At 31.7% G+C, this 288,358-nt stretch overlaps 3 protein-coding genes across 4 annotated transcripts; 1 reads left to right on the top strand and 2 right to left on the bottom strand.

The window, feature by feature from the left end:
• Positions 1–83,879: 83,879 nt before the first annotated feature.
• Positions 83,880–132,791, top strand: LOC135958259 (sn-1-specific diacylglycerol lipase ABHD11). The gene is made up of 5 exons (XM_065509152.1): positions 83,880–84,107; positions 84,162–84,335; positions 84,395–84,621; positions 132,316–132,453; positions 132,511–132,791. Exons 1-5 carry the CDS (start codon positions 83,895–83,897, stop codon positions 132,641–132,643), a joined length of 885 nt encoding a protein of 294 aa, XP_065365224.1. The 5' UTR covers positions 83,880–83,894; the 3' UTR covers positions 132,644–132,791.
• A 27,145-nt stretch (positions 132,792–159,936) lies between these two features.
• unc-119 (unc-119 lipid binding chaperone) lies at positions 159,937–251,778 on the bottom strand. The gene is made up of 4 exons (XM_065507498.1): positions 251,271–251,778; positions 251,025–251,197; positions 160,226–160,455; positions 159,937–160,168 (listed from the first exon to the last, which is right to left on the bottom strand). The coding sequence occupies exons 1-3, from the start codon at positions 251,657–251,659 to the stop codon at positions 160,337–160,339; spliced, it is 681 nt and encodes a 226-aa protein (XP_065363570.1). The 5' UTR covers positions 251,660–251,778; the 3' UTR covers positions 159,937–160,168; positions 160,226–160,336.
• Positions 239,761–243,315, bottom strand: LOC135957113 (uncharacterized). 2 transcript variants are annotated; one of them, XM_065507789.1, is made up of 2 exons: positions 241,493–243,315; positions 241,284–241,418 (listed from the first exon to the last, which is right to left on the bottom strand). In XM_065507789.1, exons 1-2 carry the CDS (start codon positions 243,059–243,061, stop codon positions 241,410–241,412), a joined length of 1,578 nt encoding a protein of 525 aa, XP_065363861.1. In that variant the 5' UTR covers positions 243,062–243,315; the 3' UTR covers positions 241,284–241,409. The 2 variants fall into 2 exon arrangements, with proteins under 2 accessions (XP_065363860.1, XP_065363861.1); XM_065507788.1 differs by having other exon boundaries at positions 239,761–243,315.
• Positions 251,779–288,358: the final 36,580 nt, after the last annotated feature.

Raw genomic sequence — 288,358 nt, 5'->3', positions numbered from 1 at the left:
GTGAGATCTTCAGAAATCATCTTTTAAAAAAAGAATATAATTTAAATATTCTTGTAGGCATCACTGTTGATTTTTTTGAGTGTTCTATTTTGTACAATGAATTATTACTTTTAGTTGATTTACTTTATTTTGTTATTTATGTCTTTAGTCTCTTTTCAATCATTGAAGCATCAACATCTTAATAAACATTAACTCTAAATTATTTGTGTGTTGTTTTTATTGTCGAGTTACAGCTCAGAAGTGAGATCAGAACAAACGCGCGTGTTGGTGTGTGTATCGAAACAAACAAGAACAGACAAAAAAAGGAAACGTCTGCGTCGACGCTGTGTGTGTTCGATCGAAAAAGGAGAAAATACTGTCGTAATGTGTTTGTTGTTTGTGCGGTCGTTAGTAAATACTTTTTAAGAGAATATTATACGTTTAATGTGTGTACGTCGTCGCAGTCGCTAACGGTAAAAGTTGTTGATGTCGAAACGTAGTAATGTATTGAGATAAAGTGTCGATTCAAGAGAAAAAAAGTACAGGGAAGAAAAGGGAAACAAATTAGAGGACGGAAAATAACGGACAATTTATTAACAGTGCGGGTTATAAGGAACATTCGTTTTAAGATAGACACTATAGAGAAAATGTTAATAAAAGTGTCGGAATTAAAATCCGAACAAATAAAGCTAATATTACGCCAACGTGAGCTGCCGACTACTGGAAACAAGAGTGAATTAATACTCAAGCAATTGGATCTGAAGAAGTAGAGATGGATACTCCAGAACCGAATGTTCAAAGTCAGATCGATGAACTAAGGAATATGATGCAGCAGTTAATGACATCGGTAATGCAAAATTCGTACCGCGAAGGCAACTTACCGAATGCGATGTCTCAGGAGGTTGGTAATGAGAGTCGTTACGAAAACCGAAGCCACTATTCCGTAAAGGAAATAGCTGAAACCATACCGGAATTTAATCCAACCGATGATGGATCTTTAGGTGCTGAACAGTTCGTGAACAGGGTAAATACGGCTATGGCCGCATATCGCTTTGATGAAAAGGCTTTGATCTTAGCCGTATATAGTAAATTGAAAGGGTCGGCAAAATTGTGGTTGGACGGGTCGGAGGAAATGTATTCTAGTTGGAGGGTCTTGGCAGGAAAATTGTTTGAGGAGTTTGGTGTTCAGCTGGATGAAGCGGAGATACATGCAAAATTGGCTAATACCCAGAGGGGATCGAATGAGGGTGTAATTGATTATTGTTTCAGAATTTCTTCTCTTGGCCACAAGTACGGACTAAGCGATCAATCAATCATTAAGTATACACGCGACGGTTTAAAAAATCGTGATCTTCAATCTGCCACCGCGGCAATGCGATTTTCGTCCTTGCGGGAAATGCGCGAAACATTTTCTGAGTTTTTACGAAATACATCATCAAGTAGTTATGCGACTCCATCGTACGCCCCTAAAAGTGAGTCGGAAAATGTGAAAGTTAAGAACGAGAAACCCGATTCTCCTAGGAAGAAGGATAACAAATGTTTTAATTGTTTTGAGGAAGGAAATTTTTCGTATAATTGCCCAAAACCTCCACGTCGTCCGCGATGTGTTGATTGTCAGAGAGTGCACCGACAGGGGGAACCACAGAATTGCGGCAGGCAAACACCAAGTGTACGTTGTGTTGGATCATGCGATCAATTATTTACGCGTAAGATAATTTTGAATGGTATGGAGTTGTCCGCATTTATTGATACCGGGAGCCAATGCAATATGGTACGTCAAACTGTGGTAAAAAATATTCCCTGTAATTTGGACCCATGTTCAATGAGTATTAAGGGAATATGTGGCGGTGTACGAACATTGAGATCATGTTTTAAGGCGGAAATTAAGGCCGATGATGTGAAATTTGACGCAGTTTTTTATGTGACAGATGATGAATTGTTGGATGAAGACGTTTTGATTGGCCAGAATGTTTTCGCGGGAAAAATGGTAAGAGGTTTAGTTGAAAACGGGCAATTTAAGTTTGAAAGAACTGATGTCGGGAATCCAGATCTTGGAGAATTTAACGTACAATGTGGTGACGTTGCGGATTCAACGAAATCTGTCTTATTTACGCTAATAACTGACTTTAATGATGTTTTTGCGGATAATTTAAGTCAAATAGGGAGAACTGATACGATTGAACTTAGGATCGAACTTGACACAGATAAGCCAATTACACAGGCACCTTATCGAATGCCTGAACCGAAGAAGCAGATTGTGAACGAAATGGTACAGGATCTACTTAATAATGACATAATAGCTCCATCCGAGTCGGAATATGCTAGTCCGATAATCCTGGTAAGGAAAAAGGATGGTAGTGAACGATTTTGTGTTGATTATAGGATGTTGAACAATCATATGAGGAAACAAATTTATCCAATGCCTAATATTGAGGAGAGATTGGAAGAGGCGACAAAGTATAGGTTATTTTCCACACTTGCTTTGAATAGTGGTTATTACCAAATACCTGTGGAGCCTCAGAGCCGAAAGTATACCGCATTTGTAACGACTGAGGGAATATACGAATTTAAGAGAATGCCGTTCGGACTTAAGAATGCACCGATAGCTTTTCAACGTTTAATGGCGAAGGTTAAGGAGAAAACTCAACCTGGGGATATGATCCATTATATGGACGATATTCTTGTGGGAGCTGATACCGAATCTGAAATGATCGAGAAATTGGGGCGAATTTTTGAATTACTGCGGCAGTTTGGACTAACATTGAATCCTCGTAAGTGTGATTTGTTTCGACGTGCTATTTCGTTTCTGGGTCACCAGTTGTCTGAGGGTGGAATTCGACCAGGTAGAGCTAAGACTGATGCAATAGTCAATTTTAATCGCCCTGAGAATATTACTGAGGTCCGCCGTTTTCTTGGGTTAAGTGGATATTTCAGGAAGTTCATTCCGGCATATTCTGTAATTTCCGAACCGTTACGTCAGCTGCTGCGTAAGGATGAGCCCTTCAAATGGACGGAACTTCAGCAAAAGGCGTTTGAGGAACTGAAGGATGCTCTGATATCGGAACCTGTGTTAACAGCTTATGACGTCCAAGCTCAACATCAATTACATACAGATGCTAGTTCTATCGGACTGGCTGCAGTGCTTATGCAAGCTACTAGTGGAACGTGGAAACCGGTAGCGTATTATAGTCGGTCTACCAGCTCGACGGAGAAGTACATGCATAGTTATGAATTGGAAACATTGGCGGTAGTTAAAGGGTTGGAACGTTTTAAGTATTATGTATACGGCAAGCCAGTGAGGGTGATAACCGATTGTAGTGCAGTAAGGACAGTAATGAGCAAAAGGGAGCTAATTCCGCGAATAGCACGTTGGTGGCTCCGAATTCAAGATTACGACATCGACATGGAACATCGATCTGAACAGCAGATGGCACATGTGGATGCTCTGAGCCGAATGCCTAGTGAGGAATCTTGTGAAATGGAACCTGCTACACTGCGGATCGATAAGGCGGATATTGACATAGGTGACTGGATATTCAGCATGCAGCTACAGGATAAGGAACTGCAGGAGATAGTAAACAAGATCCACAATAAGGATAAGGAAGTGCAGAAATGCTATGTGTTGGATCATGGTCGTTTATATAAAATTCAAAGCGAGAGGAAACTTTGGGTTGTTCCGAAATCTCTCCGTTATAAGACGACTCAGGAGGCTCACGAATGTGGTGGTCATTTGAGCATAGATAGAACTATTGAAAAAATACAGCAGCTGATGTGGTTCCCTCGCATGAGAAACATTGTGAAATCATTTGTGAAATCATGTGTACAATGTGCGTATAATAAACAACAAGGTGGTACTAAGGAAGGAGAATATCATTTTAGCGAAATCGAGCCAATACCATTTAGAACCCTACATCTCGATCACTTGGGTCCGTTTCCCAAGTCAGGTAAGCGCAACGAACACGTGTTGGTATTAGTAGATGCTTTTACGAAGTACAGCATTATTAGAGCAGTGCCAAGTACAGCAACCAAATATGTTTTGAAAGTGATTGATGAAATCACCAGTTTTTTCGGTACACCGGAACGAATAATTACAGATCGGGGCACCGCATTTACTTCAAAGGACTTCGATAAATATTGCGACGAATTCTCCATAAAACACATACTCAATGCTGTCCGTACCCCTAGGGCGAATGGACAAGTGGAACGCATGAACCGGACAAATTTTATCAATGTTGCTACCATCTACTCAAAGCGACCGTCAATGGGATGCCGAACTTCGAACTATACAATGGTCAATGAATGAAATGAAGAATTCGACAACAGGTTACTCCCCGCATGATCTCCTGTATGGTTTTCAACCTCGTGACATCTTAGGAAACAAGCTGGTATTGATACTACAGGATGATAACTTGAATTCAGTCCCGCACGAGGATCGTATGGTGAACATAGAAGCGGTACGTCAAGAGGCCGTCAAGAATATTGCAGCTTATCGTGAAAAGGCAAAACTTAGGTTCGATAGGGTACATTCAAGGCCGAAGCAGTACGACGTTGGAGATTTGATTCTCGTCAGTAATGAGGCGCCAAGTACGGGTTCCTCGAGGAAACTAGAACCTCGTTTTAAGGGTCCATTTCAGGTAACTAAGGTCCTTGAGAACGACCGGTATGTGGTAGAGGACCTTCCTTGCTCTAGTCGAAAACGACGTCACTACTATTCTGTTTATGCTTCTGATGGTCTGAAACCGTGGTGCACGCTTGTGACGCCAGAACAAACAAAATAATCGGAAAAATAAATAATTTTCTGGTAAGATAGGCCTCAACAGTGAGATTATTCGATCTACTCGCTGGTGCTCTCAACCAGAAAATTATTTATTTTTCCGATTATTTTGTTTGTTTGTTATTTATTATTTTCGGTGTTATTTATTATTTTTTTTTTGTAACTCGGCAAATTTCAAGGTATAGACAAGTTCCCACACCATCTGAGCTGGAGCCGGTGCACAAGAACACCGAACTGTCTCTTTTAACACCCAACCTTAAGCCCGACTGTTACACGCTCCCGCCTTATGATGAAGAAGATTTTGTCTCCTACAGCGAGTTCGCTGAATGATCAGGAATGGCCGATTGTAGGCATCACTGTTGATTTTTTTGAGTGTTCTATTTTGTACAATGAATTATTACTTTTAGTTGATTTACTTTATTTTGTTATTTATGTCTTTAGTCTCTTTTCAATCATTGAAGCATCAACAACTTAATAAACATTAACTCTAAATTATTTGTGTGTTGTTTTTATTGTCGAGTTACATTCTTTTTTTTTTTTGTTTTTTTCATCATTTATTTATTGTATCTTCATTATTTAATGAACTAACAATAAGTGGTTCAAATCTTATATCTAATATTATTATTTAATTAGTCCAGCCAGTGCCGGACGAAAAAATTTTGAGTTCATGGTTGTTTTGGTTAAATTGGCATTCTTCCTTCTAGATTAGGTCTGCTGTGTCCCTCCTTCTTAATCGAGTGTGGCCACGGTTATCTAATATGTTGCGGGCCAGCGGGTTTGGGTGAACTTCAAGTTTTTTTAAATATTTTTGTACGTTTTTCGAGATTTCAGTTTTTACAATGGGCACGTTTAGATCTTTGTGTATATTCGCGTTTTTGATATACCAGGGGGCAACTGTGATCATTCTTAGAAACTTGTTTTGGCGTCTTTGGATCTTTTCTACATTTGACGCTGAGGCCGTGCCCCATAACTGTATGCCATAACACCATATCGGTTTTATGATCATGTTATAAAGTAGAAGTTTACAATCTAAACTAAGCGTGGAGTTTCTGCCAATAAGCCAATTAATTTGAATTGATTTCAATTTCATTTGAGTCAACTTTGCATCTATATGACTTTTCCATGTCAGGCGACGATCGAGATGTATTCCGAGGTATTTCACTTCCGATTGTTGAATTATTGTTTGGTTATTGATATGAATAGGGGGGCATGATTCTCTACGCAATGTAAATGTAATGTGTGTACATTTTTGCTCGTTGACTTTAATTTTCCATTGTTTTAACCATTTTTCTAGTTCAAATATGTGGTTTTGTAAGTGACGAGACGCTTCTTGAGGGTTTTCATGAATGCTTAGAATAGCAGTATCATCAGCAAATGTTGATGTATGAGTGCGATTGTTAGTTGGCATATCAGACGAATACATCAAATATAAAAAAGGTCCCAGGATACTGCCTTGGGGGACTCCAGCTTCAATGGGTTGTGCAGTACTTAAAAAGTTTCCCTCTTTAACCTTAAATGTTCGACCAGTTAAATAGCTTTCCAACAGCTTATGTGTGTTTGCCGGTAAATTTTGACTCAATTTGTATATTAATCCAGCATGCCATACCTTATCAAACGCTTGAGAGATGTCGATGAAGAGTGCAGAACAGTATTTATTTTCTTCAAACGCTTTTCTCATCATATTTACAAGTCTATGGGTTTGTTCGATAGTACTGTGTTTTCTTCTAAATCCAAATTGATGATTCGGAATACAATTGTTTTCAGTTAACATCGGGTACAACTTGTTCATAAGTATCTTCTCAAATAGCTTTGATATATTAGACAATAGGCTGATGGGTCTGTATGATTCTACTTTTGTGTGATCTTTTCCCGGCTTGGGTATCATGGTAACCAGTGAAACCTTCCATTCTGGAGGATAATATTCAAGTCGTAATATAGCATTAAAAATAAAAAGAATTATTTTTATTGCTATCCGGGGTAGCTCCATAAGCATCTTGTTGCTGATCTTATCCATACCAGGCGCTTTCTTGGGATTTAAATCAGCAATAGCATTTTCGATCTCTCGAATCTCAAAACGTAGGGGTACGGCTGCTCCAAAATAGGGTGCAACAGATGGCAACTCAATTGCTTCGTTTGATGTGTTCGGTGTAAATACTTTTTTTAAATGATTAACAAACAGATTCCCTTTTTCAGTATCATTTCTTGCCCAACCACCACTTGAATTTCGCAAGGGGGACTTACATATAACGGGTCTTTTAAGATTTTTTGTTGCTCGCCATAATGAGTAATCCGATTGCGGGGTTGCGTCCAGGCTTTCTAAATATTTATTCAATGATTCCATTTTTCGAAATTCCAAGAGCTTTTTAAGTCTTTTTATACAATCTATAAGCTTCGATTTTAGTTGGGGGGATCTGTGCAATTGCCACTCTCTTCGAAATCTTCTTTTTTCATTTAAGAGCCGTTCGACATCTGCAGAATTAATTCTATTATATCTGAATTGTCGGGGTGTTTGGGTAGCATGTTGAGCAGCCATTCTGAGATTTTTATCGAAATTGATAAGAGAGTGATCGATGTTTTCTGGTGTTCTTAGCGGTATGTTTTCCGAGCAATGTGTACTGAGGTATTTTTTATATTTGAGCCAATTTATTCTTGTGCCTGCCATCGCTAAATTACCAGTCGGGGATACAATTTCTAGGGGGCTCAATAAAGTAATAATAGTGGGTGAGTGATCTGAAGATAGTTCCAGCGAGGATTCAATTTGAATCATTTCTCTAGGGATATTTTTTATCACGCTAAAATCAATAACATCCGGTATTTTTCGTGGGTCAGTAGGCCAGTAAGTAGGTTGGCCGCTCGAAAGCACATGCAAACCCATTTTAGAAATTGAGTCGAACAAAACACGACCTTTAGGGGTAATCAGTCGTGATCCCCAGAATGTGTGCTTAGCATTATAATCGCCAGCAGCCAGGAAACGGGGGCCTAGTGATTTAAAAAATCTATTATATTGACTTTCTGTAATTGAGAATCTTGGGGGTGAGTATATCGATGAAATCACTAAGTTTCGATGAAAATCTTCAAGACAGATTGTAGTAGCTTGAAGATAATCTTCGCAAAAATCACACATTAAGTAGTGTTTTATTCGAGCTTTTATTAAAATTGCCGAGCCTCCGCATGCTCTACCTCTGGGATCTTTGGTGTCATATATTACATATCCATTTATTCGAAAGGAACTTCTGGACGTCAAATGAGTTTCAGAAACCAGCATTACATCAATTTGTTGGTTTCTTAAAAAATATTCGAGTTCGTTTTTGTGTTGGCGTATGCCGTTTGCATTCCAAAAACATATTCTTAGGCAGTTCATGGTCTGTTAAGCACAGCCTGCAATAACATTGATTGCATCTTAAGCATTTCTTGCATCATGTTACTCATTGAGTTTGTTAAGTTATTTACCGATTGCACAAGAGTTTCTATTGTAGATTCTAGTCGGGTAAAATTGAAAATTGGCGTTTGCTCTTTTACCTCTGGGTTCATATTTTCGTTTTGGGGTTGACGGACTTGCGGCTGAGTTTGGTTGTTTCTAAGTACATTTGCATATGTTACTTTGTTGTCATATGTCTGTTGCAACGGGGGGTAGTTCAAATTGATGTTATTTAATGGCTGAGCGGGGAAAATCTTTGGTTTCTGGCTTTGTGATTTTTTAACAATTGAGTAGACAGGACAACCCCTGTAGTTTGCTGTGTGGTTACCTCCGCAATTGCTGCATTTTTTTATTTTAGGATCATCTTTAGATTTGTTACATTGGGACGTGTTATACAACTCCCCGCAAATGACACATACTGGTGGCAATTTGCAATATGCCTTGGTGTGTCCATATTCTTGGCAATTCATACATTGAACGGGGCCAAATCGTTTGTGTGGTTCTTCTACCGTAATTTTACGATGCAATAAGTACTTCAAGTTATATATGGGATGTGTTTCATTTTTTTTCAGGTTTATGTCACCGGGTTCAAGTTCAACACGGAAGAGTGGTTGGGGTATTTTTTCGCGATTTCTAATATTTATCACATTTTTTGTCTTATAGCCTTTATCTTCTAAAGGTAGGGTCAGACTACGCAAATTATTTGACACAAGATGTTTCATGTGTTTGATCAAAACTACATCAAATAATTCATGGGTTGATTTTGTGTTCACACTGTACACATTTATTTGCCATATTTGTTTAATCAAACTACACCGAAATACTATCAAACACAAAAAGGGGAAAATATATTTGACTTGCGGTCACATTTATAGTAATATTTGTTCTAAATAATTATTAAATAAAGCTGCAAAACAACTTTAATTTCTTTCATCAATAAAAAAGACATTTCTAGAAAGTAAAATATTACCAGATTTTGCTTTACATTTGAAAGAATTATGAAATATCAGTACTTTTATTTAAGCGTCAAATATTTTATGTTTCTAGTTTGAACACAAAATATTTTTGCACTGCAAACAAGAAAACAGCTGAATTTGGTCAAACAAATTTATTTACCAATATGAAAACATTCTTGTAATGTGACCAATGTGTGACCACTAAACAGCAAATATTTTCCTGCATTTTGGGTATTTTTTTATTTGATCTTGCAATTCATTTGCAAGATCAAACAGCGTCAAATAACAGCTGTTGCATCATGTGTTATCGCAAAAGTAGTGTTGCTATATCTTAAATTAAAAATCGCTAAATAATGAAAACAAATCGCGAAAAGAACACAAGCTTGAACAATTTAATAATATAATTATTAAATGTTTATTTATTAAATTATATTACTATCACAATTCATAATTGAAATTGAATGGAAATGTAATCATGTTTTATACTTGAAAAATATTTGAAATATTAAATATTTTTCAAACAAAAAACATATGGCTTGAATTTATGTTTCCTTTTTACTGGAGAATGCTATTGAAATAAAGTGTAATACAACTGTAATTCAATTGCTTGACTATAACTCAAGGCTTGAATTACACTTGTTATCAACTTGAATTCCAGTAAAAATGCTTATTGGTTTTTTAATACATATTATCATTCAGAATAAGAACATGTTCACAAATATTGTTAAATTTTATGGAAATGTTTACCTTTTTTACATAAATTTTTAATTAATTCCAATTCAATCGCATTATCTAAAAATTTATAATAAAAATTTTTGTATGATACTAAAATCAGAAAAGTGAAAAATGCTATTAGACATATTCTTCTTCTGCAGTAAAAAAAAATTAAACAGATCATACTGTTTAAGAATTATTTTTTAATTACAATCAATTCATACTATTTATGTATGTATAAAAAATATTCTTTGATTTTAAATTCAATCTGTATAAAATTTCAGTTAATATTCCATATGTACATATGAGCAATTTTAAATTTTGAAAATAGACAAACTCCATGTATAAATAAAAAATAATCAAACAGACTATGTTAAACGTATAAAAATATAAATCGCATAAAATTGCAAAAATCGCAACATAGACTTCATGTCTTCAATTAGTTTTTCTCCCAGTATGTCATCCTAGGCTGAATGACTTTTATGTGAAGAAGAAGACTTCATTTATTGATGCAATTATTTAGTGAAAACAATTTAAATAACAAATATTCAAGAAATATTGAATATGTATTTATGTTTAAAAAAAAATAGTGAATTTGTGTCTTTAATTTAGTACGAAAAATATTTAAATAATCTCCTCTTATTTTTCCGCCATGCTGAGCAAATAATTTTCTGTTTTTTTCTATTTGATCAAACAATTATTTTACTTGGGGGTTACACGATCAAGTTTTGCCTTTCAAGTTTTAATACACTCACACATTTTTTTACTAATACACTCACACTTTTAAGAATTGAAACGAACTTGCATTCAATTTCACATTCAAGTTGGTGTTCAATTTTTCATTCAAGAAAACAGCTGATTACATTTTTATGTCCAATTTGTACTAAAATTGTTTTCAAGTTGCGTGCTGCCTACGTCACCGCTTTCAATTTTTATAAATTTTGACAAACAGTATATGTAAAAGACTATCAAGAAAAACTTGATCGTGTGGCTGCAGTGTTATGAAAGTGTTTGATATAGTGTGACCACACGGCAAATATATTTACTGATTTTTTTTCGCAGCAGTTTGGTCAAACAAAAAGTGAAAAATTAAATTCAATATATGATAACAAAATTCAATAAATCTCTAATAAAATGATTACTTTACAATTCGAAATAAGTGCTTTAACCTTAAAAATATTTGCAAGATCAAATTATATATTTTTTAGGTATTTATGTAGTTAGTGGTCACACTTTGTTCACATTAAGAAAATATTTTGTTTGCCGACAAATAATTTTGTTTGACTAAAATCATCTGTTTTGTTGTTTGCTCTAAATTTTATTTGTGGTCAGATTCAGGCAATGAAATATTTGACGATAAACGTCAAATATTAGCTGTGTGTGACCGTACCTTAAGCTTTGCTTTATTTCGAGTGGTTCAACATTACAGTCAATACCCTTTATTACAACTTGTAGACCCTTGCTTCCTTTCAGCTGATAAGTGTAAAAACTTTTCTTTTGAGTTTCAAAATATGTTACAACCTTTCTATAATCGTTTTCACTATTGACCTGTATTTTAGTTTCATGAATCGTGCCTTTCTTGATTGGGATTACGTAAAAAGAGTTCTCTCCTATTAATGAGATCAGGCTCTGAACCAGTGGATTCGAATTATTTTCTCTCAAGTAAATGGGGGGTGGTTTTGTAGAATGGATTTTATTTACTGGTTCATTAGTTTCACATTCCAGAATAGAAAAACGATTTTCATTGTTTAGTCTATGAGGTTCACTATCCTTATATAATTTGGCCAAGGGTGCCGCTTTCGAGGACTTGGGACTTCGTGCCCGTTTTAATACTGTAATATACCGGTCCATTCCAACCTGTATTTGGGATTTATTTTCATTATTTAATGGTTGACTAATCTTGGGTACAGCGCCGCTTAATGGGTTAATTTTATTTGTAGTTAGTGTGGTGGATTTCGTATCTGAATTCTTTTAAACGATTTTTTTTAGAATAAAACATTACTTGAAAAAAAAAAACTCTCGCTGATTGTAGATGTTGGTGAAATCGAAAGCATGATACATATATCCAATATATATAAAATCATTTGTTATACCATTGGAATCCTTTATGGATTGTTTTAGATTTTGAATACTTTTAATATTTTCGTTAAGTTCTGATAAAAGACTCGTTTGAAAAAAAGTTTGTATTTGCATCAAAACAGAAAAAAAATTTGTTAAAGTGCAAAAAAAAAGGAATTTAGGTTAATCGGTTAACCGAGACAATTTAATCGGTTTATTTGTTATTTGAAAATCGGCGATTAACGGTTAATCGATTGAATACCCTAGTATGTATATAAGTTGTTAAAATGTTTATATTTTAAAAACTTAATACTTACGTTGCCGTACAAAGATTTAAATACCCTAATGCGGATTATTTCCCCTACAAGTTTGTTCAAATTTTCTCACTCAATTACGTTTGTAATTATGTTTGTGACATTGCATTCCTAATAATTACACTCATTAATATCATCAGTTTTATTACCATATATGGTAATAATTTTAAGTTTGACTAAGCAACATTATTTGTCTTTTTCTCATCTAAGACAAAACAAGTGTAAATTTGAAATTGTCTCTTACACTCCTTTGTAATTTGATTTTTACTACGCAATTTCTTATCTTGATACGCACTTCATTTTATTGATAGCTTAACTAATTTCATAATCATAGTGATACTCATGGCAAAAAGACCAAAACTTTTAAGTGATCGCATCAACCAAATATATAAGTGCATAAATAATTAGTTTTTTCCAATACTAAATGTTTTCAAAAGTGATAAATATATAATCAGCGTGAAAATCATTTAAAAAACTTACTTTGTTATACAAAACTCTTCAAAGGAGCAAATGAGAAAATTTTTAATTTTATTTTCTAAAAATAAATTTATAAACAAGACTAATATTGTCTCAGGTAAGACCTAAATTTACAGAAAAATAGGCATGTGGCTGTCATTACAAAGATTATTTTTATATTTTTAACACATTGACTGCCAAGGCACTTTCAGCAAATAAGATGCTGGGGCCCCAGGATTTTCTTTGGAATTTTTTATGGGATACTGAGTTAGAAAAAATACTCAGTACAAGTTCTGAAAGTGATGAAGAATGTGAAGATTACAGTTTTGATGAGAAACTTCCAGACAACATCGAAAAAATTCTTAAAATATAGCACTATTGTCTGACATGGCTAGAGAGAATAAAAGTCGTGTCGGACATATGTGTCCGACGTGGCAGTCAAACTCCAATTAATGCCATTTTGGGAAGCCACATAAGTGCGAACCAGGACCAAATACTCCCCAAGACTAGAAGAATATTTCCATACATTACACACACGTGGTCTAAGCCTAAGTTCTAAACGTGTTGTCCAATTTACATATGACAATCTTCCAATATCTACATGTGAAAAGTTTAAGTATAAAAGTTTAATTTTCTAATAATAATTATATAAATTTCTAACAACGAATTAAAAATGTTCAACATATTTTTAAGACTTATAACATTTGCTTTAAAAATAACTATAAATGTGTACAAACAGTTCAATTAAAACTATAAGAAAAGTAAACCAAATTGAAAACAAATAAGACAACTTTTTACAAAAAGAAACTTTAACCAAAATGCTGTTTCAAAATGATTTAAATTAAATAATTGTTAAAGTTTTTGTACACAGAAAATTATATTTATTACTAAAAATCGAACTAAATAACTTATTATAATTGAATTATTAAATTATGTATTAATTAAAATTATAAAAAACAAAAATTATAATTATGAATTATAATTTGTCATACAAAACTTATTAATTTTACATATTTTTATATTTCTATTTGTATTAAAGTACTATTGATAGCATATAATCTCATAAAAAAATCTATTTCTGAAAATATTTTTTTTTTAAAAATGTAAAATTTAACTTTAAATTCTTAAAATTTCTTTATATAAATTAAACTACCTTAAAAGCTAAAAATTTAAAAGTATTAATATTATTAAATCTTAAACAAAAACAATACAACTTACATGCAATAAATAATTAAAATAATTAATGAAAATGAATTTAAAAATGTAAACCTAAATAATCCTAAATGAATTATATTAAATTAAAATATAAAATTATTTAATACTTTTAAATTTCCTAAAATTATTATCTAAATTATAAATAAAACTATTGCATTTTTATGAGTGTAATTTAAATATCTTTAATATTTTTTCTTATGAATTTATATCTTAAGTAATTACAAAAAAATATTAAAAGTTCTTTTTTTAAAAAAAAAACAAAAACATCACCATCATCTTGTATTGATTGCTGGGCCCTACAGTCGAAACAACGAGTAATGGAACACCGATGCACAGTGGGGGATCTGAAAATAAATCTGTAACTTCTAAACGAATAGCCCGATTTTAATAAAATTTCCCATGGCTATAGAGGAGGTGTCGATAAGTTTGGGCTTAAACAACCAAGGGGGGCCGAGCCACAATGCCCCAAAGTGGGGCACCTCGGGTATATCAAAAATTAAAAATGATGCCAAATTTTTGTTTGCGATCCGATTTGAAAGACTATATGGAATGTACTAGACGAGATCTACAAAAAACATTGCTTTAGCCATATATTATCTCTTATAGTTTACGAGTTATTCGCATTTGAAAAGTAAAATTTTATTTTTTTGCTTACCTTGGTCTGCCATTTTGCTAATAACGGATCCAATTCTTTCCCTATTTTCTTGAAGTATCTTTTTTGAATTAACAAATTTATTAATAATCTTAAGAAAGAATTGTTAAAAAATATCTACTGAGTCAAAAGTTATGTGCATTCAAATGGCGTTTTTTCGCCATTTTTTTCGAAAAAAGTACCTACATTAATTTTAAATTATACAGAAAATGAGAAAAAAATTAATAATGTGTTTATATTTTTCTGAAAGATAACATTTCGGGAAATATTATAAAAGCAAAATAATATCAAAATTCGTATTATTGCGTGGTCCAGAGCCTTCCGAAGTAGACCTATTTTTTATGTAAATTTCAACTTTAGACAACATATTCTAAAATCGCATAGCTGCTTTCAAAAAATTAAGACCAGTTTTGTATGTCCCAATCTGTTCTTCAATATCATGCAAAGGGATTTCATAGCCCCGAGCTTGGTACCTTCAATAGATCCAAAAATCAAAAAATCCCAATTTTGGGATTTTTGAAAATTTTTTTGGGAATTGTGGGATTCTCAATAACAAATCTAAATTTCCAAATTTTCACTTTTGCATTCCGACAAAAAAATGTCTATATAATTGTAAAATTTAATTAAAAAATATTCATAAACCAAAAAGTTATAGCAGTTTAAAAATTTAAATTTTCAACAAAAAATAAAAAAAAAATTTTTTTTTTTTTTGCAAAAACTCTATGAAGTTTTTAATTTTCAATATATTTAAACATTTTTGAAAAGAAGATGCAATTTCCAAAATATTGATGTATAATATGTCTACCTTATTTTGTCCACGTGTCACAGTAATGAACGAATGATTAACATGTCTAGTGAAATTTCATCACCAAGTTATTTTCTTCCATAACAACTTCAATGTTATTAAGCGATTGCAACTCTTTTTTAACAATGAATACCAGGTATAATATGAAATACCTGGGATATCCCTAAAACATATTTCATACATAATACTATTTTTTTACTACAGGTAATAGACCAGGTAAATTTCCAAATATACCTTCACCTATATAAACGTTGACTACAGGTAACCTATTATATGAAACTCATGAAGAATAATTAATATATAATCATACTCAATCCACAATTTTAGTTATAATTAGCTTAGTTATAATTAGCTAAAGATGACGATCACATATAAATAAATTTGTCCTCCATTTTACTTAAACATAAAACTGATCAATTTCAAGATAAAGTCAACCTCATATTGAAATTTATCGAAAGTACGCATAATAATAAAGTGGATAAAACGGAATTATGTAAAATCGAAAAGTTTGTTAAAAATGGAAAACCGTAAAATTTTCTGCTACGAAATTTGAATCCAAATATTGTGATTGGTTGGATGAAAATATAGAATTTTATGTGTCCACGTCTGCCTTTGGTGCTCCCCGTAAGGAATACATGGAATTGTGCCCAAAATCCAAGAAAAAGCGGTTATCGGATTCGCTATCAACCCTGTCTACTGAGGAAGTTTCGGATACATTTAAGGCTATGTTAAAGCAAGAAAAACAGCCTTTGGAAGCTGTTAAAATCGCTGATATTCTTCCGAATGCATCGCCTAGACGATTAAAACGAATTGTTAAGAGCATACCTACACCATCATCTAATACTGCTTTTACCGAAGAAGAGGCTATTGCGCTTATGTTGCAGCTGGGACTAAGCCGTGATAATTATATAACTTTAAGAAAGGCATTGTTGGGAAAAGGAGTTGAAGTGTTACCATCATATGGCTCAATTCAGGAAAAGAAAAAGAGTATTATACCATCACCTATTGAAGTCACTGATGGGAAAGCTAGAATTGGACTCCACTCTACTCGAAAATACAGCATTAAGGATTGCTTGCGACTTTTCTACAGAACAGCTAAACAAAATAAATACTTATGATCTGCAACTAATCTGTAAGTGGGGATGTGATGGCTTATCATCACTTTCGGAATATAAGCAAACTACATCGAGTCAAACATCATCAGAGTATAAAAGTGTATTTATGTCATCATTGGTTCCATTAAGAATTCGGAAGTATGCTGCCAGTGATTCTCCATCAACTAGTTTTGAGGATATATGGATTAATTCAACTCCTGGATCGAAAGCCTTTTGTAGGCCAATATGTTTCGAATATACAAAAGAAACAAAGATTACGACACAAGATTTGATCAACTTAATTGAATCTGAAATTAAAGACTTGGTACCGGTTACAATCCAAATAGCTCAATATTCCTTCAACGTTTCTTTTAATATGAAACTAACGATGATCGATGGAAAAGTCAGCAACGCCATAACAGGAACATCATCTACTTGGAACTGTTCCATATGTGGTGAAAAAAAATCGGAATTTTCGAATATATCCAAGGAAAGAACAATTAACGAGGAAGTGCTCAAATTCGGAATATCTCCTCTACATGCCCGTATAAGATTTCTTGAACATTTTCTACATCTGGCATATGATTTAAAATATAGAAGCATACCAGAAAATATCAATAAATCAGTAAATAAAAATGAAGAACTGATGGAAATGAGAGCCACGGAGAAAAGAAGAATTCAAAAAGCAGATTGGATTAAACATTTATAAACCACTCGTAGGATATGGAAGCACAAATGATGGAAACACAGCTAGACGATTTTTCAAAGATTTTGAAACAACCTCAGATATAACGGGAATTAATATGGAATTACTGAAAAAAGTCAATATTATTTTAATGGCAATAAATAGTAAGCACAAAGTGAATGCAACAAAATTTGGCGAGTATTCCACAGAAATTTCAAAACTTCTATTATCGTTGTACCCTTGGAAAGAAATGACACCAACAGTACATAAAGTTCATGGAAAATCATAATTGAACATAATATTTTGCCCTTAGGAGAACTTACAGAAGAACCCCAAGAATCGAGAAATAGGGACTTCAAGTATGTTCAGCAGTTCAGCTCCAGAAAGTGTTCTCGACAATCTCAAAATGAAGACATTTTGAATAATCTAATTTTATCATCAGATCCAGTCTTATCATCTATGAGGAAACGTTGGATTTGCTACAGAAGTTTGACGTTTGAAAATAGTCATGACTTTAAAGATTTGCTTTATCTTTTACATATGGATTGCTCTGTTTCTGATTATTTTACTAAATTAAGCTAATTATTAATTTAAAAATAAAAAATATTTTCCCAAAAAAACATTACTTGTTTCTTTAGTTTTTTGTTTATTTATCAAATATTTCACATGAAATGTATGCTATGAAATCTACCTGTTCTATTACCTGTAGTAAAAAATAGTATTATGTATGAAATATGTTTTAGGGATATCCCAGGTATTTCATATTATACCTGGGATTCATCGTTAAAAAAGAGTTGCAATCGCTTAATGTTTGTACTTATGTATTATATAAGTACCTAACATTGAAGTTGTTATGGAAGAAAATAACTTGGTGATGAAATTTCACTAGACATGTTAATCATTCGTTCATTACTGTGACACGTGGACAAAAAAAGGACAAAATATTATACATCAATATTTTGGAAATTGCATCTTCTTTTCAAAAATGTTTAAATATATTGAAAATTAAAAACTTCATAGAAGAGTTTTTGCAAAAAAAAAAGATAAATTTTTTTTTTTTTTATTTTTTGTTGAAACTTTAAATTTTTAAACTGCTATAACTTTTTGGTTTATGAATATTTTTTAATTAAATTTTACAATTATATAGACATTTTTTGTCGGAATGCAAAAGTGAAAATTTGGATTTAGATTTGTTATTAAGAATCCCACAATTCCCAAAAAACTTTTCAAAAATCCCAAAATTGGGATTTTTTTGATTTTTGGATCTATTGAAGGTACCAAGCTCGGGGCTATGAAATCCCTTTGCATGGTATTGAAGAACAGATTGGGACATACAAAACTGGTCTTAATTTTTTGAAAGCAGCTATGCGATTTTAGAATATGTTGTCTAAAGTTGAAATTTACATAAAAAATAGGTCTACTTCGGAAGGCTCTGGACCACGCAATAATACGAATTTTGATATTATTTTGCTTTTATAATATTTCCCGAAATGTTATCTTTCAGAAAAATATAAACACATTATTTATTTTTTTCTCATTTTCTGTATAATTTAAAATTAATGTAGGTACTTTTTTCGAAAAAAATGGCGAAAAACGACAGTAGATATTTTTTAACAATTCTTTCTTAAGATTATTAATAAATTTGTTGTTAATTCAAAAAAAAGATACTTCAAGAAAATCGGGAAAGAATTGGATCCGTTATTAGCAAAATGGCAGACCAAGATAGGCAAAAAAATAAAATTTTACTTTTGAAATGCGAATAACTCGTAAACTATAAGAGATAATATATGGCTAAAGCAATGTTTTTTGTAGATCTCGTCTAGTACATTCCATATATATAAAAATTTTTGTGTAGCTTTCAATAGGTTAAACAAATAATCTAAAATTGCTTTATTGCTATTATAAACACCTAATACAACATTTCTTCATATAAGTCTTAAGGTACGGTCACACACAGCTAATATTTGACGTTTATCAAATATTTCATTGCCTGAATCTGACCACAAATAAAATTTAGAGCAAACAACAAAACAGATGATTTTAGTCAAACAAAATTATTTGTCGGCAAACAAAATATTTTCTTAATGTGAACAAAGTGTGTCCACTAGCTACATAAATACCTAAAAAATATATAATTTGATCTTGCAAATATTTTTAAGGTTAAAGCACTTATTTCGAATTGTAAAGTAATCATTTTATTAGAGATTTATTGAATTTTGTTATCATATATTGAATTTAATTTTTCTCTTTTTGTTTGACCAAACTGCTGCGAAAAAGAATCAGTAAATATATTTGCCGTGTGGTCACACTATATCAAACACTTTCATAAAATAATTGTTTGATCAAATAGAAAAAAATAGAAAATTATTTGCTCAGCATGGCGGAAAAATAAGAGGAGATTATTTAAATATTTTTCGTACTAAATTAAAGACACAAATTCACTATTTTTTTTTAAACATAAATACATATTAAATATTTCTTGAATATTTGTTATTTAAATTATTTTCACTAAATAATTGCATCAATAAATGAAGTCTTCTTCTTCACATAATAGTCATTCAGCCTAGGATGACATACTGGGAGAAAAACTAATTTAAGATATGAAGTCTATGTTGCGATTTTTGCAATTTTATGCGATTTATATTTTTATACATTTAACATAGTCTGATGTTATATTATTTTTTATTTATACATGGAGTTTGTCTATTTTAAATTTAAAATAAAAAATTTAAAATTGCTCATATGTACATATGGAATATTAACTGAAATTTTAGAAAAGAAAGAAAAATTTTTTTTTATACATACATAAATAGTATGAATTGATTGTAATTAAAAAATAATTCTTAAACAGTATGATCTGTTTAATTTTTTTTTTACTGCAGAAGAAGAATATAGCATAATAGCATTTTTCACTTTTCTGATTTTAGTATCATACAAAAATTTTTATTATAAATTTTTAGATAATGCGATTGAATTTGAATTAATTAAAAATTTATGTAAAAAAGGTAAACATTTCCATAAAATTTAACAATATTTGTGAACATGTTCTTATTCTGAATGAAAAAAGTTTGGAAAAAGTCGTGTTCGATTAATAATATGTATTAAAAAACCAATAAGCATTTTTACTGGAATTCAAGTTGATAGCAAGTGTAATTCAAGCCTTGAGTTATAGTCAAGCAATTGAATTACAGTTGCATTACACTTTATTTCAATAGCATTCTCCAGTAAAAAGGAAACATAAATTCAAGCCATATGTTTTTTGTTTGAAAAATATTTAATATTTCAAATATTTTTCAAGTATAAAACATGATTACATTTCCATTCAATTTCAATTATGAATTGTGATAGTAATATAATTTAATAAATAAACATTTAATAATTATATTATTAAATTGTTCAAGATTGTGTTCTTTTCGCGATTTGTTTTCATTATTTAGCGATTTTTAATTTAAGATATAGCAACACTACTTTTGCGATAACACATGATGCAACAGCTGTTATTTGACGCTGTTTGATCTTGCAAATGAATTGCAAGATCAAATAAAAAAATACCCAAAATGCAGGAAAATATTTGCTGTTTAGTGGTCACACATTGGTCACATTACAAGAATGTTTTCATATTGGCAAATAAATTTGTTTGACCAAATTCAGCTGTTTTCTTGTTTGCAGTGCAAAAATATTTTCTGTTCAAACTAGAAACATAAAATATTTGACGCTTAAATAAAAGTACTGAAATTTCGTAATTCTTTCAAATGTAAAGCAAAATCTGGTAATATTTTACTTTCTATAAATGTCTTTTTTATTGATGAAAGAAATTAAAGTTGTTTTGCAGCTTTATTTAATAATTATTTAGAACAAATATTACCATAAATGTGACAACAAGTCAAATATATTTTCCCTTTTGTGTGTTTGATAGTATTTCGGTGTAGTTTGATTAAACAAATATGGCAAATAAATGTGTACAGTGTGAACACAAAATCAACCCATGAATTATTTGATGTAGTTTTGATCAAACACATGAAACATCTTGTGTCAAATAATTTGCGTAGTCTGACCCTACCTTTAGTATCGTTTTCATTAGTTTATAATCTTTGATCTAATTGCGATATGAAAATTTACGTATTTATAATTTTAGCCAAATAGTGTTACAAATTTTATATAAGTCTTAGTTTCTTTGAAATATGTAAATTCTGGTTCTAATTGCTATGTAAAAATGTACCTATTTTGAAATGTTAGCTATACAAATAATGACATTATTTTGAAAAGTCCTAGATCTGATCAGAAACTTCAGTTTAGTTGCATCAAAATAAAACGAGAAATTAGTTGTGTAGATTTTATTCAAGTCAATTTTGGACATTTATTCAAATGTTTTAAATTTTGCAGTTTAAAAGTTAACAAATTAGATTTTTATTCCACTTTCATTTAATTTTGTTTCATTGTCCTTTTTTATGTAAAATTTGGTTTTAACGATTTATTTTAAACAAATTTAAATTAATGCTATTTTAGTTGGTAAACTGTACCCACACTTGATATTTTATCCTTTTATTTTTAAATCAGCAAAAGAAGTATAAGCGACTGAACGCTTTGACAAACAACTAGCAACTTCTTCTGACTGTTGACTTCTGTAACCAATTGACCTGTCGCAGCATGCGCAAAAAATTCAATTTTATCAAAATTTCCCTTTCTCTCCGTAACGTTGTTGTTGTGAGAGAGAAACGTACTTGTATGTGTACACATATAAAAGCAATGAAAGGAATAAATAGAACAAATTCCCACTATGGTGTCGTCAAGTGCCATTGCATTAGAGGAGGGAAGAAAAGAACAAGGAGAGAGTAAAAAAAAAATAATGCACATTCTCTTCCAATGTGTGCGTATGAAAATTTCCCTGATGGTACAGAACAGCAAAAAAACTAACGGTAATGTCACGCCACTTAATTTTATTTTTCCACTTCCATAAAGAAGAATTTTGATCAAAAGAGGAGAGTTGTTGCCAACCGAGAAGATGACAAGAATGCAATGTGTAATATTGTGTGTATGGTAATAAACAGTTAAGAATTACATACACGAAATAACTATTCATTGTGTGTATGGTAACACGCAATTGAATGAAATAAAAATAGTGTGGCGTGGTAACGATATATTCAGGGGAGGGGGAAAAAAAAGTATATCAATACTAATAATAATGGGACAATCAGAATTATTCTAAATCAGTAACACCGGGTGACCACTTCGTTTTTATCGGTTTAATATTTTTTTCATTTTGTTTCGATTTAAAAGAAATTTATAATCACTGAACAAATTTTAGAGGTCTATAGAATTTAATAGAAACATTTTAAACTTTGTATAAGGTTTTTTTTGATTTTTTTAAATTTCGTTCGTCGCATATATTTATAGAAGTGGGTATTGGTAAACCATGTACATAAAAAAAACCTTGGTAAAGCGAAGGTTAAAAGTTACGTTCCTTTAAAATTCAAATTTGACGAAAATATAGCAGTTTAAAAAATACTTTATAACACCTTAAATATAAACAGTATATTTATAAATACTACAAAACAACCAATTTAGCAAAACAAGATTATAAGATTAAAAATGTAATTAAACAAAAGAGTAAACTTTATACAATTTGATACCAGACACCGTAAACAATATTCATAAATTTACAACGGCACACAGAGGGATTTTGGTGTCAAAAAGTCAATTTTTCAAACACTCAATTTCGAAAATCAAATGATGTAGTTTTGTAGATTTTATTTTATTTTTAAAAAATTTAAGTAAAGTCCACGCAAGGGTGTTAGGCAAAAATTTATATATATTTTCACGCAATTCAGTGGTTTATATATGTATAATTTTCCTAATAATACCATTTACCTTTAACATATTTGAAAAATATAACAATTCTCCATAAATAAAAAAAAATTATGGAGATATCATAAACCGTTAAGAAGATATGACCAAATCTATAAGTCTCTAAAAATTATTTTATTTTTGATTTTCCATGGAAGAAAAAATGTAGCCCCACTTTCCCCCAGGTATTTTATTAATAAAATGAAAGTTGGGAGTGTCTTGTTTCGATTAAAAAAATAAATAGTTTTCGGAAGTTTTCGGAACAGGATGAAAACTTAACATTTTTTCTCGAATAATAAACGAAATATCTAAAACAATTTTATCTATGAATGGGTTTCGTGGGCGTGACCGATTTTATTGAAACTCGGCATGCGTTCCTTTTTTGTTTCAATAAATGTATATACCAAATTTCAAGACTTTTGCTTGGATATAAACAATTTTATGCGAAAAAATCTATTTGGATTGTAAATTTTATTTTTTTCTTAATTTAGTCCATATAATTCTCGGTGCCAAATTTCAATGCTCTACGACCACTGCTATAATTTTTGCACAAAAATGTGTTGCATTTGGATTACATGGGCGGTAAGCGGTGGGCATGGCCGATTTTAATAAAACTTAGCATACGTTCTTCTTTTGTTTCAGAAAATATATGTACCAAATTTCTAGACTTTTACTTGCATAGGAAAAATTTTATGCGAAAAAATCTATTTAGATTTTATGGGCAGTGGGCGTGGTCGATTTTGATAAAATATTATTTTTTTCTTAGTTTGGTCCATATAATTTTCGGTGTCAAATTTCAGCGTGGCACTCCCAAGGAAAAACAAATCATGTGAAATGCTTACTAAACCTAACTGTGATATGGGAGAAAACGAAAAGAAAGAACCATGAAATACAATGTCAAGTATATTAGATATGGGATCATGTTGCACGCAATTGTAACTTTGACTTTAAGGCCCGTTTTCTCAATGTTTCGACAAACTGCCAGTTACTAAATGTCGACATAAATTTATTAGGCCGATAAACTGTCCGTTAACAATTTAGGTTTTCTCAATATACCGACAAAAATAGATGTGAAAGTTGGGAACCCTGCCTTCAAGTGACAACATGTTTACATAAATCAGCTGTTTAATGTGGCCATCGACAGCCGGAATCTTTTGAAAAATTCATTATCCTGCATGTCTGCCAGGTAGTTAGACCTGGCATGATAAACTCTTTCAGCATTCACTTGGAATTCATGTTCTTCGAGTTCATCCTCCATCAAATTAATGTTAATTCCTCTGTTAAACTTTTTTTTTTATAAAATCTATTTAATTTCGTTTACAAAAACATAAACACATAAAAACTATGAACAGCAGTCAGCTGATGGAATTTATCTGTACGATAAATAAATAATTGGCAGATGAGGTCGGGTTAGCTTTGCGACAAAATAGAAGCAAATGAGACGTTAAGAAAACCAAATTTCTTTAATCTGCAGTATTTCGTTGGGAAAAAAGATAATCACCTAATGAGAAAACGGCCCTAAATGTGTAAAATGTGACAAATTTCATCCTCCGGGTGATTGTGGGTTATCTCAAGCACAAAACTCAAAGCCGATCAGCGTTAACTGTGATGAGGAGGGTCATTCAGCGAATTGGAGAGGCTACTTCGCTTATAAAAAATATGTAAAGGGTAAACTTCAATACCTGGATAAAGTTCAGATAGATAAAATGCTAGGTAGTAGTAATGTTAGAAAAGCAATTAAATCCACTACAGTTTTAACTGGTTTAACCTTTGTCAGCCTTTTTCATTCCAATTTAAATAATAATTTCAAAAATAGGTGCTCCCCAATTGTAGAGGAATAGACATTTAATGTACGATCCCTTGTCAACACCAGTCGACAAATTGACTTGCTGAATACACTTTCACATGATAAAATTGATATAGCATTTAACTTCAAGAACGTAATATTCGTAAAAACCAAAGATTACAACTAAGAGGATTTAATTAGTTATGATAACTCAGCTCTTCGAGTGGATTTGGAAATCAAGGATACTGCGCCGTCCTAACCTAATGGTCCCTCCTTTTTGGACCATTTCGTCCTTAGTCCACATTAAAATGCCTCTGGAACTACCAACTTAAGAATATTTAGCATTATCGAATCACTTTCCAATAAAATTGGAAATAGATTTGCAAATTATCCTACATAAACAACATAATTTTACTTCGTATAAAAATACAAATTGGTCTCAATTTCGTCCTGGAAATTTCGGCCAACGACAATATGCCATCCAAGTATATACTGTTACGAAATTGTACTTGAATTCAAATATAACGATTTTAACGGCTGATTTAAAAGTAGCCTAAGCTTTCAAATAACAGTGCTGTAATAGCAAACTGTAACATATCTGTGGGCATTATTAACATTGAATACAAGCTTTCAGTTGACCATTGATCGTGGCAACGCTGTTTGCTGCGACCGTATATTCAAATTCGTGTTACTCTCTCACTAATACACACGCAATACGCATGTTCTCAGCAAAAACTCAAACTAAACACAAAACAAAAACAATTTAATTTAGTTGCTTGCCAGCATTCAACAAGAAAGCACAAAGTATACAGAGGCGTCAAATTTGACAGTTCAAAAACATTAAAATCAGCTTTTTTTGAATTTGTTTCGATAGAAAGAGAAAACAAATTTGCGGTTTAATACAGATAGTGCGTTAAAACAAACAACTATATAAATAAGAACAAAACCGAACCAGTTGAAATTGTTTCGAGCGAAAGAGACAAATATATTTTTTTTGCCGTGTCGCCTCTGTATACTTTGTGAAGAAAGGTCTATGACGCTTTATAAAATGATACACGGTGAATATTTTCAAAAGCCGTTACAAATAAATGTTTGTATGAGAGTTTGTAACAGAAAATAATTTTCTGTTTTGCTTAAATATATTTAAGGAAGCTGAGTGTCTTGTGTGTAATCAAAAACTAAAAAAATTAATGCATATACACTTAAGCGACATTATTATAGTTCCCATTCTAATCTCCATGCTATAGTTGGAATAGACAGAACTGAATTAATTTCAAAATTAAAAAAATATTGGGAAATTAAAAACAGGGAAATATTGAATAGAAATTTTAAGGACAACAATTTTTTACCAAATAGCCAAGCAAAGGCAACTTACGCTATTGGTTTGTTAAAAAAAGTCGACCTTTTGAGGATGGGGTATTTTTTATAGAAATGTGTTCTTCCATTTTTCCCTTTTTTGGGGAAGTAGGTGCACAAATGGATGACATAATTAAAGAATTGCCTTTGTCTTGTCAAACAATTTCTCGACGTACGAAAACCATAGGTCATTTTATAGATTCTAAGACAAAGGAAAGAATAAGAAATTCTAAATATTTATCTATATGTTTTGATGAAAGTGTCGACATTTCAAATATTTCACAAATGATAATTTGTGTCCGAACTGTCGACAATTTCTTCGATTCATTTGAGGAAATAGTAAAATTAGAATCATTTTATGGGAGTGTGACTGGTAAAACCACATATGAGTCATTCGAACAAAATATTTTATCTCTAATAGATAGTAGCAAATTGTCTGCAATTTGCACAGATGGTGCTGCAGTTACGGTTGGACGTAAGCTAGGATTTGCAGGCCATCTATTAAGAGCTGAAAACTGCAGTGAAAATAATTAATAGGTTAAAAGGGGGTCACAATGCTCTAACACAGAAAGTTAGTGTCATTTTTAGAGGATGTGGATGCTGAATATGGAGACATATTATTATTTACTGAAGTAAGATGGCTCAGTAGAGGGAAAAGTCTTGAGCGTCTCTTCGATCTAAGAGATGAAATAACAAAGGTTTTGCAGACTGAGGGTACTCCAAAAGACGCAGATCTTTTATTTTCTTTAACTTCCCCTGATTTTTTATTAAATTTACAAGGAAAAAATAAGGCCATAAATGAGTTATTCTATGCAATAGACGAATTTTCTAGAAAACTCCTTATTTTAAGAGATCAAATTACGCAAGAAAATTTGATCAATTTTCCTAAACTTTCAGTCATTTTTGAAAAATACCCAAATGCTTATAAACTTCAAGAATTTAGCGAAGAGATTAATAAGCTTATAGACAATTTTACCAACAGGTTTAAGGATATTTTTAATATGAATTGGGCCATTAATATTTTTAATACCCCCCTCACTTGCTCGTTTGAAAATATTCCAGAAAATATAAAGCATGAGTTAAAAATTATGAGACAGGATTTATCAATTCCAATGGAAACAGGGATATCCTTCTGGAATATTTGCCCCAATAAATACGCTGCCAGTAGAGATATGGCGCTACGATTGCGTTCAATGTTTGCAACAACTTATATATGTGAGTCTACTTTTTCAAAAATGGCTCAAATCAAAAACAAATATCGAAACCAATTAATATTGGAACTCAATAAAATACAACTAACTATTTTCAGTTTCAAAAGTAGAATGAAAATTTTTAATTATAAAACGTTATAACAATTATTTAAAATTCAAATGTTACTAAAATTAAATTAACAAAGTATCTTTGTTGATAAGTAAACAATTTTATCTAACATCCCCTCTCAACAAAATATATTTTTAATTAACATTTGAAATTTTGGCAGTGGTAAAGCTTTTGTAAGAAAATCTGCTAACTGTTGATCTGTAGGACAATATAGTACTTGAATAACTCCAGTTTCATGAAGGTTTTTTTTTTTTTTTTTTTTTTCATCATTTATTTATTGTATCTTCATTATTTAATGAACTAACAATAAGTGGTTCAAATCTTATATCTAATATTATTATTTAATTAGTCCAGCCAGTGCCGGACGAAAAAATTTTGTGTTCATGGTTGTTTTGGTTAAATTGGCATTTGTTTTTGATGTGATGATATTTTACGTCAATGTGTTTCGTTCTAGCACTAAATTTAGCAGATTCAATAATTTTAATACAGCTCTGGTTATCTTCGTACATAGGAATTGGTGTAGAAACAGAAATTGACATATCTTCAAGCAATTGTTTAATCCATAGTAATTCTTGAGAAGCAAACGAAGCTGCTATAAATTCTGCTTCAGTGGACGACAATGCAATTGTTGACTGCTTTTTAGATGACCAAGAAATAGCATTTAAGCCCAATAAAAATATAAAGCCACTAGTTGATTTTCTATCACCATGATCTCCAGCCCAAGTAGCATCAGTATAACATTTTAATTTAAGATCTGAATTTGCCTTAATAATTAACCGTTTATGAATTGACGCTTTCAGATATCTGACAATTTTCTTCAACGCTTCCCAATCACACTTTCGGGGGCTTTCAACTCTTCTACACAATATCGAAACAGCTGAGGCTATATCTGGCCTTGAAGTTATAGAAAGATGAAGTAATATACCAATAATTGATCTATAATTTTCTTTATTTGGTAGCAAATTTTCATTATGGGTTATTTTAATAAACTCTGGATCCATGGGAATTGAACTCAGCTTTCCATCTTCTAGTTTAATATCTTCTATTAATTTATTTATCTTGTCTTCTTGATGAATGAGAAAATCTCCATTAGAATTTTGATTTATTTGGATGCCTAAATATGATGATACATTTCCAAGATCTTTACATTCAAAATATTCATTTAATTGATTATTGATATCATTTATATATAATTCATTTTTGGCACAAATTAGTATATCATCCACATACATGAGTAGATATACAATTTCATTGTTAACTTGTTTCTTATATAAACAAGTATCTGCTTTTCCAGCTGTAAAGCCAATTTTCAATAAAATTTGATTTAACTTATCATACCAAGCCTTTGCTGCCTGTTTTAATCCATAAAGAGACTTTTGCAATTTGCAAACGAGATGTTCATTGCCTTCTTTTATATAACCTTCAGGTTGTTCCATGTATATTTCTTCTTGAATATCACCATTCAAAAAAGCTGACTTTACATCTAAGTGTTTAACGATAAACTTTTTAACTGCACTTACCGCCAAAGGAGTTCTCAACGTAACAAATTTTCCTACTGGAGCAAATGTTTCATCAAAGTCTTCACCAAAAGTTTGTGTATAACCTTTAGCTACTAATCTTGCTTTGTATTTTGGTTTATTGACAATGTCACCTTTCTTTTGAAACACCCATTTACATCCAATAATTTTCTTTCCTTTGGGAGGTTGAACCAATTTCCATGTCTCTTTATTTTTCAAACAATTTATTTCTTCATTAGCAGCTGCTATCCACAAGTCCTTGTCTGGCTTAGGTAAATTCAACATTTCATTCCACGAATTAGGAATGACATCATGACTCGTTACAGCACTTTTCACTATTTCGTTATAATTCTTTTTTGGTTTATTTTTAAGTCGTTCAGATCGTCGAGTATTGATTTGAGTTACTGACAATTCTTCCAGATCATCTGAAGGAATTTCTTCATAAGTATCTTCAAATACTTCAACTTCTTCATCGTCAGATTCAAAATCAGTATCTTCATTTTCAATTTCAGTTGCATTTTTATTATTTATAATATCTACTAGAACCGTTTTTTCATTTTGTTTATCCGTTTTATCCGGTAAATTGAAATTTTCTAAAAATTTTACGTCTTTGCTTATTATAATTTTATTACTTCCATTTATCAGAATTCTATATCCTTTACAATTTTCTGCATAACCAACCAAAATACCTTCAACAGATACGTTATCAAGTTTGCGACGTTTGCACTTTGGTACTTGAACATAGGCTTTACTTCCATACACTTTTATGTTGCTTACATCAGGTTTTCTGTTGAACCAGATTTCATAAGGAGTTTTGCTAATAGACTTTGAAGGCAATCGGTTTTGAATATAGTTTGCAGCAATTACACATTCAGCCCACAACTTTTTCGGTAAATTTGCATCGTTAAGCATAGCTCTAATCATTTCAACTAATGTCCGATTTTTACGCTCCGCAACACCATTTTGTTCCGGACAATAGGGTACTGTAGTTTGTAATATAATACCATTCATTTTTAAAATTTTCTTCATTTCGGAGTTAATATATTCTCCTCCATTATCGCATCGAAGGACTTTCAATTTCTTGCCAGTAAAATTCTGAACTTCTGCTAAAAATTCTTTAAATTTATTGATAACTTCATTTTTCCTTGCCATGACGTATACTTTTGTGTAACGCGAGAAATCGTCGATAAATGTTAAAAAATATCGTTTACCTGTATGCGAATTTACTTGGAATGGTCCACATACGTCTGAGTGCACAAGATCAAGCACTTCATTTGACTGAGAGTTGCTTTCTTTAGGAAATGGTATTCTTGTCAACTTAGATTTCACACAAACATCACAAACTTTTTCTTCTTGGCAATTTTGTATCTCAATACCATTTACATATTTCGCTACTTTATTAATGTCTTTAAAATTACGATGTCCTAATCTTCTATGCCATAAATGAATGCACTCTAATGAATACTGGGCATTATATGCTTTATTAATTTCATTCAAAACATACACATTATCTTTAAAAATTCCATCTGCAATTACTTGGTCTGCTTTCATAATTTTGCATATATTTTCTTCAAAAATTATTTTGCAACCTTTCGCAGTCATAGCTTTGACTGACATTAAGCTTCCGTTAAGACCCGGAACGTATAACACATTTTGAAGTGAAATTTGATTAATGTTACCTTGTATAACTCCTTCCCCAATACCAATGGAATCGAGAGCCTTACCATCAGCTATATGAACTTTACTATTATACTTCTTCATGTTCTTCAAAAATTTGAGATCATTTGTCATGTGGATAGAAGCTCCAGAATCAATAACCCAGCCTTTCTTTATTTCACATACATTTAAACAGACCTGTGTTGATGCTACATGGCTGGAATCGGTTTTCTCCTTCTTCAATTTGAAGCAATCTTTCTTCAAATGCCCAAGTTTGTTGCAATGATAACATTTAATTTGTTTTCTATTCTTGAATTTAGCATGTTGACTCTTCAATGCTTCATTTTCTGCATCATTCACTTGATTGTCAGACTCACTTCTTCTTTCAGCTTCATCCAACAATTTTTCTTGTACATACTCCAATTTAATTGAATCCTCAGGTTGACCTTCTATCGATGTTACCAATGCTCCAAAAGATTTCGGTAAACTATTTAACATAATAGCTACCATTGAGTTGTCTCTAATATCCTCCCCTCTGTCCAGCAATTGAGCTCTCAAAAGATTTAAATTGTTTATGTGTTCTTGCATACTATCACCTTCTACCATTCTTTTATCATACAGTTTGCGCAAAAGATGTAGTTTGGACGTCATTGTTTTCCTCTCGTATGTTGTTTTTATTTTAATCCACATAGATTTTGCTGATGTTGCCATTCTTATAAGATGGACCTGAGAATTGTCCACACACATTGCGATAGCTGCTCTTGCTTTTTGATCAGACTTGATAAATGCTGGGGTAATTGGATCTGGAAGGGCCTTTTCAACAACATCCCATAGGTCTAACTGAATCAAATGCATCTGCATTTTAAATTTCCACGTAAAATAGTTTGTGGAGTTCAATAACGGAAACATACACTTTTGTTCCATTACGCACAATATTTGCCAATTCTACGATTTTAAATTATTCGCGATCTGGGCCCATAACCTATTGGAACTCAATAAAATACAACTAACTATTTTCAGTTTCAAAAGTAGAATGAAAATTTTTAATTATAAAACGTTATAACAATTATTTAAAATTCAAATGTTACTAAAATTAAATTAACAAAGTATCTTTGTTGATAAGTAAACAATTTTATCTAACAATTAACAGATAGCCACTTAGAGGCTTTATTAAAAATAAAGTGTTACGAAAAAGAAATTGATCTCGATAAATTGATCGAATTTCATAATTTAAATAATTAATTTTTCTTCAAAAATGTAATTGTGATAAACAATATAATTGTTTTTTCTTATTACTTTATTATTGGATTTTTTTATAATTTCGAAAGAATTATGTACATATACCTTATTTTTTAATAAATTGCTGCAATATTTTTTTTAAGTATAAGATATTAAATAATCGTGATAAATATATATATACAACAACAATATATATATACAACATACATCAAAACATACATAAATACATCAATACATACTTCATCAATACATACTTTCATCAACACATACATTCCTTTCGTTATTCATTTATAATGCAAATAATAATAATGAATAACACAAATAAATACAAAAATATAATTTTTTTCAGTGCAAAGCACACATATATTCATTTGTGCCCTGCCAACAATTACTATCCAAAAAGTGTCCCAAACGTATCATCTTGAAGTTGAAACTCATCGAATATGATATCGCTTTCTTATCACAGTGCGGGTGCCACGCATATGATACCTACCAATTCTATCCATTTAGTGTATTATTATTATATCTAAATTTATGTCTAAAAAGTGTCCAGAGAGAAGATAATATTTCCAATTCTGCTTCTTGCATTAAAATGCAAATATTTTATTGCATTCCAGTTATGAAAACACTATGCATATACTTATTTACATTAAAAATAAATAAAATAATAATATAACTTAACTTAGTATGACTTTAATTAAAAATTAGAGTATTAAAAATTATATGAAATAAGTTTCACTAATTAATTGGAATACGTATTTACATTTAAAAAAAAAATCAGTAGTTACTATACCTTTAAAAAAAACTTTATTTATTGATACACTTTTAACAAACACTTCAATTACAAATATAATTTAAATTAATCACTAATTGTTTAATAAAACTTTATTTATCACTATTTAATTTGAACTTAAGTTAAAACACACACTTTTTATTTAACACAACCGATGATTTTAAAATTCATAAATATACTGAGTATTGTCATTTTCTTCTTCTTTCTTTTAAAATGTAAACAGTAAAAAGTCGGTATTAATGTAATTTGTTATTGTAAAATTTGTCACTAACCAAAAATAATATTCTTTTGTATACTAAAATGGATCGTTTTTGTATCATAATGTACTTTTTAATATTATCTATTAAGTTAATTTTTAGGGATCTTTGTTTATAACTAAAATGTACATTAAGATGAGTATAATTCGATAGTAATGTAAATTGTTTTTGTAAAATGTTTTTTATATGCTGAGTAACATTTTTGCGACATAAAAGAGACACATTTTAGTATACATATTAGGGTATTCAATTAATCGGGTTTCTAGTTTAATCGGTTAACCGAGCAAATAAATTATCGGGGTTTAGATTTATTCGGTTAATAATCGGTTAATTTAAAATTATTCGATTAACCGAATAATGTCTATTTTAATTTTACATTGAAAATACAACCACGAATTTTGTGTACAAAAACATAAAAAACAAACAAAACATAACAATTCAACCAAAAAATAATAGCAAATAAGGTAAGGATACTTTTGTATACAAAAAACTAAATTTTTTTAGGATTTTAGTGAGATCTTCTGAAATGTTTTAAAAAAATGAATATAATTTAATTTTTTTCCTCTTAAACGATTTTTTTCTTTAGATTTAATAAAACTTGACTTGGAAAAAACTCTCTCGATGATTGTAGATGTTGGAGAAATCGAAAGCATGATAAAGAATATCCAATATCTCAGCTTTTTTAGTTTTTTCTAAGCATATCAAATATTTCGTTATATCATCGGATTGTTTTAAATATTGAATACTTTTGATAGTTTCGTTAAGTTCTGCCCATTTGAAAGTATTGTAACATGAAATTTATTGAATATTTAAACCTTGTTTTTATACTTAGGTTTATTGTATTACTATGTAATATTATTTTGGCCAAATTGGCTTTTTATTACTGAATAAAATAAAAAATAAACATGTAAATGCAAACAAAGTTTCAAATACATGTAAATTAAATATGTCAGTTGTTATTCTCAATAAACATTTTTCTTGGATGTTTGAAAAAATATATAATTTTAATTTGAAATTTGTATTTGAATTGAAATGGAAAAATAAATACAAAAATATATGTTAAAGTGCAAAAAATGGAATTTCGGTTAATCGGTTAATCGACACAAATTAATCGGTTTATTTGTTATTTGAAAATCGGCAATTTTAAATTATTCGAACAGTTAACCGTCCAAAATTAATCGGTTAACCGATTAACGGTTAATCGATTGAATACCCTAATACATATCCAAAAAATTACTTCCAATTGCTGGCAGGGTGTTCTCTTCTATATATTACACTACACCATATGCATTTTAAACACTCTCTTTCTGGCCACCAATGCTCTAGACAGTTAAAGAGAAATCTAGAGTGCAGATGGCAGTGTTATAAATAGTGGCAGAGGTTGCAGTCGTTAGCAAGGTTGCTAATTTAGCCATTTTCCGGCAAGATCTAGCGATTTTATTTTCATTTAGCCATTTTGTTTTGTCCTAGCCTTTTTTATTTTAAACTTTTCTTGACATTTTTTAAAAAATATAATCAAATCAAATTAATCAAATGACAAAGAAATAGTATTTTAAAAAAAAAAATCTTACGTAGTGGATTTGATGAGAACAGGTTGCGTAATTGTTTCCAAAGCAAACACAGTCATATTCAAAAATCAATTTTGCATTTATTTAATGGATCCGATTTTGTTTATAATTGCCCAAAAATTTGTTTAATTTATGTTGCGGTCGAATTTTCTTTGAAAATAGGTTCCTCAAATACGCCTGGTCTGGTTATGATGTAGTTTATTTAGAGGTGGGTTTTTTGTTTTGTAGTGGCGCTAAAGGAATTTTTTTTATTATCATATGAGGTAATTGAAGGCAGGAACAGGGGTAAACTTACCATTAATATATTTGACTGATCACAGACTATTTTCTTCCATAGGTAATTAGGAATATTATTGAGATTAATAATTTTTACAATATTAAACATTTAATTTTTAGCATCATTTATTGTTGTTTTGTTTTACGTGTCTTCTTCTTGTTGTGTAATGAATATGCAGACTGGAAGTATTGTTTTGGGAATTTTATTGTAGTGTTGTATTTTATAGTAGGATTATGTGTTACCAGACTATGTCTTAATACTTGTTGGTAGGGTAAGAGAAAATTAATTGTTTTCTCACTGCCCCTAATAGTGCATTTACACCGAGGCGAAATCTAGTGGATTTTAATTGAAATCTTGTTCAAAATCTATACCGTTTACATCGCTGTTTTCTGACATTTAGCAAGATTTCATTTAATAACAAAAACAGCTGACTAACAAAACCCGCAGTAAATAAGTAAATTTTTAGTATTATAATTTATAAATTTAACTTTTATTCATATTTGCATCCATTGAAAATATTTATCAAACGCTAAAATTGTTCCGCACTTTTTATATTATTTTTATTTGTCATTCCGTTTGTAATTTCTACATTTTTCATTTCCGACCCTATAAAGTATATATATTCTGGATCCTTATAGATAGCGGAGTCGATTAAGCCATGTCTGTCTGTCTGTCTGTCTGTCTGTCTGTCTGTCTGTCTGTCTGTTGAAATCAATTTTCTGAAGGCCCCAGATATCTCCGGGATCCAAATCTTCAACAATTCTGTCAGACATACTTTCGAGAATTTTGCTATTTAAAATCAGCAAAATCCGTCCATAAATAACGGAGATATGAGCAAAAATCCGAGACAACCTCTGAAAATTTCATCAAAAAACACAATGTATTGCATGCTTTGACAAAAAAGCAACAAAACGTATGTTTTTGGATGTGCATGCTTTGCGTATTTTGTTTCTTTTGGCGTTGTTGTTGTTTTTTATACAACTAAACGTTTGTTTGGTTGTGTGTTGCTTTTTTTGACAAAAAAGCAACAAAACGTATGTTTTTGGATGTGCATGCTTTGCGTATTTTGTTTTTTTTTTGTGTTTTGTTTCTTTTGGCGTTGATGTTGTTTTTTATACAACTAAACGTTTGTTTGGTTGTGTGTTGGTTTTTTTGATAAAACAGCAACAAATCGTATGTTTGGATGTGCATGCTTTGCGTAGTTTGTTTGTCTTTTGTGTTTTGTTTCTTTTGGCGTTATTGTTTTTTATACAATTAAACGTATGTTTGGATGTGTGTTGGTTTCATTGGCTTGCGTATTTTGTTTTTTCTTTTGGTGTTTTGTTTCGTTTGGCGTTGTTGTTTTTTATGTTCTTGATAAATTTAGGATGCTGTACGCTGAAAGTGGGCAATGTACATTCATATATACTAATTATAAAAAATAATAATGCATCCACAACAAAGGTAAAGGGTATATAAGATTCGGCATAGCCGAATATAGCACTCTTACTTGTTTTTATTTGTATCTGTCAAATTTTACTTGTACAGTGTTGTATTTTTTAGTCCGTTATGAAGAAATTCACGGTTGCATCACTTGGTACTGAGTAGATTTGAGGAGATTTCCCCAAAATCTAGTCACGAAGTAGATTTCATTTTGTATGGGAAATCTCGTCAAAATAACTAGATATCTCGAAATCTCATATGTACTAGATTTCACTTCGGTGTAAATGCACTATAAATGTAAGTGCTAAAGGTTTCAAGTCCTAAGGAGAGCGTGCATTGGCCCCTTCCGCTGTCTATTTTTTGTTTAGGTTTTAATTTTGTTAGGCCCTAATTTTGTAAATGACGTCACCAAAGTGATATTTATATTGAAAGCAAAAACAAAATTTCAAAAATTTTAAAAATTTGTTTTTGTTTTATATACAAAATTTTCAAATTATGAAAGGCAAATCAACGCTTGAATTTTGGTGCGTTTGTTCTGTTAAGAATTTGTATATACAAAAACAAATTTTTAAAATTTTTGAAATTTTGTTTTTGCTTTCCATATAAATATCACTTTGTGAAGTGATTTACAAAATTAGGGCCTTAATGTTTATGTACTTATGTTTTTAGTTGAAGGGCTAACACAAAAAGAAAATAACAATTTAAGAACATTTTATAAATTGCATTCAGTGGAGTCAGAACAATCGTATTTTAACCATTAAATTTTAAACGTTAAAAATCTGTACAAGATAAAGATAATTAGTTATATTTAATTACAAAAATATTTAAAGAAAGTGACAGTGAAAATTCAATGTAAGTTTTTTATTTAAATAAAATAGTGTGTGAAGTTTTTTTTAGTGTTTATAGAACGTTTCTTTTTTGTTGTGTGTTAGAAATCCCCAGTTAGACAGGAGACCATAGGAAACACAAATAAGCGCCTGTGAGGACTATTGGCCGAAGAGTTCTAAACGTATAAATCTTTCAAAAACCAAGGAAATATAACGAGAATTATTGAAATTCAACCCAAGCTTTATTGAAGTGGCAACCAAAGAAGTTATAAAGACAATTGGCATCATTTTATGTGTAAGTTTGTCTGCAAACAAAAAGCTCTTTTTATAAGTGTAGTCTCCAAGAAAATTGTCTAGGGTGATATATTTATCGAATTTCAAAACCCAAATAAATAGCTGGGGTGAGCTTTTCGGTATCACCCCAGTAGGAAATTTATATAAATTTTAAATATCGTAAAATTGTTCTCCGTATTAGAAAATATTGAAAATATATATGTATAAGTTTTTTTTTCAATATTCAATAGGGTAGGTTAAGATAGGCTAAGTACATATTATTATTTTTATATTTGTGTTGTCTTTTTATGTTCATAGTGTAAAATGGTTCGCACTAATAAGATAATAGAGTTTTAGCGACAATTACAGATAGTGGTAAAGAAAATATTCGATCCCTCAGAGAGCTCTTTTAGGGTTGTTAGTATACGCGATTAAGTCAGGCTTAAAAAGTGTGTGAAGCCATTTTTAGTCTTAGTTCGAGCCTTTGGTGTGATAGTGTTGTTGTGTTATTATTTAGTGTTAAGATTGTTAAGTTAGTATTATTGTGTAATTGATAAGATTGAGAATTTATGAAATAAGTCCAAAAAAAAATAATATATTGAAGAAATCAGAAAAATAAGTTTTATTAAATTAAATTTCCGAATAGTTTAAATAATGCCGAAAAAGACTATAGTTTTTGTGTTGAAATCATATTACATGGTATAATAGGGTTTTTACACTTACGTACATTTTTGCGAATCGTATGGAAGATGTTGAAAACTTGAAAGATTTGTTCACACTTGCAACATCTACCATCAGTAAAATTGCAAAAATATTAAAAATCATATTGTTTTTATGAAAACAAAATGAATTGAGACTGGTTTTCTTTTTTATACTATCAAATTAAATAAGAAAATAATTTCACAAGCAAATTTCAAACAAATAAAATGTCCCCTCATTATTATATTATATTTGTTTACATTTTTTCTTAATATAAATGCCATTTTATTAGTGGTGACACTAACATAATCGAAAGATGTTAGGTGGAACGAAATGAGATAGGAACATTTTTTAATTGGAGATGTACATCTATCTCCCTATTTATATGTGTTCCAGTGTAAGTTGTTTGTTTAGAGTGTGAGTTTTTGTTATGATTCATGTATTTATTTTGTACGTAACTCAGTAGACTCAGGGTTGAGAACTACTCCCAGAGAATGAGCCGCAGGAGTTAGTAGGGCCGGTTTAGTTAGACGACCGACACTGAGCACGTAACATTTATCAAAAAGGAACCAATTTATGTGGATATTACAATTTTTTAATCTGTTAAGAAATGTAATTTTTTATATACATACTAGTAAAGTCGATCTCAATAAATAAAAAGACAATATTTATGAATTTGTATTCAGTCATTTTGGGTTTTAGCCATTTCTAGCCATTTTTAATTCTAAATCTAGCCATTTTCTGAGCTGAAGAGTTGGCAACCTTGGTCGTTAGTCAGTTTATCAGAGACGCTATTCGAATAAACATCAACTGAGTGCCTTAAAGTGTGCTGTATTTTTCAAGTAAATTCGTGTACATTATAAAGTGTCTGTATTTCTGAGAATTTATAAATGTGTATAAAAAAACATTGAGTGACTATTTAATTCTGTGGTGGTTGTACATTTTAAATAAATAAAGAATTACTCAATTCTTTCTTGAGTTGTTTAACTTTTAGTTCCTCAAACTTTATGCTTATTATTTTGCAATCCCACTTCTGACACCAATTGTTACGTTTTAACCTTTTCAAAAGTATCCGGTTTATTTAAAGGAAATAAACCAGCGTTTTGAAAAGGTTAAAACGTAACAATTGGTGTCAGAAGTGGGATTGCAAAATAATAAGCATGAAGTTTGAGGAACTAAAAGTTAAACAACTCAAGAAAGAATTGAGTAAGTTGGAGCTAACAACTGCAGGTAATGTAGCATATAACGTGTTAAATTTTAAAAATGTTTGTGGAAGCATAAACATGCGAGTTGCATGAATTTATCCAGCCTTATTGCTCGTCGGAGGGGAGGTTCGTTGCCTGCTGCTTCGTGTAAATCTTGCCACTATAAAATTTTAAATTTTGCAAGCAATATAAAAAAAATCTGAGGAAAATGAATATATAGAAAAGAAAACTCTCTAAAACCTTACGGTAATTTGAATCAGATGTTTTGACCCAATAATTTGCCCACCCTACCATGATTACTAATAATATATCCTTAAAAAAACCCAATTAGTAATCCCTTACAAAATACAGCAAAATTACATCCAAAAAGTTTTCAAATCAAACAGTTAAATTTCAAAAATTTAGCCAAAAATCATTTTGATTTATTTAAATTAAATTTCAAATTAAAAATCTAAACATTATTTTTGATTATTTAAAAAAACTTATTAATATCATAAACAAAAAAACAAATAAGGTTTACAAAAAAAATTGAGCAACAAAAAAACTCTTAATTTTAACAAAAAAAATATGTGGTCATTAACCCTATACAGTAGGACTAAAAATAATACATACAATAAAATTTGGAACCATATTAAAATTTAAGAATTCTATACATAATTTTAAATATTATAAATTATTTTTAGACATTTCTAATTATATTTTAAATCAAATGTTAATATTTTCCTTGAATTTTAATCAATTTAATTGTTTAAACAATAAACTAAATTTTAATATGGTCACCCCAAATATCTAAAAAAATATAAATAAAAACAAATAAAACTTTTACACAGAACAAGAGATTCAAAATGATCAATAAAAAAAAATATTAAGAGAAACTTACATTGATGTAATGTTCTTGCAGCTCCCACGACGAAAGATCTTTCGAAGAGTACAGCATGAATGTAGGTATGTGTTAAAGGCCTGCACAAGACAACATTTTGTAGAAAAATGCCTTACTTCAAAATTTGATGCTTTGTTTTGTTGTGTCGACGCGCACATCATGTTGTTCAATGTCATCGCGCCGCAAAAACCATGTTGCACCATGTCTTCGCGCCGCGAAAACCGTGTTGTGCCATGTCATGTCTATAGCTATTGATGATGCTGTTGTTATGTGTTGATGTTGAATTGATGTTAACAAGTGTCGCATTGTTAGGCAGAATAAAATTGCATAGCAGAATGAAACTGTACACAACTCCTGAACTGTGAAAATTTGAGAACTATTATTATTTAGCATTATATATTTTTTTTTTAAATATTTAGAGCAAATAATATAAGGATTTTTAAAAAAATATATGTAAATAATAAAGTGTAACACAGGAAAAAGAAATTCATAATTGGAATGAATTTTTTAATAAATATTATTAATCGAATATGAATTTTTTCCAAACTTTTTTCATTCAGAATAAGAACATCTTCATAAATATTACAAAATTGTACATGAAGGAAATTTTTGCTTTTTTTTACACAAATTTGTTGCTATTTTATAATAAATTGCATTATGTATTTCAAATATTTTTGTATAATATCTCAATATTGTCCAATATTTCTAAATGTATCGAAAAGGCTGAAACGTAAATAATATAATTAAATTTCAAAAATGAAGTAAATTTAGCCCATATTTTCTCATTGTATAGCTGAAAATCATAAAAAAATAAAATATTTTCCAAGAAAAATTTCAAACATTTTTGAATAACATAAAAATATACTAGAAAATTTAAATAATTTTGTTCAAGCCTCCTAGATTTTATTTGAAAACAAAAAATAGGAAAAAAAATTCTGTGAAGTTACGCAAGAAATGCCCTACACTTTTTCTTCAAATCGTTGGGCAGTTGCATTTGTTCCACTGGAACATTTTCGTAGATTTAAATTTTTGTAGCAATTATGCCTCGAAAGATTCAGAGACATTTCATTAAATTTAAACACGTTTTTACAACGAGTATAATAAACACGTTTGTCTTTAATATCATTAAATATATTATAAACTTCACCGTTAAGGATTTATACATTAATTTAATTTTCTTTAATTAAACACCGTCTAATAGGCCAATTGGCTTTGTTCATGGAGTTTTATTTTATTTTGCAATGTAATTATTAAATGTCCCGTTAATAATATTCGAGCGGTCGTACCTATGTCAGGTAGTATTTAAAATATATATGTGAAAAACATTAAATTTTTAATTCCATGAAAATTATTGGCATTTTATGGCTTAAGCGTGGAATACGCATTCCTTTTTAAGTAATAATATAACAGGTAATATTACTAAATATTGTAAAATTTTCCAAAACAACATTGAAAAACCCATTGGTGTACTTTCGTATTTTTATTTTGACCTACTATATAATATAAATATAAATTTCAGTTGTATTTTTATAGTAAATTTTTTCTTATTGCACACAATAAATACTACAAATGAATTGAAATCATCTCATACAAAAATGCATCATACATGATTTAAATGACTTGAAATTATTTTCCATGTCATCCATGCATCTGTTAATTTTTTTAATGTTGTGTGTGTTATGATGTTGTTAAAATGATGCTGCATTTGTTTTTTGTTTTGATATACATTGCCTTTGCGTGTTGCTGTTAAGTAGGTAAAAGAACATAACATGACATGACAAAAGCATCATGTGGCAATTGTCTTCATGTTAAACAATGCAGCTTGTGCAGGTCTTTAATATACATACATAACAAACCTACATTCGAATGATCGTTTTATTTTTGTAGGCCACAATACTCACTCACTTTTCAATGTCAGTGAGCGAAAGAATGTTACAGAATTGACGAGTAAAGTGAAACATGTGAAACATTGAAACATGTGCTTGTGCAGCTCTTTCATGAGCACTGAAAGAAACATGAGCATAAAACAAAACCGCTCAGTTGAATACGCTCAGTGCTGAGCTGAAAACGCTCAGTATGATGAATGATTCACTTCGCTCAGTTGAGTGAATAGTTCAATTGAACTAGGTCATTCATGAGCTACACAACTCTATTGGAAAACCTTATGCAAACACTTACTGAGAATATTTCCTCTCTTAATCAAAATATGACTAACTTCATGTCATCCATGCAAAACACAATACAAGAGCTTCTGAGAGCACAGAACCAAATGATTCAAATTCTATTAACAAGAAAATTAATTGTTTGAAGATATGTTTCTGGAATGCAAATGGTTTAAACCAGCACAAATCGGAAATTTCCCATTTTATCTTAAATAAAAGCATCGATGTGATGTTAATTTCGGAGACACATCTTACAAATAGATATAACTTTAATATATCAGGATACTCATTTCATTACACAAACCATCCGGATGGTAAGGCACATGGCGGTACCGCCGATTGAGACACTATGCCCTAGATGCGTTTTCAAAGGATTATATGCAAGCAACATCTATTCGCCTTGAATACCCAGCTGGAGACTTAACTCTGAGCGCTATATATTGCCCACCACGTTTTTCGATGACCAAGGAGAAATTTGAAAAATTCTTTATAACACTAGGAGATCGGTTTCTGGCATGTGGAGACTACAATGCCAAACATACATATTGGGGTTCGCGATTGGTAAATCCCAGAGGTAGACAGCTATATAAAGCTCTAGTTGATCGCAAAAATTGCTTAGATTTTGTGTCTCCTGGACACCCAACTTATTGGCCAACTGATCCTAGAAAAATTCCTGATCTAATAGACTTCGCCATATGCAGAAATATTATTCGGAATGCAATATCCACAGAAATATCCTATGATCTATCTTCTGACCACTCTCCTGTAATTATTAATTATTGTGAGAGACCCAACATCCCAAGATTTCCTAAGGACTCTTTGTATTTTAAGACAAATTGGCTAAAATATAGGAAATATATCAGCAGTCATATCGGCTCTGGAACACTCTAGGTGCCAGATCCCTCCAAAAACTAATACGCCTATTTCAAGTTCGGATATTGAAAGACTTCTTCTCGAAAAGAGAAGACTCAGAAGAGAATCGCAACATAATAGATCACCTGCTGCAAAGCAGAGGCTGTCCGCAGCAGTACGAAAACTGAAAAGAGCCCTTCATTTAGAAGATGATCGCATAAACGAAAATTATATTAAAAGTTTGACGAGTACAAAATACACAAATTTCTCTCTTTGGAAGGCAACGAGGAACATTAAGCCACCGGTAGAGGCACAAAGCGCCTTAAGAAAAGCTGACGGAACCTGGGCACGAAGTTCTATAGAAAAAGCCTCAGTATTTGCTGAACATTTAAGTGAAGTATTTCAACCCAACTCCACGGCAAATGAGTTTGAACTAGAAGAACTGCCAGCTTCAACAATGGCTAATGCAGCCCAATTCGATATTAGTCCTGAGGATGTTAATAGAGTAATTAAAAATAAATTAGACTTGAAAAAATCACCGGGATATGATTTAATAACGCCATCAATGATTAAGAACCTACCAAATGTGGCAATAATTGTGCTATCTATATTGTTTAATGCGATCTTGAAACTAGGAATTTATCCAAAAAATTGGAAAATTTCTCAAATAATAATGATACCTAAACCGGGTAAAGATTTAACCCTGCCATCTTCTTAAAGACCTATTAGCCTACTCCCTTGTTTGTCGAAGCTATTCGAGAAAATATTCCAGGAAAAGATAATACCTTTTTTGAATGATGGAAACATTATCCCAGTACACCAATTTGGTTTCCGTGAACATCATGGCACCATTGAACAGGTCAATCGTTTAACTGGAGAGATTAGAAAATCGTTTGAATTAAAGAAATATTGTTCTGCCGTCTTTTTAGACGTTGCTCAGACTTTTGACAAGGTATGGAATAAGGGTCTAGTACATAAAATCAAATGTTTACTACCACTATGTACTCATAAATTGCTGGAGTCTTATTTATCGAATAGACTTTTCAGAGTTAAGTACAATGATTATGTGACGAGATAATACAAGATTGGAGCTGGCGTTCTACAGGGAAGTGTACTAGGGCCTACGCTATATTTGATTTACACCTCCGACCTCCCTACGTGCGATAAACTAACAATTTCAACATTTGCTGATGATACCGGCATTATTAGCTCTGACGAAAACCCACTCATGGCATCTAGTCAACTACAGAATTACCTCGTACGTGTGGAGTCATGGTTGAAAAACTGGCGAATAAAGGTAAATGAGCTGAAAAGTAAACATTTTACGTTCGCTCTAAGGAGAGGAAATTGCCCACCTGTCACACTCAACAACGTTAATATACCGCAGTCTGATTATGTCACCTACCTTGGTATTCATCTAGATAGACAGCTTACTTGGCGCCGACACATAGAAACCAAGAGACTTCACATGAAGTTAAAAGCCTCTAGCTTTCATTGGTTAATCAGTGACCAATCAAAATTAAGCCTTGAATATAAAGTCATCCTGTATAAGACCGTTTTAAAACAAATTTGGAAATATGGAATTCAATTATGGGGAATGGCTAGCAACACCAGTATTGATCTTATACAGAGGGCCTAATCTAAAATTCTTAGGACCATGACGGGAGCACCATGGTACATAAGAAATGAAAACATCCACAGAGACCTAGAAGTGACATTGGTAAAGGAAGAGTTCAAGAAAGTCCGTGAGAAATATATTGTGAAGCTGCGAAACCATCCCAATACGCTTGCAAGACAACTTGTGCAGACCCAAACCCGATCCAGGCTCCGTAGAGCAGATCTATCACCCCGCTAAGATGAGTGACAGTTTACCATTATGGCTCTCTTGCTGAAGAGCAAATAGTTTTAATTTTAGTTATAAGATTTAAATACTTATTGTAAGGTCAAAATAGACAGATTCAATAAATCAATAAAGCGTTAAAAAAATATATATTTTAAATGGTCGTAAAGCTCTCACCCTGTCAGCAGGCAAATTCCCCATTATTTGATTCAACAGTTTCGGTTTATACATAAACAATGAATACATCTGCGAACAACTCGACTGCATTCTTCTTTGGCATTTATTAGCCAGATTTTATCTCGAAGAAGAGCAACTAATGCTTTTGCTCCAGCGTGACAGTTTTCGAAATGTAAGTGTCGCAAGTAAATCGCCACAAAATGACATTTTTTAGGCATCAATAATGGAAATTTCGAATCGTACGGAATTGCTGCATTCAGCAATCGCCCGCCTACCCTGATAAGTGAAAATTTTAGATTCCCTTCTTCAGATTCATGAATAAATGGATTTAATCTCTGCAAGTTTAATTTCATTGGAATACTCGTATTTCTGAATAATTTCAATTATTTTCAAAAATGATAAATTCATTTCAATTGCTGTTGGGTTGTTATTTGCAGTATTTAATTTTCCTTTCCGGCAGGATTGGATAAATGGGAACACATATGAAAACACTCGAATCAACTTTAGATAGGATGAATGTTTGTTAACCAACTCAATAATAGAGTTTGGTTCTTCAACAGCAAGAAATACATTTAATTTTCTTTTCTCTAATGACATTTGTTCAGCATTCAACATAAAATGTTAATTTTCTGGCCACTGCTCACTTTCATTAAGTAAAACCGCCGGGCCCTTGAACCAAATGGAGTCAGTGAGATCATCAACATTACAACCCCTAGAAACAATATCAACAGGATTGTCTCGTGAAGGAACATGTCGCCATATAATTTGGTCTGACAATTCCTGAATCTCTGCAACACGATTCCATACGAAAGTTGCTAGGGTTGATGGATGTGTCTTAATCCAATGAAGTGTTACTTCGGAATCTGTCCAGAACGTAACAGTTTCAGTTCTACACGACATCATGGTTTTTACTTTAGCCCATAGTTTGGCTAATAAATGTGCTGCACATAACTCAAGTCGTGGTAGGGACTTACTTTTCAAAGGAGCGACTTTAGATTTTGACGTTAGTAGACGACATGAAATATTATTAGCCACTCTACTTCGAACGTAAATGCAGCAGCCTTATTGAAGTATCTGCAAATCCATGAATTTCGCAATTAGAATGCGGAGCAGTTAACACATGACGAGGAACTTCAATAATATTAATTCTGATTCATCGGAATCGATTCATCCCAATCCAATTTTTGTAATCAAAGTTCGTGAAGTAGGACCTTGGCTTTAATTACAAGAGGGCACAAAAGTCCGAGCGGATCGAATAATCTGGCAGAAACTGATAATATGTTTCGTTTTGTTGCCTTCAGTGAATGAAACGAATCATCCAACTGATATTTAAAAATATCGCTTTTCGGAAGCCAATAAGTGCCCAACGCTTTTGTAATATTTTCGGTATCATGTAAAGTTTTCTGAAACCTTTACATGATACCGAAACCCATTTGGTTAAATTAAATCCAGCTGATTTTAATATTTCAGTAACTTGATTCCGTATTGTGTCAAGTTCTTCAATTGAATCTGCCCCAGTTAGCAAATCATCGACGTAAAAGTCTCTACGGACAATTTTAGATCCAATCGGTAGCGAGTTTTTAAATTGATTGCTTAAATGTATCAGACACCGTATTGCCAAAAATGGTGCCGATGACGTGCCATAAGTAACCGTATTCAGTTTATAAATCTCAAGATTATGTGACTCACTTTCACGCCAAAGAATCAATTGGAATTTTCTATCTGCCTCATCAATCAAAACTTTGCGGTACATTTTTTCATTGTCCGCAGTGACTGCATATTTATTCAAACGAAACCGAATTAATGTAGAATACAACTCATCTTGAACTGTGGGCCCAATCATTAAAAGATCGTTAAGGGAGAGATGTGTAGTAGTTCTACATGAAGCGTCGAAAACAACTCGAAGTTTAGTTGATATGCTCTGTGGTCGCAATACACACTGATGTGGTATAAAATAATGTGGCGAATTTGGTATTTTATTATCTGTAATAGTCATGTGTCCTAGCTCAATATACTCTTTCATAAAATTATTGTACATCTCTTTCATTTTAACATCTTTTGATAGTCGACGTTCGAGCGGCAGAAAACGTCTTTTCACTACGTCGAACGAGCAACCCAAATTTCTTGGATCACCTTTGAAAGGAAGCGACACTTCAAATTTACCAGATGGCAATTGTCTAACAGACTCAATAAATTTATTATCGCACTGTTGATGTTCTATAGGAAGAATATTTCTTTCCTTAGGAATTTCTTCTAATTCCCAAAATCTCTGGACAATTCTATTATTTACAATTCTATTATGTATTTACCGGACACAACCCAACCCAGAAACGTTTTCTGAACAGTTGGGATGTCGGAACTTCTTCTTATTTGACCAATGCATAACAATTCAAAGAAAATCTCAGCGCCGATCAACATATGAATTTTCTGAGGTTTGAAAAAGTATGGATCAGCAAGTTCTATATTATCAGGAATATTCCAGCCAGAAGTTTTTTTTTTTTTTCATCATTTATTTATTGTATCTTCATTATTTAATGAACTAACAATAAGTTCATTATCTAATATTATTATTTAATTAGTCCAGCCAGTGCCGGACGAAAAAATTTTGTGTTCATGGTTGTTTTGGTTAAATTGGCATTCTTCCTTCTAGATTAGGTCTGCTGTGTCCCTCCTTCTTAATCGAGTGTGGCCACGGTTATCTAATATGTTGCGGGCCAGCGGGTTTGGGTGAACTTCAAGTTTTTTTAAATATTTTTGTACGTTTTTCGAGATTTCAGTTTTTACAATGGGCACGTTTAGATCTTTGTGTATATTCGCGTTTTTGATATACCAGGGGGCAACTGTGATCATTCTTAGAAACTTGTTTTGGCGTCTTTGGATCTTTTCTACATTTGACGCTGAGGCCGTGCCCCATAACTGTATGCCATAACACCATATAGGTTTTATGATCATGTTATAAAGTAGAAGTTTACAATCTAAACTAAGCGTGGAGTTTCTGCCAATAAGCCAATTAATTTGAATTGATTTCAATTTCATTTGAGTCAACTTTGCATCTATATGACTTTTCCATGTAAGGCGACGATCGAGATGTATTCCGAGGTATTTCACTTCCGATTGTTGAATTATTGTTTGGTTATTGATATGAATAGGGGGGCATGATTCTCTACGCAATGTAAATGTAATGTGTGTACATTTTTGCTCGTTGACTTTAATTTTCCATTGTTTTAACCATTTTTCTAATTCAAATATGTGGTTTTGTAAGTGACGAGACGCTTCTTGAGGGTTTTCATGAATGCTTAGAATAGCAGTATCATCAGCAAATGTTGATGTATGAGTGCGATTATTAGTTGGCATATCAGACGAATACATCAAATATAAAAAAGGTCCCAGGATACTGCCTTGGGGGACTCCAGCTTCAATGGGTTGTGCAGTACTTAAAAAGTTTCCCTCTTTAACCTTAAATGTTCGACCAGTTAAATAGCTTTCCAACAGCTTATGTGTGTTTGCCGGTAAATTTTGACTCAATTTGTATATTAATCCAGCATGCCATACCTTATCAAACGCTTGAGAGATGTCGATGAAGAGTGCAGAACAGTATTTCTTTTCTTCAAACGCTTTTCTCACCATATTTACAAGTCTATGGGTTTGTTCGATAGTACTGTGTTTTCTTCTAAATCCAAATTGATGATTCGGAATACAATTGTTTTCAGTTAACATCGGGTACAACTTGTTCATAAGTATCTTCTCAAATAGCTTTGATATATTAGACAATAGGCTGATGGGTCTGTATGATTCTACTTTTGTGTGATCTTTTCCCGGCTTGGGTATCATGGTAACCAGTGAAACCTTCCATTCTGGAGGATAATATTCAAGTCGTAATATAGCATTAAAAATAAAAAGAATTATTTTTATTGCTATCCGGGGTAGCTCCATAAGCATCTTGTTGCTGATCTTATCCATACCAGGCGCTTTCTTGGGATTTAAATCAGCAATAGCATTTTCGATCTCTCGAATCTCAAAACGTATGGGTACGGCTGCTCCAAAATAGGGTGCAACAGGTGGCAACTCAATTGCTTCGTTTGATGTGTTCGGTGTAAATACTTTTTTTAAATGATTAACAAACAGATTCCCTTTTTCAGTATCATTTCTTGCCCAACCACCACTTGAATTTCGCAAGGGGGACTTACTTATAACGGGTCTTTTAAGATTTTTTGTTGCTCGCCATAATGAGTAATCCGATTGCGGGGTTGCGTCCAGGCTTTCTAAATATTTATTCAATGATTTCATTTTTCGAAATTCCAAGATCTTTTTAAGTCTTTTTATACAATCTTTAAGCTTCGATTTTAGTTGGGGGGATCTGTGCAATTCGACATCTGCAGAATTAATTCTATTATATCTGAATTTTCGGGGTGTTTGGGTAGCATGTTGAGCAGCCATTCTGAGATTTTTATCGAAATTGATAAGAGAGTGATCGATGTTTTCTGGTGTTCTTAGCGGTATGTTTTCCGAGCAATGTGTACTGAGGTATTTTTTATATTTGAGCCAATTTATTCTTGTGCCTGCCATCGCTAAATTACCAGTCGGGGATACAATTTCTAGGGGGCTCAATAAATAAATAATAGTGGGTGAGTGATCTGAAGATAGTTCCAGCGAGGATTCAATTTGAATCATTTCTCTAGGGATATTTTTCATCACGCTAAAATCAATAACATCCGGTATTTTTCGTGGGTCAGTAGGCCAGTAAGTAGGTTGGCCGCTCGAAAGCACATGCAAACCCATTTTAGAAATTGAGTCGAACAAAACACGACCTTTAGGGGTAATCAGTCGTGATCCCCAGAATGTGTGCTTAGCATTATAATCGCCAGCAGCCAGGAAACGGGGGCCTAGTGATTTAAAAAATCTATTATATTGACTTTCTGTAATTGAGAATCTTGGGGGTGAGTATATCGATGAAATCACTAAGTTTCGATGAAAATCTTCAAGACAGATTGTAGTAGCTTGAAGATAATCTTCGCAAAAATCACACATTAAGTAGTGTTTTATTCGAGCTTTTATTAAAATTGCCGAGCCTCCGCATGCTCTACCTCTGGGATCTTTGGTGTCATATATTACATATCCATTTATTCGAAAGGAACTTCTGGACGTCAAATGAGTTTCAGAAACCAGCATTACATCAATTTGTTGGTTTCTTAAAAAATATTCGAGTTCGTTTTTGTGTTGGCGTATGCCGTTTGCATTCCAAAAACATATTCTTAGGCAGTTCATGGTCTGTTAAGCACAGCCTGCAATAACATTGATTGCATCTTAAGCATTTCTTGCATCATGTTACTCATTGAGTTTGTTAAGTTATTTACCGATTGCACAAGAGTTTCTATTGTAGATTCTAGTCGGGTAAAATTGAAAATTGGCGTTTGCTCTTTTACCTCTGGGTTCATATTTTCGTTTTGGGGTTGACGGACTTGCGGCTGAGTTTGGTTGTTTCTAAGTACATTTGCATATGTTACTTTGTTGTCATATGTCTGTTGCAACGGGGGGTAGTTCAAATTGATGTTATTTAATGGCTGAGCGGGGAAAATCTTTGGTTTCTGGCTTTGTGATTTTTTAACAATTGAGTAGACAGGACAACCCCTGTAGTTTGCTGTGTGGTTACCTCCGCAATTGCTGCATTTTTTTATTTTAGGATCATCTTTAGATTTGTTACATTGGGACGTGTTATACAACTCCCCGCAAATGACACATACTGGTGGCAATTTGCAATATGCCTTGGTGTGTCCATATTCTTGGCAATTCATACATTGAACGGGGCCAAATCGTTTGTGTGGTTCTTCTACCGTAATTTTACGATGCAATAAGTACTTCAAGTTATATATGGGATGTGTTTCATTTTTTTTCAGGTTTATGTCACCGGGTTCAAGTTCAACACGGAAGAGTGGTTGGGGTATTTTTTTCGCGATTTCTAATATTTATCACATTTTTTGTCTTATAGCCTTTATCTTCTAAGCTTTGCTTTATTTCGAGTGGTTCAACATTACAGTCAATACCCTTTATTACAACTTGTAGACCCTTGCTTCCTTTCAGCTGATAAGTGTAAAAACTTTTCTTTTGAGTTTCAAAATATGTTACAACCTTTCTATAATCGTTTTCACTATTGACCTGTATTTTAGTTTCATGAATCGTGCCTTTCTTGATTGGGATTACGTAAAAAGAGTTCTCTCCTATTAATGAGATCAGGTTCTGAACCAGTGGATTCGAATTATTTTCTCTCAAGTAAATGGGGGTGGTTTTGTAGAATGGATTTTATTTACTGGTTCATTAGTTTCACATTCCAGAATAGAAAAACGATTTTCATTGTTTAGTCTATGAGGTTCACTATCCTTATATAATTTGGCCAAGGGTGCCGCTTTCGAGGACTTGGGACTTCGTGCCCGTTTTAATACTGTAATATACCGGTCCATTCCAACCTGTATTTGGGATTTATTTTCATTATTTAATGGTTGACTAATCTTGGGTACAGCACCGCTTAATGGGTTAATTTTATTTGTAGTTAGTGTGGTGGATTTCGTATCTGAAGCTGATATAGCTAGCATACTTTCAGGCATAGATAAAATATTTTTATTTTCTGATTGAGTTGAATTTTCTTTTGTTTGACAATCATTAGTTGTTGTCAATGCGGGGGAACAAGAACGAGCGCGGTTAACAGGTTTGGCTGTTAAAAACAAGTTGTCATCTATTCTTCTGTTTGTTTTGTTTATATTTTTTTCGTCTACATTAACTGTAACGTATGCATTTCTGCCGTTTACACTTAACCTTCGCTCACTGTTTTCGTTGAAGAGACTCATTTAAGAGTATTTGTAATTACTTTCGTTAACACTCTTGATCTTTATTTAATAGTCAATGCACAAAAAAGGTTCAAAAAAAGAAAAAAAAATATAAAGAATTTTTTTTTACTTATTTGTCTTTTAGTTGTTGTTTTGATTTTTTTATTTAATAATATTATTAAAAAAAAAGCGTCCTTTCGCGTAAATAATAAACAGGTGATATTTATATTTATTTTCCGATAGATACATTAAAATAACGAGTTAACTCGGAGTAAAAATAAACACGTCCGAACTGAACTAGAACTGAACTATGTATGAAGTTGAAATTACTTTATCTGGCTCATAACCGGAAATCGATCGAAGAACCCAAAAGTCCGAAGAAAATTCATGAGAATTTACTCGAGATTTCACAGTTGCCTGAATCTTAAATTTGGCTGCAGAATTAGTTTTCCCTACGCCTACAAGACTGAGATTATTTTCTTCCTTCTTTAATTGCAATCGCTGCGAAAGTTCTTCAGTTACAAAATTAATCTGTGAACCAGAGTCCAAAAATGCCCTAGCAAATACATATTGCCCGGATCTGTCCTTTAGTTTCACCAAAGCCGTAGCCAAGATAACATTATCTCTATTTGACGATGATATATTGACAGATGCACTAGGAGTCTGGTCTGGACTGGAACTTGCCGTATCTAAACTCTGCACATTTGTGGCAGCATATTGATGCAAGAGAGTGTGATGCGAGCGATTGCAAACTCGACATTTCGATGCTTTGCACCTTGTTACTGTGTGGCCTTTTCTCAAGCAATTTATGCAGGCCGGAACACCTTTCACAAAGTCAAAACGTTGTTGAACTGGGATGGCATAAAAGGAAGGACAATTTGAAACATAATGTTCAACTGACCTGCAGAAAATACATTTAATGTTGTCATGCTGTGCAGTAGCTTGGCACGAAAATGATTTTCCTTTTCTTCCCGAATTATTTTCATTCTTTTTTTGTGTATTTTTATTACTTTGAAGCCGCGAACCGGAAGCTTCTTCAGCCGAAATATGTTGATATCTCCTATTCAGGGCCTCTTCGCAATCAGTATAAAGGGGTAACTTCTCATAATTAAGTTGTTCTTCCCATTTAGTTCGAGTTATTGGGTCGACTTTTGTCATAACCAGGTGAATTATTATCGCATTTGTGATTGCCTTGTCATCACCAATTGATAATAGCGAATCATAAATTGCAGAAACAGTGTCAATCATGCTCCTCAAAGCTGATGACGAAGGCTTCGTTATTTCTTGTAAGTGAAACAACAGTCTAATCTTTATATATATAATTCTTCTGTACGTGTGTTAGTAACTGAACTCCTCCTTAACGGCTGGGCCGATTTCGGTGAAATTTGTTGTGTGTGTTTGAGTGGGTACCTGGATGGTTTAGATTCACAATTGACCTACAGTGAATGTCACTTAAAATCGTACACCATCGTAGTAAAATTTTATTCATTAGTTTTAGAAAGTTGATGTTTTGGAAATATTTTAAAATGCTATTTTTATATTGTGTGTGCTATTACCTATCAGAAAATTGGGTATAATTTTAATTGCCCTTATCCACAAATAAAAAAATTGGGTAAGACTGTCAGTGCCCAGAATATCAACGCTTCATTTAAAATCGTAAAGGCACTAAAAAATAGCAAATGATACCCTACAAAGTATTAGGATTATTTAATATTAACATTTTTTTTAATTTTTAAAGTTTTAATTATAATTTAATATAATTCTACGAATTTAAGTGAAATATGAATTTTGTGACCTCCCATACAAAGGAAAAATTTATTAATGCATACTTGGAGTACTATTATAGTGGGTGTCTTCAAACTTTGTGTGAGATATGGCAGAACAACGTTATTATCATAAAAAATAAGACAAGGATTGTCGTAAACCCGTTTCAAACTTGCCAGAGCTTTGGAATAATTCTGTTCAGTAACTTGGAAAGCCTTCACAGTATCTAGAGCCTCATCAGAGAGACATGAAATCAAATGATTGAATTTTTCTATTTCTGTAAGCTCTCAAACAAACTAATGAAATTTTTGTACTCTGAGTACTTGCCGCTAAATTTCGGTAATTTAATTTTTGGAAGGCTGCTATGGTGTGTGGAACAACCAATATCCAAGAAGTAGACATTTTAGTCGACACGCATAAATCTTCTACGGCAGATCTATCTTCATTTTCTGGATCCAATATATCAATCTCCGATTGATAAGTCATTGCCTGTTCAATATATGAATTTAATATATACAGACGACATTCTAATTCTATTGGATTGATAGAAATGGTTTTTTCTCTTATATATCGCCGAACCCGATCAATGTGGTTTAAAACTGTATTTTTCTGTTGGCATAAAACTCTTACTAGATTGCATTTTTGTACTTTTAATTTAACTTTATTCGCAAATAAGTTTTACAAGTATGTATATGGAAGGATCTCAAGAAAATTTAATTGTTTATTTTAAATTAAATAACAATTTTCGAGATCTAAAACGATTAAACGACTTCCAACTATAATTTCGATAAAATTTTAATTTCAGTAAAATATTCTATAAAATCAATTATTTTTCTGAGTGAATAAAATTATTTTTAAATTCAATTATATTACAATTTACCTTTCGATCAAATTGTTTGATGGGTTGTACGTACAAACAAATTAATATTTGTAAACATAAACAAATGACCTCTAAATCAATATTTCCTCAAGTGTAAAATTTTTTACTAAAATTATTTTTCGATCTTCTTTTTTATAGATAATCATAAATATTACGATTTTATAATTAAAAGGGATAAATTTATTTATCTAATTATATATTATTTAATTTTCATAAAAGTTTTTCACTTTAATTTAATCAATTAAAAAATGTTCGCTGGGATGTATGTTTCTTTTCTTATGTTGCCTTCTCTACTATTTACATGTGTTGATCTACGTCACGAACATGTGTAACAGTGGAGCCAAGTCGCAATATCACAACAGCTGTGTACAATAATGCCAAGTTATGATCAATCACAAAAATAAAAAAAGTATTTTATATACTTCGTATTTATACGCGAGTCTCACACAAATTATTTATTCTTGAATACCTGGTTGTTATTTTGTTGTTGGTTTGAACTTCCCTTTTCTTTTATACATAAGCAGCAGTTGCAATGCATTTGAAGACTCCTTTAGATTTAGGGGATGAAAGGTAAAATTGATTTTTTGATGGTTTGTAAAATGTTTTTATTAATATTATGTTATTAACCGTGTGTTTTACTAACGATCGCGGTTAATTTAACAATAATTGTTAATTTTATTATTTCAATACTTGAAAATTTTTTCTTAAAACACAAGCACTTTGTTGTTTTAATTGTTTATAACCGAAATGTCTGGTTTCTTGTTTACGAAAATTGTACAATTTTAGTAATTATGAATTTTTAAAAAAATGTTTTGTTTTAAATCAGTCCCTGCTCGGGCGCCAAAATGTATTGTGAGAGTTTTCACGGAATTGACCGATATTAAAATTGAATAAAACTTTTTAAAAAAAATTCGAAAGCAAAAAAAATATAAAATTGGTGTTGATTATGTGGTGTCTAAAAAACAAGTAAAGTTTATTTATTTCAAAATGAAAGATATTTTTCAGTATAACAGTTTTTGTACAAAATTACCCAAGCCTTGTTAAGGTCAAGGGTGTAAAAAAACTACTATTTTTTTTGTAAAAACTATAGTAATTAGGGTGTTACGATTTCAATTAAAATTCATTTTTCTTATTTAATATAATGGCCAAACAGTATGGGCTTAACCACCATATCAAAAAGCCATTTCGCGTTCCTAGGGCTTATTCCCCAGGTATATAGAGAAAACCGCCTAGAACTAGCGTTAAATCAAGAACCTCCCTTCTGTTAGTAACTACAAAGTTTGGTTCTGAACCAGTGTTGTTATTGCAAAGAATGAATTCGAAAATTGACTCACCCCTTGTGTTTGTATCCGAGATGCCCAATACAATATGATGTGCATTGGCATCAGCTCTGCCCTTGCAATTATGTCGCGGACCTTGCAATTTGGTGGTGGTTCGCTGTGGTCATGTGCCATGTAGCTTGAGATCAATTGCTAGCTACTATACATGAGCTTATGTTACCTGAGCCGTTCATGTATAGTAGCTTATGGCTTTTGACACCTAGGTCGCAAACCCCTTTTCGATAGATCCACGGTTCTTGGATGAGTGCGAGCTCCTCGCCTCTCTCAGACATCCGGAGGAGCATTGCAGCCGAAGCTGCTTTGGAGTGGTGAAGGTTATTTTCTCCATCTCCATGTTTGGGTACGATTGTGACGTTGACGTCTTCTTGGTCCGAGTCCAAGATGGCGTCCTCGTCCAATGGCCCAAAGAATTCACCCACCATTTCAGAGTTGGAGTGGGTGTTCTCTTGAGCAATAGAACTAGTAGTCTCATCTTCGGGGATAGGTTCATGTCATCCTGAACCGATTTATCTCTATCATCCCCTCGATAAACTCTAAGAAAGATCGACTCGAGGCCGTAGTAGACCTTTCCCAAATTTTTCCGAAGAGGCGCTAGGGACTCTTGGTTCATGATGAGATCGCTCGTTTGAACATGCCATCAGTTTTACCCGACCACGATACCAACCGGCATCGTCACACTGAGGGGGGTTCAGATCTGAAATAAATTCTGAATATCAGCTAAACAGTTCTGAACTCTCTGAACACCTCATGTTTCGTATCAACCAGATGCTGAATTAGATGTCTCAACATGGAATTTGCCCCCAAATACTCAGCTTGCAGCTTGACAACTTCTTCAAATCAAAACGAATTGACTTGCTCATTGGTACAGAAACTTTCTTTGATATTTTGTCAGTTGGTCAAATTAAACTTGGTCCTAATTTACCAAAATTACATAAAAGTCTATTTGGATGGATTGTAACTGGTCGTTATTTATCAAACCAATCCAACGATGCTGGTTCTACTTGAATGCTCTCCATAGAAGAAGAGGTCGATTTAAAATTACAACGTTTTTGGGAAATCGTGGAAATTCAATCTGGCTCAAATGGTTTGACTACAGAACAATCTGATTGTAAATGGCAAATACTGATAGAATTGTTGTTAAATTACCCTTCAAAGAATCCGCTGACACTTTAGGTCTCTAGCGAAATATGTCTCTTAAAAGATTTGCATCTCAGGAGAGGATTTGCTCGTGACAGAAATCTCAAATCACAATATATGAATTTTATGAAGGAGTATGAAAATTGTGGACATATTTCATATTGTTCGCAGTCCCCGCATAGATGAGCCTCACTATTTCATCCCTCACCATTGTGTTTTCAATACTTGGGATCAACAAAAAGATGTATTTATATTTCCGTTTAAGCCTAAAGTTCAAATTGACGGAAAAATCACCAAACCACAGTGCACAGTGGTTCCACCCATAGGCCAAAAATAAATAAAACGATCACAAAATATTTAGACAAAATGCAAAAAAATTGTCTCTTAAATATCCAATCTTTTTAATGGCAAACCGGTTTTTACTGGAAATCTAACGGGACTTTTTAAAAATAAAATTGAAAGCATGAGCAAATATTCATTTGCAAAGCGCAGCTGAACGCTGGAAGAATAATTCAAAGCAAAAGTGCACTTCAAAACGGTCTTGCAATTGCTATAGTCTACAAAATTAAATTATTTTCAATGGATTTTGAAGTTAAAGGTATTTATTTTATCTTTAGAAAATAATAAAAACTAACTTGTGTTGTAATTCTTGTGAAATTAATATTTTAGTTAACCTATATGTTTGTTACTTTTTTGTAAAACTTCATTCTGTTTACTTAAAATTTTAGTTGTGTTCCCCCAAAATTCCCCCATAGGTTTCTTTTTCATTGTATTAATCTGATTCTTAAGATAATAAAAGTGCTGAAGTTAGTTGCGGAAATTTGCGGATGGGCGTGTAATCTGTAATATACTAACCCGCCCCACAGAGGGATGGCTTCATACATTTTTTTGCTAAAATTATAAGGAGTGGTGTAGAGCGCTGAAATTTGGCACAGATAATTATATGAACCAAACTAAGAAACAAATAAAATTTTATCAAAATCGACCACGCCCAACGCCCACTACCCATACAATCCAAATAGATTTGTTCGCATAAAATTTTTCCTATTCAAGTAAAAGTCTAGAAATTTGGTACATATATTTTCTGAAACAGAAGAAGAACGTATGCTAAGTTTTATTAAAATCGGCCATGCCCACCGCCCATGCAATCCAAATGCAATACATTTTTGAGCAAAAATTATAAGGGGTGGTCGTAGAGCATTGAAATTTGGCACCGAGAATTATATGGGGTAAATTAAAAAAAAATTTAATTTTATCAAAAAAGTCCACGCCCATACAATCCAAATTGATTTTTTCGCATAAAATTGTTTATATCCGAGCAAAAGTCTAGAAATTTGGTACATACAATTATTGAAACCAAAAAGGAACGCATGTCGAGTTTCAATAAAATCGGTCACGCCCACCGCCCACGAAACCATACATAGATAAGAATTTTTTGGATATTTCGTTTATTATTCGACAAAAAATGTCCGAAAACTATTCTTTTTTTTAATCGAAACAAGACACTCCCACCTTTCATTTTATAAAAAAAGAGCTTGTGGGAAAGTGGGGCTACATTTTTTTTTCTCCATGGAAAATCAGAAATACAATAATAATTAGAGTCTTATAGATTTGGGCATATCTTCTTAACGGTTTATGGTTTCCCCATAATTTTTTTTTATTGATGTTGAAATGTTATATTTTTCAAATATGTTAAAGGTAAATTATATTATCAGAAAAATTATACCACTGAATTGCTTGAAAATATAAGTAAATTTTTTCTTAACACCCTTGCATGGACTTTAGTTCAATTTTCTAAAAATAAAATAAATTTTTTCTTATAACTATAAGTGTACATTTCATCTATAAACATTTCTCTACAAAATTGCATCATTTGATTGTTGAAATTAAGTGTTTGAAATATTTACTTTTTGACATCAAAATCCCTCTGTGTACCGTCTTATTTTTGCATCGGTACATAAAAATCTGATCCATGAAGCTGAGGTAAGCAAGCATGTAGTAGTGTCAATAGGTGAATTATCGGAGGAAGCAACTGAAGCGAAAAATAGGCATATAAAACAGTTTAGATTGCAACATACCCGAAAAATATCGTGCAATGCTACAAATACAGAACTTTTAAATAGCCTGTTTTAAGTTCAGATCCATTTATTTCTGGAGGACAAACTTACCAACAAAGAAAACAAGTAGTTTAAGTCAAGGAGTTTTAAATTTGATTAATATTTGATATATGCATATAACTTTTTTATTTAGTTTTTTTTTCAGTGTATAATTCAAATGAATTAAAATGGAATAAAAATTTACTTAAATTGTTTAAAACAAACGAATTTTCATACTGAAATATTTTATTTCAAAAATTCATGAAACAAATCTAAAAGCCAATCAACCCTTGAAAGATCAAAGGGCTACTGTGGTTACAGTTGTTAATATTTTTTCTTAAAAATTTGCAAACTTTAAGTTCTTCGGGCACCCTAGCTTTTTTAGTTTTGGAGATATTGATCATTGACCGCTTGTTCATATAAGGGAAACCACAGTGCAGTGGTATGAGAAAAAAAAGAGGGAAATATATCTGTAACTTCTAAACCCTTAGTCCGATTTGAATGAAATAAGTTTTGAATCTAGAACTCATGACCCCACCAGGAGCTGGGGCAGGGGTCCCCAAAGTAGGACACCTCGGGTATGGTCAATTTTAAAAATGATCCTATTTTTTTGTTTGTGTTCCGATTTCAAAAAAATTACATATATAGAATCTTCTCATCGAGAACTACCTCGTCGTATCTATCAATTATCTCTTATAGCTTAGGAGATATTCGCATTTGAAAATTAAATTTTCAACATTTTCACCCACCCTACTTCGATGACCGCGGTTCCAAATATTCCCCGATTTCCATTCCTCTCCATTTTTCTTTTATAGGATTAACAACATATGTATATATCAAATTAAATAAGAATTGTTTAAAAATCATGACTGTGTCCAAAGTTACATGCATTTGAATTTAAAAAAATTAAAAAAGGCGATTTTTCGGTATTTTTTGGGGAAAAAAGTACTTTTATTCTTTTTAAGTTATTTAAAAAATTTCTAAAAGGCTGTATAATGAATTTGTACTTTTTGAAAAGCTAACTTTACATCAAATATTTTAAATGAAAAAAAATTATAACTTTTGATACCGGGGGACCAGGTCCATTCAAAAACGCCTATTTTTTCTGTAAAATTCAACTTTAGGGCAAAAATTCTCAAATGGCATAGTCGATATCTAAATATAGTAACCCATTTTGGATGGCCCAATATGTTTTTAATTATTTTGTAAAGGGTTTCGATAACCCCGCCCTTGGTATGGATTAAGGTGGGTCAATTTTTTTGACTACTAAGCGTATAGCAAATTCCTAATCTACGAAAATTCTAAGAACTTTTCCAGAAGAAACCATGGTTCTAAAATCAAAATCGAGCTTCCGGTTTTTTACGAGAAGATTTGGAGCTCAAGACCTCTTTTGCTAGGAGACCTCGAGTATGTTCAATTTTAAAAATAATAATATTTCTTCGTTTGTGTTCCGATTTCAAAAAATTACATATATATAGAATCTTCTCGTCGAGTACTACATATAACACCTCGTAGCTATCAATTATCTCTTATAGCGTAAGAGATATTGGCATTTGAATAATACATTTTTAACATTTTTACCCACCCTACTCCAGTTTTTTGATGACCGCGGTTTCAAATATTTTCCGATTTTCTCTATTTTTAATTTATAGGACTAACAAGTAATGTATATATAACATAAAGAAAAAATTGATTAAAAATAATGACTGAGTCCAAAGTTATGCTTAAATTTCAAAAAATTAAAAAAAGTCGATTTTTCGTTATTTTTTTGGGAAAAAGGAGCTTTTATTCTTTTTAAGTTATAGCTAGGTACTCTGTTCAAATTTCCGTGCGAAATGCTGTCAAACTACATATAAAATATTTGGAATGAAATATATGCGAAATAATTTCGCAAAAGCAGTACTCTGTTTTTATTGTGGAAAACATGTGAAATACATCTGGCAACCTTATTTTTCCACACGAAATAACATATGCAGCACTTCTTTCGCACGAAATTAAAACTGTCAAACAGCATATAAAATTTTTCGCATGAAAAAACCATAATTTTTCGCAAATATGAACAGAGTACTAGGCTTATCTAAACAAATTTCTAAGAAGATGTATAAAGAATATATAGCTACGAGATGTTATATGTAGTACTCGACGAGAAGATTCTATATATATGTAATTTTTTTGAAATCGGAACACAAACGAAAAAATATTATTATTTTTAAAATTTTTTTCAACACTTTTTTTTGGAATTGCGGTATTCCTGATTACAAATTTTAAAATTAGTTTTTATTTTTCCATTTTCAATAAAAAAATCTATATAAGTGTAAAATTTCATTAAAAAATTTTATTTCAATTTGAAATTCAACTCGCAGAGAATTTACCTAACATAGAAATTCATAAAAAAATATGTTGCCTACGTAACAGCATTTTTATGAATGTAAATCAAGGCGTATCTAATAAGGTGACGTCGAAAAGCCAGCTGACTATTTCTTGCTCGACTTGTTTTTTCACTTCTAGCTGTCAAAGTTTGTTTACATTTCTTTATTAATTTGAATAAACGTTTTTGTTTCTTTTAATAAAAAATATAAAATAGTAGAAAAGTGAATAATTGATAATATAAAAGTGAATGGAGTACTTATTGAAAGTAAATTTCACGTATTTATTTATTTTCACCCCTGTTTTTGATTTTTGCAGTCTGCTGTTGTTTAGCTGTTTGACAGCTAGCAAATAATTTTACAAAAAACAAAGTACATGTTGGTTTTAGTAAAGTTGTATTTGTTGTAGAATTGGGTATACAGTGAGTGTCACTCAAAATCGTACAACATATTTTTTTTTAAATATTATGAAATTATACAGGCAATAATAGGTGATTATATAAAAAATTAAAAGTCGTTTTATTAAACTTTAAAAATTAAAAAAAATGTTAATATTAAATAATCCTAATACTTTGTAGGGTATCATTTGCTATTTTTTAGTTACGATTTTAAATGAAGCGTTGATATTCTGGTCACTGACAGTCTTACCCAATTTTTTTATTTGTGGATAAGGGCAATTAAAATTATACTTTCTAAAACTAATGAATAAAATTTGACTACGATGGTGTACGATTTTAAGTGACATTCACTGTATCTGTAAATAAATTTGCCTTGAATGTAAATAATAGTGCTACGACGAGGTTTTATGTAGTGCTCGATGAGAAGATTCTATATATGTAAATTCTTTGAAAAAATAGAATCATTTTTAAAATTGACCATACCCGAGGTGTCCTACTTTGGGGACCCCTGGCCCAGCTCCTGGTGGGCTCATGAGGTCCAGATTCAAAACTTAAACTCGACAACACTTCTCCTTTGCTCATGTGAAATTCAAATCGGACTAAGGGTTTAGAAGTTACAGATTTATTTTCCTCTTTTTTTTCTCATACCACTGTGTAAACGAACAATTTGTTGCTCTCGTCATCACTATTGATCCCTTCGCAGCGTTGCAACGCTGCTATTTTATTTTTTGTTGAAAATTTAAATTTTTAAACTGCTATAACTTTTTGGTTTATGAATATTTTTTAATTAAAATTTGGATTTAGATTTGTTATTGAGAATCCCACAATTCCCAAAAAACTTTTCAAAAATCCCAAAATTGGGATTTTTTTGATTTTTGGTTCTATAGAAGGTACCAAGCTCGGGGCTATGAAATCCCTTTGCATGATATTGAAGAACAGATTGGGACATACAAAACTGGTCTTAATTTTTTGAAAGCAGCTATGCGATTTTAGAATATGTTGTCTAAAGTTGAAATTTACATAAAAAATAGGTCTACTTCGGAAGGCTCTGGACCACGCAATAATACGAATTTTGATATTATTTAGCTTTTATAATATTTCCCGAAATGTTATCTTTCAGAAAAATATAAACACATTATTTATTTTTTTTCTCATTTTCTGTATAATTTAAAATTAATGTAGGTACTTTTTTCGAAAAAAAATGGCGAAAAAACGACTTTTTTTTTTTTTAAGTTTGAATGCAAATAACTTTTGACTCAGTAGATATTTTTTAACAATTCTTTCTTAAGATTATTAATAAATTTGTTGTTAAAAAAGATACTTCAAGAAAATCGGGAAAGAATTGGATCCGTTATTAGCAAAATGGCTGACCAAGGTAGGCAAAAAAAAAAAATTTTACTTTTCAAATGCGAATAACTCGTAAACTATAAGAGATAATATATGGCTAAAGCAATGTTTTTTGTAGATCTCGTCTAGTATATTCCATATATATAAAAATCTTTCAAATCGGATCGCAAACAAAAATTTGGCATCATTTTTAATTTTTGATATACCTGAGGTGCCCCACTTTGGGGCATTGTGGCTCGGCCCGTCCTTGGTTGTTTAAGCCCAAATTCAAAACTTAAACTTATCGACACCTCCTCTATAGCCATGGGAAATTTTATTAAAATCGGGCTATTCGTTTAGAAGTTACAGATTTATTTCCACTTTTTTTTCAGATCCCCCACTGTGCGTTGCCGCTTTGGTCCAATTGGACCAAAATTGGTAGTTTCAAGTTATCAAATTGACTTTTGGTAGTTTGGTTGGTTTGTTCCGATATTTGTCGTATTTTGGTAGGCTACGATATTTCTGAATACATAAGTATTTTTAAGAACAAAATAATTAAAATAATAACGAAAAAACTACTTATGTTAAGCCAAAATAATAAAACTACATATTTGCAAAATATGAAGATAGCATTTTCTTAAATATTTAGTTTAGTCAGGTAAATGTGTATTTATTTAGTAGTGTTGAGTTCAAAAAATGCCAAAGGGCTCTCAAAACATTTATTTTCTAATAATATGTGTTAAACTCTGCTTCAATATTTCAGTTTCATCTGACACTTCAAATGTCCAATTATGGAAATTAGGACGCGTAATTTATTTCTATATGAAACTTATTTGTGTTGAATTTTTTCGGGATACCAACACTTTTAGGAATTTTATGCCCGTTTAAGTAATTTTCGGAAGAGGGCCTTATATGGGAGCTATGGTCAATTATGAATTGAATTTTTAGGTGTAATTTATTTGTAAAAATGAAGGACATCGTTAAATCGACTCAAAAATAAAATCTCGAAAACTGAACGTTTTTAACATATTTATGATTGTAGTGTTATTAAATAACTTTCGTAGTAGCAACCGAATTTGTTGCCAATCGAATGATTCGGTTGCACATATAGAACTTTTTGGTTCTTTCAACAGAAAGTCAGTTAATAAAGAAGAAATTCTGTTGAAATAACCAAATTTTTGTTACTCCTTCTAAAATTTTTTACCCACAACTGTAAAATTCGGTTACTAAGGTAGAATCATTCGATTGGCAACAAATTCAGTTGCCATCACGAATTTGGTTTCTCTGCGTGGGTAATTTTATAGCAGCAATAATATAATTTTAAGTTAACTATTAATTTTCAAACGAATCCATATAGCATTTCTCAAATATTATAAATTTGGTAGGTTTTGGTAGTTTTTAATTAGAAATTTGGTAGAAAAAATATTTTATGAGTGGCAACGCTGACTGCGATCATCCACGTAGATTTTGTTTTTGTTTATCGTATGATATTTTAAAAAAGTGTGTGTTGAAAGTGAGTTTTTTTTCTTTGTATGAATTGGTTTTAGCAACAACAAATATTGAATAAAAAGTAGCTTTTCTTTAAATGTATTGGTGTTTACTCTTCCATAAGGAACTTGTGGGCACCCCTGCACTATACCATCCCCACTATAGTGTTGTATGGTATAAATATTAAAATTTTGATTTAAACATTTGTATGGGAGGTAGGCGTAATATTGCCACGCCCACCTCAAATTTCTGTCCAAAAATGTATCAAATCGTAGGAAACCTGTGTTTCAAAAATCATTGAATGATCTTTACCCGTTTTTTAAAAATTCAGACTTTAGTCCCTCTAGATTACAGAAATCTGACACTGACACTGTGCTGTTATCTCTATCTATGCCTGCAGAAGGCCATTGGGAGTACCTGGGGAATAAGCCCTATGAACGCGAAATGGCTTTTTGATATGGTGGTTAAGCCCATACTAATGTATGGAGCTTAACCAGCTCAGTGGTACGCAGCACAGTGGTTCAGAAACGTATTTATTTGGCAATAATTCGGTATCTTGGGAACTATTGGAATTATTGTTACGAAATTTTACATGGTTGGAGCTGAGGTGTTTTCGAGTTGATTTACAGTTGTTCAGCTTCCTACGTGTAATGGGGGATAGTACGTGGCCCCTCAAATTTGGACACCTCGGGTCTCAATTTTTTTAAAAAATCGCCAAAAATCCATTTATGATTCGAATGAGCTGAAATTTAAAATATAAATAGTACTTGAGAAGATCTACTAAAAATACGCTTACACGTGTAGGTTATCTCCATTAGTTGAAGAGATATTTAGGTTTATTGATTTATTTTTCTTAATTTTGCTCGATCTTTTTTTGGTTTTTTAGATATGGCGGGCCAACGGAAGGTCGAATTTTTTTTTTACAAAATCTGCTATATTGTTGATAAAATTCTAAATCAAATAAAAATAACTCGTTAACAGTTATGTTGTCCCTATAAAAAGTTACATGCATCCAAATTTGGAACATATAAAATGGGCCGTATTTTTTACGTTTTTTCCCAAATAAGTCCCTATATATTTTCTCTTGTAGGAACAAATTTCGACCTAGTCGACCCCAGACCTATCCAAACTTGTACAATTTAAAAAAAAAATATTGGTTTGAGTAAAAAATTTTAAAAAGGCAAAGCATTGATCCTCAAAATAGTTCCACATTAGTATAGCTCTATATGTTTATTAAATACCTGCAAAGGTTTTTTTACTATCACACGGTAAATAACGTCACAGTAGGCAGTTTTCTAAAAAAAAACTCAGTTTTTGGAACACATTTTCCCCGTTTCCGGGATTTTGGGATATGATATCTTTAACCGTTAATATTTTACATTAATTAAAATTTTATATTTTTCTTCATAGAAAATCACCATATTATAATTTTTTTTTAGGTTTTACATATTCCAAATTTGGATGCATGTAACTTTTTATAGGGACGACATAATTGTTATCAAGTTGTTTTTATATTACATATTTAGAATTTTATCGCCAATATAGCTGCCATTGTAAAAAAAAATTTCGACCCTCCGTAGGCCCGCCATATCTAAATACCAAAAAAAAGATCGAGCAAAAATAAAAAAAATAAATCAATAAATCTAAATATCTCTTAAACTTATATAGATAACCTACACATATTTTTAGTATATCTTCTCAAGTATTATTTATATTTAAAATTTCAGCTCATTCGGATCATAAATTGATTTTTTGCGATTTTTTTTAAAAATTTGAGACCCGAGGTGACCAAATTTGAGGGTCCACATACTGGCCCCCTTTATGTAGTTGTTCAGAAATCTGAACAACTACAAATCAACTGGAAAACACCTCATCTCCAACCATGTGAAATTTCGTAATAATATCGACAATAGTTCCCGAGATAACGAATTATTTTTTTAAAAAAAGCTGTTATTGCATGCTCAATAACATGCTTGTGAAGCAAATTTTTCCTAACTTTTTTTAGTTTTTTATACCGGAATTGCTTAGGAATTTTTATACCCTTCACCTTCGTGAGAAGGGTATATATAAGTTTGTCATTCCGTTTGTAATTTCCACAATATAATTTTCCGACCCTATAAAGTATATATATTCTGGATCCTATAGCGGAGTCGATTAAGCCATGTCCGTTTGTCTGTTGAAATCAATTTTCTGAAGGCCCCAGATATCTTTTTTTTTTTTTGTGTTTTGTTTCTTTTGCCGTTGTTGTTGTTTTTTTATACAACTAAACGTATGTTATATATGTATATAAGATTCGGCATAGCCGAATATAGCACTCTTACTTGTTTTTTTTAATTTTATATAAGTCTCGGGCTTGAGGTCGTTGGAGATCAATAGATACAAACCACAGAAATTGGAGAAAAAAAATATTTTTGGACAATTTATAGTAGCCAAATTTTTTTTTTAATTTTCAAATTTTTTTTTATTTGCATATAAAATCATTATAATGTCATTACAAGAGTATTTTAAAAGCCTGAAGCGATAAAAGGTAGCATATATAATACGGCCATTTCAAACGCATTCACTTAGGTCAACTTTGAATGCCTCTGGACAAAAAAGTAATAAAGATATAAGCCTAATATTTTTGGTACATGATAATTAGACTGTTTATTACAAACTGTGTAAAAATCAGAAGACATAAAAAAAATTAATTAATTCCGCCTTGAACCACTGTGTGCAGTACCACAAAGTATACAGAGGCGTCACGAGACAGAAAATAATATAGTTCTATATTTGTTTCATTTTTAGTAACTGCCCTTTTCATTTTGTTTTAGTCTTAATTTTCTGCCGCAATAATTCAATTTCTTTCCGATTTAGTTTGATGCAATCATTTATTTTTGTAATATTTCACTTTTAATTGCCATTGTACATGTGGAGTTTTATTTTGCAAATGTAAAAAACAACCAAGAATTTTTTTTCATTTAAATTTACACGTAAACAATACACAGATTTTTATAATTTTCCATTTTAAAAAATTTTGTGCCACAGACTACGAAAAAATTGTCTTACAAATTTATTTGTTTGTTTTGTTCACATTTCTTTGTCTACCAAATTCTTGTTGTATATAGTGTTTTGCTTTAACACATCACTGATATTGTAGTACAAAATATATTGCTTTCTCTTTTTATGAGAACTGCCCTAACATCTGATTTGGCGTTTTTTAAACGTCAAATTTGACACTTCTGTATATTCTGTGGCAGTACTCCGTCTCGTGCTCTGTTTCTAATGATGCACCGGCTACCAGCTGATCTAATGGCCAAACAATTGGGCATAAATTCGGCGGTTAGGTAAAGTACTGTAGGAGCATGGAGGTCTAGTTGTACTGGCCATGCGTCTATTTTGGGAAGTATATCCTATCTCCCTGTCACTGGCGTAGATAGGTGGGGCCTGGAGTGGGCAAAACCACCCCAGAATCGCATCTGCCCACCCCAGATAAAAATTTTGAAAGTCGCAGAATGATTTTTTTGGATTTGTAGATTGTTCCGTTAAGAGAATCCAGTGCCCTAGAACATTAATCATGGGATTTTTGGAACCCAAAAAGTTAAAAAAATATTCCAATGCCAATCGTACAACGGAGCACATGTAATGTTTGGTTTTAAAAACGGTTTACAAGCTAACATAAAGGAGTCAAATCCGCAAGCCATTTTGGTTCATTGTTTATCCGACAGGCTAAACTTGGTTATTGTGGATTCGTGTTCACACATATGTATCATCAGCGCAAACATTCTTAGCATAGTAATGATTTAAAAATTAAACAGTATAATAATTTAATATATTAAACAGCCTTTGCACAACTAGATGGAGTTGTAGATATAAAAATTGTAAGTCAGTAATTAAAAATTACGCTGTAATTAAAAGTGATCATGAAGATTTCAACATTAGGTAAAAGCTAAAATCTGGATTTGCCGGATTATATTCCTTCAGTTGATTATTGGAAGTTAAATATATGTATATAATCCAGTAATAGATAGCATCATTTTTAATGTCGAATACCGATTCCAAAATATTCCATTACCTAAAGCTGTTAACAATTTCTTTAAATTAGATTTGGATGGCGCCGATGAACTCATTACTAATTACATGTTTTGCATGATAATTGATATGATAAAATCCAAAATTTACAAGAACATCTCTCCAAGCATTTACATACTTTTAAAAGTGGCAATAATCCTTACTATCACTTCTGCTAGTTGCGAAAGAAGTTTTTCAGCTATGCGTAGAATAAAACAATGGTTACGTAGTGCACTGCTTCAGGAACGATTTTAAAATTTAGCAGTTTTTTTTTAAACTCAATTCTTCATTTATAATGATATTTTAGTCATAGAGAATAGACATAGAGCTAAGACACTCCTGTCAAAGACCTGATTCAGTTTTCAGTTTGTCATATATACAGATGACTCCAATCCCCATCTTCAGAAGAGGGCGTGTTTCAGGCTACATGATCAATGTAGTGTAATTAGAGATGCTAATCGGGACTGATTTTTGAAAATCCCGGGATTCGGGATTTGGTAAAAAATCCCGAAATCCCGACCCGTGGTTTCGGGATTTTTGGGAATCTAAAATCCCGAAAATTATAAGAAAGATGTACGTTTCTTTCTTATAATTTTCTTTACAATTGAAAGAAAATTTTTTATTTAGCAATTAATTTATATTAGACACTAAAAAGCATAAAATACTTGCATGAGTACATAAGAGAAGAAATAACAATAAATACTACATTACTACATGTCGATTTTTTTTACGAAAAATCGTATAGCAGAAAATTCTAAGAAATTTTCCACAAGAAACCATAGGTCTAAAATCAAATCCTATCTTGCGAATTTCGTCTTTTATCCAATGATATTTCAGTATTTTTTTAATAGTTTTTTTATTGGATAAAATATGAAATATGCAAGAAAGGACAGGCAAATCCCGGTATAACGAACGATATGTTGTCAGGCCCATTCGTTAAATTGAATAATTCGTTATATCGAGATGATTTTTTTTTTTTTAATTTTGGACAACTTTTTCTATTTTGGAATTTAACTAAACCTATGTCGTTTTGATCCCTAGGTTGGATGAGCGGTGTTACATTAGGAGGCAAGAATATCGTTCAAATTTGTATATCTTTAGTAGTTTTTACTAATTGTTCTTCTGGAGGATGGCTTGGTGTATTTTCCATGATTAATGTAAGGTATTTCGATTCTGAAAATGATTCAAACTGTAGAAAATTAAACTCGGACAAACATTTAAAAAAAAAAAAACAGATTTTGAAGATTCCACTTAATTTGTGTAAAGATAATTTACAGAAAAAACTTAGTCACGATAAAATGTTTGTTTTTATTTTCTTCAAAATACATGTTGAGAATTTTGTTATTCCATATTTCATTCATTCATCTAAATTTTTAGTTTTTTGTTCAATGAAATTCTTCTACGATTTTCCATATTTAATTCACGTGAATTCAGTTTTCTTTTGCTTAGAATGCGAACGAAATCTTTCATTCGATATTGTGAAAACAAGCAATTAAAACCACTATAGAAAAATAGACAGACCTATTATTAAAGAAAGTAACCATTGAAAACGGTACTGTAATGACTTATTTTCTTATTTTTACATTCATGACTACTTTTGTTTTTTATACTTTCTGTTCTTTATATTGAGCGTACAATTTTCGAAATATTCGCTATATAAGGTTGTCAATGTTAAAAATTTGGTGGTTTGTTTGATTTTTTTTTTGTTTTTTTCTCATCATTCGTTATATTGAGCATACAATTTTTGAAACGTTCGTTATATAAGGTGGTCAATGTTACGAATTTGACCGTGCGTTAAATCGGATTTTCGTTAAAGTGAGATTCGTTATACCGAGATTTGCCTGGATTTGATTTTAGACCTATGGTTTCTTGAGGAAACTTTCTTAGAATTTTCCGTAGATTGCGTTTCTGCTATACGTTTTTTAGTTTTTGATCGTCCATACAATTCGACCCAGCCTAATGTACATACTGGTAAAAACAGTACCTTATCTTTTAGCAATCGAAATATTTTTATCTGAGATAAAATCTATTTCATTTGAAGAGGATTTAAATTGAGTTTTGTTAGACAACTTACAAAAAAAGGTGAAGAATTGATTTTCTAGACAACAGTAGTTGAGCTTAACAACTTTTCTGAACATCACTTTGTGATATTTGGGCATGTAGAATGTCAAAATGCATGAAAAAGGCACACAAAAATTACAATTTCCCCTATCCGGGCTTCGGGATTTAAGAAATCCCGAAACCCCCGGGATTTTCGGGAACGGGATTCCCCGTTTGGCATCTCTAAGTGTAATTCAAGCTAAGATTTCAGCGATTAAAAGGGCGGTACACTGGATGAAGTGCTATAGGCTATTTAGTGTGAATATCCGAATCTGTACCGACAGTAAGCCTGCTATCAAATCCGTCTACTCGACATCCAGATTGGTACATGAATGCCGGGTATCTCTGGGTGCCTTGTCACTCTGGTGTACCTGGCAATGCTATAGCGGATGAACTGCTTTAGTCGTGGCATAGTATATCTGTAAGTAAAATTAATTTTAACTGCTGTACATTAGTGTGTCCCAAAAAGTTTGTTTTCTTATTTTCATGGGTGCTCAAGCATAATTTGAAAGCTTATAGGGTAGAGTATTTTCTGAATAATGAACTGAGTAATACAAAATTTGGGCTAAATACAGATTAGAAAGATATTAATATCTACTATTTAAATCAAGTTTTATATAGCATGTCAAGTCTGAAATAGCATGATTTGTTGAAAATTTATTTAAGAAATAGTAAAATGTCATAAAACATTCAAAGCAGTTTTTCTCGAAACGACTTTTTTTGAATTATGACGTTGTTGCAGGAAATGAGCGATATGTTAATTATTATACACTTGTAGTGTATATATGGAGTTTGATGACTGTTAATAGAAATAATGATCCACTGGACACAAACTCCTTTGCCCAAAAGGAAAACAAGCTAAGTGTAAGTTCATCTTGGGCCTACAGTACAATAAATAATTTGATAATTTCTGTAGATGAGCACCTATGAATTTGGGTGTACCCTTGCTCAGACTGCAAAAACCAATGCAAGCGAGAGCAAGCATAGAGTCATGAAGGATTGCAAGTAGGGTTCCTAATTTCCTTGACTTTTTCTTATCTCGGGAGGAAATTAAAAACTCTTTTCATTTCCGGGAATTCCCTTGAATTTATTAATACTGTGCGATGAAGAGCTTTTTCTTCACCTGCAACGATATAGAGCAATTCTGTATATGTCGAATTGTTGGGCAATGAGATTTAACCGAACGACAAGAAAATGCGACCATGACACAGTGTCAGATTTTGCTAATTTAGGGGGAATAAAGTCAAAGATTTGTTTGTTTTTTTCCTTAAGTTTCAATTCAGTATGCGAGACAATTGTCCAAATAATAAATAAATGCATATCAAAGTGAAGAAACGTGAACCAAAACAAAGTAACGGTGCTCCGAATGTTGTGTTTATTATAAACAAGTAACAGAGCTATATTCGGCTGTGCCGAATCTTATATACCCTTCATCAAAGAATACCTTAATTGTATGTTGAAAAAAAATAAACCAAACGCTCTCAAATACATACAAATTATGCACGCGTGTGTTTGATTTGTAATTCTCATTTCATTCCACATTGTAGATTCTACCCAACAACAACAACCTACAATGTAGAATGTGCTGTTTACGTATGATAGAGCTGCTCATATGAGAACTCATTATAAACAACTCTATCTATTTTGTTAGAGAATAAGACTTTCAAAGAAAAAAAATAGAATTGGTGAATTGAGTAAACTCAATGTGTATTAAGGTAGGGTCACACATGACAAATATTTGACGAAAAAGACGTAATCACTAAATAAAATACATTTGAATTCTTTTATTTATATGAAAAACTTCTTTTACTTAGGATGATTCAAAACAAAAAAAATTAGTTTTATTTTATTTGATGCTGTTTTGATCTTACAAAACACTTGTAAGAGTAAACACGTCAAAAAAAGTGGTCACGCTTTTTTGAGCAAATATTTGCCATGTGTGACCCTACCTTTACACACATCTTCATACATATATACACACAACTAAACTTTTGTTTTCTTTTTATTATGCTATTATATGTACATGATTTTAAATAGCAACCGAGCTGGAAGAATTCCGGAGATTTTGATGTATCAATCATGTTTGTAAGTTATTTAGGGGATTTGGAAAGTTGATTTCAACACACAGACGGACATGGCTATATCGACTCCGCTATCTATAACGATCCAGAATATATATACTTTATGGGGTCGCAAAATAAAAATATAGAAATTACAAACGGAATGACAAACATATATACCCTTGCCACTCATGGTGAAGGGTATAAAAATAAAAATCCAATTTCTACCCGCTGCATGTTCACTAACTTTGAACAATTATAACTTTTTTGTTTTTGAATATTTTTTACCAATTTTCTGTTTTTATTCTTTTTAATCATAGTAATAAAGCTTTTTAATAAATAATTTACGATAAATTTTCCGTGGCGTTTTAGATAAATCGTTTTATTGTAAGTATATCTGAAAAGTAAGAAATCTTTCATGGACTCAAAAATATAGAATACCAAATTGATTCCAGGGTTCTGTTGTCATCATTCCAGGGTTCTGTTGTCATGATAAATTTATATATAACCCATTGGGATTACACAATCTGTTTGAAACCTTGTGTATACTGCATACACATTTTTTCAAAAGTTCAGCAAGTTCAGTTGTTTTTCAAGGTTATGTTTAAGGGTTAACGTTTACCGATTTTAGTAAAAATTTCAGACTATATTAAAAATTATATGCACTATAATATTCTGAATAGGTTTTACTTAAAATTCATAACAGTAAGTAAATTGGTATCATTCTCAAGAATATGACCAATAAATAGATTTTCACGAAAATCGCAAAATTTAAATTCCCAATTATATTCTCAATAAATCCCAATGTGATGACCAAAAAATTCTGAAATTAGCTTAACATAATTTTTAAAAATTTAAAATGGAGCTTTGAAACTGCCGTTAATTAAATTTAATTTTGTTGGTCATACCTGGTTAAGGGTATCCTACGAAGACAAAAAAAGGATATATTTTAAGTAAAAATTAGCTATTATTTTAATATTTCTGTTAATTGTTAATTAATGTTAATTTTCTTTCTACATTTCTTGTTCTAGTGGCTTGAGACAAGTTAATTGCCTGGGGATTTTTTAATAACTTTAAAATTTTTTAACCAATTTTTGTCTTTTATATCTCATTAGAATGACAATTACGATTCCTTTAAATTAAATTGCAAACGTAATTACTTAACGTCTAAATTTTTTGCAAAAACTGAAAAAAAAATATTTTTCCTCTTGTAAATGCACCTCAAAACTTCAGCGCCGTTGCACCACCAGTTAATGTTATCCTATCGTCTTAATATTTTACACAACGTGTTTCTACAATACATAGAACAATTCTAGAGGGGGGACGGTAAAAATTCGCAATTTTAATTTTTTGGAGCAATCTACGGAACTGACGGTGGTCGTTCCAGTTGTCCGATTTCGCCCAATTTTTCAAAAAAGATGTGTATTTTCATGATAATAACTTGTCCAAAAATTCGTAGTTTTACATTTAATAGTTTTCAAAATACAGATTTTAGTCCCCTAAAATGGAAAAATCTGACACTGTGCGTGGTACCGACAAAATAAAAGGGGAGATGATTCTTCTTTGAACTCAATTACGGCAATGTTTTTCTTATTTAAAAGTTCTGAAGCCTAACAATTGAACATGTAAATAAGGGCTACACTGTTGTTGTATTATTATTTGTACTACATATTGAACTTGTTTTTATATTAAAGAAAGAATCAATAAAACAATAGTGTATAAGCATATACACCATTAGTTTCCATAGGGTACTCTATAATATGAACTTAGTGAACTAAGCTGTTCATATTTTAAAGCTTTTTAAAATATGAACAGCTTATTTTTGTGTTTTTTAACGTATTTTATCTATCAACATAGAGTTGAAATCTAAATCAACAGTGTAGTAGCTAAATTCTAATTCAACTGCTTAATAATTTTTGGACTTCCCTAGCTGTAGATGGGAATTAGATGCCATTCGCAAATATGAACAATCTTGAAAAAGTGAACGGGTCTGGTTTTAATTAGTTCATATTATCATGAGTGCACTGTATTACTTTTGTTCTAGATGTCTACTAACACAAAAATTTTAAACTCAATTATTTCGAAAAGGCAAAAAAAATTATATACTATTGCTTTATTATGGGGACGATATGTACATTAGGGAAATAATGTGATGGCCAATGTTATATAAGTAATGAAAATCATTTTTTTAGGTCATTTGGAATCAAAAACATCACGCACCAACACCAATTTCTAAAATAAACCAATAATAAATAATTTCATTTCTTTTTTGCAAGTGTGAGGTATACTTCCCTAAAAATTGTCTTTTGAAGTATGTCCACAGTTATTATTAAAATAAAATATATTATTGTATGTATTTCAAAATAATTGAAAATATTTAATGAAAAACTTAATTGCGTTTGGTGCGTGAACTTTTTCAACAACCGCGAAAAAATAATACAGGGTATTTTCATAGTTTTTAACGCACTATTCGACATGCTATGCCAATTTTCCATATTTGCAAAAAATGTCAATAGTTATATCCCAAATATACATAAGGGTGGGTCACCCGTGTATGAAGAAAAATTTTGTTTATTTTATGGACACGGTGACAAAAATGTGCCAAATTATAAATATTTTCATGCCACTAAGTTTGGCTGCAATCGCAAATAATTTTCTGCCTCCGGTTTCATGTTGAATTTTTCAAAAATTTAATTAAAAACGACAATAGAGCATGATAAGCAAGTTTATTATAGGTAACTGTATTTATTTGTAAAAATAGAAATTAGTTATAATTAGATACATATAAAGGTATTTATAGACCACAATACTGAGTATTAACACTTTTCAAATTTAAAATATTATTGAAATCATTCGATATTTCAAGATATCGTTTCGAAAAAACATTTCTTGTTAATACGATAGTATTACAAATATTTTATTTCTTTGTTGATTGATATTTTTCAGCAAACTTTATTTTTATTTTATATTTTGTTGACATTTTTGTTTGCTTTATTTGTATTTATAAATACATGTAATTAAAAATACATACATATGAAAATAAAAAGTTTTTGAATTGTTTAAAACTAATTTTAAATACCGACCATAAATCAAAAAAATCATTCGTATTTTTTGAAAATCTAATACAAATTTTGTTTAGGTTGTCCTGGTTAGGTGACCTTTGGCCGATTTGACGGCCGCATCCTACAATGTTGTGCCCTAGGGGGAATAAATCGAAAATTAATGAATTGGTTCGAGTAATAATTAATTATAAAATTTGAATTTTTCGGATCAAAAAGGAACGACAAATTTGGTGGCATTGTCACAGAATATATCTGTGGGTAGACCTCTTCGTCCAATCATCCTTTTTAGGGCAGCAATAAAGGCATCTGTTGATAAGTCTGATACAACTTCTAGATGGACTGCTTTAGTTGCGAGACAAACCAAAACAGCAATGTATGTCTTGAAGGGTTGAATCGTTCTACGGGCAAATTTCCCATCATTTGTTGAAGCAACCTTGGGCGATAACGAATGCATTGTGGGCACGAATTAACGATGCGACGACATAGGTTTCTTGAATTGATGATCCAAAATCTCTGGCGGATTAACGAAATTAAAACCTTGAGTCCTGCGTGGTAGTTGCTGATGTGTAGAAGGCGCACGTAACAGTGGACGAAATTTAGAGTAGATATAATTGAGCCAAAAGTTGTGCGCCACAAAGTTCAAGCTTTGGCAATGATTTTTTTTCGTCGGGGCAACTCTAGATTTGGTGGTAAAAAGACTAACAGAGACATTTCCTGAATAAGTTTTAACACGAAAGTAGAAACACTCGCGAATTGATGAGTTACAAAAGCCATGAAGTTGAACTGATTGAGATTCAGCAGAGAGACAAAAACGAGGAATTTCAAGGGAATTTAAGGTTTTAGATCCGAGACAAAATACTCCCAAGCCTAGTGTAGTTCTTGAGGGATAGATTCGTCCCAGCCAATTTTGAGAATCTACAATTCTTGCATGATGATTTTGGATTTTATTATAAACTGAGCTAAGAGTCCTAAGGGACAGCGTTGCCACTCATAAAATATTTTTCCTACCAAATTTCTAATTAAAAACTACCAAAACCTACCAAATTTATAATATTTGAGAAATGCTATATGGATTCGCTTCAAAATTAATAGTTAACTTAAAATTATATTATTGCTGCTATAAAATTACCCACGCAGAGAAACCAAATTCGTGATGGCAACCGAATTTGTTGCCAATCAAATGATTCTTCCTTAGTAACCGAATTTTACAGTTGTGGGTAAAAAATTTTTGAAGGAGTAACAAAAATTTGGTTATTTCAACAGAATTTCTTCTTTATTAACTGACTTTCTGTTGAAAGAACCAAAAAGTTCTATATGTGCAACCGAATCATTCGATTGGCAACAAATTCGGTTGCTACTACAATCATAAATATGTTAAAAACGTTCAGTTTTTAATATTTGAGAAATGCTATATGGATTCGCTTCAAAATTAATAGTTAACTTAAAATTATATTATTGCTGCTATAAAATTACCCACGCAGAGAAACCAAATTCGTGATGGCAACCGAATTTGTTGCCAATCAAATGATTCTACCTTAGTAACCGAATTTTACAGTTGTGGGTAAAAAATTTTTGAAGGAGTAACAAAAATTTGGTTATTTCAACAGAATTTCTTCTTTATTAACTGACTTTCTGTTGAAAGAACCAAAAAGTTCTATATGTGCAACCGAATCATTCGATTGGCAACAAATTCGGTTGCTACTACAATCATAAATATGTTAAAAACGTTCAGTTTTTAATTTTTACAAATAAATTACACCTAAAAATTCAATTCATAATTGACCATAGCTCCCATATAAGGCCCTCTTCCGAAAATTACTTAAACGGGCATAAAATTCCTAAAAGTGTTGGTATCCCGAAAAAATTCAACACAAATAAGTTTCATATAGAAATAAATTACGCGTCCTAATTTCCATAATTGGACATTTGAAGTGTCAGATGAAACTGAAATATTGAAGCAGAGTTTAACACATATTATTAGAAAATAAATGGTTTGAGAGCCCTTTGGCATTTTTTGAACTCAACACTACTAAATAAATACACATTTACCTGACTAAACTAAATATTTAAGAAAATGCTATATTCATATTTTGCAAATATGTAGTTTTATTATTTTGGCTTAACATAAGTAATTTTTTCGTTATTATTTTAATTATTTTGTTCTTAAAAATACTTATGTATTCAGAAATATCGTAGCCTACCAAAATACGACAAATATCGGAACAAACCAACCAAACTACCAAAAGTCAATTTGTTAACTTGAAACTACCAATTTTGGTCCAATTGGACCATAGCGGCAACGCTGATCGCAGTCGTCAATGTTTACCAGCAAAGCATACGAAAGAGTTGTTGCTTTCAACATGCGTGTATTCAGTGAAGAACGACAAAAAAAATAATAAGCCAAAGTTAACTTTTGTTTTGCTAGTGCTGAGTGCTCTAGTAAGTATACAAAACACACAGCCTATAGCTAAGAACAATTACAAAAACAAAAGAGTACCAATTGTATAGGGCTTGGGCATGACTGGTATAGTGGGTTAAGTGTGCTGATTAGACTTGCCACCTTTTAAAATTTCCAAAACGGGACACCACGAAATGATCAGAGAAAAATTCAAACAAATTCGTTTATAATTATTATAGATACTATTTTATTTATTAAAATCAACAATAACAATTTCGTATTATTTAAAAAAAAGCTTTTTATTTTGAACTTTTATGTACACTTTGTTTTTTTTAATTTTTGGAAATTTCCTTTTTTTATTTACATTCATTGAAAAATATTTTCAATTATTTGAATGTATATTGTTACGTTTTAACCATTTCAAAACGTTGGTTTATTTCCTTTAAATAAACCGGATACTTTTGATTGCAAATAAAAGCCGTTTAGTGGTTTGAAAATTGTAACAACTCTTTATTTCTTTAAAATGTACAACAACAACAGAATTAAATAACCACTCAATGTTTTTTATACACGTTTATAAATTCTCAGAATTACAGACACAATTTATAATGTACACGAATTTACTTGAAAAACACAACACACTTTAAGGCACTTAGATTATGTTTATTCGAAAAGCGCCTCTGATAAACTTATTCACGACTGCAACCTCTGCCACTATTTATAACACTGCATTACCATCTAGAAAGCTCTTTAACTGTCTAGAGGTTTCTAATACATACGCCATCTGTGGTATACTTTCTACAATGTTCTTTAACTGAGTATTCGAAATCGAATACAGCGTTGCCAACTTACGATCAAATCAACTGAAAGCTTCCACTCAACAATACCCACAGATATGTTACAGTTTTACAGCACTGTTATTTGAAAGCATTATGCTACTTTTAAATCAGCCGTTAAAATCGTTATATTTGAATTCAAGTACAATTTCGTAACAATATGTTGAAAAAGTTTTGAAGCTTTTTTCAAATAAAAACAAAAGTTCTATTTTAAAATAAAGTCGACCTTAACAAAAATTAACTTTAAAATTTCTTTCATAGTTAGGGTGATTAATTTTAATTGTGTAAAATCTGGAGCACTATCACTGTGAAAGTCTTCGAACTTTATACGAGCCAATGTCTTATCTGTGTATGAAGTCTAACCAAAAATGGTTAGACTTGCGAGATTCCTTAAACATTGTCCAATAGCTCTCTTATCATTTTACATAGTTGGGCTGAAAATGGTCGGGATTGGATTAGTGGGCGTGGCACCTCCCATACAAAGTAAATAGTTAATTTCGAATATCTGGAGTACTATAATTGTAATGTACAAATTAAACTTTGTATGAATCAAATTGTCTGGATCAGAACAGTGGGTATGGAACCTTCCATACAAAGTACATAGTCAGTTTTGAATATCTGTGTAAATAAAATTACGAGATTCTTCAAACTTTGTCTGAAAATTTGTTTTTTATAATTTTACCTAATTTGTTTTACCTCATTAAAAAAATAGTTTATAAAATATTTCACATTTTTTTATTCTACTACGTTGAGGTAACGAAGCGCAACGGGTTATGCTAGTATTTAATAAAGTTTAATTATTTCAGTCCTTAATTTAAAATTTATATTTTTAATCGCTTTTATCAGCTTTTTTATTATTATTTGATTATTTGAATTCAACAAACTCAGTCCATTTCAATGGACCAACAACTCAGCTTTAACTAATGGTACAAGCATCCTAGAGCGAGTATCGTGCCATTTATTTTTCATGAATGTTAAAAAATGATTACTGATGAGTTAATTGAGTGAGTTTTTTCGGAACTCATAGAAGTTAATGTACTAAATATATTGTTAATATTCAGTTTTTAGAAAATATTATATTTCAGAAAATAAAGTATCCTTGTATATTGGTATTTCCAATTTATGATTTTTTATATTTTTTGTGGTAATTAATGAAAAAGTTATGTTTTTTTCAAAACGGGACAAATGGCGTCCCGTTCAGAGTATCGCCGGGACACGGGACATTCGACTGTAAAACTAGTCTGTCCCGACGAAAACTAGACGGTTGAAAAAATTCGATACAAGCTTTTATATTGCCCCAAGGACGAAGCTTATTGAATTTGGTTGGAATCGGTTCATCATTTCTCCTAGCCTTCATATGATTGCCCTATCTGAAAATAGTTATTGTCTCATAAATATCTTAGTTATATAGATATCCAAACCAAATTCAACACAAATATGTTTTATGTAAGTCAAACTCGCACCACCAAATTTTGTGACGATCGGTCCATAATTAGTCATAGTTCCCATATAAGGTCCACTTCCGAAAATCACAGCAGACTTTCTTTTAAAATGCAATGAAACTTTTATGTAATAAAAATATTGTAGTCTAATATTCAAAAAAAATTTTAAAAAAATATCAAAATGCAACGTATCCAAACATTGATTATTTTTATCAAGAACTATTAAAAATGTTTAAGGTCAATAAAACATCCCACTTTCCATTATATTGTTGTTGTTTACATATTTTGTTTTCAAATTTATTTTTGTAAGTTGTTGTATAAATTTGAATAAATAAATAGACCCCTTTCACACTAGGAAATTTAGTTGAGCAAGTCTCTTGTGGTTGTAGATGCTAATGTCGGTAATGTCGAGTTAATGAGAAGAAAATTTTGCATGCTGTTTTGTTGTTGGGCAAGAGACTTGCGCAACTAAATTGCCTAGTGTGAAAGGGTCTTACAATTTTAAACTGCTTTTAGTTGTAATCACAAGTATCCGCTTTATTTAAAGGATACTTTTTTTATTTGAACATTTTGTATATAAAACAAAAACAAATTTTTAAAATTTTTGAAATTTTGTTTTTGCTTTCCACATAAATATCACTTTGGTGACGTTAGTTATAAAATTAGGGCTAATATGTATTTCTGTTTTAGTGCAATTTAATAGCTAAATACAAATACAACTGCGGCAATAAATATTGCTACGTGGAGACGTAGTGTTGTATATTTCATAAAATAATGCCATATTTTCATAATGCAAAAAATCGTAATTTTTGAGAAAGAAATCAAATCGCTACTTTGCTATTTTTGAAAGTAATGCCATGTTTCCACGGCAGTCTGAATTACTTAATGCATTAAACACATTCAAGACAGCAGGCTACACGACTACACGAACACAAATTCTGCTGGTTACAGTTGTAGTCGTGTGGCAGCTACTGAATTATTTTAAAGACGACAGCTACAAAGTAAACAGCTGATTTATAATTCAGTGTTGCCACTTTAATAAAAAATGATCGTACAAAATTCCAAAATAATTAAGATTGAAACAATTATTTTGAGTAAAAATATATATGGTTATAATTAATTATGTACCTGTTATTAATTTATTTCAATATGGTTATCAGAAACTTCTCTTAATTAAGTAAAAAAATATATTTTTTTTAAGCACTAATTTGATTTACATTTGTTTATTATATTAGCAACACTATTTCTGTTTTGTAGCTGACAAAAATAGAAATTAGCCTAATTCGGCTACATCGGCATGAGTAGTCCTGTGGCCGTGTAGCTGTGCTGTCGTTAAAATAATCGTCTCCATATAAACGTGTGCATTTTATTTTTGACAGATTGAAGTTGGTAGTCTGCTGTCTAGAATGTGTTTAATGCTTAATTCGCGTTTTGAATTACGATTGCGAATCAACCTGTTTACACGACAACATTCGTAATTCAGTTTGACATTTATTTATTTCTTCTGTTTACATGTTTTGTTTATTTTGTTTGTTTGGTGCGAATTTTAAATTTGTAATTTGGCAATGGATAAAAAAGGTAAGTAAAAACATAAAATTGTAGCATTATTAATTAAACAAATATAATTTAATTATTATTTTCATTAGAAAAAAGAAAAAGTGCAAGCAAGTGGGACCAGGGCAGCGAGCGGGCTTTATTAGAGGTGTGGGCTGAAAGAATGGCAGAGCTGCTACTTCTACAAATGAATTTAACTTCAAGCAGACTTTTTATTTCTTTTAATTTATTTAATACAAAAATCTTTTTCTTTATTTTGTTTTGTTTTGACATTTTTGTTTGGACAGCTGATTTTGATACACAAATAATCGATAAAAATTAGAGATGACAGTCATTCGTTCGTAATTCATAAGGTAATTCAAACTGAATTACGTACGAACTAGGGTTCTATAGCTGAAACAAAAAGTCGACTTTTCGACTTTTTCCGTTTTTTAAAAAGTCGACTTTTCGAACTTCCGACTTTTGGTAATTTATAAAAGTCGGCTTTTCGAACTTTCGACTTTTTAGTTAAATCGACTTTTTTCGACTTCGACTTTTTTAGACTATTTTCGACTTTTCAACTTTTTACCATTTCTTGTAACAAATACATAGTTTCTACATTTATTGATGCGCCTTTTGTAATGTTTAGCAATAAAAATGAAATTGATCAAGGCGAAAATAGGTAGAAGAATGTTGTGTAGAAAAAAAAAAGTTTTAATTTATAAACATTTATTTATTATTTATATTAGAATACACTACAAAAAATGCAAGTGTACCAAATTGCAATAGTTTAGTATAATGTTGCAATGAAATATTTTTTTTAACATTCTAAAAAGTCGACTTTTTTAGACTTTTATCGACTTTTATCGACTATTCGACTTTTTTTTCGACTTTTATCGACTATTTTCGACTTTTATCGACTATTCGACTTTTGAGATAACATAATCTATTGTTCGACTTTTTTCCGACCAAAAAGTCGATTTCGACTTTTTTCCGGAAATAGTCGATTGTTCGAAGAATCGAACAATCGACTTATAGAACCCTAGTACGAACAAGGTAATTCGCACTTGAAATTTTGTATGGCGAATCATGTAATTCAGTTCGTAATTGGGGGTTGAATGACGAATGAGAGCGTCCATGACGAATAATGCCGTCGTGTGAACATGGTATAAAGTCATAACCCTAGGTCTCCACGTAGCAATATTTATTGTTGCAATTGTCAAATTTGATTGCGTCTATGAAATTTGCGAGTGTAGACCGCAAATTGCCAATCCATTGCGCAATGATTGCTCTGCTGATTGTCTGAGCAATTATTGCTGAGCAATAAGCTGTCAGTTCAGTTGTCATTAATGTAAAATTTCTTCTTTCTATGATTCGATGCGATTAATTCATCCATATTTAATTTACTTAAGAACCAAAACAAACAAAAAAACAAAGAAATTAGTGAAAAAAATCATTTAACGTAAAATAAACCACAGTTTTTCATAGAACTTCTCGCTTTGAAAATTTTGTATTTGTGACGAACGTTTTCTCCACCTAAAGCAATCAGCAAACACTCTGCTGTTGCTCTGCCAACGTTATTGCTTGATCTTAGCAATAAAAATTGCTACGTGGAGACATAGGGTAAAAATTACGATAAATCGTCAAATCTGGTAGTTATGCTCATGACAGCGTATTAATCGTAAGTATGGCAACATTATGGAATTTACATTTCAAAGGAAGATCGAGAGATGTTTTTAAATTTTGCAAAATTTATTCGGTTTAGTAAATATGGACGTGCTTATTCCTATGATGCACGGCCAATTGAAATGGCATGTAATATATTTGAAAACAAAAATACGGATAACACGAAACCTCCATTAATGATAATGCATGGACTTTTTGGCTCAAAACAGAACTGGAGGGCAGTTAGTCGTTCTTTAGAATCAAAAACAAACCGAAAGGTAGGCTGTCTTACGACTTATGTAAATATATTTATTTATAATTTTCCATTTTAGATAATTACTTTAGACGCAAGGAATCATGGACAGTCGCCACATACGGATGAGCACAGTTCTATGCACATGGCTGTAGATGTTATTGAACTTATGAAACAAATGGGCATTCCAAAAGCATCAGTAATGGGACACAGCATGGGAGGAAGAACAATGATGTTTTTAGCTTTAAAATACGTACGTACATATGTATGTCTGCTTAATTTTGGTCTTTCTATTTTAACACTACTTTACAGCCAGAATATGTTAGTGACGGAATAATTGTCGACATTTCACCTATTTCTGTGCCCCGAGACTTTTTTCAAATGGAACAGATTTTTCTAGCTATGAAAGATATTCAAATACCTGCCGAATTATCAATGGGCGATGGACGTAAATTTGCAGAAGTTGAGATAAAAAAGGTTGTTTCTCAAAAAGAAACAGTGGATTTTATATTATTGAATCTGCGAAAAATAGATGGGAAGTAAGTAGATGAAATATGTGACATTTGTTTAGCAAGTATACTTTGGAGTATTGTAATTTTAATTTGCTTTCTCATCCATAAAATGCCAGTTCTAAAGTAAATCAATTCCATATCATACATTATATTAGTTCCAAAGAAAATCACCTAAAAATAATCCAGTTCAAAAATAGGTAGATACGTTTGTCGCAATTAAGTGGACAAATTCATCCAAAAAATGGTTGTTATAAATACAATTTCCAACACAGTAAAGAACAAAGAGAAAAATACATAGAGGCGAGAACCTATTTTGTCAAACAAAAATAAATCATACTTTTATACAACAACAATATATATTGACAAACATGTATTTTGTTATGGCAAGAGTTATGTTTTTGACAATTGCGTCTCGGTTCTATGTTACCATATTGTAAAGAAATTAGAAAATGAGAATACAGCCCAATTATGAAAAAAAAATTCCAAGGGAGTTTTTTCCCTTTTCGTTTTTTTAAGATCGTCTGTACAGTAGCCGACTTTATTTTGTTGTCTTAGCAATTTCTCCCTTAGATTTATATTCCTTTCGGCGATTTACTACCATATTCCGAATTGGAATATGAATCTCTTTTCCATTTGCCATTTTCAAGGATAAAAATTAAACATTTTATATTTATAACCTACATCACCATAGTCGGGAGTGCCAAAATATTAAAGTATACCAATCAGCTCAGGATCTCTTTCTGAGTCGATTTAACTATGTCCATCCGTCCATGTAAACCTTATAATCAAACTACAGGTCGCAATTTGAAAGATAATTATTTTATTGCCTCGAAGCCTATTGAATTTGGTTAGAATCGGTCTATTATTTCTCCTAGCACCCATACGATTGCCGTATCTGAAAATAGTTAAGCTCTCATAAATAGAGATGGGTTTATTAGCTCAGTGAAGTGACCGCTCTTTTCAGCTCAGCTCACTGAAATGAACTAGGTCGAATTAAATCAATTATTTCTGTTGTTAGTTGTAAAAACACACAGTCTTTTGACAATTAGAGATTTATGAGTAAAATAATTGATTAAAATTTAAAAAAATCAAATTGTATTTTATTTAAACTAATATTTTTGGGGAAAAAATATTATTCCGATGCTAACCAAATGATTAGACAATATTTGTTAAGCAGAACATTCAATAACTATAAGGACTAAATTATTACTAATTCTAATTGGAAAATGTATAACACGTATTCTTTTACCACAAAATAAATTGCAGGAATAATAAAATTGAAAAAGGAAAAATGTTTTGATGATCTGATAATTGTGATCCAAAATAAAAATGTAACATTAACTAAACCAAAATGAATATTGTTGAAATTTTTTGGGGGTTTTCCCATTTACATAATGTTAGTTATCAATTGGCAAAATATAAATTTTTTACCTGACTTTTACAACTTATATATGATCAACAAAATTTCTACTAACAAGTAAGAGAGCTAAATTCGGCTGTGCCGAATCTTAAATACCCTTCACCAAATTATACTTTAAAATAAAAATTTTAAATATTTTTAGGTAAACACAAATTCAATTTTATTTTTCCAATTTTTTGGAATTTTTTCTCGAAATTGTTTTTTAATTTTTTTTAAAATTTAGTGAAAAAAAAATTTGGGTTAAAAAATATTTTTTCGATTGTAGGTCTAACTTACTATGGTCTTATATACGTCGTTGCAAAGGTCTTTGAAATATCTATCATTAGATATCCATAATACAGATATAGGTCAAAATCTTGTGTAGAACAACATTTTCTGTAGAAAATCTTGTCTATAACAATATTTTCTGTAGAAAATCTTGTGTAGAACAACATTTTCTATAGAAAATCTTGTGTAGAACAACATTTTCTATAGAAAATCTTGTGTAGAACAACATTTTCTATAGAAAATCTTGTGTAGAACAACATTTTCTATAGAAAATCTTGTGTAGAACAACATTTTCTATAGAAAATCTTGTGTAGAACAACATTTTCTATAGAAAATCTTGTGCAGAACAACATTTTCTATAGAAAATCTTGTGCAGAACAACATTTTCTATAGAAAATCTTGTGTAGAACAACATTTTCTATAGAAAATCTTGTGTAGAACAACATTTTCTATAGAAAATCTTGTGTAGAACAACATTTTCTATAGAAAATCTTGTGTAGAACAACATTTTCTATAGAAAATCTTGTGTAGAACAACATTTTCTATAGAAAATCTTGTGTAGAACAACATATTCTATAGAAAATCTTGTGTAGAACAACATTTTCTATAGAAAATCTTGTGTAGAACAACATTTTCTATAGAAAATCTTGTGTAGAACAACATTTTCTATAGAAAATCTTGTGTAGAACAACATTTTCTATAGAAAATCTTGTGTAGAACAACATTTTCTATAGAAAATCTTGTGTAGAACAACATTTTCTATAGAAAATCTTGTGTAGAACAACATTTTCTATAGAAAATCTTGTGTAGAACAACATTTTCTATAGAAAATCTTGTGTAGAACAACATTTTCTATAGAAAATCTTGTGTAGAACAACATTTTCTATAGAAAATCTTGTGTAGAACAACATTTTCTATAGAAAATCTTGTGTAGAACAACATTTTCTATAGAAAATCTTGTGTAGAACAACATTTTCTATAGAAAATCTTGTGTAGAACAACATTTTCTATAGAAAATCTTGTGTAGAACAACATTTTCTATAGAAAATCTTGTGTAGAACAACATTTTCTATAGAAAATCTTGTGTAGAACAACATTTTCTATAGAAAATCTTGTGTAGAACAACATTTTCTATAGAAAATCTTGTGTAGAACAACATTTTCTATAGAAAATCTTGTGTAGAACAACATTTTCTATAGAAAATCTTGTGTAGAACAACATTTTCTATAGAAAATCTTGTGTAGAACAACATTTTCTATAGAAAATCTTGTGTAGAACAACATCGTCTATAGAAAATCTTGTGTAGAACAATATTTTCTATAGAAAATCTTGTGTAGAACAATATTTTCTATAGAAAATCTTGTGTAGAACAATATTTTCTATAGAAAATCTTGTGTAGAACAATATTTTCTATAGAAAATCTTGTGTAGAACAATATTTTCTATAGAAAATCTTGTGTAGAACAATATTTTCTATAGAAAATATTTTCTGTAGAAAATCTTGAGTATAACAATATTTTCTATAGAAGATCTTGTGTAGAACAATATTTTCTATAGAAAATCTTGTGTAGAACAATATTTTCTATAGAAAATCTTGTGTAGAACAATATTTTCTATAGAAAATCTTGTGTAGAACAATATTTTCTATAGAAAATCTTGTGTAGAACAATATTTTCTATAGAAAATATTTTCTGTAGAAAATCTTGAGTATAACAATATTTTCTATAGAAGATCTTGTGTAGAACAATATTTTCTATAGAAAATCTTGTGTAGAACAATATTTTCTATAGAAAATCTTGTGTAGAACAATATTTTCTATAGAAAATCTTGTGTAGAACAATATTTTCTATAGAAAATCTTGTGTATAACAACATTTTCTATAGAAAATCTTGTGTAGAACAACATTTTCTATAGAAAATCTTGTGTAGAACAACATTTTCTATAGAAAATCTTGTGTAGAACAACATTTTCTATAGAAAATCTTGTGTAGAACAACATTTTCTATAGAAAATCTTGTGTAGAACAACATTTTCTATAGAAAATCTTGTGTAGAACAACATTTTCTATAGAAAATCTTGTGTAGAACAACATTTTCTATAGAAAATCTTGTGTAGAACAACATTTTCTATAGAAAATCTTGTGTAGAACAACATTTTCTATAGAAAATCTTGTGTAGAACAACATTTTCTATAGAAAATCTTGTGTAGAACAACATTTTCTATAGAAAATCTTGTGTAGAACAACATTTTCTATAGAAAATCGTGTGTAGAACAACATTTTCTATAGAAAATCTTGTGTAGAACAACATTTTCTATAGAAAATCTTGTGTAGAACAACATTTTCTATAGAAAATCTTGTGTAGAACAACATTTTCTATAGAAAATCTTGTGTAGAACAACATTTTCTATAGAAAATCTTGTGTAGAACAACATTTTCTATAGAAAATCTTGTGTAGAACAACATTTTCTATAGAAAATCTTGTGTAGAACAACATTTTCTATAGAAAATCTTGTGTAGAACAACATTTTCTATAGAAAATCTTGTGTAGAACAACATTTTCTATAGAAAATCTTGTGTAGAACAACATTTTCTATAGAAAATCTTGTGTAGAACAACATTTTCTATAGAAAATCTTGTGTAGAACAACATTTGCTATAGAAAATCTTGTGTAGAACAACATTTTCTATAGAAAATCTTGTGTAGAACAACATTTTCTATAGAAAATCTTGTGTAGAACAACATTTTCTATAGAAAATCTTGTGTAGAACAACATTTTCTATAGAAAATCTTGTGTAGAACAACATTTTCTATAGAAAATCTTGTGTAGAACAACATTTTCTATAGAAAATCTTGTGTAGAACAACATTTTCTATAGAAAATCTTGTGTAGAACAACATTTGCTATAGAAAATCTTGTGTAGAACAACATTTTCTATAGAAAATCTTGTGTAGAACAACATTTTCTATAGAAAATCTTGTGTAGAACAACATTTTCTATAGATAATCTTGTGTAGAACAACATTTTCTATAGATAATCTTGTGTAGAACAACATTGTCTATAGAAAATCTTGTGTAGAACAACATTGTCTATAGAAAATCTTGTGTAGAACAACATCGTCTATAGAAAATCTTGTGTAGAACAATATTTTCTATAGAAAATCTTGTGTAGAACAATATTTTCTATAGAAAATCTTGTGTAGAACAATATTTTCTATAGAAAATCTTGTGTAGAACAATATTTTCTATAGAAAATCTTGTGTAGAACAATATTTTCTATAGAAAATCTTGTGTAGAACAATATTTTCTATAGAAAATCTTGTGTAGAACAATATTTTCTATAGAAAATCTTGTGTAGAACAATATTTTCTATAGAAAATATTTTCTGTAGAAAATCTTGAGTATAACAATATTTTCTATAGAAGATCTTGTGTAGAACAATATTTTCTATAGAAAATCTTGTGTAGAACAATATTTTCTATAGAAAATCTTGTGTAGAACAATATTTTCTATAGAAAATCTTGTGTAGAACAATATTTTCTATAGAAAATCTTGTGTAGAACAATATTTTCTATAGAAAATATTTTCTGTAGAAAATCTTGAGTATAACAATATTTTCTATAGAAGATCTTGTGTAGAACAATATTTTCTATAGAAAATCTTGTGTAGAACAATATTTTCTATAGAAAATCTTGTGTAGAACAATATTTTCTATAGAAAATCTTGTGTAGAACAATATTTTCTATAGAAAATCTTGTGTAGAACAATATTTTCTATAGAAAATCTTGTGTAGAACAATATTTTCTATAGAAAATCTTGTGTAGAACAATATTTTCTATAGAAAATCTTGTGTAGAACAATATTTTCTATAGAAAATATTTTCTGTAGAAAATCTTGAGTATAACAATATTTTCTATAGAAGATCTTGTGTATGACGATATTTTCTATAGAAAATCTTGTGTAGAACAATATTTTCTATAGAAAATCTTGTGTAGAACAATATTTTCTATAGAAAATATTTTCTGTAGAAAATCTTGAGTATAACAATATTTTCTATAGAAGATCTTGTGTAGAACAATATTTTCTATAGAAAATCTTGTGTAGAACAATATTTTCTATAGAAAATCTTGTGTAGAACAATATTTTCTATAGAAAATCTTGTGTAGAACAATATTTTCTATAGAAAATCTTGTGTAGAACAATATTTTCTATAGAAAATATTTTCTGTAGAAAATCTTGAGTATAACAATATTTTCTATAGAAGATCTTGTGTATGACGATATTTTCTATAGAAAATCTTGTGTAGAACAATATTTTCTATAGAAAATCTTGTGTAGAACAATATTTTCTATAGAAAATATTTTCTGTAGAAAATCTTGAGTATAACAATATTTTCTATAGAAGATCTTGTGTATGACGATATTTTCTATAGAAAATCTTGTGTAGAACAATATTTTCTATAGAAAATCTTGTGTAGAACAATATTTTCTATAGAAAATCTTGTGTAGAACAATATTTTCTATAGAAAATCTTGTGTAGAACAATATTTTCTATAGAAAATCTTGTGTAGAACAATATTTTCTATAGAAAATCTTGTGTAGAACAATATTTTCTATAGAAAATATTTTCTGTAGAAAATCTTGAGTATAACAATATTTTCTATAGAAGATCTTGTGTAGAACAATATTTTCTATAGAAAATCTTGTGTAGAACAATATTTTCTATAGAAAATCTTGTGTAGAACAATATTTTCTATAGAAAATCTTGTGTAGAACAATATTTTCTATAGAAAATCTTGTGTAGAACAATATTTTCTATAGAAAATCTTGTGTAGAACAATATTTTCTATAGAAAATCTTGTGTAGAACAATATTTTCTATAGAAAATCTTGTGTAGAACAATATTTTCTATAGAAAATATTTTCTGTAGAAAATCTTGAGTATAACAATATTTTCTATAGAAGATCTTGTGTATGACGATATTTTCTATAGAAAATCTTGTGTAGAACAATATTTTCTATAGAAAATCTTGTGTAGAACAATATTTTCTATAGAAAATATTTTCTGTAGAAAATCTTGAGTATAACAATATTTTCTATAGAAGATCTTGTGTAGAACAATATTTTCTATAGAAAATCTTGTGTAGAACAATATTTTCTATAGAAAATCTTGTGTAGAACAATATTTTCTATAGAAAATCTTGTGTAGAACAATATTTTCTATAGAAAATCTTGTGTAGAACAATATTTTCTATAGAAAATCTTGTGTAGAACAATATTTTCTATAGAAAATCTTGTGTAGAACAATATTTTCTATAGAAAATATTTTCTGTAGAAAATCTTGAGTATAACAATATTTTCTATAGAAGATCTTGTGTATGACGATATTTTCTATAGAAAATCTTGTGTAGAACAATATTTTCTATAGAAAATCTTGTGTAGAACAATATTTTCTATAGAAAATATTATCTGTAGAAAATCTTGAGTATAACAATATTTTCTATAGAAGATCTTGTGTATGACGATATTTTCTATAGAAAATCTTGTGTAGAACAATATTTTCTTGTGTAGAACAATATTTTCTTGTGTAGAACAATATTTTCTATAGAAAATCTTGTGTAGAACAATATTTTCTGTAGAAAATCTTGAGTATAACAATATTTGCTATACAAAATCTTGAGTATAACAATATTTTCTATAGAAAATCTTGTGTATGACGATTTTTTCTATAGAAAATCTTGCGTAGGACAAAATTTTCTGTAGAAAATCTTGTGTAGAACAATATTTTCTATAGAAAATCTTGTGTAGAACAATATTTTCTATAGAAAATCTTATGTAGAACAACATTTTCTATAGAAAATCTTGTGTAGAACAATATTTTCTATAGAAAATATTTTCTGTAGAAAATCTTGAGTATAACAATATTTTCTATAGAAGATCTTGTGTATGACGATATTTTCTATAGAAAATCTTGTGTAGAACAATATTTTCTAGAGAAAATCTTGTGTAGTACAATATTTTCTATAGAAAATCTTGTGTAGAACAATATTTTCTTGTGTAGAACAATATTTTCTATAGAAAATCTTGTGTAGAACAATATTTTCTGTAGAAAATCTTGAGTATAACAATATTTGCTATAGAAAATCTTGAGTATAACAATATTTTCTATAGAAAATTTTGTATATGACGATTTTTTCTGTAGAAAATCTTGTGTAGGACAACATTTTCTGTAGAAAATCTTGAGTATAACAATATTTTCTATAGAAAATCTTGTGTAGAACAATATTTTCTATAGAAAATCTTGTGTAGAACAATATTTTCTATAGAAAATCTTGTGTAGAACAATATTTTCTATAGAAAATCTTGTGTAGAACAATATTTTCTATAGAAAATCTTGTGTAGAACAATATTTTCTATAGAAAATCTTGTGTAGAACAATATTTTCTATAGAAAATATTTTCTGTAGAAAATCTTGAGTATAACAATATTTTCTATAGAAGATCTTGTGTAGAACAATATTTTCTATAGAAAATCTTGTGTAGAACAATATTTTCTATAGAAAATCTTGTGTAGAACAATATTTTCTATAGAAAATCTTGTGTAGAACAATATTTTCTATAGAAAATCTTGTGTAGAACAATATTTTCTATAGAAAATCTTGTGTAGAACAATATTTTCTATAGAAAATCTTGTGTAGAACAACATTTTCTATAGAAAATCTTGTGTAGGACAACATTTGCTATAGAAAATCTTGTGTAGAACAACATTTTCTATAGAAAATCTTGTGTAGAACAACATTTTCTATAGAAAATCTTGTGTAGAACAACATTTTCTATAGAAAATCTTGTGTAGAACAACATTTTCTATAGAAAATCTTGTGTAGAACAACATTTTCTATAGAAAATCTTGTGTAGAACAACATTTGCTATAGAAAATCTTGTGTAGAACAACATTTTCTATAGAAAATCTTGTGTAGAACAACATTTTCTATAGAAAATCTTGTGTAGAACAACATTTTCTATAGAAAATCTTGTGTAGAACAACATTTTCTATAGAAAATCTTGTGTAGAACAACATTTTCTATAGAAAATCTTGTGTAGAACAACATTTTCTATAGAAAATCTTGTGTAGAACAACATTTTCTATAGAAAATCTTGTGTAGAACAACATTTTCTATAGAAAATCTTGTGTAGAACAACATTTTCTATAGAAAATCTTGTGTAGAACAACATTTTCTATAGAAAATCTTGTGTAGAACAACATTTTCTATAGAAAATCTTGTGTAGAACAACATTTTCTATAGAAAATCTTGTGTAGAACAACATTTTCTATAGAAAATCTTGTGTAGAACAACATTTTCTATAGAAAATCTTGTGTAGAACAACATTTTCTATAGAAAATCTTGTGTAGAACAACATTTTCTATAGAAAATCTTGTGTAGAACAACATTTTCTATAGAAAATCTTGTGTAGAACAACATTTTCTATAGAAAATCTTGTGTAGAACAACATTTTCTATAGAAAATCTTGTGTAGAACAACATTTTCTATAGAAAATCTTGTGTAGAACAACATTTTCTATAGAAAATCTTGTGTAGAACAACATTTTCTATAGAAAATCTTGTGTAGAACAACATTTTCTATAGAAAATCTTGTGTAGAACAACATTTTCTATAGAAAATCTTGTGTAGAACAACATTTTCTATAGAAAATCTTGTGTAGAACAACATTTTCTATAGAAAATCTTGTGTAGAACAACATCGTCTATAGAAAATCTTGTGTAGAACAATATTTTCTATAGAAAATCTTGTGTAGAACAATATTTTCTATAGAAAATCTTGTGTAGAACAATATTTTCTATAGAAAATCTTGTGTAGAACAATATTTTCTATAGAAAATCTTGTGTAGAACAATATTTTCTATAGAAAATATTTTCTGTAGAAAATCTTGAGTATAACAATATTTTCTATAGAAGATCTTGTGTAGAACAATATTTTCTATAGAAAATCTTGTGTAGAACAATATTTTCTATAGAAAATCTTGTGTAGAACAATATTTTCTATAGAAAATCTTGTGTAGAACAATATTTTCTATAGAAAATCTTGTGTAGAACAATATTTTCTATAGAAAATATTTTCTGTAGAAAATCTTGAGTATAACAATATTTTCTATAGAAGATCTTGTGTAGAACAATATTTTCTATAGAAAATCTTGTGTAGAACAATATTTTCTATAGAAAATCTTGTGTAGAACAATATTTTCTATAGAAAATCTTGTGTAGAACAATATTTTCTATAGAAAATCTTGTGTATAACAACATTTTCTATAGAAAATCTTGTGTAGAACAACATTTTCTATAGAAAATCTTGTGTAGAACAACATTTTCTATAGAAAATCTTGTGTAGAACAACATTTTCTATAGAAAATCTTGTGTAGAACAACATTTTCTATAGAAAATCTTGTGTAGAACAACATTTTCTATAGAAAATCTTGTGTAGAACAACATTTTCTATAGAAAATCTTGTGTAGAACAACATTTTCTATAGAAAATCTTGTGTAGAACAACATTTTCTATAGAAAATCTTGTGTAGAACAACATTTTCTATAGAAAATCTTGTGTAGAACAACATTTTCTATAGAAAATCGTGTGTAGAACAACATTTTCTATAGAAAATCTTGTGTAGAACAACATTTTCTATAGAAAATCTTGTGTAGAACAACATTTTCTATAGAAAATCTTGTGTAGAACAACATTTTCTATAGAAAATCTTGTGTAGAACAACATTTTCTATAGAAAATCTTGTGTAGAACAACATTTTCTATAGAAAATCTTGTGTAGAACAACATTTTCTATAGAAAATCTTGTGTAGAACAACATTTTCTATAGAAAATCTTGTGTAGAACAACATTTTCTATAGAAAATCTTGTGTAGAACAACATTTTCTATAGAAAATCTTGTGTAGAACAACATTTGCTATAGAAAATCTTGTGTAGAACAACATTTTCTATAGAAAATCTTGTGTAGAACAACATTTGCTATAGAAAATCTTGTGTAGAACAACATTTTCTATAGAAAATCTTGTGTAGAACAACATTTTCTATAGAAAATCTTGTGTAGAACAACATTTTCTATAGAAAATCTTGTGTAGAACAACATTTTCTATAGAAAATCTTGTGTAGAACAACATTTTCTATAGAAAATCTTGTGTAGAACAACATTTTCTATAGAAAATCTTGTGTAGAACAACATTTGCTATAGAAAATCTTGTGTAGAACAACATTTTCTATAGAAAATCTTGTGTAGAACAACATTTTCTATAGAAAATCTTGTGTAGAACAACATTTTCTATAGATAATCTTGTGTAGAACAACATTTTCTATAGATAATCTTGTGTAGAACAACATTGTCTATAGAAAATCTTGTGTAGAACAACATTGTCTATAGAAAATCTTGTGTAGAACAACATCGTCTATAGAAAATCTTGTGTAGAACAATATTTTCTATAGAAAATCTTGTGTAGAACAATATTTTCTATAGAAAATCTTGTGTAGAACAATATTTTCTATAGAAAATCTTGTGTAGAACAATATTTTCTATAGAAAATCTTGTGTAGAACAATATTTTCTATAGAAAATCTTGTGTAGAACAATATTTTCTATAGAAAATATTTTCTGTAGAAAATCTTGAGTATAACAATATTTTCTATAGAAGATCTTGTGTAGAACAATATTTTCTATAGAAAATCTTGTGTAGAACAATATTTTCTATAGAAAATCTTGTGTAGAACAATATTTTCTATAGAAAATCTTGTGTAGAACAATATTTTCTATAGAAAATCTTGTGTAGAACAATATTTTCTATAGAAAATATTTTCTGTAGAAAATCTTGAGTATAACAATATTTTCTATAGAAGATCTTGTGTAGAACAATATTTTCTATAGAAAATCTTGTGTAGAACAATATTTTCTATAGAAAATCTTGTGTAGAACAATATTTTCTATAGAAAATCTTGTGTAGAACAATATTTTCTATAGAAAATCTTGTGTAGAACAATATTTTCTATAGAAAATCTTGTGTAGAACAATATTTTCTATAGAAAATCTTGTGTAGAACAATATTTTCTATAGAAAATCTTGTGTAGAACAATATTTTCTATAGAAAATCTTGTGTAGAACAATATTTTCTATAGAAAATATTTTCTGTAGAAAATCTTGAGTATAACAATATTTTCTATAGAAGATCTTGTGTATGACGATATTTTCTATAGAAAATCTTGTGTAGAACAATATTTTCTATAGAAAATCTTGTGTAGAACAATATTTTCTATAGAAAATATTTTCTGTAGAAAATCTTGAGTATAACAATATTTTCTATAGAAGATCTTGTGTAGAACAATATTTTCTATAGAAAATCTTGTGTAGAACAATATTTTCTATAGAAAATCTTGTGTAGAACAATATTTTCTATAGAAAATCTTGTGTAGAACAATATTTTCTATAGAAAATCTTGTGTAGAACAATATTTTCTATAGAAAATATTTTCTGTAGAAAATCTTAAGTATAACAATATTTTCTATAGAAGATCTTGTGTATGACGATATTTTCTATAGAAAATCTTGTGTAGAACAATATTTTCTATAGAAAATCTTGTGTAGAACAATATTTTCTATAGAAAATATTTTCTGTAGAAAATCTTGAGTATAACAATATTTTCTATAGAAGATCTTGTGTATGACGATATTTTCTATAGAAAATCTTGTGTAGAACAATATTTTCTATAGAAAATCTTGTGTAGAACAATATTTTCTATAGAAAATCTTGTGTAGAACAATATTTTCTATAGAAAATCTTGTGTAGAACAATATTTTCTATAGAAAATCTTGTGTAGAACAATATTTTCTATAGAAAATATTTTCTGTAGAAAATCTTGAGTATAACAATATTTTCTATAGAAGATCTTGTGTAGAACAATATTTTCTATAGAAAATCTTGTGTAGAACAATATTTTCTATAGAAAATCTTGTGTAGAACAATATTTTCTATAGAAAATCTTGTGTAGAACAATATTTTCTATAGAAAATCTTGTGTAGAACAATATTTTCTATAGAAAATCTTGTGTAGAACAATATATATACATACATACATTTTCTATAGATAATCTTGTGTAGAACAACATTTTCTATAGATAATCTTGTGTAGAACAACATTGTCTATAGAAAATCTTGTGTAGAACAACATTGTCTATAGAAAATCTTGTGTAGAACAACATCGTCTATAGAAAATCTTGTGTAGAACAATATTTTCTATAGAAAATCTTGTGTAGAACAATATTTTCTATAGAAAATCTTGTGTAGAACAATATTTTCTATAGAAAATCTTGTGTAGAACAATATTTTCTATAGAAAATCTTGTGTAGAACAATATTTTCTATAGAAAATCTTGTGTAGAACAATATTTTCTATAGAAAATCTTGTGTAGAACAATATTTTCTATAGAAAATATTTTCTGTAGAAAATCTTGAGTATAACAATATTTTCTATAGAAGATCTTGTGTAGAACAATATTTTCTATAGAAAATCTTGTGTAGAACAATATTTTCTATAGAAAATCTTGTGTAGAACAATATTTTCTATAGAAAATCTTGTGTAGAACAATATTTTCTATAGAAAATCTTGTGTAGAACAATATTTTCTATAGAAAATATTTTCTGTAGAAAATCTTGAGTATAACAATATTTTCTATAGAAGATCTTGTGTAGAACAATATTTTCTATAGAAAATCTTGTGTAGAACAATATTTTCTATAGAAAATCTTGTGTAGAACAATATTTTCTATAGAAAATCTTGTGTAGAACAATATTTTCTATAGAAAATCTTGTGTAGAACAATATTTTCTATAGAAAATCTTGTGTAGAACAATATTTTCTATAGAAAATCTTGTGTAGAACAATATTTTCTATAGAAAATATTTTCTGTAGAAAATCTTGAGTATAACAATATTTTCTATAGAAGATCTTGTGTATGACGATATTTTCTATAGAAAATCTTGTGTAGAACAATATTTTCTATAGAAAATCTTGTGTAGAACAATATTTTCTATAGAAAATATTTTCTGTAGAAAATCTTGAGTATAACAATATTTTCTATAGAAGATCTTGTGTAGAACAATATTTTCTATAGAAAATCTTGTGTAGAACAATATTTTCTATAGAAAATCTTGTGTAGAACAATATTTTCTATAGAAAATCTTGTGTAGAACAATATTTTCTATAGAAAATCTTGTGTAGAACAATATTTTCTATAGAAAATATTTTCTGTAGAAAATCTTAAGTATAACAATATTTTCTATAGAAGATCTTGTGTATGACGATATTTTCTATAGAAAATCTTGTGTAGAACAATATTTTCTATAGAAAATCTTGTGTAGAACAATATTTTCTATAGAAAATATTTTCTGTAGAAAATCTTGAGTATAACAATATTTTCTATAGAAGATCTTGTGTATGACGATATTTTCTATAGAAAATCTTGTGTAGAACAATATTTTCTATAGAAAATCTTGTGTAGAACAATATTTTCTATAGAAAATCTTGTGTAGAACAATATTTTCTATAGAAAATCTTGTGTAGAACAATATTTTCTATAGAAAATCTTGTGTAGAACAATATTTTCTATAGAAAATATTTTCTGTAGAAAATCTTGAGTATAACAATATTTTCTATAGAAGATCTTGTGTAGAAATATATTTTCTATAGAAAATCTTGTGTAGAACAATATTTTCTATAGAAAATCTTGTGTAGAACAATATTTTCTATAGAAAATCTTGTGTAGAACAATATTTTCTATAGAAAATCTTGTGTAGAACAATATTTTCTATAGAAAATCTTGTGTAGAACAATATTTTCTATAGAAAATCTTGTGTAGAACAATATTTTCTATAGAAAATCTTGTGTAGAACAATATTTTCTATAGAAAATATTTTCTGTAGAAAATCTTGAGTATAACAATATTTTCTATAGAAGATCTTGTGTATGACGATATTTTCTATAGAAAATCTTGTGTAGAACAATATTTTCTATAGAAAATCTTGTGTAGAACAATATTTTCTATAGAAAATATTTTCTGTAGAAAATCTTGAGTATAACAATATTTTCTATAGAAGATCTTGTGTAGAACAATATTTTCTATAGAAAATCTTGTGTAGAACAATATTTTCTATAGAAAATCTTGTGTAGAACAATATTTTCTATAGAAAATCTTGTGTAGAACAATATTTTCTATAGAAAATCTTGTGTAGAACAATATTTTCTATAGAAAATCTTGTGTAGAACAATATTTTCTATAGAAAATATTTTCTGTAGAAAATCTTGAGTATAACAATATTTTCTATAGAAGATCTTGTGTATGACGATATTTTCTATAGAAAATCTTGTGTAGAACAATATTTTCTATAGAAAATCTTGTGTAGAACAATATTTTCTATAGAAAATATTATCTGTAGAAAATCTTGAGTATAACAATATTTTCTATAGAAGATCTTGTGTATGACGATATTTTCTATAGAAAATCTTGTGTAGAACAATATTTTCTTGTGTAGAACAATATTTTCTTGTGTAGAACAATATTTTCTATAGAAAATCTTGTGTAGAACAATATTTTCTGTAGAAAATCTTGAGTATAACAATATTTGCTATACAAAATCTTGAGTATAACAATATTTTCTATAGAAAATCTTGTGTATGACGATTTTTTCTATAGAAAATCTTGCGTAGGACAAAATTTTCTGTAGAAAATCTTGTGTAGAACAATATTTTCTATAGAAAATCTTGTGTAGAACAATATTTTCTATAGAAAATCTTATGTAGAACAACATTTTCTATAGAAAATCTTGTGTAGAACAATATTTTCTATAGAAAATATTTTCTGTAGAAAATCTTGAGTATAACAATATTTTCTATAGAAGATCTTGTGTATGACGATATTTTCTATAGAAAATCTTGTGTAGAACAATATTTTCTAGAGAAAATCTTGTGTAGTACAATATTTTCTATAGAAAATCTTGTGTAGAACAATATTTTCTTGTGTAGAACAATATTTTCTATAGAAAATCTTGTGTAGAACAATATTTTCTGTAGAAAATCTTGAGTATAACAATATTTGCTATAGAAAATCTTGAGTATAACAATATTTTCTATAGAAAATTTTGTATATGACGATTTTTTCTGTAGAAAATCTTGTGTAGGACAACATTTTCTGTAGAAAATCTTGAGTATAACAATATTTTCTATAGAAAATCTTGTGTATGACGATATTTTCTATAGAAAATCTGGTATAGAACAATATTTTATATAGAAAATCTTGCCTAGAACAATATTTTCTATAGAAAATCTTGTGTATGACGATTTTTTCTATAGAAAATCTTGCGTAGGACAACATTTTCTGTAGAAAATCTTGTGTAGAACAATATTTTCTATAGAAAATCTTGTGTAGAACAATATTTTCTATAGAAAATCTTATGTAGAACAACATTTTCTATAGAAAATCTTGTGTAGAACAATATTTTCTATAGAAAATATTTTCTGTAGAAAATCTTGAGTATAACAATATTTTCTATAGAAGATCTTGTGTATGACGATATTTTCTATAGAAAATCTTGTGTAGAACAATATTTTCTATAGAAAATCTTGTGTAGTACAATATTTTCTATAGAAAATCTTGTGTAGAACAATATTTTCTTGTGTAGAACAATATTTTCTATAGAAAATCTTGTGTAGAACAATATTTTCTGTAGAAAATCTTGAGTATAACAATATTTGCTATAGAAAATCTTGAGTATAACAATATTTTCTATAGAAAATTTTGTATATGACGATTTTTTCTATAGAAAATCTTGTGTAGGACAACATTTTCTGTAGAAAATCTTGAGTATAACAATATTTTCTATAGAAAATCTTGTGTATGACGATATTTTCTATAGAAAATCTGGTATAGAACAATATTTTATATAGAAAATCTTGCCTAGAACAATATTTTCTATAGAAAATCTTGTGTAGAACAATATTTTCTATAGAAAATCTTGCGTAGAACAATATTGTCTATAGAAAATCTTGCGTAGAACAATATTTTCTATAAACAATCTTGTGTATAACAATATTTGCTGTAGAAAATCTTAAGTATAACTATATTTTCTGTTGAAAATCTTGAGTGTAACATTTTTCTATAGAAAATAAAATAATTTTCTATAGAAAATCTTGTCTATAACTATATTTTTTGGACATGTTGTGTATAACAGTATTTTTTCTATAGAAAATCGTATGAAAAACAGCATTTTCTTTAAAAATCTTGTCTATTATAACAGCATTTTCTATAGAAAATCTCGTATTCAACAGCACTTTCTATAGACAATTTTGTGATAACAGATGACTGTTTACAACATAAAGCTACAGTAATATTAAAATTTTAAGTACTCTGGTGATGAAGAAAGTAATTTTCTAATACTATTTTAATACGGAACAAAAATATAATTTTCCATCTCTGTATATAAGATTAAAATTAAATCTTAAAATAGGAGAACACATATGGAACAGTAACAGCAAATCCATTATAGAATCGTTTACATAATCTGTTGAAATTTCATAAAATTTTATAGAAATTGCAAACGGAATGACAAACTTAAATATACATATGTTATAGCCTTGCCACTTATGATGAAGGGTATTAAAAGAATTAAACACAACAATCGAACAAAAAGCTTTTTCTGAAATGTTTGTTATTTACATTCATGTTTAAAACGGCTTTGTGATTGTTGTGGCGAAAAATACAACAAACCCAAAAGCAAAAACAACAACAGGCAACTTTGACAGTTCGACTATCTTTTAACAAAAACAAAGTACCTGTTGTTTTTGTACATGTTGTAGTTCTCTCGTCACCTTTTATAGATTCGCCTTGCTGGGAGTGGTTGCGTTGCTCAATTATTTGTTGACAATAGCAACAAACAACAACAAAAATGAAATAAGCGCAAACGCAACGTGCTCAAACAACGTGGTTGTTGTTTTTGTACAATATGTGTTCTGTGCAGTGTTACCACATGTCAAGTTTTCCCTTTTTAGCAAGGTTTTTGAGACGCAAAAAGTTTTATTTTTAAAAAAATATTTTTTTGGAATATTGATATCAATAAGTTGAACCGATGATTTCAAAAAGAAAGTCCCCAAATTCATTCACTAAATGGGGAGATTGATTTGAATATATTGAAAGTGTCTCCAGCACTAAATTCACATAAATTATCTCAGTTTGATTACATGTATGTACGAATTGGGTTTTGTAATTTTAGTATGTACTTAGAAATAAAAAGTTTTCTTCAAAAAACATATAGCAACACTGGTTCTGTGTACGCGTGAGAGAGTTGCTCTTTTGAGAACACATTATAAAAAGCTCTCTCTCAAGGCGAATTTATATACTAGGTGGTGTTGATAGCACAGCTGATTAATGCTGTTTGAGCTGTCAATTATCCTGTGATTGTTGCGGCGAATGCTACAACAAACGTAAAAGTAACACAAACAACAGGCATACTTTGACAGCTTAAACCACATAAACAAAAACAAATTGCAAGTGGTTTTTGTAGATGTTGTACTTGTTGTAGAATCGACACCACCTGGTATATAAATTCGCATTGCTGAAGATTGACAAAAAAACACATACATACATACATACAAATAAAGATTTGTTTGTTATTATACATATATTTGCATGACGTCATGGAAAACAATAACAAATTACATTGTGTTTTGTTTTTTTTGGTTATATCTCAGCCCAGGTCCAACTTACTATGGTCTTATATACGTCGATGCAAAGGTCTCTGAAATATCTATCATTAGATATCCATATTGTCTATATTAATGACTTAGTAATCCAGATATAGGTCAAAAATAGGTAAAAAATCGAGGTTGTCCTGGTTTTTTCCTTATATCTGAGCTATTTGTGGACCGATTTTCTCGATTTTAAATAGCAACCGAGCCGGAAGAATTCCGGAGATATTGATATATGAATCATGTATGTATGTTATTTGGGGGCTTCGGAAAGTTGATTTCAACACACAGACGGACAGACGGACATGGCTATATCGATTCCGCTATCTATAACGATCCAGAATATATATACTTTATGGGGTCGCAAATGAAAAATGTGGAAATTACAAACGGAATGACAAACTTATATATACCCTTGCCACTCATGGTGAAGGGTATAAAAATAGTTTTGTGATACAATTTGTATAAAAATATTTTCAACATTAACTTAATTATTTTATGATCTAACAAAATATAAAAAGAATTTCTGAATTTAAGGAATACGATTTTATTGTTTTACGAAATAAAAAATAACGTAAAACTGTCATTCCAAAAAACAGCGAAAAACCCACGATAGGTCGCTCATGGCAGCTGACAAATGTTCTGTTGATGTATCAGTATAGTAAAAAAGTGCATAAGATATATGTTTTCTAAAAATAAGTGATTGAAATAATATTGCTAATTTAATTAAGAATATCAGTACTTTGTATTTTTTAATTATGTTTTTTTGGTAGATATAATCCCACTAATGTATTTTTGAAATAGTATTTTTTTTACTAATTACATACTTTCAATTACAATTATTATTTTATGAAATATACTTACAAACTGTAGCAATACTCTTTTTTTTATTTCATTCTACATCACCATAAATAAATTCACAATCATTCAATAGCACACATATAAAAATGCCTTCATGAAAACAAAAACAATTTGAATACCTCTAATAATTCTTGAAACAGTTCATACAAACGTTGTATCATATCAAAGCAAAAATATATACGCGGCAGCATACATAACAAACTTACATTCGAATGATCGTTTTATTTTTGTTGGACACAATACTCATTCAGTTTTAAATGTCAGTGAGCGAAAGAATGTTACAGAATTGACGAGTAAAGTGAAACATTGAAGATGACAAATGAATGTGCTTGTGCAGCTCTTTCATGAGTACTGAAAGAAACATGAGCATAAAACAAAACCGCTCAGTTGAAAACGCTCAGTGCTGAGCTGAAAACGCTCAGTATGATGAATGATTCACTTCGCTCAGTTGAGTGAATAGTTCAATTGAACTAGGTCATTCATGAGCTACACAACTCTACTCAAATTCTGAGTGTAGATTTCTTAAAAATGTTGGTATTTAAATAAATTCAACACAAATAGGTTTCTTATACAGAAGACATGCCACCTAATTTTATTGCGATTGGTCCATAATTAGTAGAGATGAGCGATATTTTCATACCTGTGATTTAATCACTGTGATTGAAAAATCACTGGTAACAACAGTTACTGAATATAGCAAGTAACAGGTACATTTAAGTCGTTATTTTTCAACATACTGTTAAATGTCGTTCCATAATATTTTTCAATATTCACTGGAACAAATATAGTAAAAGGTACTTTTAATATCGTTCTTTCACATTTTTCAACATACTGTAAATGTCGTTCTTTTTTATTTTTCAACATTCACTGGTAACATTTTTAAAAAATCACTGGTAACAAATGGAGACAGTAACAGGTACTTTTAATGTCGCACAGTGGTATGAGAATAAAAAAGAGGGAAATAAATCTGTAACTTCTAAACCCTTACTCCGATTTGAATGAAATTTCACATGCGCAAAGAGGAAGTGTAGTCGAGTTTAAGTTTTGAACCTCATGAGCCCACCAGGAGTGGGACCAGTGGTTCCCAAAATAGGACACCTCGGGTATGTTCAATTTTAAAAATGATCCTATTTCTTTGTCTGTGTTCCGATTTTAACCATATAGAATCTCCTTGTCGAGCACTACATAAAACCTCGTCGTAGCTATCAATTATCTCTTATACATAGCTTAGGAAATATTCGCATTTGAAAATTTAATTTTCAACATTTTTACCCACCCTACTCCAGTTTTTTTTGTGACCGCGGTTCCAAATATTCCCCGATTTTATCCATTTTTCTTTTATAGGATTAACAATAGATGTATATATCAAATAAAAAAAGAAGTGTTTAAAAATCAGGACTGAGTTCAAAGTTACATGCATTTGAATTTAAAAAAATTAAAAAAGGCAATTTTTCGCAATTTTTTGGGGAAAAAAGTACTTTTATTCTTTTTAAGTTATCTAAAAAATTTCTAAGAGGATGTATAATGAATTTGTACTTTTTGAAAAGCTAACTTTACGTCAAATATTTTAAATGAAAAAAAAATTCATTCAGAGTAAGGGTTAAGAAGTTACAGATTTATTTCCCTCTTTTTTTATTCTCATACCATTGTGTGTCGTTCTTTTATGTATTTCAACAAACTGTTAAATGTCGTTTTTTATAGTTTTCAACATTCACTGGTAACAGTTACTGCATATTTTTAGGCGCATCATTTTATTTATACTTAAATGCATGAAAATCCGCTCCATAGCTATATCTCCAACACAGTGTATAATGTATTTTTCTTAATATAATAGTTATTTTGCTTAACATATACTACGTTTATACGCACGGCTTATTCGCAAATAAAAATATTGCAATTAGAAAAAAATGCCGCATAAACAGTGAATTAATTTTTTATTTGCGAATAGCTAACTCACGAAAACAATTCCTGATTAACGACACTATTTGCAAATAAGATTTTAAGCATTGCCATATGTTTTAACGCTTTTAGTTTATTAAAACGTTTTTTAAATATTTCATTGCGTTTTTGAATTACTTGGATAGCAAGACGGACAAGAATTTTTGATTCTATAATTTTTACATTTAAAAAAATATTCAATAAAAGAGCTACCAAATAATCCGGCATCTCATAAAAACAAGAATTTTCCGTAACCAATGTGACATACACATCTGCTCAAAATAATAGATACACCAAAATTTATTTTTTAAAAACGAAAAAAAATAATGGTATATTGTAAAATTATAAAAAAAATTCAGTCGATTTTTATTTATAGTTAAAAGGAGAGTAAAAAACCAAAACAAAATATTTCATAATTAATAATAAATATTATAAAGTAAATTAAATTTCTAAAAATTTCGAAAAATTTGGTGCTCATAATAATAGATAAATTTTTAAAAATTCTTATTAAACAAAAGCTAATAAATTTTATCTTAAAAAAATTAGTTTATTATTAAAGTAAAGCTAGTATCCAGTATAACCACCTTTGTTTTGTAAAACTTTCTCCACTCTTCTGGGCATACTGGATATCAAGTTCTGACACTTCTCCAATGGAATCTCGTACCATATTTTTTGCGTTTTCTCCCATAAATCGTCTTTATTTTTGAAAACTTCCTTCAAAAGCCTTATCTTTAATTCACTCCACAAGTTTTCTATTGGGTTTAAATCAGGGGATTGGCTGGGCCAGCTTAAAACAGGTACGTTATTCTCCAAGAACCAGTTTTTAACTAATCTTGAACTATGTTTTGGGTCGTTGTCCTGCTGGAATGTCCATATTAATGGAATATTTTCCGATGCATATGGAAGCATTACGTTTTCCAATATGTCTCTATACCCACTAGCATTCATGGTATCTTCTATTCGGAATATCGGACCAACACCATTCCATGAAAAGCAACCCTAAACCATTATGTTTCCCCCGCCATGTTTTACCGTCTTTTTTGTAAATTTAACGTGGAATTCTTTTCCTTTTGGTCGGCGTACATTTCTTTGGCAGTCGTTTCCAAACAAATTTATTTTTGTTTCGTCGCTCCATAAAATATTTCTCCATTTTTTTTCGCCTTCACACCCGGACCATTGTAAGTGCTCTTTAGCAAATTCTAATCTTGTCTTGATATTTTTTTGGCGCATTAGTGGCACTTTTCTGGCAATTCTTCCCGGCAATTTAGCTTGTAAAAGACGACGACGAACTGTTTGTGGACTGATTTCGTTACATAGCTCCGCAGAAATAGCTTTCGATGATATGAAAGGGTCTTTTTTAACCATAAGGACGATCCGCCTATCTGTTTCTGGACTGGTTTTCTTTGGTCTACCGCGAGTTTCTCTTTTTTGTTTTTTAGATAAAGCATTTTGGACAAAATGTAAAGATCTTCCTATGCTCTTTGCTATTTCCCGTAATGATTTTCCTTGATTTCTCATCGTTTGAACAATTTTTTTCTCATCTTCGGTACAATGATGATTTCGTCCCATTTTCTTCAAAAGAGTCCTATTTTTTATAAAATTGTTGCTAAAATTTAAATTATACTTACTGTTTCACGTAAATAGGAACAAAAAATTGCACAAAAAAAAAATTGTATATAAACAAATTACAAATTACTGATGTGTATCTATTTTTATGAGCAAATAATTTTTTGTAATTCAAATAAATTCGTTTTTAAAAATCAACATGAAAGCAAATAGTTGCCAGATTTTTGACTGACATGACATTGCCAGATATAAATTTTAATAATATGATGTATTCTTAACGCTTGCGAGGAAATTTTCAATGTTACCGCCATTTAAATTTTTTCCAATTAGGTGTATCTATTATTTTGAGCAGATGTGTATAAACAGTGAGTTAGTTAATTGCAAATAATTTTTATTTGGGAAATGGCTACGTATAAACGTAGTAATAGACAAATCGTGATCACGATCACTGTTTAAAAGAACAGTGATTTATAAATCACGTTCACGATCTTCAAAAATCACGGTAAAATCTCTAATAATTAGATTGGTGTAGGGTATCAATTGATCTGCAATTCTCATGAGAAGCAGACGTGGTTTTTATTCGCTCCGCGATTTAAGTGGTTTCAGTGAAAATTTAAATAAAAAAAAAAATTTAGCGATTGGACGCAAAAAATAAATATTTCTCTAAGAGCTAGTTTCTGGGATAAAGATAATCTACATTCATCGCTTAAACCTAGATTAAACTAAAAATTGTGTTTCTCACTTATTGTTTATATGCTATATAATCTAGGTTTAACTGAGCATCATTGGTGAGTTAAACTTAAGTATAAAATGCCAATGCACAAACTGATGAAAAATAAAATAAACAATTCAGCATAGCAGCTCATTGTTTTTATTTGCTTTATTAACATAAATATAATTTTTAATATACATTTTATATACTTTGATGTTACTTTTTCTTTTACAAAGTAAAAATTTACAAAAAAAATTATGTACGCGGTTGCTTTTTCTTATAAAATTTAAAGTGTTGCCATATTTATATAAACAAATTTGAGGAATAAACATGTGATTTGACTCAAAAGTAGGGCAATGCTAACAAAATTAATCTATTAGTGAGAAACACAATCATTGGTTAAATCCCGGCAAAATATGCTTCAGGTTTAATATAACAGCGTGTTAAGCTGAGTTTAACTGACAAGTAAGAAACTAGTGTTTAATATAAACAAACAAATAAAAAAATATACAATATAACAAAAAAATAGAAATTTGTTTAAAAGTGCTTTGTTTATTTTCTTTTTTCAAATTTCGTTAAATTACTGTGAGCATATGAACTCTCATAGTGAGAGTAGACTCAGTTTAAACGGCAGAAATGGCTACATATTTTTGAACGGGGAGAGTGAAAATAGAAGTGCTAACAAAAATATAAGAGACTTGAACAAAAATTATTTAACCGAGAGATCGCGCTCTTGTTCCCCAGTGATACATTATAACAATATTGCACACACATCATCACCTAGTAATGCTTGTTTAGAACAAAGCATAACGCTGGCTTAACATTCAAAGGCTCTAAGTCCATATTTTAAAATTTTACAGGAGAGATAAAAAAACATTCAAACTTTTTTCTGCGTAAATTTTTTTGAATTTTGTAAACGCAATTTTTTTGTATTTTTCTTAGTTTTCTATGTGCGTAAAAGCAAAATGATAAAATAAGTATTTGCAGAGATAAAAGGTTTTTTGGACTTAGAGCTTTTTCTATTGCTTAGTTTGTATTTTTTGATGGACTTAGGACTTTTTCTTAGAACTTGTCATTCATTTCTTATTTAATATTTTTTATACCCTTCACCATGATCGGTCAAGGGTATTCATATATAAGTTTATCACAGATAGCGAAGTCGATATAGCCATATCCGTCTGTTCGTCTGTCAGTCTCTATGATGAAATCAACTTTCCGTAGCCCCTAAATAACTAACATATTTTTTTTTAATTTTGTATGCCTAAAAATATTTAAAATTTGTATTTTAAAGTACAATTTGGTGAAGGGTATATAAGATTCGGCACAGACGAATATACATATCTATAATGCGTTTGTGTAGATGTTTGTAACTCCCAAAAATATTAGTCTAACACCCTTAAATTATTCCGATAGACTCAGAATCACTTTATGAGTTGATTAATTTTGAAGATATTTCGATACGAAGCCTATTGAAACTGGCTGAAGTCGGTATATTATTTCCTCTAGCTCCCATACAAATGTCCTCCAAAAATTCTTGTTACCTAATTTCATGCCGATCGGTCATTAATAAGTCATAGCTCCCATATAAGGCCCGCTTCCAAAAATCACTTTAACGATCATCATAACGATCTCTTAAAAATGTTGGTATACACATAAAATTCAACGTAAATAACTTTCATGGCGATGGAATAAGACCCCTCTTCCGAAAATAAATTATTGAAATTTTAAAGAAAAATAATTTGGCCGACCATTTTTTCTTACTTGTTTTAATTTGACAGGAATGGTTAAACTGTACTTTTTATAGGGACTTATAGCTTTTTCTTTTGATAAATTGTGATAAATTGGACTAAGCGCTTTTGCTCATCACTACAAAACAACAACAAAATGCGAGATAATTCCAATTTTTTTCTTTGTAATCAATGTATTTTTACTTATTGTACATTACTGCATTAAAATCTCAATTTCTAAAAAAAGTGGACTTAGAGCCTTTGCATGTTAAGCCAGCGATAAAAGAAAATAAAAAGTGTTCTGGTACAACAACAAATAATGTATTTAACACTGAAAATACCTTGATGGAAGATAATGGTACATCAAGGGGTGCTATACCTAAGGTTGGAAATAAGATAAGTAAAACTAAATCTCCAGTTCAAACAGGTATGCTTAGATATATAAGAATTAATAAGCGAAATTTAAGTCCCCAGAAAAGTTTGCCTTCTGAGAAAAAGCAAAAAATTACTGATAACCCCTTGAAAAGTAACCGTTTTGCTCTCTTGAGTGAGGAAGATTCTAATCATCAAAAAAATGATGATAAATCCATCCGTAAACCGTTAAAACCACCACCAATATTCTTTCGTGAAACTAGCTCTAATATACTACGTTTATAAGTAGCCTATTCGCAAATAAAAATTATTTGCAATTAACTAACTCTCAGTTTATATGTCACTTTGGTTACGGAAAATTCTTATTTTTTTAAATGCAAAAATGAAAGAATTAAAAATTCTTGTTTGTCTTACAATTCAATTAATGCAAAAACGCAATGAAATATTTAAAATACGAAAGAAAAACTAAAAACGTTAAAAAATATGGCAATGTTTAAAATCTAATTTGCAAATAGTGTCGTTAATCAGGAATTGTTTTCGTGAGTTAGCTATTTGCAAATTTTTCTTTGCGAATAAGCCTTGCGTATAAACGTAGTAATAGCTTAGTGAAATCATTTATTGAACTCATTGGAAAAAATAATTTTCATATTGTTCCAATAGGAAAAGGAGGTGTGCAAGAGACAAAAATAGTTGTATACACTGAGGATTGTTATAGAAAAATCTCTCAACACCTAAATGACAGTAAGAAAAACTTTTATACATATCAACTTAAGATTTGCAAGGGGTTGATAGTAGCCATAAAAGGTATAGGGTCCAGTGTAGATATAAACGAAATCAAGGAGGCCCTGGAAGAATTGGGCTATCAGACAAAGAATGTAGTCAATATATTTAATAGAGACAAGGTTCCTCAGCCAATGTTTAGGGTTGAGTTAGTGCCTGATGATGGGAAATTAAAAAAGAATGAAACTCACCCTATATACACTCTAAGATATTTGTTGAATCGTAGAGTAAATATAGAGGAACCTCTTAAGCGTAATCGTCCAGTTCAGTGTAGTAATTGTCAGGAATTTGGATATACACGTAATTATTGTACCCTACGCACGGTATGTGTTGCATGCGGAGGCCTGCACTCTTCGTCACAATGTGATATAGTTGAGAATGGTCTCAGTAGGAAATGTGGTAACTGCGGTGGAGATCATTCCGCTAATTATCGCGGATGCCCGGTCTACAAGGAGTTACTCAAAAGATTAAGAGAGAGGCAAAAGCTCTTGAGAGGTGAAATAGTTGAATCAACACCTACAAATTCGGTATCTACATCTAGACCACTAAGCTCTGGAGTAGATTTTTCAAATGATAAAATAAATGCGGCTCATCCAATATCACAGGAAAATAGTCAAGGAGCTACAATTAATGCTGGAGCCGGCTCATATGTCAGTATTTTAAAAACGGCTTATCAAAAGCCAAAAGTACCCTAAAATATGGGAGGGTTGGTAAACCTTATGCAAACACTTACTGAGAATATTTCCTCTCTTAATCAAAATATGACTAATGCAAAACACCATGCAAAACACAATACAAGAGCTTCTGAGAGCACAGAACCAAATGATTCAAATTCTATTAACAAGAAAATTAATTTTTTGAAGATATGTTTCTGGAATGCAAATGGTTTAAACCAGCACAAATCGGAAATTTCCCATTTTATGTTAAATAAAAGCATCGATGTGATGTTAATTTCGGAGACACATCTTACAAATAGATATAACATTAATATATCAGGATACTCATCCTAGAAAAATTCCTGATCTAATAGACTCCGCCATATGTAGAAATATTATTCGAAATGCAATATCCACAGAAATATCCTATGATCTATCTTCTGACCACTCTCCTGTAATTATTAATTATTGTGAGAGACCCAACATCCCAAGATTTCGTAAGGACTCTTTGTATTTTAAGACAAATTGGCTAAAATATAGGAAATATATCAGCAGTCATATCCACACAAATCCTAATTTACAGTGTGAGGAAGACATAGATAGGACCGTCAATGACTTCACGTCATTGATTGTTTCGGCTCTGGAACACTCTAGGTGCCAAATCCCTCCAAAAACTAATACGCCTATTTCAAATTCGGATATTGAAAGACTTCTTCTCGAAAAGAGAAGACTCAGAAGAGAATGACAACATAATAGATCACCTGCTGCAAAGCAGAAGCTGTCCGCTGCTGTAGGAAAACTGAAAAGAGCCCTTCATTTAGAAGAGGATCGCATAAACGAAAATTATATTAAAAGTTTGACGAGTACAAAATACACAAATTTCTCTCTTTGGAAGGCAACGAGGAACATTAAGCCACCGATACAGGCACAAAGCGCTTTAAGAAAAGCTGACGGAACCTGGGCACGAAGTGCTATAGAAAAAGCCTCAGTATTTGCTGAACATTTAAGTGAAGTATTTCAACCCAACTCCACGGCTAATGAGTTTGAACTAGAAGAATTGCCAGCTTCAACAATGGTTAATGAAGCCCAATTCGATATTAGTCCTGAGGATGTTAATAGAGCAATTAAAAATAAATTAGACTTGAAAAAATCACCGGGATATGATTTAATAACGCCATCAATGATTAAGAACCTACCAAACATGGCAATAATTGTGCTATCTATATTGTTTAATGCGATCTTGAAACTAGGAATTTATCCAAAAAATTGGAAAATTTCTCAAATAATAATGATACCTAATCCGGGTAAAGATTTAACCCTGCCATCTTCTTATAGACCTATTAGCCTACTCCCTTGTTTGTCGAAGCTATTCGAGAAAATATTAGAGGAAAAGATAATACCTTTTTTGAATGATGGAAACATTATCCCAGTACACCAATTTGGTTTCCGTGAACATCATGGCACCATTGAACAGGTCAATCGTTTAACTGGAGAGATTAGAAAATCTTTTGAATTAAAGAAATATTGTTCTGCCGTCTTTTTAGACGTTGCTCAGGCTTTTGACAAGGTATGGCATAAAGGTCTAGTACATAAAATCAAATGTTTACTACCATTATGTACTCATAAATTGCTGGAGTCTTATTTATCGAATATACTTTTCAGAGTTAAGTACAATGATTATGTGACGAGAAAATATAAGTGTACTAGGACCTATGTGCGATAAACTAACAATTTCAACATTTGCTGATGATACCGCCATTATTAGCTCAGCCGAAAACCTCATGGCATCTAGTCAACTACAGAATTACCTCGTACGTGTGGAGTCATGGTTGGAAAACTGGCGAATAAAGGTAAATGAGCTGAAAAGTAAATATGTTACGTTCGCTCTAAAGAGAGGAAATTGCCCACCTGTCACACTCAACAACGTTAATATACCGCAGTCTGATTATGTCACCTACCTTGGTATTCATCTAGATAGACGGCTTACTTGGCGCCGACACATAGAAACCAAGAGACTTCACATGAAGTTAAAAGCCTCTAGCTTTCATTGGTTAATCTGTGACCAATAAAAATTAAGCCTTGAATATAAAGTCATCCTGTATAAGACCGTTTTAAAACAAATTTGGACATATGGAATTCAATTATGGGGAATGGCTAGCAACACCAGTATTGATCTTATACAGAGGGCCCAATCTCAAATTCTTAGGACCATGACGGGAGCACCATGGTACATAAGAAATGAAAACATCCACAGAGAGCTAGAAGTGACATTGGTAAAGGAAGAGTTCAAGAAAGTCCGTGAGAAATATATTGTGAAGCTGCGAAACCATCCCAATACGCTTGCAAGACAACTTGTGCAGACCCAAACCCGATCCAGGCTCCGTAGAGCAGATCTACCACCCCGCTAAGATGAGTGACAGTTTACCATTAAGGCTCTCTTGTTGAAGAGCAAATTGTTTTAATTTTAGTTATAAGATTTAAATACTTATTGTAAGGTCGATAACAGACAGATTCAATAATTCAATAAAGCGTTAAAAAAAAAATTATGGTCGGGCTTGACTGACTACACTTTCTTACTTGTTTTTATTTAATATATTGCACTAGTCTAAAGAGTGACAACTCAAAATTTTTCAAATTTAAATTTTTGTAAGAAATCGATGTACAGTGGTCATAAATAATGATGGTAAAATTAAATTTTTAGGATCTATCAATGGTCTATGTTCAACATTAGATTTTCCGCAAACAAAATCTGACCATTATGGCCATACTTTTGTAGTATGTAATGGATTGATTGAATCAGGTAGAATAATAAAATTAAATTGTCCCAACAAAATTTTTAAAAAAATCCCCAAAAATTCATTTATGATCCTTAAAAACCTTAAAAACTAAAAAAACTTTCATATGGTGATTTTCCACGAATAAAAATATAAAATTTGATTTAATGTAAAATTTTAACGGTTAAAGATATCGTAACAAAATTGGGAACTAATTTAGATCCAAATGTCCTTAAATTAATGACATTATAAGTTTTTACATTTTTTATTTTCAAATAGCGAAATTCCTAAAACGGGGAAAATGTGTTCCAAAAACTGAGTTTTTTTAGAAAAGTGCCTACTGTGACGCTATTTACCGTGTGATAGTAAAATAACTTTCTAAGTATTTAAACAACATATAGGGTTATACAAATACGGAACTTTTTCGAGGATCGGTGCTTTGCCTTTTTAGAATTTTTTACTGAAACCTAAATATTTTTTTTAAAATTGTCCAAGTTTGGATAGGTCTGGGGGATACTGTGTCCGCTTAAGTGAGCCCAATTTAACTTTACATGCTTTTGCATTAAGTTTTCTTTCCGGAACATATAAAAATTGTATATAGTCCCAAAGAAAATTTGTTTCTACAAAAGAAAAAATATAGGGACTTTTTTAGGAAAAATCGTAAAAAATTAGGCCCATTTTACATGTTCCAACTTTGGTTGCGTGTAACTTTTTACACGGACGAGATAACTGTTACCAACTTTTTTTTATTTTATTTAGAATTTTATTGCTAATATAGCTGATATTTTGAAAAAAAATTCGACCCTCCGTAGGGCCGCCATATCTAAAAAACAAACAAAAATCGAGCAAAATTAAAAAAAAATAAATAAATAAACCTAAATATCTCTTCAACTGAATGAGATAACCTACACATGTAAGCGTATTTTTTGTAGATCTTCTCAAGGACTATTTATATTTTAAATTTCAGCTCATTCAGATCATAAATGAATTTTTGGGGATTTTTTTAAAAATTTTGAGACCCGAGGTGACCAACTTTGAGGGGGCAAACTGGCCCGTATTTCCCCTAGGAAGCTGAACAAATGTAATTCAACTCAAAAACACCTCAGCTCTAACCATGTGAAATTTTGTAATAATATCTCCAATAGTTCCCGAGATACCGAATTATTTCCAAAAAAAAGTTTCTAAACCACTGTGCAATGTTCCCTTGTATTCAGTTGCATTTTTTTTCAAATATCTATACGCAGCCCACAAACAAAGTAAAAATAATTTTCAAGCCAATCCAATTGTTCTATTTTGCCTTCATTTTATATCTAACAATCATGAACTAAAATAGACCAACAAATTATTGAAATGGAGAATTTAATTAAAAACAAATTACTTACTTATACATATTTACTCACATAAATAATGAACAATTTAACAAGGACATACATACATATATTTCTAATAGACAATGAAAGTAAATGAAACAGACTAACAAAAAACACATGCAAAAATATTATACCGTACATTTACTTTAAAATCTTCACTACATGTACCCTAAAAAGTTCATTAAGCGTTCGTTAAAATCGAATTATTCGATTTTTCTCTTGTTCGAATGAAACGAATAATTCGAATAAGAAATTTTAACTTGTTCGAATAATTCGATCATACGTTTAAAATTAATCGAATTATTCGAAAAATTTAATTTTTTTTAAAAAAGTAAATAATGTCTTTTTTTTAATATTTTATTGTTAAAGAAAAACAAAAAATAATGTTAAAGTTAACAATTAATGTATTGATAATGTTAATTTATCAATTAAATTAAATTTTCAACAGAAATATTCTCATCAGATTAACTCCCGAACAATCTACAAAACAATTGACTAGCAAACCCTTTAGTTTCCGTTTGGAGATATGCTTTAAAAAATTGTAGCTAGTTGGACATGATCCTAACTATTAAAAACTTTTGTATGTCGTTCATTATTTCGAGCTTTAAATTGAGTAACTAAAGGTAGGGTCACACATGACAAATATTTGACGAAAAATACGTAACCACTAAATAAAATACTTTGAATTCTATTATTTATTTCAAAAACTTATTTTACTTAGGATGATTCAAAACAAAAAATTGAGTTTTATTTTATTTCATGCTGTTTGATCTTACAAAACACTTGTAAGAGTGAACACGTCAAACAAATTTGTGCTAAAAAAAGTGGTTATGCTTTTTTGAGCAAATATTTGCGTGTGTGACCCTACCTTTCTTTAGTAAATTAATTATTCACTATTTCTAAATTATTTATAACAAATTGTATTATACATCAAGCTCTATCAACGTTGCCGAATATTTGCTTAATAAAGTGGTCTTGGGGAATTACACAATAAAGGGAATCTGTCCAAAGTTTGATATCATTGTCAGTGAACGTGGCTAATTTGAAGTCAGGCAGTGCAAATTCGCAAAAAGTTTATTACCGTGTTAGACAAAGATGTTCAACGATGTTCAAAATCATGTATAAGACGATCTCCATGCTTTTCTTGCAACAAAACTGTTTAAGTACAAATCTATTATTTTCGGTATTTTTTTGCTAAGTGTAAATCATATACCGGCGCTAGTATTGTTCAGAATACGAAGATTTTCGTCAATTTACATGTTCACAACACGATCGCAAACAATACTCACAACAATACTCACAAAGAGCGTAAAAATACAAATATTTCATTCAGTTGTTAGACAACATTCAACGAAGCAGGTATATGCCGCATGTTTGTTCTTTTTTTAACTTTTATTATTTATTTCTCAGTACAAGAGCGTAGAAAAATACAAATATTTCATTTTTGTTGTCGTTTTCAGTACATTGAGAAGCAGCGATCACATGAATGAATTTCATCAAAAATAACAAACGAATTTTTAATTGATATAAATCCTCTCTATCCGCCGGCTATGGTGTAAATCCTAGTGGTTTACATCATTGTTGGAAACCTATTTTCAACGAGTAAACCGTTAACGGCATTTAAACTTTGTTTGTCACCAACTACTTAAGGTAGTTGACGTAACCGCTAAATAAAATACATTTGAATTCTTTTATTTATTTCAAAAACTTATTTTACTTAGGATGATTCAAAACAAATATTTACTCAAAAAAGCGTAACCACTTTTTTTGCACAAATTTGTTTGACGTGTAAATATTTGTTTTGAATTGTCTTAAATATAAGGAGTATTTGACAATAAATGAGATAATTAAAATATATTTTATTTAGTGGTTACGTCTTTTTTGTCAAATATTTGACATGTGTGACCTTTATATACGCGGTTAATAAAAAGGTAGGGTCACACATGACAAATATTTGACGAAAAATACGTAACCACTAAATAAAATACTTTGAATTCTATTATTTATTTCAAAAACTTATTTTACTTAGGATGATTCAAAACAAAAAATTGAGTTTTATTTTATTTCATGCTGTTTGATCTTACAAAACACTTGTAAGAGTGAACACGTCAAACAAATTTGTGCTAAAAAAAGTGGTTATGCTTTTTTGAGCAAATATTTGCCGTGTGTGACCCTAACATATAACATCACTTATATATATTTTAAAATTATGGACTTCATCTATTTCAACGTAATCATTATAAATGTCATCCTCAATATCACTTTCGACGACCAATTCAAAATCACATTCTCCATCACATTCAACTCCACTTTAATCTAAATTATAATTTGGATTATTAATTGCGATTCTTCTAATATTTCGCCAGCTAAATAACAAATATTTTATTCCGTACCTTTTATTTTCATTGGTTCAAGTCCTTAGTTAAAAAATTTTAAAGATTTGTTTTTAAATTGTAACTTCTTGCAGTATCTTTATATATATAATTCTTCTGTACGTGTGTTAGTAAATGGACTCCTCCTTAACGGCTGGGCCAATTTCTATGAATTTTTGTGTGTGGGTTTGAATGGGTCCCTGGATGGTTTAGATCCACAATTGACCTATATATGTACAATGGGCGTGGCACCTCCCATACGAAATAAAAATTTATTATTGCATATCTTGAGAACTATTATAGTGTGAGTCTTCAAACTTTGTGAGCTATGGCAGAACATCGTTTGCCGGGACAGCTAGTTATTTATATATTTATAGAAGGAGCTATCAGAACACTCATCTACAGTGATCGAAAGTCCCTTTGTCTTTAGTTATTTGTCGAATTTCAGAAACAATACAATTTTTCTGAGTCATTATTACTTTTTTTTACAAAAAAAGAGAAGTAACACTCATATATATATATCAATATGTTACTTTCTTTTGAAAGGGGTAGAGTGTCGAAGAAAGGTTGTGAAAGGAGGAGAAAAGCTTTTATTTGATTAACAACTCTGCAATTGCGCGTTATGTTTGTTATTAGTGCAGGTAGCAGCGCCTTTGGTGGTGAGATAGCGCCTTAGTCAAGCCAACAACCTTTATTTAATTATTTTACTTCGGTGGCGTTTTAGTGTTATACCACCGAAGGAGGGCGCTGTGATAAATATTAGTTATTAGTAAACTAATAATTATTATAAACTGATGTTGTTGATTGGCAGCGGCTGGGAATCGAACCCAGTACCTCGTTTCTGTATTGTATGTGAGAAACTTTTCATTCGAAACATTTATAAACTTCCTGTTAAACACAGGGCGAGTATTAGTAAATCGATAACTGTGTCTGTACTTTTAATGTATTCAGTTTAAACATTACCTAAGTCATCCTGTTAAAAACTCAATGACTACAAGAATTTTTAAATTTTTTTCGATGCGAAAACTTCTCACAAGTTACAGAAACGGGGTACAGGCTACAAATACCATATCATGCTTAATGATCAAACGCGCTAACCAATTAAGCCACAGCACCCTTAAATTATTACTTATTTAAATTTGAAATTATGAAAAATTATGAATTATTCGTTATTCGAAAATGGCATTTTTTAAATTGTTCGAATAATTATTCGTAAGAAATTATTCGATTAATCGAACGAATCGAATTAGTCGAATGAATACCCTAATACGTAGCGTTCATAAACGATACGAGGTAGTGCAGAAGAATTCATGTATGAACACTTAAATTTATTCATTCATGATAAATTGCCATGAATGAAATTTGCAAATTTTTTGTTTATGTTCATACACATTAATGTTGTTGGTTTTGTAAATGGGCATTTCGTCCGATTAGTCAACCAGGATCGAAAAATAAAATGTTGATAATCATCGTGTTTTATTGAAGATATTCGATATAATTTGGTACATATAATTTTTTCGGTCCAAGGACGAAGCCTATTGAAACTGGCTGAAATCGGTCCATTATTTCACCATTTATCGGTGATAAATCTTTAATTTATGTAGCTATCTACACAAATATTGTTCCAAATAAGTTTTATATATACCGAATTTATGTCACCAAATTTTATTATGATCGGTCCATAATTAGTCATTGTTCCCATATAAGACCCGCTTCTGTAAATCACTTTCACGTTCATAAATCTCATAAATATGTTGGTATACACATAAAATTCAACATAAATAACTTTCATATAGACATAAACTACGACCTAATTTCATGGAGATCAGTCAATAACTGATCATATAAGGCCCACTTCAAAAATCACTCACGAATATAAATTATTGAATTTTTAAAAGAAAAATGTTAATGTCGGTCGGGCTTGACCGACGATACTTTCTTACTTGTTTGTTAAGGAAATTTGAAGATACGTTCGAAGATACGTTCGCGACCGGTACTTAAGACTTAACAAAAACCAATAGAGATAATTTACTGTGTAAATACCGGATAAAGACCTACATTAATACACCTTTAAAATAAATTAATCGCTTTTAAATATTCTGTTCCTTTCGCAGATTTTTACATTTCACTACTGTCAGCCAAAGTTGACTTCTATTTTGCGTACGTTCGTTACCACATATTTATAACTATGATTATGAAAACTTAAACTCGATGAAATCCATCTTTTGCACTAAACATAGAGCTACTAAAATGCTATCGAATCGCAAAAAAATGCTAGGAAAAGTTTTGTTTTCTATATTCTTTGGATATCAAAAGTGTACGAACGTACGTTCGTGACCCCAGGAAATGCCCATATATGTCCGAATTTTGTTTATATTCATGTGTAAGTTGTTTGTTTATTTGTTTTTAATTTAATGAAAAAAATGTAAAAAATCGGCCCTTTATACATGTTCCAACTTTGGATGCGTGTAACATTTTATAGGAACGAAATAACTGTTAGCAAGTTGTTTTTATTTCGGATTTTATGGATAATAAGGGTCGAAAAAATCGACCCTCCGTAGGCCCGCCATGTCTAAAAAAACAAAAAAAGATCGGGTAAAATTAAAAAAAAACCATGAAAAAAAGTTCCTATTATTTTCTCATTTTTGAGTGAAAATAAAAAAACAATACAAATCATATCATACATGAATGAATAACGCTAAAAATGTGTTGTCTCTTCATACATGAATAGAACATAACACAACAAAAATTTAAATTTTTTTTCATGAACATGAGTGAAAAATGAATGAATATTTGGTACCCTGCTAAAAACAGATGAAGGGAATGTGTTCTTTAATGTACAATGCGAATAAGGTACGGTTTATTTTCGAACTCTGGTGTGGCAAATGAAAAAAAAATTAAGTTATATTTGAACATCCACTGGATTTTTGAGGACTCAATCTTACTGCTACTCACCTGATTGTATTGTTTTATATATTTTCTTGCATTTATTTACAAAATAATTTGTTTAAAACTAAATTTTAATTTTTTTTATAATTTTGTTAGTTTGCTTGTTTAAGTTACCCCCTTAGCTATTAAAAAACACTAAGGAGGGATTATTTGACCCCGAAATATTCATAACGCTATCACTAATTACACTGCGTTACACGATTTTGGTACCCTCTTAACTGTTAGCTGGAATGAATAGGTAATGAGTCATAGATTAAATGTTCCAAACATATTTGGTATCCATCACGTTTAGTTTTCGAGGTACATGTCAATTATTATTTTTACTACCATCACTTTACGGTTAAAAGAAACTGAAAGCTTACTAAATACTGTTGTTTTATTTGTATGCCGGAGCAGAGCCACATGAAAGCACTATATGTATTACGATAAAAAACCTGGGTAATGTATGGTGAAATTTTCATTTTCAAATGCGTGTAACTCAATAACTATCAGAGAGCACACGCCACAACTTTTTTATTGGCCCTACTTTGAATTCTAGAAATTTATGTCCGATGGAGAAAAAAAGTCTCAACGGGAAAATATAGTTTGACCGTAAACTAATACAGAAGGACAACATTTGAGTTCTTCCTTTATACTTGATCGAATTCCCAATAAAATAATGGGCAATTGTTCAGACCAATTTTTTACGTTATTACTAGATTTAAGAGCAGTTTTTAATTGTCGATGAAAGCGTTCAACCATACCATTCGCTTGTGGGTGATAACAAGATGTATGAATTTTATGGGTTCCTAAAAGTTTTGTTAAATCACTAAATAACTTCGATGTAAATTGTGTTCCTTGATCAACAGTAATTTGAAGTGGAACGCCAAAACGAGGAATATAATTGTACACAAAAGTTTTTACTATTGTTTGAGCAGAAATATCTTTAATTTGATATGCTTCGGGCCACCTAGTGAATCGGTCAATAATTGTCAAAATATATTTATTTCCATTTGAAACCGGAAAAGGTCCAACGATGTCCATGTGTATATGTGTTCGAACCTTACTTGTGGAATAGTTATTTTCTCAATATCAGATTTAGTATGCCGTTGAATTTTTGATTTTTGACAATCAATGCGATTAGAAGCCATTAAATTTATATCTTTTCGCATTGATGGCCAAAAATATTTACTTTGTATTAGTTTACGAGTGGCACGTATTCCTGGATGTGACATAGAATGTAAATTATGAAAAACGGTTTTTCTTAAAGAGAGTGGAACAAAGGGACGATTAGTTTTATCTAAAATGTCACACCATATTTTAAAGTTAAGTGATGGAATTTATTTTAAATTATTTTTTGTCTTTTTATCATTTATAAGATTTTTTAATTCCACATCATCTTGTTGTTCTTTATACAGTAGCTCAAGATTAATATTTTGATTAGAAAAAGCGAAAATTTCAGGTGGTCTTGAAAGTGTATCTGCTACAATATTTTCTTTTCCATTTATATAACATATATTTGAAGTAAATTGAGCTATGTATTCTAAATGCCGAGTTTGTCGTGGAGATCTTTCAACTTTAGAATCTAAAACATATGTGAGAGGTTTATGATCAGTTAAAATTGAAAATTCTCTTCCTTCCAAAAAATGTCTAAAATGTTTTACGAATGAATATATAGCTAAAAGTTCTCTGTCAAATGTTGAAGATTTGCACTCTGTTGGAGTTAATTTTTTAGAAAAATAGGCAAGAGGTTCAACTATATTGTTTTTACGTTGTTGTAAAACAGCTCCAATTGCAAAGTTTGAAGCATCTACTGCTAAAGTAAGGTAAGCTTTTTTATCAAAATGAGTTAGTAAAGTTTTCTCAGAGAATTTAACTTTTAGTGTATCAAAAGCTTTATCGGCATCAATATTCCATACAAGTTCCTTGCTTTTTGCCTTAGAGGCTTTTTTAATTATCTCGTGAAGTGGTGAAAGAAACTTAGCAACCATGGGTACGTATCGATGATAATTTATCATTCCAATAAATTTTTGTAGTTTTGTTATCGAGTTAGGTTTCTGAGAGGAAAGGATTACATTAATTCTTTCAGTTGAAGGTTTGATACCTTCAGCAGTAACCTGATAACCTATAAATTCTAAACTAGATACTCCAAAAATACACTTTGATGATTTGATATTCAGACCATATTCGTCAAGTCGTTGAAAAACTTCTTTGAGATGTTTTAAGTTCTGTTCTTCATTTTCGCTTGCAATTAATACATCGTCGATATAAGTAAAAACGAAATCTATATCAAAGAAAACTTCATTAATAAATCTTTGGAAGGTTTGTGCACTGTTTCTAAGACCGAAAGGCATTCGGGTGAATTCAAACATCCCAAAAGGTGTAGTAATGGCTGTTTTATGATTGTCATCCTTAGCCATGGGAATTTGATGATATGCTGTTGTAAGATCCTGAATATGAGGTAAAGGATATCTATCTGGTATTGTAATGCATTTCAATCTACGGTAATCTCCACATGGCCTCCAATCGTTATGTTCCTTTTTTGGAACAAGATGAAGGGGAGATGATATATAAGAATGAGATGGTCTACAAATACCAGAGTCTACCAAAAATTTTAATTCAGATTTTGCTATTTTTAATTTCAAAGGATCTAATCTTCGAGGCTTTGAGAACGGAGGATTTCCTTTTATTTCAATTCTGTGAACTGTATTATGTTTAATAGGTTTAGAGTAGTTTGGTTCAGCAGTTATTGAAGGAAATTCTGCTAAAAGTTTCGAATATTTATTTATCTTTAATCGATAAAATTTTAAGTGAATGTATTTGTGAAATTCCTAATGAAGCAATAACAGAAATATTTGTATTTGAATCTTTAATAAGTTTATTCTTCATATCGATGATAATACCGAAAATCAGCCCCTAAAATTGGGTGAGAAATATCAGCTAAAATAAAAATAAATTCGAAAGTTCGATTAAGACCTAAATCAAGTGTCAATGATTTTGTTCCATAGGTATTAATAATAGAACTTTAGTGGAGGTGCTATATTCTAGTCGAAGTTTAAATAAAATAAAACAAACGCGTGATGTGTGTTTACTTGGCGTACGCCTGACTAGTTTTTATTTTATTTCTAAATGTTGGTTTTAATTATTTTATTAAACAAATGAAACTACTTAGTTAACTGTATTACAGCTAGTCGCTCTGTCGAATGACTTGATAATTTTAGACATCAGAACGAACGAAATGTAGGTAAGAACAAATATCAACAACCGTTACTTTTTTATGTATCAGCTTTTTTGTTCTTAGCTTATTCATATATTTCGTTAGGTGCAGCAACGGATATCTGTTGATGAGTTGAATGTAAATTCGGTTACTCGGTGACCGCCACAACCAGCCCCCTTCCAGTATGTGACTATAGGCACAGACGTTTTGGAAATCGAACTTTACGTCCGGTTCTTGTTGTGGTGTTGGCTGGTTTCTCGTCAGAGCCGGTTGCAAACTCATTTTGTAACGCTCTATCGGGTAACGTTGGGGCAAGTGTAGCAGGTTCATCGTCGTCTATGAACGCTGCCTTTAACCGGTCGATGGAAATGGTTTTAATTTTGCCGTTAACGTTCACGTTACAAAATTTTGGGAATCGCTTGATGACCTTGAATGGCCCGTCATACGGTTGTTGTAGGGGTGATATAACGGTGTCGTTTCGTATAAATACGTGGCTGCAGTCGCAAAGTTCGTTTTGTACAAAAACTTTTGGTTTAGTATGTTGAGATGTGGGCTTGAAACGTAAATTACTCATTGATTTCTTAAATTCTGTTATAAACTCACAGTCGTTACATTTTTCCTTCGGTGTCATAAAAAATTCTGCAGGTAGGCGTAGCGATTTACCAAACACCATTTCTGCGGGGGTCGCCTTGATGTCTTCTTTATATGTAGAACGTAAACCCAGCATTACCATTGGCAATTCCGCTGACCAATTCGTTGAATCTTTACATTTTAAAGCCGCCTTTAAGGTGCGATGCATACGCTCGATAATTCCGTTTGCTTGGGGGTGGAATCGCGATATCCATGTAGTTATTAGAGCTCGTGCTACTGTCTCACTAGTAATGTTTTTAATGGGCGTTGCTTCAGGCCATCGGGTAAAGCGATTGATTATGGTGAGGATATACCGATACTCGTTCAACGGCGGCAGTGGCCCAACAATATCCATATTTATATGGTCGAATCGTACTCCGCTGCTGGTGTAGCTTTGTAAAGCTGTTTTGTTGTGCCTTTGAATTTTAGACTTTTGGCATTCCTCACACCTTCTTGCCCACTTAGAAATATCTGACGACATAAACGGCCACACAAATCTATCTTTGATGAGCCTGTTTGTTCCGCGTATTCCGGGGTGCGACAAGTTGTGCAAAGCATTAAATACAGTTTTGCGAAATTGTTTTGTTACAAAAGGCTTTGCTTTGTTGTTTTGAATATTACACCAAATCAGCTGTTTCGAATTTGGCATATCAATGGCAGTCAGCTTTAAATTGGATTCTCTATTATTTATTATTGTTTTTATTTCGTCATCGTTCTGCTGCGCTGCCGCTAATGCGTTGAAGTCTAATGCTGTGGTATTTATCTCTTCAATACGCGATAAAAAATCGGGAACAACGTTGTCGACACCTTTTATGTACCGAATATCCGTTACATTGACTTACATAATGAAGTTGTCGCAGGTGGCGTGGATCGGATTTTTCTGGCTTTTGTTTAAAGGCAAACGATATAGGTTTATGATCTGTGTTTATGATAATTGGTTATGATAATAGGTTTATGATAATTGCCTGCCCTCGACTTGGTCCTGAAAATGTTTTACACCTTTGTAAACTGCTAAAAGTTCTCTTGAGTATGCGCTCCACTTTTGTTGAGAATCCGTAAGTTTTTTTGAAAAAAATCCTAGTGGTTGACTGTTGTTATTAATGATTTGACTCAGAACACCCCCTATAGAGTTGTTAGAGGCGTCTACGGATAAGGTTAAAACTGCATTCTCATGTGGATGGGCTAACAGCGTTGCGGTTGCTAACTTTGACTTGAAATTATTAAAAGCTGCTCTTGCTTCATTTGTCCAGATTAATGTGCATTTATCATTTTTGATGTTTCCTGGAATAAGTTTTTGTAGAACGGCTTGCGTTTCAGCAGCCGCCGGAATGAATCTCCTATAAAAATTGACCATGGCTATGAAACGACTCAGATCTTTTGCGACAGATGGTTCCTTAAAAGTTGTAATGGCTTCTACTTTGTCTGGAAGAGGAAGTATACCATCAGGAGTAACTAAATGACCAAGATACCTCACCTGAGACTGACCAAAAACACATTTACTTAGGTTAATGTGTTTGGCCGGCGTTGCAGAGGCCAAACGTCATATATCGAAACTCATATAAACCAAATGGTGTTGTTATGGCCGTTTTAGGTATATCCTCTGGGTTGATTGGTATTTGGTGGTACGCTCTTTCCAAGTCGATTGTGGAGAAAATCTTTTTATTCGCTAGGATGTGGTGAAACGTTTGAATATTAGGTATAGGGTACCTATCTCTTTCGGTTACAGCATTTAGGGCACGGTAATCCCCGCAAGGCCGCCATGTGCCGTTCTTTTTTGGTTCCATATGAAGCGGAGATGCCCATGAGCTTTTGGAGGGTTCACAGATGCCCTTATTTATTAAATATTCAAATTCACTTTTGGCGAGCTTCAATTTTTCGGGCGTTAATCGTCGTGGTTTAGCATAGACTGCGGGTCCGCTGGTTATGATGTGGTGGAACGTGTTGTTTTTTCCGTTTTTGTTTTCTGACATAGTGAGTATGCTTTTGTAATTTTGCAGCAGGGCTTGATATTTATCATTGTTGTTAATCACCTTGATGGTTGGTACGTTTGATGTAGTTTTTGTTCCTGCTGTTTTCAAATTTGTTGTATTGTCAATTAACCGACCTCCGGCTAGGTCTACGCTGAGTTTGAAATGTTGCAAAAAATCGGCTCCGATTATTGCTGTGTTTACTTTGGCTACTCTTAAGGTCCATGCAAACTCACGTCGAAGTTTCAGGTTAAGTTTTACTGTTTTCTTTCCATACACGCTAATGGGTGAACCGTTTGCTGCGAAGAGTGTACCTGTAACTGGGCAGTGTTGTATATCGTGTTTTGTAGCCGGAACGATGGAAATATCGGCGCCTGTATCTATCAAAAAACGTTGCCCGGTATTGATGTTTATAACGAAGAGGCGATTTGTTTTTTTGTTGCCGGGCGCACGAGGTACATGGTGAGCCCGGACAGCTAGTTTTTTGGCTCTTGAGAATTGCTTTCATACTTACATGGTGGTCTACATTTTTTAGCATCTCTTCCAAACCTATAATGGTAATAACACGTGTCGTAGTTTTTGTGTGATCGGGAGCTACTTCTGGCTGGAGTCGATGAGCGATTATTTGGCCTGTAATTTCTTGACATTGACCGCGGCTTTCGTAGATTTTTAATTTGCCTCGACAGTTCACTGATTTGCTGTTTTAATCGTTCGAAATCATTGGTACATAACTTGCGACGGTTTCCGATCACCAAGTGCTAGTTCGCTTAAGAGTTTTGTTATCTTCATCGGTGTGCTGTCTGCAAACTCTGTAATAATGCGTTTCTTTATTGTGTCGTACATAACACCTTTGACAGGAGGATTCGTGCGCAAATCGGCAAGTTTATACATGACACGTGTGGGAAGTTGACCTATGATGGTGTAATACTTCTTTTTGTCAGAGGTTATACCTGCCGATTCAAAAGCTGCTTCGACTTGCCAGAACCATAAGTCTGTATATTCTTCGGTGAAATCAGGTAGTTTACATTTTGTCGTTTCTGATCCAATGGTGGCCTCCACTACAGCTTCCTCTTCTTCGTTTCCCATTTTATTAGATGGTTGCTTTCGTCGGGGTCACCAGTTTTAGTGGAGGTGCTATATTCTAGTCGAAGTTTAAATAAAATAAAACAAACGCGTGATGTGTGTTTACTTGGCGTACGCCTGACTAGTTTTTATTTTATTTCTAAATGTTTTATTAAACAAATGAAACTACTTAGTTAACTGTATTACAGCTAGTCGCTCTGTCGAATGACTTGATAATTTTAGACATCAGAACGAACGAAATGTAGGTAAGAACAAATATCAACAACCGTTACTTTTTTATGTATCAGCTTTTTTGTTCTTAGCTTATTCATATATTTCGTTAGGTGCAGCAACGGCTATCTGTTGATGAGTTGAATGTAAATTCGGTTACTCGGTGACCGCCACAGAACCATTAGCTGCAGACAATACTATATCTGAATTATTTTTGAATTTATAATATTTAGATGCAGGGATTGCTGACACTGCTGCACCTGTATCAATTAAAAACTTTAAATTATTTTTATAATCAAAAATAAATAAGCTACGTGATGGTTCTTTTTGGGTCCCTTTATTCGTCGCTGCAATATTGGGATAATTTAGTTTAAATGTTTTGTATTATTCGAAAGGAGAAATGCATTTTGAAGCATTAATGCCAAATTTCTGATGGTAATTTCTTTGGTCCTGATTAATTTTGTTTTTTGTACGATTTTTTATTTCCAATACTTCAAGAGATAATTTCTCCATATTTTCTGTTAAACTTGAAGTAACTTTGATTAAATTTTCTAAAAGATCTGAAGGTAAGGTAGGATTAGGTCAACAAATGGAAGATATTTGGGGTTTATTTGACAATTCATACATTTTGTCAGCTAAGATTAATTTGTCACTAAAATATGTTAAAGTCGATGCTGTTAGATGCATCTGAATAGTAGATGGAAGCTTTCGGATCCACAATTTTATTAAAAGTTCATTATTTATCTTAGAATTATTTATAGTAAGTTTCTTTAAATCATGGAAAAACTCAGATGGTTTTCTATCTCCAATTTCTGATTCGTTGAGAAGTTCTTCAAAACGAAGATCCTCACTCATAGAAAATCGCTCAAGTATAATTTGTTTTAATATGTGGATATTTATATTCTAAAGGTGGATTGTGAATAACATCTACTAATTTATTTAGAACATCTTCAGATAGAGAAATAACAAGTTGATATTTAGTTGTATCATCTATGATGCCTTTAAAGGTAAATGTTAGTTCTGTTTGTATGAACCAAGTTTCAGGACAAGAAATCCAAAATTGTGATAATTTTATAGAAACTTGTACTGGATTGTTAATTTGTGTGTTTGTATTTGAGTTGTTATTAGAAAATGGTGTTGATTGTACATCTTGAAAATCTGAATTATTTGTATTGTTGTTTTGTTGCGTATCTTGTTCGTTCATTGAACGTGTTATAACCATTTTGTAAATAGAAAATTACTGGTAAAGGATTTACAAATAAAAACTTATTGTAAAATTAATGGTAATAGTTGTTTAATACAATAACTATTTAAATAGTATTAAATAAAAACTATATAAACGTATTTATTTGTTAATATATACCCAATGTCTTTTATTTTGAAGATATCCTCTTTGTACGATGTTGATGGAATTATTGGTACATAGCTGGATGGAATTATTGATGATAGCCAATGTCTTTTTTTATTTTGGAGATATGTATCTTCTTTGTAAGATATTGATTGAATTATTGATATATAGTTGGATGGAATTATTGATGATAGCTGGTTTTAAATATTAAAGATTTTCTATTTTTCGCTTTATTTCTTAATTTATTGATCCAAATACAATGCAAGACTGAATTATTTATAAATATCTCTTAAAGTTTTGATGATGGTTTTTGATGATGCTTTAAACCATATGTCTTTTTGCGAAAATTTTGTTTAATAATATTGGTTCGTTAATGACATTTTATATAATTGTTTTAATTGGCAGGATCGCCAATGAAGTTGTTTTATTTAATTATTTATTTAAATTTAATAATAACTTCTTTAAATAAAATTTTTATTTATAATGAACATTTTTGAAGACAAGTTTGAAAACATAAAAACATGAAACTAGATTTTGAAAATTGTAATATACATTAAATAACACATGTATATAAAAGGTACATAAGTATGTAGTAGAACACTACAATTTGTATGGGGACCAACCCAATCTACCTACATATATACATTTGGGTGGGTCGATTTATTTCATAAAAAATCGTATAGCAGAAACGCATTCTACGGAAAATTTTAAGAAATTTTCCCCAAGGAACCATAGGTCTAAAAACATATCCTATCTTGCGCATTTCGACTTTTATGAAATATCATTGGATAAAAGTCGAAATGCTGCAAGATAGGATTTCATTTTAGACCTATGGTTTCTTGAGGAAACTTTCTTAGAATTTTCCGTAGATTGCGTTTCTGCTATACGATTTCTTACTTTTTTATCGTCCATACAATTCCACCCGGCCTAATATACATACATAGTACATATAATGATATAAAAAAATTACAAGGTAGTTTCATATATATTTTTTTGACAAGAAAGGGGATTTTTTAAGTTTATTATTTTTTGTAAATATTCAGTGAAGCGTTGCCACATTTAGAAAAATGTTACAATACTCCGAGAAATTTTCAATGAAATATGTGTAGTATGTAACAGTTCACAATACTGCAATATATTTAAAATAGATAAAAAACGGATTAATCTAAGACGTGTGCCTTTATATCACATAGGCTATGACAATTAAGAGCTACCCGAAGATAGTGATACCTTTTTCAATCAGACTTTAAAAAAATGGATGTTTTAAATTTATCAGAGAAATTCTAACGTTGCCTCAATTGTTGCATCATAAGGATTTTGTGGTCGACTTTCTTTTATAAAACTAGCCTATGCTACAAACGTGTTACTGTAGTCTTTACTGGAACTACTTTCTGTGTTGGCTAGAGATTTGAGGGAAGACTTTTATCCCTATTTTCAACGTGTCCTGGATAGATTAATATGTTTGCTCAATAGTCATGATGCTAATCAATTGGAGTGGACTTTTAGTGTGTTTCGCTTATCTATTTATGGTTCTTAAGCCGTATTTGAAACGCAATATAGGCTTTGTCTTCATACCATCTTTGCTGGACGTGAGACGCTATGAAGAACGTGTTACCAATTATGCCGTTTTTCATTTATTGCTCGGGATGTTCGTGATTATGGCAAGTTCCTGGAGTTTATATTGAAAACTATAGAGCGTGAACAAGCTGATAGTGTGCAAGGCTGTGGGAGTTTATTGATATAAATCGCTTCGTAAAGGGACAATTCCATTGCATTGCCGGAGACTTTGCAGTTTATTTTAGAATCTTTGGAGGCGGATAAGAAGATATAACCACAACAGAGCCAGCTGTTGAATGATATAGTGGAATATCGTCAAATATTCCACTGTATCATTCATCATACCAAGTATCGGAGAGTTGTCCCAATGAAATTGTCTCTCAAATCTTATTAAGAGATTACACAAACGGTTGTACATTCGTAAAATTGTTCTCTTATTCGTAGAGGTGCAAGAGGTTTGTGCCGGCAAACAGCTTTATGATTTAGTTGCAGATATAACCACAATCAAGCATAAACTAAATCCTTATTGTTTAATTTAGATTTTTTTTATACGTGTATTTTTACTTGAGTTCATATTACTTGTTAGGATCTATTATACTCCCTATTTTACACACTTGGGTGGGGATATTTCTATAGATTCTAACGAGTAAAACCGTTAACGGTATCTTTTTGCAACATTGTTCGCCACTTTTTATATTAAGTTTTTAAAATCTAATCGTTGATTGCCGTTTCAGTGTGACACACTAAAAAATTTGTAAATTCTACACAAGGTAATATAAATAAATTAAATTTATTTGAAATATAAAAGACAAAAACTTCTACTTGTTTTATTTTCTTTACACGCATAAACACTTATATTAACGATACTCAGGAATTGAAAACCTTGGCCAGAATTGTGTTGCTGCTTAATGCCTTGGATAAACGCACAATAATATTTTGAATAAAATATTTTTAAATATACTTCAATAAAGGCAAAAATCGGATTAAGTTTAATGAATATGGTAGCTTTGTTTTAGACATAAACTTCAAATCCCCTTTATTGTCAAATGCTTAATTAGGTTGACATAAAGAGAAAATGAAACTACCTTGTATTTTTTATATCATGGTACATATTATTAAAAAAACTACCTTCACATTTGTTTTGACTGTCTACTTTTAATATATTTTTCAGATTTTCATGGGCAGTTAATGTAAATGCATTACATAACAATTTAAGTCAGTTTACCAACTTCATGGATCAAATTTCTGGACTAGGGCCTTACAAAGGCAAAATGATGTTTGTTTGTGGAAACAAATCAAACTTTGTTGAGTAAGTTAAAAAAAATATATAAATTAAATAATAACAATTTATTTGTAATATTTCAAGTCCCAAAAGTTGGCCTCAAATACAAAAAATATTTCCTAACTCTGAGATACATTGGCTAGATGCTGGACATTTAGTACATTTCGATCAACCATCAAAATTTATCGAATTATTAGTTAAGTTTTTGAACAAATAAGAAAAGATGAATATGTTTTTCCGAACTATTTGATATAATTTAGCTCAACATCTAATTTATAATGTAATCATTGATTTTTTTATAAATAAGTATAATTTATTTGTACATATGTTGTTAAATATATAAAAATAAAACCTTATTAAGTCAATTTAAATTTTTTAATTATACAATCAAACGAATTTGGTGAAAAAGTTTGGTTTACGAGTTTTTAAATTTGTTAGAGTATATTTGGAAATTTATAGATTTATATTTATTTTTATTTATTTTCAAGTTTTATATACATAATTATGTAAAGGGTGTTTTTGAGCCCGATAGAACTCACGATAGGGTTAACTCTCAAACGAACTGTCATACTTTTTGACATTTGTAATCAGCATACTCTGGCAAATCATCATGAATAGATTGACGCTTGGACAACGCTACCAAATTTACTTTGAAAATCAGTCATCGATTCGGTCAACTTATAGACGTTTTATTGCAAAATTGTGCTCAGCGATGAGGCACATTTTTGGCTAAGGGGTTTGTTAATAAACAAAATTACCGCATATTGTTTTGAGACCAATCCGCAACAGGACCTACGACCACTGGCGTAGATAGGTGGGAGCTGGGGTGGGCAAAACCACCCCAGACTCGCATCTGCCCACCCCAGATAAAAATTTGGAAAGTCGCAGAAAGATTTTTTTGGATTTGTAGATTGTTCCGTTAAGAGATTCCAGTGCCCTAGAACATTAATCATGGGGTTTTTGGAACCCAAAAAGTTAAAAAAATATTCCAATGCCAATTTTAAAAACGGTTTACAAGCTAACATAAAGAAGTCAAATCCGCAAGCCATTTTGGTTCATTTTATTTATCCGACAGGCTAAACTTAGTTATTGTGGATTCGTGTTCACACATATGTATCATCAGCGCAAACATTCTTAGCATAGTAATGATTTAAAAAGCCTAAGCCAAGCTCTTCAAACTAAACAGTATAATAATATAATATAATAAACAGCCTTTGCACAACTAGATGGAGTTGTAGATATAAAAATTGTAAGTCAGTAATTAAAAGTGATCTTGAAGATTTCAACATTAGGTAAAAGCTAAAATCTGGATTTGCCGGATTCTATTCCTTCAGTTGATTATTGGAAGTTAAATATATATAATCCAGTAATAGATAGCATAATTTTTAATATCGAATACCGATTCCAAAACATTCCATTACTTAAAGCTGTTAACAATTTCTTTAAATTAGATTTGGATGGTGCCGATAAATTCATTAAGGGTACTGATTTAAACGCTTATGTTTGCCATTTGTTCAATTGTGCAAATTTGCGCGACGTGTTTCATGAACCCACCTTATCAATGTTGTGCAAGTTTATACATTAAATTTCTCTCTATTTGATATAAATGTCAAATAAAAATAAATTCAACAAAAGCCTTAACAAATTTTTCAAATTGTATAAATTTTAATTTTAAAAATGTTGAATGAAAGTTAAATCTTTGGAACAAACGGTGATATACAGAATTTGCAAGATTTTGTTTATATTCTAGCTGTTGGTTAATGTTTTCATACACAATGCCATTTAATACAATCATTCTGTTCCAAAGTTACACAATTTTCACATGCACAACATTTTTATATTTTATTTGATTTTTATTTCTTATTAATAAAAGTAAACAAAAGCAGCTGATTCATCAAATGCATAATAAATTCAAGTTTGCGAGTCTAAATTGTCGCGCAAACTTATCGGGGTTGTGCAAACGAATTTCCATAAATTTTTTGACAGTTCATTTGCGAGAGTGTAAAAATGCACAGATTGCACAGTTTGCGAGGCATTTAAGCGTTTACATGAGGACCCTTATTAATAATTACATGTTTTGCATGATAATTGATATGATAAAATCCAAGCATTTACATACTGTTACAAGTGGCAATAAGCCTTACTATCAGTTCTGCTAGTTGCGAAAGAAGTTTCTCAGCTATGCGTAGAATAAAACAAATTTTTAAATATAGAGAGTTTAGATATAAATAAATCTTTTCAACTCAAAAATAGTATTTTGTCTAACTAATATAATAAGCAGTGAAACCAAAATATGCAAATGCATATTTTTCCTGGTGAGTCTAATTAGCACATGGATAAGATATTTACGTTTCAGAACTATTTAAGAATTTTGGCATCGATTTTACCCTTAAATGCATTTTTTTGCATATATTTTACTGTTTAATAGCATATTTTGACTTTATCAAAAACAAATTTTGTCTTACTTATTTTTCGCTGTTGTATTACAGGTTTTTACTTCCTTTGTTTAAATTTCAAAATAGAAAAATAGATTGCTTTTTATACCCTACACCACCATAGTGGGGAGGGTATAATGCGTTTGTGCAGATGTTTGTAACGCCCAAAAATATTGGTCTAACAACCACCTTAAAGTAGAATCACTTTCTGAGTCGATTAAACGATGTCCGTCCGGCTGGCTGTCCGTCCATGTAAACCTTGTGCGCAGAGTACAGGTCGCAATTTTGAAGATATTTCGATCAAATTTGGTACATATTATTTCTCGACCAAAAGACCATGCCTATTGAAACTGGCTGAAATCGGTCCATTATTTCAACTAGCCCCCATACAAATGTCCTTCCGAAATTGGAGTTTATCGGTCATAAATGTTTAATTTATAAATGTATCTCCACAAATTGCGCTCCAAATTAGTTTTATATATACAAAATTCAAGTCACCAAATTTTGTTACGATCGGTCCATAATTAGTCATAGCTCCCATATAGACCCGCTTCCGAAAATCACTTTAACGTGCATAAATCGCTTAAAAATGTTGGTATACTCACAAAATTCAACATAGTAAACTTTCATATAGACATAAATCACACGACATAATTTCATGGTAATCGGTCCATAATTGGTCATAGCCCCCATATAAGGCCCACTTCCGAAAATCACTCAAAAATATAAATTATTGAAATTTTAAAAGAAAAATCTTCTTGCTCATTTACTTGGTGTAGGGTATTACATACTTTCTTACTTGTTTTTAATACAAAATAAGCACTATTTTAATAATAGCGCCATCTAAATATCAAATTTTAGTTCTAATTCAAACTTAACCGTTCTAAGTGTTAACCCATTTCGCTCCGCTGTTCAATTCTTCGAAAAGTTAAATTTTTCAGAAATCGAAAATAAATATATACCAATTGAAACATAATGAAAGACATTAGTGTTTTTTTAGCCACAGTTAAAAACAACAGCATACACTGATATCTTTTGTATAGATAAACAAGTATATTGTGCATAGTTTAAGCGTAAAATTAATTTTTCGGGTTTATATAACGCGAGTTGTGTCACTTTTGAACTGGGTGTGCGATATGTGCAAACTTAACTGTTCGAAATTTTGAACTGGCTTTTCGGGGAAAACGAAAAATAGCAAAATTTTTTTTACGAGATATTTGCAATCGGGGGTCATAATTAGCCTAAAAATATTCACCCCTATCGCGAATCAACATTTCACATGAAATATTTTCCTTTTTTCGTTCATCAACTTTGTTCACGTGAAAAAAATTCCCCTTGTTGTGAAATTTTTAGATGGAATTTTGTAAACAATAAACAATCCCGATAGCAATTTTCCCTTCGAGGGAAATAAATATTTCATGGGAACAAAATTTCACATGTTATTGCCGATAGGGGTGATTATTTTTTTTTTTTTAAATAAGATCTTGTCTATTAGATCTATCTATCTATTTCAGATCTAATAGACAACGATTTTTATTTGAAAATTTAAGTCAATATTTTGTAATTTATTGCAATAATAACCTTAATTGAAGAAGTGACTTTATATTGATATAAAATATCATCAAAAAATACCTCTCGAGGCCTTTTCATAGGTTATTGATTTTATGTTGTATTTATTTTTTGTTATACATACTTGTTTTAGTTCATGTTATGTTTATTTTATGTTACTTTACCTCTTTAGAAATGAATTGTATTGATTTTTTTTAAATAAAAGTATATTTTTTGGTTAAAAATTATGTAAAAGTTTGTTTTTTTAAGAGCATATTTTAAAGTTTTTACTGCATATTTAAAGCGCTTAAAACGCTTTTTTATGGCATATTTCCGGTTTCCCTGATAATAAGGAACAAATAACAGTTTAGATCAAGAGGAAAACTAAAAAATCCCATTTAAATATAAAAAAAATTATAAAAATATTTTATAAAATAAATTAGCAGTTTTAAATATTGAAAATGAAGTAGTTATGTTAGCAAACTCAATTTTTGTGATATTTTAGTCATAGAGAATAGACATAGAGCGAAAACTCTCTATTCAAAGACCTAACTCAGTTGTCAGAAACCTAAGTGGTGAGAATGTATTAGTAGAAAAAACTACGTGAAAACAAAAACAACACTCGTATGTGTGATTATTTTTAGTAATTTTTTTGTTTTATTTTTTTTCTAGTTTTCGCTCTATGATTTTAGTTTTATTTTTACTATTTGGGAAGTTCACTTGCCCATCCCAGAGTAATAGTCTAGCTACGCTTATGCCCACGACTCCATTACATCCAGAAAAACGCACCGTTTGGTGCTTCGGACCTTTTCGTCACGCATAGACCGTGCCGTCCTTAACTTATGTCCAGCATGTGGTCAGGGTCCTCAGCCAACCCTACTTCACTACGTCCTATGGATTTATGGACTTATCCTGTTGAAGTAGCACAATTTCTTATACTTGAACAACATGCAGAGCACCCAGATTGATTTTTGTATAATTGTTTATGCTGCTACAACAACTGGTTTATGCTGATAAAGCAGCAACAATTGACACCTTGGAGGCAATGATTCAAAAAGTGCCTCTAAATTTGATGTCCAGAATGCGCTTATTCAAGGACAGCTGTGGTAGCAGCATGTCCGAAATAATTTTCAATGTTAATGCCAGGTATTGGTCTTTCGAATAAAATAAATGTTGATTAAAATTTTCTTTTTTGTATTATTTCTTAAAATTTCAAGGTACTAACAACAAAGTTTCTCGACCTAGAGGTTGATTTCTTATACATAATTATATATGTAAATTACAGTGTTTTAGGAGTAAATGCTTTTATGTTTTCTATGTTAATTGTTGTTAAAAGTTCAGGTAAATATATTTTTCCGAATAAATGGATTTGAGCTTGTCTACTAGAGCTACAGTTGAAAATTAAATGTTTCTTATTTATAGGGACATTGTCACTGCATAGTTGGCATTGGTTTTAAATTGAACCATTGAAAATGTGTGCTTAATACTACATGTATGTCCTAATCTTAAACGGATATAAATTTGATCTTATTAAAAATAGTTCGTTGAACATCTGTCACTCTGTTTTAATACACGCACTTTAAAAATACACCGGTAATTCTATTGATGCTAACTTATACAGTGCTAACGGAAAAACTAGATTATTCTATTTCCACAATGAGCTTTTAAATAACAGCGTGTTATAAACATTGTTTTTGGTTTTAGCTAAACTGCTCTTTTAAGTAGATGCAATGGCCGATTTGGAATCTGAGTAAATTATAAATTTCCCCGCAATGTATATATTTTCGGCCGTATTCAAAAAAATGTTAAACAGCATTTTAAGGCATTTTTAATCTAATTCGTTTAATAAACGAATTTTAAAATTGCTTCGACCCAATTTTAAACCTATTTAAAGTATTCTTTTTACATTTTATCTTAAAAAAAGGAATTTTAAAGATAAATGTTTATAAATTCGCAATAATAGACCATAATATTGCAATTGCTAAACATAATTTTAACTCCGCTGGGGAATAATTGAGGAACCGTAGAACAAAAGGTACTTTTTCGCATCTTATGAAAAAATTTTTTTTTTTGGTATTTTTATAATATTTGGGTTGAAATCTTCTAGAAACAATCAAGTCAGCAAAATTTTTTTACTAAGTAAATGGGTTCTAAAAAATGTTTACTTAACAAAACGTACAACACTAGTATAAAACGAAAAAATTCAATGTGTAATTTGTTAAAAGAAACTCATAAAAAACATAGGCCTAACTATGAAAGAAATTTTAAAGTCAATTTTTTTTGTTAAAGTCGACTTTATTTTAAAATAGAACTTTTGTTTTTATTTGAAAAAAGTTTCAAAACTTTTTCCAACATATACATTCAAATTATTGAAAATATTTTTCAATGAATGTAAATAAAAAGAAGAAATTTCAAAAAATTATAAAAACAAATTGTACATAATAGTTCAAAACAAAAAGTTTTTTTTAAATAATAAAACAACATTTTAAATTATATTTGAAATTTATTTTATGGTACGAAATTTAAAATAATAGTCAACTTCATGGACTTAAAATCGATTTTAAGGCTTTCGCAGTTAGGCTGATACTTTTTAATTCAAAGTACAAAACGTACTTTTTTTTATATTTTTTAACAAAAGGTTCTTTTTCCGATATTAAAATGGTTTTATATCAAACATCCTTAACATTTAATGTGGTGACTTATTGCAGTTAGATGTATCTATTGATAATTAAGAAGCTTGTTACCATTTCCAGGTTCATGCAGTTTTTTAAGGGGGCGAAATAAATAAAACTCATTTTCCCAAAAATTTTAAATGTGCAAAAAAGTACATTTTGTTCTGCGGCTCTTCAATTACTATTATAATAATCACCCCTATCGCGAATCAATATTTCACATGAAATATTTTCCCTTTTCCTTTTTTCGTTCATCAACTTTGTTCACGTGAAAAAATTCCCCTTGTTTTGAAATTTTTAGATGGAATTTTGTAAACAATAAACAGCTGTTACGAACAAAATCAACTATTGTGAATGTAAAGTTCATCGTGATATTGCCGATAGCAATTTTCCCTTCGAGGGAAATGAATATTTCATGGGAACAAAATTTCACATGTTATTGCCGATAGGGGTGAATGTTACGTTTTAACCTTTTCAAAACGCTGGTTTATTTCCTTTAAATAAACCGGATACTTTTGATTGCAAATAAAAGCCGTTTAGTAGTTTGAAAATGGTAACAACTCTTTATTTATTCAAATGTACAACAACAGAATTAAATAGTCACTCGTTTTTTATACACGTTTGTAAATTCGCAGAAATACAGACACGATTTATAATGCACACGAATTTACTTGAAAAACACAACACACTTTAAGGCACTCAGTTGATGTTTATTCGAAAAGCGTCTCTGATAAACTGACTCACGACTGCAACCTCTGCCACTATTAATAACACTGCCATCTGCACTCCAGATTGTTCTTTAACTGTCAAAATTCGAATATTCTAGATCTTACTAATACATACGCCATCTGTGGTGTACTTTCTACAATGTTCTTTAACTGAATATTCGAATTCGAATACAGCGTTGCCAACTTACGATCAAATCAACTGAAAGCATTTATTTAATAATGCCCACAGATATGTTACAGTTTGCTATTACAGCACTGTTATTTGAAAGCATTATGCTACTTTTAAATCAGCCCTTAAAATCGTTATATTTGAATTCAGGTACAATTTCGTAACAATAATATATGATTTTGTTAGATATTCCTCCGGCAGTGAGCTACATGAGGTTCACAAGTTAGTTTTATAGACATTATTCTCATTTACTGTTAACCTGTAACGGCATGTTGTAACTAAATGTTTAAACATCGTGGAAGAAGGTCCACACATTCTAATATAGGGCCTTTTCGGAAATGCATCACTGCGCTGCATTTAATGCGCATCTGTGATTAGTTTGCGATGCTGATGCAAATCCGCTGATGATGCTGCGCAGACAATGCATCAGCCATTTTTGTGATACTTGTTTGATGTTTTTTGCGCATCATCTGTTTCGCTGTTGATTTTTAGAACTCAAGACATTTGCACTATTGCCAACTTTTGCATTTTAAAACGTACTGCGTACAGATGCAGCGCAGTGATACATTTCCGAAAGGGAAATCATAGAAAATCATTAGATTTTGTTACAATTTAACAAAATGACAATGAAAATAAATTAATAAAACAAATCATAAATTAGTGATGTTTTTTTAATCACAGAATATTCGTCATTCGAATACTTTTAATAATAATTGAAAAAAATATATAAAAATGTTTGTATATTAATATATTTAGGGCCATTATTACAACTTGCCGTTATAGTTAAAGTGACCTTTAAGGGTACCTTTTTCTATTGCTTAAAGTTACCTTTAACTATAACGGCAAGTTGTAATAATGGTTCTTAGCTTAACATAAATAGGAATGGATTTTTTTTATCACTGATTGTGCAAGTTTAAAAACAAGTTTAATCTGCGGTTTCAGATTTTATTCACCGGAAAAAATGATTTAAACGTCACGGTGACAATTGTTACTGAATATAACAAGTAACAGGTCTATTATGGTTTTGGTACGATCATCCTGCACGACTACCGAAGCGATAACAAAGGCGATACCATAGAGAAACATAGAGCGGAAACTAGAAAAAACTCAAACAAAAACACATACGAGTGTTGTTTTAGTTTTCACATAGTTTTTTCTACTAATACATTCTCACCACTTAGGTTTCTGACAACTGAGTTAGGTCTTTGACAGGAGAGTTTCCACTCTATGTCTATTCTCTATGGGCGATACCCCCTCAGGATACCCATGCTTTCGGAAGAAGGCATGGAATGAAATAATGCCGTCGGTCCAACCAACACTGTCTCTGAGGCCGTTATCGATGACGCTCTCATGAACCCTAACCAAGAGGACGTCCACGTCACCGTTGTGAAAACAGGGCATGGTGAGGTTGACCCAAATCAATCTTAACTACTCTAAATCAGCATCCGTTGCACTGCTACTTCGAATTACTCAGAAAGGGGAGGAGCTAGTCACGGTCCAAGAACCTTGTATCCAACCGGATTGGATCTGTGGGCTATGATTGAAGAGCTATAAGCTCTACTACGCTAAAAGCACGGGTAAAGTTAGATCCTGTATTTTGACTAAAAGCTCTTGAAGATACAGTAGCAGTCTCATGGGAAACTAATGTAGACATTTTGGTATGGCTGATATCCAGCTACATGACGCACGATCACGGAGAGCATCCTTCAATTGATGCTGTCCGCAGTGTAGTGAAAAAGGCGAATGAGTCCAGTCCACTATATGGGGTAGCAGAGACACCAATACAAGAGTTGATAGTATTTTCAATGGTATACATAGTAGTAGTTTGGAAGAAGTAAATATAGGTTCAGAACCTACCTACATTGTGTTAAACAGAAGTGAGGTGCTAGATTTAACACTTGTGAGTGTTGAGCATCACGGTATGATTACTGCTCCTTTTCTATTCACCAATATATTGTTTTCAATATTGGTGTAATTGACATAAGTGATAATAATACCATACCAAATATGAGGAAGACCAACTGGAAGATGCAACGTGATGTACTCTCTCGGGCTTTATCCTGCGCGTCTGCTATTGAAAATATGGAAGATATTGAGATAACTGTGGAAACACCGACAGAAGCGTTCTAATCCTCCTTGGTGGAATCCTGAGATAGCACACGCTAGAAGGGTATGTCGTAAACTGTCGGGGCAAAGTGGTTGGGAAACAAATCCACATTGAATCTCTTTAAGAATTTTACCAGGAACGCGAAAAGGCTTTCCCTTTCCTGTAGCGGCGTGGAAAAATCCTCTGAGACTAACAGATTACGTAAAATTCTATTGAAAATAGGGAAGATATTGAGATAACTGTGGAAACACTGACAGAAGCGTTATAATCCTCCTTGGTGGAAGGGTATGTCGTAAACTGTCGAGGCAAAGTGGTTGGGAAACAAATCCACATTGAATCTCTTTAAGAATCTTACCAGGAACGCGAAAAGGCTTTCCTTTTCCTGTAGCGGCGTGGAAGAATTCTCTGAGACTAACAGAATACGTAAAATTCCATTAATCTCTCCGGTTGTACCAAGCTACATATATTCAAAAACCTTGTGGTAGATGAACTTTGAATAGTAAAACACTTGTAGTACTACTTTACACTCATTTCCCTGGCTGCTCCCAGTCAGCAATGAGAATGTGAATGGGGCTGCTGACCCTGTTGCTCCGTGTGTTAACTCTGTTTCGGTGAATAGGGAAAGAATCTACTGGGCAATCAAAAGCTTCGACCCGTTTAAATCCACGGGAGCGGCATCATTCCTGCTGATCTTCAGAAGAATGAAGAAATAGTTTACCATGGATCACCAATATATATCTAATGTGTAACAGATGGACCTATATTCCTACGACGTGTAGAGTCGTCTTCATTCCGAAAGAAGTCAAGGCGACTCACACTAAATCTAAAGGTACGGTCAGACACAGCTAATATTTGACGTTTATCGTCAAATATTTCATTGTCTGAATCTGACCACAAATAAAATTTAGAGCAAACAACAAAACATATGATTTTAGTCAAACAAAATTATTTGTCGGCACACAAAATATTTTCTTAATGTGAACAAAGTGTGACCACTAGTTATATAAATACCTAAAAAAATATATAATTTGATCTTGCAAATATTTTTAAGGTTAAAGCACTTATTTGGAATTCTAAAGCAATTATTTTATTAAAGTTTTAATGAATTTTGTTATCATATAGTGAATTTAATTTTTCACTTTTTGTTTGACCAAACTGCTACGAAAAAGAATCAGTAAATTTATTTGCCGTGTGGTCACACTATATCAAATACTTTCATGAAATAATTCTTTGATCAAATAGAGAAAAATATTTGCTCAGTTTGGCGGGAAAATAAGAGGAGTTTATTTAAATATTTTTGGTACTAAATTAAAGAAACAAATTCACTATTTTTTTTAAAAACTGAAATATATATTCAATATTTCTTTAATATTTGTTATTTAAATTATTTTCACTAAATAATTGCATCAATAAATGAACTCTTCTTCTTCACATAAAAGTCATTCAGCATAGGATGACATACTGGGAGAAAAACTAATTGAAGACATGAAGTCTATGTTGCGATTTTTGCAATTTTACGCGATTTATATTTTTATACGTTTAACATAGTCTGATGTTTGATTATTTTTTATTTATACATGGAGTTTGTCTATTTTCAAAATTTAAAATTGCTCATATGGAATATTAACTGAAATTTTATACAGATTGAATTTAAAATCAAAGAAAATTTTTTATACATACATAAATAGTATGAATTGATTGTAATTAAAAAATAATTCTTAAACAGTATGATCTGTTTAATTTTTTTTTTACTAATAGCATGTCTAATAGCATTTTTCACTTTTCTGATTTTGGTATCATACAAAAATTTTTATTATAAATTTTTAGATAATGCGATTGAATTGGAATTAATTAAAAATTTATGTAAAAAAGGTAAACATTTCCGTAAAATTTAACAATATTTGTGAACATGTTCTTATTCTGAATGAAAAAAGTTTGGAAAAAGTCGTGTTCGATTAATAATATGTATTAAAAAACCAATAAGCATTTTTACAGGAATTCAAGTTGATAGCAAGTGTAATTCAAGCCTTGAATTATAGTCAAGCAATTGAATTACAGTTGTATTACACTTTATTTCAATAGCATTCTCCAGTAAAAAGGAAACATAAATTCAAGCCATATGTTTTTTGCTTGACATAATTACATTTCCATTCAATTTCAATTATGAATTGTGATAGTAATATAATTTAATAAATAAACATTTAATAATTATATTAATAAATTGTTCAAGCTTGTGTTCTTTTCGCGATTTCACATGATGCAACAGCTGTTATTTGACGCTGTTTGATCTTGCAAATGAATTGCAAGATCAAATAAAAAAATACCCAAAATGCAGGAAAATATTTGCTGTTTAGTGGTCACACATTGGTCACATTACAAGAATGTTTTCATATTGGCAAATAAATTTGTTTGACCTAATTCAGCTGTTTTCTTGTTTGCAGTGCAAAAATATTTTCTGTTCAAACTAGAAACATAAAATATTTGACGCTTAAATAAAAGTACTGAAATTTCATAATTCTTTCAAATCTAAAGCAAAATCTGGTAATATTTTACTTTCTAGAAATGTCTTTTTTATTGATGAAAGAAATTAAAGTTGTTTTGCAGCTTTATTTAATAATTATTTAGAACAAATATTATCATAAATGTGACCACAAGACAAATATATTTTCCAAATTGTGTGTTTGATAGTATTTCGGTGTAATTTGATTAAACAAATATGGCAAATAATCAACCCATGAATTATTTGATGTAGTTTTGATCAAACACATGAAACATCTTGTGTCAAATAATTTGCGTAATCTGACCCTACCTTAAGGATTACAGATCAATTAGTCATGAATCCTTTCTGCTGAACACAATAATCCCATTGTGGTGGATCAATGAAGCCACCTGTTCTATACTGAGATTTACTTCACCCGAATATGATGCCGATAGGACGAATCTACTTATAGAATTTCATCTTGAGCAAAGCTAATTGTTTCATTTATCACAGGACTGCTGTACGAGCTGGCATAACGAAAAAGAGAAGGGGACTGTGTCTCAACTATTCGGATCAAAAATCTGTAACTTTTGAATGGATGAGTATTTCCGTAAGATTTGTTTTTTGTTGAATATGTGGGACTTTAGGCTTTAATTCGTATTTTCGAACATAAAAATCGAATCATTGTACAAAAAGTTATGAACGGCTCAGATTTTTTTTAGAAAATGGCAACCTTCGGCGCGTAGACTTTTAAGCCCCTATATTGATTATTTTGATATGAAAGCTTATACAAATTTATACCGATCTATTACTACGTCTATACCAGGGCACACTTAGAAAGGTGACTGCGATGAAACAGCTGATTATTTTTTTATTTTTTCGTAGAGTATGCTTATTGTCAAAAGTTGTTATTGTTTACATTTTATCATGTCAAAAGTTGTAATTGTTTACATTTGATCAAGTGACATTTAAAAAAAAATAATTAATTAAAAATTTCGCATACATAGTTGACGCACCATCAGATATCCAATGTATTTGATCTTTGAAGTCGTCGAAATTGATGGTAGAAATAGAAGCATTTTAATTTTTTATAAAAAATGTTTCACTTTATGTTCTCTATATTAGGCCAGTTAGGGAAGGCTCTTAGCTTAAGGCTTATTTTGTACTGTGATTGTTTGCTTTCTTTTTGGTGGCCTTTTTATAATAGTCCAGTTGGGGAACACATTTCTTAAGGGTTGTTTTGTACTGTGATCGTTTGCCTTTCTTTTTGGTGGCTTTTTAGCTAATAGGTGAGGAAGATGTTTCTTGTAGTATACGATTAGACGTACGACAAATAGTGCAGGACATTTTTTATCACGATTAAAATAAACCAATATTAAAATTATGCCATTTTTATGAAATAGAAATAAAATTTGTTGATAGAAAAAACAAAAACATTTTTTGTTTTTATATCAGTTGATTTTGACAAAGCTGATTCTAGAACAAAAACAAATATATGTTGTTTTTGTATTGTTGTATTTGTTGTAAGTGTACCCTGGTCTATACGTAGCCTATTCGCAAATAAAAATTATTTGCAATTAACTCTTTCGCGATTTTGTTGCCATATAGGATAAGGTGGCCCTTAATAAATGAAAGTTGGATTTTGGCCATCCCCCCAGTTTGGTGAACATTAGTAAAAAAATCATCCTGAAAAAATTTTAGGTAAATCGGTTGGGGTTAAGATGTGCCGCAAGCCCTCTGAAGTTTTGAGATGCATTACAAGGGGAAAAAATGCATTTTTTCAGTTTTTGTAAAAATTTTGCCATTAAAAAATTACTTTTGTAATTTAATTTAAAAGAATAGAAATGTGTACGTAATTGTCGTTCTAATGAGCCATAAAAAACAGAAATTGGTCAAAAAATGTTAAAGTTATTAAAAATTCGCCAGGCCATTAACGTGTCAGGCAACTAGAACAAGAATTGTAGGAACAAAATTAACATATAATAATAATAAAAGCTTATTTTTACTTAAAATATATCCAAATTTACTTTTATATGAGTTTTTGTCTTCGTAGGATATCGTTAACCTATTCGCAGGTATGACCAAAAAAATAAAATTTTTTTAACGGCAGTTTCAAAACTCCGTTTTCAAATTTTTAAAAATTTTTTTAAACAAATTTCAGAATTTTTTGATCATCTCATTGGGATTTATTTAGAATATAATAGGGAAGAAAAACGTGAAAAAATTATGAAAATATCTCTAATAGTTTTTCCGTACCTGCGATTTAAATTTTGAAATTTTCAAGAAAAACCAATTATTTGCAATTTTTTGGAGAATGAGCTCTATTTCGTTACTGTTATGAATTTTTAGTAAAACCTATTCAGAATATTTGTTTTCAGTTGTCAGCTGTTTATTATTTTCGAAAATACATGGAAACTTGCCAGACTAAAATTGTTTAATGGTTGTCTAAAATATGTTCAATATCTTTAAATTAATTGTAAAATTCATCATAAAATTTATAATATTTGTTAGATTATATTATAAGTTATCAATATGTGTTAAGTTTTTTGCTCTAACTGCAACAACGTTGAAGCAAGTGGTAACCAAAATCAATTGTGTACTGTGTAGGGTATTCATTCGACTAATGATCGTTCGATTAATCGAATAATTATTCGAACAATTTAAAAATGGCCATTTTCGAATAACGAATAATTCGAACAATTTTATGTAGAATAATCGAATAAAACGAATAAATGTTCATATATATTTAAATTTATTAAATTGCTTAAAATTTTTCATAATTTCAAATTTAAAAAAGTAATAATGACTCACACAAATTGTAGTGTTTCTGAAATTCGACAAATAACTAAAGACAAAGGGACTTTCGATCACTGTAGATGAGTGTTCCGATAGCTCCTTCTATAAATATATAAATATTACTGCAAGAAGTTGCAAAACAAATCTTTCAAAATTGTTAACTTATGACTTGAACCAATGAAAATAAAAAGTACGAAATAAAATATTTGTTATTTAGAGAAATCGCAATTAATAATCAAAATATTAAGTTAGATTAAAGTGGTGTTGAATGTGATGGAGAATGTGATTTTGAAACGGTCGTCGAAAGTGATATTGAGGATGACATTTACAATGATTACATTGAAATAGATGAAGGTCATGATCTTAAAATATATGTATATAAGTGATGTTATTAACCGCGTACTTAAGTGTTGCAAAATATTTAATAATTCGAATGATAAACACAAATATTGCAAACTAACGTTTTGTTGCAAGAAAAGCATTGAGTTCGTCTTATACATGATTTTGAATATCGTTGAACATCTTTGTCTAACATGGAAATAAACTTTTTGCGTATTTGTAAATGCGTCAATCATGCAATGCCTGATTTAAAATTAACCACGTTCACTGACAATGAAAAAAAAAGAATTAGTTACTCAATTTAAAACTCGAATTAATGAACGACATAAAAAAGTTCTTAATACGTTTATATTGTATTTGTATCCTGAAGATCATGTCCAACTAGCTTTTTAAAGCATAGCTCCAAAACGGAAACTAATGGGTTTGCTAGTGCTAGTTGTTTTGTAGATTGTTCGGGTGTTAATCTGATCAGAATATTTCTGTTGAAAAATTAATAATGGAATTGTTAACTTTAACGTTATTTTTTGTTTTTCTTTAACAATAAAATAATAAAAAACCGACATCAAAACTTTATTTTTGATTAATTATTATATTTTAATTATTCGAATAATTCGATTAATTTTAAACGTGTGATCGAATTATTCGGACAAGTTAAAATCTCTTATTCGAATTATTCGTTTTATTCGAACAAGAGAAAAATCGAATAATTCGAATACCCTAGTACTGTGGCAGCTTTGCTGTGTTGTTTTCTTTTTGACATAGTAGTTGGTTGAGCTTGCTCCATAGTTTTCGCAAAATTTTTATAAAATGTAATTCCATTCTTTTTAGTTCCATTAAAGATATAACAGAAGCTCCAGGCATTTTTTTATTTTCACTTTAATATTTCTACAAAATTATTTGAAAAACAAAACATTAAATATAAACGAATCAGATGTTTTTTGGTGCTTTCGAAAATTTAAAATCACACCGAAAAATACAATAACGGTGTGATTTACAGAACAGGCACAAATCACACGTGTGATTTTAAAACGGCATGTGATTTGAAATCAAGTGGTTTACAGAACAGGCCTGATAATGAGTAAATCAATTACCAAACGTTTGTTAAACGTTTTTTATCAGAATGTTTCAATATTGTTCTTACTCTTTTCTTTTCTAGCTGCGTACGTTTATATCAATGTACAATTTGCGCTCACGAGCAAACACAATACAAAACAAAATTACACAATCATTCTCATTGTTTATGTTTGTTTTTTGTTTTACCCACTGCAAAGAACAAATCAAAACGATAGTATTTTTTGGAGAAAAAGGCGATTTTTCTAAAACATTTTTTTTAATATAATTTTGCAATAAAATTATTTTTTTTCATGATATACATAAAAAACATATTCAGCCCAATTATGAATAAAAATTCCGCGGGAGTTTTTTCCCTTTTCTCATTATTCCTATTCAATTTCAATGAGAAAAAATTCCCGGGGAACAAACTCCCGCGGAATTTTTTATTCATAATTGGGCTGAATATTTTATGGAAAAAAACATAAAACAATATTTTTTAAAACCGCATTATTATGTAATGATTTTTTAAAATCGGCTTGTTGCCATATGGCAACAAATCATCGTTGCGTATACAATTCAGTAACAAACGTTACTTTATTTTTTGTATGGAATTCATTTGGCCATCATGAAATTGAAATTGAAAAAATTCTAGTAAATTTTGAAATCTCTGATTTTTCAGATATAGAAGAACTGGAAAATAGATATTTTACTAGATTTTATAGAAACCTTTGACCAAAATGATTCTTTTGTCAGGCAATAAATTTTGCGGGAGGATAGATATGAAGTTAATATTGAATATGAAGAAACAGAAGTTGTTGAAGATCTATCTTCGGAATATGTTGTCAAAAAATTGGATGACTTTCGATTAAAAAAATGTCCCTGGACTACACCAGAAGTAGGGGTGAGATGCAAGCGTCCAATCTTTTATGAAAAATTGTAGGTAAAATATTTCTGTACTATTTAAATTTAATTTATTTTAAGATTACTTGCAAAAAACCTTTAAAAATTTAAACTTGTAAACAAAACATTTTTAAAATCAATACGAAAACCCAAAATTTTTTTTACATTGAAGAAAATTTTAAATTTGTGTTTCTTTGATCAAAACTATGTCATTCTTATAAAAATTATATTTTTAAAGCACTCCCAGAAAAAGATGAAGCGAAAGGGTTAACTAATTCACTGTTCATATGTTACGGAAAATTCTTGTTTTTATGAGATGCCGGATGGTAAAATTTAATCTTTTATTGAACAAAATATGAATTTTTTTATTTTTAAAATTCAAAAATTCTTGTTCATCTTGCAATCCAATTAATGCAAAAACACAATGAAATATATAAAAATCGTCTAAATAAACTAAAAACGTTAAAACATATGGCAATGTTTAAAGTCTTATTTGTAAATAGTGTCCATAGGGTAACATAGAGACGAGACGTAATTGTCAAAAACCTAATTCATGCAACAACAAAATACATGTTAGTCAAAGTACTTTGTTGTTGTATCCAAACATATGATTTGTTGTATTTTTGCTTGACAATACGGAGTGTCTCGTCTCTATGTATAATTCTCTATGATAGTGTCGTTAACCCTTTAACACATAAGACCGTCTATAGAAGGTCTTCAAAAAAAGCAATTTATTGCAAAATCAGATTTTTGTGAAAATTCAAATTTAAAAAAAATAGTTTTAATTTGCTCTATTGACTCGGGAATATTTTAGGTAAATATTTGAAATGTAAACTTTCATATTTGTTTACTAATTTGTAAAAAATATTGTAAAAAATCTGGTACACAGTTTTGAACTATCCACTTATATTTTTGAAAATCAAAAAATTGCTTTAAAGAATACCATATCAAAGCTTAATATAATATATAGGCTATTAAACTTAAGTTTTTTATCCTGTTTTAAGCAATAATTTTAAATAAAATTGATAATTTTTTAAATTAAATATAACATCTCTTTTATACTTTTTGTTTCGTTAAACCACTGACACCGTCTATAGACGGTCTTTCTCTTTTTGCTCCAGGTGCTTTCCAGAATTTTTTTTTGGCAAATAGATTTCAAATTCGTGCTTATCAGCCCAAAAATATACCAGAACCAAAATTATTTTAGCATTATTACATGTATTTCAATTTTAGGAATTTAACCCTCTAACCGGCCAATTTTATTTTCCGCTAAAAAATATACTAGGTTATTTTTTGGAAAAAAAAAGAAATACGTTGGAATAAAAACAAACAAAAGACAAGTGCAAGTTCTTGTTTATCAAAATAAGTAAAATGTTTGTCTCTTTAGACATATTTACCGTCATAACGGGAAAAATAAGCAAATAAAGCAGCTTTATATACATTTAACATAGCCCGCCTAATTTAGTTTACTTCAAATTTTTTAAGTAAACTAAATTTTAGGAATTAAAATCTTAGCAATTTCAATTTGTATTAATATAATTTAATGTTTTAAGAAATAAACTTGAAGAATAAATTATTAATATGTTTTTAATTTTATTACTACTTTAATATTAGTATTAATTAATTTAATAAATAATAAAAATAAAAAAGTATAAAATAATTCAATATAATGATATGTATTTGAGTTCCATTAACATTAGTGAATGATTATATTTTTCCACTATCCTGTTAGTGGAGAAAAAAAATGTACACTAAGCTGTAAAAAAGGGTTTTCACTATCACTAAATTAATTTTAGTGAAAAACTTTCTTGTACCACTACCACTATTGCTTAGTGAGGCTGTTATTTTTCAACTCATCACTAAATAGCTATTAGTGATAGTGAAAAATGTTGAACTATTACTAACTTATATACCCTTCACCAAATTATACTTCAAAATACAAATTTACAATAGTGGAAACTGCAAATTTAGCGCACTAGCCCCAACTCTGGCGTATATGAATAAAAACAAGTAAGAGAGATATATTCGGCTGTGCCGAATCTTATATACCCTTCACCAAATTATACTTCAAAATACAAATTTTACAATATTTTTAGGTAAACAAAATTCGGGTTAAAACATATTTTTTCCGATTTTGACCCATTTTAGGTCCAACTTACTATGATCTTATATACGTCGCACAGTGGCTCATTATCGATTTTTTTAATGGACACATAACTTATTGAATTTTTCTTCAGTTTTAATTTCATAAAAATTAGGTGACATTAATTCAGTTTATATAAAACTTATTTGGAGCAAAATTTGTGTAGATACCTATATAAATTAACCATTTACGACCGATAAAGTATAATTTCAGGAGAACATTTGTATGGGTGCTAGGTGAAATAATGGATCGATTTCAGTCAGTTTCAATAGGCTTCGTCCGCGGGCCGAAAAAAATGTATGTACCAAATTTTATCGCAATATCTTCAAAATTGCGACTTGTACATTGCGCCAGTCATATGAAGAGGCAAAATAAAAATAGAAAAAAGTGTTCAACAAATATATATGGTCTTAAAGAGGACACTTTGGCCTTTCTTCTGGTAGTAAAATTTGTTTAACCCCTTTTGACCTTAAGCACTTTTATTCCACTGAAATTCAAATTTGACTAAATTATAGTACCTGAGAAAAAAATTAATAACACAGCAGGTATAAACTGTACAGTGACAAATCATTCCAGTTCATAAAGGCTATTACCCTACCAACATAACAACAAAAATCATCCAATTATCGATAATAGTTTGCAAGTAATGATAATTTACTTCTGATCAAATTTACAAAAATCACATTTTTTATAAAATGACATAAAATATTTGAATATTTTTATCTAATTTTTTTGGTTACCTTGTTTCAATCTGTTCACTATTGAATGACATTACAATTTTTGAAATCGGAGTTAACAAAAAGTTGGACTTTTGGCCGATGAAATTGAGATATGAGCCACCGTGCGTCGTTGCAAAGGTCTTTGAAATATCTATCATACAATATCCATATTGTCTATATTAATGACATAGTAATCCAGATATAGGTCATAAATCGAGGTTGCCCTGGTTTTTTCCTCATATCTCAGCCATTTGTGGACCGATTTTGATGATTTTAAATAGGAAACTTGTCGAAAGAATTATTGAAGATTTGTATCCCAAAGATATCTGGGGTCTTCAGAAAATTGGTTTCAACAGACAGACAGACGGACATTGCTTAATCGACTCCTCGTTCTATAATGATCCAGAACATATCGCACACCCAGTTCAAAAGAGACACAACTCAAAATTAATTTGTCGGGTTATATAAATCCGAAAAATTAATTTTACGCTTAAATTATGAACAATACTCTTATCTATACAAAATATATCAGTGTATTCTGTTGTTCTTAACTATGGCTAAAAAACACTAATGTCTTTCTTTATGTTTCAATTGGTATATATTTATTTTCGATTTCTGAAAAATTAAAATTTTGTGTTGTGTGTATTTTACTATTACGTCTCGTCTTTATGTTACCCTATGACTTACATAACGAGCCCTTAGAGCCAAATTATCGTAAGCGACACAAATTTAACAGGAAAAGGTTTTTGATTATTTTGAAATTTATACATAGAATTGTTGTCGAGTTTAAGTTTTGAATTTTGACCGCATGTGCCCACCAGAGGTGCGGTATGTTCAATTTTAAAAACGATCCTATTTCTTCGTCTGATTTCAAAACCATTACATATATGTATAGAATCTCCTTGTCGAGCACTACAAAAAACATCCTCGTAGCTATCAATTATCTAAATTTTCAACATTTATTCCACCCTACTTCAGTTTTTTGATAACAGCGTGTCCAAATATTTCTCGATTGCGGATTGTTAAGTATTCCCTAATTAATTTGCCACGTAAAAAACATAAGGGAGGCATATTATATATCAATGGATAGGGGATTTCGTCTATTTTTCAAAAATATAACTTTTGACAATTAAAAAATTCATGGAATAGTTTTTTGAAAAATATGACAAAAATTGCTTTTTATTGAGTTTTTCCAAAGATACAAATTTTTCAATTGAAATTAAATTTTTATTTATGAATAGTTTTTAATAAAATTTTACAGTTATATATTGCAAATTAAAAAATAAAAAACTAAAAACAAGTGTTGAAAAATCCCAAAAATGGTATTTTTAGTTTTTTGGCTGTAACATCCTTACCAAGGGCGGGGTTATCGAAACCCTTTACAAAACAATTAAAAACATATTTGGCCATCTAAACTGGGTTACTACATTTTGATATCGAGTATGCGATTTGAGAATTTTTGCCCTAAAGTTGAATTTTAGATAAAAAATAGGCGTTTTTGGATTGACCTGGTCCCCTCGGTATCAACAATTTTCAAATTTGTTTTCATTTAAATTATTTAATGTAAAGCTAGCTTTTCAAAAAGTATAAATTCCTAATACATCTTTTTGGTCATTTTTTAGATAACTTAAAAAGAAAAAACGTACTTTTTCCCAAAAACTAGCGAAAAATCGAATATTCAAATGCATATAACTTTTGAATCAGTCACGATTTTTAAACAATTCTTTTTTTGTTTGACATATACATTTGTTGTTAGTCTAAAGAAAAATGGAATAAAATCGGGAAATATTTGGATCCGCTGTTATCAAATAACAGGAGTAGGGTGGGTAAACATTTTGAAAATTTAATTTTCAAATGCGTATATCTCTTAAGTTATAAGTGATAATTGATAGCCACGACAAGGTTTTTTGTAGTGCTCGATGAGGAGATTGTACATGTGTAAGTTTTTTGCAATCAGAACTCAGACGTAGAAATAGGATCGTTTTAAAAATTTAACATACCCGAGGTGTCCTACTTTGGAGAACAATGGCCGCAGCCCCGTTGGGCCCATGCGGTCAAAATTCTAAAATTAAAATCGACAACAATTTTTCTTTGCGCATGTCAAATTTCATTCAAATCGGACTAAGGGTTTAGAAGTTACAGATTTATTTCTCTCTTTTTTTCATATATCACTGTGCGGCGTCGATATTGTATTGTGTCGACTCTCATTTTTTCGTCGTCATTTTTGGAAACGACTAGTTGTTGTTATAAAGTTAAAAATCAAAAAATATAATAAAATGGAAAAAAATTAAAAAAAAAATAAAGTAACAAATTCTTACCACAGAATATACAGAAGTGTCAAATTTGACGTTTAAAAAACGCCAAATCAGATGTTAGGGCAGTTCTCATAAAAAGAGATAGCAATATATTTTGTACTACAATATCAGTGATGTGTTAAAACAAAACGCTATATACAACACGAATTTGGTAGACAAAGAAATGTGAACAAAACAAACAAATAAATTTGTAAGATAATTTTTTCGTAGTCTGTGGCACAAAATTTTTTAAAATGAAAAATTATAAAAATGTGTGTATTGTTTACGTGTAAATTTAAATGAAACAAAATTCTTGGTTGTTTTTTACATTTGCATAATAAAACTCCACATGTACAATGGCAATTAAAAGTGAAATATTACAAAAATAAATGATTGCATCCAACTAAATCGGAAAGAAATTGAATTATTGCGGCAGAAAATTAAGACTAAAACAAAATAAAAAGGGCAGTTACTAAAAATGAAACAAATATAGAACTATATTATTTTCTGTCTCGTGACGCCTCTGTATACTTTGTGTTCTTACCAATTTGAAAAACTTGTTGAGGAGTTGCGGAAAAATCCATCTCTCAAAAGAGGATTTAATCGAGGAAATATTCCAAGCTATTTTAAAGCTCAATGGGAAGATATGACCAAAGTTTTAAATGCGATAGGAGAACGGAGAATGCTGAAGTTTTGAGGTGCATTTACAAGGGGGAAAATGCATTTTTCTCAGTTTTTGTAAAAATTTTGCCATTAAATAATTACTTTTGCAAATTAATTTAAAATAATCGGAATGTGTACGTGATTATCGTTCCTATAAGATATTAAACACAACCATTGGTTAAAAAATGTTAAAGTTATAAAAAATCGCCATGCAAAAATAATTTTCCAGCAATTACACTATGCAACAAATGAAGACTTTTGGAAAAATACAAGATCATGACAGTATAGGTTCGACTCTATTACCAAAGGGTAGTAAAACCCTATACTCACTTTGCCCATTTTGGTGACCGATTTTTTTTTATGGGCCCCCAAAGTTTCTGAAAATCAGTGGTGCCTCTAAAAAAGGTTTCATCAGTTTTTGGCTAACAGCTAATTCAGACTTTGTGATACGGCTTAACTTTATATGGCAATAATATAGCTAAGAGTCCGCCAAATAAATTTTTTTTCCCAAAAAACAGCTTTTTCGTGCACTTTTGTTGAAAAAATATAGGAAGAACATTTTTTTTTTACTTTTTTCAGAATAACTTCCAGGGACTCCTAACTTTTCACTAACAATATTTAGCAAAGTTGTAGCTACGGCAAATCTGAACAACTCTTGTGAACATATCAATGCAATCTGAACATATTTAGGCACTCTAAATAGCTGTCAAAAATCACTTTGTAGCTTAAAAATTTTAGTTTTTTACTATTTTTTGACTCTGAAACAAAATTTTTTTGTTAAAAATGTATGTTCGAGTGTATACTTCTCTATTGTGCTAGAATAACAAAGAATGGGCAAATCATTGTCGGTATGATCCGGGCGCATCACTTTATACAATCTTGATCACGCAAGATCGGCTTGATGCAAGATATGAAAAAACTTCTGAAGAGTAAATATAAGCTTTTTATATAAGTTTTTGACAGCGGTGGAAACCTTATGACTTAAAGATTGACATTTTAGTAAAATGAATTACTTTTGTGATTTTTCGGACGTCATTTACCTTAAAAACTAACAATATTTTAAAATGGTGATTTTCCATCAACAAAAATAAAAACTTTGAATTAATGTAAAATTTTAACAGTTACAGACATCACAATAAAATTTGGAAGTAATATAGATCTTAAGTCAATGGCATCACTAATGTTGCCATTCTTTGTTTTCAAACACCGAAAACGGCGAAAATTTGTTCCAAAAACTGATTTTTTTTTAGAAAACAGCCGACATTGACGTTATTTACAGCATGATAGTAAAAACGTTTTGTATGTATATAAGCAACATATAGGGCTATACAAGTATGATGAGTTTTTGGGGATCGGTGCTATGCGATTTTAGAATTTTTTACTCAAACCTAAATTTTTGTTTTTCAAAATTGGACAAGTTTGGATAGGGCTGGGGGTACAATGTCCGCTTAAGTTAGTTAAATTTTACTTTATACGTTTTTGCATTAAGTTCTCTTTCCAGATCATAAAAAAATGTATATAGTCCCGAAGAAAATTAGTTTTTTATAAAAGAAAAAATATGGGGACTTTTTTGGGTAAAAACTTAAAAAACACGCGCATACAAAGTTGAAATATATAAAAAGGTGCTTCAACTTTGGATGCGTGTAACTTTTTATAGGGTCGAAATAATTTTTATCAGGTTTATTTTATTTTCTTTAGAATTTTATCGCAAATATACGTCATATATAATAAAACAAATTTCGACCTTTCGTTGGCCCATCATATATAAAATACGAAAAAAAGATTGGGCAAAATTTTAAAAAATATTAAACCAAAATATATCTTGAACTAAAAGAGATAACTACAGATAAAACCATATTTTTTGTAGACCTTCTCAAGGTCTATCTATATTTGAAATTTCAGCTCATTCGGATCATAAATGGCTTTTTGGCATTTTTTTTTAAATGTCTGACATTGAGGGTCCACCCACTGATCCCCATTCCGAACACCTCAGCCGAGTAAATAATACAGCACAACATAGAAGTGTGGACTTGATAATACTATTTTTACAAAAAATCTTTGTTTTAGCGGCAACAAATAAAAAAAAAACGAAAATTGTTAAGGTACAAAGTGATCTTTATGTGCTATGTAGAGTGACTAGACACATTCAGAATGCATTGATATGTTCTCAAGAATTGTTCAACTTTACCGTAGCTACAACTTTGCAAAATATTGTTAGTGAAAAATGAATAGACCCTGGGAGTTATTCTAAAAAAAGTAAAAAAAAATAATTTTTCTTCCTATATTTTTTCAACAAAAGTGCACGAAAAAGCTGTTTTTTGGAAAAAAAAATTAACAAAATTTATTTGGCAGACTCTTAGCTATATTATTGCCATATAAAGTTAATCCGTATCACAAAGTCTGAATTAGCTGATAACTAAAAACTGATGACACCTTTTTTAGAGGCCCCACTGATTTTCAGAAACTTTGGGGGACCATAAAAAAAAAATTGGTTACCAAAATGGACAAACTGAGTATGGGGTTTAACTACCCTTTGGTAGTAGAGTCGAACCTATACTGTCATGATCTTGTGCTTTTTTCACTGTTGCACTGTGTTATTGGAAGGATGTGAGAAAAAGTGTTTCTGTAACAATATTTTGCGAAAAGTTTCTCACAAGAACTGTCAAAACAAGTCACATTTGAAATTGGTGTGAGCAAAATTAAATTTTAAAAAATATAGATATTTTTAACATCGTATGTATAAATATGGAACCCAAATCAGCCGAAAATGTAAGTAGCACAGAGTTTGAATAAAATAATTATATATACACATGTAAGTATAAGCGCCACACTTTACTTTTTATTTTATATTTAAATGATGACAATCTATAAAAGACAATTGTTATATTTTGGCATTTTAAATTTTTTTAGCCTTTCACTGTTTTAGTTTTATTTTAATTCAGAGCCCGGCAACACATGCGATTGGTCAGTTGTTGCAAGAGCGAAAAATAAGAAAAGAGACAAATTTATACTCTCATATTCACTACAACACAGGCATAGAAATTTTAATTTTGAAATGGTGGTACTTTAATTAAAAATAATGGCGCATATTCATAAACGATCACCAAGTGATAACTTTTTTAAGTACCTATTTAAGTTATTCACAATTGGTTAATTTCAGCACAATTAGTTAGCACTTAATCATGGGTAAAGTTGTAACTAAATGCCAACTACTAATACATTCAAAAAAACAGCTGATTGATTTCATTTTAATACATGTATACAAAAAGAAAATAATCTAGAGATGTGTTTTTTTTTTGTCAACAACATTCTATTGAAAAATTTCATTCTACATACCCTTATTTTAATTGATTTACATACAAACTAAAACTATACATTTTTTATGTACTTTTAGAGAACAAAAATAGTCTCTTAATAGCTTTATAAACCTTTCAATTAATTACAGTATATATCGATCAAAATATTATCGATATTTTGTTTTCTCTATATGTCAAAGCAATAACTAAGCTAGTTATGAATTGTGAATAAGATCTACAACTATCTATGAACTATTTTTTTTCATGCTTGCATTAGTAATCTTCATGTACAAAAGCAAGAAACATGCAACAACACAACCTTCTTCAATGAACGCTCAAACGAGACTGAATGAGTTTTTAATACGTGTGAGTACGATGTTGTAAATTTAGTAACGGCCGAAAAGCACGCGTGCATAGGTATTGCCTAGCTCTGTTTTAATTTCTTTCTTTCGTAGAGGCTTGTCTTGCATTTGACACTTAATTACTGGAAATATTCCAGTAAGAACAGAATCTGTGTTGTGTGTTTTCGCATTCAAATACAGAAACATTTTTTTCTCGCACATCGAGAAACGATGGAATTTTTTGTTTCACACTTCATGTGAGAAGTTTTCCGATGCGAGAAATACAGAAACGAGCTACTGCTTGGCCAAATGTTCTCGACCGATCTTGTTGAAAAATAGAACTAACCTTGGTGCAAGTTTCATCCCGACCGGAAGACATCAATTTCAAAAGTTGATTCACTTGACATGAAATGGTATGTAGCAAATCTCTTGCTGTTTAATAAACATATAAATCCGGATAGGACTACTGTTGGATGATGTACTCGTTTGTGCGACTACAAATAACATCAAGAGAATCCAGAAAAGTCTACAACAAAACAACATTCAGGATGTCTAGTCAGATGTTCATGAAGAGTTTATTTTCTTTTGCAAATTTTTAATTTTGAATAATGGATTGTAGATATGTAAATATAATTTTTCACTTTATTATTATTAATATGAGCGCATATGGTCTTGTCACCGCGTACTTTTTCCTATATTTTATGAACTTATTTTATAAAATATTTTGTAAATAAATAAATTAAATTTTTTCGCTTCATTTTTAAAGGTATAGCAAAATAATACCGTTAGACAGTTTTTGTACAACCGCAAGTTTATAAAAGAATATAATTGTATTAGTTCTTAAATTTTTTTATTGTAAAATAATTATAAATTGGACAAAATAAATAAACGAGGAATATGTACTAAAAAAATAAAAAGTGCAAAAGTGCATAATTTAATAAAACTTCAGTCAGCATGAATCCATGTGCAAAGTTACTCATTATTTCATTTTTGTATATTAGAAGCTAGTTTTTGTCCGAAATTTGTAATTTTCGTACACTTCATGACTGAAAACTTCATGCTAAAAATAAAATATTTAAAAATTTATTAAACTAATTAATGAAGTTATCATATTTACCAAAAAAAACATTGATGAGAATATACTTTTTTAATATAGTTCTATTGAAAAGGTCTGATTTGAATAATTCTGGAAAAAACTTCAAAAGAAAGTGAACATCGCACTTCAATTTTAAACAGGTATTCCACCATCGTACGCATAGTCGGCTTTGTTGTGCATTACAAGTCGATTATCAACAAAGTAAAAACTGTCTGAACGAGTTTCAAATGGACTGGCGATCATTTCTGAAACTGAAAAAAATAAGTTTAAACAATGAGTCAACAAAATTAAATTTATATTTCACTTTTACTGAAAAAAATGTTAAAATAATCTGTAATTCAAAAACCAGGGACTGTAGCAGTTATGACTTTTTTCATAAAACTCAGAAAATAAGACTTTTTTTTCGGGTAGAAATAAATGTTATTTTTCGACTTTCGAATACTCTGAAGTGAAGTGTGTCCCGGGCTTCTGCCTTCTCTAAGATCTGGGTTTCAATGACGGTTAATGCTGTTGTTGTGCTGTGTATTTTACGAAATCCAAGCTGGTGACGAACTGCTGGTAGGTGGCGGGTAAGCTGGGAGATCGTTTGAGGTTTTGGAAGATCATTGAAGACGTGATCAGTGAAATCTCTGAAGCCGTACTGTCTGCTTTATTTGGTTTGCACAGTGTGAGGTTTTGACATTCTAGCTGAAATTTAATTGTTTTCTTTTCGATTTTACGTATTCTGCATTTTGATCGTAGTTAATTTTTTCTATGTTGGTTTTTGTATGACTGAATGCTAGTTGCATTTGTTTTGGTTTTAACAAAAAGTGAAATTTAAAAAATGTAAATTTCATCAACAAATTGATGTAATGCTGGTTTCTGAAACTCATTTGACGTCCAGAAGTTCATTTCGAATAAATGGATATGTAATATATGATACCAAAGATACCAGAGGTAGAGCATGCGGAGGCTTGGCAATTTTAATAAAATCTCGAATCAAACACTACTGTGATCTTTGCGAAGATTATCTGTCTTGAAGATTTTCATCGAAACTTAGTGATTTCATCGATATACTCACCCCCTAGATTTTCAATTACAGAAATTCAATATAATATATTTTTTAAATATATTATATTGAATTTTCCTGGCTGTTGGCGATTATAATGCTAAGCACACATTCTAGGGATCACGACTGATTACTAGGTTGATCGGATCGGTTTTTAACAACCGGTTATAACCGGTTTTTTTGGTAAGGTCGGTTTCGGGAAAAGCTCACATTTCGAATATCGAAGAAACCGGTTTTTTCTCCTCGAATAGCCGGTTTTTTCTAAAAGTGTGTTTTCATGAGTTTTAGTGTAAAAAAAACATTCAAAATTAAAAAACTTAAAAGAAATACTCTAACTATTTTAGAAGACTTTTTATATTTAGACAAATATCACAAGTGATCTGGAAGGCCTGAAATCTTGCTCAATGCATTGTTATCTATATCTCAATGTCTAGTTTTATAAAAACAAGAGAAAATATCGATATACTCCAAAGCATTTAAACTTGTTTTATTCCTAAGAGATTATTTTAACCTTCATAAGTTCTTCAAATTTACTGACATTAACGATCTTCGGGTCAAATTTGACCCAAATAGAATATAAATTTTTGTTGTTGACATTTGAAATTAAATAAATTAAATTTTTAGAAAAAATTAAATATTAAATTCAAAATGCGTAAAATTGGGAAGACCTTATGAAGGATAAGAAAAACATAGCTTTGGCATCGAGTATAATGTATAGCAAGTATGATGAAAAGATACAGATATATATTAGAGCTACAAAGCTGAAAAAATTTATATTGATTGTGCGTAACAAAATTCAAGATTTTTGCACCAGGTCAAATATGGCCCAAAGACGTTTATAGATATTTTTTGCCAATTTGTTTTTCTAAAACAAACATAGTTCAACATAGTTGTTGACATTTGAAATTAAATAAAATTCATAAAATATCAACCAATAACTTTTAGAAAAAATTAAATATTAATTTCAAAATGGGACAAATTTGAACCTAATACCTTGTGAAGGTTAAAAGAAGTAATCAAAATTGTTTTAATCACTATTATTTTAATAAATAGAACTGCTTTTCTTCTTATTTCTAGGCGTTTTAATATTTTACCAAAAAACTGGTTAACCGGTTATTATTAAAAAAACGAAACCGAAACCGGTTTATATTAAATTGCAATTTTTCGAAGAAACCGAAAACCGGTTTTTAAAATATGTCAAATATAAAAAATACCTCAGTACACATTACTCGGAAAACATACCGCTAAGAAAACCAGAAAACATCGATCACTCTCTTATCAATTTCGATAAAAATCTCAAACTGGCTGCTCAACATGCTACCCAAACCCCCCGACAAATCAGAATTAATTCTGCAGATCTGCAGAAGAGAGTGGCAATTGCACAGTTCCCCCTAACTCAAATCGAAGCTTAAAGATTGTATAAAAAGACTTAAAAAGCTCCTGGAATTTCGAAAAATGGAATCATTGAATAAATATTTAGAAAGCCTAGATGCAATCGGATTGAAAAAAGTATTATTTCAAAAACCCGAATATTCACAAAGATCTAAACGTGCCCCTTGTAAAAAATTAAATCTCGAAAAATGTACAAAAATATTTTAAAAAAAACTTGAAATTCACCCAAACCCACTGGCCCGCAACATATTAGATAACCGTGGCCACACTCGATTAAGAAGAAGGGACACAGCAGACCTAATCCAAAGACAAGAAGGAAGAATCAACAATGAATAAACAATTTTTCGTCCGGCACTGGCTGGACTAATTAAGTTAAATTTATTAGATATAAGATTTGAAATACTTGTTGTTAGTTCATTACGTAATGAAGATTCAATAAATAATAAATAAAAATTTAAAAAAAAAAATATTTATTTTGTTAATTATAAATTGTATTTGTTTCAAATAAATTTTTAAGTTTTATTTAATTTATTCCAACGGTGCAATCTGCACCAAGGTCCTTCTAGGACTCAATGCAGCTACAGCTCGGTTGTAGCTGCATCTTGTGTAAAAGTGTCTAAACATATTTAAATACATCTTTATTTATCTGAAAGTTTTTTTTTAAATCTATAAAAGTTAAATAATTATTTCACACAGTAACAATCGAAAATATCTTACAATTGATCACTCATCTCGAATAGATTGCAACTGTTTCTCAGTTTCCGCTTTTCAGGTCTTAAATCTGTATTCCGGAAGACGTTTTCTCCTCTTCCAACAACAACGCTGCTACTATCGATTTCATTTACTCTAAAAATTAAAACAAATAATCCTTATTATACCCTTCATCTTCGTGAGAAGGGTATATATAAGTTTGTCATTCCTATATATATTCTGAATCCTTATAGATAGCGAAGTCGATTAAGCCATGTCCGTCTGTTTGTTGAAATTAATTTTCTGAAGACCCCAGATATATTCGGGATCCAAATCTTCAATAATTCTGTCAGACATGCTTGCGAGAAGTTTGTAAAATCGGTCCACAAATGGCCGAGATATAAGGAAAAAACAAGGACAACCTCTGAAAATATCATCCAAAAAAGACAATTTATTGCATGCTTTAAAAAAAAGCAACCAAACGTATGTTTGGATGTGTGTTGGTTTCATTGCATTGTATATTTTGTTTTTTTCTGTTTAATCTGTTCGTCAGCAATTAAATGTAAAATTTTTAAAAGTTTTCTTGATATATTTAGGATGCTATACGCTGAAAGTGGGCGATATACATATGTATGTATACCAGGGATGTTAAAGTTGGTACAATTGTACTTTTTTTGGTACACTTTGACCTTCTAAAGTACCGTGGTACTACCACGTCTCATTTGGTACAATTTAAAATATTTTATATAAACAACTTTTACAAAAACCACAAGCAATTTGTAAACAGAATATCAATATTGATATTGTTAAGGAAATTAAAGAAAATTACAAACAATTTTATATAAGATTTTGAGTTTTGAGAACTAAAGTCAACCTTAATAACGAAGTGTTAATTGGTTCCATAAATTTACTCCTGGAAATGTTATTTCAAGTAGTATTGTACATCTACTAGTAGAAATGTTCCCGAATGGGAATTGCATATTTTGTTTCAATCAATAACACAGGTCAACAGCAAAAAAGACGTGAACAACCACTTTATAGATTTGATGTACCATTGTTCAAAAATGGTAAAATTTTTCAATTCTATGGAGAAATTTTTTTTTTTAAATTTTTAAGTAAAATTACAAAATTTTGTTAGACGTTTCCTCACATAATTAATGATAACTCAAAAACGGTTAATTTGAGATTTACATAACCTTTAATCCGTTTATATATTGCGTTTATCGGCTCAGTAGTTTCGGAGTTATAATGACAAATTGAAGCAAACAATATATTTTTTACATGAAAATATCAAATTTTTTTGTTTTAAAAAATTCATGAAAAATCGAAACTTTGAGTGGAAATTTTACATTTGTTTTGTTATTATTTTCACGTAAAAAATATATTTTTGTTTCAATTTGTTATTATAAATCCGAAACTACTTAGCCGATTAAACGGAATATAGGTTATGTATATTTCAATTTTTTTAAGTTTATTTTAATAATATCGGAGTAACCGTTTTTGAGTTATCATTACTTATGTGGAGAAAAGTATAAAAAGCTCAATTTTACTTAAACATTTTTTTTTAAAAAAGCCTCTACATAGAATTTAAAATTTGGACCATATTTGTACTACTGGACCACAATACATCAAAATTATGTAGTGGTTTAAAAAGCCTCTAAATTTTTCCCGATTTTGTTGCCTTGTGTATTCAATTTAGAGCTTAGAGCTGAATTCAGTAAAAAATTAAAACATTTGTAGTTTTTGGTCGGTAGTAGCTAATTTAATCTATGTTAATGTTAAGTTTTGTTTTTTGTGTACAATTAAATTTTTATGTACTTTTTTGATGTTTTAATATACTAAAAAAAATGGTACCGCGAAGGTCCAAAAAGTACAATTTTTTTTGGAGGGTGGTACAAAATTGAAAACTTCATTTAACATCCCTGATGTATACTAATTATTATAAAAAATAATAATGCATCCACAACAAAGGTAAAGGGTATATAAGATTCGGCATAGCCGAATATAGCACTTTTACTTGTTTTTTTTTTTACAAATATGTATGTATAAAAAATAAAATATCACCTCAAGCACTACAGGATTCATCACACTGAAATAGTTAATTTTTTTCTTTTGGTAATTAAGTTGTTTATATTTAATTTATTATGTTTTTAATTTAAATTTTTTGGTATTTATCACTGTTTTTTGTACAAAATTTGATTTTTTTGTAAAGTGCTGACAAGTTTTCTAAATTTGTCTGTTTGTATTTCATGCGTTTCATAGTAAATCAGCTAAATTGAACACAGCCTTGTCTTCTTCTTTTTCTTTCGATTCAGTTTTTTTTTGGAATACCATTTTTCGATTTGTGCGTAACTGAATGCGGGAACGCAATCGAAATGTAGAATAAGGGTGTATGACTTAATAGCAGACCGTTTGAATCCCCCAATAATAAAGATAAGAAAAGTAATATCATACGTCCATGTTCTGGAAAACGCAGCGGTTTGCGGTTTGAAAGCGCCAAATTTCTAGCGTTTTCGTTTGTCAGAACACCAGTTTGGCGTTTTCAAATCAAAAACGCAAATTTTAAGCGATATGCACTTTTCAGAACATGTGCGATATATATTTCATATCATTCTTCTGCAATATATACATCCTGGTCTACAAGCAAAGCCAAAATTGTGGGTCTTAAAATTCCTATTTAAATTTATTGGGGTTTTTGCAAACTGCAGAAAAAGTATTTATAAGCATGTAATACCATGGATATTTTTTCAAATATAGATTCCTGGTTTCAAGTGTATGCTTTTCAAAAGCAACAGAGTTTATTTCATAGCCACATCCCAGGCAATCGAGAATAACATGAAAATGCTCTCCAGCTCCAAATCTATACCACACAGTGGGGCAGAATCAAAATTTTTGGGAAATAAATCTGGCATTTCTAAACGGCTCATCCGTTCGGGATAAAATTTGACACGGAGTATTCCAGTTTAACTTATTAAAATGGGCCCTACAAATGATTAGGGTACCTTCGACATGTAAAATTTTTAAACACGTATGTACAATCTTTTGGTTACTATCCGATTTCAAAGATTTTTATATTTTTGGAAAGCGCTCGGTTAGGTCTTGGAATAGCATGCGTGTGCTATTTATCTCTTATAATTTCCGAGTTATAGGCATTTCAAAATTAAAATTTTAAAATTTTGCCGACCTAAAAATATAGGTCGAACTTTTGGACCGAATGGCCTCGGTCCAAAAGTTCGACCTGTTGGTTAGACAACTAAATTATTAATAACATACAAAAGATTTCAGAACAATATCAATTACGGATCCACAAAAAAATGTTTTTTAATTTATGTATTCAAAAAATAGTTGATTTTTTTATTCAAAATAAACTTTCTTTAAGAACATATAACAATTTAATATTTGTTTGTAAGGTATCTTTACGAAGAACATTTTGGTATAAAAAACATGTAATATTTTTCGAGTATGTCGCCCCTACGCCCTTCGGAATGTGACCTATTTTTTATCAAAAGTTCACCTTTGGGCCACATGTTCTAAAATCCCAAAGCTGGGATCAAAAAACGGGAAGCCGTTTTAGAAACCTTGGTGTGTTCCCTACTTATCCCCAAAGTATTTTCCCAGCCCAGAAGGAAATGTTGACCCCGTGGGTAAAATTGTAAAAAATACCATTTTTGGGATTTTTGCTGCAATTTTTAGGAGTTGCGGGATTGACCTTTTGACATTTTGTTATTTAGAATGACAATTTTAAAAAACGTTGAATGTATTTTTCAAAATTTTACCTCTAGCAAAAAATGGGACAAGAACGGGCAGATGTAAATTTTTGCATTAGGTAAAGAAATAATCAAAGAACTTGTTTTGAAAATATGGCAAAAATAGAAATTTATAGTTTTTTTTTCCAGCAAAGTTGAGAAATATTGAAAAAAAATTATAGTTGGTAAATACGTTTGGAACCATGTCTTTTTTCAAACTTTTACCTCTAGCAAAAAATGGGGCAAGGACGGACTGCTGGAAATTTGTATATATGTATAGGAATAATCAAAGAACTTATTTTGAAAATATGGCAAATATTGAAATTGATAGTTTTTTATTTTCCATCAAAGTTGAGAAACATTGAAAAATGGTAAATATCGATTTACCTGGACAAATACAAAGCAAACAGTAGAATTTTTGTTTATTCTTTTCCTAATAAATAGATCTATCAATAGAATCAAAAATAATGACGATCCGTTACATAGTTTTCGATATATTTGGGGGATTCAAACTGTCTCCTATTAGGTCGTATTGTCATAAAATATTTTTTTAGTTTAAATAAATTTTTGTTGGGTTTCAAACAAAAAAGTTATAAACTTTTAGAACTATGTTTATTGGTTTGTCATAAAATAACACTTTTTTTTGCAGCACAACAAGTATTTGTTTAAACTAAAAAATATTTTACGACATTATGACAATACGACCTAATAGCAGACCGTTTGAATCCCCCAAATATATCGTAAACTATGTAGCGGACCAAATTACCTGAAAATAGTCTGTTTTTTGAAAACTGAAAATCAGTCAACTTTAAAGAACGAAATCTTCTGAACCAAAAATCTGTTTATTCAATATTTTTTAAGGGCACATGGAATTTTTGATTTTTGCAACCTCACTTGTTCTACGGGCGCCACTGTGCATCGATTGAATTGCCAGAATGATGTGTTGGCATATCCACCAGCAACCCTGCTTCATCATTAAATAATTGTGTTATAGTAGTTATAATTTTTTATATACAATCTGTACGCAATATTTTTGTTAACTGTAGGGTTGCCAAATGTCCCGATTTTCGCGGGATTGTCCCGCTTTTAGTCTTGAAATCCCGCGTCCCGCTCGGGATTCATAATTCCCGCTTTTTTGGATTTTCTAAATCTAAAAATTTTAACAATTAGTAGTGAAACTGATATGTACAGTAGCGAGCTTAAAAAATGCAACGCCATGCAATGTGATATACCATACCATACCATATTGATCATAGCCAATTATTGCATGACATTTGGTCCAATATTTTTTTACGTAAGGATAATTATAATTTTTTTAGTAAAAACAGTGGTAAAATTGTGCGAGCAGAAAAATGCAACTCTAAGAAAATTGACTTGATTTTTAAAATTTTGAAAAAAATAATTATAAAAAATTGCTAAAAACTATAATACTGCACGATGGGGCAGCTATATGGTGACTTGTGGCGATAAATGAAAAATGCGTTTTACAAAACAAATGATATGTCTTTGGAAAGAGGACACTTTTATACATATAGTTTGTTCAGAACATTTTTTTTCAAAGCGTTATTTTAAGAGTAGCAGCAGTCCAAACGTAAGAAAAAAATACTACATTTAATAGCTATTAAAAATGGAATATTATGGTGTATATTTGATTATTAAAATATCCTATTCATTATTGAATAAAATATATATTTGTATTAATAATATTGATATATGTAGTTGGGAACTGATTTGTGGTATTTTTTTAAAGAAATTATGAATGCAAGTACTTAAATTTTGGTAAACTCCGAACAAAGTTCTTTGGAAGTAAAAAAGCAGCATAAATGCGCAAAAATGCCCATAACTATTTTATGTTGATTAAAGAAGGGAATGTATAGAATTATATTCTATTTTAACATTTTGCGGATTTTTGCGGTTTTCGATTTTATTAAAATACCAAAAGTTTTAAGTACACATTTGTATGAATTTTTTTTTTATAAATCTTTGCTAAATGGTTTTTAATAATATATAGCAATAAAGTTTTTATTAGCAAATAAGATTTTGAAAATGTTTAAACTATTTTTAGCATTAGTTTAACTTTTAAACTAACGCTAATACATACACGATATATTTAACTTTCTTCTCATAAATTCAGATCTTGTAATGACACGACTCCGAAAAATTCCCAAAAAAAATATAAACGATCTTCCACAGGAGGCATCGGAATTTTTCGTGCCAACCTGCGATACATCAACTTCAGATGAAAGCGATATAGACGATAGTAGTGATGAAAATCATGTTTTCATATTAGAATAATTGTAATATTTTATGTATTATTAATTTTTAATTAATGGTAAGGTATTTTTTTTCGCATTTATTCAAAAATTGTTTTTTTTTGTATTTTTATAATAGCAAAATTTTTTTAATTTTTTTACTAAGTTAATGGGTTCTAAAAATTACCTTTTCTATGATACCGATAACTTACATCAAAACCCAGTGGTTGATTTATCGCCCCTTTTAACATATCTTTGCCCCTATGTAGTTTACAATACAGTAATTTACTGTTAATACAGTAATTTTGACTTATCTGCACAATCAACTTTGCATGATATTTTGTGCAGGTAAGTTAAAAATGCAGTTAACCTCAATGCACTTACCTGCTCATTGATGCTGGTAAGTGCATTTACTGTTTACTGCCCAAAAAAGCAGATAACGGCAAATAATTTACACGAAGCTTTGTGATTTTTCCGCCTGAAAATAACGTCAAATTGATATTTTAGCTACTTTTAAAATTATTAAGATGTGTACAACATATTTTTTCATTCAAAATCGTATTTTCTTATTTGTTTTGATTTAATTTTGTATTAGGCAGCTAAAAACCAGTTATAGCTTCCAAAAGTATTATGCAATTATCTTAAATGTGCAGGTATGAACAATGCACTTAAATTAACGAATTTATATGGAGTTTGGTAAATAAATATACAAAACACAAGTTTTGTGCACTTATATGCAAAATGCTCTTAAGTGAAAGGCAGGTAAGTCAAAACTACTTCACTAATAAATTCAAGGATATGAAATCTACAAAGGATAACAGAATTAAGGAATGAAGCATTTTCGGTTCAATATGGTGAATTTTTCGAAAACCAAGAAAATTTTAAGAATTTTTATTTATTTTTTTACCAATTTAAAATCTTGCGGATATTCTCTATGAAAATGAAATCAAGTAATTGTCGTGGTGTGCCTAAAACTGAGTGTATAAGAGCTCATGATCTAAAGGATATGACTAGTTAATGTTAGAAAGGTGCTGAAATTTAATGCTAAAATAATATTTTCACAATCATATGACGTCATGTGGTCTTTAAAAATTACAAATAATGAAATAATATTCAAATATCCATTTATTTTGGTAAGTAAACGAATTCCAAAACAGCGGAAGACAACTATAAATAATATTAAATTTGACACTGTTTCTATTTCATAGAATCATATATTTAGTTTACGTGATTACTGAGCTATTGCAATTTTTTACTATTTTAATTTAATATTTAAGGGAATATTTGTGACCAGACGGCCTGAGTAACAGATCGAAACTATCAGACACGAATAAATTAAAATTACGTTAATTGACTTTCCATATCATACGACTGGACCATTTTAAGCATAAAGGACCTGCTTCGAAAAGCACAGGCGCTTAATTTATTTTTGTAAATGATATATGAGGGGATTAAAGCACAAGTTAACATATGGAGTTAGCATATGAAGTGCTCTAAGCTAATATTGAAATTAATTTTTCACATGGACTGAGTTATTGAGTTCAGATAAGTGATCAGCTAAAATCTAGCGATTAATGTCATCACATGTTTTCAAATACCTTAGTGTACTTTATGGATTATTTACCAAAAAAAAAAACAAAACAATGGAATCGAGTATATTAATAACACGGTACTACGATGAAAAAAAACTATGAAAACGACCCAGCGTGGGTTATAGGTCTTGTTGAATACATTACAAATTGTGTCTAAAAATTTCAGAAACACCCTCAAAATCAGAAGTAATTCTAAAAAACTGTTTTCAGTGATGTTCGTCAACTTATCGACCTGTAACTCAGTCAGTTTTTGTCCAACTTTAAATTTTTTAACGGGTTTGGAAAGAAAACTGATTGCGATTTAAAATTACGTGCATTTTTGATATATTTGTAACTTGAATTGAAACGGTTTAAGAAATAGTTTTTTCTGTGTATGTAGAATTGATGTGGATGTTTTGAATGAGATTCAACAACAAATAGCTGATTATTTTACTATAGAAAATTTTGGTGTTCAAAATACGAAGTTGATAACATCACATGATGACAAAGTAGCGGAGGAAATTCTTCAGCGTACTACGTTGAAATCGGTCTTCAGTATGAGACAGGCCTTTTATGGAGGCAAAATAAATTTGATGTTACTAGGGTTACTGGATTGTCCAGCTTTTTTGATGCCTGTCCAGTTTCAAGCAAAAATTGAATTTGTCCAGCTAAAAATCTAAAATGGCAGAAATTGTTCAGGTTTATTACTTTGTCGCAAAAGCGTATATAATAGCAACAAAATAATATATCGAACATAAAAATCGATTGATTTTTTTCGAATTTATTCAGAGATAAGTAAATTCGTTCATTTTCAAAAAATTTTACTTTTTTGTATGATATACATAAAATTGAGTAGTTAATGTTGTTCTTTCGATTGATTGAATTTTGAAAACATTGTCCCTATGCTATGTACAAATTTTCACATATATCTTGCGGTTTAATCGGCTCAGTAGTTTTGGAGTTATAATAACAAATTGAAGCAAAAAATATATTTTTTACGTGCAAATAAAATTTTTTTTGTTTTAAAAAAATCATTAAAAATCGAAAACAGGAGAAATTGTTCAGATTTATTGCTTAATCGCAAAGCCAAATGTAATAGAAACAAAATGAGATATCGATCATAAAAATCGATGGATTCTTTTCGAATTTATTCACAATTAAGTGAATTCGCTCATTTTCCTAGCTTTTTTTTACTGTAGCGCCGTGTACAATGGATATAAATATATTTTAAAAAAATATTTATACAAAACCAAAATTAACATTTTCTCGGTCATATTTTTAATATCCATTTTTTTTTTGATTTGTCTAGCTTTTTGCGAATCTGAATCTGGCATCCCTAGATGTTACCGATTGCTATACTATTGCCATGAAACGTCTTCGGTTGCTGGAAGCCAAAATGGATAAAAATAAAGATCTGGCCAGTTGGTATTATGAAAAAATAGAGGAATACGTCTCCAAATCGTATGCCAGAAAATTATCGCCGGAAGAAGTTTCTGCTACTGATGACCGTGTATGGTATTTGCCGCATTTTGCCACAATTAATGTGAATAAAAAAAATAAACGTCGCCTCGTGTTCGATGCATCTGCATCAGTGAATGGTGAATCTTTTAACTCAAGGCTAATGATGGGCCCTTGCAAATATCAACCCAAGTCCCTGATATCCATACTACATGGGTTTCGTCAACGTAAAATTGGTGTTTGTGCAGATATTAAGGAAATGTTCCATCGCGTGAAGATTCGGGAGCAAGACCAAGTTGCACAACGATTCCTATGGCGTAATGGTGACACGACAAGATCGCCGGATGTGTACGTGATGCAGGTGATGATTTTTGGGTCAGCCAGTTCTCCCTGTTCGGCCCAATACGTTAAAAATATAAATACAATGCAATATGAGAATTCACATCCCCGGGCGGCAAGGGCTATAATTGAGAGCCATTATGTTGATGATTACGTGGACTCCTTCGACAGTGTCGACGATGCAATTCCCGTGAGCAGAGATGTAATTTCTATTCATCAGCAAGCAAACTTCGAATTAAGGGGATTTGTGTCGAATTCTAAAGAGTTCAGCGATGTATGGGATATTGGTGAATCCAAATTAAGTAAAATATTTTCGACAAATTTAAATAGCAGTGAAATATCGTCTGAGAAGATTTTGGGAATGTTTTGGTTACCGGCAGAGGACACTTTTTGTTTTGTTCTAAAATTTAACAAGGTGCCAGATGCAGTTTTAAAAGGAAATCGACGGCCGACAAAAAGTGAGATCCTAAGTCTTACAATGTCAATTTTTAACCCTTTTGGATTTTTGGCGAAAGTTGTAATAGTATCAAAGTTGTTGTTGCAGGACCTGTGGAGATACAAATTGCACTGGAGTTCGCCAATTCCTGAGCAAGTGTATGACAAATGGTTTAAATGGTACAAAGAACTCGAAAAAGTGCAACAGATCAGAATACCAAGGTGTTATAGTCTTACATTCTGTGACCCTACGACTATCAATGACCTGCATGTCTTTGTGGATGCAAGTGAGGTGGCTTTTGCTGCAGCAATACCATGCTTGTGGATATAGCCTTTGTTGCCGGAAAGTCAAGATGCGCCCCGATAAAGCCACTTACCATTCCGCGCCTTGAGATTCAAGCCGCAGTACTTGGTGTCAGGCTAAGTAGAATGATAATGTCATGATATCGAGCCAAAAAACGTAACATTCTGGTCCGATTCTAAGACAGTGATTAAATGGATTCGATCAGATTGCAGAATTTATAAACAGTTTGTTGCACATCGTATTTCCGAGATATTGGAATACACTGAAGAGGATCAATGGCGATGGGTACCCGGTTTAAAAAACCCTGCAGATGAAGCCACGAGACCAAGAGTATCTCCATCAACCAAATCATGCTGCCTGGAGGGACCTGAGTTTTTAAAGACGAACATAGAACAATGGCCGAGGTTACCAGATGATGTGTCAGAGTATGAATGTAAATCCGAAAGAAGATCAAAGTTTGTATCTACGGTACAATATGTCTCAGTTATTCCATTTGATAGGTATTCAAGTTACTACAAGTTGCTCAGAGTTATGGGTTGGGTCAGACGTGCAGTAAAGGTTTTCAAAGCACGTGCCAATGGTGGTGAAAATTCAATGGCAGAATTCCAGCAGTATTTGATGGCTACGGAAATCAAAGAATCCGAATTATTTTTGTGCAAAGTAGCTCAACGTAACAGTTTTCCAGAGGAATATAAACACTTGAAATTGAGTAAGCCAGTATCAAAATCAAGTTCGATTTATAAAATTAACCCTTATTTAAGTAATGACGGTATGATTCGACTATCTAGACGAACAAGCAACGCTACTTGCCTCCCAACCTGTACTAGAGAGCCTATAATTTACCCAAAACACACGTACTTACAAACTAGATTGTAAATCAGTACCACGAGGATTTCAAACACCAGAATCAAGAATCAATATATGCTGCCAACGAGTAAAATTTTGAGACCAAGTCTCTGGCAGATAATAAGGACTGTTAAGGCGAAATGTCAGTTGTGTAGGAAAATGAGTGCAGTTGATGGAACAACATCCGATTGATCGACTTTTCCCGTATGTTAGACCATTTTCGTACACAGGTGTTGATTACATGGGTCCGTTCTTGATCTCGGTGGGTCGAAGAAGTGAGAAAAGGTGGGTGGCCCTCTTCACATGCCTAACGGTAAGGACGGACGCAGTAATACTATGTATTAGAAATTTTGTTAACCGAAGAGGTTTGCCGGTGCGAATACGTAGCGATAGGGGAACGAGGCAACATTGAGGCAAAAATCTCCTCAACTTGACACATTCATGAGCCTATTAATAGAAGCTGAACATTTGGTCAATTCCCGACCATTGACACATCTTTCAATAGATAGTACGGATCAGGAACCTCTGACACCCAACCATTTTTTATTGGGATGTCCGAATATGGTCCAGACGCCGGTAGTGCCAGATAAGGGTTGCCTACGAAAGCAGTGGCAAATCCTTCAGCAACTCAAGCAAACTGCGTTTAATAGAAAGGGATAGAATTAAGGAGTGTTTAAAAAGCTACGATAACTAACAAATTTTTAACTATTGCTAAAAAGTGTATGTAGCGGTAGCAGTAACATTTGTCTTTTTTCGTTTTCTTGTTTTTTTAAAAACTACTGCTACCTTCAAAATATAAAACTCTTAACAGAGCAGTAGTAATGAAACTTGAATTGTAAATGGAGTAGCATACAAATCAATGCTACTGCTCTATATCGAGTTTTAATTTTTATTATTTAGAAGTAGCAGTAAAGTAGCAGTTAAGTAGCAGTTGAAGCAGCAGTTGAGGTAGCAATAGAAGTAGTCAAAAAAGAAAGTCTCCAGTCATAACACCAAAATTTACAGAATTAAACACTGTGTGTTGTTTTTGTTTTGAGAGTGTTTGAAAGAATTATTCGTTTTTAGTCGTCTCAGATGTTCGTGTTGCTAACAGAAAGATCGTATTTTCTGTGTGTATAACAAAAAAGCCGAACATTCACAACAACAACACACAATATACTTTTTTGGCTGAATATTTTTATTTTTTACTTCTTTTATTGCTACCTCAACTGCTACTTAGCTGCTACTTCAACTGCTACTTTTTCTACTACCTCAACTGCTACTTCTATTACTAAATTTTAAAAGTAGCAGAATTAATAAAAAAACAAATGACTCTGCTACATAAAAACTTTTTCTTTTTTAAGGTAGCAATAGAAAATAAATTACTCTGCTACTTTCAATTTTTTCTTTTATTGGTACTACTACAACTATTGCTACCAAAATGTGAAGGTAGCAGTAGTAGTAGTAATTGATTGACTCCGAGTTTTTATTAATTTTTTAACTAGACTACTTGTGATTTTTCGTTGCTACTGCTACTTGTAGTCTAGGTTTTTAAACACTGGAATTAAGTAAGTTCTTTACTGTAGTATTTTTAATGTATTTAATGTGACTTTATATTTTAGATAATAAAACGCATCGTTTTGAATTAATACGTGAAACTAAAATACAGCGTTTATTCCCTTAAAGTGTTTTATTATTTCTATCCGGTGTTAATGCCGTAACATTTAGTTTGCTGCCGCAACAGCGACTTTAATTACTTCAAAGGTAATTTTTGGGTATTTCTATATATAAAATATGTTATTTATTAAAATATATCTCAGTATCTCTATTAATTAAAAAGTAATATTCCAGATAGGATCTAATATTTTTTATTGTAAATTAACTTTAACCTCTTTTTTCTCATTATTAAACATTAGTCACTTGAATCCCTTGTGCTCTAAGCCCCTCATATGGTTTATTGAATTGTTTTCTCATTATATTAGCAGCATTAAATTATCTTTTGGAGGTTGCAATAGTCATACATGTCCACATGTGTTCGTTTGGGTAGCATCAAATATATGATGTCACCTTTCATGGATCAGGTAACACAGCCTTGATTACTTCAATATCTAACATTTTAGTTTTATTTCAATAAAATCCAATTCTAAAGTATCCATCAAAATTATTTCGGCACTCTAATCATAACCCAGTTCTTAATTATATCTAAATTTTTATAACGGAATAGGAGTATGGCGTTTTTTTGTATAAAATGTTTATCCTTTTGAATTTTAATGTCCTTAAATTTATTTGCCTTAATAGTAAATGATGGTAATGCAACATTGTAATAGTTTTTTTAGCATTTTTTTTATAATTATTTTTTAAAAATAAGTAAATTTTCGTAGTTGCACTTTTTTTGCTCGCACAATTCTACCACTGTTTTTACTAAAAATTTTATAATTATCCTTACATACAAAAATATTGGACAAAATGTCATACAATAATTGCCAATGATCAATAAGAATATAAAAACAGCAGATGTGGATAATTGGATATCTTTTTCAGCTAAATCACTGCTGTTGAAAATCACTTTGCATGGCGTTGCATTTTTTATGCTCGCTACTGTATGTATTTCCCGTGAGCAAATATTTATTCAGAAAAGAGTTCGTATACTTAACCAGTTATTTCTTAATGATCAATCGGCTGTGAATAATTAAAAATCATTATGTCCATTTTCTGGCTGGTTGTCCGTGACTGAAATACCCATGAAAACTCAACAAGAGCTTGCAAAATCAGTTGGAACTACTGAGTCAGTAATTTCAAAACGTTTGCAGGAAGCGGGATTCATCCAAAAGCAGGGAAATACGAATTGAAGGTGAGACACGTTGAAAGACGTCTGAAATGCTGCAGTACCTGTTAAAAACCACATAAAACAAAGTGGTTGGGAAGTTTTGCTTCATCCGCTTCATAGTCCAAACGTTGCAACGTTGTGGGGGATCTGAAAAAAAAGTGCAAATAAATCTGTAATTTCTAAACGAATAGCCCGATTTTAATAAAATTTCCCATGGCCATAGAGGAGGTGTTGATAAGATTAAGTGTTGAATTTGGGCTTATAACACCAAGCCACAATGCCCCAAAGTGGGCCACCTCGGGTATATCAAAAATTAAAAATGATGCCAAATTTTTGTTTGCGATCCGATTTGAAAGATTTTTATATATATGGAATCTACTAGACGAGATCTACAGATCTACTTATTTAGCAATATTTTATCTCTTATACGAGTTATTCGCATTTGAAAAGTCAAATTTTATTTTATTTACCTACCTTGGTCTGGTTTTTTCCTAATAACGGATCCAATTCTTTCCCGATTTTCTTGAAATATAATTTTTTGAATTAACAAGACATGTAGTAATAATAGTAGGAAAGAATTGTTTAAAAACCTATACTGAGTCATTTACCTACCTTGGTCTGGTTTTTTCCTAATAACGGATCCAATTCTTTCCCGATTTTCTTGAAATATAATTTTTTGAATTAACAAGACATGTAGTAATAATAGTAGGAAAGAATTGTTTAAAACCCTATACTGAGTCAAAAGTTATGTGCATTCAAACTTAAAAAAAAAAATAAAAAAGTCGTTTATTCGTTCGATCCAAAACCAAAAGTGAAAAAGATATTTGTGAATTGTTAATGACAATTCAACAATTCCCAAAACACTTTCCAAAAATCCCAAAATTGGGATTTTTTAGATTTTTTGATTTATTGAAGGCACCAAGCACGGGGCTATGAAATCCCTTTGCACAATATTGAAGAACATATTGGGACACACAAAACAGGTCTAAATTTTTTGAAAGCAGCTAAGCGATTTAAGAAAATGTTGTCTTAAGTTGAAATTTATATAAAAAATAGGTCTACTTCAGAAGGCTCTGGACCACGAAATAATACGAATTTTGATATTATTTTGCTTTTATAATATGTTGTGTTTCAGAAAAATATAAATACACTATTTATATTTTTCTTATTTTCTGTATAATTTAAAATTAATGTAAGTACTTTTTTCGAAAAAAATGGCAAAAAAACGACATTTTTATTTTTTTTAAGTTTGAATGCACATAACTTTTGACTCAGTATAGGTTTTTAAACAATTCCTACTATTATTACTACATTTCTTGTTATTTCAAAAAATTATATTTGAAGAAAATCGGGAAAGAATTGGATCCGTTATTAGGAAAAAACCAGACCAAGGTAGGTAAATAAAATAAAATTTGACCAAACCAGACCAAATAAAATTTTGCTTTTCAATGTTTTTTGTAGATCTCGTCTAGTGCATTCCACACATATATAAATCTTTCAAATCGGACCGCAAACAAAAATTTGGCATAATTTTTAATTGTTGATATACCCGAGGTGCCCCACTTTGGGGCATTGTGGCTCGTCCCCCCTTGGTGCTATAAGCCCAAATCGCCATGGGAAATATTATTAAAATCGAGCTATTCGTTTAGAAGTTACAGATTTATTTCCACTTTTTTTTCAGATCCCCCACTGTGCGTTGCCCCGTCCGACTTATATTTGTTTTGATTGAAGCAGAACGTTCTCTCTGCAATACGCTTCACTTTGGAACAGAGTATCCGAAATTGGCTATTATCTTTTGTCCCGCGAAAGTTTTGAAAATCCCACCATTTTCACGTATTTTTAAAATTGTCCCGCTTTTTGCAAAAATAAAACTGGCAATCCTAGTTAACTGTCTTATTTAAAATTGCAATTGGATTATTCCTAGCTAATGGTGTAGCTCCATATAAATAGCAAGCTTGGGATGATGAATAATTTGAAAGAGCACGGCACACTTTTCCATCAATCATACACAAAACTAGCTTAGATGTGAATTTAAATTTCTTATTCTCAAAAGTAACCATAGTTTAACTTCATCTAAACTCAGGTTTTTTGTCTCTTCTGCAAATACGAATTTTTTAAGTCGACAATATCTTGTGCATAATTTTTCCAAATTATTGTTTTTTGGTTGTTTCTAAAGACATTTCAATTGGGACCATAGATATGGTAAATAAACTTTCGTCAGAAACATTTTCTTGGGAAAATGTTTGCTTGTATCGATTATTGTCAGCGCCGTCACAGCCGCATTTAATCTTAAAAGTCACCTCATTAAAATTATCTTCTATTAAAAGAAATGAATCTTTGAAAGCCAAACAAAGTCTTAAAGTCAATGAGTGATTGCTGGCTGACATTTGCGAACGATTATGTTTCAGTTATTCCATTTGGATAACATGCATGCTTTAATTTTTTTATAGAATTAAAACAGGGAAACATTGTTGCATTATAGATCTTACATTATTGTCAGAAAAATGTTCAGAAAATGTCTATCAACTGTGTCAGAAAATGCATTAGCGGAGTTCACTATTAAGTGCGAACGGTCTTAAATTATTGCAAATGCAAAATTGTATATGTTTTTGTGTTTATTTTGTTATTGGATTACTGTAAAATTTTGCAATTGCAATAATAGTTAACTCCGCTATTGTCAGTACATTGTAAAACAACAATATTGTAAGGCATCTGACAATCGTTTGAACACATTACATTGTCATTGTCAGATTATTGACAGATGTGCAAATTTTATTCATCTAACAATGGCACCATTTTCAGATAAATTATTTCAATTGGCAACACTGTGCATATTTATTTGAAAACAATAGTTCGCGTACTAGATAATTTGTAATAATTTGTACAAATTATCACTGGAAGTTACGGGATTCCATTCGTTTACTTTTAAAAACTTGTAACGAGAGAGCAAGAGAGTGTTAAAAGTGACAGTTCGTAGATAGAGAACATGAGAATATGTTTAAAACATATGGTTGCAAATGTAAATAAAAATTAATACAATTTACAAGTTTTGCAAAGAAAAGAAGAAAAATAACACAAAACAAACGTTTTTCAACAGACATATGACAACAAAGTTACATATGCAAATGTACTTAGAAACAACCAAACTCAGACGCAAGTCCGTCAACTCCAAAACGAAAATGTGAACCCAGAGGTAAGAGAGCAAACGCCAATTTTAAATTTTACCCGACTAGAATCTACAATAGAAACTCTTGAGCAATCGGTAAATAACTTTACAAACTCAATGAGTATCATGATGCATGAAATGCTTAAGATACAATCAATGTTATTGCAGGCTGTGCTTAACAGACCATGAACTGCCTAACAATATGTTTTTGGAATGCAAACGGCATACGCCAACACAAAAACGAACTCGAATATTTTTTAAGAAACCAAAAAATTGATGTAACGCTGGTTTCTGAAACTAATTTGAAGAAGTTCATTTCGAATAAATGGATATGTAATATATGACACCAAAGATCCCAGAGGTAGAGCATGCGGAGGCTCGGCAATTTTAATTAGAACTCGAATCAACACTACTTAATGTGTGATTTTTGCGAAGATTATCTTCAAGCTACTACAATCTGTCTTGAAGATTTTCATCGAAACTTAGTGATTTCATAGATATACTCACCCCCTAGATTTTCAATTACAGAAAGTCAATATAATAGATTTTTTAAATCACTAGGCCCCCGTTTCCTGGCTGCTGGCGATTATAATGCTAAACACACATTCTGGGGATCACGACTGATTGCCCCTAAAGGTCGTGTTTTGTTCGATACAATTTCTAAAATGGAATTGAATGTGCTTTCGAGCGGCCAACCTACTTACTGGCCTACTGACCCACGAAAAATACCGGATGTTATAGATTTTAGCGTGATGAAAAATATCCCTAGAGAAATGATTCAAATTGAATCCTCGCTGGAACTATCTTCAGATCACTCACCCACTATTGTTACTTTATTGAGCCCCCTAGAAATTGTATCCCCGACTGGTAATTTAGCGATGGCAAGCACAAGAATAAATTGGCTCAAAAAATCAGATATAATAGAATTAATTCTGGAGATGTCGAACGGCTCTTAAATGAAAAAAGAAGATTTCGCATAGAGTGGCAATTGCACAGATCCCCCCAACTAAAATCGAAGCTTAAAGATTGTATAAAAAGACTTAAAAAGCTCTTGGAATTTCGAAAAATGGAATCATTGAATAAATATTTAGATAGCCTGGACGCAACCCCGCAATCGGATTACTCATTATGGCGAGCAACAAAAAGTCTTAAAAGACCCGTTATATGTAAGTCCCCCTTGCGAAATTCAAGTGGGAATCTGTTTGTTAATCATTTAAAAAAAGTATTTACACCGAACACATCAAACGAAGCAATTGATTTGCCACCTGTTGCACCCCATTTTGGAGCAGCCGTACCCCTACGTTTTGATATTCGAAAGATCGAAAAGGCTATTGTTGATTTAAACTCCAAGAAAGCACCTGGTATTGATAAAATCAGTAACAAGATGCTTATGGAACTACCCCGGATAGCAATAAAAATAATTCTTTTTATTTTTAATGCTATATTACGCCTTGAATATTATCCTCCAGAATGGAAGGTTTCACTGGTTACCATGATACCTAAGCCGGGAAAAGATCACACAAAAGTAGAATCATACAGACCAATAAGCCTATTGTCCAATATATCAAAGCTATTTGAGAAGATACTTATGAACAAGTTGTACCCGATGTTAACTGAAAACAATTGTATTCCGAATCATCAATTTGGATTTAGAAGAAAACACAGTACTATCGAACAAACCCATAGACTTGTAAATATGGTGAGAAAAGCGTTTGAAGAAAAGAAATACTGTTCCGCACTCTTCATCGACATCTCTCAAGCGTTTGATAAGGTATGGCATGATGGATTAATTTACAAACTGAGTCAAAATTTACCCGCAAACACACATAAGCTGTTGGAAAGCTATTTAACTGGTCGAACTTTTAGGGTTAAAGAGGGAAACTTTTTAAGTACTGCACAACCCATTGAAGCTGGTGTCCCCCAAGACAGTATCCTGGGACCTTTTTTATATTTGATATATTCGTCTGATATGCCAACTAACAATCGCACTCATATATCAACATTTGCTGATGATACTGCTATTCTAAGCATTCATGAAAACCCTCAAGAAACGTCTCGTTACTTACAAAACCACATATTTGAATTAGAAAAATGGTTAAAACAATGGAAAATTGAAGTCAACGAGCAAAAATGTACACACATAACATTTACATTGCGTAGAGAATCATGCCCCCCTATTCATTTCAATAACCAAACAATAATTCAACAATCGGAAGTGATATACCTCGGAATACATCTCGATCTTCGCCTTACATGGAAAGTCATATAGATGCAAAGTTGACTCAAATGAAATTGAAATCAATTCAAATTAATTGGCTTATTGGCAGAAACTCTACGCTTAGTTTAGATTGTAAACTTCTACTTTATAACATGACCAGAAAACCGATATGGTGTTATGGCATACAGTTATGGGGCACGGCCTCAGCGTCAAATGTAGAAAAGATCCAAAGACGCCAAAACAAGTTTCTAAGAATGATTACAGTTGCCCCCTGGTATATCAAAAACGCGAATATACACAAAGATCTAAACGTGCCCATTATAAAAACTGAAATCTCGAAAAATATACAAAAATATTTAAAAAAAACTTGAAGTTTACCCAAACCCGCTGGCCCGCAACATATTAGATAACCGTGGCCACACTCGATTAAGAAGGAGGGACACAGCAGACCTAATCTAGAAGGAAGAATGCCAATTTAACCAAAACAACCATGAATACAAAATTTTTTCGTCCGGCACTGGCTGGACTAATTAAATAATAATTATTAGATATAAGATTTGAACCACTTATTGTGAGTTCATTAAATAATGAAGTTACAATAAATAATTTTTTTTTTTTTTTTTTTTATTTCATATTTTATTTATTGTATCTTCACAAAATAATGTGAACTATCAATAATTTGTTCAAATCTTAAATCTAAATATTATTTTTTTATTTACGTAACACCACAGTTGGACGAAAAATTTTGTTTAATTTATAGATCCTATCATTAGCGCAGGTCTGTTGGATTCCTTCTTCTTAGTCGGATGTAGCCATTACTTCCCATTAATATTCGTGCAAGTGGGTTTGGGTGAACTTCTAACTTTTTAAAATATGACTCCGCTTGTTTTTTTATTTCATTTTTCACCAGGGAGACACCTAGGTCCTTATGAATGTTAATATTTCTCACATACCAAGGCGCTGCTGTTATCATTCGTAATATTTTATTTTGGAATCTTTGAATTTTTTCAATATTAGAAGCTGATTCCGTACACCATAATTGAATTCCATAGCACCATATGGGTTTTATTATTGAGCTGTACAGCAAAAGTTTGCAATCTCAACTCAATCTCGAGTTTTTACCAATTAGCCAGTAAATTTGTAGTAATTTTAACTTCATTTGAGTCAATTTCGTATCTATATGCTTTTTCCAGGTAAGACGTCGGTCTAAATGCAGACCTAGATATTTAACTTCAGTTTGATGAGGTATTATATGATTATTTATTAGGATTGGAGGGCACGATTCTCTACGCAATGTGAATGTAAGATGTATACATTTTTGCTCGTTTACTTTTATTCTCCATTGTTTTAACCACCTTTCTATGTCGAGTATATGGTCTTGTAACACTACAGATGCTTCTTGGTTTTCATGAATGGCTAGTATAGCTGTGTCATCAGCAAAAGTAGATATGTGGGTTCGACTGTTTGTAGGCATATCACAAGTATATAGCAAATATAGGAAGGGACCCAGTATACTTCCTTGGGGTACGCCTGCTTCAATAGGCTGTGGTGAACTTATGAAGTCTCCCTCTTTAAGAACGAACTTTCGATGACTTAAATAACGTTCTAGAAGCTTGTGTGTGTTCACTGGTAAATATTGTTTTATTTTTATCGATAATCCTTCATGCCATACTTTCTCGAAGGCTTGCGAAACGTCGATGAAGAGTGTCTTGGATATGATTTCTACCAACCTGTAAGTTTGTTCTATGGTGTTATGTTTTTCTCGAAATCCGAATGGATGAGTTGGAATATAATCAAAATGATTCACTATCGGCTTTAACTTGTGCATTAACAGTTTTTCGAATAGCTTTGATATATTTGACAATAGGCTAATGGGTCTATATGATTCTACTTTACTGTGATCTTTTCCCGGCTTAGGTATCATTGTAACTAAAGAAACCTTCCATTCTGGTGGATAATATTCAAGGCGTAATATAGCATTAAAAATAAATAGGATTATTCTTAATGCAATTTGGGGTAGCTCGAGGAGCATCTTGTTACTGATTTTATCAATACCAGGTGATTTTTTGGAGTTTAAATCAACAATAGCCTTGTTAATCTCTGAAATCTCAAAACGAAGTGGTTCAGCTGCAGTAATATGGGGTAATGTAGGTGGTAACTCTATTATGTCGTTTGACTCGTTTGGGGAAAATACATTCTTTAGATGACTAACAAACAGGTTTCCTTTTTCAGTATCGTTTCTCGCCCAGCCTCCACTAGAATTACGTAGAGGAGGTCTGCTCATAACAGGTCTTTTTAATTTTTTTGTAGCTCGCCATAGAGAGTAGTTTGAGTACTGGGTGGCATCTAAGTTCTCCAGATATTTATTAATCGATTCAGTTTTGCGTTTGTGAAGAAGCATACTGAGGCGTTTGCGACATTTTCTAAGCTCCGTTTTAAGTTGAGGGGATCTATAGAGTTGCCACTCTCGACGAACTCTTCTTTTTTCAGCTAATAACTGTTCAATGTCTGCAGAATAGAGTCTATTGTATCTTATTTGTTGGGTTATTAGAGTGGCGTGTTCAACAGCAAGTTTTAAGTTTTGTTCAAAATTTTTGAGTGAGATATCGATATCTTCTGGTGTTCTTAGAGATATATTTTCTGTACTGTGTGTGCTAATATATTTTTTATATTTCAACCAATTTATTTTCGTGCTTGATATTGCAGAGTGACCATTCGGGGATACTATTTCTAGGGGGTTCAATAGAGTAACGAAGGTGGGTGAGTGATCCGAGGATAATTCTAATGAAGATTTAACCTGCATTAGTTCCATTGGTAAATTTTTTGTAACTGCAAAATCAATGACATCGGGTATTTTGCTTGGGTCAGTAGGCCAGTATGTTGGTTCTCTGCTCGACAGCACATTCAAATTCAATTTAGAAATTGTATTAAACAAAGCGCGACCTTTTGGGGTTACAAGTCTTGATCCCCAGTGAGTATGCTTAGCATTATAATCGCCAGCTGCCAGGAATCGGGGTCCTAGTGATTCGTAAAAATGTTCATATTTGTTTTCAGTAATCGAAAACCTTGGAGGTGAATATATCGACGAAATTAATTTCTGTAGCAATCATCCAAACAGATTGTCGTAGCTTGAAGATAATCTTCACAAATATCACACATTGAATGGTGTTTGATACGGGTTTTAATTAAAATTCCAGAGCCTCCACATGCTCTATCTCTTGGATCATTTGTGCCATAAAAAACATATCCATTTATCTTAAATAAACTTCTAGACGTCAAATGGGTTTCCGAAACTAACACCAAAATCAATTTCATGACTTTTTAGAAAATTCTCGAGTTCGTTTTTATGTTGGCGAATGCCGTTTGCGTTCCAAAAACATATTCTTAGGCAGTTCATGGTCTGTTAAGCACAGCCTGCAATAACATTGATTGCATCTTAAGCATTTCTTGCATCATGTTACTCATTGAGTTTGTAAAGTTATTTACCGATTGCACAAGAGTTTCTATTGTAGATTCTAGTCTGGTAAAATTGAAAATTGGCGTTTGCTGTCTTACCTCTGGGTTCATATTTTGGTTTTGTGGTTGACAGACTTGCGTCTGAGTTTGGTTGATTCTTAGTACATTTGCATATGTTTCTTTGTTGTCATATGTCTGTTGCAACGGGGGGTAGTTAAAATTGATGTTATTTAATGGCTGAGCGGGGAAAATCTTCGGTTTAAGGCTTTGTGATTATTTAACAATTGAGTAGACAGGACAGCCCCTGTAGTTCGCTGTGTGGTTACCTCCGCAATTGCTGCATTTTTTCATTTTAGGATCATCCTTGGATTTGTTACATTGGGATGTGTTATGCAACTCTCCACAAATAACACATACGGGTGGCAATTTGCAATATGCCTTGGTGTGTCCATATTCTTGGCAATTCATACATTGGACGGGGCCAAATCGTTTATGTGGTTCTTCTACCGTAATTTTACGATGCAATAAGTACTTCAGGTTATATATGGGATGTGTTTCATTTTTTTCAGGCTTATGTCACCGGGTTCAAGTTCAACACGGAAGAGTGGTTGGGGTTTTTTTTTCGCGATTTCTAATGTTTATCACATTTTTTGTCTTAAAACCTTTATCTTCTAAGCTTTGCTTTATCTCGAGTGGTTCAACATTACAGTCAATACCCTTTATTACAACTTGTAGACCCTTGCTTCCTTTCAGCTGATAAGTGTAAAAACTTTTCTTTTGAGTTTCAAAATCTGTTACAACCTTTCTATAATCGTTTTCACTATTGACCTGTATTTTAGTTTCATGAATCGTGCCTTTCTTGATTGGGATAACGTAAAAAGAGTTCTCACCTATTAATGATATCAGGCTCTGAACCAGTGAGTTTGAATTATTTTCTCTCAAGTAAATTGGGGGTGGTTTTATAGAGGTAATTTTATTTACTCGTTCATCTGTTTCACATTCCAGTATAGAAAAACGATTTTCATTATTAAGTCTATTAGGTTCACTATCCTTATATAATTTAGCCAAGGGTGCCGCTTTCGAAGACTTGGGACTTCGTGCCCTTTTTAGTACTGTAACATACCGGTCCATTCCAACCTGTATTTGGGATTTATTATCTTTATTTAATGGTTGACTAATCTTGGGTATTGCGCCGCTTAATGGGTTAATTTTAATTGTAGTCGGTGTGGTGGATTTCGTTTCTGAAGCTGATATTGCTAGCATACTTTCAGGCGTAAATAAAGTATTTGTATTTTTGGTAACTCCAGATTAACAGCTGTTGGGTTTTCTTTTGTTTGACAATCATTAGTTGTTGACAATGTGGGGGAACAAGAACGAGCACGGTTAACAGACTTGGCGGTTAAAAACAAGCTGTCATCTATTCTTCTGTTTGTTTTATTTATATTTTTTTCATCTGCATTTCTGCCGTTTACACTCAACCTTCGCTCACTGTTTTCGATTAAGAGACTCATTTAAGAGTAGTTGTAAATAAATTAGTTACCACTCTTGATCAATAAATAAATGATGAACAATAAATAAATGATGAACAAAAAAAAAAAAAAACGTTTTCAATTGAAATATAATAAAATACAACTTATTTTTACAAATTGTTGTTCGTGTACTTTTTTTTGTTGTTATTTTTCAGATTGAGAGTAATTTATTTTTACTCTCTAAAATAATGTTAATGGATATTTTTTTGCTGGAAAGCTATGGTGATGGAATTTATGGCACAATTGTGCCATTTTTGGCACTTTTACGTTTTGAGTGGCACAATGGCACACTAAACACTATGTGTTTACAGTTTTTTTTTTTATTTTGTAAAACAATAAAATCTTATGGCTAGAATTTAGAAATTCCTATACACACGAACATCTTCTATATACTATAATGTGGAAACACGTCAAGAAATTCAAATTGAATGTGAACTTGAGTGTCGACCTGCAGAACGATCAATCTGGAGAATTAATTTCCAAACAATTGCTGGACATTGGCAACGGCAAAATCCCGGTTGACATTTCGCTTCGCTTTCTGCCAGTTCACCGAACCAAAATACGAATTCATCCGAAAGGTGTTTCCAAACATTGCACAGAATTACAAAAATCATGATTGGTTAAGCAAACGTGCTATATTGATTGCGAAAAACATTAATGAATTGACGTTTAATATTCAAAGTGAAATTGCGAAAGGTGTTCCAAACATTGAAAAAAATTACAAAAATCATGATTGGTTGAACAAACGTGCTATATTGATTGCGAAAAACATTAACGAATTGACGTTTAATATTCAAAGTAAAATTGCTGTCGCATTGATGACGTACAATTCGGTGGATTCCGTTACTTCCCAAGAGAATGTCAAGTATCCAACCGAGTTTTTAAACTAACTGGAGTTACACCGACTGAAAGTCGGATCTGTAATCATAATGTTACGAATCATAAACTAACCACGTCTTTATAATGACACCCGACTTGCACCCGACTGACGAATAAATTAAACACCAAATAAATACTTTTATATATTTTTCAGTGAAAAAAATTATAATTTGCATTATGTTCATTTCATATCGTAAATGTAAACAAAGTATATAGTTGCATTGTTTAGGAAGTTTAAATATGTACATAATTAAAATACCGTAGGAGAACTGCATACAAACTTTGCATTAATACATTTTGGAAGTCAGCCAATATGATATCACAGCAAAGCAATAAAAATTATATCTTTATTTTAAAATTATTTTTTTTTCTCCAGTACCCCACTTGGGTGCATTTGGCTTCCACAAAGCATCTCCATCTTATACGAATTGTTGAAGTAGTTGTTTTTTCGCGTATTTCCCATGTAGATTGCACTGTCCTTCCATGTACGATGTTGCCATTAAATCCATTGTAATTGTTTGTATCAATTTAAACGGTTGTTGTTCCAGCTAAGTAGATGATTGGTCTGCTGTAGCGGGTCTTCGGATACATGTATGATGTTGCCATGAGGATTCAATCGATTGTTATTAATGCCTTGTGTCAGTTTCGTTAATCGGTTGTTGATCTAGGTCTAGGACATATGTCGTTGCCCTCTGTGTAATTGGTGTAGTGGTGGGGAACCTTGCTGATCTTTGATTCCTACCTTTTTCTCCCAGGGGGTGGCGGGCTGCCTGACCTTTTCCATGATATCCTCTTTTCCAGGAGGAGGAGTGGTCTGGGGGCTTCTTGGATGGATTGTTTAGAGGGAGGTTAATTTTAAAAACTCGAAAACCATGATTTAAACTTTTCGTCCTCTGCCAGGGATAGAACCTGGGGTGCTTGGTTTTGTAGGCAAGCACTTTAACCACTACACCACTAAGCAACTGTGCGAATATATATAAAACGTATGTGACAAACTATAAGAAAGTTTCGTCAAATTGTATTTGCTTAAGCAAAGAGCAAAGCTGGTCGCATATTCCGTGCGGAATCAGCTGTTTGTTTATTTTATACAAAGAACATAAAGAAAAAATTGAAAAGGAAGTGGAAAGTTTATTTATTTTAAGAAATACGTATTTTTTTAACTATGTGTTGCCCATAAATGTGCAAATGGGGCTATATTGTTTTGGGGCTATAAGTACATTATAGCCACCTAAAAGTTTCTTCGGATTTTCTTAAGCATTTGACAGACTTTTCGTTCGGTTTGACATTGACTTAAGCAAGCTTATGCATAATATATTTGGGCCTTTAGGTTTATCATTTTTACACATTTCAAACAAATATTTATTTATACCATTTGGTGTAAATACTTGTTTCAAATTTCAAACACATTCGCTTTTTATACCCTTTATCATGGGTGGCAAGGGTATATAAGTTTGTCATTCCGTTTTTAATTTCCCACAAACTATATATACTATTCTGGATCTGGAGCCGAATATAGCTCTCTTACTTGTTCAGTGTAATTTCTTGCCCAACCACCAGACAGGTCTTTTAAGACTTTTTGTGACTCCCCATAGTGAGTAATCCGATTGCGGAGTTGCGTCAATGATTCCATTTTTCGAAATTCCAAGAGCTTTTTAAGCCTTTTTATAAAATATTTAAGCATTGATTTGAGTTGGGGCGATCAGTGCGTTTTGTCAATCTCTTCAAACTCTTTTTCATTTAGGAGTAGTTCGACATCTGCAGAATAAATCCTATTATATCGTATTTGTCGGGGGGTTTGGTTAGCTTGTTGAGCATTCAGTTTCAGATTTTTATCGAAATTGATAAGAAAGTGATCGATGTTTTCTGGTGTTCTTAGCGGTATGTTTTCCGAGCAATGTGTACTGAGTTATTTTTTGTATTTAAGTCAATTAATTCTTATGCCTGTCATCGCTAAATTACCAGTCGGGGATACAAGAAATTTACAACAAGTATTTAAATCTTAACCTTTACTAAAACTACAGTTAGTATTGCCGCTTCAATTTACAACAAAGGTGCTCGATAAACTGGTTATCTACCCAGACCCAGTGTTTCCATTGGTCCATGACCCTCAAATGATAGCAACTCCCAAGCAAGTTGATTTGGGTGATCCTGTAGTTTTGACAGGTGGATTAAACTGGGAGTTTGATCTCCTCGCGTATTATGGCGACATTGAGATCCCTATGGATGTTACTATTGCGAATGTACCAGTGCACTATGTGTCCAAAAGGGTGCTAGCATCATAAAACATTGTGTAGAAACCCCTGATGCTAAAACAAGCATTTTAAAAAATTGGCAAGAAACCCCTCCCCCTATAATCTGATAACCCCCCACCAACTTACCAAAAATTTCCAAAAATCATTTCAATCTATATCCTCATAGCACTTTCCACAAATACCATTTTAAAAAAATTGTTGTATGTTTCTAGAAAAAACAAAATTATTTGCATCGGTGCAAGTAGTTGGAAAAAATTTTAGTATGGCATAATGCCTGACCTTCCCACAAATAACCACATATGTATCATTCCTTGGGCAAATGCAGGCAACGTAAGTTCTATACTACAGAAGACGTACAACTTCACAAAAAACATGACTAATCGCGTACTTGATAATTTATAATAATTTGTACAAATTATCACTGGAAGTTACGGGATTCCGTTCGTTTACTTTTAAAAACTTGTTACGAGAGAGCAAGAGAGTGTTAAAAGCGACAGCTCGTAGTTAGAATGATATTTTTTACTGGACAAAAAATGTCTTTCGAGTATTTAATTGTTAAGTAGTTTATGTACATTCGAAGGCTTGAGATATGTCAACAAATAATGCGGAGTAATATTGCTTACTCTCGAAGGTTTTCCGGATAAGACGTACCTCTGATGTACCTTTCGATAGTACCGTGCTTTCTTCTAACACCAAATTGATGGTCAGGAACAGCGCTGGCAATTTTAACGTAATTTTCACGAATTTTTAAGTCAAATTTATTAAAATGACGATTGTCGATTTTTCATTTTTCCCGCGAACAAAAATTACGATTTTCAAAAGCAAAACATATGGTAAGCTTTTTTCCTAAAATTAAAATATTGTAAGTCATCTTTTGCAATGTACAAATTGAAAGGCAGACAGCGTCCAATTTTATATTGAATTGGTTTCACAAAGTTTAAAACGTTTTGATTTTGGCGATAAACTTTTAGAAGGATTAAACTCCATTGAACAAAAAAAATTATTCAATTTTAAAATTGGCCAAACTTATTCCAAATTTATTAAATGGAAAAGAACTTGATAATGAAGTTCGAGAATTACGTAATATGAAATTCACCGAACTCGAAACATTGGAAAAATATTTCTATTTAAAAGAGAGTCAAGAATGCAAAGGCCTTCCCAATTTTAACACAATTTATTTCGAGTTTAATGGCACTAATATTCGTCGGCCAACGTTGAAAGAATTTTTAATATTGTAAATTTAAATAATACAAAAATCAGATATGCTTTGGATTCTTCAACATTACAAGAAATATTGTTTTCAAAAGATTATCTTAAGTTAAATAATTCTCAGTGTTTTAATATAGCAATTAAAAATGACTTATTAAAAAAATGTCACCAAAATTAAATGAATTATTTTTTTTATTAAATAATAACTTTATTTACATGTAAATAAAGTAAAAATATTTAAAAAGTTAATAAAAAAATGTGTTTGGTATTTTTTTTTTTAACGTATTTTAGTCTTGTTGATTTCTTGACGATTTTTTTTCTTTTTAACTTGACGATTTTTTTTTAAATTGACGATTTCTCCAAAAAAAAACTTGGCAGCACTGGTCAGGAATAATGCAATTATCGTTAAGGTGTACTATAAGGCTTTCAAGCAGCAACTTTTCAAAAAGTTTCGAGAATATTGGATAATGGGACGGTATGATGTCACTTGAGTGACATCTTTTCCCAGTTTTTGTATCATAACTGTCTCGGATATTTTCAATGAGGAAAGGACATATCCTATAGTTAAAGATGAACAAAATAATGTGTCGATTATGATTTATGTAAAATAAAACAAACCTGATTACAATTAACCTATAAAAAGTTACACGCATCCAAAGTTGAAGCATGTTTTTATATATTTCAACATTGTATGCGTGTGTTTTTTTAAGATTTTCCCAAAAAAGTCCACATATTTTTTCTTTTATAGTAAACAAATTTTCTTCGGGACTATATACACTTTTTTATGATCTGGAAAAAGAACTTAATGAGAAAACGTATTTTAACTCACTTGAGCAGACAGTGTCCCCACCAGACCTATCCAAACTTGGCCAATGTTGAAACAAAATTTTTGGTTTACGTAAAAAATTCGAAAAACGCAAAGCACCGACCCTCAAAAGCTCTTCATATTTGTATAGCCGTATATGTTGTTTATATACATACATACTATCACACTGTAAATAACGTTAAGTTTTTGGAACAAATTTTCCCCGTTTTAGGAATATCAGTGTTTAAAAATAAAGAATAGCACAATAGTGATGCCATTGATTTAAGAACATTTAGATCTATATTGTGTTCCAAATTTAATTATGATGTATGTAACCGTTAAAATTTTACATTAATTCAAAGTTTATATTTTTCTTGATGGAAAATCACCATATTAATCTTTTTAGTTTTTAAGGTAAATGACGTCCGAAAAAACATAAAATTATTTCATTTCAAAAATGTCAATCTTCTAGTCATAAGGTTTCCACCGATATCAAAAACTTATATAAAAAGCTTATATTTACCACCATAAGTGGTGAATGAGGGTATATATAAGTTTGTCTTTCCGTGTGTAACATTGAGAAATATTCATCTGAGACCCAACAAAGTATATATATTATTGATCCTTATGAAATTCTAAGTCGATTGAGCTATGTCCGTCCGTCTGTCTGTATAAAACACGCTCACGTCCAAAATAGACAAACAAAATTGGTAAACTTGCAAGAAAAATGTTTATTGTTCTGCTAAGCAGTTTGGCAAAATCGGTTCAGAGGAACCAGAGTTATGAACTAAAATGTGAGACAACCTAAAAAAAACATGATAATTTTAAAATAGTTTTTGTTATTTGTGCAAACATATTGCAGATAATACCATCAAATTTTACACACGTTATTTTTATGTTAAAATGACTAACCATGGTAAAAATTATAAGAATCGGTCCATGATTTCTCCTAGCCCCCATACAAATTTCTTCCCCAAATATGGTTCTATGATCTGTAAATGCCTACAAAATTGCAGTATCCACACAAAATTCAGGAAAAATAAGTTTCGTGCTTAAAAAAACCACAATACCAAATTTTTTGTGGATCGGCCCATATTTGACCATAGCCCCCATATAAAGTTCACTTCCGAAAATCACTTAAATAAGCATAAATGTTGTATAAATATCGATATTAACTTGAAATTCGTCATAAATAGTCCCCATATATACCAAAATCGCTGTACCTTATTCTATTAAAATCAGCCCATAATTGGTTATAGGTCCCATATAAGGACCACTTCCGAAAAACACATTAACCTACATAAATATCTAAAAAATATCAATATCAAAACAAAATTTTACACAGATCCTTAATTTATATTTAGAAATCATACTACAGGATTTTGTGAATATCGGTCCATATTTGACCATAGCTCCCATATATGGTCCACTCCCGAAAATCACTAAACTCCTCATAAATTTCTTACAAATATAGTTCTCAGGTTGAAATTCGAATCAAATTTGTTCAACATATGTATACAAAAATCGATGTACCAAATGTTACGATGATAGGCCCATAATTGGTCATAGCCTCCATATAAGAACCACTTCCGGAAAACACATTAACCTGCACAAATATCCAAAATAATCTGTACTGAACCAAAATTTTACACCGATCAGTAATTTGTATTCAAGAATCGTACTACAAGATTTTTTAAATATTGGTCCATAATTCGTCATAGCTCCCATATAAGTTCCACTCTTGTTAATGGCGTTGTTTATATGAAATTGTACAAAAATAGCACTCAAATACTTAGGCCCATAATAGGTCATAGCTTCCATATATTGAACCAAAATAGTATACAGACCAGTAATTTTTAAAATCAAACTACTGAATTTTTGTGAATATCGGTCCATATTTGGCAACAGCTCCCATATAAATACATAAAAATCACGTTAAAATATGTTATTCCAATCGACTCATACTAGGTCATAGTTCCCATATAAGTCCCACAACCCAATATCTTGAAATTTGTATACCTTTTTTATACTCTGTTTCTTCACTTGAGGTTAAAAAGGAAAAATATTGATCCAAACTTAACTTATCAACTTATTATTAAGTATATAAATTGTTAAATTTCATACGTTCTAATAGGAATTTCAATTAAAAATTGTTGAATTAGATAAAATTTGTTGTACATTTGAAATAAAATATCTTCTGCGTAAACTAGTCTTTCTAACAATTGTTATATTATTTCAGTTGTTATACCATCATATTTAGGTGGAGGGTATTTAAGATTCGGCACGGCCGAATATAGTACTCTGACTTGTTTCATATCTAGCATCCAGCCGGTCTTGTGTGATCAAGATTGGATAACGATTTGCCTATTCTTCGTTATTGCAGCAAAAAATAGTAAAAACTAAAATTTTTAAGCTACAAAGTGATTTTTGTGAGCTATTTAGAGTGCCTAGATATGTTCAGATTGCATTGATATGTTTACAAGAGTTGTTCAACTTTACAACTTTTCTAAATATTGTTAGTAAAAAATTAGGAAGCCCTGGAAGTTATTATAAAAAAGTGAAAAAAACAATTTTTTTCTTCCTATATTTTTTCAAAAAAAAGTACACGAAAAAGCAATTTTTTTGGAAAAAATGTTAACAAAAATTGTTTGGATGACTACTAGCTATATTATTGCCATATAAAGTTAAGCGGTATCACCAAGTCTGAATTAGCAGTTGGCCAAAAACTGATGACACCATTTTTGAGGACCCACTGATTTTCAGAACATTTGGGGGGCCATAAAAAAAATTGGTCACCAAAATGGACAAACTGAGTATAGGGTTTTAATACCCTTTGGTAGTAGAGTCGAACGTATACTGTCATGATCGTTTGTTTTTCCAAAAGTCTTCATTTGTTGCATAGTGAAATCAAACTAGAATCATGAAATTTTTTAAATTATCCTATGGCCCTAATTTTGTAAATCACGTCACCAAAGTGATATTTATATGGAAAGCAAAAACAAAATTTCAAAAATTTTAAAAATTTGTTTTTGTTTTATATACAAAATTTTCAAATTATGAAAGGCAAATCAACGTTTGAATTTTGGTGCGTTTTTTCTGTTAAGAATTTGTATATAAAACAAAAAGAAATTTTTAAAATTTTTGAAATTTTGTTTTTGCTTTCCATATAAATATCACTTTGTGAAGTGATTTACAAAATTAGGGCCTATGTTTCGGGAAAGAATTATTTTTGCTGAATAATGTTAGTTTAACCTTTTTGGATACGATGGTCGCGCAAGACTTTGGAAAAAGTGAAAAGTATTGAAGAAATTAAATCGTATGTAGAGTTTTGCGACTAATGATCGGTTTTTATCTGGCCATGCACGACTGAAGTCCAGCTTTTTTAAAGAAGCGGTTAATTGTATCTGCATCGACATCAATTCCATAACCTTTTTTAAATATATTTTTGTTCATTCTACGCTAATTTATTTGGAATTTCTAGGACTTCTCTTACAATTTTACACCTTAACATTTCATCAAACTTTAATGGACATCCTGTTCGTGACAAACTTTCATATCTATCAAACCGTTTATAGTTCCTATGAATAGTAGAAAACTAACGATTTCCCCCACATTTGCCGTAAATTTTCCTTTATTTGACAACTTGACAACTAATGTTCCGAAGTCGGCGAATATTTCCTATATTTTCGCCATTTTGAGATTCATTGTATTACAATTAATAATAAATTAGCACCAAATCTCACACACGCAGCTACTATAAATCTCAATCAACTGATCAATTGTGAAATTAACGGCTTTATCATAACAATTTTCTATAGAAGTACAAGTTGTATGTAGACTTTTGCAACACTTCATATGTAGAATATTGCAATAATTTAAATTTTAACAAACAGTGACCATATTTTTTTTTTAAAAAAAATGTATTGCAGTGATGTGAAGTGTACCCTGATAAATGTTTACAAGTGGTCATTTTCAAAGATTAAACATTATATATATAAAATTATTCGCAAATTAAATGAAATGTAGATATCGTATGTAGAGTTTTGCGACTAAGTGTAGATTTTTAAAAAAATGCCCAAAAAGTCGATCATATGTATACTTTAGTAACTGTGTGTATGTTTATGATTCATTTATTTTCTTATGAAAAATAAGTTTTTTTTAGAATAAAGTGGTCTTTCCCATCCATCCTTTTTCCATTTGGACTACTATTTATGGACTTATAACCAGAGCCATATTCAACAAACAACTTATCAACTTTTCACTTTGCATTTATCAAATTCCAATTTTTGGCACAATATTCATTGTAAATCTCACTCTTTTCGGGTATTTTATGACGCTTTTTTAAAACAAATTTTGACTCTTTTTCCATAATTTGTGGCTCTTTTGGTGCTTTTTGTTACAACCATGTGATTTTGTAACAAATCAAACTTATAAAAGATCTGCTAATTATCGCAGTCGAACACGATCGAACGTGAGATTTTTTTTATTTTTGGGATTCTCTTATTCGATATCGAATAAAATGTATTGAAAATTGTAATAATTGTACTCGATAAAGAACGAGTTTTTACTCGAACGCCTATTATTTATTTCGATTATGAGTGCAAATATTTGCCCGTTGAGTAGGGCAGTAGGTTGATTCGCCATAGGGACACATCTGCCAACACCTACAGTGGGGAGCTCAAATTAGTACATGTTTCTATTTTGTGCGCTTATGGAATAAAATCCAAAAATTGTTCCTGTCATTTTTATGTTTAATATGTAACAAAATGAATTACAATTCAAAACAAAAAACATCCAGTTCTAAATAAAAAAACAGACAAAACTAAAATAACTCGCATGTACTCAATTTTGCACCCCATAATAACTTTAGGGAAGAATTGCATTTTTTAAAAAAATTTAAAAATCCTTTATTACGTAAATAAAATTTTACACGCATTGGCATATTTTCTATACATTTTTCATTAACTTTTTTTGGAATACTCTCTCTCTCGTGCTCAATCCGCTGTTAAAGCTCGTACAAATTGGTAGGAGTTAATCGGTATTGTTTCAACCGCCGATTCACGATTCACTAAAAATTCTCAATAGGATTGAACTCAAGACATTGAACTAATAACTGCATTAATAAGACATTTTTCTAGGAACACCATTCTTTACGATTTTTGACGTGTGCATTGGGTCACCATCCTATTGAAAAATTACTTCTTACATGTACTCATTTGAGCTCCCCACTATATGTATTTAAAAATGGAATTGTTTTTCTATAAAAAGTTATCCATATTTTCATTTTATTTTTGTATTGTTATATTATTTTAAGTTTTTGTTTACTCCTACTTATATATTTAAAGTTTTTTACTTTTTTATCCCTGTTTTGGCACTAAATTTTAGATACGTTTTAAAATTTTTTGTTAAAATTTTACTTTTTTCTTTTGGCGCTTTTTACCCCTTTTTCGTAATTTTTATACCCTTTTTACCCGTTTTTACTATACACTTGACGCCAAGGCGAATTTATACAAGGTGGAGTCAGTCAAACAGCTGATAACTTTTTTTCGCTTTTTGGTTCTAACAATTGTCAAAGCTTGTTTTTATATTTAAATATCTACATTAGAGTGTCCCTTAGAATTAAATTTTTTGAAATGTTGAGACGGTACCCGCTGAAAACTTTCGTAATGACCTAAAATATCACCAATAAAATTTTTAGCTTGTTCTAATAAGGGCAACCCGTGCCGACATAGCGATTTAGTTTTGAGGTACATTTACAAGGGGAAAAAATGAATTTTTTCAGTTTTTGTAAAAATTTTGCCATTAAATAATTACTTTTGCAATTTAAGTTTAAAATAATCGAAATTTGTACGTAATTGTCGTTCTAATCTATATATATAAAAATGAAATGGTCCATGTATGTAATGTCATCACGTAAGAACGGCTGGAGCGATTTGGTTGATTTTTTTTATTCTATTCGAAATTTTCAGGAGATGGTTTGTAAAAAAAATCAAAAATTCCGGGTAAAACTCGGAAATTCATTTTTTTGTGAGTCCAGTCACCTGTAATTAAAAAGCTCCCTAAAGTAAGCAGTACCAATTTAGATATTTTATTTGCAAATAAATAAGAAGCTGGTGTGAGTGGGTTGGAGAAACTTGAAGAACTAACATTAAGACATTAAGATCAACTAGTAAGATATAAAAGACAAAAAATGGTTAAAAATGTTAAAGTTATTAAAAAATCGCCAGGCCACTAGAACATGAAATGTAGGAACATATTTTGAGAAATATTAAAATAAAAGCTTATTTTTCTTAGAATATATTATATATTTACTTGTATATGAGTTTTTGTCTTCGTAGGATACCGTTAAACTATTCGTAGGTATAACCAAAAAATTTAATTTTTTTAACGGCAGTTTCAAAACTCCAATTTAAAATTTTTAAAAAATTTGTTAAACAAATTTCAGAATTTTTTGATCATCACATTGGGATTTATTGAGAACATAATAGGGAATAAAAATATGAAAAAAGTATGACAATACCTCTTATAGGCTGTTTTTGGACTTGAAAATTTTTGTTTTGATCTTAATGTTACGTTTTTCTACTGAATTTTTATATTTTTATTTTAACAAAAAAATTGTTTTTCAAAAAAATGTATTTTTAATCTATGTATATTAGAGTGACAATCAGTTGTATGGAAAAAAATTTATGTTAAAATTTTGAAGAGTGCCGGGTGGAATATTGTGACACTAGGCCTAAATGTTAAGTGCTGAAAATTTGAGCCAAATCGGGCAACGATTTCTGGACGCGCATCGAGGTCAAAGTTCAGATATATGCAAAATTTTACTGTTAATATGGAATAAATAGGTGAAACTCGTTAACTTTCTGCATTGTTTTCTAGAAATATGTAGATTTATTTATATTAATGAATATTACATTAAAAAAAAATTTTGGTAATTAACCCTGTATCTCCTTTGGTTCAAAATGACCCAAAAACTGTATTATCGCCAAAATTAGAGAAAAATGCAAATTTTTCAGTTTTTGAAAAAATTTTGCTACTAAATAAATACTTTTGCAATTTAATGCAAAAGAATCGAAATATGTACGTAATTATGGTTGTAATGAGATATACACATCTGCTCAAAATAATAGATACACCAAAATTTATTTTTTAAAAACGAAAAAAAATAATGGTATATTGTAAAATTATAAAAAAATTCAGTCGATTTTTATTTATAGTTAAAAGGAGAGTAAAAAACAAAAACAAAATATTTCATAATTAATAATAAATATTATAAAGTAAGTGCTCTTTAGCAAATTCTAATCTTGTCTTGATATTTTTTTGGCGCATTAGTGGCAATTTTCTGGCAATTCTTCCCGGCAATTTAGCTTGTAAAAGACGACGACGAACTGTTTGTGGACTGATTTCGTTACATAGCTCCGCAGAAATAGCTTTCGATGATATGAAAGGGTCTTTTTTAACCATAAGGACGATCCGCCTATCTGTTTCTGGACTGGTTTTCTTTGGTCTACCGCGAGTTTCTCTTTTTTGTTTTTTAGATAAAGCATTTTGGACAAAATGTAAAGATCTTCCTATGCTCTTTGCTATTTCCCGTAATGATTTTCCTTGATTTCTCATCGTTTGAACAATTTTTTTCTCATCTTCGGTACAATGATGATTTCGTCCCATTTTCTTCAAAAGAGTCCTATTTTTTATAAAATTGTTGCTAAAATTTAAATTATACTTACTGTTTCACGTAAATAGGAACAAAAAATTGCACAAAAAAAAATTGTATATAAACAAATTACAAATTACTGATGTGTATCTATTTTTATGAGCAAATAATTTTTTGTAATTCAAATAAATTCGTTTTTAAAAATCAACATGAAAGCAAATAGTTGCCAGATTTTTGACTGACATGACATTGCCAGATAGAAATTTTAATAATATGATGTATTCTTAACGCTTGCGAGGAAATTTTCAATGTTACCGCCATTTAAATTTTTTCCAATTAGGTGTATCTATTATTTTGAGCAGATGTGTAAATGACAAATTTTGATTAAAAAATTTTAAAGTTATTACAAATTCGGCAGACCATTAACGTGCTTCAGGCCACTTGAACAAAAAATTTAGGAACAAAATTAAGATATTTCCAGAAAAATTAAAATAAAAGCCCATTTTTACTTAACATATGTCCATATTTACTTGTATATGAGTTTTTGTCTTCGTAGGATACCGTTAACTTATTCGCAGGTATGACCACAAAAAATAATTTTTTTTAACGGCTGTTTCAAAACTCCATTTTCAAATTTTTAAAAATTTTGTTAAACAAATTTCCGATTTTTTCGATCATCTCATTGGGGTTTATTGAGATCGAAATAAGGAATAAAAATATGAAAAAATTATGTCAATACCTCTTACAGTTTTTCCGTACCTGCGATTTAAATTTTGCGTTTTTCAAGAAAAACTAATTTTTTGTCCATATTTAGGCGAATGAGTCCAATTTCCTTACTGTTATAAATTTTAAGTAAAACCTATTCATAATATTATAGTCCTTGTAATTTTAAATATATTCTAAAAGTTTTACTAAAATCGGAAAACGATAACCTTTGAATCGTGAAGGTCAAAAGTCAAATTTTTCAATATTTGGAATTTCTAATGAAAATATAGCGAAATGTTATATATTTTTGGGCCGATTTTCACGAAACTTGAGGTACTTTTTCATAAAATATGTTTTCTATAATTTGACATAGACATACGAATATTTTATTATGAGCTCCCACCACGATACAGAAATTTATTTGAATTAAATTTTACCAAAGCAATGGGGATAAAAAAGGTACCAAAAAGGGGATAAAATCGGGAAAATACATTTTATTGAAATTATTAAGCCAATTTTGATATTTTTTTTAACATTGGTTCCTGGATTCGTACAAAAATTAACTAACAGCGTGTTATTTGGAACTCGAGTGCCAAGGTGTATATTGGGCCAAATCCGGGTAAACAGTTTGGTACTTTTTTTAAAACATATTTTTTCTTGGGCACATTAACACAGATTTTAATATTTTGAGACATGTCAGACATGACAATTTCAGCAAAATGGAATATTTTTAAAGTTCGAACTTGATTGTTTCTAGGAAGAAAAGGGAAATTGGTACTTTTCTCCTAATGGTACTTTTTTTTAATATTTTAAATTATTTCACTTATCGACATTAAAGTTAGTTGATATGTATCTGAGTGAAGTTTGTGTTAGGAATAGGGTACAATATTTATTTACCAAAATGTGAGAACTGAACTATAGGTACTTTTTTATTCATCTAATGGTACTTTTTGAATTTTATATGACAATGGACTTAGAAACATGAAATTAAGCATATATGGTCCTAAGTGAGTGTGAATTTTAGGGGTAGACTTTTTGGTACTTTTTCTTTAATCGAATGGTACTTTTTGTAATTTCTTCACAAATGAACCTAGAAACATGAAATAAAGCTTGGGCCAGAGTGGGTGGGAATCCACAAGTGTCTGCTTTTTGGTACTTTTTCTATGTTATAATGGTACTTTTTGAATTTTCTATAATAATGGACCTAGAAACATGAAATTAAGCGTATATGGTCCTATGTGAGTGAAAATTCAAGCGGATACTTCATGGTACTTTTTTTTATTATAATGGAACTTTTTTTAATTTTCTAGAACAATGGACTTAGACACATGAGATTAAGCATACACGTTCCTATGTCAGTGAGAATTCTAGGGGGAGACTTTTTGGTACTTTTTCTTTGATCGAATGGTACTTTTTGCAATTTCTTCAACAATGAACCTAGAAACATGAAATAAAGCTTACATGGGCCAGAGTTGGTGGGCATCTACAAGTGACTGCTTTTTGGTACTTTTTCTATATTATAATAGTACTTTTTGAATTTTCTTTAATAATGGACCTAGAAATATGTAATTAAGCGTATATGGTCCTTAGGGTGGCCCTTAATAAACGAAAGTTGGATTTTGGACATTCTCACCCCCCAGTTTGGTGAACATTAGTAAAAAAATCATCGTGAAAAATTTTAGGTAAATCGGTTGGGGTTAAGATGTGCCGCAAGCCCTCTGAAGTTTTGAGATGCATTTACAAGGGGAAAAAATGCATTTTTTTCAGTTTTTGTAAAAATGTTGCCATTAAAAAATTACTTTTGCAATTTAATTTAAAAGAATCGAAATGTGTACGTAATTTAATGAGATATAAAAAACAGAAATTGGCCAAAAAATGTTAAAGTTATTAAAAATTCGCCAGGCCATTAACGTGTCTCAGGCAACTGAAATAAGAAAGGTAGGAACAAAATTAACATATTTTGATAAATATTAAAATTAAAGCTAATTTTTACTTAAACTATGTCCATATTTACTTGTATATGAGTTTTTGTCTTCGTAGAATTCCGCTAACCTATTCTTAGGTATGAACAAAAAAATAAATTTTTTTTAACGGCAGTTTCAAAATTTTGTTAAACAAATTTCAGAATTTTTTGATTATCTCATTGGGATTTATTAAGAATATAATAGGGAATAAAAATGTGAATTGAAAAATTTGACCTTTGACCTTCACGATTTAAGGGTTCACGTTTTCCGATTTTAGTAATTTATTTTTTAGTATTTTAGTTTTTAATGGCAAAATTTTTACAAAAACTGAAAAAAATGTATTTTTTCCCCTTGTAAATGCATCTCAAAACTTCAGAGGGCTTGCGGCACGTCTTATCCCCAACCGATTTACCTAAAATTTTTTCAGGATGATTTTTTTACTAATGTTCACCAAACTGCTGGGTGAGAATGGCCAAAATCCAACTTTCGTTTATTAAGGGCCACCCTAATGGTCCTATGTGAGTAAAAATTCAAGCGGATACTTCATGGTACTTTTTCTTTATTATAATGGTACTTTTTTAATTTTGTATAACAATGGACTTAGAAACATGAAATTAAGCATACTCGGGCCTAAGTCAGTGAGAATTGTAGGGGCCACTTGTTGGTACTTTTTCTTTATTCGAATGGTACTTTTTGTAATTTCTTCACCAATGAACCTAGAAACATGAAATAAAGCTTATATGGACCGGAGTGAGTGGGAATCCACAAGTGGCTGATTTTTGGTACTTTTTATATATTGTAGCGGTACTTTTTTTAATTTTCTGTAATAATGGACATAAAAATATGAAATTAATCGTATATGTTCTAAAGTGAGTGAGAATTCTAGGGGGAGACTTTTTGGTACTTTTTCTTTATTCTAATGGTACTTTTTTGAATTTTCTATAACAATGAACTTAGAAACATGATATTTAGCATATATGGTCCTAAGTGAGTGAGAATTCTAGAGATAGACTTTTTGGTACTTTTTCTTTATTCGACTTTTTGTAATTTCTTCACCAATTAACCTAAAACCATGAAATTAAGCTTATATGGGAGTGAGTGGGAAACCACAAGTGGGGGCTTTTTGGTACTTTTTATATATTCTAATGGTACTTTTTGAATTTTCTGCAATAATGGACACAGAAATATGAAATTAGGCGTCTATGGTCCCAAGTGAGTGAAAATTCAAGGCCATACTTCTTGGTACTTTTTCTTTGTTCTCATAGGTACTTTTTTGAATTTACTATAATAACGGACCTAGAGTTTCCAAAAAACCGAAGAATTTCAAAACCGCGGTTTCGTTTTTTTCGGTTTTGTGATCATTTTTAAATATTAATTGTTATAGAAACAAAATCAGTTGTTAGCCTATAGGAAAGGCTATACAAATTTAAAATTCAAAATAGACGGGTTATGGTTTAGTGAGTGCGAATTCAAAAGTGATAATCAATGGTATATTTGTTTATTGCAATGGTACTTTTTGAATATTTTATAATAATAAACCTAAAAATTTAATATTAGGCACACATGATTCTGAATGAATTTGAATTCACAAAAGGTGACTTTAGTGGTAACTTTCTTTTGCATTTTCTATAATAATGGACGCAGAAATATGAAATTAGACATTTACAATCAGATTCACAAAGGGAGACTTAATAGTACTATTTCTCTCTTCTAATTGGGGTGGCGAAGCACCGGGTCAGCTAGTTGAAAATAATTGTTTTTTGCATTTTATTTCTTAGTTCATTTGTTTATCATAAAAATAATTAAGTCCAAAAAACAGCACGATAACGAAAAAAACGCATATTTCACTCTTTAAGGCCCCGTAGCATAGGGAAGGCGTGGTCGTAGGGGCGTAAAATTTTACATTAGTTATACTCAAGTCCAATAGAAAAAAATTAGCAGGTACCCCTTATGGCTTAGTTTCCTTTAAAAATCAAATTTTGATCAGTACTGTTGAAATTGACAAGGTTTTTTGTGGTTTTAGAATTTTGGGGTAATTTTAACCCCACTAGAATACTAGACTTTGTGTTATATTTTTCTTAAGTTTCATCAAAACCGGCCCAAAAATATATAACATTTCGCTATCTTTCCATGAGAAATTTGAAATATTGACCTTTGACCTTCACGATTTAAGGGTTAAAGTTATTTTAACCCCAAGTGCTATTATGGGTTATTTTTAATTTTTCTGCTGTTTTTGTAAATACTAGACTTTGAACTTAAGAAAAATCTTAAGTTTCATCAAAACCGGCCCAAAAATATATAACATTTCGCTATCATTCCATGAGAAAATATTGAAAATTTTGACCTTCACGATTTAAGGTTAAAATTTTCTGATTTTAGTAAAACTTTCAGACTATATTTTAAATTACCTGGACTATATTATTCTGAATAGCTTTTACTTAAAAATCATAACAGTAAGGAAATTCGGCTCATTCGCCAAAATATGGCCAAAATATTAGTTTTTCTCGAAAATCTCAAAATTTAAATCGCTGGTACGGAAAAACTATAAGAGGTTTTGTCATACTTTTTTAATACTTTTTTCCAATTTTTATTCCCTATTATGTTCTTAATAAATCCCAATGTGATGATCAAAAAATTCTGAAATTTGTTTAACAAAATTTTTAAAAATTTGAAATTGGAGTTTTGCAACTGCCGTTAAAAAAATTAAATTTTTTTGGTTATACCTACGAATAGGTTAACGGTATCCTACGAAGACAAAAACTCATATACAGCTATTGACAACTAATTAGAAACGCTTTGTGATTATATACATAATACGTTTTAGTTTTAGTTTTTTTTAAATTTATTTCACCATATTTCTTTTAAATATATTAAAATGCTGGGTAACAAAAAATAACTTAGGAAATTATTCAATCTCAAAAATATTTCAACAATTAATTCTATATTCCGAAATTTTACTGCAGCACCTAATTAGAGACGATAACCCACTGTTAGGAAACAATTTTTGTATTACGTTAAAGTTCTAACTTTTTTTCAGTATTTTGTTGAAAATCCCTTTTGCTTCATCACTGCTTCACATCGATTGCGCATTGATGATATAAGACGCCGACAGCGCTCAACTGGTATTGACTCCCATGCCACCTTTAATTCCTCAAAAATACTTTCCATACTGGGTATATTTTAAAGGCTTACGGCACTTTTAACGTCACCCAACAGGTGTTCGATGGGGTTCAAGCCTGGACTGGATGATGGCCACTCCAAAACATTAATAGAATTGTCCGCAATTTTTTTTTTGTGAACTTATCCATGTACTTCGGATCATTGTCCTGTTGAAATTACCATATAACAGGCAAATTCTCCTCATGAAGTCATATAAAATCTCAATGTATTTTTCTTTGTTTAAAATTCCATAAATTGTATGTACTTGCCCAACACCATTCCAGGATAAACATACCATAATAGACCCTCCACCATGCTTCACTACACGTGAAACATGGCGAGGATTAAGTTCTTGGTTAATAGGCCTTCTAACATACTTCCGACCGTCAGGACCAAGGCGATTTATCTTTATTTCTGCCGTGTAGCCCGCCTTCTACCAAACGACGTGAAATGGTGCGTTTAGGTATTCACCCTTATCGTGGTTGGCGTAGGCGTATTTAGACGACTGTCGTATTTGTAGGCGTATTCAATTGTATCGTGAAAAATTTCCGACTACGCCAGCAAAGTAAAAGAATCATATTGTAACAGATTACCTAATTTTATTTTATTCTGAAGCAGCCTGTTATAACAACTGTCAAAAATCACAGCTGTTTACAAAAATTCATTTGAATTTTATTAATGCGGCGTAAATAAAAATTAATTAACTTTTTAAATAAATATGTCCAGTGTGCGCTTTTATTCATCTTTAGAAGAAGATGATGACGATTTTTTAAAAGTAACACTAGAACTTATTTTACGCCTTTTCATCGTTTTCTTCGATTAAAATAATATCAAACAGTTGTTAGTTTTTTTTTAATTTAAATTTGAAGTCCGCCCATACCTTCAACCAACCCCCACCTGTACGGAATGGTGGTCCAATACAATTTAGGTCGTCTACTATTTCATTCCATTCTTTTTTATGTTTATTTTATTTAAACATTTATTAATGCATCTAGCCAAATAAGTTTTCTTTTCCATTATTTTAACCAACTTAAAATATTGTGCTTGCGTCGTAATTTTTAATCTAAAACGTTTGAAAATCATCTGAAAAAAATTGTATGTAAAATTTATTACTTGTTTCTACTCTTGTCGTGAGTAAATTTTCTAACGACAGTTTTTTTCTGTTTTGACAGGCAAATACGCCAAACACGATACCCAGCGAATTCATACATGGTGCTATCAGTTCTACAAATACAACAATTGGTCTTAACAAATGTCAAAAAATAAAAATGAAAAATTAAACAAATATGTATTAAAACTTATTTATCTAAAAAATTAATATTTTGTTAATACGATTAGAATATGTAGATATTTAAATATAAAAACAAGCTTTGACAACTGTTAGAACCAAAAAAAAATTATCAGCTGTTTGACTGACTCCACCTTGTATAAATTCGCTTTGACGATACCGTTTTAATGGGTAGTTTGTAATATATTTGTATACAGAGTCATATTTATTGGCGTTTTCGCCAACCACTATACCATTTTATAAAAACTCTCAATAAACGACACAAAAACGCCAACTACGATAAGGGTGATTGTTATATTCAGTTTTTCTATAATTTCACGTTAAATCACAGTGGACGAGTCTTTTTCAGTCGATGTAGGCTGATGTTTTTCTGGGCCTTTTACTTCGTGGAACGTTAGATATAGTGTCATATTTGTTAATATACTACAAAGCATTAAAAAACATTTTTTTTGGAACAATTGGGCTGTATTACTATTTCATTATATGATTTCCCAGCTTTGCGAGCAGTTGAGCAGTAGTGCTGGTCTTGCCTTTTACCATTATAAATCTTAAAAATAATAGTTTTACAGTTTTTTAAATATTAAATTAAAAAGAATATATAGCAAAAAACAAAATACTTTTTTGAAAATAGAACATTACTAAAAAGATTTTAATTAATTATTCCGAGTTTCTAATTACTTGTCTCGCTCTGTTTTAATTCTACTAATTATGAATTAAACAAATTTCAAAAATAATAACGGAATTTAAAATAAAAAACAACAAAACTTAATGTACTTGATAAAGAAAAGGGTAATAAATAGAATACAAGTGAATTGAAAATAAAAAATAACGGTAAATTTCCAATTTGTTTAATAGTTCTCATTAATCTAACGCTGACCCTGGCAATGAGAAGATTAGTAATTCTTTTTTTCTATATTAGAACTTTGTACCGCATTAAGTTTGATTCTGCTGCTAATGCTAATGAATTTGTTGGTAAGGATTTGAGTCAGATTGGTTTGAAGGCTTTTATTCCATGGGGTGATTCATGGCATTCCTTTGGAGTTGTCGGAAGATTATATTTGTGAGTCTGCAACTTCTGACGTTTATATTGTGTCTGCTAAGAGGTTTGTTAAGAAGAATAAGGACAGTGGTAAGGAAACGCCAACGTACTCTGTGAAGATTGGTTTTCGCTAAGGCAACATTCCGGAGCACATTATTTTGGATTTTCTTATATTAAAGTTAATATTTACTATCCCCCACTCAGACAATGCCACAATTGTGGTCGCCTTGGTCACACATCTAAAGGTTGTCGTTCCAAGAAAAGATGTTTGAATAGTTCTAATGAGATTTGTGATGGCAATTGCATTAAGAAGTGTCTTTTGTGTGGAGGTCTATCTCATTCCAGCAGAGATAGAAAATTGTGTCCCAAATGGCGCGAGGAGGATGATATTTTGAAAATTATGACCATTAAACGCCTCTCTAGAACTGAGGTGATAACATCATATTCGACTAATCAGTTTGATATATTTAATGAATATGATGGGAATTTCCCATCCCTACCGGTGGCTAAGTCTACCCCTTTGAAGGATAGGGATCAGGAAGTTAATAGGATTCTTACCAGACGGAAGTATAATCGTGTAGTGTATGCGAAGCCTCCACCCCCTAGGCCTGTACCTAATTATGTACCTCTTCAACCTGTTGATACAGAGACCCTTCTATGCCGGTAATTTACAGGGAGAATAAAGCTAAGGTTTCGGATTTTGATAAAATCATTGCCGAATTCTCCTCTTTTGTTAAAGATTTCTTTACCAATGAGGGCAGTGGTTCCCACCTTCGTGTATTTAATGATTTCAACAATAAAATATCTAATGCTCTTTCTGATTTCCTTACATCTGGTGATCCATCGTCTTCTCTTTCTAATTAATAATGAAGATTTTACAGCACAATGTCCAGAGTTTAAGATCAAACAAGACTTCCATTGAGTTTTACATCAACAATTATAACGTTGATGTTTGTTTATTTTCTGAGATTTTTAAAGTTGACGATTAAGATCCCAACTGTAAACTATTGAATTATAATATTTTTTCCAAAACTCGTCCTGATAATTATGGCGGTTGTGCCATATGCGTCAGGAAATCTATTCGTGTATTTAATGATTTCAACAATAAAATATCTAATGCTCTTTCTGATTTCCTTACATCTGGTGATCCATCGTCTTCTCTTTCTAATTAATAATGAAGATTTTACAGCACAATGTCCAGAGTTTAAGATCAAACAAGGCTTCCATTGAGTTTTACATCAACAATTATAACGTTGATGTTTGTTTATTTTCTGAGATTTTTAAAGTTGACGATTAAGATCCCAACTGTAAACTATTGAATTATAATATTTTTTCCAAAACTCGTCCTGATAATTATGGCGGTTGTGCCATATGCGTCAGGAAATCTATACGTGCCAGTAGGATTGGATTTTCAACCAATCTGGATGTGATTATTGTAAAAACCCTTAATTTGGACCAAAACTTTACTTTAGCATCGATCTACTTTCCATCCAGTCTATCCACTGGTACCTGTGCAGCTGAATTGTCGCGTTTATTGTCTTTTCTTGAGGGCATGCGCAATATTATAATGGGAGGAGATTTCAACGCTCGTCATTCCCTTTGGGGTGACAGGCTGGACTCTTCCCGAGGATGTCGTTTTAGAGACATTTTCAGTCGATCACATTTTGTATGTTTGAATGATGGTTCCAATATTATAATGGGAGGAGATTTCAACGCTCGTCATTCCCTTTGGGGTGACAGGCTGGACTCTTCCCGAGGATGTCGTTTTAGAGACATTTTCAGTCGATCAGATTTTGTATGTTTGAATGATGGTTCCATCACTTTTCTTCCTCATTTAGATAGCGACAGAGTTACTGTTTTAGATTTGACCTTTGCTAGACTATCTTCTCTGTCAGTCCCATGTGGTCTGGCGGTTCCCATCATTTTCCTATTATTATTGAGATTGGTGCTGTTGCGGTTTCACCGAACAAATTTCTTTCTAAACGCAGACTCTTGCAGAATCTGTCGACAATAGAAGTGGAACCAGATATGGATTGTATTATGAACTCCCTTAGGAATGAAATTTCTAATGCAACATTCAAGTCTGGTAAATTTGTGTCCAAGGCTTGGTGGAAGGGTGGTCTTTCATGTCTCTTCAGGAAACATATTGCAGCAAGGAGTAAGGCTCTTAAGTATCCAACACAGGATAATCTGGAGGATTCTGTAAATACTTCAGAAGCCTGGAAATTGGCGGCTCGGAATGCTAGAAGTGATGACAAAAAAGAATAGAGGAAGTGAATAATCAACCAAATACTGCTGCGGCATGGCGTTTTGTCAATAGTTTGAAGGATTACAACTCCAATGGACCCTCGATGTGGGACGATGATGCTAATGGTTCTTTCTTGAGACATTTGGCGGATCAAGTTTCATCTAGGGATCGTTTTGTTTTCACCACTTCTAGGCCATCGGATATTAATATTACACCTTCCTCATTTAAGGAGTTGACTGATGTTCTTGACTTAATGAAACGAGCCTCTGCGGGGGGTCTGGATCGAGTCACTTATGATATGGTTAAATCCTTGTCTGTTGAATCTAAGGAGTCTCTTTTACACGTTTTCAATAATTTGTTTCTTGATTGTACTTTGCATCCACATTGGAGGAAGATTAAGGTTGTTCCCATTCACAAGAGGCATGTTTCACCAGATGATTTTAGGAACTTTAGGCCGATTGCTCTCATCTCAGTTTTTTTGAAGATGTTGAATATGATGGTAAAGAAAAGGTTGACTACGGCTGTCGATGCTTTGGGAGTCTTACCCGCTCGTTCCTTTGCTTACAGAGGGATAATGTCGACGACAACGTGTCAACGGGTTTGAGAGTTGTGTTGGCATCTATCGATATCAGCAATGCCTACGACTGTGTGAATGTTACCATACTAAGAAACATTCTACTCAGTCAGGCTATTTCGTTGGATTTGATTGATTGGATATCATGTTTTCTCTCTGAAAGGGAGCTGTGTATGGGTGCCATGTCCGTCAGTGTTTTTAATGGACTTCCACAGGAAAGTTGCCTCAGTCCGATACTTTTTAACCTATACACTGCTGGTATTCACTCTCTTGAGGATGATAGGACCCTGGTTTTTCAGTATGCGAATGATTTTCTGATTCTCTCCTTTGATTCTTTTCGATCGATCTTGACCAACTTGGTTCTAAAGTTGGTCAATTTCGATCGATCTGTTCCTCCCTTAATTTGCGTATTAATTCATCAAAGACCAAATGTGTTTTTTGGCAGGCGGGCTAATTTTGATATGGGACTCACTGTGGATGGTTGTCCTATTACCCAGGTGAATTCGCTTAAGTTTTTTGATCTGATCATCAGAAATACTTTGACTGTTAATGATCATTATGATCGTGTTTTGAAAGAATCCTCTTCAGCTACCAATCTTCTCAAAAAGTTATCGGGCATCAGATGAGGTCTAAGGCTTGGATTGAGATTTTATCGTGCTTTTATAAGGAGTAAGATTGAGTATGCGAGATCTACTTCTTCCCACGCCCCTAGGTATGTTGACAGGAAGATTCAGACCATCCAGAACTCAAGTCTATGACGTTGTCTAGGACTGTGTCCCACCACGCCGATACAGGCCATTTATGTATTGGCCAACGAACTGCCACCTCATCTTAGATCGGTCTATCTTGCGTCCAAGGAGCTTTTAAATGTTGCGGCACCCTCATATCTTAAGAACAGTTACTCTTTTGTCTACGGGAAATACAAGGATATTTTTGACTCGATTCCGTCACTTGGTGAATGTGGCACTAGTGACAAGATTAGGATTATTATTGAGTGATCTTTTAACAGAGGTATGTCGAAGGAGGTCCTTGGAGCTCACTATCGTTCGTCGATTGATTTCTATAAAACGAGGAATTTTACTTTGGTTGCTACTGACTCCTCGATTATGAACAATGGCACTGGATGTGCTGTTTTTAATCTTCTCACTCGACGTTTCTTTTTGTACAGTTCACGTGAGAGACTTTCATCACTGTCTGGAGAATTAATTGCCATTAAAAGGGCTGTTGATATAGCCATTGAGGATAATAACTCACGTCTTGTTATTTACACTGATAGTAGAAATGCGTGTATTTTGTTGGGACGTGCTAGTTCGAGGAACTTTATAGTATCGGATATTGTTAATTCTATAGTTGATTCTCATATCCTTGAGGTACATATAGTATGGGTTCCTGCCCATGTTGGAGTTTGGTTCAATGAGAGGGTAGATTACCTGGCCAAACAGGCCGTTTCTCTTGGCCCTCCCTTAGATGTAAGACTTCCATATGGGGATGCACTTGTGAGGATAGGGAATTCTCTTAATCAGGAGTGGCTGGATTTCTACAGGACCAGATCTCAAGTGTCTGGACGCTTCTTCTTTTTTCTTTTCAATGAAATACCTGTAAGACCTTGGCACAGGGGTGTTGGATGGGATCCAATTGACATCAAGATTATTAATAGGCTCTTATGTGGCCACTGTTATAGTGGCGTTTACCTTCACATGATACGTAAGAGATCGTCTGATGTTTGTGATTTTTGTTCTGAATTCAATGATATTAGAATTAAACACCAATTATTTCGGTATCTCTGGAACTATTGGAGATATTATTACAAAATTTCACATGGTTAGAGCTGAGGTGTTTTTGAGTTGAATTACATTTGTTCAGCTTGTGCCCCCTCAAAGTTGGTCACCTCGGGTCTCAAATTTTTTAAAAAAATCCCCAAAAATTCATTTATGATCCGAATGAGCTGAAATTTAAAATATAAATAGTCCTTGAGAAGATCTACAAAAAATACGCTTACATGTGTAGGTTATCTCCTTCAGTTGAAGAGATATTTAGGTTTATTTATTTTTTTTTTTTAATTTTGCTCGATTTTTTTTTTGTTTTTTAGGTATGGCTGCCCTACGGAGGGTGGAATTTTTTTTTCAAAATATCAGCTATATTGGCAATAAAATTCTAAAAAAAAAACTTGGTAAAAGTTATCTCGTCCGTGTAAAAAGTTACACGCATCCAAAGTTGGAACATGTAAAATGGGCCTAATTTTTTACGATTTTTCCTAAAAAAGTCCCTATATTTTTTCTTTTGTAGAAACAAATTTTCTTTGGGACTATATACAAGTTTTATATGTTCCGGAAAGAAAACTTAATGCAAAAGCATATAAAGTAAAATTGGGCTCACTTAAGCGGACAAAGTATCCCCCAGACCTATCCAAACTTGGACAATTTTAAAAAAAATATTTAGGTTTCAGTAAAAAATTCTAAAAAGGCAAAGCACCGATCCTCGAAAAAGTTCCGTATTTGTATAACCCTATATGTTGTTTAAATACTTAGAAAGTTGTTTTACTATCACACGGTAAATAGCGTCACAGTAGGCACTTTTCTAAAAAAACTCAGTTTTTGGAACATATTTTCCCCGTTTTAGGAATTTCGCTATTTGATAATAAAAAATGTAAAAACTTATAATGTCATTAATTTAAGGACATTTGGATCTAAATTAGTTCCCAATTTTGTTATGATATCTTTAACCGTTAAAATTTTACATTAAATCAAATTTTATATTTTTATTCGTGGAAAATCACCATATGAAAGTTTTTTTAATTTTTAAGGTAAATGAAGTCCCAAAATTTTATAAAATTATTTAATTTTACTAAAATATCAATCCTCAGGTCATAATGTTTTCAACAGTATCAAATACTCATATAAAAAGCCTTTATTTACTCCACAGAAGTTCCACAAACCTTGCCCGCTTTGACAAATTTGTACATTTTTTCATATAATGCGTACAAAATGTTATTAACATATCAAATGTAAATTCTGAATTCCAACACATACTGACTTAACAGAAATTTTAGTGTAACAGATTTTTGCACGCATTATATGAAAAAACGTACAAATTTGTCAAAGCGGGCAAGGTTTGTGGAACTTCTGAGGAGTAAATAAAGGCTTTTTATATAAGTATTTGATACTGTTGAAAACATTATGACCTGAGGATTGATATTTTAGTAAAATTAAATAATTTTATAAAATTTTGGGACTTCATTTACCTTAAAAACTAAAAAATCTTTCATATGGTGATTTTCCACGAATAAAAATATAAAATTTGATTTAATGTACAATTTTAACGGTTAAAGATATCATAACAAAATTCGGAACTAATTTAGATCCAAATGTCCTTAAATTAATGACATCGTAGGCATTTTTCAATGCCGAACGTTTTCCCCAGTGTTTTTTTTTTCTTCGTGTGGCTTTTTGCGTATTGCTTTGCCACCAGCTCTTTTTATTAAAAACCAAAAAAAAAAGTTCTCATTAATCACTAATATATAAAGAGCGTTTCTAATTAGTTGTCAACAGCTGTACAAGTAAATATATACATATATATATAATATATTCTAAGTAAAAATAAGCTTTTATTTTAATATTTCTCAAAATATGTTATTTTTGTTCCTACATTTCATGTTCTAGTGGCCTGAGACACGTTAATGGCCTGCCGATTTTTTAATAACTTTAAAATTTTTTAACCAATTTTTGTCATTTATATCTTATTAGAACGACAATTACGTACACATTTCGATTCTTTTAAATTAAATTGCAAAAGTAATTATTTAATGGCCAAATTTTTACAAAAACTGAAAAAAAATCATTTTTTCCCCTTGTAAATGCACCACAAAACTAAATCGCTAATAGGGGGGTCAGACGGCATATATTGCATGTGTATTGGGACATGTATTCGATGTCAAAATTCACGTTATACATACGATTCATAATTTCCACGTTCAAACGTACATACGTAATTGCATGTGACATAACCTCTATTAGTTTATATGTTTGTTGTTTTTAACAATATATTTATTTAAAACATTTTTAAATCACATCCATCGAACCTTTTTTCACTCAAATTGTTCACATGAAAAAGATATACACCTCAAAAGTGAGTAAACACCCTCGAATTTTTGATTTTTTTAGGATCATGAAAATCATTATAGTCCTACTTAAATCTTTTTTTTACAACCGAATCTATTCAACTCAATCTGAAACCGAAACCGAAACCTTAGAATCGATGAATAAATTTTAGGATTTTCATTATCTTAAAAAAAATCAAATATTTTTTGGTGTATACTCACTTTTGAGTCTCACTGTATGTATGTAAGTAGTAAAAAAATAATATATAATGTAGCCTATAAATAAAATTATCTTTATAAATACCTGAAATGTTGCATTTGCTCCATGTGTATTTATCTTTCATCAGAGCAATAAAATCTAAAAAATAGTTTTGGTTTAATTCGTGAACGATTTGTAGCCGTTATTAAATTTACCCAGTCGTGTGTATGGTATATTGAAAAGGATGAATTTTTCTTAATTTTTTTCAATTTGCTCAAGATGCGTATGACCCACAACTTGAAATGTATGGCCAATCCATTCACATGATCGAAATTTTTGGCAATTAAATTATTTCCATCACTTGAACCATATATTTTAGCCAAAGATTTTTCTATTATATAGCCTCAAGTTTTCTACTTGTCTTCTTTCGAAATAAGCTGTTTTATCAAAAAAAATTTTTAAAAATATGCTAAAACTAAATATAGAGAGAGTGGGTTCTTTTCAAAAGGCAGTTACTAGTTTTTTTAAAATGTTTTGAATTCTATGAGAGAAGTTGTTTTGTCAAATTGAAATTGGGGAAAAACCTGAAATAGGTCGTTTTTTCGATTGCGTATCTTATGTTCTAAAAGTCATAGAAATACGGCGATAAGACCAAAAGAAGCGCAAATTTTATATTTACTACAAAAATCCTGTAAAATTGTCTTATCTCGAGAGAAGTCGTTTTGTCAAATGTCCACATATATGGAATTCCATGTGTTTGTCAAAATTCACGTTATACGTACGATTCATAATTTCCACGTTCAAACGTACATATGTAATTGCATGTGACATAACCTCTATTAGTTTATATGTTTGTTGTTTTTAACAATATATTTATTTAAAACATTTTTGCTTGTGTATTGGGACAAGTATTCGATACATATGGAATTCCATGTGTATGTCAAAATGCACGTTATACATACGATTCATAATTTCCACGTTCAAACGTACATATGTAATTGCATGTGACATAACCTCTATTAGTTTATATGTTTATTCTTTTTAACAATATATTTATTTAAAATATTTTTAAATAACAATAAATATATTTAATACAATGAAACTTATTTTGTTATGATTTTTCTTTACTCGTTTTTGTTTTGTTTTTTTTTATTATTTTGCACTCACACAGTGTTGTATTTCAAAATACATCACTGTTAAAGGGGGGTCAGACGGCATGTATTGCTTGTGTTTTGTGCCATGTATTGGGACATTTTTCCATATGTAAACATATACATACCGTGTGATCCATATGAAACTTTGTGTATGTAAAATACATGTGTATTACTCGTGACATTTTTGAAATTAGAGCATGTTCTATTTTCGTGTGTATAACAGTGTTGTATTTTGAAATACAACACTGTGTGAGTGCAAAATAAAAAAAAACAAAACAAAAAAGAGTAAAGAAAAATCATAACAAAATAAGTTTCATTGCATTGAATATATTTATTGTTATTTAAAAATATTTTAAATAAATATATTGTTAAAAAGAATAAACATATAAACTAATAGAGGTTATGTCACATGCAATTACATATGTACGTTTGAACGTGGAAATTATGAATCGTATGTATAACGTGCATTTTGACATACACATGGAATTCCATATGTATCGAATACTTGTCCCAATACACAAGCAATACATGCCGTCTGACCTCCCTATTAAAGGGGGGTCAGACGGCATGTAATGCTTGTGTTTTGTGCCATGTATTGGGACATTTTTCCATATGTAAACATATACATACCGTGTGATCCATATGAAACTTTGTGTATGTAAAATACATGTGTATTACTCGTGACATTTTTGGCATTTATCGCTGATTCCTTCGACATGAAAAATTTGAACGGTAGGATTTTTGTATGTTTCGCCACCAAAGCCGTACACTTAGAAGTAACTTCAGATTTATCAACAGATAAATTTTTAGCGGCATTTAATCGATTTATTTCGAGACGCGGTTGTCCACGTACGATCTTTTCGGATAACGACGAATTTTGTAGGTGCTTCTCGAGAGTTGGAGAGAGAATTTAAAACCTTTTTATTGGAAAGTAGGGCTAGGATGTGTTCGACGTTTGGCATCAACGGCCTTTCATGGCGTTTTATTCCTGCTGGTGCTCCCCATATGGGAGGTTTGTGGGAAGCGGGAGTTCGAAGTTTCAAACTGCACTTTCGTAAAGATGCACATTCCGGTAAATATACATTTGAGGAACTTTCTACTGTCCTCGCTAGAATTGAGGCATGTCTAAATTCTCGACCTATTATGCCCTATGAATGATAATCCTAATGAGATAGTGGCTCTTACACCAAGTCATTTCTTAATAGGGTCGCCTATACTAGCTCCACCTGAACCGTCAATTTATGACTCGCCGCAAATAAAATCTAAAAAACGCTCGCGAACTTGCGATCCTCGACCTGCCGTTTCTAATCAACTTCTGTCAATGCCATTGTTTCACCCCGTGTTGTTTTCTCCAACGGCTACTGTTTTGCTGCTCACTTCGAACAAGAGCATTCGGGTACGGGCAGTTTTAGACCTTTGTTGTAGCATGAGCTATATTTGCTCAAGTTTAGTGGCAAACCTAAAGCTGCCCGTCTCCACCGTAAAGTCAATATATGTTCTCTTTATGAGGCATCGCGACAAATTTCGTTGACTATTAATTCCTCTTTGCAAATTTTTGAGGCCGGTAAAATACTCTTTTTCCAGTATTGGAATATTAAAAAGCGTCTTTAGTTGATTATTAACCAACATACGCGGATTCTCATATGCGTCTTTTAAATTTCGCCATGCCATTTCAAACCCTATATCAGAAAGCGGACTTTTCGAAACAATTTCCTTCGCGTCGCCACTAGTCTTATGCATTGAACACATTGAAGACAGCAGGCTACACGACTACACGAACACAAATTCTGCTGGCTGGAGTTGTAGTCGTGTGTCAGCTACTGAATTATTTTAAAGACGACAGCTACAAAGTAAACAGCTGATTTATAATTCAGTGGTGCCACTTCAATAAAAAATAACCGTACAAAATTCCAAAGTAATTAAGATTTAAACAATTATTTTGAGTAAACATATATATATGGTTATAATTAATTATGTACCTGTTATTAATTTATATCAATATGGTTATCAAAAACTTCTCTTAATTAAGTAATAAAAATATATTTTTTTTAAGCACTCATTTGATTTACATTTTTTATTATATTAGCAACACTATTTCTTCTTTGTAGTTGATAGAAATAGAAATTAGTTTAATTCGGCTACAGCGGCAAAAGCAATCGTGTGGTCGTGTAGCTGTGCTGTCGTCAAAAGAATCGTCTTCATATAAACGTGTGTATTCTAATTTTGTCAGATTGTAGTTGGTAGCCTGCTGTCTTCAATGTGTTTCATGCATTACGCAGTAAGTGGCATAATTGTTCAATATTTGTAAGACGCGAACTATTTATATATAAGGCCGTAAACAAATCCCTAAAGGCAGGCCATGAAAGATAATCACCCTCAAACATATCTACGTCACAAGGTAAAGTCAAATTATGATGACCGACACAAATATTCTGATTCACTGTTGGCGAATCAGTTGACTTAGTCACTGAAGCTAACTGATGAATTTTCTCAGCAATTTTACCCGAACAGTTAATAAACGATCTATACGTATTCTGATATTTCGAGCTAGTCTCTGTAACGGACAGACCACTAAGGCTCCAATTATCTAAAGACTTTGCTACCTGTTGTTCCGGCCGTGCTCAGGGAAATTGGGATGGTTCTTATCTTTATCTAATTGGATTTAGATTCGATACAAAATTTATTTAATTTGAAAAGGCAGCAATATTTCCACAACCGACAAACATAAAAATAAACAAATAAAAAAAATAAAATTTATCTAATTGGATTTAGATTCGATACAAAATTTATTTAATTTGAAAAGGCAGCAATATTTCCACAACCGACAAACATAAAAATAAACAAATAAAAAAAATAAAATTGAATTGGAAAACTATAAGGAAGAGGATAAGATGTTATTACCTCTTCAAAGATCTGTACCCACCCTACCATGCCATTTTATTTATCTCTTAAATAGCCCTATAAGAAACTACTTGACCTACCACCGTTAACCGTTCATGGAATAAGATAAAAAATTTACGCTGTTAATTTCATTTTAAAATTTAACATAAATTAATGTTTATTTAAATAAAACAAATAAAAATAACTAAATAAATCATAAACTACATATTTACATTATTTTAGTATTATTTTATATTAAAATGTTTGTGTGGATATATTAATGTATTTATATTTACTCAAAATTCAAACTTTCAAATTAAAATACTCAAATATTTTTTGTACTCATAATCTGAATGTTGAGCAAATATACAAATAGGGGTTGTTTTATATTTTATAAGAGTGAAAATTTCATTATTTTAAATTTTAAAACTCACCAATTTTTAAATGTTCCACGATGAATTCAGGCCTGAAGTTCGAGTATGTCTTTAAATTATTATGATCGAAGATTTATGTGTATAAGAATATAATTTTCACTCAAATATAAATAGCAAAATTGATTGTGTTAAAAAAAATTACAATTCTAAATAATGTAAATTAAAGATTAATGAGAACAAAATTTACATATTTTGATAATAGTTTTAAATATTAAAGATGTTGTTTTAAATTTTAAAGATGTTAAGTTTTAAGTAATTAATTAAGTAAAAATAAGTTTTTTTTTAGTTAGTTAGTTTTAAGAATATTTCGTTAATTTAAGAATAAAGTTTTTCTTTTAGTTAATAGTTATTTTAAGGAATTGATTTAAGGAATTAAAGTATTTTAGTTAATGGTAAAATTAGGGAATTAGTTTAAGGATTAAAATATTTTACATAATGGTTAGTTTAAGAATCAGATAATTGGTGGACAAATTTAGTAGTTTTATAAAAGTTGTTTTGTGTATTTAAAAAGCACGCTTATGGCCTTTTGTCATATATAGATCGTAACCGTTTAGGATATTTTCTTGCTGATGAGCGACGTAAAAGAATATTTGAAGGTTCTGGTACTTTAAAATTGAAAAACAGCGTCGTACAGTTATTTAAGTTTGAGTTGAATAATCTTTAATATATCTTGATTCTCGAATCTGGATGTTTATCCTTTGTTCCAAACTGGAACAAAGGTAATTTGGAGAACAAATTTTCAAAATCTAAAGAGAAATTTTTCTTTGTAATATAAAATTACACAAAAAACAATATATTTCACTATAAATTTGATCTTACCTTAGAATGATAAAATTCAGTATTATGCTACAATAATGTCCTTTATAGAAGATCATTTTCTTCTTCGATTGTTTATTTAATTGTCTTCCTTTATATAAAATATTATTTCAAATTAAATAAAATCGGTTCACTCCCTTTCGAATTTAATTTTCAAATGAAAAAATTCTAACATTTTGTATGCTTTTAATTTCATAGATACTTAGAAAATATTCAAGGTGTATTAATAAGGTGAAGTTACGAACACAGCTGATTTTTATTTATTTGTTTATGTTGAGTTTGAGATTGTCAAACTTTCTTTACTTTTTTTGTTGTCATTAAAAAAAATAATTGAAACAGAAAATATTGAAAAGTTTTCAATTTTGTAAATTTTAGTCTAAACAAAGAATTGTGTAAGAAAAATTAAAGAAAACACATTAAACAATAAAATGAGGTGAGTAGCAGTGAAATTTAATCCTCAAAAGTCCAATGGATGACCAAAATAACATCATTTTGTTTGTTTGCTTGGTTTTACAGTTTTCATGTGCAACAACATATTTTGACATTCTCAGTCGTTTGACAATGAAAAAATATTGTCTTTGTTGTATTTGTTGCCGAGACGCTCTCACCTGATTAATAAGCCTTGAAAATATTCATAAAATTTTTGAGTATTTTCAAATTGAGACAAAGTATATAAGTACACTCAAAGAAATACAAATTAGGATCAATGCCTCACAAAACAGATAAAGTTTTTGAGTTTTACCTCAAAATACTGGATCTGTAAAAGGCAAAGAAACGAAGAAGTTTTATTAATTTAAACCCAAATATCTTTAGCATGATATGTCCCCTTCACATTAGTACCTTCATCTTGAAGTTCATAATAAACTTGACCAATTTTCCGTATGATTTTAGCTTTTACTCCAACGGGAGCTAATTTGGAATTAAAATGTTGAGCCTTTATACTTTGTGGAAATGTCCGTCGGTAAACATCTTGTCCCACGGTGAAATTTCTAACGCGAGTCCGTAAGTTATAAATTCTTGCATTTCTTTCATATGCTTTGCGCATATATTCTCGAATTTTTTCTCGTATCAACATGTATTCGTCTTGTCTTTCAATAGCTGTATCTGTTTCTGCCAAAAGATTCAATTTACGTAGTAAGTCATAGTCCTTTCCATGCGACATCATTGTCTGCCCGAAAACAATTTTATATGGACAACTGCCAATGCTTTGGTGTATACTATTGCGTAAGGAACAATTACTGCTTGGAATATATTTATCCCAATCTCGTTGGTCTTCTCTTACATAAGCTCTTAACGCCTCATTTATCGAACGATTTACACACTCACTAGCATTTGCCTGCGGGCTGTAAACTGCAGTCAATACATGATCCACGCCATTATTTTTCAAAAAAATTTCAAAGTCCTTACTTATAAACTGAGAACCGTTATCTGAAACAATGGTTTCAGGTACTACATAGCATGAAAAAATTTCTTTCTGAAGATAATCAATAATATGTCTTGAAATTAATTTTTTTAATGGTTTTAAAAATGTAAATTTTGAAAAATGATCTAATATTATGAGAATTCCTATATGTCCAGTTTTTGTTCTCGGCAAAGGTCCAATCAAATCAATATATAAGCGTTGAAATGGTCTGTCTTTTTGAACCATTTGCCCTAATAGTGGTCTCAAAATATTAGTGGGTGCTTTAGATGTTTTGCACAGTTCACAATTTTGTATATAATCCTTAACAAAAAGTTTCCAAGAATTAGATTCATCTAATTCACCAGAACTAAACTCAATCCGTTTATAAATGTACTTGTCAATAATTTTGAAGTCTGGAAATTCTGATTTAGAAAAGTCTTCTCTTAATTTAGAATATTCGCTGCTATCAAATGCTTCAGAATTTAGATCTATCGTCGGAAGTGTTTCCAGTTCAATGGATTCTACAAAGTCTTCACCCTCGTGTACTCGTGAAAGAGTATCGGGTACAATATTTTCTTTAGCACTCCTATGTTCAATCGAAAAGTCAAACCCTTGCAGTTTTAAAGACCATCTAGCCAAACGACCAGATAAATCCCTTTGTCCCATTAACCATTTTAAACTGGCATGGTCGGTTACTACTTTAAATTCTTGACCTTCAATGTAGGGTCTAAACTTTTTTATAGCCATTACAACTGCTAAACATTCCAACTCAGTAATAGTGTAATTCCGCTGGGCTTTATTTAACTTCTGAGACATAAACGCAATAGGCCTTTCTACACCGTCGCTGTCTTTTTGAGCTAATACAGCTCCAATGCCATATGTGCTAGCATCACATTGTAATATAAATGGTTTTCTATAATCGGGATGTACTAATAAAGGCGCAGTTGTCAATCTTGTCTTCAATTTTTCAAAAGCCGTTTGAGCATCATCTGTCCATTTAAAAATTTTCTTTTTAGTTAAAAGTTCTGTTAGTGGAAAAGTCAAAAATGAATAGTCCTGAATGAAACGTCGGTACCAACCTGTCATTCCCAAAAATCGTCTCAAATGACGAATAGATTTCGGTACCGGAAATTCTTGTATAGCCCTAACCTTGTCTTCATCTACCTGTAATGTGCCATTTCCAACTACATATCCGAGATACTTAACCTTATTGAGACCGAAGCAACTTTTCTTAACATTTATAGTTAAATTTTCCGAAACTACCAAAAGGTCGTCCAAATACACAAACACGTGTGACTTTAACTGATACGGAATAACCATGTCCATAAGTCTGCACAACGTTTGCGGTGCATTGCACAGTCCAAACGGCATCCTTGTAAATTGATACAAAGGCTGATTAGGGACTGTGAAAGCTGTCTTAGGTCTTGAACTTTCCTCCAGTTTAATTTGCCAAAAGGCATCTTTTAAATCAATTTTGGATATGCAATGAACTGAAGGAAGTCTAGATATTAGTCCATCAATGTTCAGTATAGGGTAGGCGTCCTTAACTGTCACTGAATTTAATTTTCTACTATCCACACACATTCTAATTTTTCCTGGTTTAACAACCACCACAGTCGGTGAAGACCAAGGTGCCTCTTCAATAACACCAAGAGATAACATCCTATTTAACTCACCACCTGAATGGCTAGTAAGTGGTTAAAGAAAACTAGTCGCTAACAGCTCCCCTCCGACGCCAGGGCACGGGTCGGTTGTAATACAGTTTTCGCTTAATGCATGGAGTGTTACGCGCATACTCGTGGGATCAAAATGAACAAAACTACAAATAACAATAAACAACAAAAACAAACAACAGCGAAAGGCCAGCAGGGGAAACCTATGCTGGCTGATTGCAAACAGTCAGCAGTCCAACCTTCTGGTGACAGTTTGACTAAAGGCAGCGAGGTAGCCTTGGATTTCAAGCCGAGCACCTCCAAAGCTGCATTAGCCCTCGCTGGTAATATACCAGCAAAAAACCCTTTGTTGGACACTGTCGATAAGACAGATGTCTCTGCGAAGATGCTACAGGTTGGATCGTCGAACCAGAAGTCGGGTCCAACCACCGGAGCCCCACCCGCCACTACGGCAGAACCGAACGCCCCCATTCGCAAAGAACCATCTAGGAGGGCTTTCGTGCAAAGGCGTGCCGCCATGCGCATTATCGATCGGCTTGGATCCAAGTCGGCCGATGCGCTTAATATCGACGAACTGTCGAAACTTAGCTGGGCTAAGGCCCAACTGGCTGAGCTGGACAGTTCAAATCCTCCTCCAAGCGCAGATGCAGCGAACCAAGGCGCATCTGCTGGGCCCAAACGGCAACGCTCTGAGGAGGAACTGCTTCAACAGCAAAATCAACAGCCGAAGACTAAACGTCCGAAGCAAGAGGCTCGCGTGGTAAGAAGGCCTTACAGTGAAGTTGCTCGCAACCCACTTGTAAGGGCGATTATCGACAGGAGTGTTGAAGACGGAGCTATCTCCCAGGAGAAATGGCTGAAAATCCGTCAGGATATGCTGGGGGTATACTGGAAGATTCTCAAGGAGAATCCCGGTCCATCCCCGCAAAACGACGATGCTGGCTGGTACCAAGGCCATGTAAAACTGCTAGCGTGTACCAATGACCGCTCAGCTTTATTGCTAAAGTTAGCAATCGCGTCCCTAGGGGAATTGTGGCCCGGCGCGAAACTGGACGTGATACCGGTAAGTGAGATACCTCGCAGACCGAGATCACTCGCAGTTATACCGGCGGAACCACATGAACCTGAGGAGATCCTTGCGTACATTCAGAGCGGGAATCATGTCATGGAGACCCAATCAAACTCCGGTATGGTTGGGGATCTATTCCGTTGTATGGGTGAAGTGGAGGACGAGGACGCTCTTCTGGACTCTGATCCAGGAGACGTGGACATAACCGTCATCTACGACCCCGATCATGGTGAAGGTGATCCAGGTGAACCTTCATCACTCTAAGGCAGCTTCTGCTGCACTACTCCTCCACATTACTGAAAATGGGGAGGACATCGCGTTGGTCCAGGAGCCTTGGATTTGCAATGGCGAAATCAAGGGACTCAACGAAGAAGGGTACAAGCTTTTGTACAAAAAAGGCACAGGTAAAATTAGATCTTGCATATTGGCTAAAAACTATCTTAATATCTTCATTCTAAATGATTATAGCGATGAGGATACAGTAACCGCTGTATGGGAGACGAGGTCATATAAAATATGGCTTCTCTCATGCTACATGGCCCATGATCAGGTCGACCCACCACCTAACAACTTGGTGAGGAAAATGATGAGTGCTGCAAATCGCTCCCGGACTCCTGTGGTCATAGGGGCTGATGCCAATGCCCATCACACTATCTGGGGAAGCTCGGATACAAACGCTCGAGGTGAGTTTCTATTAGACTTTATATTGGATTATAATCTAGTGATAACCAATAGAGGTTCAGAACCTACTTTTGTAGTTGCAAATAGACAAGAGGTTCTTGATATCACGCTTGTCAGTGCAAGCCATTCTTACATGATCAGAGACTGGAAGGTTTCAAATGACTGTTCCTTCTCCGATCATCGTTATTTAGTTTTCTCCATCAATAGGAAACCAGATAGGGTTGAACCCTTTTTAAATAGGAGGAGGACAAGATGGGATGAGCATCGACGTATTCTATCTGAACTCCTACCCCAATCTCCCACAATTAACGATACTGAGGACATTGTAAGGGCTGTAGATACACTTACGAATTCCATTAATGAGGCTACTAAGCACACTTGTGCATCCTCTGTACAAAGAGGAAAAAAGCGACCACCATGGTGGTCACCAGAAATAGCGGACACCAGGACGAGATGTCGCAAACTCTTCAATGATGCTAAAAGATCAGGTCAACTTATAAGTCATCACTGAATAAATTCAAAAATCTGGTCAGAAATGCAAAACGGAAGACATGGAGGGACTTTTGTAGCGGCGTCGAAAGCTCCTCTGAAACTAGCCGTTTGCGCAAGATTCTGTCTAAATCACCAACCGTTCAGGGTTATATCCAGAAACAGGACGGTAAATGGACCACCAGTGGACAAGAGACTCTTGAAGTACTCATGGACACTCACTTTCCGGGAAGCCTGCCATTTAGCATGGCATATGAATCCCCACACCATGATAGAATATCATCTTCAATTGAGATTAACGAGGATAAGCTACTCTGGGCCATTCGGAGCTTTGATCCATACAAATCTCCGGGTCCTGATGGTATCATACCTGCTGACCTGCAAAACAATGCAGAATTAGTTACACCATGGCTGATTACGATATTTCAAGCCTGTCTCTCATGGTCCTACATACCTAATCAATGGACCGAATGCAATGTGACTTTTATACCTAAGGGTGGAAAGGCTTCACATACCAAGGCAAAGGACTTTAGGCCAATAAGTCTATCATCCTTTTTGCTTAAAACCCTGGAAAGAATTATTGACATCATATAAGAATGTCAGTTGGCCAGGGATTATTATCTCCCTCTCAACACGCCTATACAAAGGGGAAATCGGTTGAGACGGCACTTCACTCACTAGTAGGGTATATCGAGAAATCTATCGAATTCCGCAATTACACACTTGTCGCCTTTCTGGATATAGAAGGGGCATTTAACAATGTGAAATCTGCAACCATGTCATCCCTGGATTCACTAGGACTTGAACAATCAGTAGTTAGGTTCGTTAGGTACCTTCTGAATTATAGGATCATCCGTTCTAAAATTGGAACGACCACGATATCCAGATCTGCCAAAAGAGGCACTCCCCAGGGGGGTGTCCTATCTCCACTTCTGTGGAACTTGGCCTTAAACGATAGTGGTTTGAGTGTAAATCCCAGTAAAACTGAACTTGTACTGTTCTCTTTACGGAATAAGATTCCTAACTTTACGCTACCCCGACTAAGCGGCACTGAACTGTCGCTCTCGGATAGTGCAAAATACCTGGGTATTATACTTGACAGGAAATTATCCTGGAAACTCAACGTAGAGGCAAGAGCAGCTAAGGCCATGACGGCTATGTATATCTGCAAAAATGGGGTATTAGATCCTGGAACATGAATTGGCTAGTCGATACGGTTACTAAACCAATACTATTTTATGGGGTCTCTGTCTGGTGGAAGGCAATGGATAAGGCCTCCAATCGCATACTCTTTGAAAGGGTATTGAGACGTATGGCAATCCTGATAACAGGGGCATTGCGAACTACCGCGACAAAATCGCTTTTTACTCTACTCAATTGGATTCCAGTAGATCTAATGGCCAGGCAATTGGCATTAAACACGGCCTTTAGGCTCAAGGCCTGCAACGCATGGAAATTCAGGTCCTATGGACATGCGTGCATAATAGGAAACTTACGAAATCTTCCTGATCTTATTGATTACTGTACCCCCAAACCCATCCTCCTGAGGAATTTCGGTTTCTCTATCCCATCCAGTATGGAGATTGTTGATGGTCTCCCTGTCGATGAAAGGAGGCTATCGATCTATACGGATGGGTCCAAAAAGGGGGATAGAGTGGGCGGGGGCATATACATTCCTGAATTCGGAATAAGAATATCCTTTAGGCTCCCTAATGGATGCAGCATCCTTCAGGCTGAAATATCGGCCATTAGAAGAGCGGCAAACTGGCTCAGATATTACAGTGTATCTGGTCGAGATATCCGTATATATACTGATAGTAAATCCGCAATTAAATCCCTGGTAGGTGTTTACACAACATCGAATATGGTCCAGGAATGCCGGACATCCTTAAATGAGATGGCGAGACATTCGACAGTTGTACTCACATGGGTACGTAGACACAGGGACAATGAGGGCAATTGTATTGCCGATTACTTGGCGGGAAGAGGAGCCTTGATGTCAGACGACGAAATAGACTTCCTCTGTGGAATCCCGTTATCAACCTGCAAGGAATTGATACAAAACGCGTATTACGAACTTGCCCAAGCAAGGTGGGGTAATGAACCCACTTGTACCACTACGAGGATGATATGGCCTGCGTTGGACTGTAAACGCACGTCGTATCTACTTCGATTACAACGAATACGTCTGAGCAACTTGGTGGCGATGATCACCGGTCACTGCACTTTCGGGACTCATGCCGCAAGACTTGGGTTACCTCATCATGACTTCTGTAGAAGTTGTCAGAACGAGGAAGAGGAAGAAACCATCGTACACTTCTTTTGTAACTGCCCGACACTGGGTGATCTACGTGCTAGGCTCTTAGGTGAGAGATTCGTCAGTACCCTTTCCGGGTTATCTGTAAAGGAACTAAGGTGTATAGACGCGTTTATCAGGGAAAGCGGATGGTTGATAAGACCGGTCACGCAAATTTTACCTTCTAGGGATCCAGCAACCATCCCATGATGGTCTGCGTTTTTCGAATTCTTTGAATTCCTAACTCCTCTCCTCCTCCTCTTTTTCTTTACACTCTACTCTTGTTAACTTCACTATGACTCAAACTATAGATTTCCCTTTTCTTTAACTTCTATTTTCCTTTTTCTTCCTTTCTGTTTTTATTCTCCTTTCAGGTATCACAAAGGGAACGTTTATTGGACCCAAATGAGCTGAACAATACCTAAGGTTTTGGACGGCTGCCAGAATACCATACCATACCATAACTCACCACAAAGTTGTTTCTCAATAGCCGGAGAAATTGGATAGAATCTCTGTTTTATAGGTTTCGCATCTCCCGTGTCAATATAGTGTTCAAGTAAAGTCGTACAACCTAATCCCTCTATTTCAGAAAAGTAGAAATAACTTTGTCTAGTCGAAGTTTCTGCTCGGGTGTCAAAATTATCTTATCAGATTCTGTTGTTGAACAGTTAATTTCCATAATATCTGGAACTGAAATTTTCAAACCAAAAGTTTTCCAAAAATCAAAACCACAGATTATATTTAGTTGTATTGACGGTATAACTAAAAATTCCTTGAAAGTTAACGTTCATTATCACAGTACCTAAAACATTCTGTCTTTGACCATCTGCAGTTCGTACATTACCACTTTCTAAAACCATTGTTAGTTTTTGTCTCAGAAGCTAATTCACTACCAATTACGCTTTTGTTAGCGCTACTATCTAATAACGCAAAATGTCTAACATTATCTATTTTCAAATTAATATATGGCCGACTATCACTGTCTTGTGAAATTATGGGTGAAATAACGCTCTAAATGCTTTCAGTTTTTTGTAAAAATTTCGTATACGCTGTGATGAACGTTTCGATTTAATTTTATCATTAAATATTCTTTTACGAGCTTTCTCGTATTCTGCTAATCGAATATGGTATGGTCTTAATAGATGTTGAAATTCAGTCTTAGTTTTGATGTTATTATTCAAAGTTAGTGATGTTGCTGTTTCGTTAGTTTTGGATGTCCGCTCTATGGTCGTCGGACATCCTTCAGCCCGTTTCCCTGAATCTGAAATCTGAAAAAAATTTCAGCTCGATCGGTTAAAAATTGGCGTGCCGCACGGGGGTCAAAGTTCGTGAGAACGAAATTGGTGGTAAATGGATAGAAAAAGGTGCATTACTACTCAGGAGTCACCCCTAGGTAGGTAAAATGTATGAGCAACCATACATTTTTCCCAATATTTTTCTAGAACAAACATACCCCCTATCTCCAACCGTTCAGGGGGTCCCCATACAAAAAAACTGAATTTTCACGAAAATTTTCCAAATTAAAAATTAATGGAATTACACAAAGTATAAATATGTTCTAAACTTCATTTCGTGAATTACTCTTCACATTTTACTAACATTAATTAAACACCCATTTCTATTGTCAAAGAACGCAAAAAAGTGAATAGACCAATTGGCTTGTTCATTGAGTTTTATTTTATTTAGCAATGTAATCATAAAATGCCCCTTTAATAATGAGCGGTTGTACCTAAGACAAGTAATATTTAAAATTTTTAAAAACATTACATTTTTAATTCCATGAAAATTATTTTTGTTTTATGGCTTATATTCCACGTATTCATTTTTAAGTAATAATATAACAGGCAATATTACTAAATATTGTCAAATTTTCCAAACAACATTGAAAAACCCATTGAAAAAACACGAAAGTATTTTATTTCGACCTGATATATAAATCTAAATTTCAGTTATATTTTTATTGGTTTTTTACGAAGATTATATATAGGTAAAAATATATTCAATGAATTTTAAAAACTTACCTAAATTCATTGAGAAACATTTGCATAACATTTTTTAGTTGTTCTATGACTTTTATAAATAAAACATACAAACTGTGACAAAAAATTAAAAAATAACTGTAATTTTAAAGTAAATTTATGAGCTGTGAAAGTGAATAATTCTTCATTTAAATTAAAACTAACAGTAGTTCTGGAAAAAGTGAGTACAAAGAAATAAAACAATTAAAACTAAAACCTAAAAACTAAATTTTTCAATAGAACAGGTTCGCATTTGAATTGCAATGGCATCATCAACGACAAAAATTAATTTGAGATCGCAACAGCATAACATTTATTTGATTGAATATGTTATTCCGCAGCTGTTGGGATCAAAATTGCCGTCTAAAAAAGTTCTTGGTGTATTTTTTTTCACACTCGTACACTAAAATTGGAAGTGTGAAAAAGTACAACAATGGCTGCAAACGAAGTGCTCCTTTTCTGGAATAAAGCACGAATTCCGACCCGAGACAAGTCTTCGGTCATAAAGCAAATTGAGAAGCTGTACCAGAAGTGGAGGAAATTGAACAAGAGGAGGAACGTCGCATAAAGTAAAAGAGGATAAGTTTGTCGAAGAATTAGACGATCTCTTCGATATTGCTCATGTTAATGCACTCACCACGATTAAAATAGAGGAGGATAAAAAGTTTTTGCTTGCACAGAGGAAAAAAGGCCGCCCAGGCAGCATGATTGGCATTGACATGGCTCTTGTAGGCATTGAAAAACGAAAATTGGAACAAGAAGAGGCAGATGAACGGCGATTACGAGCAACTACTAAAATTAATACCTTAGCAATGGGTACAGTGCAATTCACATTATCTACCGAATCGTCAGGCAATGTTGGCGCTGGTGGAATGGAATTGGAAGTGGACGCTCTACCGTCGGCTTCAGAAGTTGTTAAAAGAGGAACACAGTTATTTATCAATGAACGGATCGTTTCTGCTTTGGATAAATGCATGATATCTGACCGAAATGCAATGCATTTAATGGCTGCAGTAGCTGAAGGACTTGATCACAACGTATCAAATTTGGTATTAAATCGCTCGTCAATTCGAAGATACCGTACTGCAAATCGACAAAAAATCGCTGATTTTGTAAAGGAGAACTTACATGTAAGGTTACTTTTCTTATACCAATTTAATTTCAATACTAATATAAATATTTTATTCCATTACAGTTGAAGGCAACAGCATTTTTTGTAGTGCACTGGGATGGCAAAATACTGGAAGACATTACAGGAATGAATAAGATTTATCGCCTTCCGGTTATTGTAACTAATGGCGAAATCGAACAAATATTAGGCGTTCCAAAACTAGATTGTGGAAAAGGCAAACATATTGCAGCGGCCGTTTATCAACTACTGGTAGAATGGAACCTTTCGAAACGAGTTCAAGCCATGTCTTTTGACACGACATCATCAAACACCGGTGAATTTGCAGGAGCTGCAGTTTTACTTGAACAGTTATTAGAGAGAGATTTGATGCATCTTCCATGTAGACATCACATATATGAATTGGTGCTAAGAGCAGTGTTCGAAGAAAAAATTGGAAAAACTTTTGCTCCAGATGTTTCTCTGTTTCGCCGTTTCCAGCAGAATTGGGAAAAAATCAATCAGAATGCATTCGAAACTGGAGTGAGCGATGATATCGTTGCTTCGAAATTAATTACTGCTCCAGATGACATCATTACTTTTTGCATGGTCCAACTACAGAAAAGACAACGTCGTAACGACTATAAGGAACTATTGGAACTGGTTGTTTTATTCCTTGGAGGCGATTTTGGCGAATATAAGTTTAAAGAACTCATACCTATTCACCACGCACGATGGATGTCTAAAGCAATTTATTCACTGAAAATATTTATGTTCAGAGACCAATTTAAACTGGCAAAGTCACAATTGGATGGAATTCGAGATGTCTGTGTGTTTATTGTTCGTCTGTACGTGAAAGTCTGGTATCGCTGTACTGAAGCTGTCAAAGCGCCCAATCAGGACTTCAACTTTTTGAAAGCACTTCACTCATATGCAGACTTGGATAAGAATTTGTCAAAAGTAATGGTAACAAAGTTTATCAGACATTTGTGGTATCTGGCGGAGGAGGCTATAGCTCTCGCCTACTTTGATTCAGATGTTTCGTGTGACATAAAACGAAAAATGTTGGCAATTATGTGCATATATGATGGAAAAGAAATCCTTGAAGAAAAAGACAAGGAAGTTCAACTTGAAAAAGATGAAGAAACTGATGAAGAAACTGATGAAGAAACTGGAGAAGAAACTGGAGAAGAAGATGATGATTGGGATGAAGATGATGAAGGACCTATCCGAAGCATGAAAAAAATTGCTGTTAATTTTGCAGAAGTAACTGAGCAATTTTTGTCGAATGACTTGAGCGCTTTCGTAACTGTGAAAACTATAAACTTTTTTCTACGCTTCAACTTGCCGCATGAATTTATACGATATCCGCCGGAAACGTGGCCACAGTGCGAAGATTATCAGCAAGCACTAAAAATTGTTGAAAAAATTCACGTAGTAAACGACACCGCTGAAAGAGGCGTGAAAATGATGGAGGACTACAATAAAATATTGTGCAGGAACGAAGAGGAAAAGCAATATTTGATTCAAGTTGTCGGTGATTATCGCAAAAAATATCCGAGTTTTGAAAAAAGAAATTTAATATAGCATAACATAATTATTCATAAATAACATCAATAAACTAATTTATTTTATTGTAATAGTAATTGTATATATTTTTTTTCTATATTGGAAAATTTTCGTGAAAATTCAGTTGTTTTGTATGGGGACCCCCTGAACGGTTGGAGATAGGGGGTATGTTTGTTCTAGAAAAATATTGGGGGTACGAAAATAATGGGGGTTGCTCATACATTTTACCTACCTACGGGTGACTCCTGAGTAGTTATGCACCTTTTTCTATCCATTTACCCATAATTTCGTTCTCACGAACTTTGACCCTCGTGCGGCACGCCAATTTTTAACCGATCGAGCCCAAATTTTTTTCAGATTTTTTTTTATCCTAACCTCACACAAAACTGCCCTTCGTTTTTGGAAAATCGAAAATAAAAAAATAAGGTCCACCTTAATGTAGTTATGTCCTTGCTTGTCGCAATTCCAACACTTACTGTTAGCACGAATTGCACAAATGTCTGTATTATCTTCAGAGGATTCTAAAATATTTATCTCGCTGTTTGTGTCGATTTTAGCTACACGAACTTTTGCAGATCTACGTGATTCATAAGAAGAAATATCATTCACAAATTTTTCGTGTTTCTTTACTTCACATCGAAGTCGAAATGTCTAAATGTAAAAGTTCGTGTCGAATTTCAGTTCGAAGATTCCGAACTAAAATCGCACATAAGTCACCATCTGAAATAGGATTTTTAAGTCTGTCAGTTAATGCAGAAATTGAGTTAAAGAAATCATCAAATGTTTCATTAGTTCGCTGTTTACGTCTATGAATGTCTTCCATTATATCAAAATCGGTATATTCACCCTTATATTGGTCTCGTAAAGCTCTAGTTAAGGAAAACCAATCCAGTTCATTGTCACGGCGATGATAGCGCCAGTACCAGTCCAGAGCTTTACCTTCAAACAAACTGTGTGCATGTTTGCACAAAAGATCAAAATTTCCATTCAGATTATTCGTAGTCAATACATTTATTCTATAAACAAAATCGTCTACTGTCATTTGATCCTCACAGCCAGAAGATTTAACTTTCCAATTTCTAATAATATTAGAGACTTTTTCACCAATAAATGGTTCTTGTAAAGAAATCAAAGGAGTCAAATTACGTGGGATGTCATTATTGGCAGAATTAGAGTTATTAGGAACATTTGAATTCGCATTGTTATTATAGACCCTACCATACTATTTTATTTATCTCTTAAATAGCCCTATAAGAAACTACTTGACCTACCACCGTTAACCGTTCATGGAATAAGATAACAAATTTACGCTGTTAATTTCATTTTAAAATTTAACATAAATTAATGTTTATTTAAATAAAACAAATAAAAATAACTAAATAAATCATAAACTACATATTTACATTATTTTAGTATATTTTATATTAAAATGTTTGTGTGGATATATTAATGTATTTATATTTACTCAAAATTCAAACTTTCAAATTAAAATACTCAAATATTTTTTGTACTCATAATCTGAATGTTGAACAAATATACAAATAGGGGTTGTTTTATATTTTATAAGAGTGAAAATTTCATTATTTTAAATTTTAAAACTCACAAATTTTTAAATGTTCCACGATGAATTCAGGCCTGAAGTTCGAGGATGTCTTTAAATTATTATGATCGAAGATTTATGTATATAAGAATATAATTTTCACTCAAATATAAATAGCAAAATTGATTGTGTAAAAAAAAAATACAATTCTAAATAATGTAATTAAAAAAAATTTACATATTTTGATAATAGTTTTAAATATTAAAGATGTTGTTTTAAATTTTAAAGATGTTAAGTTTTAAGTAATTAATTAAGTAAAAATAAGTTTTTTTTTGTAGTTAGTTAGTTTTAAGAATATTTCGTTAATTTAAGAATAAAGTTTTTCTTCTAGTTAATAGTTATTTTAAGGAATTGATTTAAGAAATTAAAGTATTTTAGTTAATGGTAAAATTAGGGAATTAGTTTAAGGATTAAAATATTTTACATAATGGTTAGTTTAAGAAGAATCAGATAATTGGTGGACAAATTTAGTAGCTTTATAAAAGTTGTTTTGTGTATTTAAAAAGCACTCTTATGGTGGCCTTTTGTCATATATAGATCGTAACCGTTTAGGATATTTTCCTGCTGATGAGCGACGTAAAAGAATATTTGAAGGTTCTGGTACTTTAAAATTGAAAAACAGCATCGTACAGTTATTTAAGTTTGAGTTGAATAATCTTTAATATATCTTGATTCTCGAATCTGGATGTTAACTGGAACAAAGGTAATTTGGAGAACAAATTTTCAAAATCTAAAGAGAAATTTTTCTTTGTAATATAAAATTACACAAAAAACCATATATTTCACTATAAATTTGATCTTACCTTAGAATGATAAAATTCAGTATTATGCTACAATAATGTCCTTTATAGAAGATTATTTTCTTCTTCGATTGTTTATTTAATTGTCTTCCTTTATATAAAATATTATTTCAAATTAAATAAAATCGGTTCACTCCCTTTCGAATTTAATTTTCAAATGAAAAAATTCTAACATTTTGTCATGGTAGAACCAACCAGGTACAATTATTAGGGAGAGTTTTCAATATTTACCCCTACAACGTCAAATAACGCATTTACTCTCATCACTTTTTATTTTGTTTTCGCGATGTTTTGCACGTTATATTAAAACTAACACATATTTATTTGGAAAAAATTTAATTTGAATTAAATATTTCACGAAAAAAAGTAAATACACAAAAATCTGTTTAATTAATTTATTTTTGTCTTAGACATTTCGTTTTGTTTTTTTCTAATTTTCTTTTGTTTGACGTTATAGGGAATGTATAATTGAGAACGTACTTTCTAATAATTGTACCTTGCTTGTTCTGCTATGACATTTTGTATGCTTTTAATTTCATAGATACTTAGAAAATATTCATACAATTTTTGAGTATTTTCAAATTGAGACAAAGTATATAAGTACACTCAAAGAAATACAAATCAATGCCTCACATCACCTCAGTATCATCAGAGGTCGTCAAATAATCTAGACATTGTTCATATGTCGATTTAACAAGGTCCCACAACTTATTCAAATCATCTCTGTGAAACCCTATTGCGAACGCAGTATGTACTTCTTCGCGAGTATTATTAAATTCGGCTTCAAACTGGATAAGAGCATCCGAAGCTCTAATAAAACGGTCAAGTGGTGTAATAGACATGTTTACTACTTTTTCTTTTATATAAATTACAAGTTTAAAAATAACAACTTTAATTTATTATTGATTAATAATTTCCAAAATTTTTTACTTTTAAAATTAAAAAAAATCTAACTGATTTTTTCAAATAATATTTAATAAATTAAATTGTAATTTTTAATGATTTAATATTTTATAATTTTATTTATTTTGTGTTTCACACACGTGTTTTATTTTATTACAAGATTTTTTTGTCCTCTTACAAATGGCGATCGAACAAGGAATGGAGTAAAGTTAGCGTCAATCCAGTTACAATAACTGACATACTTGGGGTTGCCAGATCAAATCACTACAATTTCGGCCGACCTGACATAACAATCGACCTCGATTGGACTACCTTGCTCCCCTCAATCCATTCCTTCTTCATCGAGAAATTCATAATCTACACATTCGTCTTCTAAATACTCATAGTCTGTACAATTGTCAATGTTGCCTTCGAAGCCCGACGCGGTATTAATCACATTTGGACTAGATTCCAGCCATTTCTTTAACCGTGTTGAATCAATAATACCCCTATAAGGCATTTGAGTCACTTGAAAATTTTCAACGTCAGTTATCTCATAGCGATCATTGCCAACGTACTTCTGAACGATATAGGGTCCTCGGTATTTAGGAATAAACTTCTTATTGGTACCAGTAGTAGTGTCAACATTCCTAATAACTACTAAATCACCTACTTCAAATTTCCTGGCAGCCCTGTGGCTTCGGTCATAATACTGTGCGTTATATTCCTGAGACTTCTTAACTGCCCCCTCTGCCGAGGCTCGTATAGCATCAAGGTCAACCCTCTCCCTATCAAAAACCTCCTGCAAATGTTCGGTGAGTTCGTCTAGAATCTCCCCCCTTTGCTCCACCCCAAACAACATTACGCTCGGTGTCTGTTTAGTAGTACTGTGCACGGTATTATTAATAGCGAATTCCACCAAAGTCAGCTTTTCAACCCAATTAGCATGATCAATCGGCTCAGTCAATTTGGCTAGCATTGCCCTTAAGTCGCGATTCACCCTTTCTACTTGGCCATTCGATTGCGGTGAGGCAACCGACACCCTCACATGTGCGACGTTACGCTCGGACACAAAACGCTCAAATTCGCTAGAAGTGAAACACGACCCCCGGTCACTAATTATACGCCTCGGTCTACTATAATTCTCAAAATACTTGGTCAGAGCACAACATACCTCCTTGGTCCCCGGGGAGTTTACGGCGTAAAGCCTGACAAACTTCGTGAACGAATCCACTACCACTAACACATGTTTCCTCTTGGAATTTATAGCCGGTAACGGTCCGAAATGATCGACGTGCAGCGTATCAAAAGGAACAGGCCTTTTTTCAATATTATACAAATGCCTCTCATTCTTACGGTTGGATGTAGAATAATAAATACACTTTAAACAATTCCGGATAAAGTGATTTATCTTTCCCCTCATACCTGGAAACCAATAGTGTTTACTAATCTGATTGATACACTTCTCCACCCCAACATGACCATACTTCTCGTGCGTGAGCCTAATAATATTCTCCTCCATCTCCTTAGGTACATATAATTGATTCTGCCCTTGTGTTCCCCGCCGAAACACCAACCCGTTCTCCAAGAAGTAGCCTTCCACATCCCCGTTCTCTAGTTTGTTACGAATTCCCAATATGTCCTGGTCCCTACTTTGAACTATTTGAATATTTACATCCACATCAGATCCATCCATAATTACGGCGATGGGAGTGCGACTCAGTGCATCAACGTGAGCCATCCTCTCACCTTTCCGGTGCTGTATTACATAATCGTAATTCTCTAGTTCCAAGGCCCAACGAGCGATACGAGGATTCATCAATTTCTTCCCCAACGTAAGTGCCAGTGAACTGCAATCCGTAACTATTGTGAACCTTACTCCCTCCAAAAATATCCTAAACCTCCTTAGCGCGTATATGACCGCCAGTGTTTCCAATTCGAAACTATGGTACCTAGACTCAGCTTCCGAGGCAGACTTAGAATAATACGCAACGGGATGAAATTTCCCATCCACTTGTCTCTGCAGAAGTACTGATCCAAACCCTCGCGAACTGGCATCAGTATGCAGCTCAGTGTCTCGAAAAGGACTATACACTGCTAGAACAGGCGCATGAATCAACCTATCCTTTAGTTCACAAAATGCGTCGGTACAAGCCTCTGTCCACTCAAATACAGAGTCCCTTTTTGTAAGGTCCGTAAGTGGTCTAGCGATTCTCGAAAAATTTGGAACAAAGCGCCGAAAGTACGAAAATAAACCCAAACATCGCTGAACCTCTTTGGCGTTTGTAGGGATCGGATAATCTCGAATCGTCACTATATGATCCCCATTCGGCCGAATTCCCATTTGACTAACGTGAAATCCTAAATAATCAAGTTCACTATACCCAAATTTACATTTCCCTAGATTCAAATTCAACCCATGTCCGCTCAACAGAAGTAAAACCTTACGCAATATCTCAACGTGATCTCTAATATCCTCAGTTGCTATAATAATATCATCCATGTACACTACAACCTTCCCAGCATCCACAAGTTCCCTCAATACCATGGTTATAAACCTCTGAAATACCGCAGGCGCGTTGCGTAAGCCATATGGCATATAACAAAACTCATATTGCCCAAACGGCGTAACAAAAGCAGTATACTTAATTGAATCAGGATGAACCCTGACCTGGTGAAACACCTCTTTCAAATCAAGGGTACTAAAATACCTCTTATTCCCTAAGTACTCCAGACAATCCTCGATTACAGGTAACGGAAAATTGTCCCTAAGCGTTATTCTATTAAGGGCGCGATAATCAACACACATTCGCAGTGTGCCATTCTTTTTCCTCACCAATACTAATGGGGAAGCATATGGGGACTCACTAGGCCTTATTATGCCCTGTTGCGACAAGCGATTAAGTGTTTCCCTAACCTCCTCACGCTCCCGATGAGATAATCTCCTGGGTGCACTGAATACCGGGACGTCATTAATCAAACGTATTTGCATGGAATATTCCCCTTCCTCCCGCCTAATGTCCGTCACATCGAAATAACACTCAGTTAGCACCCCCTTAATAATATCAACATCACATTGACCTAGATTAGGGTCAATGTCAATTCCACCTCCTAAATCAGGCCCATTTGTATCCATAAGGTCACCCGAATATTCGACCAAGTCCCCATCACAACCAGGAATTGTGACACATGCACCCAACCGTTCAGAAGTAGTAGCAACATTCAATAAATCAAAATTACCATTTTCTAAACCGTTTACATCAGAAAAAGGCAAATTGAGGATTTCGTTTTTGTCATTAATAGCTAGAATCTTTTCCCCCTTCCCTCGTGGGCTTCTACAAATATTAAAAGATTTAAGTGCACTTGAAACTGGTTCACTTATTTCAGATTTATTTAAATTTAAATTCAAAAGCATTTCTTTATCATATCTTTTCTTCAAACGACATAGTTTAATATTTAATTTAGAAAGTATATCCCGACCAATCAACAGTGGTACGACCGCCTCCTCATCAGGCAATACAAAACAGTTATGTATTACTACAGAACCTTTAAACATTATTTTACATTTAACTACACCAAAGAAATTTATTCTACTCCGACCAACTCCTCGAAATGACGAAACGGTCTTCTCACTATTGACTGCAAACGGTAATATGGACTTCTTTATGCAACTAACCGGACTACCAGAATCAAAAAGGGAAATAATTGACTTTAATTCAGTGCACTTATCTTCAATATTAAACCATATTCAACCCATGTCCGCTCAACAGAAGTAAAACCTTACGCAATATCTCAACGTGATCTCTAATATCCTCAGTTGCTATAATAATATCATCCATGTACACTACAACCTTCCCAGCATCCACAAGTTCCCTCAATACCATGGTTATAAACCTCTGAAATACCGCAGGCGCGTTGCGTAAGCCATATGGCATATAACAAAACTCATATTGCCCAAACGGCGTAACAAAAGCAGTATACTTAATTGAATCAGGATGAACCCTGACCTGGTGAAACCCCTCTTTCAAATCAAGGGTACTAAAATACCTCTTATTCCCTAAGTACTCCAGACAATCCTCGATTACAGGTAACGGAAAATTGTCCCTAAGCGTTATTCTATTAAGGGCGCGATAATCAACACACATTCGCAGTGTGCCATTCTTTTTCCTCACCAATACTAATGGGGAAGCATATGGGGACTCACTAGGCCTTATTATGCCCTGTTGCGACAAGCGATTAAGTGTTTCCCTAACCTCCTCACGCTCCCGATGAGATAATCTCCTGGGTGCACTGAATACCGGGACGTCATTAATCAAACGTATTTGCATGGAATATTCCCCTTCCTCCCGCCTAATGTCCGTCACATCGAAATAACACTCAGTTAGCACCCCCTTAATAATATCAACATCACATTGACCTAGATTAGGGTCAATGTCAATTCCACCTCCTAAATCAGGCCCATTTGTATCCATAAGGTCACCCGAATATTCGACCAAGTCCCCATCACAACCAGGAATTGTGACACATGCACCCAACCGTTCAGAAGTAGTAGCAACATTCAATAAATCAAAATTACCATTTTCTAAACCGTTTACATCAGAAAAAGGCAAATTGAGGATTTCGTTTTTGTCATTAATAGCTAGAATCTTTTCCCCCTTCCCTCGTGGGCTTCTACAAATATTAAAAGATTTAAGTGCACTTGAAACTGGTTCACTTATTTCAGATTTATTTAAATTTAAATTCAAAAGCATTTCTTTATCATATCTTTTCTTCAAACGACATAGTTTAATATTTAATTTAGAAAGTATATCCCGACCAATCAACAGTGGTACGACCGCCTCCTCATCAGGCAATACAAAACAGTTATGTATTACTACAGAACCTTTAAACATTATTTTACATTTAACTACACCAAAGAAATTTATTCTACTCCGACCAACTCCTCGAAATGACGAAACGGTCTTCTCACTATTGACTGCAAACGGTAATATGGACTTCTTTATGCAACTAACCGGACTACCAGAATCAAAAAGGGAAATAATTGACTTTAATTCAGTGCACTTATCTTCAATATTAAAGGCAACACTCACCATTTGGAATGCGTCCACTGGGTCCGCTTTGTCCTCATCGTCACCAACAACAGCAGCTAAGGAACGACTTCTTTTCGGGCAGTTCTGGCGGTAATGGCCCACTACACCACAATAGAAACACGAATTTGGTGGTCTGATAGGCTTAGGGCATTTACTCTGGTAATGTCCATACTGCGAGCAATTGTAGCACCTTATGGCATCTTCCGCAGTTTTGGCAACACCTTGTTGAACGGCAGGATTCATTTTAATACTGGAACTTATTTTTGTGTCAGCCCCCAACCTTTTCGAAGTTAAAGCAGTATGACGGCGTCGCTGCTCGAAGCGGTCAAGGCGACGAATTAATTCTTCCATTGTGCTCGCCCCATATAAAAATGTAATGTGACTCCCAGACTCTGGTATACCGTCAATAATCAAATCCACCAGCTCCTGTTCTTCAATAGTGGACTGATTTGCAATTGTCTGCATTGCTATCACATAGCTTAAGGATGATTCCGTCGGTAGGAGCTTACGTGCTTGTAACTGACGATACACCTCCTGTCGCGTGACCGTACGTCGGAACACTTTGATCAACCTTGACTTCAGTTGTGAATATTCAATTGGGCCCAAGTTGAATACAAAATTTTTCGCCGTTCCCAGAAGCCGGCGTCGCAGCCCAAGGCATCGCTCTCTATCACTGTACCCACACATCTCGGTATAATCTTCAAATTGTGTAAACCACTTGATGACATCATAGTGGTCATCACCACTGAATGGTGGGACAACAGCATCAATCTCACCTAAATCTATATGGCGTCTTTGACCATTTGTATTTGCCTCAATGGTCCGAATCTCTTCCTGGGCACGTAATATCTGTAGTCGCAACTGCAAAGTTTTTAATTCGGCCTCTAGTGGATCATCCATGTTGGCAGATGGGACGGCATTAGTTTTTTGCGACGAGGCTGCAGAATGAACCACCGGGTCAGCATAAAACTTCGTAGGGGTGGTTACTTTTGATAAGTAACCTATGGCATCAGTTCTGACCGCAGCTGTCGGTTGAGGCATAGTACTTACTTCACTTGAAAGCGCTAAAAAATTTAGCAGCGGGGTGTTAGCATAAGCGCTGATTTTATTGTATGACTGATTGTCGGCAGGCATACTTTCCGAGGACAACATGTCTCCAGAACCCTCAGTTACATAAGGCATCTGTTCGGCAGGATTTTCAATTGATTTTGCTTCATCGGCAGGCACTGTAGCGGCAGGCAGCATTAATGCATCAAGCGTAATTTCATCAGCAGGTATCTCACTATGTGGCTTAGGGGCAGCAGGTGGCACTGTGGCAGCGTTTTTGGTATTATGCAGTGTACTTTCAATACTGGTTGGTGCGGATGCCTTTGCACCCGGGCACATGCTGGCAGCACCTAGTGCCGGCAAAATATCCTCGGTATCCTTTACTGACATAGACATTCTACCAGCGGATATCTCCTGTTCGTACAAAGTACGCAACTGAGCAATGGTGGCCGATGATGGGTAATTAACTCCCTTCTCAGTAAGGGCTTCTAAAATTTCTTGCCTTGTAAGACGTGCAGCCATTACCAAACAAATGTACACTCACAAATATTATTCCAAACAATAATTTATTTTACGGCAAGCGTGTGTGTACCCCACACCTGAATTTTAATGATTTAATATTTTATAATTTTATTTATTTTGTGTTTCACACACGTGTTTTATTTTATTACAAGATTTTTTTGTCCTCTTACAAATGGCGATCGAACAAGGAATGGAGTAAAGTTAGCGTCAATCCAGTTACAATAACTGACATACTTGGGGTTGCCAGATCAAATCACTACAAATTAATTTTCACAAATTTGATCAATATTACACAAAAATTAATTTTGTCAAATTTAATCAAACGCAATAATAGTCAAACTGACCGACAGTAGAGTGACCACTTTAATATCACAAAGTATACTTTGTGTTAATATGAAGAAGAAGAAAAAGCAAACACTAATATCTATGTATTTATTTAATATCAACAAAAAACACAACACTATTTCCACCACTTGTTATTTATTAATAAGCACAATTAATAATATTAATTTTAATTAATTTTTTTTTCGTTTAAAACTCGAAAGATCTTTATTTTGTCACAAAAAATGAGCAAATTATCAAAATTAAATTAGTTTCTATAATTCTGTCCGTCCACGTAAACAAACCCGCTGCAGCGCGCTGTTGATATTTTCTAGTAGTAGAAAACGAAACACAAAGCAAGTGTCAAATAAAGTGAGGGTTGGAAAAGCGACCAACTACAACAAACACACAGTAATATTTTAACTAATATGTACGTATATGTGAGTGTTTGTTTAAACACTTTTATTTTTAATAAACAAAATAAATAAAAAACACTTTTCTTTTACAAAATTCACTGCACTTTTTTATAAAGAAATTCAAGTACGCACCTTATTATTTTTTAAATATGTTTTCCAAAAATAAGAAATAGACGTTGGTAATTGCGGAAAGTGTCCAAAAAATGGCGATCCTTTTAAATTAAAAAGGAAATAGAGCTCATTCGCCAAAAATTGCCAAATAATTGTTTTTTTTTCTCGAAAATTTAAATCGCAGGTACGGAAAAATTTAAGAGATATTTTCATAATTTTTTCACGTTTTTATTCCCTATTATATTCTAAATAAATCCAGATGATCAAAAAATTCTAAAATTTGTTTAACAAAATTTTTAAAAATTTGTAAATGGAGTTTTGAAACTGCCGTTAAAAATATTTTATTTTTTTGGTCATACCTGCGAATAGGTTAACGGTATCCTACGAAGACAAAAACTCATATACAAGTAAATATGGGTATTTTTGAAGTAAAAATGAGCTTTTATAAAAAAAATATGTTAATTTTGTTACTAAATTTCTTGTTCTAGTTGCCTGAGACACGTTAGTGGCCTGGCGAATTTTTAATAACTTTAACATTTTTTGACCAATTTCTGTTTTTTATATGTCATTAGAACGACAATTACGTACAGATTTCTATTCTTTTAAATTAAATTGCAAAAGTAATTTTTTAATGGCAAAATTTTTACAAAAACTAAAAAAAAATTAATTTTTTCCTCTTGTCAATCAATTTTTTTATTTTTTTTATTTCATATTTTATTTATTGTATCTTCACAAAATAATGTGAACCAAAGAATAACAAGAAGGGAAGCCTCTCAATTTTTCTACAACAACAACTTCTCTCTCTTCTCACATACAAGTAGTAAGTGAATTCAACACACTTGAGAGAGAGATTTGACTTCAAAACTTTTTCTTGAAAATTGCAATAAAATTGCAATTCTAACACACTTTTTCACAGACACATAATATTATTTTATTTTTTTCCACACATATAAACCATTAAAGTAACCGAAACATGTATATTTTGCACAAACGAAAAATATTTTTTTTAATTATTTTGACTTTTAATTTTTGGTGTTGAAATTAAAACTGAAAAAACACACTTGTAAAATTTGGTATTGAAAATTAATAAAAAGTTCAAACAGATTTAATTTTTGCAGAAATTATGGAATAAAAAGAAGAAAAATCGAATTATATAATCTTTCCAGTTCAAATATACATTAAATCATTTCAGAATTGTTTGAATTTTTTAAATTTAATTGTAATAAAATTTTGTTATAATTTTTAAGGTCGCTTTTTTACAACTCTGTGTGTTTGAGGAGTGTGGTGAAAGTGGTTTGAAAACTAATACATATAAACAAAATGTTACCAATACATGCATAGAGTTAGGTTTTTTATAACAACCGACTTAGGTTTTTTTTGACAGCGTTTCACTTCTTGTTATTATTCTTTGATGTGAACTATCAATAATTTGTTCAAATCTTAAATCTAAATATTATTTTTTATTTACGTACCACCACAGTTGGACGAAAAATTATGTTTAATTTATAGATCCTATCATTAGCGCAGGTCTGTTGGATTCCTTCTTCTTAGTCGGATGTAGCCATTACTTCTCATTAATGTTCGTGCAAGTGGGTTTGGGTGAACTTCTAACTTTTTAAAATATGACTCCGCTTGTTTTTTTATTTCATTTTTCACCAGGGAGACACCTAGGTCCTTATGAATGTTAATATTTCTCACATACCAAGGCGCTGCTGTTATCATTCGTAATATTTTATTTTGGAATCTTTGAATTTTTTCAATATTAGTAGCTGAGGCCGTGCCCCATAATTGAATTCCATAGCACCATAAGTGTTTTATTATTGAGCTGTACAGCAAAAGTTTGCAATCTAAACTCAATCTCGAGTTTTTACCAATTAACCAGTAAATTTGTAGTAATTTTAACTTCATTTGAGTCAATTTCGTATCTATATGCTTTTTCCAGGTAAGACGTCGGTCTAGATGCAGACCTAGATATTTATCTTCAGTTTGTTGAGGTATTATATGATTATTTATTAGGATTGGAGGGCACGATTCTCTACGCAATGTGAATGTAAGATGTATACATTTTTGCTCGTTTACTTTTATTCTCCATTGTTTTAACCACCTTTCTATGTCGAGTATATGGTCTTGTAACAGTACTGATGCTTCTTGGGGGTTTTCATGAATGGCTAGTATAGCTGTATCAGCAGCAAAAGTAGATATGTGGGTTCGACTGTTTGTAGGCATATCACAAGTATATAGCAAATATAGGAAGGGACAAAGTATACTTCCTTGGGGTACGCCTGCTTCAATAGGCTGTTGTGAACTTATGAAGTCTCCCTCTTTAAGAACGAACTTTCGATGACTTAAATAACTTTCTACAAGCTTGTGTGTGTTCACTGGTAAATATTGTTTTATTTTTATCGATAATCCTTCATGCCGTACTTTGTCGAAGGCTTGCGAAACGTCGATGAAGAGTGCAGAACAATATTTTTTTTCTTCAAATGTCTTGGATATGATTTCTACCAACCTGTGAGTTTGTTATATGGTGTTATGTTTTTCTCGAAATCCGAATTGATGAGTTGGAATACAATCAAAATGATTCACTATCGGCTTTAACTTGTGCATTAACAGTTTTTCGAATAGCTTTGATATATTTGACAATAGGCTAATGGGTCTATATGATTCTACTTTACTGTGATCTTTTCCCGGCTTAGGTATCATTGTAACTAAAGAAACCTTCCATTTTGGTGGATAATATTCAAGGCGTAATATAGCATTAAAAATAAATAGGATTATTCTTAATGCAATTTGGGGTAGCTCGAGGAGCATCTTGTTACTGATTTTATCAATACCAGGTGATTTTTTGGAGTTTAAATCAACAATAGCCTTGTTAATCTCTGAAATCTCAAAACGAAGTGGTTCAGCTGTAGTAATATGGGGTAATGTAGGTGGTAACTCTATTATGTCGTTTGACTCGTTTGGGGAAAATACATTCTTTAGATGACTAACAAACAGGTTTCCTTTCGCCCAGCCTCCACTAGAATTACGTAGAGGAGGTCTGCTCATAACAGGACTTTTTAATTTTTTTGTAGCTCGCCATAGAGAGTAATTTGAGTACTGGGTGGCATCTAAGTTCTCCAGATATTTATTGAGTCAGTTTTGCGTTTGTGAAGAAGCATGAGGCGTTTGCGACATTTTCTAAGCTCCGTTTTAAGTTGAGGGGATCTGTAGAGTTGCGAACTCTTCTTTTTTCAGCTAATAACTGTTCAATGTCTGCAGAATAGAGTCTATTGTATCTTATTTGTTGGGTTATTTGAGTGGCGTGTTCAACAGCAAGTTTTAAGTTTTGTTCAAAATTTTTTAGTGAGATATCGATATCTTCTGGTGTTCTTAGCGATATATTTTCTGTACTGTGTGTGCTAATATATTTTCTATATTTCAACCAATTTATTTTCGTGCTTGATATTGCAGAGTGACCAGTCGGGGATACTATTTCTAGGGGGTTCAATAGAGTAACGAAGGTGGGTGAGTGATCCGAGGATAATTCTAATGAAGATTTAACCTGCATTAGTTCCATTGGTAAAATTTTTGTAACTGCAAAATCAATGACATCGGGTATTTTGCTTGGGTCAGTAGGCCAGTATGTTGGTTCTCCGCTCGACAGCACATTCAAATTCAAGTTAGAAATTGTATTAAACAAAGCGCGACCTTTCGGTGTTACAAGTCTTGATCCCCAGTGAGTAAATACATCTCAAAACTTCAGAAGGCTTGGGCACGTCTTAATCCTAACCGATTTACCTAAAAATTTTTCAGGATGTTTTTTTTTACTAATGTTCATCAAACTGGGGGTGAGAATGGCCAAAATCCAACCTTCGTTTATTAAGGGCCACCCTAATAATCAGTTATCTGAACTCGTTTTAGTATGTGACAATGCCCCTTGCCACATTGAGTCCCTAATCACCAATGCTTAACCCTATTGAAATAATTTGGTCCAAAATCAAAAGTATTGTGAAGTCACAGATGAATACACCAACCGTAAATCCTCCTAATGTAGGAGAGCAGAGGATTTTATATCATCAAGAATTAATTAACGATTCCAAGTCCTGTAACTACTGGATATCGCAGTAGAGCTATACAACATACAACATCATTCCACCAAAGCGATTTGGAATTGCAAGATATACCTGTTGGTTAATAAAACTGTGTACATATGTTTTTTGTTTAAAGTATAGCCGACTTCATAAACGCAGTAATGCAAAGCAATTACAAGGCAAAGCAATACTTTGTGATATTCATGAACGCATGTTTTGTAAAGAATCATAAATAAAAACAGTTCACAAATTTGACAGATGCTGCGCATGGACAAGCATTGCGTTTATGAACACTATGCATTGCAATTAGGGTTGCCAGATTCAGATTTGCAAAAAGCAAAAAGCTGGACAAATCAAAAAAACTGGACATTAAAAAAATTACTGAGAAAATGTTAATTTTGATTTTGTGTAAATAATTTTTATTAAAATATATTTTTATCCATTGTAATCAACATATATTTGTATTACACGGTACATGGAAACATGGAAAACTACAAAGCGTGCGTTATAGGTTTTGTTGAGTACATTACAAATTGTGTCAAAAACTTTTTCGAAAAAGTTTATAAACTTTTGCAAATTTAAACCGATTTTAACAAGTAATGTCTCGTTTTTTTCTATATACAATTTTCTTTAAAACATTGTACAAACAAATTATATTTTCATTGAAAATATCCATTTTTTTAGCAGTTATTTAAAAAATTAGAATCACAATTAAATATTTTCATTTTATTCCTTGAAATTTATTTAACTAAACTTAAATTTGTTCGCTTCAGTCCGTCATATACATATGTATATTATTAAATACACGAAGTCTGGTTATGTTTTAATTAATAGTTATACTGACAGTTTTCATACAGAAATAATTTTAACCGACAGTATAACTCTTAGTTAAGGCATAACTAGACTTCGTGTTACTGGGGGTTAGCCAATTCTAAACCTAGAGGTTTGTAAACCATTTTGAAAATCTTTTCAAACTTCCTCTAAATTTGTTCGTATTAATATTCCAGCTCTAATCAGGTCGAATGACATTCGGTTTATTTCTTTAGTATAAAGATTGTTTAAAATAGTAAAAACTCTTTCACAAATAGCTTTGCTTACTGGTACTGAAAATACGAAACATATGACATTTCTTAAATTCTCGAATTCATTCCTTTCACATTTGGTAATAAAATAGGACCATATCATTTGACAAATCTCTCGGTATTTGTTTATAAACTTCACGAAGGCTGCAGTAATCGATATATGTTAAGTTTGTCGTTATCTATTTCTTCAGATATTTGAAGGTTTTGCGGAAGTTTTTGTAAATCTACCCATGAAAATATGTTTTTATTTTAAATTTAAAAATGCTATTTTTAAAAAAAACGATTTTCTAAATAGCTGACCGCTGTTTTTAAAAAGTCTTCTACTTCAGTCTTAAAAGTTTTTTGTTTATTAGCCGAAATTTTTTTAAAATGGTTCAAAAAAATTTGTCATTTATTCTAACTTTAAAACTGTACAAGAGTCATTCTTGTATGTTGTATGAAATTCCTGGATTATGTTTTGCATAAAATATAAAAATGCTTCTGATAATCCTTAACTTTTACATTCTTTCATATGACACGTATTCCCATAAAACTTTTTGGCATTTATTTTTTCCTTTCTTCAAAAAATACATACATTGTTAAAATTTTCTGAATTTCATTTGGAATTTTCTTAATTTCAATTAGAATTTTCACAATTTCATTTGGAATTTTCTCAATTTCAAATGGAAATTCTCAATTTCAATTGGAATTTTCTCAATTTGAAATGGAATTTCTCAATTTCATTTGGAATTTTCTCAATTTCATATTGAAATTCTCAATTTCATTTGGAATTTTCTCAATTTGAAATGGAAGTTCATTTGGAATTTTCTGAATTTAAAATGGTAATTCTCAATTTCATTTGGAATTTTCTCAATTTAAAATGCAAATTCTCAATTTCAATTGGAATTTTCTCAATTTAAAATGGAAATTCTCAATTTCATTTGAAATTTTCTCAATTTAAAATGGAAATTCTCAATTTCATTTGGATATTTCTCAATATCATGTATAATGTTCTCAATTTCAATGAAAAATGGTGTAGTTATAACAATATGAATTTGTAAAGCGATCGTTTACATTGCAAATTTTTGAAAAACTTATCTAAATTTGCTTTCCAGAAATAGAATTTACAGTTTTTGTGGAACGAAACAGCATAATTATTTGCAAAATCTTTGCTTTTCAATATTAACTTTGCACTTTGAACAAGAGAACATACATGGAACAGAAATTGCAAAGAGAATATAAAAATTGCAAAAACTTTGCAAATTCAACTTATCACTTTTCAAATTTTATAGTTCTGAGCAGCGTTGCCACTCATAAAATATTTTTCCTACCAAATTTGTAATTAAAAACTACCAAAGCCTACCAAAACCTACCAAATTTAAAATATTTGAGAAATGCTATATGAATTCGTTTCAAAATTAATAGTTAAAATTATATTATTGCTGCTATAAAATTATCCAGAGGAAGAATGATATTGAAGCAGAGTTTAACACATATTATTAGAAAATAAAAGTTTTGAGAGCCCTTACGCATTTTTTGAACTCAACACTACTAAATAAATACACATTTACCTGACTAAACTAAATATTTTAGAAAATGCTTTCTTCATATTTTGCAAATATGTAGTTTTTTCGTTATTTTAATTATTTTGTTCTTAAAAATACTTCTGTATTCAGAAATATCGTAGCCTACCAAAATACCACAAATATCGGAACAAACCAACCAAACTACCAAAAGTCAATTTGTTAACTTCAAACTACCAATTTTGGTCCAATTGGACCAAAGCGGCAACGCTGGTTCTGAGGAACATAAAGTTTTGCAAATTGATCAAAAATTTGATAAGTGCAAAGTTGTTTTATGGAATAGGGCCCATATTTATGTTTCAATTTATTTTCATTTTACTAGCGCACTGGGTTTGCTAGGACCTTTATAAAACTTTTTAGTTACACATATGGAAGATGTTTTTTAAACAAATACTTACTTAGGTCCGGGGGAAGATTTGGAAATTCGTATATATGTTCACAACTGTTTTTGGAATGAGGTATACAGTATCCAAACTCGAAATCAAACGTTTTCAACAACCTATCCCGAAAGAAATGGCGTTCAATCATTCTAAATTTGTTTACAGGGTTGCTTCCAACAGTAAATTCAACGCTATATAAGAAAAATAAATAGAATTTATGCATGCCAGATTTAAATATTTAACATTGAAACAAAATTAAATTACGTTGCGCCAACAGTTTTTAAATTAAGAAATGCTGGAGTAAATTGATAGCGAACATATCTTCCAGCATTTGGGTCAGAACTTTCCTCCAAGCTAAGCTCTTCCGCTGCTGCTGTCACATTATCAATGTTGCCGTCATTAAATTGTTCACTTGGTGGCTTAGCTATTTCAAAGAGTATAGCTCCACTTTCCATATCTCGAATTTTAAAACGCGTAAAATCAATTTCATATATGTTCGCACTAGGAGAGCATAGGTAATCTTCGCTTATTTTATTAAGACGTAACACATCTTCTGGAGTAATAGAGCATATGTGTATTATTTTGTCATTATCAACTGAGTTTGATTTATTTGTTGATTGTAGTGTATTTAATTGTTTGCCAATGACGCTCATTATTATAGGGTAATTAAGCTTTTCGCAGCAATTTTTTTTAAAATTATTAACGATTTGATGTTATACGCATTTCAACCTCTATAGCCTTTTTTCATTAAATCAAATGTTTTTGTAAACACTTAATTTTTAATTTAGTTTTTTTCAGCGTGAACAAAACAATCTTCTCCTGATTTTTATTTAATCCTTAACAGCTGTTTATGACTAATGTGTGGTGTGTTTATGTTGTTGTAGAATAGAGTGTCCCGACGAACTGAATTTTTGGGAATTAGTTGCAGAAATATGATTGAACCTGTAAGTCCAACGTTATTATCAGGGAAACCGGAAATGTGCTCTAAAAAAGCGTTTTAAGCGCTTTAAATATGCAGTAAAAACATTAAAATATGCTCTTAAAATTTCAAAAATTATGCTCAAACTTTTACATAATTTTTAACCAAAAAATTTACTTTTATTTAAGAAATCAATACGATTCGAATCGTCAAATTCCCCTTATTTTTCGGCTTATTTGTAAGTAAAGTTTTTGCTGGGTACTTTACCTTTTTAGAAATTAATTGTATTTTCAGAGATCGAAAATAACTCGTCCATATACCAAAAAACCCATATTGTGATTTATATTTTTGTGATAAAAATAAATCACTGAAAATAACAGTTATAAAATGATTTTTAGTTAAATGGTTTGGTATGACCCAAGGTATATTAATTATAAGGTAGTGTCATCGGCGAATTCAGAATACCGAGCGAATTGGTTATATTTTTTTATATGTATTTTGACATTGTGCCTGCATTTGAAGGCTGTCAGGGAAAAATGTCAAAAACAGCTCACAAATTAATCAAAGCGAATTTTTGTTAAACAAAAAATGTTTATAAACTTGAATCTGTTTGTAATTTAATTTGATGTTTTTAAAAATAAAACTAATCTCGTGTAGTATTATTATTGTTTTTAAAACATAAACGAATTTAACAGCAAAACAATGTTTGACATTTACAAAATGTAAACAAAGTTTGACATTTATACTGCACTACGGCGAACATAGTAGCAAAAAACGATCAGCTGTTCTGATAACACTACCTTATAATTAATATACCTTGGTATGACCTTTATTCGTTTTTGTTGTTTTTTAATGGTTTGGTGTGAGATAAACAATTCATTGTTCTTAATAATTGTTACTTTCTCTTTTATTTACATACAATAACATATTATTAGTAATTTTTAACAAATTATGGAAATAATATGATAAGTATGAAGTAATGAAGTCTGAGTAACAGAAATAAGATTATTTTTTTTAATTTGTTATAAATCTTTTGATAAATTTTATACATTTAAGCGTTGATTTGCATCAAATGATTTTTAGCGATTTATTTTTCATATTTGCAAATAAAAGTCACAAGCTAACCTTTACGAAAAAAATAAATTATAAATCACTGATCTAAATTAGTTGTGTTTGTTTCTTTTCTGTTTCTCTCAACCCGTAACCTAAAATGTTCTCTAATAAATCACTCTATCAGTGATATATCAGAAAAAATTATTTTTAAATGGCTGGGAATGGCCGTTATTTTCGGTCTCTGCTTATTTTTCTACTGAAAGAAGTCATTATTTTTGTTCGCGATGTCCCAAAAGCAGAGACCGAAAAAACAATGGTAAATTCTCATTCGCAGCCATTTAAAAATTATTTTTTGTGATATATCACTGTGAGAGTGATTTATTCGAGAACATTTTAGGTTTGGGGTTGAGAGAAACAGAAAAGAAACAAACACAAATAATCTGGATGAGTGATTTATAATTTATTTTTTTCGTAAAGGTCGGCTTGTGACTTTTATTTGAGAACATGAAAAATAAATCGCAAAAATGCATTTGATGCAAATCAACGCTTACATATATAAAATCTATCAAAAGATTAATAACAAATTAAAAACCATTGCCATTTCTGTTACTCAGACTTCATATTTATCATATTCTTTCCATAATTTGTTAAAAATTACTAAAAATATGGTATTGTATGTAAATAAAAGAGAAAGTAACAGTTATTAAAAACAAGAACAAATGAATTGTTTATCTCACATCAAATCATTAAAAAACAACAAAAACGAATAAAAGTCATACCAAACCATTTAAATAAAAATCATTTTATAACTGTTATTTGCAGTAATTTATTTTTATCACAAAAATATCAATCACAATTTGGGTTTTTAGGTATATGGACGAGTTATTTTCGATCTCTGCCCAAAAGTAATCCTTTATATTTTGGCCGGAATTAATTTTTTTTGTTAGTAGTTATTTATAGAATTTTGTATTTGCAAACAAAAAATAAAATACAAAAATAAGTCGCACGAGTCGAACCAATAACCAGTGTTTAAAAGGCTACGATAACTAAAAAATTTTTAACTGTTGCTACAACTACTGATTCAAAAAAGTGTATGTAGCGGTAGCATTTGTCTTTTTTCGATTTCTTGTTTTTTTAAAACTACTGCTACCTTCAAAATATAAAACTCTTAACAGAGCAGTAGTAATAAAACATGAATTGTAAATGGAGTAGTAGCATAAAAACACAAATCATTTCTACTGCTCTATATCGAGTTTTACCCTCATATGCATAAACAGTTCATAAATTTATCAAAGGTTTATAAAACAAAATTTCCATACAAAATCTGTTTCATAAACCTTTGATAAATTTATAAACTGTTTATGCATATGGGGGTTAATTTTTAAGGTAGCAGTAAAGTAGCAGTTGATGCAGCAGTTAAGGTAGCAATAAAAGTAGTCAAAAAAGAAAATCTTCAGTCATAACACCAAAATTGTTTTTGTTTTGAGAGAGTTTGAAAGAATTATTCGTTTTTATTCGTCTCAGATGTTCGTGTTGCTAACAGAAAGATCGTGTTTCTGTGTGTATAACAAAAAAGGCGAACTTTTGTTTACAACACCACCAACTTACACGAATATACATTCACAACAACAACACATAATATACTTTTTTGGCTGAAGATTTTTATTTTCGACTTATTTTAATGCTACCTCAACTGCTACTTAGCTACTACTTCAACTGCTACTTAACTGCTACTTCTTCTACTACCTCAAATGCTACTTCTATTACTACTAAATTTTAAAAGTAGTAGAATTAATAAAAAACTAATGACTGCTACATCAAAACTTTTTCTTTTTTAAGGTAGCAATAGAAAATAAATTACTCTGCTACTTTTAAATTTTTCTTTTATTAGTACTACTACAACTACTGCTACCAAAATGTGAAGGTAGCAGTAGTAGTAGTAATTATTGACTCCGAGTTTTTATTAATTTTTTAACTAGATACTTGTGTTTTTTCGTTGCTACTGCTACTTGTAGTCTAGTTTTTTAAACACTGCCAATAACTATCCATTTGCTAGTCTGTTGTTGTACTCTCTACACCACTACTTAGTTATTTTATTGTGCGTCAAATAATGGTTTTCACATAGTAATGCAATATTCTTTTCTGTTTTTCTAAAAATAAATATGCAATAAAAAAATTGGGCGAATTGAAAAAAAGTAACAGTTTTTTTGTTTTGTTTTTTAGACTTTACTATTTAAAAAGTAAGTTATTAAAAATGACATGTAAGCGAAGTTTTTGCTGGGTAACATAAAATAAATAAAAATGACAAAAACTAAAACAAGTATAATAACAAAAAATAAATACAACATAAAAACAATAGGAATGAAAAGTTATGAAAAGGCCTCGCGAGGTATTTTTTGATGATATTTTATATAAATATAAAGTCACTTCTTCAATTAAGGTTATTATTGCAATAAATTACAAAATGTTGAATTAAATTTTCAAATAAAAATCGTTGTCTATTGGACCTGAAAACATTTTTATACATAGAAAATGTTCTCTCGACATCAATTGATGTTATAGGAGCAAAATTAAAAGATAATATTTCTTTAACGCTTAGAACGGTTAAGTTTGAATTAGAACTAAAATTTTATATTTATATGGCGCTGTTATTAAAATAGTGCTTATTATACCCTACACCACCATAGTGGGGAGGGTATTATGCGTTTGTGCAGATGTTTGTAACGCCCAAAAATATTAGTCTAACACCCACCTTAAAGTATACCGATCGACTTAGAATCACTTTCTGAGTCGATTAAACGATGTCCGTCCGTCCGTCCGTCTGGTTGGCAGAGTACAGGTCGCAATTTTGAAGATATTTCGATCACATTTGGTACATATTACTTTTTCGGCCCAAGGACGAAGCCTATTGAAACTGGCTGAAATCGGTCCATTATTTCACCTAGCCCCCATACAAATGTCCCCTCGAAATTGGACTTTATCGGTCATAAAAGTTTAATTTATCTATGTATCTACACAAATTTCGCTCCAAATAAGTTTTATATATACAAAATTCATGTCACCAAATTTTGTTACGATCGGTCCATAATTAGTCATAGCTCCCACATAGACCCGCTTCCGAAAATCACTTTAACGTGCATAAATCGCTTAAAAATGTTGGTATACACACAAAATTCAACATAGTTAATTTTAATATAGACATAAATAACACGACCTAATTTTATGGTGATCGGTCCATAATTGGTCATAGCTCCCATATAAGGCCAACTTCCGAAAATCACTCAAAAATATAAATTATTGATATTTTAAAAGAAAAATATTTTTACTCATTTACTTGGTGTAGGGTATTATATGGTCGGGCTTGACCGACCATACTTTCTTACTTGTTTTATATTAAAAAAACCATCTATTTTTCAATTTTTAATTTTAAACAAAGGAAGTAAAACAACAGCGAAAAATAAGTAAGACAAAATTTGTTTTTGATAAAGTCAAAATATGCTATTAAACAGTAAAATATGCTCTAAAACGCAAAAATATGACATAAATATGCTCTTAAAATATTATGCAAATATATGCATTTAAGGGTAAAATATGCAAAAATATGCACTAACAAATCGATGCCAAAATTCTTAAATTGTTCTAAAACGTGTAAATATCTTATCCATGTGCCCATTAGACTCACCAGAAAAAACATACATTTGCATATTTTGGTTTCCCTGGTTATTATATTTTGCGGTAATACTAACGATAAGCAAATTTTACATTCAAAAAAACACTGTGGAGGGATTATTTAGCCTGGTACAACACCATGCAGAGAAGCAAGCTGATTAAGTGGTATGAGAATAAAAAAGAGGTAAATAAATCTGTAACTTCTACACCCTTACGCCGATTTGAATGAAATTTCACATGCGCAAAGAGGAAGTGTAGTGCTCTACGAGGAGATTCTATATGTGTAATTTTTTTAAATCGGAACGAAGAAATAGGATCATTTTAAAAATTGAACATACCCGAGGTGCGTGCCGCGGCGCACGGTGGCCCATATCTCAATTTCTTCGACCAAAAGTCCTACTTTTTGTTAACTCCGATTTCAAAAATTTTAATTCCATTCAACAGTAAACACATTAAAAAACACAACACAAAAGCACATAAGTTAACCAAAAAATTAGATAAAAATATTGTCAATAAAAAATGTGATTTTTGTAAATTTGATCAGAAGTAAATTATAATTACTCGCAAACTATTATCGATAATTTTATGATTTTATTTTTTTTATGTTGGTAGGATAATAGTCTTTAAGAACTGGTATGATTTGTCATTGTACCGTTTATACCTGTTGTGTTATTAATTTTTTCTCAGGTACTATATTTTAGTCAAATTTGAATTTCAGTGGAATAAAAGTGCTTAGGGTCAAAAGGGGTTAAACAAATTTTACTACCATGAGAAAGTCCAAAGTGTTCTCTTTAAGTCCATATATACTTGTTGACCTGTTTTGACCTGTTTGTTGAACACTTTTTTCATTTGAATGAAATTACTCCCAATTTTTTTCTATATTTTTGAAGATATTGCGATAAAATTTGGTACATATACGAGCATAAATCTCTTAAAACTTCAGGTATAAACATACAATTCAACACAAATAAACTTCATATGGACATAGATCACACAGTCTAGTTTCATTGCTATCGGTCCATAATTAGTCATAGCTCCCATATAAGACCCGCTTCCGAAAATCACTTTAACGAGCATAAATCTCTTAAAAATGTTGATATAAACACAAAATTCAACAGAAATAACTTCCATGCAGACATAAATTACACGACTTAATTTAATGCCCTCTTCCGAAAATCATTCACGAAAATAAATTATAGTGTAGGGTATTATATGGTTGGCATACAACTTTTACTGGACAAAAAATGTCCAGTAAAAAATATCATGTTCTCTAGCTACAAACCAGGGCACACTTAGAAAGGTGCACGCAAAAAAATAATCGAGGCTATATTAACTAAGCTTGCATAGTTAATTTCTTTTTATACCCTACACCACCATAGTGGGGAGGGTATTATGCGTTTGTGCAGATGTTTGTAACGCCCAAAAATATTAGTCTAACACCCACCTTAAAGTATACCGATCGACTTAGAATCACTTTCTGAGTCGATTAAACGATGTCCGTCCGTCCGTCCGTCCGTCTGGTTGGCTGGCTGGCTGTCCATGTAAACCTTGTGCGCAGAGTACAGGTCGCAATTTTGAAGATATTTCGATCAAATTTGGTACATATTACTTTTTCGGCCCAAGGACGAAGCCTATTGAAACTGGCTGAAATCGGTCCATTATTTCACCTAGCCCCCATACAAATGTCCCCTCGAAATTGGACTTTATCGGTCATAAAAGTTTAATTTATCTATGTATCTACACAAATTTCGCTCCAAATAAGTTTTATATATACAAAATTCATGTCACCAAATTTTGTTACGATCGGTCCATAATTAGTCATAGCTCCCACATAGACCCGCTTCCGAAAATCACTTTAACGTGCATAAATCGCTTAAAAATGTTGGTATACACACAAAATTCAACATAGTTAATTTTAATATAGACATAAATAACACGACCTAATTTTATGGTGATCGGTCCATAATTGGTCATAGCTCCCATATAAGGCCAACTTCCGAAAATCACTCAAAAATATAAATTATTGATATTTTAAAAGAAAAATATTTTTACTCATTTACTTGGTGTAGGGTATTATATGGTCGGGCTTGACCGACCATACTTTCTTACTTGTTTTATATGAAAATGAAAAACTAAGTTTTATTATCTATGCCAATAGGTAATTCAAACAATACACTTTACCTAAAAACTATGTTAATATAACTATTGGAATTAGTAACATCTTCGAATTTATTTGTACGAAGTTTTTTTGTTTATTTAATAGTCAATTGAAAATATTTTTGGTGCAAAAGGGTATGTATTAGGGTATTCGAATTATTCGATTTTTCTCTTGTTCGAATAAAACGAATAATTCGAATAAGAGATTTTAACTTGTTCGAATAATTCGATCACACGTTTAAAATTAATCGAATTATTCGAATAATTTAAATTTGTTTAAAAAAGTAAAGAATGAAGTTTTGATGTCGGTTTTTTAATATTTTATTGTTAAATAAAAACAAAAAAAACGTTAAAGTTAACAATTCAAGTATTGATAATGTTAAAGAGCATTTGAAAACAAAGTCCATCATTAAATTTTCAACAGATATATTCTGATCAGATTAACTCCCGAACAATCAGTTTCAGTTTTGGAGCTATGCTTTAAAAAATTTGAGCTAGTTGGACATGATCCTGAATTCAAATACAATATAAACGTTTTTATGTCGTTCATTAATTCGGGTTTTAAATGGAGTAACCAATTCTTTAGTAAATTAATTATTCACTATTTCTAAACTATTTATAACAAATTGTATTATACATCAAGCTCTATCAATGCCGAATCTTTGCTTAATAAAGTGGTCTTGGGGAATTACACAATAAAGGGAATCTGTCCAAAGTTTGATATCATGTTAGTGAACGTGGCTAATTTGAAGTCAGGCAGTTCATGATTGACGCCTTTACAAATACGCAAAAAGTTTATTACCATGTTAGACAAAGATGTTCAACGATGTTCAAAATCATGTATAAGACGAACTCCATATTTTTCTTGCAACAGAACCTATAGTTTGCAATATTTGTGTTTATCATTCGATTTATTAAATATTTTGCAACACTTACGTACGCGGTTAATAACATCACTTATATACATATATTTTAAGATCACGGTCTTCATCTATTTCAATGTAATCATTATAAATGTCATCCTCAATATCACTTTCGACGACCATTTCAAAATCACATTCAACTCCACTTTAATCTAAGTTAATATTTTGATTATTAATTGCGATTCTTTTAAAATTTTGAAAGATTTGTTTTTATAATTGTAACTTCTTGCAGTAATATTTAAATATTTATAGAACGAGCTATCGGAACACTCTTCTACAGTGATCGAAAGTCCCTTTGTCTTTAGTTATTTGTCGAATTTCAGAAACAATACAATCTTTGTGAGTCATTATTACTTATTTAAATTGAAATTATGAAAAATTTTAAGCATTTTAATAAATTTAAATATATATGAACATTTATTCGTTTTATTCGATTATTCTACATAAAATTGTTCGACTTATTCGTTATTCGAAAATGGCAGTTTTTAAATTGTTCGAATAATTATTCGTAAGAAATTATTCGATTAATCGAACGATCATTAGTCGAATGAATACCCTAGTATGTATATATTAAATTAACTTTAAAAATATGAAAATTTAAATAAATTATATTTTGAGCAATATAATCAAACGCGTGGAGACACGCGACATGTATAGAATGAACTAAAAGTGTTATTCACGTTGTTGATAGACCTTCAACTTCAGCAGTGGCCCAACAACAATTACAGCAAAGGCGTTCAAAAACTCAAATAAATTTACAAACGCGAGATCCTACGAAACTTTTGGTGAAACAAGTCCCCAAAAGTAATCAAAATTCCACAATACCACCACAGACATCGTCTTCGGACAATGAATGAGATTATTTTCAAAGCTCAAAAAATCAAGCAAACCACAACAACCTCAACTCCCGACAAATCTACCTACATGGCAAGTTATCTCCCAGAAGTACCGGTATTGAAATGTTTCAATATTTTATTTAACTGTTCTGTTAATGGTGTTTAGTTAATTATTTGGTATTATTAAGGCCCATTATTACAACTTGCCTTTATAGTTAAAGGTAACTTTAAGCAATAGAAAAAGGTACCCTTAAAGTTAACTTTAACTATAAAGGTAAGTTGTAATAATGGACATAAGAATAATAAGAATTTGAATGTTAGTATGTGGAATGTCCATCTCTATCTCAGATTGCAGGTTTCAATCAAAAATAGTGATACTATAACAATTTGTTCTTAAGTTTATTATTAATAAAACAAAACCTTTAAATCTGACTAGTACTGGAACAGATCAAAAGATAGAGATGGACAGACATTCCACATAGTAACATTTACATTCATAAGGTTAGATATTAATTGTTTCCAAAATCAATTTTATTTGTAATGTTTTACTCCATTAAGTTTTCATTTTATCAATAAATAAAGATAAATTAAATAAAAAATCAATTTCATTGTCTTAGTAGTAATAGCATAGAAAAAATAGTTAATTTAACTAAATAGATATTTTATTACATAGATAATTTACCAAAAATAAAAGTATAAATTAGCTTTGCTATCATTTGTAATTTTGAAAAGTTTATAAGAAAGTTTAACAAAATTTTTTGTTGATTTTTCGAACAAGGAAATCAACAAAAATTTTAGGCATATTTACTAAATAACTTTGTAAATACCATTCTACCCTTGCTCTTAGTTAAATTTATACTATATTTTTAGGCAAATACGCAAAGCATGCACATTCAAACATACGATTTGTTGATTTTTTATCAAAAAAACCAACACACAACCAAACAAAAGTTTAGTTGTATAAAAAACAACAACAACGCCAAAAGAAACACAACACAAAAAAAAAAACAAAATACGCAAAGCTTGCACATCCAAAAATACGTTTTGTTGTTTTTTTGTCAAAAAAACCAACACACAACCAAACAAACGTTTAGTTGTATAAAAAACAACAACAACGCCAAAGCAACAACCATACGTTTTGTTGCTTTTTTGTCAAAGCATGCAATACATTGTGTTTTTTGATGAAATTTTCAGAGGTTGTCTCGGTTTTTTCCTCATATCTCAGCCATTTGTGGACCGATTTTGCTGATTTTAAATAGCAAAATTCTCGAAAGCATGTCTGACAGAATTATTGAAGATTTGGATCCCGAAGATATCTGGGGTCTTCAGAAAACTAATTTCAACAGACAGACAGACAGACAGACAGACAGACATACATACATACATACATACATACATACATACAGACAGACATACATACATACATACATACATACATACATACATACATACATACATACATACATACATACATACATACATACATACAGACAGACAGACAGACAGACAGACAGACAGACAGACAGATAGACAGACAGACAGACAGACAGACAGACAGACAGACAGACAGACAGACAGACAGACAGACAGACAGACAGACAGACAGACAGACAGACAGACAGACAGACAGACAGACAGACAGACAGACAGACAGACAGACAGACAGACAGACAGACAGACAGACAGACAGACAGACAGACAGACAGACAGACAGACAGACAGACAGACAGACAGACAGACATGGCTTAATCGACTCCGCTATCTATAAGGATCCAGAATATATATACTTTATAGGGTCGGAAATGAAAAATGTAGAAATTACAAACGGAATGACAAACTTATATATACCCTTCTCACGAAGGTGAAGGGTATAACAAGTTATTTATTTTGGAAAAAAATATGACTTTTATGAAAAGTAATAAAAAGAGTTTAAAATTACTACTACTTCTGTTTTATTGCAACGTAAAATATTTCGTGAGGCAAAATATTTTTGGAAAAACTGCAACAAATATTTCTACCATGAAGCTTGCGCATATACATATGGAATTCGTAAATAGTATTTATATTTTTAGTATGTATATAATGAAATATTATTTTAATTAATATTTGTTGCAGTTTTCATGACATGACATATGACATATTTTGCAATTTTTTGACTAATATAGTAGTAATTTTAAACTCTGGCTTTAACCATGAAAGTGCACAACAAACTTTGTGATTGCTTGCATGATTAAATTTATTATAAATAAATTGACGCTTTTTTTATAAAATTGTGTTCTCCTATTTTAAGATTTTCTATTTTTTTAAATTTATAGGTATACAAAATTGGATTTTTGTTCCGTATTAAATGTTGTTATACACAATACATATTTTATATATAAAAAATCTTGTTTTACACAAGAATAACAGAAACATTTTTTTCTTCAAAAATATAGCTCTGTTATTTGTTTACATTAGAATGGATTAAAATGTAGACTTTTCATCGATAACGTTGTCCCAAAAAAGTAAACTAAATAAAACAAGTAAGAGGTCTATATTCTATATGCCGAATCTTATATACCCTTCACCAAATCATACTACAATACAAATCATACATACAATACAAAATTAAAAAAAAATTTAAAAAATGTTTTAAACATTTTTTTTCGATGTTGTTTTTTTAATTTAAATTTTTTTTTTTTTATTTATTTCAAATCTTTTTTTTTTTTTTAAATTTTATTAGTGAAAAAAATGTATAACAAAAAAATTAGTTTGGTAAAAAAAATCGGGTTAAAAAATATTTTTCCCGATTTTGACCCATTGTAGGTCCAACTTACTATGGTCTTATATACATCGTTGCAATGAGCTTTGAAATATCTATCATTAGATATCCATATTGCCTATATCCTGTCATCCTGATACATATATATTTCAAAAATAGGCCAAAAATCGAGGTTGTCCCTGTTTTTTCCTTATATCTCAGCCATTTGTGTGCCGGACATGGCTATATCGACTTCGCTATCTATAACGGTCCAGAATATATATACTTTGTGGGGTCGCAAATGAAAAATGTAGAAATTACGAACGGAATGACAAGTTGAATAGTCAATCAAATCTAATTTTTATTTCATTGTAAAAATGTGTAAATCTTCCTTACCCTGCAGCCACACGATCAAGTTTTTCTTGATAGTCTTTTACATGTCAAAGTTTACAAAAATTTAATCAGCTGTTTTCTTGATTGAAACACCAACTTGAATGAGAAATTGAATGCAAGTTCGTTTCAATTTTTAAAAGTGTGAATGTATTAGAAAAAACGTATGAGTGTATTAAAACTTGAAAGGCAAAACTTGATCGTGTAACCTCCAAGTTATAGGGGGGTCAGACGGCATGTATTGCTTGTGTATTGGGACATGTATTCGATACATATGGAATTCCATGTTTATGTCAAAATTCACGTTATACATGTGATTCATAATTTCCACGTTCAAACGTACATATGTAATTGCATGTGACATAACCTCTATTAGTTTATATGTTTGTTGTTTTTAACAATATATTTATTTAAAACAGTTTTAAATCACAATATATATATTTAATGCAATGAAATTTATTTTGTTATGATTTTTCTTTACTCTTTTTTGTTTTGTTTTTTTTATTTTGCACTCACACAGTGTTGTATTTCAAAATACAACTCTGTTATACACACGAAAATAGAACATGCTCTAATTGCCAAAAATGTCACGAGTAATACACATGTATTTTACATACACAAAGTTTCATATGGATCACACGGCATGTATATGTTTACATATGGAAAAATGTCCCAATACATGGCACAAAACACAAGCAATACATGCCGTCTGACCCCCCTTTTACCCAGCAGCCACACGATCAAGTTTTTCTAGACAGTCTTTTACATATACTGTTTGTCAAAATTTATAAATATTTAAAGCTGTGACGTAGTCTGCACGCAACTTGAAAACAATTTTAGTACAAATTGTGCAAAAATATGTAATCAGCTGTTTTCTTGATTGAAAATTGAAACAGCAACTTGAATGAGAAATTGAATGCAAGTTCGTTTCAATTTTTAAAAGTGTGAGTATATTAGAAAAAAGGTGTTAGTGTATTAAAACTTGAAATGCAAAACTTGATCGTGTAACCTCCAAGTTACACTGCAGCCACACGATACAATTTTTTTTTTGAAAGTCTTTTACAATACTGTTTATCAAAATTTAATGCTGTGACGTAGGCTGCCCGCAACAATTTTAGTACAAATTGTGCAAAAATGTTCTTAATTGTGCAGCTGTTTTCTTTATTGAAAATTGAAACATCAACTTGAATGAGAAAATGAATGCAAGTTCGTTTCAATTCTTAAAAGTGTAAGTGTATTAGTAAAAAGTGAGAGTGTATTAAAACTTGAAAGGCAAAACTTGATGGTGTAACCTCCAAGTTAACCCGACCTTACTTCTGACATACATCTACAAACAAATGTCTTACTGATATTCAACAAATGACAGTTATCAAAAAACTAATATCGATTTACATATTATAAGTACCAATGCCGCCATGACCAGCGCAGGAGGCCTACGGCGTGAGTTCTTGTTCTCAACCCGCATTCACAAACAATAAAAAAAAGAAACTAACACACTCACATCAAGATCTTTGGTAGATTGAAACAGAGTTAGCCGGGCATTCAAAAAATAAAAAAATTGGTAATATGGGTAATTTGAGCATTAAAAGTCAATTCGCACCAGCTATTAATAAATAAAATTTTAAATAAAATTTGACAACTACAAACATATAAGAAAACATATATAGCATAAATATTGAAATAATTACAGACAAAACTTAAACTAAACCTAATATTGCACAAATGTAATTATATTTATTGCACATATTTTAGTTATATTTAGGCATTGCCCTTTCAATTAGATTGAGGGTAATGTACGACAATTCTCATATGTGTTATATTAAAATCGGTGATCATTTTCTGAAATTCTCATTGTCCGAATGAATGTTTTCTGGTACTCCAAAGTTATGGAATACTTGATCGACTAAAATCTCTATTACGTTCTTAGCAGTTGTTTCTTTCATTATCTTCAGGAAAACAATATTAGTTAAATGGTCCATTATAATAAAGATATACTCATTTCCTTTCTTTGATCTGGGATATTTCCCAAAAAATTCTATATATATTTTCTTAAATGTCTATCCGTTATTACTTCATTCCCTATTCCAGGCATAAGTCGCATGTTTGTCGATTTGCATTCTTTACAAACAACACATTGGTCAGTAAAGTTTCTCACTTGTACAAGGTGGCGCAAAAGTAATCCTCCTATCAGAAAATGCTATAAATTTTGCGATTGGCCCCTAATGTCAGTTCTGTTTTGACATTTGTGTAGTAAACACATGCAAAATACACGTTAATAAACAATGTTAAGCTACACTGCTCCAGAACGCGGAATATTTCTATTTATTTGACCAATAATCGGTCGGTGACTTCATCAAAAATAATCATGAGTGACGAGGAACATTTCCATCTTAGCGGGTACGTAAATAAGCAAAATTTACTCTTCTGGGGCACTGAAAATCCGCGTGTAACCCACGAAGAGCCATTACACCCGCTCAAAGTCACTGTATGGTGTGCTGTTTTCGCTGGAGGAGTCATCGGACCTTTTTTCTTCGAAGACGTCGGGGGCCAAACGGTTACTGTGAATGGTGAGCGCTACAGAGCAATGATCAACGAGTTGGGATTGGAAAACATGTGGTTCCAACAGGACGGTGCAACGGCACACACTGCACGTGCCACAACCGATATGCTGAAGGATGCAATTCCCGGGCGACTAATCTCCCGTTTTGGCGATTTGCACTGGCCAGCAAGATCGCCTGATTTGACCGCTCAGACTTCTTTTTGTGGGGCTTTTTGAAGTCGTGGGTTTATGTCCAAGCTTCAGACTCTTGCAGCTCTTAAAGACAATATCCGTCAAGAATGTGAGGACCTATCGCCGGAAGTTTTGGCCAAAGTGATGGAAAATGCCATAAAAAAGGCTCAAATGACAATCAACTGTGGCGGCGGCAATTTACATGAAATCATATTCTCGACTTGATGTAAAAAAAATTAAAAGACCAAATAAAAATAATCCACAAGAAGAATCAATGTTTTTTATTAATTACAGCCAAAAAACATCGGAAGTTTAGTTTTGCGCCACCTTGTAGTATCATGTTTGGCCAATAGTATTTTTCATCAAATGGTTTAAAGTTTTATATTTCCCCCATGTGTTTTTTCTAACGATTCATGAGCTTATTTTATAAGAGTGTGTGTTAGAGAACTAGAAACCCAAAGTTTCCATTGGAACTCTTCTAACGGATCCATCTCATTCACTAACCTATTCTTCCTGAATACTAAACCATTTTCAATCTGGTAATTTATCTAAATTTTGTTCCACCGTTTTCCTCAAATTTTTATATTCCTCCGATTCAAATTCTGTTGTTTCAAAACCTAATATATTCTCATGTAATTCACATATTTCTTCAACATACCTCGAAAGTGTGTCGGCGACGATATTTTCAGATCCCTTATTATGTTCTATAATAAAATCAAAACTCTGTAGTTGTAATGCCCAACGTGCCAAACGTCCACTCAAATCTTTAAGGGACATAAGCCATTCAAGACTTGCGTGGTCAGTAATTACGGTGAAAGCAAGGCGAATTTATACAAGGTGGAGTCAGTCAATCAGCTGATTACTCTTTTTTCGCTTGTTTGGTTCTAACACTTGTCAAAGCTTGTTTTTATACTTCAATATCTATATATTCTAAGCTAATTAACAAAATATTTATATTTTGCATAAATAAGTAAAGACCTCACTATTCAATTATCTACACTGGCCCATAATTATAGTCAAAACTAAAGTACATTTTAAGAGAATTAAACTCGACTTAACTTAAGAGTGGACTTTAGGTCTATCATAGACAAGTTAAAGTATACTTCTGACGCTGAAGTCGACTCTAAGTATAAAACTAGATGAAGTTGTTTTTAACTCGTTTAACAACAGCATCAGCTGTTCTTCGCCGAGTAAAAAAGTTCGTCACAAAGTAAAAAATGTTTAAGTTACAAGATATTGGTAGAGATTTTGCAATTATTGAACAGTCATCAATAAAATTAGTACCAAAATATCGTAATTATGATATTAATCTTATCTTTTCCATTTTTCCATAACAAACAACTTTCTTTCTTTAGATGTCCCGGTTACTTTTATTGTTACGTTTTTTGGATTTTTTTATAATTTTGTATGTCAGCTGTTCAGCGTTGCCACTTGTCTGTTTTTTGTTGTATATTGTATGTAAACATTTTCTACATTTGCGGTGGCACCCAGTTAAAGTCGGTTCAATTTAAAACATACTTTAATTTTGACTATGGTTGCAAATTAATAAAAAGCTGGTTTTTATTTTAAAGTTGTTTTTAAAAAGAACCGACTTTAGCTCAACATATTACCTATTTCAGCAAATATTAGCTCCTGTACTGCCGGTGATACTGGACAATATCAATTATTTATGGGAATTGAATTATCGATCAATTCTATCCTGTGCTCCTCTTCTAAATTCAGTTTTCACTCTCATAAGTTTGTCACTTTGTTCTGACGTCAAATCATGTTCATCGGCTTTTTCTACAACTACAGGAAACTCAGTAGACAATTTTTCAATATCTATTTCTTCGTTTGAAAATATTTTTGGTGCAAGTTCAAATTTTGTCCAAAAATCCACTCCAAAATAAGCTTCCGGTATCAGAGACGGACATAGATAAAATGTAATTGGTTTTACCATATCATCAATTCCACATTCAATTCTACCTTGCCAAAAACACTTAGATTTTGACCTCCGGCAGTTTTTACATTACATAATAGTGGACTTATCTTCCCATCCAATTTGCTTACTATATCTTCACAGTTCTTTCCTAATACACTTATAGAAGCGCATGTATCTAACAATCATTTTATTTTTATATCTCCTATATTTACAAAAGCTCCCTTGACATCTGTCCTTTTTATAGTTATAGCATTACATCTATGAACACATCCTTTAATATCACTGGCCATTTCCTTTTTATGTTTAAATCTCTCTGTTAGGTCACCGTATCATATTTACTAATAATCTTTATTGTTATTATTTATTGTTATTATTCATTTAATTCATTTGTTTTATTTTCCATTTTATGTTGTTATAAATTTGTTCATATTTTTGGCTCACTGTTGTCACTGTAATTTGTTAGCATTTTTGTTCATACTAACCACTGTAACTTATTTTGGTAATGACCCGTTAGTTTTTATTATTTGTTTCTCACTTCAATTCTTGTAATGTATGTTGTTGTTGTTCTTAAAAATGCAATACATTTAGTATTTTATTTTTGCATATATTCATATACATATAGGTACATACTTATCTATATATATAAAAGAGTAACGTTACTGACTGACTGACTGATTCATCATCCCACAGCCCAAACGACTGAAGCTAGAATCATGAAATTTTAACTGTGAGTTTCTCCCTCCCCAAAACGATTCACTAAGAAGGGATTTTTGAAAATTCGAACGTTTAGGGAGTAAAAAAGGGTAAAAACGGGTAAATCCGGTAATCTTATATCTTCAAAACTAATAAAGATACAAAAAACCTTGAAATTCATGTTACTCCATTTAAAAAATAAGCTGACAGGTGTTTCGTACTTTTTCGAAATTCGAACCTTTTAGGGGAGAAAACGGGTAAAAACTGTATTTTGGTACTTTTTTGGCACCCTATGTATCTCTTAAACCAATAAACATAGAAACAAATTTTAAATCGTATTCTTTACTTATCAAAAAATAAAAAATATAAGTTTGGTACTTTTTGGAAATTCGAACCCTTAAGGGATAAAAATTGTGTTTATTTTTGGTACTTTTTCATAAAATATGTTTTTCTATAATTTGACATAATTTTACTATGAGCTCCCACCACGATACAGAAAATTATCGATATATATTGTTACGTTTTAACCTTTTCAAAACGCTGGTTTATTTCCTTTAAATAAACCGGATACTTTTGATTGCAAATAAAAGCCGTTTAGTAGTTTGAAAATTGTAACAACTCTTTATTTCTTTAAAATGTACAACAACAACAGAATTAAATAGCCACTCAATGTTTTTTATACACGTTTATAAATTCTCAGAATTACAGACACAATTTATAATGTACACGAATTTACTTTGAAAACACAACACACTTTAAGGCACTTAGATGATGTTTATTCGAAAAGCGTCTCTGATAAACTCACTCACGACTGCAACCTCTGCCACTATTTATAACACTGCATTACCATCTAGAAAGCTCTTTAACTGTCAAAGTTCGAATATTCTAGATCATACGCCATCTGTGGTGTACTTTCTACAATGTTCTTTAACTGAATATTCGAATACAGCGTTGCCAACTTACGATCAAATCAACTGAAAGCTTTTATTTAACAATGCCCACAGATATGTTACAGTCTGCCATTACAGCACTGTTATTTGAAAGCATTATGCTACTTTTAAATCAGCCATTAAAATCGTTATATTTGAATTCAAGTACAATTTCGTAACAATATAAGAGTAACGTTACTGACTGACTGATTCATCATCGCACAGCCCAAACGGCTGAAGCTAGAATCATGAAATTTTAACTGTGGGTTCCTCCCTCCCCAAAACGATCCGATAAGAAGGGATTTTTGGAAATTCGAACGTTTAGGGGGTAAAAAAGGGTAAATTCGGTAACCTTATATCTTCAAAACTAATAAAGATACAAAAAAACTTAAAATTGCATGTTACTTCATCTAAAAAATAAGCTGACAGGTGTTTCGTACTTTTTCGAAATTCGAACATTTTAGGGGAGAAAACGGGTAAAAACTGTATTTTGGTACTTTTTTGGCACCCTATGTATCTTTTAAACCAATAAACATATAAACAAATTTTAAATCGCATTCTTTACTTATCAAAAAATAAAAAATATGAGTTTGGTACTTTTTGGAAATTCGAACCCTTAAGGGATAAAAATTGTGTTTATTTTTGGTACTTTTTTCATAAAATATGTTTTTCTATAATTTGACATAGATATACGAATATTTTATTATGAACTCCCACGATGCAGATTTTTATTTGAATAAAATTTTACCACCGCAATGGGGATAAAAAAGGTACCAAAAAGGGGATAAAATCGGGAAAATACATTTTATTTGAAATTATTAAGCCAATTTTGATAATTGTTTTAACATTGGCTCCTGGATTCATACAAAAATTAACTAACAGGATGTTATTTGGAACTCGAGTGAATAGGAGTATATTGGGCCAAATCCGGGTAAACATTTTGGTACTTTTTTTAAAACATAGTTTTTCTTGGGCACATTAACACAGATTGCAATCGTTTGAGACATGTCTGTAGCATAAATAATTTTGGCAAAATGGAATTTTTTTAAATTTCAAACTTGAGGGGTGTTCAAGGAAGAAAATGGAAATTGGTACTTTTTTCCTAATGGTACTATTTTAATATTTCAATTATTACACTTATAGACATTAAAGTTAGCTGATATGCATCTTAGTGAAGTTAGTGTTAGGAATAGAGGATAATATTAGGTACTTTTTTGTTCTTCTAATGGTACTTTTTTGAAATTTCTATAACAATGGACTTAGAAAATGAAATTAAACATATATGGTCCTAAGTGAGTGAAAATTCTAGGGGGAGACTTTTTGGTACTTTTTCTTTATCGATTGGTACTTTTTGTAATTTCTTCACCAATGAACCTAGAAACATGAAATAAAGCTTATATGGAACCGAGTGAGTGGGAAACCACAAGTGGGTGCTTTTTGGTACTTTTTCTATTTTCTAATGGTACTTTTTTGAATTTTCTATAACAATGGACTTATAAACATGAAATTAAACATATATGGTCCTAAGTGAGTGTAAATTCTAAGGGGAGACTCTTTGGTACTTTTTCTTTATTAGAATGGTACTTTTTATAATTTCTTCACCAATGAACCTAGAAACATGAAATAAAGGTTATATGGACCAGAGTGAGTGGGAATCCACAAGTGGCTGCTTTTTGGTACTTTTTCTATATTCTAATGGTACTTTTTTAATTTTCTATAATAATGGATATGAAATTAATAATGTATATGAAATTAAGCGTATATGGTCCTAATTGAGTGAAAATTCAAGCGGATTCTTCATGGTACTTTTTTTTATTATAACGGTACTTTCTTAATTTTCTATAATAATGGACTTAGAAACATGAAATTAAACGTATATGGTCCAAAGTGAGTGAAAATTCTAGGGGATACTTCATGGTACTTTTTCTTTAATATAATGGTACTTTTTTGGAATTTCTATAACAATGAACTTAAAATCATGAAATTAAGCATACATGGTCCTATGTGAGTGAGAATTCTAGGGGGAGACTTTTTGGTACTTTTTATTTATTCTAATGGTACTTTTAGTAATTTCTTCACCAATGAACCTAGAAACCTGAAATAAAGCTTATATGGAACCGGGTGAGTGGGAAACCACAAGTGTGGACTTTGTGGTACTTTTTCTATATTCTAATGGTACTTTTTTGAATTTTCTATAACAATGGACTTAGAAACATGAAATTAAGGGGATACTTCATGATATTTTTTCTTTCATCTAATGGTACTTTTGTAATTTCTTCACCAATAATACATACAACAACAGTGTAGCCCTTATTTACAAGATCAATTGTTAGGTTTAAGAACATTAATTTTAAATAAAGAAAACATTGTCATAGTTGAATTCAAAGAAGCATCATCATCTTTTTATTTTGTAGGTATCACGGTCGCATTTTCTTGTCGTTTTGGTTAATATCACTGCCCAGTGAACATTCCAGCAACCTATAGACAACAAACAATTCGAAATATATCGTTGCCGGTGAAGAAAAAGCTCTTCATCGTACATTATGGCGCCCAACGTGGGGCAAGTGATTTCTCCAAACTTTTGTTAAATTTGTCGTTCTGCCGGTCCGTGGTACATTCCAATTTTTCGTTGAAGTACATCTTAAAGTAAAAGTGTACGGTCGTATTGTAGTGAAGTGGTGCAAATACTTTTGTCGAAGTACATCTTAAAGCTAAAAATGTACAGGTCGTGCGTGAGTGGATTGTTCGTTGTAAAACAAATAAAAAACAATTCTATTAACAAAGAAACTTTGTGGTAATCCGGTAAGTCCAAATATAAAAGTTCAAAAACTGGCTATTCTTTTTCGGTTTCGAAACGTGTTTGTGTTCTTTGCACAAAAACTGACCACACAATTACTCATTGCCCTCGCTTCAATGATATGGATGTCGGTCAACGTTTTGAAAATGTAAAACGACTAGGGCTTTGTCTAAATTGTTTATCAAAAGGGCATCAAGTTAACAGCTGTTTCTCTACATTCAAGTGCAAATCTTGTTCTCGCTTGCATCATAGTTTGCTTCATCGGCCTCAGCCAGCTTCTAGGCCCTCGTCCTGATGCTGAGTTAGATGTCTCAACCTGGAATTTGCCACCAAATACTCAGCTTGCATATGAAAACTTTTTCAAATCAAAACAAATTGACTTACTCATTGGTACGGAAACATTCTTTGATATTTTATCAGTTGGTCAAATTAAACTCGGTCCTAATTTGCCAAAATTACATAACACACTTTTTGGATGGATTGTAGCAGGTCGTTATTTATCAAAGCAATACAACAATGATGGTTCTTCTTGTATGCTCTCGATGAAGGAAGAGATGAACGAAATTCTGATTCGTGGTTCATTTCAATTGGACAAATGGAACTCTAATCATAGAAGTTTTCAAGACGACAAAACTATAAAAGATCTAAATATTGATGAATTAGCTGTGACCAATGCTCTTGGTATTACTTGGGATCAACAAATAGATGTATTTCTATTTTCGTATACACCTAAAGTTCAAATTGACGAAAAAATCACCAAAAAAACAATTTTGTCGCTCTCGTCATCACTTTTCGATCCCTTAGGACTCTTAGCTCCGCTTATTATAAAATCCAAAATCATCATGCAAGAATTGTGGATTCTCAAAATTGTCTGGGATGAATCTATCCCTCAAGAACTACATTTGGCTTGGGAATATTTTGTTTCTGATCTCAAAACGTTAAATTCCCTTGAAATCCCTCGTTTTTGTCCCGCTGCTGAATCCCAATCAGTTCAACTTCATGGCTTTTGAGACTCATCAATTCGCGCTTATGGATGCTGTTTCTACTTTCGTGTTATTATTATTATTCAGGAAATGTCTCTGTTCGTCTTTTTACTGCCAAATCTAGAGTTGCCCCGACGAAAAGAAAATCATTGCCAAAACTTGAACACTGTGGCGCACAACTTTTGGCTAAATTATACTCTAAAGTCAAAATTCTTTTCGCAATGCCAAATCTTGAAGTATTTCTATGGACAGATTCTCAAATAGTTCTTCACTGGTTAAAGCAATATTCTTCTACGTTATCCGTTTTTGTTGGCAACAGAGTATCGGAAATTCAGGATCTATTTTGCGACATGTTCCAACGCATTTTAATCCTGCTGATATCGTGTCTCGTGGTTCAACTGTAGAAGAACTCGCTTCATCTATCTGGTTCAATGGACCTGCATTTCTCAATCTCGATCCTAGTAAATGGCCTCCTAATAAAATAGATCAACTATCCATAGAAAATCAACAAGATATCGACAGAGGAAAACGCAAAACTGTACTCTCCCTGGAAGCAACATCTAATTACATTCTGGATTCGATTGAAAATTATAGCTTTTTTTTACAATTATTCGTATTGTTGCGTGGATGCTCCGTTTTGCTCAAAAAACAAAAACTAATATTTTCCATTCTGATTCTTTACAGCCCCAAGAATTAGAAAACGCCTTGCTCAGAATAGTTTTTAATCTACAGCAACATCATTTTCAAGATGATATACAACGAGCTCTGAAGAAAAACGATCCCCAAGGTGCACTAAAGTGTCTCAATCCCTTCATCGATTCATTAAATGGATTCAACTTGCTCAAAGTCGGTGGTAGCTTGGAATTCGCAGCAATATCTGAAAGTCAAAAGCACCCTATAATCTTGCCCAGCAAAAACCATTTCGTCGACTGTTACGTGCGTCATCTACACATCAGCAACTACCACGCAGGACCCAAGGCTTTAATGTCGTTAATCCGCCAGAGATTTTGGATCATCAATTCAAGAAACCTATGTCGTCGCATCGTTAATTCGTGCCCACAATGCATTCGATATCGCCCAAGGTTGCTTCAACAAATGATGAGAAATTTGCTCAAGGCCCTTCGCCAGATGTGCTGTTGATTTTTGTGGTCCAGTAAACACTTACCTAAGAATTAGAGGGAAGGTACCATACAAGACATACATTGCTGTTTTTGTTTGTCTCGCAACTAAAGCAGTCCATCTAGAAGTTGTATCAGACTTATCAACAGATGCCTTTATTGCTGCTCTTAAAAGGATGATTGGACGAAGAGGTCTACCCACAGATATATTCTGTCACAATGCCACCAATTTTGTTGGTGCAAACTCTAAGTTGGCTCAACTAAAATCGCTCCTTTTTGATCCTAAAAATTCCAATTTTATAATAAATTATTGCTCAAATCAATTTATTAATTTTAGCTTTATTCCCCCTAGGGCACCACATTTTGGCGGATTGTGGGAGGCGGCCGTCAAATCGGACCCTCGATAACACAAGACTCACATATGAGGAACTTGCAACTTCAATGGTTGATATAGAAGCTATCCTAAATTCGTGGACCATTTCGCCCCTATCACCCGATCCCAGTGACTTTGAAGCTCTTACACCAGGCCATTTCCTGATTGGCGCTCCCTTACGCAGTTTGCCAGAACGTGATGTCCCTCCAATTGAAATCAATAAACGTATTGGGCCCGAATAAGTGCCATAAAACAACAATTTTGGAAGAAGTGGTCCCACGACTACATAAACGAGCTCCAGACCCGCAACAAATGGACTAGCACCAATTCAAATGTTACTACTGGTTCCCTAGTAATAATTAAAGAAGATAATTTACCCCCGCAGCGTTGGCTCATGGGTAAAATCATCAATATTTTTCGTGGTAGAGATGATCGAGTTCGAGTTGTCGACATCAAAACAACAAAGGGAATTATACGTCGCCCTATCCACAGACTGGCTTTACTATTTTCTTGAAAGTGTCCTTTCAATGGGGCCGGAATGTTAGGTCACCGTATCATATTTACTAATAATCTTTTTCCATTTTATGTTGTTATAAATTTGTTCATATTTTTGGCTCACTGTTGTCACTGTAATTTGTTAGCATTTTTGTTCATACTAACCACTGTAACTTATTTTGGTAATGACCCGTTAGTTTTTATTATTTGTTTCTCACTTCAATTCTTGTAATAATTATGTAGTTGTTGTTCTTAAAAATGCAATACATTTAGTATTTTGTTTTTGCATATATTCATATACATATAGGTACATACTTATTAGTAATAAGTTGAATTGGTACATTGGAAGTGAGAGTCAAATAATAATACATACAACAACAGTGTAGCCCTTATTTACATGATCAATTTTTAGGTTTAAGAACATTAATTTTAAATAAAGAAAACATTGTCATAGTTGAATTCAAAGAAGCATCATCATCTTTTTATTTTGTCGGTATCACGGTCGCATTTTCTTGTCGTTTTGGTTAATATCACTGCCCAGTGAACATTTCAGCAACCTATAGACAACAATTCGAAATATACAGAATTGTTCTATATCGTTGTCGGTGAAGAAAAAGCTCTTCATCGTACACCATCCTTCGTTTTAAGTAATCTTTTAAATCTATATTCACTCGATTTCTTCCCAAATATTCTCCCTCTAACCTCATTATAATTTTTTAAACGATCTTCATATGTACTTCCTATTATTCTTTTTTGCAATCCATTTGAATTAGCAACCTTTTCTCCTACTCATTTTCTCATTGCATTACATAATAATTGATATGGCCCTTGATCATGTTTCCTTTTATAGCCTGTTTATCATTGATAATAGGATAAGTATTCAAAGGGTTATTTGTCTTGATATTGTTATTCTTTACTTTTCGGCGGGAGTCTGAGTGGAGAGTGATTCTCCCGTCCTCATCACTGGTTGTTTTCCGTACAGTTGGGGCATTTGGGGGTGATAACTCCAATCATACCTGTCGGCAATTCCAACAAACTAATCCAGTAAGGGAATGTGTATGGTAAAATGGTTAAAGCGTTCCTTAGTAAGTCTTCTCATCAAATGAAAAACGTAAGGTAAAGTGTTCCCATTATCCTTAGTAAGTCACTCGAAGTCGATCTGCATGCTGATCCCATTGTTTCTGCATTGGCCTCCTCGTGGTGCTCCCTGGGGACCTCTTCTTTTGAGGTGGAAGCGAATTAGAGCGACGGTCTTTAGCATGTCCGAATGGCTATTTAAAATATGGCGTCTCGGGAAGTAGGAATATTTGCTAAGTTTGCTAATGACTATTCACCAAGCCAGGCTGGTGGCTTAGCTGGAAACCTCAGCACCAGCCTAGGGAAGTTATGGGCCAATCACCTATTCTCTCCGAAATTAAACTGATTACTGAAACCAATACAAATGTAAAACAAATAACAATTCGAACCCCCCGTTGACGACTATTGAAATGAAGAAAAGGATACGATTTGGATCTTGGAACGTGCGCAGTATGCTGGAGATTACTAAGCTCGCGCAAATCGAAAACGAGTTCCACAACTACAACATGCTTATGTTGGGACTGAGCGAGGTACGTTGGCCAGATAGCGGGGAACACATAACATCTAAAGGTTTAACATTAGTTTATTCTGGCAAAGCATCCGGTCAACCTAGAGCAAGTGGTGTAGGTTTTCTTCTCTCGAAGGAGGCAAAAAACGCTCTTATTGAATGGCATTCAATGCTATGCTCCAACAGAAGGGGCTGAAGATGAGGAAAAGGATAGCTTTTATAGCAAGTTGTCGAATGTGATTAACACTATTAGCCATGGAGATATTAAAATGCTAATGGGTGACTTCAACGCGCAGGTTGGTTGTGACAACACAAGCAGAGAGAGCGTGATAGGCAAGCATGGCATCGGCCGCATGACAGACAACGGAGAAAGGCTTGTTGAACTATGCGATAATTTTAACTTGGTGTTGGGTGGTACGTTGTTTCCTCACAAGAATATCCACAAGGTTACCTGGGTATCCCCGGATCATATGACCGAAAATCAGATCGACCATTTTGCGATAAGCAGGATGTGGAGAGAGTCACTGCAGGATGTGAGGAACAAGAGAGGCGCCGATGTGGGTAGTGATCATCACCTGATGATAGCTGAAGTCCGAATAAAGTTAAAAGCTGTAGAACGTAAACCAGCCCTCAGCAGAAGAAGATTTGACCTAAAAAAATTAAATAACCATGAGATCTCTGTTCAGTTTCCAACGCTTTAAGAAACCGTGTAGATCTCCTATCAACTTCTCCACAACAAAATATTGATTTATATTGGAAAGAAGTAAAATATGCACTCACTGAAACAGCTGAAAGTGAAATAGGATATGCTAAAAAACCAATAAGCCCTGGATATCCGAATTAATAGAATCCAGAAAGCAAGCTAAAACCAAGGTAAATGATGCTAAAACCCCACAATCGAAACAAAATCAACAACGTAAATACCAAGAGCTAAACCGGAAAGTTAAACGAAGTGCAAGAGAAGATAAGTGGAAGTGGGCTGATAACTTTGCCAGAGATGCCCAAATACCCAGTGAAACGGGTCGATCCGGCCATAGCCATCACAGTATAAAACCTCTGAGGAATGATCAGGGTGAATTGATCTATGCCAAAGATCAATAGCTATATGTGAAGCATTGCGATCCAATGCTTCACATACATAACGTAAATAACGATATAAACATCGCAACACCGTCATCCGGAGAAATAACAGCTGCAATTAAGCGTCTGAAGCTCGGTAAATCTGCAGGACCCGATGGAATACCTCCAGAGATTCTGAAAACAGACATCACCCTAACAACGATGTTACTAAAACTCTTAATTTCGAGTTTCTGGTTAAATGAGAAAATTCATGACGATTTAAGAGAAGATCTTATAATCAAACTTCCAAAAAAAGAGTGCAAGAGTGCCCCAACTGGAGAGGTATAACTCTCTTAAACATTGCTCACATCCTGCACAATCGCAATTCAACCGTTATTGAAGCACGGCTAAGACGAGAACAAGAGGGATTTAGGCCAAACAAGTCATGTATTGATCACATGAATAGCTCAATATTTTCAAAAGCAAAGTCAAGGTTTTCAACAGCAATGTGATATATGTGCTTCTATATGGCTGCGAAACATGGAATATATCGAGTCGCGAAATGAGTACTATGCAAGCTTGTGTAAACCGTTGCCTCAGGCGTATACTTAGGATATTCTGGCCAGCCACGATATCAAATCAAGAATTGTGGATTAGAACGAATCAGGTTCCTTTGGGTTTGTGTATAAGATCGCGTAAATTTGGTTGGGTGGGACACACAATGAGAAAGCCAGCTAACGATATAACCAGATAGTCCGTCGAATATAACCCTCAAGGTTCTAGTAGACCTGGCAGACCTGCAAATACTTGGAGACGACAAATTGAGAACGAGTTGCGTGAGCATGGTGTATCCTGGAGTGAGATGAAACTGTTATGTAATGATAAAATATAATGGAAAACATTTGTTGCGGTCCTATGTTCCACTGGGAATTAAAGGATTAAATATATGTAATCTATATGGGTTGTTCGATAGTTTTTTCGGTTCCTGTTGTTTATTGTATTTAATATCCACTACTACTTCGATATCCTCCTCTAATTGATGTTCTTCGACTATCTCATTAATCTGTCTTCGTGTAGGATTAAACCTATTTTGTGGAATTGTATTTACTAAATCTACAGTAGAGCACTCATACCATAGGGTAACATAGAGACGAGACGGAATTGTCATAAACCTAAGTTGTTTGGATCGTTAGCCAATACCAATCTTTAGCTTCGCCCTTTAATAATTTATGAAAATCTTTCAAAATATCGGCCCACGAAGAACCATATTGTTCTTGTAGATATTCTACTCTAAAAATAAAATCTTCTACATAACAATGTTTACCATCCCCGTCTAAACTTGTGTCCCATCTGTCCACATATGTTTTATTGTGTACTGATGTTCTCCCAGTCTCTTCCGGTTGTCCTAATTGACTCGAAGTGGTGTTCGTTGTCCTTTTCGACGAAATGTTAGAGCTTTGATTATCCGATACATTTTCGAAATCTAATCTTCTTACAGGTATATTATCCAATCGATTTGAATAATTTCCGTAAATATTTACGCCTACTTCATTTTGAATGTCACTAGTTGTTATGCTGTCTATTTGTCTATCCGTTCTTGCTACTGACATTATCCCTAGATATTGCTCCTGTATGTGGACCTACTCGTGGAGTCTGAGGTAAGGTACTGGGTGTACCACTAGGGATATTTATTGTCCCTGAAAGATCAATCATATTATTTTTATTTTCCGTAGGTGCTGTTTTTGTTTTGTCTGCAGTTCGTGGAATCATCTAGTTTTTCTATTCCAAAAAAAAAAACGAAAATAATTAAAATTTATCTAAAATTTTCAAAACTTCCTTTCCTATATTTGTTGTTACAATATAGTAGCAAACACTTCAGATAAACAAAAAAATAATTTGTTTTTACAAACTTCAATTAACCGTTATTCTATGAAGTGAGAAAGTTCAATGTTTTAAGTGCAGTGGTAAACTAAAACACGTGATGCAGTTTTTTGTTTTATTTGAGTCACATGTTAAGCTAAGTACTCTGTTCAAAATTTCGTGCGAAATGCTTTTTGCTTCAAAAATTGTGATTTACTCAGAGTTTGGCAGAGTGGAAGTAAAAAACAAGTAAGAGAGCTATATTCGGCTGTGCCGAATCTTAAATACCCTTCACCAAATTATACTTCAAAATAAAAATTTTAAATATTTTCAGGTAACAAAATTTATTTTTTTTTAATTTTTTGGGAAACATTTTTTTTTCGAATTTTAAATTTTTTTTTTTAAAATTAAAATTTTTTTTGTTTTTAAAATTTTTTTTTGGTGATAAAAAAATTCGGTTTAAAACATTTTTTTTCCGATTTGGACCCATTGTATGCCCAACTTAATATGGTCTTATATACATCGTTGCAAAGGTCTTTGAATTATCTATCATTAGATATCCATATTGTCTATATTAATGTCTTAGTAATCCCGATATAGGTCAAAAATCGAGGTTGCCCTGGTTTTTTCCTCATATCTCAGCCATTTGTGGACCGATTTTGCTGATTTTAAATAGAAAACTTCTCGGAAGCATGTCTGACAGAATTATTGAAGATTTGGATCCCGAAAATATCTGGGGTCTTCAGAAATTTTTTTTTTTTTTAACTTTTTATTTATTTTTTTATTGAATCTGCCTATATCATTAGGCCTAACAATAAGTGTTTAAATCTTATAGCTAAAATTAAAACTAATTGCTCTCTAAAGAGAGCATTGCTTGATGCATGGACCTCATCTTAGCGGGGTGGTAGATCTCCTCTACAAACCCTTGATCTGGTTTGGCTCTGTGCGAGAAGCCGAGCAAGCGGATCTGGGTGGGATTGCAGTTTCAGTATATATTTATCGCGAACTTTCTTAAACTCATCCTTCACTAGTGGCACTTCCAAGTTTTCTTATGTACCATGGTGCACCCGTCATGGTCCTAAGAATTTTCGACTGGGCCCTCTGTATAAGCTCAATACTAGAATTGCTGGCCGTTCCCCACAATTGGATTCCATATGTCCAAATTGGTTTTAAAATGATTTTATACAGGGTGACTTTATAGTCCAGGCTTAACTTTGATTGGTCACTTATTAACCAGTGAAGGCTAAATGCTTTTAACTTCATGTGAAGTATCTTGGTTTCTATATGACGGCGCCAAGTAAGTCTGCCAGAAAGCGACCTCCTAAAAAATTCTTCAAACTTCTCCTAGGTCATTGAAAAGCGTGGTGGGCAATAGATCGCCTCTCTCCAGCAAAGCTTTCCAGATGAATGGATGTGGCCTGCATATAGTCTTTTGAGGATTCATCTAGGGGATAATAGTAGAATGTATAACCCGAAATATAAAAGTTATACCTATTGGTAAGATGCGTTTCCGAAACCAATAGCACGCCGATGTTTTTATTCTGCATGAAGTGGGATACCTCTGATTTGTGTTGGTTAAACCGTTAGTCTAAAATAACTATTTTTTTGTTAAGAGGATTTGTATCATTTGGTTCTACGCTCTTAAAAGCTCTTGTATTGTGTTTTGCATGGATGACATAAAGTTTGTCATATTTTGATCAAGAGAGGTAATATTTTGGATAAGCGCGTGCATAAGTGCTTCCAATCCTCCCGTATTTTGGGGAACACCAGGTTGCTGGCAACCCGTTCTCAAAACATTGGCATAAGAACCTGCTACATTCTTAGGCTGATCAATTTGAGTGGATTGTGAATTTAATTGAGTTGAGGCTGCTTGTTTGTTCAATAGCGGAAATTCAGAATTGACTGGTGGATAGGTGTTTTCAAATTTGTAGGCTGGTACTTCAGATGTTTTCTCTCTTATTAGCTTTTGCCTCTCTCTTAATTTGTTCAAGAACTCCTTATAAACTGCTGAATGATCGCCACCACAGTTACCACATTTTCTTCTGAGACCATTCTTTAGAATATCACATTGTGATGAAGAATGAAAATTGATTTCAACAGACAGACGGACATGGCTTAATCGACTCCGCTATCTATAAGGATCCAGAATATATATACTTTGTAGGGTCGGAAAATTATATTGTGGAAATTACAAACAGAATGACAATCTCATATATACCCTTCTCACGAAGGTGAAGGGTAAACAAAAAAAAAATTAAATTATTAAAAACTTAATAAAATGTATGGCCCATAATCATAGTCAAAAATAAAGAATACTTAAAGATAATTAAACTCGATCATAGACAAGTTAAAGTATACTTCTGACGTTGAAGTCGACTCTAAATACAAAACTAGCTGAAGCTATTATTAAGTTCCCATTTACACCATGACTTTTAAGACGTCGTTTTTTCTTAATTCTCTTTTGATTTTTTGAGTTCGTGGATAAGAGGGGTGGAGTAAAAGCAACTTCAAAAGAGAATTAAGAAAAAACGACGTCTTAAAAGTCATGGTGTAAATCGGCACTAACTCGTTTAACAACAGCATCAGCTGTTCTTCGCCAAGTAAAAAAGTTCGACAAAAAGTAAAAATTGTTACAAGATTTTGCAATTATTGAACAGTTATCAATAAAATTAGTACCAAAATATCCTAAATATGATATTAATCCTATCTTTTCCATTTTTCCACTTCAAAGAACTTTTTTTCTTTAGTTGTCCCGGTGACTTTAATTATTCACCTTATTTGTTTTTTTTTTAATTTTCTCAGTCAGCTGTTCAGCGGTGCTACTTGTTTGTATTTTGTTGTATATTGTATGAAAACATTTTCTACATTTGAGGTGGCACCCAGTTAAAGTCGGTTCAATTTAAAACATACTTTAATTTCGACTATAGTTGCAAAATAATTAAAAGCAGGTTTTTATTTTAAAGTTGTTTTTAAAAAGAACCAACTTTAGTGTTTGACTATGATTATGGGCCTATGTTTTTTGTTATTAATTGTAAAAAGTGGCTCGCCAGAACTATGTGCATTGGCGCTGAAAAAAGCAACACCAAGCTCCAGACCACCAAACCAGAAAATCAACAAAACCTTGCTGTTGGTGCAACACCCTCAACAATATTTTGTTATTTGTCGCAAGATCACCTTTGACAAACAAATCGGTATCAATTTATTATTTTTTTTAAATTTCATAAGAAATATTAGACTTATAGGGGGGTCAGACGGCATGTATTGCTTGTGTATTGGGACATGTATTCGATACATATGCAATTCCATGTGTATGTCAAAATTCACGTTATACATACGATTCATAATTTCCACTAGAGTTGGGTTTATTAGCTCAGTGAAGTGACCGCTCTTTTCAGCTCAGCTCACTGAAATGAACTAGGTCGCTCTTTTAGCTCATTAGCTCAGTATGTTGTATAATGACCATTTCATTTTGTGAATTGCTTGTAGTGAATTAAATATATTATTTCTGTTGTTAGTTGTAAAAACACACAGTCTTTTGACAATTAGAGATTTATGCGTGAAATAATTGATTAAAATTTTAAAAAATAAAATTGTATTTTATTTAAACTAATATTTTTGCGGAAAAAAGTTAATTTTTTATTATTTCTAATTTCCGATGCTAACCAAATGTTTAGACAATATTTGTTAAGCAGAACATTCACTAAATATAAGATATTCTTTTACCACAAAATAATAAAATTACCAAAAACTCAAGATATTAACTGGAATTTGAAAAAGGAAAAATATTTTGATGATCTGATAATTGTGATCCAAAATAAAAATGTGACAATAACTAAACTAAAATGAATATTGTTGCAATTTTTTGGGTCAATTGGCAAAATATATATTTTTTACCTGACTTTTACAACTAATACATATGATCAACAAAATTTCTACTAAAAATACGAAAGAAAAATAGTTTTGTGATACAATTTGTATAAGTTAACACGAATTCAGTGCATGTTGGTAAGAATACAAAACATCAACAAGACTGCCTCTTCAGCTTATACTAATTTATTGCTAAAGAATGACGAAATATAAGTCATAAGACAACACAATAACCAGACGCTGACACGGCATAAACGGGTATATGGCTATTCGATATAACAACGTAGTTTCAGTTTTTTAGTTTAGTTATTATTAAGACTTGGAATAAATAAATGTATTTTTGAGATACCAAATAAATTTATATTTTATTACTGGCGCCCAACGGGTATTTGAACCATTACCTTCAACTCAGGACTTGAAAAACAACAAATTTGTAGCTGTAACGAGACCAGTGACAACTACAACCTAAAGTTGAAAAAGGAAAACAAAAGGACAACGACTACAAAAATTGTCTTTAACATTGAAGTGGCAGCAGTTATCAGCACAAGCAAGCAGCAAACGTCAGCACCGACGGCTAGATTTAATTAATAATAATTAACAAAATTTATAACATGTAAGTAGAGTGCTTATAAATATTTGTGTCATAATATAAAATAAAAGTGGAAGAAAAAAGTTGTAAAAAATTAGCAATCTCTGTGTGATTATCGATAGTTTTATGAACAGTGAGATAGATATTTTGTTGAAAGAATTTGAAATTTTGTGTGTTTCGGAAAACTTAAATTTGAAAATGGCTATAACACCTGATCAATTGAAAACCATTGTGGAAAGCGCTGTTAGTAGTGCTCTTGTATTGCAAGAGAGACAGTTTGATGAAAGGTTAAGGGAAATAAAACGGGAGATAACCAGTCTGACTATTAGTGCACCAGAGGTGGAAACATATGAAGGGGCACAAATTAGGGAAGGGGCGGTTTGCAAAGAGACCCTTGATATTGTAAAGTCTTTGCCAGATTTTGAAGGTAAACATGAAACATATGTTTCATGGAGAACGGCGGCTCATACCGCATATAAAGTATATGAAGATCATATAGGCAGTTCTACTTATTACCAGGCCCTTGGCATTATAAGAAATAAAATAAGGGGTCCGGCTGACATGGTATTGGCTTCCTTCGATACCCCTTTAAATTTTAAGGCTATTATAAATAGGCTTGATTTCACTTACGCTGACAAGCGCCCAATATATTTGATAGAACAAGAATTGTCCACCCTTCGACAGGGAAATATGACACTTCTACAATATTATGAGTGCTGAAAGAAAGCTCACGCTTCTTACCAATAAAACGATAATGACGTATGATAATACTATAGCTGCGTCTCTAAATGAAAAGTACAGGCTGGACGCTTTACGCGTGTTTATATCGGGGGCAAGGAAATCTTTAAGTGATGTACTTTTCTCGGCAAGACCGAAAGACCTTCCATCTGCCTTGGCATTGTCTCAAGAAGTTGAGTCGAATCATGAGCGCTATATCTTTGCTAATAATTATGCTAAGAGTATGGAAGATAGGGCTCAACGAAAACACCAAAATAACACAAATTTTGGTAGGGAAAAAAATCCTCATTTTAACAAGCGCCAGGAACCTGGCGCTAACCATCAACGGAAACAGGAGGCGGAACCGATGGATGTTGACTCATCATCGCAGTTCAAACAGCCCCAACAATTTCACAATCGGGGGCAACCCCAACCACAGAATGGCATGAATCAGGCGGTAAAAAGGCCAAATAGTGGCACATCAAGATTTACAGGGCAAAAACACCAGAGAATTAATCACTTGGTACAAAATGAGGATACATATGATCAAGGGGATTCTAACTATCAAACAGAGGCAGATGGGGAAGTGGAGAATATTGATAAATGAATCTTCGGAATATGATCAAATTAATTTTTTAGACATGACTCCCTGCTTCCGTACATAGAAAGGACGATAGCAGGGAGGGTTATTAAATTGCTGATAGACACAGGTGCGTCAAAAAATTATATTAAACCATGGCAAGAATTAAAACACATAGAACGGGTAGATAAACCGTTTTTGGTAAAGTCGATTCATGGCTTTAATACAATAGAACAAAAACGCATTATGAATCTTTTCAACATTAACACGATTTTTTTCATTCTGCCCAATCTCACAACGTTCTCACATCGGACTCGACTTACTAACCAACACAAATTCGAAACTGGATTTCGGAAATAGGGTGCTGGAAACCAATACTGGGTCAGAACCCATTCAGTTTCTTAAGTGCAAAAATGTAAATTTCACAAGGGTAGAAGAAATTCAAGTACCTCAAGAAGTAGCTACAAATTTTCAGAAAATGGTCAAGGGCAGAATGGGTGTCATTGCTGAACCTGATGGGGCATTGCTCTTCAACACAAATATTGTTGCAACCATTCGCACAGAAAACGAAGATTCTGTATATTCCAAGCTTTATCCCTATCCAATGGGTGTAGCGGATTTTGTGAATAAGGAGATTCGTAACCTTTTAAAAGATGGTATCATCCGACCATCTAGATCACCCTACAATAACCCTGTATGGGTGGTGGACAAAAAAGGAACTGACGAGTTGGGGAATACTAAGAAGCGACTAGTTATAGATTTCAGGAAACTGAATTCTAGAACGATATCGGACAAATATCCTATTCCAAACGTGAATGTTATTTTGTCTAACCTGCGGAAAGCTAGGTATTTTACCACTTTGGACCTCAAGTCGAGATTCCACCAAATTATACTGGCGGAAAAGGACCGGGAAAAAACCGCTTTTTCGGTCGGCAATGGCAAGTACGAATTTTGTAGACTACCTTTCGGACTAAAAAATGCGCCAAGCATTTTTCAAAGGGCCATCGACGATGTGCTCAGGGAACAAATAGGAAAGTCTTGTTACGTTTACGTCGATGACGTAATTATTTTTTCGGAAAATATGCAAGACCATGTTGACCACGTCGCATGGGTCTTGGATAGGTTGTACGATGCCAATATGCGAGTTTCTCGCGAAAAATCGAATTTCTTTAGGGAAAGGGTAGAGTTTTTCGGCTTTGTGGTATCTCGAGGAGGAATCACAACGAGCACTAGTAAGATAGAGGCAATACGGGACTATGAACAGCCCACTACGCTCTTCAGTCTCAGATCTTTTCTAGGACTAGCCAGTTATTATAGATGTTTTATTAGAGACTTTGCTTCCATAGCAAGACCTTTGACAGACATTCTAAAGGGGGAAAACGGCAAAATTGGTGCCGGGCAGTCCAAGAAAATTAACATAGATTTTAACGGCGAACAACTTCAAGCTTTTAAGAAGCTTAAGGAGGTTTTAGCATCCGAGGATGTTATGTTACTTTATCCTGACTATAAAAGACCGTTTGACTTAACAACTGATGCCTCGGCCTACGGCCTGGGGGCAGTTTTGTCTCAAAACGGGAAACCTATAACCATGATTTCGAGGACTCTTAAGGAAAAAGAGCTAAATTTTGCAACCAATGAGCGCGAATTGCTCGCAATTGTCTGGGCTCTGAAGACGCTTAGAAATTATCTATATGGGGTAAGGAATTTTAATATTTTTACCGACCACCAACCGCTTACGTTTGCGGTTTCAGACCGAAATCCGAACGCAAAAATAAAAAGGTGGAAAGCCTTTATCGACGAACACAATGCTCAGATCTTTTATAAACCTGGAAAGGAAAATCACGTTGCAGTCGCGCTATCGCGGCAAAATATTCATGCCTTACAGAATATCCATGCTTTGCAAAGTGACCACAAGCTAGAAGAAGATGCAAACTCCGACATTGCTACAATTCATAGCGAGATTTCTCTGTCTTATACTATTGAATCTACTGATAAACCTCTAAATTGCTTTCGAAATCAAATAGTAATTGAAGAGGGCACAGAATCACTAACACGAACGTACATTATTTTCGGGAAGAAAACCAGACACTCTATTACTTTCTCAGATAGAACAACTCTAATGAAGAGGGTATTTGATGTTGTAAAGGAGGACGTGCTAAACGCAATACATTGCGAGCTCCCAATTTTGGCGTTCATACAGCATGGATTGGTCGAAGCATTTCCCTCGACAACATTTCGTTATGCGAAATATATGGTAACAGATGTTACTAACAGGGATGAACAGAGGGAAATTGTTGTGACAGAGCATAACAGGGCTCATAGAGCAGCCCAGGAGAATACGAAACAGATCCTGGAGGATTATTTTTTC

This window comes from Calliphora vicina, chromosome 4 (genome assembly GCF_958450345.1).
Source record: "Calliphora vicina chromosome 4, idCalVici1.1, whole genome shotgun sequence".
Classification (NCBI taxonomy): Eukaryota; Metazoa; Arthropoda; class Insecta; order Diptera; family Calliphoridae; genus Calliphora; species Calliphora vicina.
Note: the sequence above shows the minus strand (reverse complement) of the source record. Positions and strands in the feature narration are given on the sequence as shown.

What these genes read in the sequence shown, in the direction of transcription:
- unc-119 (XM_065507498.1), bottom strand. Translation starts at nt 251,659, where the DNA reads ATGAGCGTCATTGGCAAACAATTAAATACACTACAATCAACAAATAAA. An exon ending in TTAAAAACTGTTGGCGCAAC is followed by an intron (nt 251,198 to 251,270) that starts GTAATTTAATTT and finishes TTTCTTATATAG; the next exon opens with CGTTGAATTTACTGTTGGAA. An exon ending in AAATCTTCCCCCGGACCTAA is followed by an intron (nt 160,456 to 251,024) that starts GTAAGTATTTGT and finishes TATTTTTTTCAG; the next exon opens with TTTCAGAAATGATCGCCAGT.
- LOC135958259 (XM_065509152.1), top strand. Translation starts at nt 83,895, where the DNA reads ATGTTTTTAAATTTTGCAAAATTTATTCGGTTTAGTAAATATGGACGT. An exon ending in AATCAAAAACAAACCGAAAG is followed by an intron (nt 84,108 to 84,161) that starts GTAGGCTGTCTT and finishes TTTCCATTTTAG; the next exon opens with ATAATTACTTTAGACGCAAG. An exon ending in AACAAATCAAACTTTGTTGA is followed by an intron (nt 132,454 to 132,510) that starts GTAAGTTAAAAA and finishes TAATATTTCAAG; the next exon opens with TCCCAAAAGTTGGCCTCAAA.
- LOC135957113 (XM_065507788.1), bottom strand. Translation starts at nt 243,061, where the DNA reads ATGGCTGCACGTCTTACAAGGCAAGAAATTTTAGAAGCCCTTACTGAG.